At 40.7% G+C, this 224,370-nt stretch overlaps 2 protein-coding genes and 1 non-coding gene across 7 annotated transcripts; 1 reads left to right on the top strand and 2 right to left on the bottom strand.

Moving 5' to 3' along the window:
• Positions 1 to 37,927: 37,927 nt before the first annotated feature.
• On the bottom strand, positions 37,928 to 135,161 carry FZD3 (frizzled class receptor 3). The gene is made up of 7 exons (XM_070480636.1): positions 135,023 to 135,161; positions 126,062 to 126,586; positions 102,219 to 102,415; positions 87,054 to 88,071; positions 58,239 to 58,387; positions 54,326 to 54,559; positions 37,928 to 48,249 (listed from the first exon to the last, which is right to left on the bottom strand). Exons 2-7 carry the CDS (start codon positions 126,248 to 126,250, stop codon positions 48,036 to 48,038), a joined length of 2,001 nt encoding a protein of 666 aa, XP_070336737.1. The 5' UTR covers positions 126,251 to 126,586; positions 135,023 to 135,161; the 3' UTR covers positions 37,928 to 48,035.
• On the top strand, positions 134,918 to 189,702 carry FBXO16 (F-box protein 16). Of its 5 annotated transcripts, none has more exons than XM_070480646.1 (9): positions 134,918 to 135,089; positions 136,614 to 136,684; positions 145,951 to 146,086; positions 153,139 to 153,174; positions 164,223 to 164,429; positions 168,990 to 169,154; positions 173,031 to 173,263; positions 174,975 to 175,077; positions 187,664 to 189,702. In XM_070480646.1, exons 3-9 carry the CDS (start codon positions 145,988 to 145,990, stop codon positions 187,850 to 187,852), a joined length of 1,032 nt encoding a protein of 343 aa, XP_070336747.1. In that variant the 5' UTR covers positions 134,918 to 135,089; positions 136,614 to 136,684; positions 145,951 to 145,987; the 3' UTR covers positions 187,853 to 189,702. The 5 variants fall into 5 exon arrangements, with proteins under 5 accessions (XP_070336747.1, XP_070336750.1, XP_070336748.1 ...); XM_070480648.1 differs by lacking the exons at positions 134,918 to 135,089; positions 136,614 to 136,684 and adding exons at positions 138,856 to 139,196; positions 186,939 to 186,964 and having other exon boundaries at positions 187,664 to 187,756; XM_070480647.1 differs by lacking the exons at positions 134,918 to 135,089; positions 136,614 to 136,684 and adding an exon at positions 138,854 to 139,196 and having other exon boundaries at positions 145,957 to 146,086.
• Positions 181,487 to 181,593, bottom strand: LOC139039558 (U6 spliceosomal RNA). The gene has a single exon (XR_011492899.1). It is a non-coding gene; the product is annotated as a U6 spliceosomal RNA (small nuclear RNA).
• Positions 189,703 to 224,370: the final 34,668 nt, after the last annotated feature.

The raw sequence follows: 224,370 nt of genomic DNA, 5'->3' as shown, positions 1-224,370 counted from the left end.
AGGTTCGATCCTGGGTTGGGAAGATCCCTTGGAGGAGGGCATGTCAATCCACTCCAGTGTTCTTGCCTGGAGAATCCCATGGACAGAGGAGCCTGGTGGGCTTTATAGTCCATAGGGTTGCAAGGAGTCAGACACTACTGAAGTGACTTGGCACACAACAGGCACATGAAAAGATGCTCAGCATCACTAACAAAGAAATGAGAATCAGAACTACAGTGAGGTACTACCTCACACTGGTCAGAACGGCCGTCATTAAAAAGCCGACAAATAACAAATGCAGGAGTGAGTATGGAGAAAGGACACTGCTGGTGAGAATATAAGTTGGTGCAATCACTATGGAAAACAGGATGGAGCTTCCTCAGAAAACTAAAAATATAACCACCATATGGATCCAGCAACCCCACTCCTGGGCATACATGCAGATAAAATTATAATTCAAAAAGATACATGTACCCCAGTGTTCATAGCAGCACTATTCACAATAGCCAAGACATGAAAACAACATAAATGTCTATCAATAGATGAATGGATAAAGAAAATGTGGTACACAGGTACAGTGGAATACCACTCAGCCATAAAAAAGAAAAAAATAATGCCATTTGCAACAACACAGATGGACCTAGAGATTATCATACGAAGTGAAGTAAGTCAGAAAGAAAAAGATAAATACCATATGACACCACTTATATGTGGAATCTAAAATATGGCACAAACAAACCTAGCTACAAAGCAGAAATAGACTCACATACATAGGGAACAGGTTTGTGGTTGCCAAGGGTCAGGGGAGGGAGGAGGAGGAACTAGGAGTTTGGGGTTAGTAGATGCAAACGACTACATTTAGAATGGATAGACAAAAAGCTCCTACTATATAGCACAGGGAACTATATCTAATCTCCTGGGGTAAACCATAATGGAAAAGAGTATTAAAAAAGAATGTATATGTGTGTGCAACTGGGCTTCCCTGGCAGGGCAGATGGTGAAGAATCTGCCTGACCTGCCAATGCCAGGAGACCTGGGCTCGATCCTTGGGTCAGGAAGATCCCCTGGAGAAGGAAATGGCAACCCACTCCAGAGTCTTGCCTGGAGAATTCTAAGGACAGAGGAGCCTGGTGGGCTACAGTCCATGGTGTCACAAAGAGCTGGACATGACTGAGTGTGTAACTGAGTCACCTTGCTATATAGCAGAAATTAGCACAACATTGTAAACCAGCAATACACAGGCAATGCCCACACTTGGCCTACACCAGGGGCGAGGCCCATGAGCTGGACTCACCGCTTCTGCATCTGCAGCCCCTGGACACACCTCAGGAGACTCATCTAGGGCTGAGCGGCCTCTTCATTGGAATCGCAACTCTCCTAGGCATCTGGCACCTCCCAGTTCACCTCAAATCACCTCCCTCCAGCTCTCCTTGTTCCTCTATTGACCTTTCCAGGAATCAATGCAGGTTTATGTAACTTAGGACTTTATGTCCAGGGGAAACTGGCAGAGCACCAAGAACAGAGCTGGCAGATGCTGATTGCTAGACAGAAACATGGGAAACTGCAGAGGGATTCTGACACAACGAAGGCCCCCAAATATTCAACATCGAATGAACGAATCAACCGACAAACTCTCATTTATCACCGCCTCCCCCCCTTGATACCTAGACAAAGCCAGCAAGCAAACCCCAAGTTCTAAGCACCCAGATTTCCTCAAGGATTGGAGTCCTACGAATTTGCTGCAGTAAGTGTGATAACAATGCAAAACTTGATTTCTCTTTCTGCTTAAAAAGAAAGCCAGATCACACCTCTGCCTGCCCAAAGAGCTTCCTTATAATGACCAGGCATGACTGTTTGGCAGAGGCCATGTTTTTGCTTTGTTCCGTGACTCTGGGCAAGTCACTTGCTCAGTGAGACTTTTTAATTTTTTTGCAAAATACACGTACAATTGACCATTGCATCGTTCTTTAAATGGACGGTTCAGAGTCATTAAGTACAGTCACATTGCCGTGCAACCATCACCACCATCCATCGCCAGAACTGTTTACATCTTCCCAAACTGAAACTCTCTACCCATTAAATAGCAACTTCCCATCCCCACTCCGCCTGTCCTGGCAACCACCATTCCACTGTCTGTCTCTATGAGCCTGACTGTCTAAGTAGCATCACACGGTATTCTCTCTTTTGTGATTGGCCTAATGCACTGAACATGATGTCCTCAAAGTTAATCCATGTTGTAGCCTGTGTCAGAATTTCCTTCCTTGTAAGACTGAATAATGCTTCACTGTAGGTACAGACCACATTTTGTTTACCCATTCTTCTATCAATGGACACCTGAGTCGTTCCCACCTTTTGACTATTGTGAACAACGCTGCTGTGAACACAAGTGTACAAGTATCCAAGTCCCTGCATTCACTTCTTTTGGGTGAATGCCCAGAAGTGGAATTGCTGGATCACATGGTAATTCTACACTTATTGTTTTGAGGAACCACCACACTGTTTTGTTCAACGGGACTTTTAAATGCAGAGACGGAAACACTTAAGGAGCTGGGCACAGCAGTCCTTTCCCCAAGCTGATTCCTGAGAGATGCTGCCCGGGTGCAGATCTGCCCAGAAGGTTGTCTTGCCTCATTTTCTAGAGGAGAAGGACCCACCTGTTGCTTGGAATAAGTCCTGCTTTCTACCCTGGACCTGGGTCTGAGCCTGACCCTGCCTCAGTATCTGCTTCTGTAAAGTGGGTCAATAATACTTAATTTACAGGTTTTTTATAAGGGTCAGGGATGAGGCACAAAACAGTGAGGTAAGAATTTAGAAAATGAAGATGTAGGCACTTCCCTGGTGGTTTCAGTGGCTAAGACTCTGTGCTCGAAATGCAGAGGGCCTGGGTTCAATCCCTGGTCCGGGAACTAGATCCCACATGCCTCAACTAAGAATTCGCAAGCTGTAACTAAGAATTCGCATGGCCAAATAAATGTTTTTAAAAATAAAAAGAAAGAAAAGAAAATGAAGATGTGAATCTCACCCTACTGACTGCAAAGGGTGGTTGTGAAAACCAAAGTAACAGATGACAGAGCTGGAAAGGGTCATGCATTCTACAGATGCTAAGCTCTCCTCATTTCTTTCTTTTGCTCCAGCTTCCTGCCCCCTGGCCTCTTGAGTCCCTCCTCCACTACAGATTCAGAGTGAACTCTCTACAGCATACAGGTTCCTGCCCCTCCCACTTAGGTTTTTACCCTTTACCTTTGCCAGGCCTTTCTTTCTTTAGTCTATTTCTCAGATCTTGCCACTTTACCCCTAATTTATTTGGCTGGACCAGGTCTTAGTTGCGGCATCTAAGTATTTTCAGTTGGCACATGCAAACTCTTAGTTGTGGCATGTGGGATCTAGTTCCCTAACCAGGGATCAAACCCTAGTCCCCTGCATTGGGAGCACCAAGTCTTAGCTGCTGGAATACCAGGGAAGTCCCAGCCCCATGGTCTTCTTAATGCTTGTCCCTCCACCTACAGCACCCTTCCTCCAATCCTAGCTAAAGCCAGTCATCCTTTAATTACTAATTTTCTGACATTTCCAGAACTTTTCTGGCTCTACCAGACTAGATTCGGGGCCCACGGAACCAGGAACAGAGATCTATCACCATGCCAAGCACACGCTTCACTATAACCGTCAGTGGGTTGATTTCCCCAACTAGATCAGCTCCTCAAAGTCAGGGGTTTAGGTGACTCATCTCTGCATTTCCAGTCTTAGCACAGTGCCAGGCTGTTTACTGAACAAATAGATGGCTATAAAAACAGGGTGGCATTTTTATTGTAAGAAAGTTGAAATAGTTCACATATGATTAACTCGAGTTAATCAGAATAACTGTTTCTGTAGTTTCATACTACATGACTATTATAATTAATATTACTATGAAATGGGGCATTTTTTAAAAATTGGCACCATGAAGGATGGAAAGCAAAGGGTACTTTCAAGGTACTTTTGAATTCCTCGAGTCTGCACAGTTCTGAGAGATGCTTTCCTTTTCCCAGCATCTGAGAAATATTCTGATCTCTACATTCATAGTCATGATGACACGACCCCTGATAAGAAGTCATCCCAAAGCTATTTCTCATCAGTGTGTGAAAACAGTAAGAACACCCTGGCATTTAGCTCAGTTTAGTTGCTCAGTCATGTCCGACTCTTTGCAGCCCCATGAACTGCAGCACACCAGGCCTCCCTCTCCATCACCAACTCCCTAAGTCCACCCAAACCCATGTCCATTGAGTTGGTGATGCCATCCAACCATCTCATCCTCTGTCATCCCCTTCTCCTCCTGCCCTCAATCTTTCCCAGCATCAGGGTCTTTTCAAATGACTCAACTCTTTGCATCAGGTAGCCAAAGTATAGGAGTTTCAGCTTCAACATCAGTCCTTCCAATGAATATTCATGACTGATCTCCTTTAGGATGGACTGGTTGGTTGGATCTCCTTGCAGTCCAAGGGACTCTCAAGAGTCTTCTCCAACACCACAGTTCAAAAGCATCAATTCTTTGGTGCTCAGCGTTCTTTATGGTCCAACTCTCACATCCAGACAAGGCTACTGGAAAAACCATAGCCTTGACTAGATGGACCTTTGCTGGCAAAGTAATGTCTCTGCATTTTAATATTCTGTCTAATATTCTTGGTCATAACTTTCCTTCCAAGGAGTGTCTTTTAATTTCATGGCTGCAGACACCATCTGCAGTGATTTTGGAGCCCCAAAAAAGTCTCCCACTGTTTCCCCATATATTTGCCATGATCTTAATTTTCTGCATGTTGAGCTTTAAGCCAACTTTTTCACTCTCCTCTTTCACTTTCATCAAGAGGCTCTTTAGTTCTTCTTCACTTTCTGCCATAAGAGTGGTGTCATCTGCTTATCTGAGGTTATTGACTCTGCAACCCCATGGACTATAGCCCTCCAGGCTCCTTCTGTCTATCAGATTTCCCAGGCAAGAATACTGGAGTGGGTTGCCATTTCCTTCTCCAGGGGATCTTTCCAACCCAGGAATCGAACCTGTCTCTCCTGCACTGTAGGGGGATGCTTTACCATCTGAGCCACCGTTAATCAGCTCCTTTTAAGCTTCAAATGGTGCACGTTAGTTCTTACAGGTGTTGGCAATTATTAATCATTAATGACTTTTGATTTTATTGTTGAATTGTAAACATTTATTTATTTGGCTGCATCGAGTGAGTTCAGTAGCTGTGATGCTCAGGTTTAGTCGCTCCAGGGCATGTAGGATCGTAGCTCCCCCAAGGATCAAATTTGCCTCCCCTAGATTGCAAGGTAGATTCTTAAGCACTGGACCACAAGGGAAGTTTCCTCAGGTTTTTATTTTTATCTCTAGGGTTTATTGCCACTAACTGAGGAACTCAGGTGAGAATCACTAACGTAGACTAGCTAAGACCATTTTTTTTCTTGCTTTTAACCTTTTAAAGATTTGCATCATTTTACTCACAAATACACAATGGTTTTAAGTAAATGCTAATGCTAGATATGGAAAACATTTTCCAAATAGAAAATATGATACATAATGATAAATTCATAATTTTATATTTGATGGAGAACTGACACTTCTGGAAGAACGTACCCACACATGGTGTTAAGGATCATTAAGAATTTCTACTTAAAGATTTAGAATCCTAACAACTCCTAGACTTACCTTCTTTCCTTTGGTGGACACAGGTGAGGTGCTAGCAGTTTGAAAGAGCTTTCTTATTTTTTATTATCTCAAAATAAAAGGTCTGTCTAGTTTAAAAAAAGGGGCGGGGGGGAATCTGTGTTCCTTCTACTTTTAGAAGGAAAGTTTATCCTTCCAAACTTCTCAGAGGAAGAAATGTTTTAGACCCAAGCTTACTTGATTTCCCATCTGCCTTTTATTATCAGCTACTTGGTTAATTACAGTCATCTGAAGAATATATCAGATGGTTTTCCTAGTTACGATCTTTATTACTAACCAATAAATGAAACTGCTTGGATTTCACAAGTAAAATCAACCAGTTGATATTTACTGGGTGAGGGTTTTAAAGAAAAACAGACCTTTAAAACTATGATTTATTTTGCACTGAAGTTAGGGATCAGGGCACTAAAGTGCTTTTCCAAGCCTTTAGAAGTGGGGAAAGGAGGAGTCACTTTAGACTTGCAGGTTTCACATTGGAATTACTTCAGATCGGCATTTTAACCAAGGGGAGCACTGGGGTAAGAGAAAGTAGACCGAATGGGTTGAGCCATGCAGTATGACCAAGAAACAGGTGCAGGACGACAGACCTCCAACAAGCTTAAGCTGTCCCAGGTGCCCGCATATTCCAGCGCTTTCTATCTGCCAAACTTTACTTTTTTGAAAAGCTGGGATCTCCAAACGAGGGTCAGCTGTACTGAGGAGCTCCGGGGAGCGGCGGCACGGACCGTTAGGAAGCAGTGTCCTGGGGAATAGAATCTGAGGGCACCCACTGGCTTAGATCCCAGGATTACTACCTCCTGGTGGCTACAAGGTGGCGGAGGCGGGCACGAGACGGACGCCTCTAACTCCCTGAAACAGCGAGGACTCGGGATCCCTACTCACACCACGTACATCTAATTTTTCAGGAGTTTTTACATAGGCACACATCTTAAGAAACCAGCCTACACCCATAAAAGTTCTCACGCATTCTAACCCCGCCCGCTAGTTAGCATCCCTTCATAAGGCAGGAGAGATGAACCTAGAGCTTGAAATTACCCTGGCACGGGCACCCCAAATCAGGCCTCCCAAAGCCCAGCGGAGACTGGAGGGCACCGAGAGAATGGGACAGAAACAAGAGTTTTAAATAAATTCTTCGGAGCCAAACTGGTTGCTCCATCCCTAAATTTTAGCAACGTTACGGCTTCTCCGGTTGGCAACAGCTAAGATTTCACAGCCCACCCCACAACCAGGAAAAAATAGGATGGCCCGGAAGAGCCCCCCATTACCTTGTTACAGCGCCAGCTGGACAGGTCTCCGAGGCCGGGAACACGCGACCGGAGCCCGGACGCTGCCCGCGGGAGAGGCGCAGCGGCGGGCGACCGAGGCCAGAGCTGTGGCTCTGGCCCCGCCCCTATAGCGCCCCGCCCCCTGGACGCCCCGCCCCTCGGCCGCCCGCAAACCCTAGGGGCTCGGCCGCCGCCGCCGCAGCTCGGTCACCTCTGGACCACCTCCCGGTGCATTGTGGGAAGCCGGAGCCCGCCGCCGAGCCTGCGCTGACCCCTGGCGGGCGCGTCCGAAAACTACCCCAGGGCTGGCGGGGCCAGTGTGCGGGAACCGGCCGAGAGAGGCGAGGCGCCGGGCGCTCAGGGGGACCACAGGCGGCTAGTACTGGTTGCCTATTGCTGCACATCCCAAAGAGGAAAATAAAGGATGCTTTCCAAGTGCCTAGGGCCCCCTCCCGGCTAGTGATACAAGTGAAAAACTAAGCAACGGTCAGTCTCGGAAAAGCTTTTTAAGTTAGGAAAAGTCATTTTAAAATCATAAAACTAAAAATAAATAAATAAAATCATAAAACTAAATGCCATGAAGATTATGGAAAAACCTGCACAGTTAGTTTTTAGTTCTGGTGAAAGCACAGGTCAGCTCAATCTGTCTAGAGAATAACAGTAATAAGGAGCATAGACTATAAAAGTGTATAATCCAGGACTTTTTCTTCTTGGTATACACCTCAAAGAAACAGTTCAAGTGGGGTAAAAATAAATTATACAAAAATATTCACAGTGACAAATTAGAAAGCAACAAACAGCTAAAAATATGTGAAAGGCATAAAAATAATACATGTGTGTGTTACTTGCTCGGTTATTTAATAAAACAACTTCGGCCCAGGGATCGAACACAGGTCTCCTGCATTGCAGGCAGATTCTTTGCCATCTGAGCTAATACCATCTTTTTAAAAGTTAATATGTAGCTACTTAAATAAAAATATGAATATCATCACTAACTAGAAATATTTCTATCAAATGTTAAAAACACAGAGCCCAAGAAAGCACATGGCCTGTGATTCTATGTAAAAATATATGTTAACAAGTGTGAAAATAACCATGGGAACAATGTATGTCTTAATATGTCTTAAGGCTTCCCTGGTGCCTCAGTGGTAAAGAAACTGCCTGCCAGTGCCGGAGATGCAGGTTCGATCCCTGGGTGGGGAAGATCCCTTGGAGGAGGAGATGGCAACCCACTCTAGTATTCTTGCCTGAAAAATCCCATAGACAGGGGAGCCTGGCAGGCTATACAGTCCATAGGGTCCCAACAAATTGAAAGACTAAGCATGCATGCAATGTTGTTTATCTTTGCTAAATAACTTTTTAAACATTCCTAACTTGTGGGGGACTAGTTCTAATTTTGGATGGAACTGCAGTATTTTAGTTTCCCTTCACTTTACGTGATAAAGAAAAAATTCTGAGGTTTTAGTGAACCAAGACAGTTTTGCTTATCTGCAAACCCTGCTGTGGCACAAAACGAAAGTAAGTGTATTAGGGAGTGTATTCGTTTACTGGAGCTAAAACTACCACTGACTGTATACTGTCTCACAGTTCTCAAGGCTCAAAGTCTGAGATCAAGGTATTGGCAGCATTGATTCCTTCTGGGAGGGGTGAGGGGTTTGTCGTTCAGTCACCAAGTCATGTCCAACCCTTTGCGACCCCATGGATGGCAACACACCAGGCTTCCCTATCTATCTCCTGGAGTCTGCTCAAACTCATGTCTATTGAGTTGGTGATGCTATCTAACCATCTCATTCTCTGCCACCCTCTTCTCCTTTTGCCTTCAATCTTTCCCAGCATCAGGGTCTTTTCCAATGAATTGGCTCTTCGCATAAGGTGGCCAAAGTATTGGACCTTCAGCATCAGTCCTTCCAATGAATATTCAGGGTTGATGTCCTTTAGGATTGACCAGTTTGATCTCCTTGCTGTCCAAGGGATTCTCAAGAACTTCTCAGCACCACAATTCAAAAGCATCAATTCTTCTGCACTCAGTCTTTTTTATTTAGTAATCCTGTATAAAGTCTCAAACATATCAAAACCCTGTCAACTTGAACACAGTAAAACCAAACTGATTACAGCATTCTTCTTTCTGTCCTCTAACACCTTTCAGGCTTTCCCAGTGGAACCAGAGATATTAATGGAAGAAGACAGCCTTTAGCTTCACAGATAGTAGATCAGATGTGTCTGACCTCCTGCAGGAAGGGCTTGGAGAAGGTGTGTCCATGTGCCCAGGGAGGAAGGCGCCATCTCTTGCATTTGTGCCTCAAGAACAAGGTCAGAGAGGCTGTGGGTGGAGAACTGTAAGCAGGATCTCATCACTGGAAAACACACACAAACACTCTCCTGTGAGGAACTCAACTTTCGTTCAGGAGGCTGATAAGAGCCTCAGCTTGGGGATGTCAACTAAAAAAGATGCACAGCTTGAGAGCTGTTAAGTTTTATTGGGGGCAAAATGAGGACTGTAGCCCAAGAGGCAGCATCTCAGATAGCTCTGAGAGATGGCTCCAAAGAAGCAGTGGGGGGAGGTCCATATATAAGGTTTTGGTGAAGGGGGAGTTCAATACCATTAAGTACTCTTTTTACAAAAGGTTTTGTGCCAGTCGTGAGGATCTGATGTCACCATGAAGGGATTTAGTGCTTCTCTAGATGTCAGGAGATGCAAGGATTGAGATCATAAAATCTGCTCCTAAAATCATCCATCACTTAATGACAAATAGGTGGGGAAAGAATGGAAACAGTAACAAGCTTTATGTTCCTGGGCTTCAAAATCACTGCAGATGGTGAGTATAGCCATGAAATTAAAAGACACTTGCTCCTTGGAAGAAAAGCTATGACCAACCTAGACAGACTATTAAAAAGCAGAGACATTACTTTGCCAAAGCTATGTTAGTCAAAGCTATGGTTTTTTTCAGTAGTCATGTATAGATTTGAGAGTTGTACCATAAAGAAAGCTTGAGTGCCAAAGAATTGATGCTTTTGAACTGTGGTGTTGGAGGAGACTCTTGGAGAGTCCCTTGGACTTCACGGAGATCAAATCAATCTGTCCTAAAGGAAATCAGTCCTGAATATTCATTGGAAGGACTGATCCAGTCTTCCTGAGCTGAGCCAGCCTCTCCCAATTCATCTCACTACAAGGTTTCGACAAGAAGCTTAAAATCATTACTGAGTCCTGCCTTCTGCTTTTGGAGATGATGGGCACCCAGTAGATCTCTGAGAGAACAAAGCCCTAATGCCTCCAGTTCCATCTATTTGTCAATTCTTCTAAAGGAACCAGAAGCCCAATTAAAGGTATACTGATAAAAACAACTGACTCTCCAGAAAAAAAAAAAAGTTCTAATTCATGGTGTTTGCAGATTTCTGTGGTGTAAATAAAACTGAGCAGAATCCTGTGTGGCTCCTAGAAACCTTTCTGTGTATTCCTTTCTGGTTTGTAGGAAGTAGGCTTCAGCCTCCATGAGAGTGAAAGTGAAAGTCACTCAGTCCTGTCTGACTCTTTGTGATCCCATGGACTATGCAGTCCATGGAATTCTCCAGGCCAGAATGCTGGAGTGGGTAGCCTTTCCCTTCTCAGGGATTGAACCCAGGTCTCCCACAATGCAGGCAGATTCTTTACCGGCTGAGCCACAAGGGAAGCCCAAGAATACTGGGGTGGGTAGCCTATCCCTTCTCCAGCAGATCTTCCCGATCCAGGAATCAAACCTGGGTCTCCTGCATTCCAGGCGGACTCTTTACCAACTGAGCTATCAGGGAAGCCCTAGCCTCCATAACCTTGCCTGAATCCCAAAGGGCAGGTTCAAATAGCTGCTAATCGGGGTGGGGAGAGGCTGCAGAGACAAGGGAGGAGAAGCCAAGAAACAATAGTGCAGCCTTGGTATGGAATCCCAGTTCCACCCCAAGGGTACACTTAGCAATATCTTTGAGCTCTTCTGCAGAACTAGAGCCCCGAACAAACAGGAGATGTTAACTACTTGAAGCATTCTCCAAGCCAGAGAGAAGGTCACAGTTTCATAACCTCGGGAATCAAAAAGCTCATCAGGGGATCCGCTGAGGCCGGATCAAAGGAACTTGGACCCTGCACAAACCCGGATCCTTCTCAACAACCCCGCCCTTGTACCATTGCTATAAAACTCCTCACCAAAGCCTCCTGGGCAGGGACATACAAATTTTCAGGTCATGAGCCTGCTGTGTCCCCCTTTGCCAGGTGAAGCAATAAAACTATAATTTTCTACTTCACTTAAAACTCCGTCTCTGAGATTCTATTCGGCACCAGTGCAGAGTGGCTGAGTTTAGCATCATAAATACTTCTACATGGCTGATTTCAAGCTACCAACAGGAGGTCACTGAATGCAGAGTCGGAGCACCAGCATGCCCAGCACCAAGCCCAGGTAATTGTTTTCAGGGTCTCAAAGCCGGAGCTGCCAGGGAGCCGTTCCTGGGAGCAGACAGAAGGGCAGCCCTTGCGGGTTTAGAGCAGAGCCTCTAACGGGGCAGCAATGCTAGCGGGGAGCAGTGGGGCAGCCCCATGAGAATCCGGGCCCCCACAGAGCCTCCAGGGCAGTGGGGGGTGGGGAATGGGCAAGGAGACCAAACCCAGCATGGGAAAGGGCATTCTTTCCGAGCTGAGACAGGCTCACTCAATCTGGGTAAGAGAAATGGGACAGGCACAAGTGAAGCAATCAGAATGTTCTCAGGTTGAAGGAAAACACCCCTCTTTCATTTCCCTTCTTAGGGTGTTCGCCCTGAGATGACCTTGGCAGGAAGAGGGACATTTAGGTGAGAGTCTCCAGGGCTCACCCAGCTGTCATGTCACTGGACTTACCTTCCACAAGGTCGTTCTCCCACTGGAGGGCTTGGTATGAGGCTGAGCCCAGCGCACGACACACGTGGGCTCCCGTTATAACCGATAAAGCTTGTGTGAAGGCGGGCAGAGCATATCATGAGAAACTCTGGGTTGGATGAAGCACAAGCTGGAATCAAGATTGCTGGGAGAAACATCAATAACTTCAGATATGTAGATGACACCACCCTTATGGCAGAAAGTGAAGAAGAACAAAAGAGCCTCTTGATGAAAGTGAAAGAGGAGAGTGAAAAAGTTAGGTTAAAGCTCAACATTCAGAAAACTAAGATCATGGTATCTGGTCCCATCACTTCATGGGAAATAGATGGGGAAACAGTGGAAACAGTGTCAGACTTTATTTTTGGGGCTCTAAAATCACTGTGGATGGTGACTGAAGCCATGAAATTAAAAGACGCTTACTCCTTGGAAGGAAAGTTATGACCAAGAATATTAGAATATTAAAATGCAGAGACATTACTTTGCCAACAAAGGTCTGTCTAGTCAAAGCTATGGTTTTTCCAGTGGTCATGTATGGATGTGAGAATTGGACTATAAAGAAAGCTGAGCACCGAAGAATTGATGCTTTTGAACTGTGGTGTTGGAGAAGACTCTTGAGAGTCCTTTGGACTGCAAGGAGATCCAACCAACCAGTCCATCCTAAAGGAGATCAGTCCTGGTGTTCATTGGAAGGACTGATGCTGAAGCTGAAACTCTAATACTTTGGCCACCTCATGCGAAGAGCTGACTCATTTGAAAAGACCCTGATGCTGGGAAAGATTGAAGGGGACGACAGAGGATGAGATGGTTGGATGGCATCACCGACTCAGTGGACACTGGTTTGGGTGGACTCCAGGAGTTGGCGATGGACAGGGAGGCCTGGAGTGTTGCGGTTCATGGGGTCGCAAAGAGTCGGACACGACTGAGCGGAACTGAAGGTGGGTAAGGCAACCAGGAGACACTGCTGGCTCTCCTGTCACTCCATGGTTCTCAGGGGCTCTGTACCTGTTTCCAGTGCAGACTAGGAGGGCACCTGCCCCACAGCCTGGCCCAGAAGTTGGCTCTGCTCTCAGTGCTGTCCTTCTGTTAGTTCAGTCCCCCGTCCGGCCGCGTCGGGGCTCCATGGCGGCACGCGGGCTCTTCACTGCATCACGCAGGGTCTTGTGTTGGGGCACACAGACTCCCCGATCATGTCACGCAGGGTCCAGAGCACTTGGGCCTCAGTAGCTGCAGCGCACAGGCTCAGCCGCTTTTCAGCAGGTGGGATCTTAGTTCCCCGACCAGGGGTCGCACCCGTGCCTCCTGCATTGCAGGCGGATTCTTAGCCACTGGGCCACCAGCGAAGTCCCCTCAGTGGTGTTCTTGTGCAGTAATCCTCCACCCCTGCTGGGGTGATTTTTCCCACGAGCAAAGCTGATGCATGTATGTTCCTTTCTGCTTAAAAACCCTTCCCTGGGTCGGGTTGACTCTCTTTTGCACAAGACACAGGCTTTTCCTGATCTGGCATCTACTCATCAGCTGTACCTGCCGCCCCACTCCTGGTAACTTCACTTTATCTAAGTTGCCTTTCCCAAAGAAGCCATGTTTGCTTGATTTTAGGTCTTAATAGTTGTTTTTCCTGAGTTTTTACTCTTTTCCTAGCTCTATGGGTGTCTTCCCATGCCAGGAATCTTGAGTCACAGTGATAGGTTTATTATTAAGCCCCCAGGTTTGGGGTTTGTTCTTTTTACTATCTTTTATTGCGGCAAAATACATGTAATATAAAATGTGCCATTTGAACCATTTTTAAGTGTAGAATTTGGTGGCATTAGTGACAGTTACAAATTATACAACTATCACCACTACTTCCATAATTTTTCATCACCCTAAACAGAAACTCTGAGCCTATTAAGCAATAACTCCCCACTCTCTACTTCACCCAATCTCCACTAACATCTAATGTCTTACTCTGTCTCCAGGAGTTTGCCTATTTTAGGTATTTTTTATAAATGCAATTATACAATAATTGTCCTTTTGTATCTGGCATCTTCCACTTAGCTTATTTTCCAGGTTCATCCATGTTGTGGCATGTGTCAGAATTCTATTCCTTTTTGTGGCTGAATAATATTCCACTGTATGAATATACCACATTTTGTTTACCCATTCATATGTTAATACACATCTGGGTTGTTTCCACCTTTGCGTTATTGTGAATAATTCTGCTCTGAACGTTGGTTAACACATCACATGTTTTTGCCTCCATAGAGTCAGATCTTATTACTAAGGTAGAACTGGCTAAGTGCCATTTGTCTTACAGAATCATCTACAAGCGGAAAATGATGGAACAGGAGTTCAAGCTCAAACCTCTGGCCCGTGTCCAGGGATGCTCCCACTGTGCCCACTGGATTGCAGACTTTCTCAGATGGACTATCCCGTGGAAGGGGGAGGACTGAAGGTGGCAGAGCCTGAAGAGGTTACTTAGGAGGCTCCAGTGACCCCGCAGTTAGAGGTAGGGCTCTGCCCAAGGGAGAAAAAATGGGTCCACATTTGATGCCCATAAATGTCCACACGCAGTCATTCTCAGAAAGTAAAATGGTGTGGAGACCGTTGTGGGTGTGTGGATATTAACTGATTGAGAGAAGAAAGGAAAAGAGTGGAAGATAAGATAAAAAAAGAAAAGCTTTTTTAAGGGACTTCCCTGACAATCCAGTAATTAAGAGTCTGTGCCAATGCAGCAGGCACGAGTTCAATCCCTGGTGGGGGAACTAAGATTCTGCATGCCACTTCGTACAGTCAAAAGGTAAAAAATAAATAAATAAATAAAAACTATGAATGGGATATAAATGGAAAGAAGGGAGATTAGAGTAAGTGGTCATTTGAATACTCAGCAGAGCTTTAGTTCAAGCTACCAAATCATTGCCATATAATAAATTTGGTCCAATAAAGACAGAGTGGAATAGACGCCAACATGCAATCTTATTTCACATGCTTTTACATGACCTGGATACAAACAAGGATATACAATGGGTCATGTGTTGAACGCCATGATCTAGCCTAAGTTTGGTCAAACCCAGCCCATTGCTATTAACCTGCTTCCTAAGAAATAATCACTGAGAGCCTCTTTGATTTTCTCCCCCTGACCCAAAGCCTTGAGGCCTCATACTGAATTTTGTCAGCATTTATGAGAAGTTGCAAGGCAATGGCACCCCACTCCAGTGCTCTTGCCTGGAAGATCCCACGGATGGAGGAGCCTGGGAGGCTGCAGTCCATGGGGTTGTGGAGAGTCGGACACAACTGAGTGACTTCACTTTCGCTTTTCACTTTCAGGCATTGGAGAAGGACATGGCAACCCACTCCACTTCTTGCCTGGAGAATCCCAGGGACGGCAGAGCCTGGTGGGCTCTGCTTAGCAGCAGCAGCAAGACACTCCAATTTGTACACTCAGAAATCCCTTTATGACCCTAATCCTGGGCCATTGCCAGGAAAAATTAGGAAGTAAACAGCCAGGTGTCTTTCCCTTCCAGGCACCAGGTGCTAACAACAGATATGAATCATCAAGGACAGGATTTTAGGCATGAGTCGGGAAGAAATGTCTTGAATGTGGGAACCCTGTGGGCGTTCCTCAAATCACACCCTCAAGACACACCACATACTCAGCTTGGCTGAAGGGCTAGTCCTGCCTGGACAAATCCTCTCAAGACTGAGACACTCTGACAGGAAGTGGGCTTTGAAAGAACATCCCACCTCCTTCAGTTGAGCATAACTGGGAACACTAGGCTACCTTGATGCAGTCCAAGTAAAAAGGGTTTGAGATGATGTGGCTTAAGGAAGGAAGCAGAAAAGGAACCTTTGGGAATAAGCCTATAAGTTAATTTTGTTTTCCCTTCAATTTCATACACCTAGAGAGCAAAACCACAGCAAGTTCTAAGGCAGACTGTATGGAGCCACTAGGTGGTCACTAGGTTGCTCCTGGGAGCCCTCATGTGTTCCTAGCTCCTGCTCCATATCGAGGTCCACACTCAGTACCCATCAGTACACAGCTACTGATGAATTCACCTAGACAGGGAAGCTCCTACACATTCACACCCTATCAGCCTTAAGCAAAAGTCTTAAGGAGCACAAGATGTGCCTTTTACATCTGACCACCCCTCCTCTCTCTCTGCAGGGCTTCTATCTCCCTTTCTCAGCTACTGACTCATCAGCTCTTACCGCTTCTCCATTTCCTTCCACATAAAGTTGTCCTTATCTGTTTACTGAAAGGAGCTTATGCACTGATTTATACTAAAGTGTGAATGACTGAAAATGGCTTACTATCCTGCTTTTTGCAAGAGTGGTTACATTCTTCAAAGTAATAGTTTCACTAGTGATAGACTTGATACAATAGTTTTTTAAATTCAAGAAATGGAGAAAGATACACCACATTAATACTAATCAAGAGAAAACTATACATTCTTTTTTAGATTTTTTTTCCATTATATGTTATTACAAGACATTGAGTATAATTCCCCATACTATACAGTAGATCCTTGTTACTTATTTTAAATACAGTAGTTAATGTTAATCTCAAACTCCTAAGTTATCCCTCCCCCCTTTCCCCTTTGGTACCATAAATTTGTTTTCTAAGTCCATGAGTTTATTTCTGTTTTGTTCTCTTGTATCATTTTTTTTTAGATTCCACATATAAGCAGTATCATACAATATTTGTCTTTGTCTGACTTACTTCACTTAGTATGATAATCTTTTGCTGCAAATGGCATTATTTCATTATTTTTATGACTGAGTAGTATTCCATTATGTATATGTACCACATCTTCTTTACCCATTCATCTGTTGATGGACACAGGTTGCTTCCTTGTCATGCCTTAACAAATTTAAAAAAAGAGAGAGAAACCAAAGTATGCTCTCAAACCACAGTGGAAATAAACTAGAAATCAATAACAAAAAGATTGTTGAAAAATTCTAAAATATTTAGAGACTAAACAATATACTTTTAAATACCACATGGGTCAAAGAAGTCTCAAGAGAAGATTTTAAAAATTTAAACTAATTGAAAACACAACTTATCAAAATCTATCATATACAGAGAAAGCAGTGCATAAAGGGAAATTTATAGCATTTAATACGTTTACTACAAAAGAAGAAAGATCTAAAGCCAGTAGTCTAAGCTTATACCGTGCATGGCTGTGTGCTCCGTAACCTCAGTCGTGTCCAACTCTTTACGGCCCCAGGGACTGTGGCCCACCAGGCTTCTCTGTCCATGGGATTCTCCAGGCAAGAATACTGGAGTGGGTTGCCATGCCCTCCTCCAGGGGATCTTCACAACCCAGGGATCAAACCCATATCTCTTAAGTTTCCTGAATTGACACGCAGATTGCAGTTAGAATAGAAATAAATGAAATTGAAAGCAGGATAGCAACAGAGAAAATCAACAAACCCAAAAGCCGATTCTTTGAAAAGACTGATAAAATGGATACACCCCTGGCCAAGCTAATGAACAGAAAAAGAGAGAAATTACCAATATCAGAAATTAAAGCGGGGCTATCACAACACCTCCCATGGATGTTGTGAGTAATAAAGGAATATAATGAACAAACCTATACCTACAAATTTGATAACTTAGATGAAATGGGTCAATTCCTTGAAGATACAAGTCTTTTTTCTCCAAAACTCTTTTTCTACCGAGACTCACATAGAGAATATATAATCTGTACAGGCTTTTCTCTATTAAAGAAAGTAAGTGGATCAATAATTAATAACCTTCTAAAACTGAAAGCATTAGGCCCAGATGGTTTCACTGATGACTTTTAACAAACATTTGAGGGAGAAATTGTATCGATTCCCTTAGCATCTTTCCCAGAAAAGAGAGGCACAGGAACACTTCCTAACTCATTCCATGAGGACAGCACTATCTCAATACCAAAACCAAAGACTTCACAAGAAAAGAAAACAAAACTAGTATCTCCCATGAACCCAGAAGCAAAAACCTTTAAAGAATTATTAGTAAGTTGAAACCAACACCATATGAAAAGAATTTTATACCATTCTTTTATAATGGTATAAATAATACCACGTGGAATTTATCCTGGGTATACAAGGCTAGTTCAAAACTCTAGCCTTGCATACCCTCCAAAATCAATGAATGGAAGGAACCCAGCATATCAATCTAGAGAAGAAAAATCATATGAACATACTAAGATACAGCAAAGGTACTTTACAAAATCCAACCCCCATTCATGGTATATTTTATACAAAATTAATAATAACAATTCTTCATGAATAGATAATTGTCAAGAACACTAAGAAGATTCCCCTTGCTAAAGTTTTAAAACATATTATAAGTGGACAATCACCCAAAAGGATGAGATTAAAACACCATGAGAATTTCTGCAGTGAAGATAGGTTTTGACCAAAACATCATGCTGCCAGGCGGGCGCTGCCGTTCCTTTCAACCATCAGAATGCCCTTGAGGATCCAGACAGGCAAACATCAATTAGGAAAGAACCCTTTGCCCTTTGCTATTGGCAAAGGAGGTGGTGACCGCAGAATGCCAAGCCTCTGCTCTCACCAGGATGACGGGGTTTGGGGTGACAGTCAGGCTACTGCCGCTCAAAGTGAACAGAATCAATTCCGTATTTAACCCCGTGTCTCCTTTGACATTTCTCTGGCAAAATTGGTCTTCAAAGCACAAGGATTTAGAAAATGAGAAGCATTTTCCAAAGACAAAGAAAGAGAAGAAGAAACCAAGAGCTACAAACAAGGGGAACAAAGAAGCTATGTCAGTATCCTTTCTGTGTCCAAGTGGCCTTTCACTCCTGGGTGTCAGGGTAACAAATCCACTCCACAAGCAAGGTCAATTATCCCCTCTTGCAGTGAAAGGGTGAAAGTCACACTCTGGCTAAATCATGTCATTCACAGTAAGATTCAAAATTCTTGCTTAGAAAAGTGGAAAGTTAAATATTCAAATGCATTTACAATCCAGAATATCAGAGTTAGATGAACCCATAAAAATAAAAAATGTCATGTTCCATTTAACAAATGAAGACACTCTGGGCCAGAGAAGTTAAAAATCTGGCCCTTGGGTACATGACAAGGTGGACAATACAGGACAATAGCTTCCAATAGATCAGGGCTCGATTCCCACACACCAAGAAGTCATTGCAGCCGTCTGAGCCCTTGTTTCTTCACCTGTAAAACAGGCATGATAGGAATCACTTCACAGGGTTGCTGTTAAAATTAAGGCTGAAACCTGAGGAGCACTGGCACAGTTTTGCCACATAAGAATCCTCAATAAGCATTTTCCTTCTTTCTTTTGGATCTCAGGGTCAGAGCTAGAGCTCGGTGCTGGGCTCTGGAGTCGCAGTTCATTCCTGTTTCCTCTGGTCCCAGTGACAGCAAGAGGCAGAGTATTTGCAGGTATCAGGTTCAGGCTGGGGATGAAGGGACCCCTAGATGTGTTAGCACGTCTCTGCAGCTCTGCTCTCCAGCAAATGAGATACAGAATGGGGCTTAGTTTCTGCCTCTACCCTGGTAAGCTGTACATGAAAACCTGGATCCACCGGCAGCTCAGTTTTTCCATCAGAGAAACAGGGTGTGGGTCTATGAGTTGCTCAGTCATGTCTGACTCTTTGTGACCTCATGGACTGTAGCCCATCAGGCTTCTCTATCCATGCAGTTTTTCAGGCAAGAATACTAGAGTGAGTTGCCACTCCCTTTTCCAGGGGATCTTCCCTACCCAGGGGTCGAACCTGGGTCTCCCACCTTGCAGGCAGATTCTTTACCTTCTGAGCCACCAGTAAAGGTCATTAAAAATTGATATTATCTTTTGATATTGATATTTTGGAAGCCTCCCCAACTGCTCCATTCAATGAGCTTTCCTTAACCTGTATTTACATATATATGCTGTAAGATCCAGAAGAGAGAGAGAGTGTGTCTGTGTGTGTGTGTATAACTTGGGATAGTGGAGGGTGATGGGAATAGATGGGAACATGGTCCTAGTCCCATATTTCCAACATGGAAAAATGATCAGGGTCAATAAGGACTTTGGTCAGCCTAGGTCGTCATACATACAAAGAAAAAGAGCCAGCAGATCAAGAAAAGAAGGCTGCACGGTCTTAGGAGAAGAGAATGTGGGCAGAGGAAGACAAAAAGGAAGGAAAGAATTAGTTCTCAATCGTATCCAGCTCTTTGCGACTCTATGGACTGTAGCCTGCCAGGCTCCTCTGTCCATGGAATATACAGGTAAGAATACTGGAGTGGGTGGCCATTTCCTCCTGCAGGGAATCTTCCAGACCCAGGGACTGAACGCAGGTCTCCTGCCTTGCAGGCAGTTTCTTTACCGTCTGAATCACCACGGAAGCAGAGTAAGACAAACACAATAGCAATTTAAAAAACAGCACAGGGGATTCTCCCCACAGCCCACTGGCTCCCCAAACTGGTACTTTCAGCCCTGACCTCTGCCCAGAACTCTAGATGAAGACTTGAATGGTTTCACAGGCGTCTCAAATGAACTTGTCCAGAAGAGAGCTCTTGACTCTACCTTCCCACATCCAGACTGCCTCCTCCTTCAAGCACCCTGTCTCAGAAAAGGGCAACACAATCCACTTGGTTACTTAAGCCAAAAATCTAGGGATGTTCCTGGGTCTCTTTCTTTCATCTTCCTCAGGGCCTTCGATGCTGCATTTACAACGCACCCTAATCCATTCTCTTCTCCACATCTCTACTACAACTCCACCACCAAGTCTGGGCCACCATGAGTTTCTGTTTTACCATTGTGGTGTCCACCCTGATCCCAGACTTGTTCCCGCTTCACAAACCCACCAGTGACCTTTTAAAAATATGTGTGTGCATGTGTTAGTCACTCAGTTGTGTCCAACTCTTTCACAACCCTATGGACTGTAGCCCGTCAGGCTCTGTCCATGGGATTTCCCAGGCAAGAATTCTGGAGCGGGTTGCATGCCCTCCTCCAGGGGATCGTCCCAACCCAGGGGTCGAATTTGCATTGCAGGCAAAATCTTTACCCTCTGAGCCAATATAGACCAGATCAAATTATCCCTAAGCTTAAAGCTTTCTGATGATTTCCCACTGCACTTGGAAAAAAATTCCAAATTCCTTCTTTTGAGTCAGAAAAGCCTCAATGATCCCCCCTACCCTCCACTGTCTTTCCAACTCATCCCACACCTCTCTGTTCATTCACTGGGCTCAGGACAAGTTAGCCTTGTCTCTGTTCCTCAAATGTTCCAGCGTTAGTCCTGGGCTGTGGCCTTTGCACCAGCTGTGCCTCTGCCTGCAATGTGTCCCCTCATATCTTGGCAGGATGGGGGCCTCTGGTACTCCGAGTGATGTCACCAGTTCAGACGACCCATGCCAGAAGCCCACCCATTCACTCGATATTACGGTGACTTATTGTAATTCTCTGTGTAGCTCATGTTACTTGTTGATATATTTCTTGTTTATTTCTTTGGTCCTGTCCTGCTCTGTGAGAAGAGAATCTCTGTGAGACAGCAGGGATCTTTCAATCCACCCTGTTTCCTGTTCTGGCATGTGGAAGTCATGCAACAAATACTTGTTGTTTGAATCGAAAAAGGAATGAACTCCAGACCACCAAAAGTGAACTAAAGAGCCTTATCTTGGAGCAGCATTTATTTCAACTGAATCCCAAGACTGTTCCCACAAAAATCTGCTGATGTTCAGAAGCGCAACAACCAGGTCAAAGGGAATGAGGAGACACTGGGCAAGCCCAGCACAAAACCGTGAATCCTTTTCTAAAGGATCCCAATTGTCTGGACCTCCAAAGGCCTCAAGATCCCCTGGAGAAGGAAATGGCAACCCACTCCAGTATACTTGCCTAAAGAATCCCATGAAGAGAGGAGCCTGGTGGGCTACAGTCCAAGGGGTCTCAAAGAGTCAGACACGACTGAGCGACTAAATAGCAGCAATGACTCATGAATCACCACAAATTCCAGAGCAGAAAACAAGGCGTGCTCTCCTCTCCCCCACGTTCTACTTTAGCTGCGTCTTCTTGGGCTCGTGCCAGGATGGCAGACGACGGGTGCTGTTAGCATATGATATGGGGAGACGTGCAAAGCAAGCAGACAGCCTGGCAGATGGAAGCACACTCACCTTGCAAGGGGAACAGATTTGGACCTTCCTGCTGCAGTTTCCTCTGCTGTGGGTATAGAAGATGAGCACATGCTCTGAGGAAGACGGTGGAGTTAGCAGTTTCTCTAGGACTCTTTTCCTGGATTTCCCCCTCACCTTCCACCTCATAGGCAAGGAAAACTTAAGGTGCTAACACCCAGGCTTTAATTTCTACCAACTTAAGTCATTCTGGGCACGTGATACAGGAACCATTATGCCTCTTTTGTTTCCCTTTTCTTTTCATCACTTTTTCATCCTCTTTTCCTCAGGTCAAACTGTGCCCTCCTCCCACTATATCTTCCTTATCTTCCTATTTCTTTTTCTACCCCATCCCTCTGTCTTCCCAATCTTCCCACTTATGTCTCTCCTCTTATCATGTGGGGAAAAAGATCCAACTATTTTCTACAATGTTCTGGATTATTTCGTTTTTAAAAACGAAAAAGGCTAGATTGGAAAAAGGCTAGATTTTGTTTTATGAAACACCTTTCCCATTTAGACACACATTTACGTGATCACCCGGAAATTGGCTTTTTAACTAGCTGTCACTCTAAAAGTTAAAAAGCAAGGCCTGTTGTAATTCCAGTATGGTGGGCTTGCTATTTTCCCCCTGGTAAAACAATTCCAGCAACGTTGTTACTAAGGACTGAAAAGATTTACCCAAAGTGAAAGTCACATAAAATTGCCAGATGACCTCCATGGATAGACACAACAATGTGCCTAGTGGTGGAAAAGCAGTTACAGGAGGTCTCCCTTCATTGCTACCTTATGAGCCTCAGAGAGAAGAGCGGGAGCGGGTGAGCGTGGAGGGAGGAGGGCGAGGAGAAAGGAAAAGACTGGAGAAATGAAAGAGATGCGGGTGGAGACCAGGCTGGGGCCAGGGCAGCGCGCGGCGTGTGGACGGGGCGGGGGTGTGGGGAGGAGCGGAGGGCGCCCTCTGGTGGCGGCCGCTCCGCCTTTCCTGCGCGGTCCCAAACTGTCTCTCTAACCTTGCATACCACATCAGCAAACCAGAGTGATGAGTTAATCACTGCCTTCTCCACATTCCAGAAGGACGGCCAGGAGCCAGGGGTTACAGCTCCACTTCACCCCCAGAAGCCCCTCGACTACTTCTTACAGCTTTTTACTCTATTCTCCCCAAGAGAAAGTGCTGAGCGGGGGCAGGGTGGGGGGAGCGGAATTAACGTTCTCCACGTTACTACATTCCAGCAAGACTGGAGAGTGATGTCTGGGCAACTACAGCTGACCCCACCTTTGATTCAGGTTTGCAGGGAGTTACTGTGGGATACCGCAGGAAATTCATCATAGGTACATGAAAAAATCATGCCGTTTACCCTGATTCTCAGTTCTCGATTCTTGAAAACTAGGGCTAATACTACCTACGACCCAGAGCTGTTTTGAAGGTTAAATGAGAGGCAGCGAGTGGCATACAGTAGGTGCTCAGTAATTGTTGTTTCCCACTCCCATCTCACATCACCTTATCCCATGTCCCTTAAAAAAGATGAGATGGTAAGTTCATTTCTTCCCACTGCTTGGCCTGCAATCAATATAAACTGCCCGTACATGGTTCCCTCCCGGTGCCTCGGTAGCTGCGTGTTTTACCAGGTTTCTGAGAGTTCGGTGCAGCTGCTTTGACGTAGGAGCGTTTTGACAACAGCCTCTAACACCATGGTTGTTTCTCACCTTCAGAACCATATCCTCCCTTGGTCCCTGAGGCTCCCATGGATGCTGTCCTTCTCCCATCCCGGGATGGATGTCAGTTTTGCACATTACATAGGAATAAGATGAATGCCTGGGAAACAACAACAATTTTACATTTGGACACTGTAGAATTCTGAGGAGGGAGGAACCTCCCTTTGCACTTCTGTGTAGAGTGGTCTCATGGTTAGAGAAGTGGATATCTGTGTTGGAACCTTCCACCTGAAGTGTCTAATGCTGACCTTTGCCCCGGGCTTCTTCCCTTTCCTTGGGGTGTCATCTGGGGCTGGTCCAAGGATGGTACTTTAAAATTAAGCTCCACAAATTCCACTTTATCTTCCAACTTAATTTTTAACTCCAAAACAGATAAGCATGGCTCTTGGGTTTTTATTCTAGAGCTCTACCAAGAGATAAAGAGTTCCAAGAAAAAGGTACTTTAGGGGGTTTGAAGCAGGGATAGTCTTTAAGTCGTATGCGACTCTTTGCCACCCCATGGACTGTAGCCCGCCAGGCTTCTCTGTCCATGGGGTTTCCCAGGCAAGAATACTAGAGGGGGGTGCCATTTCCTTCTCCTGGGGTAATATGAGAAATGAAGTTTCTAAAGTCTGAAAATGAAGACTCGTTCTTGCAAGAGATTTTCTATCAGCTGATTTTCTTTCTCTTCTTGAATGTTATACAGGCATAAAAGAACACTTTCCAGATGAGTAAGCTTTACCATTTGAAAATTAATGCAGTGCCTAATTCTCTAAGTGTATCTCAAGATGTGTTTCAGATTTTTTAAATTACCATGATGGTAGCATTATGCCAGCAAAATGCTGGAATATTAATATATCAAAACATCAAAACACTAGAAGGTGGGGTTGCAGTCTGTACTCTTTAAGGACAAAGATCCACTCTATCTAATGGTTGAGGAGTCTTGTATTGCTCTGATGACAAAGAATCAGACCCTTCCCTGTTCCCTCTGCCTCTTTCTCTCTGAAGCCCCCTGTTCGGATAGACCAGCAAGCTGCTGAAAGCAATCCTGTTCATGGCTTCAAATTCTGTTAAATAATTAGATTTCTTGCCTTTGTAGGTACCTTCCTCATCTAACGCAACATGCGATCTAAAACTCTGACACGAGGGGGCGTGATTGCCCTCGCGATGTCTGATTAAAAGCGGGCAGGAAGCTATGCTCTCATTCACAGCTGAGGGCTCACAGTGGGTAAAATGAACCGTCACAGAGGAGTTTAAAAAAAGGAGCCAACAATTACCCCTCGTGACTTTTTCTTTCGAGAAAAATGTCCAGTTCAGTAGCTTTTAAAATTAAGAACATAACTAGGGAAATTAAATCTTCATTTAAAACTGAGCATTGTTCAGTATGTGACAATTATTAGTATTCACTTTTGTATTATACCCTATTTTCAGAAAAAAAAAGATGACATGGGGCAATAAGCCAAAGACAGAAGGAGAAAGAAGGTAGGAGAGAAGAAGGGCTTTCCAGATGGCGCTAGTGGTAAAGAACCTGCCTGCCACAGCAGGGGAATAAGAGACAGGGATTTGACCCCTGGGTCAGGAACATCCCCTGCAGGAGGGCATGGCAACCCACTCCAGTGTTCTTGCCTGGAGAATCCCATGGACAGAGGAGCCTGGCGGGCTACAGTCTGTGGGGCCACAAAGAGTCGGACACGACCGAGCACATGAGCACATGAGTGCATGAGAGAAGAAACGGGAGAGACATGGATGGGGGGGGGGGGGGCGGTGAGTCGTAACAGTACAAGAGGCAGAATCCTAAGGGGCAGCGAGAGTGTCAGAGAAAGGAAAGTGGGGAGAAGTTTAGGATGATTGTTCTTTCTCTCAGTCCACTTTGACAATGTGAAAATAGACAAATTCTTGTATATTCAAGGGATCCATGAACCATCGGTTCAGAACTCCTGTTTTAATGGAGTTCCCTGGGGCCTAGTGGTTAGGATTCTGGGTTTTCACGGCTATATCCCGGGTTCAGTCCCTGCTTAGGGAATTAAGGTCCCACAAGCTGAATGGTGCAGCCCAAAAAAAGAGCTCCTGGTTTAAACAAGACTGTTGTTGCTTAGTCACTCAGTTGTGTCCGACTCTTTTGTGACCCCATGCACTGTAGCCCACCAGGTTTCTCTATCCACAGGATTTTCCAGGCAAAAATACAGGTGTGAGTTGCCATTTCCTTCTGGGGATCTTCCCAACCCAGGGATCAAACCCGAGTCTCCTGCTTGGCAGGTGGATTCTTTAACACTGAGCCACCAGGGCAGCCTTAAACAGAGCTACAGAGGAGCAAAAGCAAAGAGAAAGACGCCACGAGGCAGAAACATGGAGAAATGGGCAAAAAGAGCCGCAAGGAAAGAAAGGAAGATGGGCATTCCTCTCGCCACCCCACGTTCTCTCATCTAAACTTACGCCCCACGTTCAAAGGGAGCACCGTGGTCTTCAAACTTGATGATAGGAGCCATTCTAGAATGAATCAGATGGGAGCCACCCCCCTGAGCAGTGTTATCTTAGCAAATCATTCGCCTCTCAGGACCTAGTGAAGACCCACAGATGAAAACGGACATTTTTGAATCGCTACAAGGTTAGCCCAGAAGCTGTCCAGGGGCCAGCAGGAGTCCCGGGTGCCATGGATGGAGAACGGGAGCCAAGGCTGCAGGAAGAGGAGCTAAGGCTTCTCTCCTTTCCCGTCCCTGTGGGCTACAGAACCAGGGGCCAGGGTGATACGAACCTTCCTCTTCCAGGGAGGGAGGAACCTCCCCTTACGCCTCTGTATAGAGCCGTCTCATGATTAAAGAAGGTTGTTTATGTTGAAACCATCAACCAGAAGTGTTGGCTCTGGCTGGTCCAGGAAGGCACTTTGGAGTTAAGCTCCACAAATTCCACCCTGTTTTCCAACTTAATTTTTAACTCCAAATGTTTGGCTCTAGGGGCTTTATTTGAGAGTTCTACCAAGAGACAAAGAAAAAGGTACTGTCGGATTTTGAAACAAGGACCATATGAGAAATGAAGTTTCTGGATTAGGCCAGCCCTTTTACAGGAATAGGGATACTGACACGATATTCTTGAACCTCATGTTGTTTTCTTAGGGGTTATGTTTCTGAAGCATCTGGGGGCTGGAGTGGGGGTGGGCAGGAATTGCTCAAAAGAACAGAGGCTTTGTTTTGGATGACTTGGAGCAGACAATGTCCCTATTCAAGGGATCAAGGTGGGCTGGGCAGGGGGTAATGGATGGAGGAAGAAAGGAATAGATCAAGTGTGAAAATTCTCTGCCAAACAGCCTCATAAGCTTCCTTCCAGCTAATCTAACTCTTTTCAATGAGAAGGGTGAACTAAAGCGTTGCTTTGATGATCTTTCCACTTTTTTTCCCACAGAGGTGAACATGGTGGAAGCCGCGGGGCCTCTGCTCCTTTGCAATCAAGAGAGAAGGCCCTGGGCCAAACATGAATAATGAGCTCCTCCCCTCCAGTCAGTCAACAAGTGATGCTCATTAGGAAAGGTGACTCAGAACTGCCCTGTCCCTCCCTGGAGCTGCGCTGCACCCCCCAGGGTGGCTGGCAGGTGTCCACACTTCCCACGTGCCCACCCCACAGCACAGGCAAGCTGCTGCAGACCCGAGGATTCGGGGACAAAGGGGAAAGGAAAAAAGAATCTCAAGAAGTATTCAAAACAACTCATCATCACCCGCTTATTTGTCCTTCTGTGATCCAAGGATGTGCTTGCTGCCCAATGGGTTCGAGAATCTATAATGTGTAGCAGTGTTTTTCTAAGTGTGGTCCTTAGGCCACAGGCATCAGAGCCATGTGCGCTTCCAGATTCAGATTCTTGGGTCCCACCTCAGACCTACTGAGTCTACATCTCTGAGGGGCTGCAAAATCGATGCTTTTAATTTGTGGTGCCGGAGCAGACTCTTGAGAGTCCGTCCCTTGGGCTGCAAGGAGATCAAAGCAGTCAATCCTAAAGGAAATCAACCCTGAATTTTCACTGGAAGGACTGATGCTGAAGCTGAAGCTCCAGTACTTTGGCCACCTGATTCAAAGAACTGACTCATGATAAAAGACCCTGATGCTGGGAAAGACTGAAGACGGGAGGAGAAGGGGCAGCCGAGGACGAGATGGTTGGATGGCATCACTGACTCAGTGGACATGAGTTTGAGCAAGCTCCGGGAGATAGTGAAGGACAGGGCAGCCTGGTGTGCTGTGTCCATGAGGTTGTAAAGAGTCAGACACAACTTGGTGACTAAACAACAACAGCAAAGCTGCTGGGGTGGGGTGAGGGGTCTTGGTGAGAAAACGGTGGCCTCCAGGACGGCTCACACCAGTGAGTACTCCGCACAACTGCTGCCAGTGGCCTTTTCCCCCTAGTGAGCCACAGGCCCCGCCCCACCGCCTCAGAGGAGACCCTCCAATACTAGCAGATCCCGCCATCACCAGCCGAACTTTCTGGGCCTTTAAGAGCTTGTCCCGGTGCCCCAGCTGGGTCTGCAGCAGCATCTTCCCCAAGGTACGTTCATAAGGATGGAGCCATGCCTCAAGCCACTTCAGCACCCCTCACAAGAGGATCAATTAGCATCTTTCCACAGAGAAAATCATAGGACGCAGGGGTGAGGCTGAAGCACCCATCTGGACCGCAGAGACTGAGGACCACATTCGAAGGTAGAAGGAGCAATTACAGTCTGACCACGTCGTTCCTCCCCGAGGCTGGTGTAGCACTGCCTGAAGAGCCCACCATCCCACCCCCCACCTAGTTTCTCTGGCAGGCAAAAGGAGAACCCCAAATGGACACCCAGCTTTCCCAGCATTGTGGAGCGTGCTCCCAGGGAGGCCTGTTTGGGTCTTGCCTCAAAGAAATTACTCAGGGGAGTGGCAGGGCTCCACCATCAGGGATCAAATAGACACAGAGGGCCGGGCTTGCAGGGCCCTGCTTGCGGCCCTCTGTGAACCAGGTACCCACTTGCCATGTGAGGGAGCAGACATCCCAGCCAGTGGCTTTGCTGGGGGGCCCGTCTGGCCAGGGAATACGGTTGTTTCGCAGTTCCGCCGGACCTGAGTCTCCAGTCAAGGGGCCCCACCAGCTCATTCTTCCGCCTCATTTCAGCAGGAAAGCAAATAGCTCGGCCTCAGTTCCTGCCCATCCGGGGAATCTGACTGGAGAACGCTGGGCAGTGACAGAGGGCATCCTGTGGTGCTGGGTGGTCTGGGACCCGAACTGACATATTTGCAAAGAAGATATTCAGATGGCCAGTAGGTGCCTGAACAGAGGCTCAACATCACTAATTGTCAGGAAAGTGCACGTCAAGGGTCCCCTTCCATTATCTGCTGTCACTGTCTTCAGACGGAGCCTCCAGATTACTGGTTTAGTGTAAAACGAGGTACCGCAGGAGGAGCCAGATGGGTGAGATGCCCAGAGTGAGGTGTGGGGAGACAGCACGGAGCTTCCGCACCCCTCCACGCATGCCACTCTGAGGTAGTGGGCCCAGGCTGAGAGCTGGAGTCTGTCCTCCTGCGGACAGATACCCTAAGATAGAGGTAATAGCAGGAGTGAGAAGGAGCTTAGCCTGCCCAGATAAGAGGTAAAGAAACCACATAGTTCTCATTCTGGAAGTCAAGGCAACCTTCCCAACTGCACATGTACAGAAAGGCTCCTCCAGGGTCAAAAAGTGAGAGGGCGCCACCCCTTAGTAGGTGATGTTAACCTACTCAGAAGACTCTTTGCTAGAATCCATCTTGATCTCCTTGCAGTCCAAGGGACTCGCAAGAGTCTTCTCCAACACTGCAGTTGGAGAAGTATCAATTCTTGGGTGCTCAGCTTTCTTTATAGTCCAACTCTCACATCCATACATGACTGGAAAAACCATAGCTTTGACTAGATGGAACTTTGTTGGCAAAGTAATGTCTCTGCTTTTTAATATGCTGTCTAGGTTTATCATAGCTTTTCTTCCAAGCAGCAAGCATCTTTTAATTTCATGGCTGCAGTCACCACTTGCAGTGATTTTGGAGCCCAAGAAAATAAAGTCTGTCACTGTTTCCATTGTTTTCCCATCTATTTGCCAAGAAGTGATGGGATGAGTTGTCATGATCTTAGTTTTTTGAATGCTGAGTTTCAAGCCAGCTTTTTCACTCCCCTTTCACTTTCATCAAGAGGTTCTTTAGTTCCTCTTCACTTTTGCCCTAAGGGTGGAATCATCTGCATATCTGAGGTTATTGATATTTCTCCCTGCAATGTTGATTTCAGCTGTGTTTCATCCAGCCCCGCATTTCATAAGATGTACTCTACATATAAGTTAAATAAGCAGGGTGACAATATACAGCCTTGACGTACTCCTTTCCCAATTTGGAACCAGTCTGTTGTTCCATGTCCAGTTTAATTGTTGCTTCTTGACCTGCACACAGGTTTCTCAGAAGGCAGGTAAGGAGCTCTGGTATTCCCATCTCTTTAAGAATTTTCCACACTTTGTTGTGATTCACACAGTCAAAGGCTATAGTGTAGTCAATGAAGCAGAAGTATATGTTTTTATGGAATTCTCTTGCTTTTTCTATGATCCAACAGAGGTTCGCAATTTGATCTCTGGTTCCCCTGCCTTTTCTAAATCTAGCTTGAACATCTAGAAGTTCTCAGTTCATGTATCGTTAAAGCCTAGCTAGAAGAATTTTGACCATTACTTTGCTAGTATGTGAAATAAGTACAATTGTGCAGTATACCATTTGAGCATTCTTTGGCATTGTCTTTCTTTGGGATTGGAAGGAAAACTGACCTTTTCCAGTCCTATGGCCACTGCTGAGTTTTCCAAATTTGCTGGCATATCAATAGATGTTCTGTGTTCATTTCCAAGGCAAACCATTCAATATCACAGTAATCCAAGTCTAAGTCCCAACCACTAATGCCAAAGAAGCTGAACGGTTCTGTGAAGACCTACAAGACCTTCTAGAATTAACACCAAAAAAAGATGTCTTTTTCATCATAACTGACTGACATGCAAAAGTAAGAAGTCAAGAGATACCTGGAATAACAGGCAAGTTTGGTCTTGGAGTACAGAATGAAGCAGGGCAAAGGCTAATAGAGTTTTGCCAAGAGAACACACTGGTCATAGCAAACACCCTCTTCCAACAACACAAGAAATGACTCTATAAGTGGACATCACCAGATGGTTAATACCAAAATCAGACTGATACTATTCTTTGCAACCAATGATGGGGAAGCTGTATAGTCAGCAGAAACAAGACCAGGAGCTGTGGCTCAGATCATGAACTCCTTATTGCAAAATTCAGACTTAAATTGAAGAAAGTGGGGAAAACCACTAGGCCATTCAGGTATGACCTAAATTAAATCCCTTACAACTATACAGTGGAAGTGACAAATAGATTCAAGGGATTAGATCTGATAGAGTGCCTGAAGAACCATGGACAGAGGTTCATAACATTATATAGGCAGTGATCAAGACCATCCCCAAGGGAAAAAAAAATGCAAAAAGGCAAAACAGTTGTCTGACACAGCCTTACAAATAGCTAAGAAAAGAAGAGAAGCTAAAGGGAAAGGAGAAAAGGAAAGATATACCCATCTGAATGCAGAGTTCCAAAGAATAGCAGGGAGAGATAAGAAAGCCTTTATAAGTGAACAATGCAAAGAAATAGAGGAAAACAATAGAATGGGAAAGACTAGAGATCTCTTCAAGAAAATCAGAGATACCAAGGGAACATTTCATGCAAAGATGGACAAATGAAGGACAGAAATGGCATGGACCTAACAGAAGCAGAAGGTATTAAGGTGGCAAGAATACACAGAAGAACTATGCAAAAAAGATCTTAATGACCCAGATAACCATGATGGTATGATCACTCTCCTAGAGTCAGACATCCTGGAATGCGAAGTCAAGTGGGCCTTAGGAAGCATCACTATGAACAAAGCTAGTGGAGGTGATGGAATTCCATCTGAGCTATTTCAAATCCTGAAAGATGATATTGTGAAAGTGCTGCACTCAATATGCCAGCAACTTTGGAAAACAGCATAGGCCACCAGACTGGAAAAGGTCAGTTTTCCTTCCAAACACAAAGAAAGGCAATGTTCGAGGAATGCTCAAACTACAGTTGTCTTGCAGTCAGTAAATCAAGATATATTCCTGGCTCCTGACTTCCATTATTGCTATAGAGAAATCAGCTTTCACAGTAATCGCCATCCCTTTGAGACTGAGCTTTCTCCTCTCTGGCTGTGTTGTTAAAGAATCTTTTCCCTGTCTGGTATTCATCAGTTTTCCTATAAGTCTAAGTGCTATTAAAAAAAAAAAGTATTCATCTTAGGATTCACTGGGCTCCATGGACCTAATGATTATTGTCTTTCAACAATTCTAGAGATTTCCTAGCAATTAATGCTTCAAATATTTCTTTGTTCCCATCACTCTGTCTGGAATGTTGATTAATCTCATTTCATGTTTTCTATCGCTTTCTCTCCCTGTGCTGCCTTTAGGGTAATTTCTTCAAATTAATCTCGTATTACTTATTTATTGGTGTATAATAAATTACCCACAAACCTAGCTGCTGAAAGCAACAAACATGTATTACTTCACACTGTTTCTGGGGGACAGGAATCCAGGAATGACTTAGTTGGGTGGTTTTGGCTCAGCGTCTTTCACAAGGTGAAGGTCAAGCGACCCTGGGGCTGTCATCAAGGGAGGGTGGGACCAGGGCTGGAGATAGAGCTGCTTCCAGATTGGTTCACTTCCATTCCTCCCCACAAGGGCCTCTCCCAGGGCTGCCTGAGTAGTCTCTGGACAGACCAGCTGGCTTCCCCAAGCTGAGGTATGACAGGGAAAGCAGCAGCAGGAAGCCACAGCATCCTCTATGACCCAGTCCCCGAATCACACACCTTCAGTTCCACTTTATTCAGTTGGTTAGAAGCAAATCAAGAAGGCTAATCTATGCTTAAAGGAAGGAGAATGAAGCTCCACCTCCTGAAGAGGAGAATATCAAAGAATTCTAAACACTTGAAGATCACCACACAGGGCTTCCCTGGCAGTCCAGTGGTGAAGAATCCACACTTACATTGCAGGAAGCAGAGGTTCCACTCTTGGTTGGGGAACTAAGATCCCACATACTGTACAGCATAGCCAAAAAATAAACTTTTAAAAATCACCACATAAATTTCTCCACAGACGGAGGAGCCTGGCGGCTACTGTCCATAGGGTTGCAAAGAGTCGGACTTGACTGAACGACTGAGCATGCATATTTCAGTTCAGTAGTCTCTCATCGGTTGTGTTTAATCTATTGTTTCTGATTTCAGTTACTAAAATATTCATATCTAGACATTCAGCTAGGCCTTTTTTTTTCAAACCTGCCTAGTCATTTTTCACAGTATTGTGTTATACATCTAATACCGTCTTCGATTTCTTTAAACATGTTAAATTGTTATTTTATATTGTGTGCTAACTCTAAAAATCTTCAGTCTTTGGAGAATAGATTCTCACTCCTGATGTCTTGTTCTTTAGTGTGTGTGTTGCTAGCTTTGACTATGAACTGCTCCTTTTCCTTGGAAATTTCTCCGTGGAAATTCCTTGGCAGCTATATTAACGTTGTCGTTGTTGTTGCTCAGTCACTAAGTCATGTCTGACTCTTTGCAACCCCACAGACTGCAGCACGCCAGTCTTCCCTGTCCTTCACTATCTCTCGGAATTTGCTCAAGTTCATGTCCATCAAGTCAGTGATGCCCTCCAACCATCTCATCCTCTATCGCTCCCTTCTCCTCCTGCCCCCAGTCTTTCCCAACATTAGACTGCTTTCCTCCAAAGATGTGCATTTTCTTCTGACAACTGCCTGGAGTAACAAGCAAACCAGGACACTTTGAGTTATATTCTTGGCTTAAGGTTCAAGCCACGTGCAGTATATATTTGGACCAAATAATGTATTGTGAGGGCCACTACACGTTCTCGGGGAAATTCCACCATACTCCTGCCAAACAGTGCTAAACTCAGGTTCAGATTTCTTTGATGTCTCGTTCTGTGTGACTTTCTTTTCTTCCATCTCCTTTACATTGAAGGTATAACCCATTGAAGTCCCAGCTCTCTGCAGAGATTTATCACAGCCTCCAATTGATATTGTGACTTTAAGCTTGCCCCCCAGATATGGTAGTGTCTCTAGGGTTCAGCAGAAAACTCGAGTTTTTGGTGTTGGTGCTACCTTATCACCAGTGTTTCTTGCTTTCACTTTGTTTTTGACCTTTGTTAAGATCATGCCAGTTTAGCAACACAATCACAAAGATGATTTTTAACTGTTTACATTGGGATGGTCATTGAAAGTATCGAATCTTCCAACTGCTAAAAATGCAAGTTCCCAATTCACTCTCCAGGCCACTCCAGGCTGCCTCCCTTCCCACTCCATTTGTTGTTGTTGTTGGTGGTGGTTTTTTGCTTTTGCCACACCACGCTAGTCCCTTGACCAGGAATTGAAACTGGGCCCCTGGCAGTGAAAACATGGAGTCCCAACCACTGGATGGCCCGGGAATTCCCCTTAAGTTGTTCTTTTCAGTATCCTCCGTGCTGTCCAATCAAATGGTCTTCCTTAGTCATCATCTTATTTGACCTTTAAGCATCATTTGACTGGTTTAAGGACTCCTTCCTTTATACAGTATTTCTTTCCTGGCTTCTTCAACACATTCCCTGGATATTCCTGGGACACTCCTTCTGAGTGTCCTTTCCTGATCTTTTGTCTTCTACACAACTTCTCTCTCTCTCCAGTCTTCCCAAGGTCATCTCCTATAAGCTGGTGGCTTTATAACCTACCTACATCTCGATGATTCTCACATTTTGGTCTCAGGCCAAAATCTTGAACTGAGCTCTAGACTTACATCCATCTGCTTACTTGGCATCTTCACTTGGGTAATGGTCACTTTAAACCCGTCCAAAACAGAACTTTTGGTTTTCCCCTCCAGCATCTATTCTTCCTCCAGTTTTCTCCACCATAGTAAGTTGCCCTGACTCCACCTTACAGCTCTAACCAAAGAACTAGGACTCATCTTTCATTCACCCCCTTCCTGTCACTATCACATCCAGTATGTCAGTCTTACTGATTCTATTTTTATCTTGAAGTATTTATTTATAAAATTTTAAACACCAAAAGCATTTTTTATTGGGATATAGACAATTAACAATGTTGTGATAGCTTAAAGTGAACATTGAAGGGACTCAGTCATACATATACATGTATCCATTCTCCCCCAAACCCCCTCCTATCCAGGCCAGTATGTAACATTGAGCAGAGTTCCATGCTTCATACAGTAGGTCCTTGTTGTTTATCCATTTTAAATATAGCAGTGTGTGCATGACATTCCCAAAGTCCTTAACCATCCCTTCCCTCTGGCAATCATAAGTTCATTTTCTAAGTGTGTGGTACTGACTCTACTTTTAAGACATCCTGAATTTTCCCTTTCCCGTCCATCTCTACAACTGCCACCTGAGTCCTCGTCATTATTATCTCTAACCTGTACTAATGCAACTGCTTTTTTTTTTAATTGGTTTCCCTGTGTGCACTCTTGATTTTCATAATCCATTTTCATAGAGCCAGCAGAATAATTTTTTAAAAAGGAAAATTAGTCATGTTAATCCCTTAATTAAAATGCTTCAATGGCACACCTTTGCACTTTGAATAAAATCCATATTGTTTAACCAAGACCCTTAAGTTGTATCTCATAACACTTATTACTATCTGAAACTAATCTGTTAATGTCTTTACTTATTGTCTGCTTCCTCTCTTTAGGCTCAAACTTTCCATTATAGACCTACAACAGGACAACTGTCTATTTATTCCCTACCATAACCTCAGCAATTGTTAGGTGATTAATAAATTCCTATCGATTGGATCTGTCATCTTCTAATAGTTCTCTGAACACCCAGTCTTCATGGCAGAAGTAACTACTTCCACATTTGTGCTCAAATAACACTTTGAACACACCACCATTATAGTACTCAGGTGTTTACAAGCTTATCCCCTTACTAGAATGTGAACTTTGAAGGAGTATAAATCATGACATTTTCTTGTTCGAATTTCTAGGGTCTTATTCACTACCTGATAAGGAGTAGGTAAACAAATGCATGTTTACTGAATAAATGAATGAATGCTAATTAACAGTCACAGAGACTTGAAAAATCATTTTCTAAAATTACTTTCATCAACAGACATGAAAAACAACATGAACATAACCTTTGGTTCTGGAAAAGCAACTAAAACTGTGACAGCAAACCAAGCCTCTAATGAAATAAGTCATGCTTCTGCAAGAACCCTAACGTTGACTGGGACAGAAGAGGAAGCAAAGGCCGTTCGGTAAATGCCTCCGCTCTCCCCCGCGTCTGCTCATCGGTTTTAGTGCTGCGGCAACAGCTCTAGAAACAAGCCAACTTCTGACAGCTAATGTGGCCCACGTAATGTCTGGAATTTTCAGAAATGCTTATCTTCACACTGGAAATGAAGGAGACTTCTCTCCTTGTCTTTGTGCTAAGGGTTCATTTGGAATTTATTAAATTGATGACTGAGGTAATATCTGTGCCCTTGGGATTATTACCAATAGTGCTTTTAAACTGGCTCCACCAGAGCCCAATCTGTCGCCAGAGAACAATGTCCCTTCTGCCCTTGTAGCCAGCAGGACACGTGGGAAATCAGAAGCCTGTACATAGATGTTAGTGCATGGATCTTAGTCATCATACTCAGCAAACACTTTCCTAAAAAATCTGGTGCCAAACAATTCTTAAAATAAAAATGCACATGCTTCACTGATTCACTTAAGTGTTTAGATGCTTCTATTGTATTTACTGTTGTTCAATAGCTCATCTAATGTTACTTGAAGTTGATGAAAATCTTCCCTTAGCTCCTTAAGGTGGCCTTAATTTTGAGCTAAGAGAAAGTGAAAAGGGCTTAACATAATTTTTCAGCAGCAAGATAGAAGACAGTCACTAATCAGTACCTTAGCAAAAACCTTTAATTATCTTCAAAATACTTTTGAGTGCCTGCTTAGTTTTTATTTTTTTTTCTAATAAATGGATTTGGAAATAACCCTCATTGGTGAATTTGTGTGCTGCACTGGAGTACTCAGAGACCAGGTGGTAAAGCTACATTCCTTACCTTTTTAATTCTTGGCACGCTGGAAAATCTCAACCTTCTCTCATGGCTCCTCCCATATTCTGCTCCTTATCTCCTGCCAACAAATTGGGTGGGTATGCTAGTGGGAGTGTGAGGTTGGTAAAAACATACACTTGATTAGCAGCAAAATAAAGAGCATTGTTTAAAAAAGGAGGAAAGTACAATGGAGGAGAAGATAAAGGAGAAGTGGGAATAAACAGAAAACTGGACAATAACGGTGAAAAAAACTGAAGGATAATATTGGAAGAAGGGCACCAGAGACTGATGGCTCTTATTAATCTCAGTACCTCCAACTTCTCCAAGCAAACTCAACAGTATGTTTCATGGCAACAGGCCAGTTCTAAGCAATGGAACTTTAATGGATTCCTTGGGCCATTTTCCATTCCTTGCTTGTTCATTGCCCATGCTTTGCAGATGTGCAAGTGTGAGGCTGAATATTTTAGTTCTCTACTGCTGCTCTAATAAATTACCCTAAATTTATGGGCTTAAGCAACACTTAAGCAACTTATCACCTTCGGTAAATTAGAAGTCTGACATTGGTCTCAAGGGGCTGAAATGAAGATGCCAGCAGCTCCTTTATGAAGACTTCAGGGGAGTGTTAATTTCCTTGCTCACTTTGCTCATTTTGGTTGTCGGCTAACTTCAAAATGGAATGGAGGGCCTTACAGTAGTAAGCTTCCTGTTACTGAAATAATTCAAGCAGAGGCTTATAAAAGATGGTTTTGGAGGATGTTGGTACTGGGTTGGAAGTTGAACCTTATGATTTCTAAGGTCGCTTCCAACTAAAGAATGCACGATCTAGGCAAAAAACACTCTAGTACCGGTTTAAGTCTTAATCGGCTGTCCTGTGTATGGAAAAAAAAACAACTGATTTGCTTACATGGGTAGGACTTCCTATTGGGGAAATTGATTTAGGTACTTGAATGCATTCATCTTTTTCTCCTGTTATGTACACCTGGTAGTGGTGTGCATGGGGATATAATAATGAATAGAGACGGGATAGCATTCAGAACGATGTATCTGTATTCCAGGGATATGATACAGAATGATATATCTATATTCCAGATTACTGTGGAGTCTATGGTATTGTGAATGAAAAAATTAGTAATTAGAAAAACATAAAATATGAAATCTAATTTAAAAATAGCAGTGTAGATGATGTAGAAAATTACACTCAATCAGGTACTGATGACAAAATAGAGAACAAATCATTTCATTTTTATTACAAATTTCCAATTTATAACCAAAATATACAACCACTACATTTAAAATCAGTTTGTACACTCACAGTTAAAGTGCTAAGTAAAAACATTTACAAAAACTTGACATCAGTCTACTGTAAACAAAATAAATCTACAAGAGCAGAGTGCAAAGCACATCAGCTAATGTGAAAGTACAGTTCATGCTCTAATCAAGCACACTTGCCCTCTATATAGCTCAACAACGGTAAATTCTCCACTCGTTTGGAAATTAATGATCAATTTTAAATACATAAAAAAGAAACATGAAGAACTAATGCCACAAAATACAAATCTTCATCAGCACAGTTTCCAACCAGATGCTTATATGATAAAACAAGATTAAAACTTTAGATCAATTTTAGGATCACCTCCATCAACTTAATTCAGATTAGGGTCTAAAAACTAAACTGCTAAATGTCAGCAGTTCAAAAACAATAGCTTTTAAAAATAATGGAAAAGGAATATCTCTTCTACCTTTATATTTCTTGAGAAAAGGAGAAAGTGGTGGTCATTTCTCATAACAGTAAAATGAGTAAAGACTTAAAAAAAAAAAACCAAGAATGGAGAATGCCCACCTGTGAATTCAGTATGAGGGAGCAGAGCTGGAAGACAGGCTCAGCTGAAGGGAGGGTAGACTGAGCCTGAAGTACAGACAGCCTTTGAACAATGTGGGTGAAGGATATCTAAGATGTTCTGAACACAGCTTCTGAACTGAAAGGCATGAGACCAGCAAGGTCCCTACTTCTTACGACTCTTAAGAAGAAATGACTGGCTTTCTTCCTCAAGGTCACCAAAACCACACAGCACTTTCAGTCATCACATGGGCTCTTCGAAAGAGAAGCAGATTCCCAACTTAAGTCACCTAAATGAAATCTCTTGTCTCAAAACAGTTTCACCAACACTGATTGAACTATTTCCACTTCTGTTTTAAAGCTAAATATTTATTCTACTAATTGATAGTCATCTGTGCTAACAACAATGTATTTGTTTCTTTAAAACAGGTGAAAAGGCTATAGTTGAGAACACTTTATTGCAAACCGATACCCCTAGGTTAATTTTGGAGAGCATTAGGTCAGCTCTTGTTGGCTATATACTACCCTTATTATTCATAATTTAACATATATGAGAAGATGTAGTCTGACTTTGGAACAACCCAATCCGCAACCTTTCAAAACACAGTTCTATTTAAAATTGGGGATCTCCTAGGTAGGAGCTTCTCATTTTTATATCCTTTTTTATACTCATAACTTATACTCATTCTTATAACTTGAAACACAGGTAGAAAGAAAATCTTTAAAACGGCATGTTTAGGCAAATCTGTTGGCTACATAACATAATATTATTATTTTAGAATGCATACTAAGAAGACAAAATTCTATAGCTAAGAAGACAAAATTCTATAGCTGGCAAAATTGAGTCCATATTAGATACTGGCAGGGGGTAGTTATTTTGCCTTCAAGTGATATTTACAGGCTAATCCTTTGATATATGACAATATCTCAGTGAATGAAAGCTGAAAAACTATACACAGATTTAATGAAAAACTGATATAACTTAAACATTCCCAAAAGATATTTGCTTCAATTACTGAAGTCATTTTGATTAAGTACCTTTGAAAACTGGGCAATTTAACAGCAAAACAAAGCAGAATTTTCTTGATAGGCCTCTGGTTATCTGTAGTTTGAATCTTTATAAAGCCTCTGGTAGGTTGTTTAAAAGAGTTGAACTGGGAAGTTGAAATATCTCTTCTAAAAGATCTTTTGTTTGGTTGTTTCTTGAATATGTATTATGAAACTGCTAACATTTGATCAATAAAACCAGCAACTTCACATAGCTCAGAATAGTATTACCCAGCTATGGCCATGTAATATGAATTTCCTTGGGCTGATTCTCAAAAACAAAAAACCATCTACTTAACAGCTTTCTACTGAGATGACCATGTTAACCTAACATATACAAAAATGTACAACACTAAGAAAAAAAAAGACAAAACAAAAAAGGGGGCTCAAAAAAAAAAAACCCACTCACATTAAATAAATGTGAGCTTCAGGTATCATATATTACAGAAAGTGAAATAACTATTAACTATGATAAACTGTAGACATATATATTTATATAAACAATCCCAATCAGATTAAAATACAGCACTATCAGATTAAAATACAGCAAAGTTGGCATTTTCTTAAACAGTTTAAATGAGAAGAAACAGCTTCCATAGGTCTTTCAAATAAAAATAAGACAATTTAACAGCTTTGAAGTGTCAAACTTTTCTTTCTGGTAATGGGAGAAAGCGATTATGGATGGTGTAGCTCTCTTTATCATGCCAAAGTAAGTGTTCAAACTGTAGTCACTCCTTCACATATGTAATATGTTTAAACTTCAATGAAAAAATAAAACTTAAAAATAGAGTCCGGCATTTGAAAATAAAAGCAGAAAAGTTGTTTGAAGTTGGTATTAAAGATTTGTGGAAAAAAAAAAAGATTTGTGAAATGGGCTCATTTTAAAGGGATTAACTTTTTTAAAAAGATGAATGATAAAGAATTCAGATTTATTATGATAGTTCACAGCTACGGTAGAAATAGCACCTGATGACAAGAGAACTTCCAAACTAATGTTTTCAAATCAGAGAGTCCTTTTCATGATTAAAAAAAAAGAATTTTAAGTTCACACATAAAGAAACTGCAACATTTTCAAGTACATGGTTACCTCAGCACAATGTAAAGAATTATGTGTTGATCTTGTCTCAGAAACACAGAATTATTTCATATTAAACCTTTCTGCCAACAAGAGTAGTTCAAAAAAAAATTATCTGAGGCAGGGCTAAGGGAAAAACAGAAGATATTTATAAACTTAATTTTCAAAACTGAGGAGGGGTCAGTTAGAAAAAGAAAAATGATGGATGGATAAATATAAATTAAACCACCCTAGGATTATCTGTTTTACCTTATAGAATATTCCATTATCAACCCAGAAAATACTCAATGAAATGTTTAGACCTCAGACTTAAGATTTAACAAATATAATAGCAAAACACAGAGAGTCAGAGAACTGAAAAGAAGGTTGTGGTGGTAGTTCTTAACAGGTGGTTAATATAACACTGTAATATAGCAATGTGTGAATGAGAGACGCTGGGCATCTAACTGAACTTTTGGAAGTCAGGAGAGCTGCCTGATCCAGTGAACTGACCAAAGACAAGGAATCGAGTACAGCCAAACAAATTACATCAGAAACCAGTGTACCTTCCTGTATCAATTTCCATTATTCTTCTCTACCCACCAGACACCAAACCCAGTACCTAGATTGTAAATCTACAGACCAAGGGTTCAAGAGATTGACAGGAGTTAATGAAGACAATTAGAACAAAGACAATGATCTTGAAGCGTAACAGGAATCTCTATGGCCTGGTTCTCAGAGAATGTAATTATCAATAAATCTACAAGAGAACTTTGTCGAGAGATGGAAGTAATACAATCTCTACATTTTACTACAGAAGGAGGCTTTACAGAAACATCTTCTGCAGAGCTGAAAAAATAAAGAAACCACATGTATCTCTAAGGATATATTAAAGCAGGACATTCACTTGCTCGTGGCAATCTGGCAACTGTAGTTATGCAAAGAATCTAAGAATTCAGCTTACAGGTAATTACTTAACAGACAAATTTAAATCCAGTCCTCAATTCTTTTTGTATTTTATAATTATTTTAATGTCAGCAAAATCTAATAGCTTTTTAATTAGTTATATGGGCCATATAACTGTTATATGCTTTGTTTACTAATTTTACCTTAATACATTTTGATTAAAAGTTTAGCCTAAGTAGCTATGCTCATATTTAAGAGAACAAAGACCACACAATTTTAGATGTTATTTTTTTCTGTACATCAGTTTTATATTGGTTCCTTAGGAGATTTTTCCCTTAGGAGGAAAAAAGGTCATGTCGATTATTTGTAACCTTTTTTTTACTTTTACAATCTATAATTTTCCTCCTTTAAAATTACCTAAAATCAAGAATGAAAAACAAAATCAGCAACAGAGCTGAATCCTATCAATTTAAGTGCAACTTGCATTAACATTGCAGACTGATCTAGTATATAGAGTTCATGGGGGGAATAACAAGAATAAGATAATGATTATAAAATAGTCAAGGGATAACCAAGCCAGAGACAGGTGGAATCTGAGACACGACCTGGTCTAACCCCCTTTTTCTTTCATTTACAGATGGTTAAACTGAGGTCCCAAGAGATAAAATCGCAAGGTTCCACAGCTCATTGAAAACAGAGGCAATACTACAAATCAGCCCTCAGACACAAAGTTCTGTCAGATTTAAAAATTAACATAATGCATTTTTACTAAGCATTCAAAAAATCTGCCAATTTAGAAAAAAGAAACTATTAAGCTCCAAAGTTCTTTCTTTCATGTCAATAGCATGTCAACACAATTAAAGTAATACTTGCAAGTTAGCAATACAAACAAGCTGACTTATATAACAAAAATCCCAGGGCTATAATAAAAATATAGCTCATCCTACTGCAGGAAATATGATAAAAAGCTTGAAAAATATCACTGTCTTATAAAAATTAATGTTATTAATGAACAGTAATTATAAAAATAACGAAACACTGAATTTTCAAAATCTGAATTACTCTAAGGTAAATACTTGCTTTTCTTGATCAGGGAAAACTGCTGACAGTGACCAATGAAATGATTAAAAAAAAAAATAAAAACAATGCTATCACACCGGTGAAAATGTCCAAGAAAGGACATAAGAGATTTCCTGAGAAAAGTGATTATTAAAAAAAAAAAATTCTGAAGGAAACCATTCTTCAATACATTTAAGTAGATTGAATTACTCTCTTTTATAGGAGATAATGTTGTACTGGCATGGGATTTGACTAAAATGTAAGTGAAAATTTACTTTCTTTTATCTTTATGCAACAAAAATGTTATTTTCTAATTAGTGATCACAGAATAAGAAATATGCTTATTAACTTACTGTACTAAATCTTTATAAATCAACCAAATAGAAATGTCTACAAAGATGGCTGGTTCTGGATAAACCTTAATATTATCTTTCCCAGAAGACTTCAGATTTTGAGAGAAATTATTATAATCCTATCAATTTGGCTATTCCAGGAGAGTAATTACAATAAGATGGCAGGTAAAGGTTGCTTAGTTTTCCCATTCCTTTCTCAAAAATCATATAATTGGAGCAAAACAGAATTGAAGTGAATTAAAATATGAAGAGATGTCAACATAATTTTTTCATAAAAAACATAAAAATGACACAAGAATAATGTATAGAATCATACAGTTACTAAGAAACATAGCTGAATTAAACATAAACACTTTTCCTTACTCAGTTGTAAAAAGGCATAAAAGAAGTTTAAAAGAATCATGAGTTCCTTTGTACATCTAGGTTCTATAAAAATGCCCTTTTGTGTTTATGTAATCTGTGTGTAAAAGAATGGAGAAATCCTTACTTTATGCAGGTTAAAAAATTACATATACAAATATAATAGTATCACTAATTTCAAGTTTTGCCGTGATGAAAACCAGTAAGTTACAGTAGTCACTAATAAAAAAGAACTGTTCTTAATTGGAAGTAATTAGGCATATGAAAGACCTCAAAGGAAAAAAAGTAACAGGGCCTACACTTTTCTTTATATTTTTCTTGCCAAACTAATGTAGTTATATCATTCCATATCAAAGGAGACATATAATGGATATCCCCAAATTTCTGTTGAAAGTGACCTATAAAATTCAACCATATAAATTTTCAGAGCATATTCTGGTATAACATATAATAAAGGGCCAATACAATCTAAGGGCACAGTCATTCTCGAAAAAGAATCTCATTTTTAAAGGGTCAATTGGATTGCTGATTTAAAGACTGTGTCAAATGAATACTGGCCTAATCGCTTAAATTCTGTTTTTACTACTCAATACCACTATGCTTGCTTTCTGTAACCCCCAGATTCTAACAAAAACAAATACTATCAGTGTTTTTTTAAAGAGCACTATAATTCTTGTTAGCTCATTTGATCCTCACAATGTCCTGTACAGCAGGTCTCAGAGCCCCAAATTACCTTATCCTCATTTTACATCAAAGAAATTGAGACAAAGAGAAATTAAATGACCTGTTCAGTTTACATCATTATTATGGGTCTTTTGAATTCCAAGCCCAGGGCAATTTTCATTACACTAGACTATGTTAGTCATCCAAGTATGATAATATATAAATATACCTTTGGCATGTCAAAGGCAATATAAATATCATCATAGTGAAAATTTGGTATGTTAACATTTTCTAAGCTCCAGCCAATGATCCACTATTTTATGAAAAAATTTTAAGTAGTTCCTTTTATTTCATGAAGATATAGTCTACACCAATAAAGTTACAACTTCAGTTATTTCCAGCTATTATCACAAAGAAACTAATGAGGTAGGTTAAAATGTAGTTAATTTCCCTCATTTGAAGAGATTCTTAGAATTTTCTTAAATCTGCTCCAAGAAACAGTTTTAGAAAAAGAAAATCATCATTAATAAAGGTTTACTTGAATATTCATTCACCCAACTAGTATACAAAGATCTAATTTCACATAAAACCAAGAAGAACCTACTTACTTCTAAAAACTGCTGTTCACCTTTTAAAATTAATATAAAGTATTAGTATAAGTTTGTATATATATTTAATTAAAATAGTAATATGTACTGTTACTCTAGGAGAAATAAACTTTATTTGGTGCAATTCATCGATTATTACTTGCCACATATTATTCCGGTCAAGCAGAGACTCATTTTACTTAGCTTAAATTTAGATTCTTCAAATTTCTTTAAACTGAGACTATCACGACTAAAGTGAGTTGCATAACATTCATTTATTTTAATATTTTAATTGAAAACCTACCATGCCCTCTTCTAGTTGCTGAGTTATTAACTGTTCTTTGAAACTAATTATTGTTTCGAGCTTAACACTGTTTTGAATTGTTTGCTTTAATCACTGAAAAAATCCAATACAATATTGCTGAAATCAGAGTACTTTTCGAAAACTTTTTGGTTATTTGTTAACATTTTAGAGAGAACTATTATTTTCTCAGTTGTCAACTGAACAAATAAAATACTAAACATTATCATCTGCCAATCACAACACTAATTAAACATATGGTAAGAAAGCTGTCTAGACTTGTTCAAGTTGGTTTAAGCTAGTTGAGACTTGAAATTGTTGTTCTGCTGTAGTTCTTCAACTGTCTCTTTAAAGAAAAAAGCCCTAATTCGGAGCACTAGTTGGATAAATAACACAACCCAAACTAAATCTGTTATTTAAAACGACGGATTAACAATATTAAGTAAATTCTGTGAAGCAAAACTAAGATAGTGAAAGTAACTGAAATGCCAATAAAGCATTTACAAATATATCAACAGTTTAATAGAGAAGATACAAATGAATATTTAAAAATCAGGAAGCACAGGGTTAAGATTTTCACATTGATGTTCACTTAACTGTCTATACTTGGCCCACAAAGAAACCAATTAACATTCTGGCAATGGATGATATAATGCAGATGGCAATGAATGACAGCATCTTTGAGCTCAAACTGGTACCTTCTCTGCTAACTTATTTTTGTGTCTGAATGTTTGTTTTTGTCTTTCATGCTGTTCTCAGGAGAAATCCTCAGACAAAAGCCTCATGAATTAGATTTATTTATAAATGAGTTGTTACCAATTTGATCTTCAGAGTAAAGGTCGACTGTCACATGTGAGGGAATTCAGACTCTACTTGTCTTGAGTATTAACTCCAGTTTCAAGGAGAAAGACAATGAGGATGGAGGAAAAAGTAAAGCATTTGAGCCAAATGTTCAAATATCTTATGAAGAATTAATAATAAATATTAAGAAATATGTACTGTGAAAGAAAAAAAATGACAGGCAAACAAATTATTATTATCAGAAAACTGACTTCTGTGCCTGATGAAAGCTTTTCCAACACCAAATTTCTTGGTACATTTTGTTTTAAAGAAGGAGAGGAAAAAGTCCACATGAATTCAAACACATGTCAAAGATTGTACTATGGTAGCCCTCAAACAAATATCTTAAGTCCTCAATAATCTTAATCCGTTCTAGTTCATAACACTAAAGTTTTCAAAGAGCTTTCAGCTTTCATATGACTTTTTGTCTGATACTTATTGACAATTTTGTGAGGTAGGTATTTATTTTCTATCTTCATTCAAAAACAAGGGAACTGAGGCTCAGAGAAATTAACTTGTAAAAGGTCAAAAACTAGCACATGGCAAAGCCAGACCTCTCTGGAGTCTAGAATATTTTTTAAAGTTTGATTCTTGGATATCTGCATAAGAATCACCTATGATATTAATATTTTTATGATGACAGATTTTTAAAGTCCTACCATCATCTTTGACTTACTGAGCACAGATTTTTAGGAGTGGGGTCCAAAATTCCAGTTGTAGATCAATCAGGTAAAGGATATAAAAGCCTAACACTGAGTCCAGCTAGGTTTTCACATGATATAACATGATGCCATCACATTGTCAGCAGGGGCAAGTTACTTTCAAACAGCCTGCAGTCAGGCCTGCAGCAGATTAGAATCACTGGGGAAGCTTTTTATAAAACTACCAGTCCTCATCTCAGTGAGAGGAAGGAGTCAGGCATTGCCCGAATGATTCTTATCTGTAGTCAGGGTTGAGGATGGCTTGTTTAAATATGCTTGTCTACATAATACATCCAGCATTTTCCAGAATTTTTCTTTCCCTTACGATCATTATCATGCCTAATAAAGTTTACAATTTTTATTAGAAGTTATTTAAATATTACAAGACAAAATGTCAAAGATTTTTGAATTGATATTTTTAAAGTTAAAAGATACTTCACAGCAGGACTAATTCATGCTACAATGAATTTCAAATATCCCAAATTAATCACCACTGTGGACTCGGGTTATATACATATTTCAGCTGTAAACAAGAACGACCCAGAATCTGAAGACAGGGGTGTGGGGCAAAAGCTGTAGCTTATCGGCTACTGGGCAATGCCAGTGCGAACAGTAAGTCCACTGATAGGAGGGGTCTGGATACCAACATCTGGCGGCTTTGGCAAGATTACATCTCACTGCAAAAAACACAGTAACAGATACAGAGGAAACACTTTGCTGTTTTTTAACTATGGTTACTACAAAAAGACTTACAGTGTGTGATGCTTATCTTATTACATGCTTCCATAGAACATATCTGAACATGAAGTTCTCTACAAATCAATACTACTACATGGGAAAAAATGGCTAAAAGTAAAAATTTTCTGTCATGCATATGGATAAGTTATCAATATAAAAACACAGCCAGTAAAAGTAATATTTACAAAAGTAATAAAAACAGCACAATTACTGAGAAAAAAATGCCCATCTCTGCTTTTACTCTGTTGCTAATCCTACTCCTGTATTTCTCTGGATAAAGACTATTTTGACAGAATTTCAAAAGAGTCTTCAGTAGACTAATCAGATTCTTCAGTTGTTTTTATATTCTATTAGCTAAAATACCCTTGCTGATTTATCAAATTCTCCTACAGTTTAAAAACACAGTTCTTTTTCACTTAGTGGAAAGAAAACTACAAAGTCCTACTATTCATCTGAGAAATAAACCTTGCATAGAAAATTTCTTTAATTCTGAAATTTTGTTTTATTAACAGAACTACCAGAATGTTACCTCACAACTAGTTGATATTATATGAAAGTTCACTATAAAGCAGTCACCATACATTTAGGATTTTTCCAAATATAAAACAAGTGGGTTTATAAAAATGCTTACCAGACAAATAATTATTTCTTCATAACCTAGAAATAAGAATTATTTATGTGATGATATCATTCTTAGCATTTTGGATGCCTTGAGGTTCCAAGTTTGATGCAATATAAAAAGCAAAAATTTACTTTTCAATGGACACAATCTGCACCTGACTGAAAGCATCTTAACAGTGAGTTATAGCAATCAGTCATGCAAAGGCAAAGAATAAAATCTGCTTCTTAAACAGCACAAATTTTCCACCTTAGACAGGACAATTTAAGCACTGGTTCCATCTTCTTCAATAACCCGATTCATGCTGGTACCATGTGTGATGTGAGTCATAGGATTATTACTGAGATCTCTGATGCTGCTATGTCGTGACTGTTCATTGAGCCGATGGGAACTACTGTGCCTGGAGTGATCTGTAAGTCGTGACATGCTGCCATGAGGTAGTCTCTCCTCCATTCCTCTGTAACTGCAGGGAGTGTACCTAATGTGGGAGGTAACAGAACACACTAGAAAATAACACTAAAATTTTTCATGAAAATAAAACTGATTTACAAAATAATTTCATGATTTACATTGTTGAATTATTCAAATGGCCAAACAAAAGGGAGAAAAAAATCTCCTAATTAGGCTCAGAATTAAGAGCTGCCTTGCAAAGAGACAGAAGCTGAAGTTAAGCAGAGCCCACTGATCTAGAACTATGCTAAGTAAGGATACTTCTCTCATTCAAATAAGTTTTGGATTGTGAGGTGGGTCTCGGGAGAGGAAGAATAAGAACAGAAGAAATATGGCATCATCCCAGGCAATCTAGAAGAATGGTGACAGTCATGGTACAGCAAACTCCAATTTCACTACAACCCTGGGAGTGGAAAAGGGAGCGTATGAAATTAGAGGAGAAATTAGCAGAACCTTAAAAAAGTGAGGGAGCTGGCAAGCAACGATGATGCTTAAAGTGTGGACAGCTTCCTTCCAGACAGCCCAGTTAATAGCTCAGTTAACTACCTGTAAATGGTCTTACTTTTCATTAGGGCTTGCGGCGGTCAGGATGCTAGTTCATAAAGGCTACTTAATATAGTACCAACTTAAATACACAACTAACAACCTCCCAATGCTTTGTAACCCATGAAGCAAATTCTCTCCTTATCCCTTCCCCAGGATGCAGCTTCGGAGTGCGTCAACTGGGCTCCATTGCTCATCACAGGCCATCCTCTCCATCATTCTATTTATCTTGAAAGGCAGCAGTGGGACCTGTTAAAATTTTTTGTTGCGATTCTGATTCACTGAGTCCCCATTAGAGCTAAGAAAACTCACTGTCATATATACTATATGTGCGTGCATGCTAAGTCACTCAGTCGTGTCCAGCTCTTTGTGTGACCCTATGGACCATAGCCTTCAGGCTGCTCTGTCCATGGGACTCTCTAAGCAAGAGTACTGGAGTGTGCTGTCATGCCCTCCTCCAGTGGATCTTCTTGACCCAGGGACTGAACCTGTATTTCCTGTGGCTCCTGCATTGCAGGTGGATTATTAACCACTGAGCCACCGGGAAAGCCCCCAAATAACTATACACAGTTTTGTAAAAAGTATTTAATTTAGAATAACAATGATCAAAGAAAACAACCAAATATAATTAATACATTAAACTTTTAGTAGTATTTCTAAAAGTAAAAAGGAGTTAGCAGGTTTTTCCTTTTTTAAAGTCATCAAAAGAACTAGTCATGAACAGCTGAAGACCTACTGGCTATCAGAAAATATCAATTTATCATTTCTCTCAATTAATTATTATAACAAACTTCATGACTCATTATGAATCATTTGTAAAATTTAAAGATTCTAAAGACTGATTCATATACTACTGAGGTGATCTAGTCTTATATAGCAGTGCTTATCAAACAATGTTTTCATTAGATCATAAAGTTTAAAAATTAAGTCCTTTTAAAATGATAAAAGAAAGCATGTCTTCTCCCATTTGAGTAAAGCAAAAAAGAAAATTTAAGAATGAAAAACTACCTTTAGAATATTTTTAAATTTCTCAAGTTAATGGGTAAAAGAGCATTTAATTTTTATTTATTAAAAGACTTCACATTCAGAACATAAAGGTTTTAAATTTGATTTGTAAGTTTTGATGAAATAATTACAATGTTGCAAATTAAAATAATGAAAATAAAATAAGCATGTTATTCTAGTTAATAATTATTTTACATAATTATTGCCCTAAACTGAAAATTTTTCTAACTATGACTTGCTAGCTAATTTGGAGAACTTTCACCTCTTGATGACTTCATAAATATCTAATTCAAGTAAATATGACAAATGAAAAAAGCAAAATATGATGATATCAAAGTAATTAAAAATATGAATTACATTTTCTAAAACTGAAACCTAAATCTTTGAATTTAGTGAATAAGACTCAAAGAATAGCTTTTTCACAGAAAAAACTGAGCTATGTCTATTTAAGTGAAATATATGGTTATTCACAAAATTCTAGTATATGAACCACCTGCCCATGGATAATTAGGACTCAACTACACAGTAAAATGTCACCCACTTACCAAACTAACCACTCATTCTCAAATTCCATCCAGCTACTCATCCATTTCCTTTTCTATATCCTCTCATCTAACTACCAATTACTTATTCTTTGAAGTCGATATATATGTGTAGGTATATTTACCTAAGTCTATTTTATTTTACATAGCACTGAGATCAGTAATTATCCATCAAGGAATCTGGACTAGAGTGAGTACTGAGAAGCAGATATATGTGCATATGCGTAATCTCACAGCCAAGATAACATGAGATGATAAGAAAACCATGGCCAAAATATAGTGCTAACATGTAAACTTAAAAACTGACTGATGCAGAAAGAAATATCCATGAGATGGCATGCCCAAATTATCTCTAAAGTTATCTGACAGATTTATTTGTTTCCTCCCTCATGGCTCAGTGATAAAAAATCTGCCTGCCAATGCAGGAGACATGGGTTCGACCCCTGGGTTGGGAAGATCCCCTGGAGAAGGAAATGGCAACCCACTCCAGTATTCTTGCCTGGGAAATCCCACAGAGGAGCTTGGCAGGCTACAGTCCATGGGGTCGCAAAGAGTCGGACATGACTTAGCAACTGAAAAACAACACAGGGCTAGATACTGTCAAGGGATATACAGACACCTGTCAGCAAGTTCACATTCTCCAGAAACTGCAAACTTAGCTGAGGGAAAAAAACTGTACTGAAAATAGGTCACACTCAAAAAATGTTTAAAAAGCAATTAATTAGCTGCCATGGTATGGGGATTAAGCAGAACTTAAAGGATGAGTGTGATTTTAATTAACCAGAGAGATAAGAAAGGCCATCACAGGAGGTCATACGCTATCCCCTAGTTTCCACGACACTAAACTTTCATAGAGACCTTCATGTGTTTATAAGCATTTTCTCTGAATCAAATGCTAGGCTATTCTTATTGTATTGTTTTCATTACCGTATCATGTTCTTCTCCTAGAAGGGGACAACAGAGGATGAGATGGTTAGATGGCATCACCGACTCGATGGACATGAGTTTGAGTAAGCTCTGGGAGTTGGTGATGGACAGGGAAGCCTGGCATGCTGCAGTCTGTGGGGTCGCAAAGAGTCGGACTCGACTGAGTGACTGAACTGATGATGACTGATGATCTTGTTCTTGGTATGTCCTTTTTTATTAAGCTTCAAGGAATTCCATCTCACAGCTTTTTAATTACCACTACCTTATATTAAAGATTATAAGCTTTCTTACCTAAAAAGTTTAATTTCATTTAGATTACAGAAGCTAAAATTTTCCTATATTTAACTCCCTTCAGAAATTCTCTGCTCAATATGAACTCATTACTTGTATTACCATTTGCTCACCCTATTTATCTCCTCTGAGATATTTTCAGAGAGGCCAATCTGATCATTTGAAGTTCTGTAACACTGATCATCTCTAACACTCACTGTTTTAATTATATGCCAGCTTGAACTATTTTTAATTGGTTATTATGTATGTGTCATACCTTTCCTGTAAGGTTCTATTCTCCTGGAAAGCAGAAATCATACTTTAGCTTTCTTCTATATCTCTCTTAATACACAGAAGCCACATGCATAAGAGCTATAGTGTAACTGTTCACTCCTTATGGAAAAGGATGAGGCTAATAATGTCAACTATCAAACACTGCTGAAAGTCAGTTCATGGAGCCATGCTATGCTATCACGTCAGTCATGTCCAATTCTTTGTGCCCCTATGGCAGGCTCCTCTGTCCATGGGATTCTCCAGGCAAGAATGGGTTGCCATTTCCTCCTCCAGACAATCTTCTCAACCCAGGGATAAAATTCATGCCTCTTATGTCTCCTGCATTGGCAGGTGGGTTCTTTACCACTAGCGCCAACTGGAGCTAGCAGGTCATGGAGGCAGGTATTCTGAAAGATTCACTGGTTTCCTCTCTTTCTATGAGTGTCTTAAGTTAAGAGCTCTAATTTTACTCTAGAAACTTCCCAACTGGGCTTACTTACAACCTCCTCTCCTATGCTGTTGTCAAAGTCATCTTCCTAAAACACAAATCTGATTTTATCACCCCAATGCTCAAAGTCTTTTAATAGTTTCTCATTGCTCTAGGGGCAAAACCCCCGAACTCCTCAGTATCTCTTACAATGGCCCTGATACCTAATTGCCTTTTCATCCTCCTTGCCTCTGCATATGCTGTTTCATTGTCTGAGATTTCCAACTGCCTCCTCTGTACCCTAGTCAAATTAAAGTACTACCTGGTTTGTGAACAAGACTTTCCACAGTGACTTAAAAGGCTTTCTCCTCTGGAATCCCAAAGCACATTGTGTATTTTATCATACCTACTACTCTTTTGTCTTCCATCTCTGTGTTCCTAGCACCTAGAAGAATGCTTTTCACTTAGGAGTGCTGAATGAAAGGAAATGGCAGGAAAGAGAAAGGATCTTAGATGGTGGTTTAAAAACAGGTCATTGGTTATGTTAGAAGTTGGGCAAGAAGGTGAAAAAGACCAGAAATACAAGGAATGAAGGATGGAATTGGTAGAAAGGAAATATTCAAAATATTTCAAAAATCTGGCAAGGAAAATAAAAAGAAATGGATATAAGATAGAAAACATCAAAGATAAAGAAAGGCTGCTCCTTTTCAAAACCTAAGTAGCTGCGCAAGTTAGACTGCAAAAGAAAGCAAATTGAGAGGACAAACAGGAAGATCTAAAAAGAGAGTATGTCTAGGAATCATATCCTACATGATAAGGACAGGGAAGACTGAAAGAAAGGCTGAAAGGAGACTGGAAGGATACAGGACAGCCACGGAGACACAGAACAGAGAATTTCAGGCATCATAATTTTCATTCTTTCAGTTTCCCAAGCTTAGAAATCTTAAAAAAAAAATTTCTTTTGGCACATTCCTTCTCTCCAACTGCTTTTAATCCATCACCAACTCTGATCATTTCATTTCTTCTTGTTAACTATCTTTCAGATCAGTTCTTACTGTCTTGGCACATCACTGTTCTTTCATAAACCTCCATCATCTCTTAACTGAATTACTGCAGAGCTCCTACGAGGTTTCTAATTGTAGTGTCTCTATCATCAAATATAACAAGAAAGCACATCCTGCTCACTCTCAGACATTTCTCTGTGAAGCCTTCTCCCACCTCCTCCCCACCAGATTTAATCACCCCCTTGTTCATGCTACCAAACAGAGGCTGGCCAACTGTGGCCTGCTGGTCAAATCGGGCCGCTTTCTATTTCTGTGAACAGTTTTACTGGAACACAGCCACTCCTATTTTCACTGCGTACTGTCTGTGGCTGCTTTCATGGTGTTAACAGCAGAAATGAACGGTGCCAACAAAGCATGTAACCCACAAAGCCTAAAGTTATTTATTATGTTATTTCATTTATTATACAATATTAGTTATTTTTCTCTTCATAGAAAAATTTGACAACCTCTGGACTATACCATTATATTTGCATTTTACTTTAATTATTACTTTATCATATTGATAATAAAAGGGATAACAGGCACGTACTGAGACAGGCACTGTTCTGAGCAATTAGGTATATTATGTCATTTATTTTTTACAACATTGCTAAAGGGACAGATATTATTACTATTTCCATTTTACAGATGAGGAAACTGAGGCTTATTATTCTAGATCCCAGCTTTCAACTACAACACAAATGACTACTCCAATTTTCTTGAGCTTATTAAGAAAAAAGATCATGCCTAAATCAGTTTTGCATTCCCGGAGACTCACACAATGTCTGACATAGTAGGTACTCCATAATTGTTTGCTAAGTTAATTTCACTAAAATAACCACTTTTACTCTGCCTTCTCCCTGATGTGCAACGACTCCACATTGCTCACTGCATCGCGTCTAAACTCCTCTGACTGGCATTAAGTCTGACCATAATCTGGGACAACTGAACCTAGCAAAGTTCAGAAAGGTTAACAATGACCAACTTCTATTTCAGAATTAGCTGCTCTTCCTTCGGACGCCGTGTGACTCTAACTCAGCACGTGAAATAAACTAAGCTGCCGATAAAACTCACCTGCCATCACGGGACCTGTGGAGGCTGCCGTGGTAGCTGCTCACTTTGCTGTGGACACTTCCTGCTTTGCTCCTCTGGTCATCCACCATGGCCAGCTGCGTTGAAGAAGCGTGTGTGGATGTCCCTTGAGTGGAAGTTCCTCTTGATTTCCTTATGATAGGAGTATTTGGATCCCTCAGGAGGGACTGAGCAAAATCAGGTTCCTGGAGTACCTGTCGGCTCTCATTCACTATCCTAGATGACAAAATACTAAGTGTAAGATAACAACCTACAGACCAAAAACAATACTGACAGACTGATGTTATTCTTCAAAAAAAAAGCTCTCCAACCAATGTCTTTAGGAGAGATGTAAGGTAACACTGTTGACAGAAGAGAGACTAAAACAAAAATCTGTGTCAATCTGTCCCCTAAACTGGTATGATGGAAAGAGGTTCATATTAAAATAAGGAAATCAGGATTTTAGTTCTAACTCTATCAATAAATATGTGATCTTAGGCAAGTCACTATCCCCTTTTCTTAATTTTCTTCATCTATAAAATGAAGGCATACAATTTCATCATTTTTTAAAAGTCCCTTTCGGCTAAAGAAATTTATCATTCTCGAGGACACTGAAATATTGCAAAGGTACTACTATAAAGTAAAAATATTATTTTCTTGCATGGTTTATAGAAGTAGTGGAGGCCTCATCATGGCATAGACTCATTTTTTTAATTTGTAAGAGCAGTTGTTTTTAGGTTACAAGTTGATTTTATGACAGAAGCTGTTGTCTAGTGCTTAAACATGAATGACCGTAACTAGAACAAAATGTATGAAAAATTAATTTAACCAAACATACAATGAAGTCCCAGACATAATAAAGACTTAGGAAAAAAAGAATTAAGGGGATGAATTATGTCCAGAGCTAAAGTTTTCAACTGCTATGAAAAGGCTAAAAGCAGATAGGTGTTTATGTTGATGAGCAAAATGGTAATTAAAGAGCCAATTAAATAGGTGCAAAGGCCGGTGTATCAGTTTGGGTAAATAAGCGACTATAAGAATCATAAAGCTAAAATTAAAAAAAAAGAATCATAAAGTTAAAATTAGACAATATTACTAAAAAAAATATTCTGATGTGAAGATTAGATCATAAATTGACAAAGTGCACATATTCTAAGTTTTCAAATTAGAAAAGAACCACTGCTGTTATTGCTATTGTTATTTTTAGTGCTGGGGTAGAAGGACTCAAAGAAGACTAGTATTTCTTGAGTACCTGCATAGTGACAGGTGTTTTACATATATTCTCTACTAATCTTTCTTAATAATGTTCTTATTATGGAGATTAACTTCTAAACAGACACTTCTATGGGGTAGATGTCCATCAAGAGTAAATATTGTGGTTCCCAATTTATAGATGAAGAAACTGAGGTCACAGGGATTAAAGAACTTTTTAAAAGTCATACAGCAAAACAACAGTTGGGGATCAAACTTAAGTTTAAATGTTTCAAAGTGAATCATAAAGTAATGATAAAACACAATGTTTACATATATCCTGAAAGTATCAAAAACTAGATAGAAGAAGGAACAACTCAAACATAGTTATTACAACATTTATTCTTCTGTCATCAATGGCCCTGTGCACATGTACATACATCCAAATTTGCTCTGGATTGTTAAATTTATTTTCTAAACTTATTTTTAAAAATTGGTTCAAACTGACTTCTGGTCATTCCAAAACTTCAACCTAACTTCAAATGCTGAAGGTCTGTCTCCTCATTTTACAAATAAGAAAACAGGGGTTCAGAAAAATGAAGTGATGTGACCGAGGTAACTCCAAAACAAGATTTCTAAAAATATTTCAACCAGTGTCAGAATTATTAGCAAAAGCAATCTTAAATGTGGCTTCCCTGAGAGAAAGAACACTAATTTGATTGGCATAATTTTAGAAGCCAGTCTTTCGACAACACGGCGTAACAGAGGGGTGAACAGCAGAGACTGGAGGCTAGAATCAGACTGCTCGGGTTTGAATCTCAGTTCTGCCACTCACCAGCTATTGAACCATGGTTCTGTGTTCTGATCTGTAAAATGACAATCTTCCTTACAAGGTTGTCTAGAGAACTAAATGATTTAATGCTTAGAACAGTGCTTGGAGTATTAAGTGGGCTCAGTTGATTGGAAACCATTATTATGGTTACTCTCTAGTCACATCTCACAGGCTCAGCCAGACAAATGCTAGAAATGACTGCAGGCTGCTCACACTCTGGAGGAGCGAAGACTCCAGCCCAGAGCACAGCCCCAGCTGGAGGGTCACAATGACTCTGCTGAGGCAGGGAAGTAGGTGGTAGGTCCATGGTTCCAGAAAACCGAATGGAAGGGTTTGGGGAGGTCTAACCAGTTTCAAAAGGATTCTGGCCCAGCCAGGATCCCCCAAATAACTGGAATGAGTCCCCAAAAGGGCAGCATTGGTTCAGTTTAGCCCCATCTGGAGTTTCTAACACAACAGAATTGCTGTGTGACAGAATGGCCTGTGTGTGACCCAGAGGTGACCAGGAATGCTAATTCAAACCTTCTCCTTAGAATTATGTTTTACTGTGATTAAAATACATTTAAAAATTTCAAAGAATACACAGATAAATCTCCCAAGTAAGACTGTTGCACAGAAATCAAGGACTTGGTCTGTTTTGTTTGCTATTAAACCTGTGGCATCACCGAATAGTTAATGGCACATAGTAACCACTCATTAATGTCTTTCTCAAAGGATGAATTTCCACAAAATACATTTTTGTCATTGTTGAATTAACCTTTCCCTTCTTTCCTTCTCTGCCCAATGAAATTGCATTTAAAGGAGAAATGCATTGTCTGATATCACTAGCAGTAGTCTCAGATATGGTAATAAGGAATGTATATTTTAAAATTGTGATTTTATAGATTTCAATCTAATCTGTGTAACAGAAGCTGCTAATTACTGATAATTGAGAAAACACAAGATTCTGATAATGTGGTAACTTAAGATGTATTTTAAAAGTACATTAACCCATACAAAACACAATAACATTTTACATATAATCTTAAGACTTTAATAGAAATTAATTTTCACAAAATTTATTTTCCATGTAACTTAAATAAAATCATAAGAATATGGATTCCACTAACTTAGAATTTGTGACAATTCAAACACAGTATAAATATTAGCTTTACACTTAGTAAAAAGTTTGGTCATATCTGTTCCTTTGGGAATACTGCAGGGTCTTATTTTGTTCTATTAATTAAGGGGTCAAAAAGTGAGATTCCTCAAATATGCCCAAATCTTATATTATCATGACTCTCTAATATGCAATTTGGTCAACTATAAATTAAAATAACATCTTTAACAATATTTCATTTTATCTGTTAATATCATTTTACTATTTTGGCTTTAATGTGTATGACTTAGAATAAAATAACATGCTATCCCTTTAAATAACTTATGGTGTAACTTGGAAGAACAATGGACAACTGGAAATGGAAGTCTAATACTGTGTAACTTTAGCCAAGGCACTGAACCTCTCTGTGCATCAGTTTTCACATCTTTAACACAGAGATGATAATACTAGTCATCACAGAAATGTCAAAAAGATCAAATAAGAATATACATATATAAGCATTCATTTGTTTTTAAGAAGATTATAATTTGGAGTTTTTTTAAAAAAGATTGGCTTTCCCTCAAATATTCTGAATTAGTACGGAACAGGCCTTAAGCCTGGTTCTACTTGGCTATCTTTTCTGAGTTAAGTTTTTAGGTTTAAGATTTAATCATACCTGGTGGCAACTGAGGTTATAATCTTGTTGGAATATTTCCTCCAAATCCAAATTGTTTCAACACAGGAAACACACACACACACACAAAATTATGTAAATGTGAAGCCTGTGAACACCATGATAATTTACTTCAACTTACTCTTTTTTCCTACGACCGTGGAAAAAACTGGCCCATTCAAAGCAAGTCTTTTTGCTTCCAACCCAAAAAATGGAAGGAATACCAACTATGAGAGCCATCAAGTATTTCATCAGAAAGAGAATCAGATCTGGACGACTCATCTGAGTAACCTACAAGAAGGGAAAGAAGAGTATCTTAAATATATAAATAGAAATTTCTATTAAAGACCACTGTAAAATCTTTTTAAATAAATAGTAAAATAATTATACAAGTCTGATGTTTGCACTTACACAGTCCTATGATTTTCTCATTATATGGAAAAGATATACTGCTGAAAATTTGACAATGACTATATATACTATAGCCTGAGTTCTAAAATTTTCTTACTAGCCCATATTAGATATTGTCTAAAGGAAAAGATTACTAATATAGAAAATAAACCATGAATAGGAACAGAGGCTCAAATAATACCTATATTCTTCTTGGCCAATTCTGCTCATCCTATCATTGGTTATCACAATATACAATTAGGAAAGTGTTAATCATTTCCACCATTTTATTAGCTTCTGTTCTTTTATTTAATATGCGCCTCCTTTCATGTCTGCTTTGCTGGCTGTTTTCAAGCTTCCTCTTTAACCTATGAGTTATTTATAATACATTTTTTAGTTTCTATTCAGGTGAACTTTTTTAAAGATTTTTTTTTTTAATTATTGATTACAAGTTAAATTTTTATAGTCACAGAATGTAGTCTACTTGATTCTGGTTACCTTATATTTTGGAAACTTCTTTTGTGATTTAGGACATAGTCCATTTTTTAAAAGTACTTGTGTGCTCAGAAATAAAGTACTTGTGTGCTCAGAAATAATGTACCTATTTGTTAGGTACAAAATTTTCTATATGTATTAGACCAACTTTATTAGTTGTGTTGTTCAAATCTTCTATATAGGCATTCTCAAAGATACTGTAAGTCTGGTTCCATACCACCACAATAAACAAATACCATAATAATGGGAGTCATGGGGATTATTTTGTTTCCCAGTACATATAAAACTTATGTTTATATTATAATGTAGAATGTAGTATCTACTCATAAGAGTCTAAAAAACAATGCTCATGTCTAAATTAAAAAATGTTTTATTGCTAAAAAATGTTAACCAACACTTGAGTCTTCAAGTGAGTCATACTCTTTTTGTTGTGGAGGGTCTTGCCTCGACGTTGAAGGCTGCTGACTGATCAGGGTGGTTTCTGTAGGATAGGATGACTGTGGCACTTTCTTAAAACAAGATAATAATGAAGTATGCTGCATCCATTGACTCTTCCTTTCATGAGAAATTTCTCTGTAGCATGAATTACTGTTTGGTAACATTTTACCCAAAGTAGAATGTCTTTCAAAACTGAAGTCAATCCTCTCAAACCCTGCTTCTGTTTTATCAACTAAGTTTATGTAATATTCTAAATTCTCTGTTGTCATCTCATCAATCCTCACAGCATCTTCACCAGGAGTATATTCCATTAAGAATCTAAGATAAAAGAAAATTAAATCATTTTCTTAATGCTCACCCATGACAAGCAACTCCTCATCCATTAAAGTTTTATCATGGGATTGAAGCAATTTAGTCACATCTACAGGTTCCACTTCTGATTCTAGTTCTCTTGCTACTTTTCTACCACATTGGGTGTTATTTCCTCCACCAAAGTCTTAAAGCCCTGCAAGGCACCATGAGGGTTGGAATCAACTTCTTTCAAACTCCTGCTAATATTTATATTTTGACCTCTTCCCTTGAATCATGAATATTCTCAATGGCATCTAGAATGGTCTATCCTTTCCAGGTTTTCACTTAACTACCCAAATCCATCAGAGGAATCACTATGGTAGTTATAGCCTAAAAATGTATTTCTTATGGGACTTCTCTGGCAGTCCAGTGGATAGAATTTGGCACTTTCACTGAGGTGACCAGGTTCAATCCCTGGTCAGGAAATTAAGATCCTGCAAGCTGAGAGATGTACCATTCCCAAAATATATATTTTTTTTCCCCCAAATATATTTCTTAAATAATAAAGCCTTGAAAGTTGAAATTACTCCTTGATCTATGGGCTGAAGAATGGATGTTGAGAAGGTAGGTATTAAATAACATTAATCTTGTACATCTCCATCAGAGTGCTTGGGTGACCAAACGCACTGTCAATAAGCAATAATATTTTCAAAGGAATCTCTTTTTTCTGAGCAGTAGATCTCAATAGTGGGCTTCCAATATTTAGTAAACCATGTTGTAACCAGATGTGCTGTCACTCATGCTTTGTTGTTCCATTTACAGAGCACAGGAAGAGAAGATTTAGCATAATTCAGAATGGCAAATGAGCATTTTGTTGTTGTTCAGCTGCCAAGTCATATCCTACTCGTTTGAAACCCCATGGACTATAGCCCACCAGGCTCGTCTGTCCATGGAATTTCCCAGGCAAGAATACTGGAGTGGGTTGCCATTTCCTTCTCCAGGGGATTTTTCCAACTCAGGGATCAAACCCACGTCTCCTGCATTGGCAGGTAAATTCTTTACCACTGAGCCACCAGACCAGCTACATTAGCCCCTAACAAGAGAGTCATGCTGCCCTGTGAAGCTCTCAAGGCAGGCACTGACCTCTCCTCTCTAGCTATGAAAGTCCTGGTGGCTTCTTCTTCCCATAGAAGCCTGTTCTGTCTACACTGAAAACCTGTTGTTTAGAACAGCCACCTTCATGAACAATCTTCTGGATAAACTGCTACAGCTTCTACATCAGCACTTGCTGCTCTGCCATGAACTCTGATGCTACAGAGATGACTTCTTCCCTTAAACTTCACGAAATCCACCCCTGCTAGCTTCAAACCTTTCTTCTGTGGCTTCCTCATCTCTCTCAGCCCTCACAGAATTATAGTTAGGGCTTTGTCTTAGATTAGGCTTGGCCTTAAGGGAACACCATGGCTGCCTGATCTATGCAGATCCCAAAACCTTCTCCATATCAGCAATAAGGCTGTTTTGTTTTCTTATCATTCATGAATTCACTGGAGTATCATTTTCAATTTACTTTAAAAACCTTCCCTTTGGATTCACAACTTGGCTGTTGGGCTCAAAAGGCCTAACTTTTGGCCCGTTTCAACTTTCAACATGCCTTTCTCACTAAGCTTAATCATTTCTAGCTTTTGATTTAAAGTGAGAGGAATGCAACTCCTTTCACTTGAACCCTTAGCAGCCACTGTAAGTTTATCTGATTTTAATATCAAGGTCACTGGTTTCAATATCATTGTGCCTAAGTGAATAGGGAGGCCCATGGAGAGCCTTTTATATGTAAACCCACCCCCCAAAACTGTGTGACCTGCTTTATTGTGATATTTGCTTTACTGCAGTGGTCTGGAACCAAGCCTGCGATATCTCAGAGAGATGCCTCTTATGCAAGTGTTACCAAAATGTGACACAGGGATATGAAGTAAGCAAATGCTGTTGGAAAAAAAGGCACCAACAGATTTGCTCAACACAGGGTTGCCATGAACCTTCAATTTGTAAAAACTGTGCTGTCTGCAAAATAAGAGTCCGAAATGCAGTACCTGGATGCAATCTCAAAAATGACAGAATGATCTATTTGTTACCAAGGCAAACCATTCAATATCACAGTAATTCAAGTCTATGCCCTGACCAGTAATGCTGAAGAACCTGAAGTTGAACGGTTCTAGGAAAAACTACAAGACCTTCTAGAACTAACACCCAAAAAAGATATCCTTTTTATTATAGGGGACTGGAATGCAAAAGTAGGAAGTCAAGAAACACCTGGAGTAACAGGCAAATTTGGCCTTGGAGTGCAGAATGAAGCAGGGCAAAGGCTAACAGAGTTTTGCAAGATAATGCACTGGTCAAAGCAAACACCCTCGTCCAACTATACAAGAGAAGACTCTACACATGGACATCACCAGATGATTAATACTGAAATCAGATTGATTATATTCTTTGTAACCAAAGATGGAGAAGCTCTATACAGTCAGCAAAAACAAGATCGGGAGCTGACTGTGGCTCACATCACGAACTCCTTATTGCAAAATTCAGACTTAAATTGAAGAAAGAAGGGAAAACCACTAGACCATTCAGGTATGACCTAAATCAAGTCCCTTACAATTATACAATGGAAGTGACAAATAGATTCAAGGGATTATATCTGACAGACAGAGTGCCTGATGAACTATGGATGGAGGTTCGTGACACTGTACAGGAGACAGGGATTGAGACCACCCCCAAGAAAAAGAAATGAAAAAAGCAAAATGGTTGTCTGAAGAGGTCTTACAAATAGCTGTGAAAAGAAGAGAAGTGAAAAGCAAAGGAGAAAAGCAAAGATATACCCATTGGAATGTAGAGTTCCAAAGAATAACAAGGAGAGATAAGAAAGCCTTCCTCAGTGATCACTGCAAAGAAATAGAGGAAAACAACAGAATAGAAAACACTAGAGATCTCTTCAAGAAAATTAGAGATAATAAGGGAACACTTCATGAAAAGATGAGGTCAATAAAGGACAGAAATGGTATGGACCTAACAGAAGCAGAAGATATTAAGAAGAGGTGGCAAGAATACACAGAAGAACTATACAAAAAAGATCTTCACAACCCAGATAATCACAATGGTATGATCACTTACCTAGAGCCAGACATCCTGAAATGTGCATCCTGAAATGCGTAGTGATGCTTAGGAAGCATCACTACGAACAAAGCTAGTGGAGGTGATGGAATTCCAGTTGAGCTCTTTCAAATCCTAAAAGATGATGCTGTGAAAGTGCTGCACTCAATATGCCAGCAAATTTGGAAAACTCAGCAGTGGCCATAGGGCTGGAAAAGGTCAGTTTTCATTCCAATCCCAAAGAAAGGCAATGCCAAAGAATGCTCAAACTACCGCACAATTGCACCGTCTCCCACGCTAGTAAAGTAATGCTCAAAATTCTCCAAGCCAGGCTTCAACAATAGTTGAACTGAGAACTCCCAGATCCTCAAGCTGGATTTAGAAAAGGTAGAGGAGCCAGAGGTCAAATTGCCAACATCCGTTGGATCATCAAAAAAGCAAGAGAGTTCCAGAAAAACATCCATTTCTGCTTTATTGACTATGCCAAAGCCTTTGTGTGGATCATAACAAACTCTGGAAAATTCTTAAAGAGATGGGAATACCAGACCACCTGACCTGCCTCTTGAGAAATCTGTATGCAGGTCAAGAAGCAACAGTTAGAACTGGACATGGAACAACAGACTGGTTCCAAATAGGAAAAGGAGTACGTCAAGGCTGTATATTGTCACCCTGCTTATTTAACTTATATGCAGAGTACATCATGAGAAACGCTGGACTGGATGAAGCACAAGCTGGAATCAAGTTTGCCAGGAGAAATATCAGCCACCTCAGATATGCAGATGACACCAACTTTATGGCAGAAAGCAAAGAACCAAAGAGCCTCTTGATGAAAGCAAAACAGGAGAGTGAAAAAGTTGGTTCAAAACTCAACATTCAGAAAATTATGATCACGGCATCTGGTCCTATCACTTCATTACAAATAGATGGGGAAACAGTGGAAACAGTGACAGACTTTAGTTTGGGGGGCTCCAAAATCACTGCAGATGGTGACTGCGGCCATGAAATTAAAAACACTTACTCCTTGGAAGAAAAGTTATGACCAACTTAGCATATTAAAAAGCAGAGACGTTACTTTGCCAACAAAGGTCCGTCTAGTCAAAGCTATGGTTTTTCCAGTAGTCATGCATGGATGTGAGAGTTGGACTATAAGAAAGCTAAGCGTTGAAGAATTGATGCTTTTGAGCTGTGGTGTTGGAGAAGACTCTGAGAGTCCCTTGGACAACAAGGAGATCCAACCAATTCACGCTAAAGGAAATCAGTCCTGAATATTCATTGGAAGGATTGATGCCGAAGCTGAAACTCCAGTACTTCGGCTACCTGATGCAAAGAACTGATTCATTGGAAAAGACCCTGATGCTGGGAGGGATTGGGGGCAGGAGGAGATGGGGACAACAGAGGATGAGATGGTTGGATGGCATCACCAACTCAATGGACATGAGTTTGAGTAAACTCTGGGAGTTGGTGATAGACAGGAAGGCCTGGCATGCTGCAGTCCATGGGGTCGCAGAGTCGGACACAACTGAGTGGCTGAACTGTAGTGTCTGCAGAGCACAATAAAGGGAAGTGCAATAAAACAAGGTATATGTGTTTTCGTGACCAATTTTGTTTACCTATTTTTTAAGGATATGCATTTATTTGGCTACATCGAGTCTTAGCTGTGGTGTGTGGGCTTGGTTGCCCTGTGGCACGTGGAATCTTAGTTCCCTGACCAAGGATCAAACCCATGTCCCTTGCACTGCAAGGCGATTCCTAACCACTGGACTGCCAGGTAAGTCCCTACCTATCTGTTTTAATAGAGATATGCTAAACTATGAACTCAGTTTTTCTTCTAATCCTGTCATTTGTCACTTTTAAGTCTATGTTAGGTGTTATATAAATGCTCTGGCTGCCCAATATACTTTAGTGTTCACTTTAAACAATATTTTATCTGACTTTAATATTGCTACACCAGTTTTTTCCTTCATCATACCATCTCATTTTTCAAGTGAATCTTTTCCTATTTACCAGTGTGTTTCTTTCAAGCCTGTTTGTGTTATACTACTGTTTTTAAACAATATATAGTTTCTTCCTACTGAAGTATAAACTCAATGAGGAGTGTTTCCCCTCAGTGGTCTTATTCCCAGAGCCTAGATCAGTGTCTGGCACAGAGCAGGTGCTCAATAAATATATACATACATTTACAGTATATACTTATACTTGGCTTTATGAGAAAAAGTTATAGTTAAAAGTATTCAGCACTTTCATCTTCTTGAACAAGACTATGTTCCTAGCACACTTTAGCTACCTAATACTCCTTGTTATTATTTTCAAGAGTCTCAGAATAACCTTTACAAAAATAATTGATCTTGTTATTATCATTGTTAAGTGACTTTGCCAAAAAGTACACCCTCATCCTATCTTGGGGTTCTCTTTTCTTTCTGCTAATGGATGCTCTTTAGAAATTCTTATAGATAGGATATGCTAGAGATAAATTATTTTAGTCTTTGTCCCAAAATGTCTTTCTCTTGTCCTCAGTCTTTAGTGGTGCTTTAGATGGATAAAGTTATCATCACTCAGCATTTTAAAGATATTAGTTCATTATCTTCTAGCTGTTATCGTTGCTGTTGAGAAGCCTGCACAGTTGATAATCTTTTGGAGATTTCTTATCTCTGGTAGCTTTTAAATGTCTCTATCCTTCTGTCTTATAGTTGCAAAGAATGTTTCTCACTGTGATTGGTTTTTACTTGTCCTGCTTGGTATGCAGAGTGTACTTTTAATGTGAGGTTTCAAGTTTTCAGTTCTGAAAAATTCAGGATGTAGTTCTTTAGTTATCACTTTTTAGTCATTCTTATAGCCCCTTGTTCTAGAACTCCCATCAGATGTATACTGAAGTTTCTCAACCTATTTTTAATATCTCTTAATGGCATAATTAGATAATTTTGAATATTTTATGTCTCTATTATGCATTCTGGGTGATCTAACGAGTTAGAACAATTTTCCACTTCACTAGTTCTCTCTTTAATCATGTCTACTTTAGAATTCATTCCATCTATTGACTTAATTCCTAAACCTACATTTCTAGGCAAATTGGCTTTTATGTTTGTCTATTCTTATTTCCGGAGAAGGCAATGGCACCCCACTCCAGTATTCTTGCCTGGAAAATCCCATGGACAGAGGAGCCTGGTAGGTTGTAGTCCATGGGGTCGCTAAGAGTTGGGCCTGACTGAGCGACTTCACTTTCACTTTTCACTTTCATGCAGTGGAGAAGGAAATGGCAACCCACTCCAGTATTCTTGCCTGGAGAATCCCAGGGACGGGGGAGCCTAGAGGGCTGCCGTCTATGGGGTCGCACAGAGTTGGACACGACTGAAGCGACATAGCGGCGGCAGCAGCATTCTTATTTCATGTCTGCTAATTTATTATAAGTTCTTATTCTTTTAAAGTGCTTTTTGTTATTTATCTATTGAAGAATCCTAAGCATACATATTTTTAAAATAAGTCTTTAGAAAATTATTACTTTCTATTTATTACATTTGGGAGTGAATCCATCTCCTGATTGTTGATTTTACTGAATGTCTTTTTAGGTTTAGCTTTTTTCTTTAATTATGCTTTGGAATTTCTGTTTACAGATCTTGAGTAAGAGAGTTTTCTCTCTCTCTTGTTCTCTCTTCCTCACTCCCCCTACTTACCTACCATGTTTCATTCATTTTTGTCTTTACCAGTACCCATGGGGCCCTGGACTTCCCTGGGGGCTCAGACGGTGAAGTGTCTGCCTACAATGTGGGAGACCCGGCTTTGATCCCTGGGTCAGGAAGATCCTCTGGAGAAGGAAATGGCTATCCACTCCAGTACTCTTGCCTGGAAAATGCCATGGATGGAGGATCCTGGTGGGCTACAGTCCATGGGGTCACAGAGTCGGACAAGACTGAGTGACTTCACTTTACTTTACTTTATGGGGCCCTAGCTAAAAACTAGGTCTACTATTATGACTGCACACTCCAGACATTATCAGCTACCATAGACTCAGCTACTGAGTCATTACAGTTTGGCCCTCTCACATCTCTAGATAAATATTTTAAGTATTTTTAATGCTAAATGAAGCTTCAGGAAAGAGTTGGTTGCACCTTTTATATAAACTTTCTTTTAGGAGCAGGAGAGTCCCATTTCCAATTCCCACTTTTAACTGGTAAGCCTAGTTCTAGTCCTCTGACTCCCAAGTAACACTTTTACTTCTGTATACCCACAGAAAGTGAAAGCCCTAGCCACCCCAGCCACTTCACACCTGGATTCTAGTAGCCCATGTTTTTATCTCCAGTCATTATTTTGCATTTCTATTCTACAAATTAGCTATTTTGTCTTTTAGGCTGACTCTGTTTAAAAATTCCCTTATTACACTTTAGCTCTAACTGGCACATGATTATCGCTAGACTAGTCCATACGGTCAAAGATATGGTCTTTCTAGTACTCATGTACAGCTGTGAGAGCTGGACCATACAGAAGTCTGAGTGCTGAAGAACTGATGCTTTAGTTCATCGTGGTGTTGAAGAAGACTCTTGAGAGTCCCCTGGACTGCAAGGACATCAAACCAGTCAATCCTAAAGGAAATCAATCCTGAGTATTCATTGGAATGAATGATGCTGAAGCTGAAGCTCCAATACTTTGGACACTTGATGTGAAGAACCGACTCACTGGAAAAGACCCTGGTGCTGAGAAAGACTGAAGAGAAAAGGAGAAGCGGGTGGCAGAGGATGAGATGGTTAGATAGCATCACTGACTTAATGGACATGAAGTTCAGCAAACTCTATGAGATAGTGGAGGACAGGGAGCCTGGTGCGCTGCAGTCCATGGGGCTGCAAAGAGTCAGACATGACTTAGCCAATGAACAACAACTACTCACAGATGACAATACCATTTACTGAATGGAAAGAATTGGGGATGGAAAATAAGAACAGGGTTTAAGAAGAAAAATTAAGAATTGTATTTTAGACATGTTAAGTTGGAAATATCATATAAACAGATACAAGTCTGGAGTTCAGAAGAAAAGTTGACCTATATAATCCAAAATATAGGACTGAATAAGTTTACCCAGAAAAGGAGAAGAGGAGGAAAAGGGAACCTGGGAGAGAAACCGCATCTGATGACTCCTACAGTACTTTTAAACCACATTGTATTATCTTTCATAAATTAGCAATACTGTCCATATAGCACAAGTGCTTGAATTAAAGGAGTACTAAAAACAAAGTCAGTAATAACAGCAACAACCAAAATCTTCAATTATGCAAGACAGTAAAGAGGAGAATTGGAGGACAGAGGGTTGTAACATGGGACATTTTGTATTATAAGATTCTGGTTAAAGACAAATCCCCAGGGAAGATAAGTCAGTACCTGCCATGATAACGATACAGTGAGAAAGCAACTCAAGCTAAACAGAAACAGACTCGTAGCCTTTGAAAACACAGTTACAAAAGGGGAAAGGTGGAAAGGAGGGATAAATTGGATTTGGGATTAACATATACACATTACTATATATAAAACAGATAATCAACAAGGACCTACTGTACAGGGAACTGTACCCAATACTCTGTAAAAACCTATATGGGAAAAGAATACAAAAAAAAAAGAAAAGGATATATGTATACGCATAACTGAATAGCCTTGTTGTACACCTGAAACTAACACAATATTATAAATCAACATTAGTCCAAGATAAAATAAAGTTAAATTAAAAAACCACCACCTTAACAGTTGAAAAGTCTCATCTGATATATTTCTTTGGTCTCTTTACTGGGAACTGAAGGAGAATCCTCAGCAGAAAAGGCAGACAATCAGCCTCCACTGCTATCCCTGTATCTTGGTCATTGTCCTTTCTCTACAACTGCCTGCCTTGCTGTGAATAGCCTACTTTTACTATCTTTTCAACAACCAATCTCCACTAACACCACTCTAATTTCAATCAACAGAATTTTGCAATGTGACTTTATTTGATCAAAATATGGAAAATATTTTCCCAATTTAGATCCATCATCTAACAAAGATCCTGGGGCTTAACTTCTTTTTAATTAAATAGAAAAAATCATTCATGCTAAAGGGGGAAAAAAGCCTCACAGAAGAAAAAAAACATCAAGGACATATGTATGGTTACTGTGGTGGCCTAAATTCAATTATTGTTTCTGAGACTTTGGCTTTGAATCAGGTAGGCAGAGTCTTTGGCTTCTTTCCCAATCAACTGGAATCTATTCTTTACTAATGAGACCTATGTTGTATTAGATTTGCTTTCATTAAAAAAAATTCATTACAAAATGTTGGTTTATGGTCATCAGAAGCCCACATAAAAATAAACTTCTGATCAGGCTCATCCATGTTAATAAGTGACTACAATTCTGGAATGTGAGTCTTCTGATTTCAAACTTTGTGCCCTACTACACTGCATAGCTTTATCTGCCTTTACTTTTATTCTGCCTTGAAAACTCACTTACTCACCCTATCAGATATAACGACCTATCAGAATTATGACAATGGCAGAAGATCAAGACAAGGATAGAAAATGGACCACAGAATAGAATAACAAAATAAGTTTCACAAGTGAAAAGCAGATACCATATGACAGAGGTAGCATCACAAATCAGTGGAGAAAGGATGGACTAGTCATAAATGGTGCTAGCTAGTATGTAGTTTTAAAATGATATCACCTCCTCATTCCAGATCTAAAAATAAACTCTACAGATAAAAAAATCCAAATCTGAGAAGCAAAACTTTAAAACTGTCTGAAGAAAACAAAGGAGAATATTATTTGCAATCCTTGAGTAGAGATTTCTTAAACAATTTAAAAAAAAACAAAGAAAAAGAATAACATATTAAAATTTTAAACTTCTGCTCGTCAAAGGACACCATTAAAACAATGAAAAACCAAAGTTAGACTTTAGCTGTAATGCATAAAACTGATTAAGAAATTATACCAGAATATATTTACCAGAATATACTGTGTATATACACAAGCAATTCACAGAAGAGGAAATCTAAATAATAAGTTATTTAGCTATTTTAAGTTATATATATAAGAAAAAGGAAGTTCAATTTCACTAATAATCAGGGAAATAGAAATTAAAAAGCAATGAGGATTGTCAATAAGATTGGAAAAATTTTAAATATGTTGGTGAGCGTGTAGAACAATGAGAACTCTGCACTTTCATATGAGGTTCTAAATTGCACAGCAACTTTGGAAAACAATTTGGCAACTTCTGGTAATGCTGAAGATTCACAAGATCTAACAGTTCCATTTTTAGTTATATATTCTAGAGAAGTTCACATAGATGCAAAATATTCATAGCAGCATTATTTATAATAGAGTAAAAACAATGTGTAACCTAAATATCCATTAACAGTAAAACACACAAACAAATTTGATATGTTCATACAACAGAATGTTGAACAGCAAAGACAGCAAATAAACACACACTGTACATATTACCATAAATAAATCTCACAAAAATAATGAATGACAAAAGCAAGCTGCAAAAATACATGCAGATTTGACACTGCAAAGATTTAAAATATTTCAACTAATACAATATATTGTTTAGGTAAATATATATAAGTATAAATACACAATAACACCAAGTTCTGGATAATGATAGTTTACAAAGGAAATTCAATAAGGGAGGGGGATCTGGTGTTTTGTGTTTCATTTATTAAATGAGTGATAAATCTATTGTTGATCAATGTATTATTCTTTATAATGTACATGTATATGTATATGACATATTGGGTTGGCCAAAAATTCATTCAGATTTTTCAGTTCAGTTCAGTCGCTCAATCGGGTCTGACTCTGCCACCCCATGGACTGCAGCATGCCAGGCCTCCCTGTCCATCGCCAACTCCCAGAGTTTACTCAAACTCATATCCATTGAGTTGGTGATGGCATCCAACCATCTCATCCTCTGTCAACCCCCCTTCTCCTCCTGCCTTCAATCTTACCCAGCATCAGGGTCTTTTCCAATGAGTCAGTTCTTCGCATCATTGGAGCTTCAGTTTCAGCATCAGTCCTTCCAATGAATATTCAGGACTGATTTCCTTTAGGATGGACTGGTTTGATCTCCTTACTGTCCAAGGGACTCTCAAGTGTCTCCTCCAACACCACAGTTCAAAAGCATCAATTCTTCAATGCTTAGCATTCTTTATAGTCCAACTCTCACATCCATACATGACTACTTGAAAAACTATAGCTTTGACTAGATGGACCTTTGTTGGCAAAGTAATGTCTGCTTTTTAATACGACATCTAGGATGGTCATAATTTTTCTTCCAAGGAGCAAGCGTCTTAGTTTCATAGTTGCAGTCACCATCTGCAGTGATTCTGGAGCCCCCCCAAAATAGAGTCTCCCACTGTTTTCATTGTTTCTCCATCTATTTGTCATGAAGTGATGGGACCAGATGCCATAATCTTAGTTTTCTGAATGCTGAGCCTCAATACAACTTTTTCACTCTCTTGTTTCACTTTGAAGAGGCTCTTCAGTTCTTCGCTTTCTGCCATAAGGATGGTATCATCTGTATATCTATCTGAGGTTATTGATATTTCTCCTGGCAAACTTGATTCCAGCTTGTGCTTCATCCAGCCCAGCCTTTCTCATGATGTACTCTGCATATAAGTTAAATAAGCATGGTGACAATATACAGGCTTGACGTACTCCTTTCCTGATTTGGAACCAATCTGTTGTTCCATGTCCAGTTCTAACTGTTGCTTCTTGACCTGCAAACAGATTTCTCAAGAGGCAGGTAAGGTGGTATCCCCTTCTCTTTAAGAATTTTCCAGAGTTTGTTGTGATCTACACAGTCAAAGGCTTTGGCATAGTCAATAAAGCAGAAATGGATGTTTTTCTGGAACACTCGCTTTTTCAATGATCCAGCGGATATTGGCAATTTGATTTCTGGTTCCTCTACATTTTCTAAATCCAGCGTGAATATCTTGAAGTTCATGGTTCATATACTGTTGAAGCCTGGCTTGGAGAATTTTGAGCATTACTTTACCAGCATATGAGATGAGTGCAGTTGTACGGTAGTTTGAGCATTCTTTGGCATTGCCTTTCTTTGGGATTGGAATGAAAACTGATATTTTCCAGTCCTGGGGCCACTGCTGAGTTTTCCAAATTTGTTGGCATATTGAGTGCAGCACCTTCACAGTATCACCTTTTAGGATTTGAAATAGCTCAACTGGAATTCCATCACCTCCACTATATACACGCTTATATATGTGTATATGTGTGTGTGTGTATAAATACCTGTATGTCAGAAACAGTTATAATAATAAAAAAAAAGGACAAAAGGGTGGTCAAGGCTCCTATAATTTCAATATATCTTGCTACTTTCAGAGAGGCAGTAGTTTTGAAATTAAACAGCACTAGGTAGGGTAAATAGAGAACTAATTAGTAATTCACTTCTTTAACCAGTCTGTATCTAACAGTCTATCTTCCTTTTACTTCTAAGGTTACCTTCTCCCATTATTGGACCACCAATTTATTTGTAACCCAGTGAAAAATAGGTATAGTAAGCTGGGATTTCAATTTCCAAGCTTTCCTTCAATCAATAGAGGAAATGACAAAATATAAACTCCACACTTCAGATATTTTGCAAATAATCTCATTTTCTTTTCCAAGCACTAAGACTACCTTAAAAGAATGTTGTCTTCTAAATTCAAGAGTGGCTAATGGCAATGAGGAAAGTTAATTTAGATCCTAATTGACTTTACCAGTGACTACTGCAAACTGTGGATGAGGTCAACTTTTAGATAAATAAAAGATAAAATTTAATGATTAAAGAATAAATTTTTATTCCCATTATCTAAGGAATAGACAACTTTCCAAGTGAAAGACTAGCCAGGGAAAAAGATGAGAAAATGGTTTCAGTAAGCCTAGAGGAAATAAAGGACAGCATGACTGATTAGGAAGGAACTGACTGGTACAGAGCATACATTCTTAGAGTCACCATAGAATATTAACATCACAAAGATTTATTATGACATCTGGATATACTGTGCCTATTATTTAATGAACCTCATGGAAAACTCGCAAATTAGGTAAGAAAAGGCTTAAAGCCAAAGTTCACTCAAGAAGTTAAAATGAACACAAAAATAATAATTACCTCAATTCTATTCCTTTGCTTTGATGACATTATGAAACAGAAAATATTACTTCTTCAGAAGTTATATTTGATTAAGCAAAGGACAACATCTTGAACTTTCATCTAATTATAGTGAGGGGAAAATGATCATCATTCTTATGTCACTTTAATCTTATGAACTAGAAATAGTTAGAAAATACAACAGTATTCTGTATATACATACTTTACAATAATGGATGCAATAACTGGGAAACAAATAATTAAAAACTGCAGAATTTACACTTAATCTTGATGTACATAAAGAACTAGTAATTGGAATTCACAGTATATGCTCATTCATCACGTGAAAAGCATAACCTTTCTTTTTTTTGGATTAAAGTAATAAACAGCTATTTTCTCAAAACAAATCAAACTGAAGGTAAATAATTTTGAAAATTTCCATTCTTCTAAATATGAACTGAAAATTAACCAGGAAAAAAATTTAGCTTGTTATTAAGTATAGAATAATGAAACAGAAAACATAGCTTAGACTTTCCTAAACATTACAATAATAGATCATCTTCCTCAGCCCTGAAGAAACTACAGAAAGACTATGTATGTTAGAGGGAAGACTATGTTCAGAAATGAGTTCTTTGAAACTTCACAAAACTGTCCTATAATGTCATGATTTACAACAAGAAAATAAGGCATTAGTAGAAAAAAACTGAAGACAAATAAATGGAAAGATATTCCATTCTTAAAGACTGGAAAAATCAATATTGTTAAAATACCTGTACTATCCAAAGCAATCTATAGATTCTTTGCACTGCTATCAAAATTCCAACAGCATTTTTCACAGAAATAGGACAAATCATAAAATTTATATGGAACAACAAAAGATCCAAACAGACAAAGCAATTTTGAGAAAAAAGAACAAAGCTGGAGGTATCATTCATGCTCCCTAATTTCAAACTATATTACAAAGCTATAGTAATCAAACAACATGAGAGTCCAAAAATAAACCCATGCATATATACTCAATTAATTTCTGATAAAAGAGCCAAGAATACACAATAGGGAAAGAACAGTCTTTTCAATAAATGATGTTGGAAAAATTGGACACCATATGTCAAAGAATGAAACTGGACCACCATACACAAAAATTAATTCAAAATGGATTAAAGACTTGAACACCCAGAAGAAAACCAATAGCAAGCTCCTTGACATCAATCTTAGTAATGATTTTTAAAAATTTTTTTGGATACAAAAAGTAAAGGTAACAAAAGTAAAAATAAACAAGTGGGACTACATCAAACTAAAAAGCTTCTGCACAGCAAAGAAAATCATCAACCCAATGAAAAGGCAACTAGCTGACCAGGAGAAATATTTGCGAATCATATATATGTTAAGGAGTTATTTTCAAAAGATATAAAGAACTCATACAATTTCAATTAAAAAAACCCCAAACAATCCAATTAAAAAATGGGCAAAAGTTCCGAATAGACATTTTTCCAAAGAAGACACACAGATGGTCAACACATACATGAAAAGGTGCTCAGTATCTCTAATCTTCAGGGGAACACAAATCAAAACCACAAGATCACCTCACAACTGACAGAATAGCCACTACCAAAAAGATAAGCAATAACAAGCATTGATGAGGAGGTGGAAAAAAGTGGACCACTGTGCACTGCTGGTGGGAGTGAAGAGTGGTGTAGCCACTATGGAAGAGTATGGCAAGTCCTCAAACAATAAAAAACAGAACCACCATGTGACCCAACAATTCCACTTTGGGGTATTCAAGAAAACAAAAACACAAACTTGAAAAGATACTTGCACCTCATGTTCACTGCAGCGTTAGTCACGACAGCCAAGACATGGAAACAACCTGTGTCCACTGACGGCTGAACAGATAAAGAAAACGTGGTATACATACACAATGGAATACTATTCAGCTGTAAAAGATGTCATTTTGCCATTTTGTGACAATATGGATTGACCCTGAAGGTTTGTGCTAAGGGAAATTAAGTCACAGAAAAGCAAATACCTTATGATCTCATTTATATATAGAATCTTGAAAAAAAAAACAAACCCTCACCCACCTCAAAAAACCCACCGAACTGATGAAGAGAACTGATGAAGATTGGTGGTTGCCAGAGGCAAAGGGTGGGCAATGGATGAAATGGGTGAAGGTGGTCATAAGGTACATATTTCAAGTCATAAGAGAAATAAGGCATAGGAATGTAATGTACAGCTTGGTGTCTATAGTTAATAATGCTGTACTACAGTTTTGAAAGTAGCTAAGAGTACATTTTAAAAGTTCTCATCACAAGAAAAAAAACTTTTAAACTATGTATGGTGATAGATGTTAGAGTTAATTACAGTGATCACCTGCAATATATACAAATATCAAATCATTATGCTGCATACCTGAAACTAGTAATATGTAAATTACACCTCAATCAAAAAAACAAAACTAATCTCCAGAGAGTGGGGCATAGTTCTTGGGGGATTAGCCTATTGTGTTCCCTCTTTGCCTGGCAAAGTAATAAAGCCACTCTTTTCTTCTCCTCCATAAAAAGAAAAAATCTAATCTCACATTTTATGATACTTGAAATAATAAAACAACTTGCATCTTGGAAAAAACAGGCACAACTAAACTTTCTAGTTTTATGATATCATATTCTGAAACACCAGAATCACTTTCCAGAAAACAAGCAAGGTTCTATTAATCATATTCACATCTTTAAAAAAATACCTTGCCTTTTCAATTAGTTCTAGGCCAAGGCTAGGAAAGCTCCATGAACTTTTTATTAAGAATATGACATGCATGATACATGGTTTTATGGTTCCAATTTATGTTTATAGATATAAAGCAAAAAATGTGATATTCAGTAGCAAAATTACGGAAAATTATTCTTTCTGGGTCTTAAGGTCCTAAGAAGGTTATGGAGAGAAGGGAACTAAATTTAGTGACCTCTTAAGTGTGTGACAGGCTCTTATAATTATGACTTACTTTTCAAAACAACCATGTGGAAAAAGAAATTCTGGAAATACATACAAGAAATTATTGATATATATGGTGGTTACTGGTAGAGATGGAGAGGGGGCAAAAAGTGAGAACATGAGAAACAAGAGTAGGAATAATGCTTCTCAATATATATGTTTACTATTTTTAATGTTATAAACATTACAAATCATCTATCCAAAAAATTAAAAAAACCATCAAAAAATTTTAAAACCCTTAAGAATAAGAGGCCTATGAGAAGAGCAAAAAATAAAGAGGGTAGGGGGCAAGCATTTGTTAGGGGTCCTAGATCATCAATACAGCTGATTACAGTATTAACCCAATTCTGGTCTATACGTATATTTTTTTTTGGTGTATTTTTTTCTCTATAGGGCTTTAGATGTTTTTTTAAACTCCCAAAGTACACACTGTTGTTGGTATTTTATAGAAACATTTATTTAGCTTTACATATGTGTTTACAACTTTACTTCATCATTTCTTCTTGCATCTCCTACTATCTATGAGATTATTTTCATTCTTCTTGAAATATAACCTTTAGAAGTTCGTACAAATCTTTTGGTGGTAAACTCACAGTTTTTGTTTATATGTAAATAGCTCTATTTCATCTCTATTCTTGAGAACAAATCGGCGTTTTCCAGAACATGCAGAGATGAAGACTGGGATGTGAGATATTTATTCAGGAACAGTATCTACAATTGGACAGAAGAAAGTGACCTGCCATGCATTCTCAGAAAAGCCTCAGCCAAACTGGTAGGGAGTTCCAGAGCAAATAAGGACCATCAGAGGGTCCTATGCTGGGCCAACGGTCAAGCCTTCTTAGACCACCTAAGAATCGCTGGTTGCAGGCCCACCTCAGATAAGGCAGCTTTCCACCTGAAGGATGTCTACTGACCCCACTCCCTGCAGCTTAGAGGCTCATCCTTCTGTGAAGGCGATCTGGTCATGCATCCTCACAAAAGTTTTACACAGTACAAAATTCTGGTTGAAAAGTTTTTTTTCTCTCAACATTTAAAATATATCGTTTTCTGGCTTTCGTTATTGTTAAGGACTCTGCTGTCATTCTAATTGTTGGTCTTTTTTTAGAAGATCTGTCCCCTTTTCTGAGACTGTTTTTATGACTCCTGTCTTTGGAGTTCTGCAGTTTCATTGAAGTGAAGATTTCTTTTTACTTATCCTGCTAGTGGTATATTTCCTCCTTGGTCTGTGAATTCACATGTTTCACAGTTGTGGAAAATGTGTAGTGATTATCTCTTTAAATATTGTCTCTCCTAGATTCTCTCAATTCCTTCCTTCCTGGGAATCTAATTATTGCATTGACCAAAAAGTTCATTCAGATATAGAAAGCCCATACCATCTTTTGGCCAACCCAATATACTCCTATTCGACCTTCTCATTCTGCCTTCCATTTCTCTTAACATCACTTTCACATTTTCCTTGTCTCTCTTATGGCATTCTGGATAGTTTTATTTTCATCTACTACCAGTTCATTAAATTTCTCTTCAAACAGCAGCCTAAATATTAAATATTTCAGGAATTCTAACAAATGAGCTTACATTTCAAAAGTTATGTTTCTGGATTTTTTTAAAATCTATTATTTCAAGTAATTTCTTGTAGATTGGTAACCTGTGACTACATTTCCTATTTCTATAAACATTATATACTTACCTATTCTATCATTCAGTATTTGACAATTTTAGTATCTACAGTTCTAAGTTTGATGCTGTGACTCATCGTCCCAGTAGCTTGTTTTCTCATGTGTTTGGTGGCTTTATATTTTGAGCTATTTGGTGAATCAATCAGTGGGAATCCTGGAGAAAGTATTGCTCTAGCTGATTGATAGGAGGCACAACTAACCTGCAGCCTATGGCCCTGGTGATTTAGGCTAGCAAGGGAGTTCTTGGCTCCCTTTCTCAACTTACCAACTGGCCCAAGGCTCATCTTTCACCAATAAATAGCAACCACACTTGTGTGACCTTTCCCATCCCATCCACCTACTGGCCCTTGCTTGACGAGCCAGCCCTATAGCTCCTTATTGGGCTGGTCTCAATTCATAATAATTTTTGAAGTGGGGGATTCTTTGGAGATCTCCCCTCAGTCATGCAAGATCTATGATATCTCACGTAGTGAGTTCTTTCCAGATTTAACTGGTTCAGACTTTGCTGATGTTCCTACTGAGACATATTGTCAGAAGTCATACTGTCTGAGGAAACCTGAGTATATTTAATTATTTTCCTAATGCTCTACTTTAACACAAACTTAGCTCTTTAACAAACTTAACAATATTAACGAACTTAACCAGTTACAGTGTGCAGAGTCATGTCAAACTCTTTGCCACCCCATGGACTGTAGCTTGTTAGGCTCCTCTGTCCATGGAATTTTTCAGGAAAGAATATTGGAGTGAGTTGCCATTTCCTCCTCCAGGGAATCTTCCCAACCCAGGGATTAAACCCACATCTCTTGCGTCTCCTGCTGCAGGTGGAGCACTAGTGCCATCTGGGAAGCCAAATTACCTTAACACATTTTATAAAATCATTGATAAAATATATGTGATTCACTAGAGGGGTTTCCCCGGTGGCTCAGCAGTAAAGAATCTGCCTGCAACGCAGAAGATGCAGGAGACCCAGGTTCAACCCTTGGTTTGGGAAGATCCCCAACCCACTTCAGCATTCTTGCCTGAAGACTCCTGTGGACAGAGGAGCCTGGTGGGCTGCAGTCCATGGGGTTGCAAAGAGTCAGACATAACTGAAGCAACTGAGCAAGCAGGCAGGCAGAGGAAATAAAATGGAAGACTTCATATTTGACATCATCAGGTAGGTGGTTAGTAGTCTTTGGAATCAGAAATACAGTTCACACCTTAGCTTTATCACTTACTGTAAGAATCTAGATAAGTTGTATTTAATTATAAGACTCAGTTCCTCATTTGTAAAGTAGAATACACTCTTATTGTACTATTGTGAGAATTAAAGGAGATAATGTGTATAAATTTACTGAGTACAGAACCTGATGCACAGTACATACTTAGTAACTAGAAGCTTCTATGACTATTTCATTATGCTGTTTTTATTTTACTATTCCCATAAACTACTCAAATTTTTCCTTGACTCAAATTTTTCTGGCGTGGTATGACTTCCAAGACAACTAGAAATAAGATTTACTGGCATATCTTTATTATAGTGATGTACTAGAATTTATTTTATTGAGTATTTTTAATACCATTATGTGACAGAGTAAAATGATTATCCTCAAAAGCAGTAATGAGAATGAAACAGTGACAATTTCCATGGGACAGAAAATTGCCATAGGTCACGAACCACTGTAATGAAAGAATTATTAAAAGTGATAGAGAATAATGCTCATTGTAGTTCAGAAGCTGGCAAACTACAACCTACAGAGCAAATCTGCCCCAATTATGTCACTGCAAACAAAGTCTTACTGAAACACTTCCAGTTGTTTATGTATTGTCTATGGGTGCCTCTCTGTGATTGTGGTTTCCATTATGTCCAGCCTCTGACAGATAAGGATAACAGGCTTATAGAAGCTTCCTGATGGGAAAGACTGACTGTGGGGTAAATGGGTCTTGTTCCGATGGGTGGGGCCATACTCAGTAAATCTTTAATCCAATTTTCTGTTGATGGGTGGGACTGTGTTCCCTCCTTGTTGTTTCAGTTCAGTTCAGTTCGGTCACTCAGTCATGTCCGACTCCTTGCAACCCCATGAACCACAGCACGCCAGGCCTCCCTGTACATCACCAACTCCCGGAGTACACCCAAACCCATGTCCATTGAGTCGATGATGCCATCCAACCATCTCACCCTCTGCTGTCCCCCTCTCCTCCTGCTCTCAATCTTTCCCAGCATCAAGGTCTTTTCCAATGAGTCAGCTCTTCACATCAGGCGCCCAAAGTATTGGAGTTTCAGCTTCAACATCACTCCTTCCAATGAACACCCAGGACTGATCTCCTTTAGGGTGGACTGGGTGGATCTCCTTGCAGTCCAAGGGACTCTCAAAGAGTCTTCTCCAAAACCACAGTTCAAAAGCATCAATTCTTCAGTGCTCAGCTCTCTTTATAGTCCAACTCTCACACCCACACATGACCACTGGAAAAACTATAGCCTTGACTAGACGGACCTTTGTTGGCAAAGTAATGGCTCTGCTTTTTAATATGCTGTCTAGGTTGGTCAAAACTCCTTCCAAGGAGTAAGCATCTTCTAATTTCATGGCTGCAATCACCATCTGCAGTGATTTTGGAGCCCAGAAAAATAAAGTCAGCCACTGTTTCCCCATCTATTTGCCATGAAGTGATGGGACCGGATGCCATGATCTTAATTTTCTGAATGTTGAGCTTTAAAGCCAACTTTTTCACTCTCCTCTTTCACTTTCATTAAGAGGCTCTTTAGTTCCTCTTCGCTAAGGGTGGTGTCATCTGCATATCTGAGGTTACTGATATTTCTCCAGGCAATCTTGATTCCAGCTTGTGCTTCATCCAGCCCAGCGTTTCTCATGATGTACTCTGCATATAAGTTAAATAAGGAGGATGACAATATACAGCCTTGACATACTCCTTTTCCTATTTGGAACTAGTCTGTTGTTCCATGTCCAGTTCTAACTGTTGCTTCCTGACCTGCATACAGGTTTCTCAAGAGGCAGGTCAGGTGGTCTGGTGTGCCATTGTTGTTTCATCTGAAACCAAACCATGGTGGAGGTAATGAAGATAATGGCAACCTCCTTCAAAAGGTCTCATACATGCACTGGCGCACTCAGTGCCCCGCATCCTGTAGCAGGCCACTACCGACCCACACCTCCGCCAGAGACTCCTGGACACTCACAGGCAAGTCTGGGTCAACTCTCTTCTGGGGTCACTGCTCAAAGCTATGGTTTTTTCCTGTAGTCATGTATGGGTGTGCAAGCTGGACTATAAAGAAAGCTGAGCACCGAAGAATTAATGCTTTTGAACTCTGGTGCTGGAAAAGACTCTTCAGGGTCCCTTGGACTGCAAGGAGATCAAACCAGTCAATCCTAAAGGAAATCAGTCCTGAATATTCATTGGAAGGACTGATGTTGAAGCTGAAGCTCCAATACTTCGGCTACCTTATACAAAGAACTGATTCATTGGAAAAGACTGTGAGGCTGGGAAAGATTGAAGGTGGGAGGAGAAGGGGACGACAGAGGATGAGATGGCTGGATGGCATCACTAACATGATGGACATGAGTTTGAGCAAGCTCTGGGAGTTGGTGATGGACAGGGAAGTCTGGCATGCTGCAGTCCATGGGGTTGCAAAGAGTCGGACCTGACTGAGCGACTGAACTGACTGATAGCTGCTTTTGCACTACACCAGCAAAGCTGAGTTGTTGCAACAAAACCACATGGTGGGCAAAGCCTAAAATATCCACTATATGACCTTACAGAGAAAGTTTGCTCTGACCTGCTGTAGACTGTGGCAAGAACACTGAATTTTTTCCTAAATATGTATAAACTATTTGTAGACCAGATAGTATATATCAGAGATAGTGAAGGACAGGGAAGCCTGGCGTGCTGCAGTTTATGGGGTCACAGAGAGTCGGACACGACTTAATGAATGAACACCACCACCACCATCAGATATATCTGCAGTTAAGACTAAAATGGAACTCATGGCTTAGGCTATCTAGTCTGTTTAGCAGAGGCCAAAATAACTTGTATATTCTAAAGTATTTATCCAAAAGTGCCCCTTGATAGCATTTTACAGCCTGTACATAATAGTACGAATACTTTAAAAATAAGTTTAATATTCTATGCTTTTAAAATATAATATTTCAAAATATTTTTCTATAAGAGACTTAGAATATTTTTTCAGTAACTCTGCCTCTTTTCCTCTATTACAGGCACTGAACAATTTTGAGGAAAAATCAGTTTGGTGCTAGGAAGTCACAGGCAGGATACTTATCACTTTAAAGATTAGTAGTAGGAAAAAAAAAATTAGTAGTACATACTATATATTTATTGAGAATTATTTGCTGTCACTAATGTTGGAAGGGCAAAATATACCCACTTCCTTATGGTCCTTTCATAAACAATGTTGATTCCTTTTGGTATTGTCTGGTAAAGGGGAAACACTCTTATCAGAAAATGAAGCTAAAATCATAAGTTAGATATGATGTTATTCTTCTATTTTTGTATGTTTCTGAATCAAGATTAGATAAACAACAGATGGGCTGCCTTCTGTGGCTGAAAATAGAAATAATGGGTTTTTTGTTTGTTTTCTACATGAATAATTTTTTAAAAATTCTACAAATGGCTCTAATGTGAACTTGACAGTCTTAGCTAAGCTGTTTCTATTACAGTGTAACACATTTCTATTACTGAAACACAGGTTCTAGTATCAAAATTCCTTGGGACATACATCATTGGATTAGATGGATGAAAGAGAAAAAAATGAAGGGGGAAACTTTAGGAAAGGAAACATGTTCTTTTGAAAATCAATGTTTAAAAGACAAAATGATGATTCTAATACAGAATATAAGAACAATTCTTTTTTAAAGAATTATGTACTTGCAACAATAGAATAATGAAATTTTTCTTTGTGCAAGGCACTCTAGTATAGAGGCTTAACTTTATTTTCTCATTTAATCTTCACAGCCACCTATGAAGTAGATATTACTATATTTAACATATTATTCCCTATATTTTACATGAGGAAACTGAGACTCAAAGTGTTACAGACAGGACTTTAAACCCCATGTTTTTAATAAATATGTTATATGTGAATGGCTTTCTAGAAATATCAACAAACTTTGAAATATGTAACTCTTTCATAAAATGCTTTGAGCCTCTTAGAAGCCCCTAAATAAATAGAAGGAAATACTTAAAAAAAAAAACTAAGTACCTGGAAAATTACTGTGCTATTTAAATAATACATAAGACGAAACATATTCTAGGAATAAACTTTACTGATTTTAAACTGTAAAATATACATTATTCTGAAAACTCAAGCTATATTTCATGACCAACTCTTTTCAGGCATTAAATATTACTTTCTCAAGAATTATTTAATACACATTTTAAAAAAGTGTTCTTGAAAAAAACAGTTGGTATAAAGTATTTTAAAATCCAAGCAGTGAATTCCTGTTTTCAGCAAGGACATTCATTTCAAATATTTTAAAATACTTTACACAAACCCACTTTTCTTCAAATCATGGACTTAAACACATGCAATTTACTTTAAACCCAACTGGGTATTTTGAAACAATGTGATCAACTACCTCACATTCTGATTTTTCAAATGTTTGAAAGTTTCATTAATTTGAGAAATGACTACAAAGCAACTGCACCGATATTCATGTGAACATATATTCAAATATTACGTTCTCCAAGACACCTGTGGAGGCTACCTCAAGGATAACATCATTGCTTAATACATTTTACAAATCTCTTGTTAGGCATTATCATCAAAACTTGACATGTGTTCTTTTAGGCATGCTCAGTAATAGTAAATCTTATTCAATTATGTATGGATATTACTTCAAATAGGAATTCAATAGCTCCAGTGCTCAATTTACAAGTCTTTATAAAATTCCTCTGAAGTAAAATCCTGAATGAAAACTAATATTAAAATTCTAGTGTTTGAGTTTCATTAATACGGGGTACCCAGAGTAGTCAAATTCATAGAGAATAAAGTAGAACAATGGTTGCCAAAGGCCAGGAGAGAGGGAGGAATGGGGACTTGCAGAATTTCAGTTCGGAAAGATGAAATTTCTCTCTCTTTACTTCAAAGATACCAATGACAAAGGATTTTTACAGGATGATATACCAACTCTTTCAAAGAGCAGACAGTCCCAATTCATTGTAAAAACAGTTTCAAAGAAGAGGAGGAAAAGACCTCACTTTATGAAGCTATTACATCCTTGACACCAAAAAGGAAAAATACACGGCAAGAAAAGAAAAACTATTAATATCACAGTCTATATCTCTCATGAGTATAGACACAAAAATCTTAAATAAAACATAAGAACTGGAATGTGAGATATGAACTTGGCCTTACTTGCGCAACAGGATTTCTACAAAGAATACATAAAAGAATCTACACACAATTAGAACTAACAGAAGAGTTCAGCAGGGATGCTCAATATAAGGTCAATATATAAAAATCAGTGGCATCCTTGTAGACCAGGATTAACCAATTGAAAAATATAACAGAGAAAAGATCTCATTCACAACTGAAACAAAAACTATAAGGTACCTAGGAACAAATTAATGAATACATACATAAAGAAACAAAAAGATACTAAAACTCAGTATCACAAAGAGAGCAATTTTCCCTGGATTCATTTAAAACCTAAAACAATTTCAACAAAATACAAACTGTTTCTCATGAAGAAATTATTCTAAAATTCAAACAGAAAGAGTGTCAGGAACAGTTAAAATAATTCTGAAGAAGCATAAAGTAGAGGAAATGTGGGATTGAAACAAGGTTATTCAAACAGAGCAGTAAATAAGAGAGCTTAAAAATGGAACTTGCCTATTACAGCAAAGCACCACTATTCAGACTGGCTATTTGATAAATGGTGCAAAAAGCACCACTCATATGAAAAACTAAAGTCGTTACTCATAACATAGATAAAAATGAATTTCAAGACATTAGAGTTGTGAATTAAAAAATCAAATTTAAAAAACCGCTGGGAAAAAACAGCAGACCATTTTTATGATTTTTAGAGGTAGGGAGGGATTTCCTAAAACACAAGAGGCAAAGAAAACACAAAGTGAAAAGACAAGCTACAGAGCAGGATAAGATATATGCAAATGCAAGTAACTGACAAAGAATTAGAACAAGACAACAACAAAAGACAACCTGACAGAGCAGTGGACAAAGGCAACAAATAGGCAAATCACAGAAGAGAAACCCCAAACAGCCAATAAACATATGAAAACACTGAGGCATAAGGGAAATAAAAATACCAATCAAGACAGGCTTGAGATATTGTTTCAAAGGCTGACAAAAACCTAAAAGCCTGAGAACACCAAGATGGGGCAAAATGGGGAATTCCAACTCTATACTGCGAGTGTAAATTAAAATAACCACTTGAGTTGAAGATGCCTGTATGTTAAAATGCCACGACTACACTTTTTGGTACACACCCCATGAACATTCTTGGTCAGGTACAAGGAAGATAGGTATTACAGTAGTAAAACATTTGGAAACTCTATGTCCATCAGCAAAATAATCAGTAAATGAATTAAAGTACATTTATACATTAAATCTCTCTACTGCAGTTTAAATGAACAAGTTAGTGGTACACATACTGTCATGTATATTCTCAATAACTTAAACATGGCATTTGCTAAAGTGTTGTACTGAATGGTTTAAAAAAAAAAGTTTATGTATGTGTGTGTGTGTAAGTAACAGTAACAGCAGCAACAACAAATGAAAAGATGAGTAACAGAATATTTGAGCGCTTATTATACAGAAGGCACACTTCTAACTGCAAGTAGGTGCCTAAAGACAGTCCTAGGGGACAGATTCTACTACTATTTCTATCTAACACGATTACTCTTTTATTACTATGAGATTCCATTACTACAGATGACGAATTGAAGTGGAGAGAGGTGAAGCTGATCTAAAGCTATAAAACTAGTAAATAATAAGAGTTAGATATGAAGCCAGGATTCCTGACCCATACTTTACAGCTTAATAACTATGTTAGTTATTACACCATTTTCTATTCATTTTAGGATGTCGGAAATCCAACATTATTTCTGTAAGTTGGAAACAAAAAACACTTATAGAACCTATGACTATAAAGAAATGAATACACACACATTTTTGTATAGCTCAAACTGGTTCTAAAGATGCTAAAAGATTCTTAGAAATGTCTTGAAAATACTGGCATCCCAACTACTCTAATTCACTAATTTACATGTTTGAGGTCTGGTATTTTTCAGATCATTATTTCAGAGACAAAGATTATTTCTTTTATAATCCTAAGATAATATATATTTGGAATCCTAGAAACCTTACATGGAGAAGCATATGATGTAATTCAATCATCTCTTTCTCTCTCATTAGAGGCAAAATTTGATTACTTAGCTTCAGGCCTGAAAACTCATATTAAGAGTTTTTAATAAGCAATTCTATCAAGAAATGCAATAAAATTTCAATTATTCATTTTTTCTGGCCTCTCAATTATAGGTTGGTTTTTAAAAAGCCAGTAGCTAATATTTATACAGTAAAAATGTAATTTTGTGTAGAATTATTTATACCACAAAATAAAAAAGGAAATGGCATTTTCAGTCATCAAGTATTTACGAGAATTGACTATGTGCTAATCACACACTCCTTGTTTCCAGTAAAACTGGAACATTTCTTAAAAATGTCTTTTCTTCTCAATTTACACATTCCCATTCTCAATGCCATCATCTACTAACGTATAGAACATGATTTGAAAAAATATGAAAAAGATGTTCTTACATTTAAAGAGTTCACTGACTATTAGGGGAAAGAGACAAGTAAATGGAAGTTATCTATAATGCCTAAGTACTTTAATAAAGTGAGCAAGTCACTTAACATTTCTAAGCCTCAAATGAGACAGATGTTTAAGAACTCTAAATTATAGAGAGAACCTGAATAAGTCATCTCTAAGGTCCTCTCTAGATCTAAAATTCTATGATTATCCAATCTCTTTAAATTAAAAGGTAAATCACAAAATATTCAGTATGCAAAAAAGAAAAAATACCAACTAAAAGATGAACTGTTTGTACAAATGCATTCTAATTTTTCAAAGCTATTAAAACTCCCATTCTAAGTATCAGTAAAATTTCCACAGACACTGTCTTTTAATCAACATCTTCCCCTCAAACCTGCAGACTTCTAAATAATCAACAAGCAACTATTTTGTGATAACAGAAGTAAAGTGCTTAAAAGCCCATGGCCTGGACTCATGAAAGTGGTCTTTTAAAAGGAAGATGCTAACAGAAACATGTGTATGACATTCTTACTACAAAAAATTTGTTCATTAACTTCACTTCAAAATTTTAATGTTCAGATTTCTCATGAAGAGTTTAAAAAACAAAACAGCTAAGATTAGCTCTCTTCACTGTTAAATATTTTGAAATTTAGAACAAGGTTTCCCTTACCTGATATGGACATGGAATGTGATATTCTCTGCAGCGTTCTTGTATCCACGTTGTTTCCCAGATGCCGCGGTAAGCTTGCTCATAAAAGTAGCATCCAATTACAACCAAGAGTGGTACGAGATACAGAATGCTGAAAACACCAATCCGGATCATAAACTTCACCAGTTTATCTTGGTTCTCCTTTTCTAATGGAATCTCAATTCGCACTCTGTTTAGGGATATAATGCCGGCTAAAAGGAGTGAAACCCCAACTACCACATACAGGCAGAGGGGTGCAAGAACAAAATACCTCAAGGCATCAACATCGTAGAGGCCAACAAAACACACGCCACTGATATTGTCACCTTCAATTTTATTCATCGCTAAAAGGATGATGGTCAGAGTTCCAGGAATGCCCCACGCACTGGCGTGAAACAGCAAGGCTTTCTTCTCAATAGCTTCACTACCCCACTTTGGCACAGCTGCCAAGAACCACGTGATGGTAAGAATCACCCACCAAACGCTGCCAGCCATAGTAAAAAAATAGAGTACCATAAAAAGCATGGTACAGGCTTTGTTATGAGATCCTTGGGTCACTGTGGAAGCCTTATACTGTGCAGGGCTGGATGCATTGCAGGCGACTCGGTCCTCAAGCAAAAACCCAATAAAGAAAATTAATGACACCATCATGTAGCAGACGGCATAAAATATAATGGGTCTTTCAGGATAACGGAATCTTGTCACATCAATCAAAAAAGTTAAAAAAGTAAACAATGTGGCAGAGAGGCAAATGATTGAAATCAATCCTATGAAATACCGAGCAAATGAAAGCTCTTCTCTCCTAAAGTACATATTTGGACAAGGAGGTGAACAATCACGCACGTGCAAAAAGGAATAGCCAAGATCAGGATCAATTTTCAACTCTCGGGGACACCAAAAGCCATAGTCCCTCTGCACTGCCACTGAGGCTCCTTCAGTAGGATCGCCAGCTAAATTCAGGTCCACCAGCCGAGGATACGGCTCATCACAATCTGGGAATCTAAAAACACAAGACAAGAATCATTTACTTATTGGGAACCTAATGATTTGGATTTTCATATTTAGCAGTTGTGGTTTATTTATGCTTATGTCCTTGGAGAACATTACGATGTGTCAAAGAAGTAATGCAAATATCTTGCTTGTGGGTCATATTATAAGATATTTCACAGCTGGCAAAAAAACAAAATATGTATACTTAAATTTTGTTTTGGCTTCAAAAATATTACTCTTTATTAAAACAGGCAAAGCCAATAATAAATAGTGTAATTAATACTAGTTATTTAGGACACACAGTTTACAGTAAGATTTCAAACTATAAATAAGTATATATATAAAATAAACATACATAAATATAAAGCTCCAGTAGAATAGTAGCTAAAAGTTTTTTTTAATGTTTAATTACCAGATAGTTCTCATTTACCCTAGACTCAAATAGAACTTTCTTAAAAATAAGAGGTAAAAATCTTCCCTAGGAGAACAAGATGGCGGAGGAGTTGGTGGACGTGGAGTACATCTGTCTCCAAGGTACATCAGGAACACACCTTCAGACACAGAAGTGCATGCAGAACACCAGCTAACGGTGGACAGGAGGACCTGACCAATGGAAAATAATATATAGGACCACATAAAACTCAGTAGGACGAAGGAACTACAGGGAAAAACAGGAGTGTTGGTAGGACTGGACCTGCCCCCGCTTGAGGGGGGAACTGAAGCAGGGGTCCAACCCCCACATCGGGGCAATTGTCTGAATCAGAGGAGAAACATTTAAGGCTGAGAGTGAAACAGCTGATCTATGGCAGCCTAAATGGAATGAGAATCCTTGCCGCAGCCATACATACCCCGGACAGGGACACTGGTAGCCTGGAAGGCGCAGCAGCTGGGAGCTGGAGTTTAGGGACTGTGGAGCAACCCCAGGATGAAGGCTGCTGTTGACGGCGGAGAGATGGACTGAGGGGATGTGAGGGAGGAGATCGTGGTGGGAAATGCCTGTGGAGTAAAGCCAGGCAGCCATGGAAGCAAGGCAATAATGCTGAGTCATGGGTAGGGGATGGAGCCATCACTATAGCCTCTCTCTCCACACACGCCAGCATCGGCAGCTGAACAATAGAGAGGCTGGCCCATCAAACGCCTGACACAGAGCTACAGAGCAGGACCCCACCCAGGTGCCACTGTAAGTGCCAGAGGCGCCAACCTACAGACTAGGATCCCAGCCAGGGGGCCGCCTCTACGTGCCTGACACACCAAACAACAGAGAAGGACCCCAGGCAAGGGAGCCCGCTAAGTGCCTGACCAGGCGGAGCTACAGAGATAGGATGGCCAAAGAGGCCTTTCGATCGTCAGTTACAAGAGGCTGGAAAAAAGACTGATGGGGCCATAACTCCTGCAGCAGAGGCAGTCCGTGTCCTTGCACACTTGGCGCTGCCACGATCCCTGCAAGCCAAGCAGCTGCGCCACCTTCCTGCTCAACTCTCACTGGGGCAGAGCTGCCACAGGCAAAGAAAGTCTTGTGTCTATGCCCACACGGTCGCTTCAGTAGTGTCCAACTCTTTGCTGCCCTGTAGACTGTGACCTGCCAGGCTTCTCTGTCAGGGAGGGGGGCTCCCCAGGCAAGAATACTGGAGTGTATTGGCCAATACTGGTCGCCATACCCTTCCAGAGCACTGTATTTCCTGCTGCCCGAGCCACCAACTCCCCTGAGTACTGGTGCTGGCCAGAGCCCCTCTGACCCAAGCAGCTAAACCACCTCCACACCTGGCCCTCACGGGGGCAAATCCAAACCCTCCAGGGCAGCCTCAGGAGCAAACCCCAGTGGAGGACCCACATGTATAGGTGGAAATAAAACCACAATTGAAACCCAGGGGTAGTGTGGCTAAGGAAGAAGACCTAAAACTTACCAACAGCTGTACAAGCTACAGATTAAATCCACATGATCAATGAGGCAGACTCTGTGTCTATGGTATATATAAAAGGTCATTGAGAATTCCCACAAAAGAAAACTCACTAGTTCTGACAGCTGTGGACACTCGAGGCAAAAACACACAGGAGTAAGACTAGATCAGAATCTGAGCTGCCCCCACAGCAGGTCCAGAGATCAGCACAGTGTTGGAGGGCAGCCTAGGGAGGCTAAGTGGACTCTGACTCCCAGCGAGGGGAAGGACTGACAGCAGTGACTCAAGAAAAATTTATTATCCCTATTTTTTGACTTGTTCTGTAGATTCTTTTGGATTTTTTTTTCTTTTTTCCCCTCTGCTGTAGCTGTCGATTTTACTGGCACCATGAAATCCAATTAAACTTTTGAGCTTTATTTTTTCCTTAGTCACATTTTCTATTGTTGTTATAAACTTCTGCCTCTATGTTGGACTTTTGCAGTTATGTGGAGTTTTCTTCTTTTTCTTTTTCTAATTTTAAATTTTATTTTTTTAAACCTATTTTTATTTTTTCTACATTTATTTCCTTTTGTGCCTTCCTATTGTTCTTTTCCCCTTGCAGTTAATCTTTAACATATATATATCTTCTTTATCTACCTCTAACTTTGCGTATCTATTCTTTCTTTTGTTTCTTTTTCTCCTTGCCTCTCAACCTATTTGTTAGTTTTATTTTCAATACTTTATTCCCCAGTTGGCACCTTGCTTTAGTTTTGTTTTCCAGTTTGTGCTTTGGCTAGTTTTGTTCTGGTAGATATAATTTTTGGTTTCTTTTGTTCACTGGGTCAATCTATTGTACTTTATTTTTGTTGGACTTTTTTGATTTTGCCGATAGGTGTACACGTACATGTGTATATTCAGTCACACTTTTTAATGTTGTTATACACCTCTGCTTCTACATTGGGCTTCTGCAGTTCTGTGGAGTTTTCCTTTTTTCTTTCTTCTTCCGTTTTTTTTTCTTTTCTCCTTTTTATAATTTTAATTTTTTTAAACTTATTGTATTTTTTGTACACTTATCCATTTCTTTGCCTTTTCTACTGTTTTTTCCCCTTGCAATTAATCTTTAATGTATATAAATCTTCATCTATCTCTATTTAAATTTGCATATCCATTCTTTCTTTTCTTTCCATCCTTTCCTCTCAACATATGTGTTAGTTTTGTTTTCATTGCTTTATTCTCCACTTGGCACCTTGCTTTAGTTTCATTTTCCAGTTTGTGCTTTAGTTAGTTTTGTTCTTAACTGGTAAATATAATTTTTGATTTCCTTTGTTTGCCAGATCAATCTACTGTATTTTATTTTTGTTGGACTGTTTTGACTTTGCTCATGGGTATATATGTATATGTGCATATTCCATTATTTTAATTATTATTTGCCTGATTTTGCAACTGCCATTTATCTGGGGTTCATCTTTGGTTTCTCATTTTTGGATATTTGTTTTAATCTCACTTAATGCCCTAACAAACCACTTGTGGAATGTTCGTTCCTGACCAGAGATCAAGCCCTGAGCCTGTGGAGTGGGAGCACTGACTCCAAGACCCTGGACACCAGAGAACTAACCACAGGGAGCATCAAACAGTGAGGACTCACACAGAGGAAACCACTTGAACACAAGACCCGGCATCACCCACCCACCAGTAGCACCCTGTGCAGGATGTCTCATCTAAACAACAAACAAAACAAAAATAACAAACTCAATCATCAGCAGACAGGATTACGACCTCACTCAGCCTTGCACGTCAGAGGAGAAACAAACAAACAAACAAAAACTCAGCACAAATCTCACTCTACAAGAAGCTTACACAAACCACTGGACCAGCCTTAGGAGGGCAGAAACCAAAAGAAAGAATTCAACCTTCTTCAAGGAAAGAATTCCAACTTTGCTTGAAGCCTGGGAAAAGGAGACTTCAAATACAAGTTAAAAAAAATTATGAAAAGGCAGAGAAATACTACACAAATGAAGAAGCAAACTAGAAACACAGAATTCCAAATAAATGAAGAGGAAATAGACAAACTACCTGAAAAACAATTCAGAATAATGATAGTAAAGATGATCAAAAACCCTGAAAACAAAATGGAGAAAATGCAAGAATCAATTAACAGAGACCTAGAAGAATTTAAAAAAAGAGTGAAAAGAACTGAGTAGTCTCAGAGACCTCTGGGACAATAGCAAATGCACCAAAATTCAAATTAAAGGGGTCCCAGAAGAATAAGAGAAAAAGAAAGGGTATGAGAAAATTTTTGAAGAGACTATAGTTGAAAACTTCCCCAAAGTGGAAAAGGAAATAGTCAATCAAGTCCAAGAGGCTCAAAGAGTCCCATACAGGATAAATCCAATGAGAAACACACCAAGACACACACTAACCAAAGTAACAAAGACTAAACACAAAGAAAGAATATTAAAAGCAGCAAGGGAGAAGCAACAAATAACATACAAGGGGAAACCCCATACACTTAACAGCTGATCTTTCAGCAGAAACTCTGCAGGCCAGAAGGGAATGGCAGGATATATTTAAAGTACTGAAAGGGAAAAATCTACAACCAAGATTACTGTACCTGGCAAGGATCTCATTCAAAATTGATGGAGAAATAAAAAGCTTTTCAGACAAGCAAAAGTTAAGAGAATTCAGTACCACCAAACCAGCTTCACAACAAATGTTAAAGGGACTTACACAGTCAAGAAATACAACAGAAGAAAAACGATCTAAAAAATCAACCCCAAACAATTAAGAAAATGGCAATAGGAACATATATATCAATAATTACTTTAAATGTAAATGGATTAAATGTTTCAACCAAAAGACACAGACTGGCTGAATGGATACAAAAGCAAGACCCATATATATGCTTGTCTACAAGAAACCCACTTCAGACCTAAAGACACATATAGACTGAAAGTGAGAGGATGGAAAAATATATTGCATGCAAATGGGAAGTAAAAGAAAGCTGGAGTAGCAATCCTCATACCAGACAAAGTAGACCTTAAAATAAAGAAGATTACAAGAGATAAGGGAGGACACTACATAAGATCAAGGAATCAGTTCAAGAGGAAGACATAACAATTTAAATATCTATGCACCCAACATAGGAGCACCTCAATACATAAGACAAACACTAACAGACATAAATGGAGAAATTGGCAGTAACACAATAATAGTAGGAGACTTTAACACCCCACTCACACCAATGGACAGATCATCAAAACAGAAAATTAATAAGGAAACACAGTCTTAAATGACACATTAGATGAGATGGATCTCACTGATATCTTCAGGACATTCCATCCAAATGCAGAAGACTGTACCTTCTTCTCAAGAGCACATGGAACATTCTCCAGGCTAGACCACATCTTAGGTCACAAATCAAACCTCAGTAAATTTAAGAAAATTGAAATCATATCAAGCATCTTCTCCAACCACAACACTATGAGACTAGATATCAATTACAAGAAAAAACTGTAAGAAACACAAACACATGGAGATTAAACAACATGTTTCTAAATAACCAACAGGTTACTGAAGAAGTTAAAAAGGAAATTAAAAAATTCCTAGAGACAAATGACAATGAAAACAAAACTCAAAACCTATGGGATGCAGCAAAAGCAGCTCTAAGAGGGAAGTTTATGACAATACAATCCTACCTCAAGAAACAAGAAAAACATCAAATAGACAACCTAACTTTACACCTAAAACAACTGAAGAAAAAGCCCCAAAATTAGTAGAAGGAAGGAAATCATAAGGATCTGAGTAGAAATAAATGAAAAAGAAATGAAAGAAACAATAGTAAAGATTAATAAAACTAAAAGTTGGTTCTTTGAGAAGATAAACAAAATTGACAAACCTTTAGCCAGATTCATCAAGAAAGAGAGAAGAATCAAATCAACAAAATTAGAAATGAAAAGGAGAGGTTACAACAGACAACACAAAGGACTATGAGACTATTAGGAACAACTATATGGTAATAAAATAGATAACCTGGAAGAAACTGACAGATTCTTAGAAAAGTTCGATCTTCCAGATTGAACCAGGAAGAAACAGAAATTATGAACAACCCAACTGCAAGCACTGAAATTCAAGTTGTGATAAAAAATCTCCCAAAAAACAAAAGCCCAGGACCAGATGGCTTCAAAGGAGAATTCTATCAAACATTTAGAGAACATCTAATGCCTATCCTTCTAAAACTTTTTTAAAAAATTGCAAGGGAAGGAACACTTCCAAACTCATTCTACAAGGCCACCAACAACCTGATACCAAAATCAGACAAAGACAACACAAAAAAAGAAAATTACAAGCCAATATCACTGATGAACATAGATGCCAAAATCCTCAACAAAATTTTAGCTAACAGAATTCAGCAACATATCAAAAAGCTCATACACCATGATCAAGTTGGGTTTATACCAGGAATGCAAGGATTCTTCAATATATGCAAATAAATCAATGTGATACACCATATTAACAAATTGAAAAAAAGATCATATCATCTCAATGGAAGCAGAAAAAGCCTTTGACAAAATTTAGCACCCATTTATGATTAAAACTCTTCAAAAAATGGGCAGAGAAGAAATCTTCCTCAACATAGTAAAGGGCATATATGATAAGTCTACAGCAAACTTTATTTTCAATGGTGAAAAACTGAAAGCATTCCCCCTAAGATCAGGAACAAGATAAGGGTGTCCACTTTCACCACTATTATTCAACAGTCTGGAAGTCCTAGCTAGAGCAATCAGAGAAGAAAAAAAAATAAAAGGAATTCAGATCAGAAAAGAAGTAAAGCTCTGTTTGCAGATGACATGATTCTGTACATAGAAAACCCTAAAGACAGTATCAGAAAATGACTAGAGCTAACCAGTGAATTTAGCAAAGTTGCAGGATACAAAATCAATACACAGAAATCATTTGCATTTCTATATACTAACAATGAAAAATCATAAAGAGAAAATTAAGGAATCAATCCCATTCACCATTGCAACAAAAAGAATTAAATATCTAGGAATAAACTCACATAAGGAGACAAAAGAACTGTACACAGAAAATTATAAGACACTGATGAAAGAAATCAAAGATGACATAAACAGATGGAGAGATATTCCATGTTCTTGGTTAGGAAGAATCAATATTGTGAAAATGACTATACTACCAAACACAATCTACAGATTCAACGTGATCCCTATCAAATTACCAATGGCATTTTTCACAGAACTAGAACAAAAAAATTTCACAATTCATATGGAAACACTAAAGATCCCAAATAGCTGAAGCAGTCTTGAGACAGAATGGAGTTGGAGGAATCAACCTTCCTGACTTCAGAATATACTACAAAGCTACAGTCATCAAGATAGTATGGTACTGGCACTGATGGAACAAGATAGAAAGCCCAGAAATAAACCCATGCGCCTAAGGGTACCTTATTTTTGACAAAGGAGGCAAGAATTTACCATGGGGCAAAGACAGGTTCTTCAATAAATGGTGCTGGGAAAACTGGACAGCTACATGTGAAAGAATGAAATTAGAACACTTTCTAACACCTACACAAAGATAAAACTCAAAATGGATTAAAGACCTAAATGTAAGACCAGAAACTATAAAACTATTAGAGGAAAACATAGGCAGAACACTCGATGACATAAATCAAAACAAGATCCTCTATGACCCACCTCCTAGAGTAATAGAAATAAAAACAAAAGTAAACAAGTGGGACCTGATTAAACGTGAAAGCTTTTGCACAGCAAAGGAAACGATTAAGCAAGGTGAAAAGATAGCCCTCAGAATGGGAGAAAATAATAGCAAATGAAACAACTGACAAAGGATTAATTTCCAAAATATACAAGCAGTTCATACAACTCAACACCAGAAAAACAAAGAACCCAACCAAAAAGTGGGAAAAAGACCTAAACAGACATTTCTCCAAAAAAGACATACAGACGGCTAACAAACACATGGAAAGATGCTCAACATCGCTTATTACTAGAGAAATGTCGATCAAAACTACAATGAGATATCACCTCACACCTCAGAATGGCCATCATCAAAAAATCTATGAACAATAAATGCTGGAGAGGGTGTGGAGGAAAGGGAATGTTCTTGCATTGTTGGTAGGAATGTAAATTGATACAGCCACTATGGAAGACAGTATGGAGATTCCTTAAAAAACTAGGAATAAAACCACCATATGACCCAGCAATCCCACTCCCAGGCACATACCCTGAGGAAACCAAAGTTGAAAAAGACCCATGTATCCCACTGCTCATTGCAGCACTATTTACAATAGCTAGAATATGGAAGCAACCTAGATGTCCATTGACAGATGAAAGCATAAAGAAGTTGTGGTACATATACACAATGAAATATTATTCAGCCATCAAAAGGAAGGCATCTGAGTCAGTTTTGATGAGGTGGATGAACTTAGAACCTATTATACAGTGAAGTGAGTCAGAAAGAGAATGATAAATATTGTATTCTAATGCATATATATGAAATCTAGAAAAATAGTACTGAAGAATTTATTTATAGGGTAGCAATGGAGAAACAGACATAAACTTATGGACATGGGGAGAGGGTAGGAGAGGATGAGACATTCTTCACCACCTCAAATTCTATTTTATTATGCCTGTGTTAGGGCCCAAGAAATCTGCATTTTGACAATTTTCCAGACTTAAGAAAGCATCACAGGCACAGTACAGAAAAAACAGGGATGTGCTGCAGACATGATCGGAAGTACTGTTCTCATCAACTTCCTGCATTTTCAGTTTTCTTGGCAGCATCAGTTTCTAAGCCTTCAGACTCCCATCAACTAGATATTCAGTAGTTACATGGATCAAATAGTTTCCAAGAAACTGTCACTGATATTACGTTTGACAAATACCTGTATAAGCTTATACTGAAGATGATTAATCTCAATAAACTATCACTGATATTAAGTTTGCCAAATACATGTATAACCTTATACTGAAGCTGATTAATACAAACCATTTTCTTCACAAGGCTTGGATTATAAAGCCAAATGACAGAAACTTATTGCACAGAAGCATTTATTAGAGCTCTGCAGTAAGCCAGGGCTTTAAGAAAAAAACACCTAAAAAACACTCTATCCTTGAGTACAAAAAAAGGCACAAAATTGTAAGCACAATACAAGATACAGCAGCATGATGTATGAAGCAATCAAAATCATGAAAGACTTCATGTCAGTCCCTCAAACACAGGATTTTTGAATCAGTATTTGCCAGTACTGGCAGCATGGCAATCAGTATTCTAACAAAAAATGTGAGCAAAGACACAGAGGTTCGAACAGGGTGTGTTTAGTATTGCTGGGGCATGAAGAGTGCATGAACTGTAAGCACAAGAGGTAAGCACTTTCAGAAATATGTATGTGCATGTGTGTGTATAAACACTGATATAAACATATCAATGGATATATCTGTACATCCAATTCACCATATACACACTCCTTACTTTTTAATCCTTCAAAAACCAAACTCTTGATTTCTACTCCTTAGTTTCTCCATTTTCACAAATGGTAATCCCATTCTTCTAGCTGCTCAGGCTGAAACCCTTGGGGTCCTCCTTGAAACTGCTTCTGTCATAGCCACCTTACAACCTATCAGCACCTCCTGTCATTCGACTTCACAACGTATCTAGAATCTGACCACTTTTCACATCCTCCACAGCATCCACCCAGTTTGAGCTATTAGTACCTCATCCTTGGATTTCTGGAGTGGCTTCCAGTTCATCTCCTTTTGTACATAAGAACCAGAGTGATCCTTTAAAGACAAGCCACCCCTGTGCTCATGATCATGTCTCTTCTGCTCAAAATCTTCTCACTCGGAATCAAATCCAAATTCCATAAAGGAGCTCTAAAGACACCCCCCAACCCCAGTGCTTTCTGATCACATTTCCTTCCCTTCTTCCTTACTCACATGGCTCTAGCCTCTGTGGTGTTCTTGATGTTCTGTGAATATAACCAGCACGCTTCCACTTCAGAGCCTCTGCACTTGTTGCTCTGCTTCTTCTGCTGGGCTGATCTTCCCTAGATATCTGTATCATTTGTTCTCTCATTTCACTCACATCCCTGTTCCACTGTCTCCCTATTAAAAAGGACTTCTCTAATGTCCCCATACTGTATCACTATCACCTAGCTCTATTCTTTCTTATTGGCATTCACTGCTATCTGACATTATCTATTTATTTATATCCTACCATTACAACCATCACTAGAACTGTAGATCCATAAGAAGAGACCACGTTTTGTTCACTACTCATCTTTACTATCTGGAATAGTGTCTAGCACATGGAAGACATCCAATTAATATCTGCTGAATGGATGACTGTTGACTAAATATTTGCTTAATTGATAACTGTTGACTAAATAAATTCATATAGCCCTTACCCAAGTTAACAGCTTCCCTGGTGGCTCAACTGGTTAAGAACCTGCCTGCTAATGAAGGAGACACAAGAGATGTGGGTTCAATCCCGGGGTCGGAAAGATCCCCTGGAGAAGGAAGTGGCAACCCACTCCAATATTCTTCCCTGGAAAATTCCATGGACAGAGGAGCCTGGTGGGCTATATATATAGTTCATGGGGTCTCAAAGAGTTGTACATGACTAAGCGCTCACCACACATACTAGTTAATTAGAAAGATGACTAGAAGGAGTATGGAAGACATTTGAGCTGTACAAAATTGAGAGCAAAGATATCTGATGAGCCATAACGAAAACCAGATAAGGCAGTGAGAATGAACAGCTATGAAATTAGTGAAATAATGGCAACAGAATCTACAACTGACTGGATGTGGGAGCTTAGGTCAATGAAGGAGGAATATATCTTCCAGCAATTAAAAAAAAAAAAAAAATGAGCAAGAAGTAAAATCAATTTTAGACATGTTGAAGTTGAGGTACTTGAGACAAATTCAGGTTAGGATATCCAATAGCTGCTTGTTACACAGAATTGGAACTTACCAGAAAGATGCCAAGGCTATAGATGTGGATTTAGGAGTCATCAGCATGTGAGTAACAGTTAAAATCAGTGAGATGAAATTATCCAGGGGAAGCAAGTAGAATCAAAAAGAACAGAAACAGATGGCTAAGAAGCACTAGGAAGAAGATGAAAGAAAGGAAACTGATAAGGACTGGTCTGAGATGTAGCAGACCACAACAGTTTGCACAAAATGCCAAAGTGATTTTCAGGAAAGGAGGACAGACTGAGGTTGAGGGGAGTAAGGGTCAAATATGGAATAAAGGTGAAATGAAATATAGGTTTGAGGTGAGTGACACAGATTTGGCATAATTGCTGAGGAGAATGAACAGAAACTTTCCCGTTAACCACACTGGAAACTGACTTAAGACAAAGAGCAAATAGAGTGGCTATGGTCTAAAATGTCTATCAATAGGAGAATGGATAAGCAAAATACAGTAATCTATACAACAGAAGACAAGAAAAAGGAAAGAACTATTAATGAACACAAAAACATTAATGAATCTTGAAAACAGAGCAAGAAAGAGCAATCTTAACTCAAGCAAAATAAGAGTTATACAACGTATGACTTTATTTGTATGAAGTTCTAGAATATACAAAGTAATTATCTAGGAAGGATGCTTAACAGTAGTTGCTTCCAGAGGATGGTATAGACATGGACTGACTAGCAAGGAGCATGAGAGCATGAGGTAATGGTAATGATCCTGTTCTATACCCTTCTAAGGATTTGGCTTTCTAAGCTGCAGGTTTTTGTTAAAACTCAGGTGCTATCTTTAGATTTGTACATTTCCTTGTAAAGTTTTAAATAGAAAAAAAAAAAAAACTATAGACAAATGTTTGGTAAAGGACCTGATAAAATATTTGTGAGGACAATAACTGCGGTCTCTAATTTATTTTGAAATACACTCAAAGAATAATGTAGATTAGTGGATCAGTAGAGGGATGGACAGATGTGATAAAGCAAAGATAATAAAACAATGACAGACTCTGGAATGTAGTGAAAAAAAAAAAGGAGTTGCTATGGTTTAAGTAATTAAATATGCAGCATAATTAATTTGTAAGAAATTAGTTGAATTGGTCCCCTAGAGATCTGAACAAGTACAGTAGAAGGAATAAGTTGAAATTGTTAGCAAAAGTACTATTTTATGTAATGGACAACAAAGCTTAACCTAAGCAAGAAAACAAATGAGATCAGGAAGGGACCTATTAGGAAAAGTGGGGGAAAACCCCAAAACTTTGGGGTATCCATGAAACTGAAGAACAGGTACAGTATGAACAAGGATATGAGAAATGTGGAAGAATGAAAGGTTATTATGAAAGATCAGTTTGTCAGAATTTAAGTAAGAATTCAGAGTTAGGCAATTCCAGGCAAAACAGTGAGGACACAAAATAGATTTAATACTATCAAAACAGAGATCACAATGACATTTCTATAGCTGTACATAATCTATTAAAATAAAAAGACCCCCCAAAAAATAAAAATAAAATAAAATAAAAAGACCAGTAAATAATAGGAGCTAGACACAAAACATAAAATAGGATTCCTGCTGAGGTAATTCATAACTGTTGTTATAAATACCAAGAAATTTAGATTTCTAAAAGAGAAACTATAAATATTATAAGGTTTTGGGGAGACAGTGGAAGAATGGTTTGATGGGGCTAGATAAGAGAGTATGCCAAATAGGTGGAAAACAGAGTAGACAAATAAGAGAAAGCAAATTGTCAGTGAACTGACTACAAGTAACTAATACATGTTTTAAGTTTTTCCATCTTTCAAATGACAGTAACAACATGGGCTTTTTACCTACCTCCAAGGGCTATTGATAGATGATAAATAAAAGTAATTTTAAACATGAAGGAGAAAAAAAGTGTTCTGTGCAGCACTACCCATAATAGCAAACCCTTGGAAATAACTTAAATGATCATCAGTAGGAGATGGCTAAATAACTATATATAATATTAATGCAATTGGCCATTACACAGCAATTAAGAGGAATGAACCAGACTAACAAATATAAACACAGATACAAACACAGATACATAAACATTATATATTTTTATATTTATATATATATATATATAAAATGTAAAAAAGTATATAATGTTGCTTATGGATATGTACATAATGTATAGTCAGAGTATAAAAACAAACATAAGAAAGATTAACAACAAAGTCAACATAATGATTATCTCATCTCTGGGGAGAAAAGAAGGAAATGAAATAAAGATGGATACTAAAGAAGGAATTTTCCACTCTACCTGTACTGTTTTATTTCTTTAATAAAGAAACCTGGGGCAACAGCGGTTAGAACTCGGTATTCTCACTGTCAGGGCCCCGGGTTCCATCCTTAGTTGGGGGAACCAAGATCCTGCAAGCCATGTGGGATCTTGGGTGTGGCTGAGAAAAAAAAAACCTGAAGCAAACACTGCAAAATAGTATTGGGCAAAGCTAGATAGTAAGAGTTTTACAGGTATTCATCTATGCTTTATCCCTGAAACATGTAAGAATACAAACAGGTACATTACAGTATAAAAAATGCGGTATTACTACCATGCACGTTATTACTAACAATTACATTCTCTTATACAAATCATAAGACTGTCAGGTAAATATCCTCAAACCTTTAAGAAATGCCAACAATCTATATATTGGAAGCGATTTTTCTGGGTCTGAGTATGTTAATACATGGCAGTAAAAGAGAACCGAGGGACTTTCCTGGCAGTCCAGTGGTTAAGAGGCCATGGGTTCTATCTCTGATCAGGGAACTAAGATCCCACATGTTGCATGGTCAAAAAAACAAAATTGAAAAAAAAAAGAAAGAAAAACAGAAATGACAAAACTACTATAGTCATTAACACTGAAATTATAAAGATATTCAAGTCCCATTAAATCATCCTTAAAGATATTTAATAATGAGGCAACAAATGGTTATGTTCTCTATATGTGCTAATCTTTTAGAAATGGCATCACTTTTATAACCAGAAAAAAAAACTGTAAGGGAAAGATATCAAAAATCAATATCCTGATTATGTTTTTCTTAATTATTTTAAAAATTTCTTCATAGAAATGTTTTTCTTTTTCATTTCATTCCAAATTCCTAAGGAAATGAACAACTGAGGCATGAAACTTCTGTTCAAAATTATAAGTAATATATACACTTCGAAAAGTTCTTAAAAACTGATGAACTAGAAGACAAATAATTTTAAATATGCTGCAAAAGAAGCAACGGTCCATGAAAAATCTGATTTTCGCACCTACTGCATTCCATATCTTCAGGCCAAGGAACACCAAACATCTCCATGAGCTTCGAACACTCACTGTAAGCCCGCTGACAGAGTCTACGGCAGGGAAGTGTGACACGTCCGTATTCCATACAAATAGGAGCATAGAGCGCACAGAGAAATGGCCGGAAATCCCGAGAGCAATCCAAATTCACCATAGGGTGGAATGGCTAGGGAAAAGTTCAAATCAAATCATTAGATGAAGAGCTCTATACAAGTTAAAGTTTTCTTCACATAAAATATGGCAATATTCTTGTTTTTTCTGTTTTAGAAGATTTCTGAAGGCAATTAAAATTTTCTGAAAGGAAGTTTTTGGTTTTTTCAACAAAACCCTCTTCATCTAGAATCACCTAGAGATTCTGATTTGGTTAAGTATGAGGTATATTGCAGAATTTATACAGATATTTTAATTATTACAGGTGATATTAATGAAAAGGCCTGGCTGAGAACACCAAATAACAATACAGTCCATTTTAAAAAGAAAAATCCACAAAAGATATGTGTCAAACACTCAGAAACCTAATTACTGCTTGGTAATGGGATTACAAGAGATTTCAATTTTCTTTTTCTTATGTACTTCAATTTCTGTATTTTTGTCAACTAACGTATATCAATAGGAGAGGAGGACCAAAAAATGAAAGGAAAGGGTAGGAGAGGAAGTTCAGCTTAGTTCAGTTCAGTCGTGTCCGACTCTTGGAGACCGCATGAACTGCAGCACGCCAGGGCTCCCTGTCCATCCCACCTCCTGGAGTTTACCCAAACTCATGTCCATTGGGTCAGTGATGCCATCTAACCATCTGTCCCCCTTCTCCCCTTGCCTTCAATCTTTCCCAACAGGAGAGGAAGAGTAGTCGTTATTATACACAGTAGTACATATTCTGAAGTGGGAGGTAAGGCAAGAGATATCACTTTGGTCTCATATTTTCCTGTTCCTTTAACATTAAAATAAAATTTTAAAAACATACACTAGAGTTCTTTGAACTCTGAAATCACATGATGTAAACAGAGCTAACACTGTAAGCTGATATTAAGGAAACAAAAAGAAAAATAGTGGCCCCAAACATAAAACCATACTAAAATTATCATCATAACCACAGGAATATATCAATTATCCCAAGAAATGTACATCTGGGCTTTTGATTACCAAATATTTTTTTCACATGTTTATATAACCAGTTTCAGAGTCACTGCTGATCTTTAACTAATAACATATTCTCACCACAAGGCCTTTCCACTAAGACTCAACCAATTTATTTCTACATTGATATAAAATATTTTCCAGAAGCCTTTTATACACAACACAGTCACAAAACCAAGAGTCACTTAGAGAAACTGGTGTTAAAAGAAGTTAAATGTATAAGAGGTGTGATAACTGATACATAACTATATGTGATGATCACTTTACCACTTATTATCACTATCACTATATATAATATATATAAATATATAAATATAACACTATATATATTATATATACACTATATATAATAAATATAACATATTTATATATAATAACATATAATAAACTACACGCAATCAGCACTTCCAAGCATGAAGAAATAATTTTAAATTAATAACTTTAAATTAAATCAATGTTTCCATCAAGAACAACTTCAAAATATAGGAAAAGTTTTAAAGTATCTATTGAAGGCTACTAGAGAACTATTGAAGGAAAAGAACTAGACAGACCAGGAATCAGAGAGCAGGGAAGCATGCAGAGGTGGCCTGGTAAGTGTAGCCACTTCTCCAAGGAGGTGTCTGTTGAACCTGGCTGCAAGGCAAGAGACTGAGAAGCAAGCTTTGCCCAGGCTGATGCGAGAGAACCAGGAAACCAGCAGGGCTCTGGCAGTCGTGCAGGATCATAGACAGTGCATGTATATATACAACCAAATCACCTTGCTGTACCCCCTACAACTAATACAACATGTTAATTGATGATGCTCTAATATAAAACAAAACTAGAAGAAAAAAAAGACTACAGACAAAATTCAAAGCAAAAGTGACAGATGGGTGAACAGGGAAGTACCTAGGTTTGGGTCTGACACAGAGCTTCAAGATATTTGAAAATTCTGGAGATGCACAGGGCAGGAGGTTAAAAAGCTAAGCACAAAGCGTCTGAAAAGCAGAGTGGAGATCTGGCAGCGTTGTCAGTATGAGGAAAGATAAAGCGGAGGCCCAAGCCCAGCCCAAGGAGACGAGCGTGGCTCACTGCAGCTGGAGGCCTCCCTGAGTGGCCACCCTTCAGCGGTGGGGCGAGCGACGGGGGCAGAGACCGGTCAGAACTGAGACCCAGGCTCAACGCGGCTCAGCCCTGAGACTGCACATGGGAAACTTGTCTGAGAAAACAAAAGATGAAGGGTTCCAGAAAGTTGGAATCTTTCATAAAGAGGGACCAAATGGAAATTCTCTAAGGGAAATACATAAACGATTAAATGAAGGGCTCATTAGATATATCAGAAGAAAGAACTGGCAAAATGGAAAACAAGGCAATGGAAAATATCCAAACCAGGAGCGCACAGACCAAAACCACTGAAAAATACAGAAAAAAGCATAACAGATGTGTAAAATACATGAAAATGTTTAGGATATACATAACTGGACCCTCAAAAGAGGGAAGAAAGAATGAACAGAGGCAATATATGACAAGATGAGGGTCAAGAATTTGTCAAAACTGCTAAAGACAAGCATTAGATTAAAAAAGTTATACAACACTGCAATGTTGTGAAGTAATTAGCTTCCAACTAATAAAAATAAATGAAAAAAAAAGTTATGCAAATCCCCAGAAGAATACATACAAAAAATACACCTAACCATATCGCATTTAAACTGTGGAAAACCAAAGGAAAATATTGTAAAAGCAACCAATAGGGGAGAAAAAGACATCTTACCTTCAATAGAACAACTACTGCTGGACTTTGGAATACTGGAAAACAACAAAATGACTTAAAAGAGCTAAGAGAAAAACAACTGCTCACCATAATACTATGGTCAGCAGAAATACCCTTTAATAAGTGAAGGCAAAGTAAAGACATTTTCAGATAGACAAAAACAGAAAAATTACTGGCCCAAACCTACACTAAAAGATAAAAGTAATCTAAGATGAAAATTCAAAAGGAATTAAAAGCCACAAAAGAGGTGAATATGTGGGAAAACAGAAATGAATATTCTATGCGAAAGCAAAAAATGCCTTAAAAGATATACAAAATACAAAATAATTATGTGTAAAAATAAAATGATAAATACAGGGGTCAGAGGAACACTAACGGCAGAGTAATCAAAGTTATTATTTTTATTAGAATACTGTAAGTCAAGAGTACATATCATAATTTCTGGGGTAAGTAATATAAGAATGCACAACTAACTACGTAATAGAGAGAGAAATAGAATAATACAAAAGAAGTCAATATAGGAGAGAGAAAAAGGGAAACAGGAAAACCTGAAATCAAATAATAAGATGGTAGATATTAACCCAAGTACATCACCAATTGCATTATATATAAATGAACTACCAACTACGTAAGAGAGTAAGATTGCTGGACTAGGTACAAAAAAAATTTGCTGATAAGAATGTAAAATGAGGCAACCATGATGGAAAAAGTTTGGCGACTACTCAAGCAGTTAAACACAAAACTGCCACATGATCTAGCAATTCCACTCCTAGGAATATACCCCAAATAATTTAAAATCATGTTTAAGCAAAAATAATCCTGCTTATTTAACTTATATACAGAGTACATCACGCGAAATGCCAGGCTGGACAAAGCACAAGCCAGAATCAAGATTGCCGGGAGAAATATCAATAACCCCAGATACACAGATGACACGACCCTTACGGCAGAAAGCAAAGACGAACTAAAGAGCCTCTTGATGAAAGTGAAAGAGAAGAGTGAAAAAGTTAGCTTAAAGCTCAACATTCAGAAAATTAAGATCATAGCATCCAGTCCCATCACTTCATGACAAATAGATGGGGAAACAATGGAAACAGTGACAGACTATTTTGGGGGGCTCCAAAATCACTGCAAATGGTGACTGCGGCCATGAAATTAAAAGACGTTTGCTCCTTGGAAGAAAAGTTATGACTCATCCTAGATGGTATATTAAAAAGCAGAGACAATACTTTGCCAAAAATTTCCGTCTAGTCAAAGGTATGGTTTTTCCACATGTATGGATGTGAGAGTTGGACTTTAAACAAAGCTGAGCGCTGAAGAATTGATGCTTCTGAACTGTGATGTTGGAGAAGACTCTTGAGAGTCCCTTGCACAACAAGGATATCAAACCACTCTATCATAAAGGAAATCAGTCCTCAATATTCATTGGAAGGACTGATGCTGAAGCTGAAACTCCAACACTTTTGCCAACTGATGGGAAGAACTGACTCACTGGGAAAGACCCTGACACTGGGAAAGTTTGAAGGCGGGAGGAGAAAGGGACAACAGAGGATAAGATGGTTGGATGGCATCACTGACTAAATGGACAGGAATTTGAGCAAGCTCCAGGAGTTGGTGATGGATAGGGAGGCCAGACATGCTGCAGTCCGTGGGGTTGCAAAGAGTTGGACATGACTGAGCGACTGAACTGAACTGAAGCAAAAATGTGCATATGAATGTTCATAACAGAGTAGTGTTAGTCATAATAACCAAAAAGAGCAAAATAAAGCAAAAGCATGCAAAGGAAAGGAAACAGTAAAGAAGAGAAGTCAATGACACTGAAATCAGAAAAACCATATTAAAAAAAAAAAAATCACTCAACCCAAGAAGGTTCTTCAAAACTTCAGTAAAATTGATAGGCTTCTAGGAAGAATGATTTAAAAAGACAGAGAGAAACACAGCTTAACCAATATCAAGAATGAAAAAGAGGGTATCACTAAAGACTTTACTGACATTAAAAATATAATAAGGAAGGACTTCCCTACTGGCCCAGTGGTTAAGAATCTGCCTGCCAATGCAGGAGACACAGGTTCAATCCCTGGTCCAGGAAGATTCCTCACGCTTCAGAGTGACATGCCTGTGTGCTACAACTACTAAAGCCCACACACTCTAAAGCCCATGCTCTGCAACAAGAGAAGCCACCACAATGAAAAGCCTAAAACAAAGAGTAGCCCCCACACTCTGCAACTAGGGAAAGACTGCATGCAGCAACAAAAACCCAGCACAGCCAAAACTAACTTTCACTTTCTAATAAAAATGCTAAAAATATTTAAGTAATATTACAAACAACTCTATGCATATAAACCAGACAATTTAGATGAAATAGCCAATGAAACAGACTACCAAAGATGAAACTGACAATTTGAACAATCCTATAACTATTCAAAAAATTGAATATGTAGTTTAAAATCTCCTGAAAAAAGATATTCAGGCCTGATGCTTTCATTGGTAAAATCTAACAATTTTAAAAGAATACCAATTCTACACAATCTCTTTCAGAAAACAGCAGAGAACTAATCCAAACAAATTCTATAAAGTCCGGATTACTTAACATTCAGTTGATTAGTTGTACCCAACTCTTTGAGACCCCGTGGACTGCAGCATGCCAGGCCTCCCTGTCCATCACCAACTCCTGGAACTCACTCAAACTCATGTCCATTAAATTAGTGATGCCATCCAACCATCTCATCCTCTGTCATCCCCTTCTCCTGCCTTCAATCTTTCCCAGCATCAGGGTCTTTTCCAATGAGTCAGTTCTTCGCATCAGCTGGCCAAAGTATTAGAGTTTCAGCTTCAACATCAGTCCTTCCAATGAATATTCAGGACTGATTTCCTTTAGGATGGACAGGTTGGATCTCCTTGCTGTCCAAGGGATTCTCAAGAGTCTTTTCCAACATCACAGTTCAAAAGCATCAATTCTTCAGTGCTCAGCTTTCTTTACAGTCAATCTCTCATATCCATACATGACTACTGGAAAAACCATAGCTTTGACTAGATGGACCTTTGTCGGCAGAGTAATGTCTCTGCTTTTTAATATGCTGTCTAGGTTGGTCATAACTTTCCTTCCAAGGAGTTAAGCGTCTTTTAATTTCATGGCCGCAGTCACCATCTGCAGTGATTTTGGAGCCCCCCAAAATAAAGTCTGTCACTGTTTCCACTGTTTCTCCATCTATTTGCCATGAAGTGGTGGGACCAGATGCCATGATTTTATGATGCCATGATCATTTTCTGAATGTTGAGCCTCAAGCCAACTGTTTCACTCTCCTGTTTCACTTTCATCAAGAAGCTCTTTAGTTCTTTGCTTTCTGCCATAAGGATTGTATCATCTGCATATCTGAGGTTATTACTATTTCTCCCGGCGATCTTGATTCCAGCTTGTGGTTCATCCAGCCCAGTGTTTCTCATGATGTACTCTGCATATAAGTTAAATAAGCAGGGTGACAATATACAGCCTTGATGTACTCCTTTCCCAATTTGGAACCATTCTGTTGTTCCATGTCCAGTTCTAACTGCTGCTTCCTGACCTGCAAACAGATTTCTCAAGAGGCAGGTCAAGTGATCTGGTATGCCCATTTTTTTCAAAATTTTCCAGTTTGTTGTGATCCACACAGTCAAAGGCTTTGGCATAGTCAATAAAGCAGAAATAGATGGTTTTCTGGAACTCTCTTGCTTTTTCAATGATCTCAATGGATGTTGGCAATTTGATCTCCGGTTCTTCTGCCTTTTCTAAAACCATCTTGAACATCTGGAAGTTCATGGTTCACATACTGTTGAAGCCTGGCTTGGAGAATTTTGAGCATTACTTTACTAGCGTGTGAAATGAGCGCAATTGTGCAGTAGTTTGAGCATTCTTTGGCATTGCCTTTCTTTGGGATTGGGATGAAAACTGACCTTTTCCAGCCCTATGGCCACTGCTGAGTTTTCCAAAGTTGCTGGCATATTGAGTGCAGCACTTTCACAGCATCATCTTTTAGGATCTGAAATAGCTCAACTGGAATTCCATCACCTCCACTAGTTTTGTTCGTAGTGATGCTTCCTAAGGCCCACTTGACTTTGCATTTCAGGATGTCTGGCTCTATGTGAGTGATCATACGATAGTGATTATCTGGGTTGTGAAGATCTTTTTCTATAGTTCTTCTGTGTATTCTTGCCACCTCTTTTTAATATCTTCTGCTTCTGTTAGGTCCATACAATTTCTGTCCTTTATGGAGCCAAACAATCTTGCTATTCCAAAGAATAGCAAGGAGAGATAAGAAAGCCTTCCTCAGTGATCAGTGCAAAGAAATAGAGGAAAACAATAGAATGGGAAAGACTAGAGATCTCTTCAAGAAAATTTAGAGATACCAAGGGAACATTTCATGCAAAGATGGGCTCAATAAAGGACAGAAATAGTATGGACCTAACAGAAGCAGAAGATATTAAGAAGAGGTGGTAAGAATACACAGAAGAACTTAATATTAAAGCAAAACAAAAGTGTGTTAGTCGCTCAGTCATATCTGATTCTTTGCGATCTTGTGGACTGAAGCCTGACAGTCTGCTCTGGCCATGGAAAGCTCCAGGCAAGAATACTTGAGTGGGGTGCCATTCCCTTCTCCAGGGGATCTTCCTGACCCAGGGGTTGAACCTGTGTCTCCTGCATTGCAGGCAGATTCTCTACTGTCTGAGTCACCAAGGAAGCCCAACAAAGATAACAGAAAAGGTGAAAACTAGACTAATTCCACCCCCTTAAAAAAATGCAAAAATCCTTCAGAAAATAGTAGGAAATCAAGTCTAAAAATATATTAAAAGTATTACACAACCACAACTTAAGTGGAATTTGTTCCAGAAATCTAAAGCTGGTTCAATATTCCAACATCAATGTAATCCACCAAATCAACAGGCTAACATAACAAAGAAAAAAATCACACAATCAAAGCAAATTATGCAGAAAAAGCATTCATGACTTTAAAAGTCTTCAGCAAACTAGATATAGAAAGTAACTTCCTCGACTTGGTAAAGTATATATACAAAAACCCTATAGTAAACATCATACTTTGTGGTGAAACACTGGATTTCTATCTTTAATGTTGGAAACAAGGGAAGAATGCCTAGTCCCACCACTCATATTCAGCAGAGTACTAGAAGTCCCATCAGTACAAAACAAGAAAAGGAAATAAAAAGTGTAGAGGCTGGAAAAAGAAAATTGTCCCTATTTGCATGTGACATTACTGTCTACATAGATCATCCCAAGGAATCTCAAAAAAATATTTTTAAATTAGTAACAACAAAAAACTAATAAAATTTATTAGCCCTAGAATGAGTAAGTTCAACAAGGTTGCAGAATACAAGAAAAACATACCTAAAAATTGAATTTCTGTATACAATCGTGTTTTTATATATAATGAACATGCAGAAACAAAATTAAAACAATACATTTATAATCACATTTATTTTTTAAAAAAGAAACACCTGGTTATATACTTAACAAAACATATATGGCTTGTGTGCTGAAAACTATAAAATGCTGATGTAACCAAGGAAGATATAAATAAATGAACAGATATATGATTTATTAGCTTGCTAGGGCTGTTGTAACAAAGTCCCTCAAACTGAGTGGCTTAAACAACAGAACTGACTGTCACATTTCTGGGAGCTAAAAGTCCGAGACAAGGTGCCAGCAGAGCCATGCCCCCCTAAAGGTGACAGGGAAAGATGCGCTCCAGGGGCCCTCCTTAGATCCCTGGAGGGAGCTAAGGAAGCGAGCCTCCTTGGCTTCCAGTAGCTCCTTGGCTTGTGGCAGCACCAATCTAACCTTCACGTAGCATTCTCTCCGTGCTTCTACACCTATCTTCCCTTTATGTGTACCTGTGTCCAAAATTTCCTTTTATAAGGACACCTGTCATATTGGAACAGGAGTCCCTCACTACTTCAGTATAAATCTGTCTTAACTAATAACACCTGGACTGACCCTATTTTCAAACGAGGTCACATTCTGAGGTACTGGAGGTCAGGGCTTATTAGGGGGACGCAAGGGACTCCCCTGATGGCTCAGACAGCAAAGAATCTGCCTGCAATGTGGGAGACCCAGGTGCAATCCCTGGATCGGGAAAACCCCTGGACAAGGGAATGGTTACCCACTCCAGTATTCTTCCCTGGAGAGAATTCCATGGACAGAGGAGCCTGATGGGCTACAGTCCATGGGGTCACAGAGAGTCAGGCATGATTGAGCGGCTAACACTTTCACTTTTCAGGGGGACTCAAGTCAATCCATAACAATGCTGTTTATGGACTGGAGACTAGATTTAATAACATTTCTGTCAAAATCCAGTAACACTTTCAGTAGTTAAAAACAAACTTATTCTAGATTTTATATGAAAAAAAAAGTAGAAGGAAACAATTTTGAAAAAAAAAGTGGGAAAAATCATACTATCCAATTTTAAGATTTACTGTATAGCTAACAAACATCAAAACACTGTAGTATTGGTAGTGAAATACACACAAAGATCAACAGGACAGAATAGAGAACCCAAATATAAATCTATACAAGGACAGATAACTGATTTTTTAGGAAGAAACAAAAGCAGTTCAATGGTGGAAGGATAGATAGCCCTTTCAACAAATAGTGCTGAAGCTAGTGGACATTCACAGGCAAAAAAATGAAACTTGCTTTATACAAATTAACTCAAAATTGATCATAGATTTAAATGTGAGACATAAAGCTATAAAACCTCAAAGAATTTGCAAACCCAGTGAAGAGTTATAAACGACACCAAAAACACAGTCCCTAAAAGGAAAAAAACGTGGTAAACTGGACTTTGTTAAAATTTAAGACTTCTCCTAGACTTTGTTAAAAGGATGAAAAAGCAAGCTATAGACTAGAATAAACTATTTACAAACTACATTTCCAACAAAGGATTTGTATCTAAAATATATAAAGAACTCTCAAAGCTCAAAAGTAAAACACAATTCAATTGAAAATGAACAGTAGACATGAACAGACATTTTATCAAAGAAGATACATGAATGGCACATGAAAAGATGTTCAGTGTGATTAGCCATAAGGGAAATGTAAATTAAAATCATGTAAGATATCACATCATATGAGAAAAGCTGAATAAAAAATAGTGAAAATACCAAATAGTGGTAAGAATGCTGAGAACATACATCTCTCATACACTGCTGGTAGAACGTAAAATGGTAGAACTTCTATGGAAAACAGTTGAGTAGTTTCTTAAAAATTCAAATACATGCTTATCATATAACCCAGCAATCACACTCCTGGGCATTTACTCCCCCAAAAGGAATTTGTGTCTGCACAAAAACCTGTATATGAATGTTCAAAGTAGCTTTATTTGTAATAGCAAAAAGCTGGAAACAACTCAGTATCCTTCAGTGGATGATTAAACAAATTACAGAACATCTCTATAACGGAATACTACTCAGCAATTATAAACAGTCACTACTGGTACATGCAGCAACTTGGATGGATCTCAAGGGTATTATGCTAAATGAAAAAAGTCAAACTCAAAAGATTACATACTGTATGATTCTATTTATACAACATTCTTGAAATGACAAAATTATAGGGACAGAGAACAAATTAGTGATTGCCTGGAAATAGGAAAGGGTGGTAGGGAGAAAGGAAGCACAAGGAAGATGTGGTGATAAAAACAGGTCTGTATCGTTTTGGTGTTTTGTTTTGTTTTTTGGCCATGCTGTGGGTCTTGTGGGATCTCAGTTCCCCAACCAGGTATCTGAATTCATGCCCCCTGCAGTGGAGGCACAGAATCTTAACTACTGGACTGTCAGGGAATTTCCACAGTATCTTAACCAAAGTGATGGCTACATGAACTTATACATGTGATAAAAATGCAAAGACAATAAACATACATGTACATGTGCATATACAGACACAAAAGTGAGTACATGTAAAAAATACGATACATGGTGAAATACGATAAAGGGTTATAGATTATACCAAGGATAACTTTCCTTTTTTTTTTTATATCACCTGTGATTTTAAAAAAATTTTATTTATTTATTTGGCTGTGCTCGGTTTTCATTGCTGAGTGCCGGCTTTCTCTAGCTCCAGTGAGTGGGGGCTACTCTCTAGTTGCGGTGTGCAGGCTTCTCACTGCAGTGGCTTCTCTTGTTGCAGAACACAGGCTCTAGGGCATAGAGGCTTCAGTAGTTGTGGTACATGGGCTTAGCTGTCCCGAGGCATGTGGGATCTTCCTGGATCAGGGATCAAACTGGTGTCCCCTGCACTGGCAGGAGGATTCTTAAGCACTTGACCACTAGGGAAGTCCAAGGTCCCAGTTTTGATACTAGTAGCTACATAAGACAGCAAGACCCCCAGTAAAACTAGCTACAGCATATAGAATCTCTACACTACTTTAACTTCCTGTGAGTCTATAATTACTTTAAAGTTTAGGGCTTCCCTGGTGGTCCAGTGGTTAAGAATCCACCTTGCAATGCAAGGGATACCAGCTCAATCCCTGGTCTGGGAAGATCCCACATGCCACAGGGCAACTGAGCCGGTGGGCCACGACTAATGAGCCCGGTCTCTGGAGCCTGCTAGTTCCAACTATTAAGCCCACGTTCCACGACTACTGAAGCCCACGCACTTTAGAGCCTGTGCCCTGAAACAAGAGAAGCTCCTAAACCGTAACTAGAGAAAGCCTGTGCTCAGCAACAAAGACCCAGTGCAACGAAAAAAAAAAAAAAAAATTCATGGCTTAAAAATGCATTATATTCACATGCTGATGTATGTATAGACATCATACATACAAGCATATGTATGCCTTAAGTAAGTCTCAAACTTGCTTAGTCCTCAACTATACAATACCAACTAATCTGATATTGATATGTTACCATGTTAGTAAAACCTCCATTTGTGAGCCCCATCATGAATTATAAAATTGACTTGAACCACTATTTTGTGCTGCTTGCACTGAGTATAAAGCTTTAAGTTTATGCTTCTGTCCCTTACTAGCTGTAAGTATCTTGTGCTGTATCTCAGCTAGCATTTATGGACACTGACTACAGGCTGGGCAGTGTTAAGTGCTTCACACATCTAACTTAATCTTCTCAAAAATCCGATAAAGTAGGTACTATAATTAGTCATACCATTTTATAATAAATGTGAAGAAAATAAGACAGAGAAAGTTAAGTAGCTCGCTGAAGATGACATAGCTACAAAGCCAGTTCCAAGAGTTAAACCTTGGCATCCTTACTTATCCAGAGCTCTTGAGCTTATTAACCATTTTGTTCTCTGTAACCTCTCTAAATCTCAGTTTTTCCTCTATAAAATGGTGTTAATACATATAGATGTATTAAGGAGGTCAAACCAGCCCAGTCAATCCTAAAGGGAATCAACCCTGAATATTCACTGCAAGGACTGATGCTGAAGCTCCAATACTTTGGCCACCTGAAGTGAAGAGCCGACTCACTGGAAAAGACCCTGATGCTGGGAAAGACTGAGGGTAGGAGGAGAAGGAGGTGACAGAGGATGAGATGGTTGGATGGCATCACAGACTCAATGGAGATGAATTTGAACAAATTCTGGGAGATGGTGAAGGACAGGGAAGCCTGGCGGGCTGCACTCTATGGGGTTGCAAAGAGTCAGACACAACTTAGCAACAGAACTACAACAATGTATACAAATAAGAATATATAAAATGGGATACAGTACCTAGTAAATGACAGCTTAAAAAGAGATTAGGAAAGAGTTAGAAATTAATAAAGCCGCAGAAGGCCTATTTGATGGGCACAAGGAACCCTGCTCAATTCCCTGTGCTCAACTGCCAAGTAAAAAAGTTAATTGTCAACTGGAATGGTGTTTTTAAAAAGCAAAATAAAACATGCATTAATCTTTAAATCATGATTCTGGGTGAAAGAAAACAGACATAAAAAAGTAGATACTATATGATTACAATCATATAAAACTCTAGGAAATGAACACTAATCCACAGTGAGAGAGAGCAGATCAGTGGTTGCGTAGAGCAGGGAGTCAGCTCAGAGGGGTGGGCTACAAAGGGCACAGGAAGCTTTTGTAGTGTAGCAGCGTTAGTCACTCAGTTGTGTCTTTGACTCTTTGTAACACCACAGACTGTGGTCCGCCAGGCTCCTCTGTCCACGGGATTCTCCAGGCAAGAATGCTGGAGTGGATTGCCATTCCCTTCTCCAGAGGATCTTCCTGATCCAGTGATCGAACCTGGGTCTCCTGCATGGCAGGCAGAATCTTTACTGTCTGAGCCACAGGGAAGATCCCTAGGAAGCTTTTGAGGTGATGGAAATGTATGACATCTTGATAGTGATGATGGTTTCACAGATACATACTTCTGTCAAAACTCAAGCTGAACACTGTTAAATGGGTACAGTTAACTGTATACAAATTATACCTCAACAATTATGTAAAAACAAAAAAAAATTAATATTTTTCAAATAAGCAAACTGCCCTGATTATAACTCTAACAATTTTTAACTTCAGCAAAGTAAAAATTAAATGAGTTAGCCAGCATACTGCCAAATTGAGAATATATATAAGGAACACAGACTATCAAAGCTCTATAAAAGAGGAAAAAAAGAATCTTCAGTTGTTTAAATTTTTAAAAGATTCTTACTGAGTACTTCCCTAAGCAGTAGTACTTTTATTCACTAAATTAAGACCAGGGTATATGAAGTTTACAAACTGAAAAATAACTTTCTAAAATTAAATTTCTGGTTTCTTCAACAAAGATGCAAGACAGGGAACCTTCTATTCTTTGTTCAAATTCAAATCAACCAAGCCTTTGTGCTCCTATTCTCTTTCTTCTTTGAAATTTCCATTCCTGTTACCATAGGAACCTCCTAGCTGACAAGCCTTCAAGCATAGCAACAGCCCCAGCTTAGCAAGGACTGTGAAAGCGGAACAGAGTCAAAGGCCAAAATTTGACTCATGAGAATCAGAATTCCAATCTTTGTCACTCTACAAAGGGTCTGATAACCATAGAAACTATCCTACTGGGTTTGGGAATATTATGACTAAATTCACAAAATGTGAAACCAAATGTGGAATGGCCCTGAAGATTCAAAAATGGTATTCATTCTATTTTAGATCCAAATTAGAGTAAGAAATTATTTTTAAAAAATTTTTAGAATAATTTTAACTGATGTAAAATAAGACCTTTAAAAACTTTTTCGTAAAATTCTAAAGAGAAAAGGTCTCAAACTTTAAGAATTACTTTATATATATATTTAAAAAAATTCTAGGTTTGTAGAATACCTTTAGTCCCATAGATTTGCTTTTCTTTTACATATTTATTTTGTTAATGTCTTATGACAGCATATTAAATACTTTCCAATATTAGTTCAGTGAGCTAGTTTGCAGAAATATGACTTTATCACAGGAATATATTTATCTTAAGTCAAAGGGGAGCTCCTGGAGCAGCCCATAAAATCTGACTTTTCTTCAGGAAGTAAACTTTTAACATTTCAAGTATCATGAATGGTTGGGAATTATAGTCTATCTCAAAAGATAAAACTTTACAAACCAAATTCATCACATTTAATACTTTAAAGTAAGTATTTCAAGGCATTCTTTTAAAGTGACCTATCATGCAAGAAAATCAATTAAAATTTTAAAAGCTTATTTTTTCCTAAAGTCAGAAATAACTAAATGCAGTTAATTCTCCACTACTTGTGTATTTTTCACATTTTTCAATTTAGAAGTTTCCTAATTCCTGGCTGGTTTCCCTACACATAATAGGCTCTTCAATCCACTTCACCAGGCTGTTGTTTGCTTAGGGAAAACCACCTTATTAATAATAACCTAAATAGAAGATAGTAAGTCAGTCTGCTGGATAATACATACATCCTAAAAACAGAAGCCATGAATTTAAAGAATAAATACAATTAAAGAAATTTCGTTTCCTCAAATGCCTATCCACAAAATGTTAATCACTGGTACAAAGGGGTATTAAATTATAGTATCCTCTTAAAAAAACAAAACAAAACCCTGCCTTTCAAGGTCAATGCAGTCATCTGCAACTGATCCTCTCCACACCCATCCTTTTCTCTTCGGAATCTTCTCAGCACTATAGGCCTACTTACGGCATTTACCAAGTTCTTCCTTAAGTTTCAGTCATTCCGATAAAAACAGATTTAATAAATACTAAGTCTTAGACACTGCAACTGGGAGCTAGACAAAAAAGGATAGCTGGGACTTTTAAAAATAAAGTTTCTGTACTAATTTTACTATTTTAAAAACACAATGTGTTTCTTACAGAAAAATCAGAAAACACAAACATTAAATGAAAAACATAGAAAACACAAATAAATTGTGCTAATTCAAGAACAATCACTATTGGTTTTGACAAAAATCTTTCCAGATCACTTACTCTACATGAACATGAATACACTTCTTCTCTTCAACAAAAACAGGATGATACCACATATATTATTTTATTATCTATTTCTACTTTTTTCCTATTAATTAATGTATCAAATTTGGCTTCCCTTGTGGCTCAGTAGTAAAGAATCCACCTGCCAAGCAGGAGATGCTGATTCAATCCTTGGGTTGGGGAGATTCCCTGGAGGAGGAAATGGCAAACCCACTCCAGTATTCTTGCCTGGGAAATCCCATGGACAGAGAAGCCTGGAGGGATACATCAAGTACAACCATTAGAATCTGAAAGGCAAAGATGGAGATAAGATTATTTAGGCAGAAAGAGAATGAGAGGTCTAGAGATAAGAAAGCTGGTTTGTTTTATTCCTTTATTATACCACTTACAAGTGCAAACACATAATGTTGAAAGTTTCAAGTCACTTTGACCTTTCCCCTCTCCCAAGAAAAAGGGCAAAGTAAAACACTGGTGTTCACAGGAAAGTGGTATCTTTGGTACTCCTGTCAGGACTACCATTACTAATCCCAACAAACCCACAACTATTTACAATTCCAGGAGATCATGTGCTTAGGTACAGCTCTATAACCACAACCACAACTACTACTACCTCTTCCAGAATTCACAGTTTATAAAGTTCATTAACTCACTCAAACATTTATTTAGCAGTTATTATGTGTTAGGTACTACGTTAGCTGCCGGCCCTACAAAGATGAATAAGGACCTCAATAGCAAGTTCTGTTTTCAAAAGCAAATGTCCTTCAGTAGGACCTGAACTAAAAATGAGGACAAGTTCGTACCCATTACAATGGCTATTATTCCAAAACAAAAACGCAGAAAATAACTAGTGTTGGTGAGGATATAGAGATACTGGAACCCTTGTGCACCGCTAGCAGAAATATAAAATGAAGCAGCTGCTATACAAAACAGTTCGGCAGTTCCTCAAAAAATTAAACATAGAATTATCATGCTATCCTAAAATTTTACTTCTGGGAATACCCCCAAAAATTTAAAGCAAAAACTGGAACAAATATTTATACATCTGTATTCATAGCAGCTATATTCATAATAGCCAAAAAGTGGAAGGAACTCAACTGTCTGATGAATGAATGATTAAACTAAACGTTGGGCATATATACAGTGAAATATTATTCAGTCTTAAAAAGGAAAGAAATTCTGACACTTGTTACAACATGGATGAATCTTGAAGACATTGTGCTAAGTGAAATAAGCCAATCAAAAAAGGACAAATATTTTATGATTTCACTTAAATGAGGTACTGGAGTAGTCAAATTCAGAGAAAGAAAAAAAGTAGAATGGTGGCTTGCCAGGAATTGAGGGGAGGGGAGAACAGGGAATTATTGTTTAATATGTATAGTATTTCAGTTTCAGAAGCTGAAAAAGTGCTGAAGAAGGATAGTGGTAATGACATACCAAAGTGACTGTACTTAATGCCACTGAACTGTACACTTAAAAATGATTGGAATGGGATAATTCCTTGGTGGTCTTGTGGTTAGGACTCCGAACTTTCACTGCCGGGACTGGGTTCAATCCCTGGTTGAGGAATTAAGATCCCATAGGCTGCATGGTACGCCAAAAAACAAACAAGAAAAGGTTCAAATGGTAAATTTTATGTTATATATATTTTGCATACATGCATGCTAAGTCACTTCAGTCATGTTCAATTTGTTGCAACACTATGGATTGTAGCCTGTCACAGTCCTCTGCCCATTGGATTCTCCAGGCAAGAATACTGGATTGGGAAGCCATGCCCTCCTCCAGGGGATCTCCCTGACCCTAGGATCAAACCCACATCTCCTGCATTGGCAGGTGGTTTCTTTACCACTAGTGCAACATGTATATTTTGCCACAATTAAAAAAAAAATTCTGAGGAATATTATCTATAAGTGCTACTATGAAATAGCCAGGATATATTAAGTAAAAAAACAAGGTAGAGAAAACAAACAGTATGACACTACATCAAAAGAACGTGAAAGAATATATAGCTATAAACAGATATTATATAAACATTTTCTATAATTACTATAATTTTTAACAGAAGGAAAAACAAAAAGCTTTAAAAAAACAACTACCCCCAAGGGAAGGAAAGAATAAGGTTAGGATTCAGCCAGTAAAGAATCCACCTGCAGACTCTGTTTTGATTCCTGGGTTGGGAAGATCCCCTGGAGAAGGGATAGTCTATCCACTCCAGTATTCATGGGCTTCCCTGGTGGCTCAGATGGTAAATAATTTGCCTGAAATTCGGGAGACCTGAGTCCGATCCCTGAGTTGGGAAGATCCCCTGAAGGAGAGCATGACTACCCACTCCAATACTCTTGCTTGAAGAATCCCCATGGACAGAGGAGCCTAACAGGCTACAGGTCATTGGGTCTCAAAGAGTCAGACATGAATGAGTGACTAAGCACAAACACAGTCCAGAAACTAGACTCTTCTGAATGTACCTTGTCGTATACATCGAGTTTTTAAACACGATTATAAAATAAATTTAAACAAAAAAAATTTTAAGTCGTTCCTCAAAATCAAAGAAAAACAAACCTAAACTGTGTATTGAGTTAAACCAAACAGAAGAGTACTTAACTCTAAAACATAATAATCTGACTGCACATCCTTGGTGAAATACATCCTAAGGACACAAGAAATACAAAGAAATCTTACAGTGCTTTCAGTAATGGTACTGCTAGTAGTAATACTGATATTATTCTGAAATTATGTAATGTCTGTATATCATAAGGTTTCAGTATGAGAAGAAACAAAACTTCTAAAATATTAAATAAAAACTCTCCAATATTATTTAATTACAAGTTATCAGTATAAACTCATGCTGAAGTTTCTTTTTCAAAAAAAGTATTTCCTAGCTCCATCTCTGAAGAGACCTATAAATTACTAACCTAGTATCAATAAGCATAGCACCCAGATAGCAGTCTGTGAAAATGTGTGAAAATTCTTTCCAACTAAAAGGAAACAGCACTCCCTAAAGAAAGTGATAATTCAAGTTCTGAGGCAGAATTTTATGAAATTAGGTTGGATCATACCAGAAAGCAAGGAAGCTATCAGAAACCACTAGGGTAGTATCAAAAACACTTAGGAGCTATCTTGAAGAGGTGCTCACTACCGAAGAAGGGACCGACTGAGCCACAACAAAATAGTAACTGCAATGGACTGAAACACATGAAATATGGTAAAAATCCACGAGTTCATAATGATACTTGAAAGGAGAAGAGTGATATCTGAAAGGAGAGAGATCTCATTAGTCACTTTTGAAAGATTCTTGTGAATCAATTTATTATCCTAAAAACTAACAAAGGAGAACAGTTGTGTATTTACTGTCTTTTTTATATAAACTGAACATAAAAGTAACTCAACAGTCCAGTAATCAAAATGAGGAAGTTTCTGTTTATAAAGTATTCTAGCTGAGAAATGAAGAATAACAGAATATCACCATTTTCAGTTCAGTTCAGTCGCTCAGTCATGTCCGACTGTTTGCGACCCCATGAATTGCAGCACACCAGGCCTCCCTGACCATCACCAACTCCAGGAATCTACTCAAACTCATGTCCATTGAGTCAGTGATGCCATCCAACCATCTCGTCCTCTGTTGTACCCTTCTCCTCCTGCCCCCAATCCCTCCCAGCATCAGGGTCTTTTCCAACGAGTCAACTCTTCGCATCAGGTGGCCAAAGTATTGGAGTTTCAGCTTCAACATCACTCCTTCCAATGAACACCCAGGACTGATCTCCTTTAGGGTGGACTGGTTGGATCTCCTTGCAGTCCAAGGGACTCTCAAGAGTCTTCTCCAGCACCACAGTTCAAAAGCATCAATTTTTCGGCACTCAGCTTTCTTCACCATCCAACTCTCACTCACATCCATACATGACCCCTGGAAAAACCATAGCTGTGACTAGACAGACCTCTGCTGGCAAAGTAATGTCTCTGCTTTTTAATATGCCATCTAAGTTGGTCATAGTTTTCCTTCCAAGGAGTAAGCAGTCTTTTAATTTCACGGCTGCAATCACCATTTTACAAACCCCTAATAAAATTCTTGACCTAGGGAATGACCAATGGCTGCTAAAATTATACAGAGTAACGGACAGACATTATAGTGCCTTGGAAGTATTCTTTCAAAACAGAAACAGAGGAACATGGTCAATAACACCACAGGGATGCAAACAGCAAAACAGAGTCTGAGAAAATCTGTAAGGCAAGTGTATTACAAGAAAAAAGGAAGAGGGGAAATGGAAGAAGAAATTAAAAGAGACATATCAATTGAATGTAATGCATGAACCCTGATTTGAAAAGCCAACTATTAAAAAACTGTGAAATTATAAGCGTAATTTGGGCTTCCCTGATGGCTCAGATGTTAAACAATCTCACTCCAATTCGGGAGACCTGGGTTTGATCCCTGGGTTGGGAAGATCCCCTGGAGGATGGCATAGCAATCTACTCCAGTGTTCCTGCCTGGAGAATCCCATGGATAGAAGAGCCTGGTGGGCTACAGTCCCTGGGGTTGCAAAGAGTCGGACACGACGGAGAGACTAAGCACAGCACAAGGGTGATTTGAAGATTTATTTGAACATATATTTGAAAATACTGAGGAAGTGATATGTTTACATATTTTGAGAGAGTCCTTACTCTATAGAGATATATATGGAAATATTTATGGATGAAATTATGGTGTGTGGCACTTGCTTCAATGTAACCCAGCTGGGTATGCAGTCATAAATGAAACAAGACTAGTATCAGTTGATAATTTTTGCAGCTGGATGATGGGTATATGGTGTTCCATATATGTCCACATAACTGAACTCTTCCTTAATAAAAAGCTGCGGGGAGAAAAGGCTAAAATTTGAGTTTGGATAATTGGGAAACTATTCCAAACATGCTTTGTTCTTTATGAGCCATAAAGGATACCAAGAATGTTCAGGCTTTGAGGATCTCTGTTTCCACTAGGATCTATGCACCTGCCAGTTTCTCATGCTATAAGAAAATCTTTAAGGAGAATTACAAAAGAAAACAGGAAATGGAAGCAAGTAGGAACCATCCCGGGAGTTTTTCCCTTTGATTATCCTATACAGGTTTAGTTTGAAGAAAAAAAAAGCAATCAACCTTCCAAAGAAATTAAAGACTGCTTACTTCACAATCTAACTAGAAGTAAACAGACTGACAAGCAGCAAAGAATGATGCTCTGCATTTGAAGAGCATTTTAACTTTTTAAAGTTCTTTAAAATACATGTAAATTGTACCATTTGATCTTAATAAAAACTTTGGAAAAGGGACAGGGAAAATACTTCCTAGAAGAAATCGACGCAAGGGAGTCACAAGATTAGGTAGTGGCAGAATACAAGCCTTCTATTCCTATTTTAGTGCTTCTTCCAGTAAACTGTACCCATCCTACTCAACTGGGCTTAATTATTCAATATAGGAAAAAAAAATGCTCAGATCTCTTTCATTACCAATAAAAGTCATAAATATCTGATAACATGTAGGTTCATAAAAATAGTTACTGAAAAGTTGTTGTTCATGTTGGACAGCTCCTAAAAATTTACTTGGCAATTTAGACAGTTCAAAATGGTGTGGGAAACTCAGGAATGAGCAATCTTTTTTCTATCAAAAGCCACAATACTCGGGGAAAAGAGAGACATCAAGTGAAGAACTTAAGAAAAATTTAATGTGTGTGTTCGTGTATAAACGCACGTTTTGTAAAATAAGAGAAATAAACATATTAACAAGGATCTTTTTTCCAATTTAATAAATGGACATTCACCCCATTTATTTGAACATGTTCCAACTTCAATGCCAGTATTGAGGAAGAATTCTCTATACACAATGAAAGAACACCCAACTTGTTGATTGTGAACAATAATAAGCAAATTTGAAATAACCCAAATTCTGCAATTTCTCTCCTGGCATCCTTAGCTCAACACCATATATTATTTCAGTCGAAGCACTCATTTTGACTCACCAAACATCAGGACAGGAATGAACCCAGGGCAGGCTTGAAGCCAGGGTCTGCTGAAAGATGCTATACCTAGGAAACGTCTTTCAACTCATCCAGTCCCACAAAGAACACTCAAGAATGTGCTGGGGTTACCTGTTCCAATTATTTGCTTCCGCTAAAAGCTGGCAAGCTGATCCAAAGTTCCTGGATCAGAGACAGGAGGGTGTCATCAGCAGACAAGTCCTTGTAAGGATCTAAGAATCCTTACTTCTATTTGCAAGTGTGCTGTGTTGATTGCTGACGTTCCATATCCTTTGCTATTATAGAAACTTTACACTCTCAGACTGTCAGGAGACTCTGTCAGTGGCATCACTGTCCTGATATGACAACCAAGTCAACTATTCCTGACATCACTTCATATCACCAGAGTTTTGTCTTACTCATCTAGGTGCTCTCCCTAGAATGAGTGAAATTCAAAAAGATGCAGTCTCACTGACAACAAAACACCTAGCCTATATGGGTATGTTTGAAGAGAGGACAGAGAGAGCTCACCATACCACCATTATGAAAGCCCCAGGGGCCCACAATGAGAGATGCAAGTTCATGTGAAACAAATACATTGTCTTTCTAGTACTTTCTCTCTAGGGTCACTTAGAAATGAAATTTGGAATAGAATTAACATTTGTGGATCATCTATTCTGCATCAAGCATTGTGCTAGCTACTTAAATCTCTCATTTAATCCTAATAGCCATTCAAGGTGCTTTTGTTATTGGTGCCTTTTCATACATGATTTTCACAAAGATGCTGAAGTGAAGTGAAGTCGCTCAGTCGTGTCCGACTCTTTGTGATCCCATGGACTGTAGCCATCCGTGGGATTTTCCAGGCAAGAGTACTGGAATGGGCTGCCATTTCCTTCTCCAGATCACAGAGATGTCAGGTGACTTAATTTTAAAGTCTGAAAGCTACTACTTGAAAGAGGCAAAAATTAAACCCAAATCAGTACGTAAATCTTTACGACTTATTTCTTACAACTCTATTTGCTTTCCAAAGGAGTTATACTGACTTAAAATGATACCAGAACCAAAGATATTCCTACTTCATTTTTTTGGTGAGAGAACTGGGTAGTTTTAATACCAAACAGGGGCTACCATACCTGGAACCAAATTCCTGTATTAAACCAATACCCATTTTCATATACCCAACCTAACAGTCTATACCAAATCTCTCCTTACCAGTTAGACTTTGTGTAGTCAGTGGAAGAGCAGAAATATTTTATTCAACCTCTACAATACGTTCAAGTATTTGGACTATACAAGTTGCCCTCTACATTTCAAAATCTATGAATAATAATCTGTCTACAAAATTTCCCAGACAGATTTATATTAGTTTACTTGGAAGTACTAAACCTTTGAATTTTACTATAAAATGAAGATTCCAAAACACGTAGTATTCAATTTGCTGAAAGCACTGTAACAAAGGATTAAAGACAAAAATTAAAAAAAAACAAAACACTGTAAAGTCTATGTACTATGTAGCTACATTAATATTAGAATACGGGAAAATGGTAAAAGCTATCACTTTAAGAGAACTGACTCCAAAAGTACTGTGCCAAGTACTTTATAAATGCTTCATTTTGTACCTTCCAAAATGTTAACTCTATTTTACAAGCAAAGTGACAATGGTAGGAAAGTTCAAATAACTTGCCCAAAGTAATACAGCTAGAAAGTGGTAGCTGCTGCTGCAGTTTGTACAACTCCAAAGATTTTACCTCTTATTGTCACAGTTTACTGCCTCCTAATTCCTATCTGGTAAACATATCTTTATCTACAATTCTAAAACCATTATTGAAACACATACAAAATTAATTTTTAAAAGAATTATTTAAACCTATTATTAACTATATCCATTAATTTGTCATAGCTTCTAAAGTAAAACAATTTAAAAGTGCCTAAAGAATTATCATTAGAAAAATTCAAGTAAGGCAACAGATTTTCATGAAGTCCTGAGAGGTCAAGAACAGATAATTCACACAACAAAACCGTTATCACCGCTTGGGAGTTACTGTTCTTAAATTGATGTGAAGATAGTAAGACCAGGATACCATCTTAAGTATTTAAAACAATGTAAATACTGTAAACCCACCAGCCTAAAGGCTGAACCAAAGAACCCATTTTCAAAATCATGTTACCTTCAATATTTACTAAGTGAATTATGAATCTTATTATCATAGTCTGCTCTTTAAAGTCTTATTATCAAATAACAGAAAAGATGTAACCATAACTTGGACAATTTAAACTTCTGAAAGGCTATTACTTCCCCAGTTCCAATGTTTCAAATTTCTTCATAAAAGAATAATATCTGAAAACGAAGATGAGTCACATTCCCGAAACATGAAATCTTCAATCTATCAGAGTCTGAAACTAAATACATAACTTTTTAATGTACAAGATGCAGTTAAAAATAACATATTAGTTTTTCCTGTTGTTTATCAGACACATTCATTAGACTGATTAAAAGGGCAATACAAGAAAAATTTTCTATGACATGCCAAATAATAGATGAAGTCTTACCTCCATTGCTAAAGCGGCCGTCTGTTGGTCATAATGATTCAGAAGATTGGGCATGAAGGTAGTATTATAAGGCAAATCTTGGCACATCCTCAAGGTAATAGGCTCACAAGAAAACAAACTGTGCCCACCTATATGGCCCACAAACATAGTCAAGGGCCACAGATAGAAGACAATCCAACTCATAGCCATGCTTCCTTGATTGAATGAGATTCAGATGATCAGGCCTACTCAATATGTATTTTAGATCTTTGTACACCTGCAGGTCTCAGCTTGAAAGTACTTCTATCTTACTGTTAAGTTCTTCAAACAGAAATACTCTTTGCACCGTCAGAGGTTTGTTAGCTTGGTCTCACAAAAGGCATTTGTTTTGGTTTCACAATATGGGAAAATGACATCATCTTGCCTCTTCTTTTCATTTTATTACATCAGGCACCATTTGGCCAACGTGTCAAGTTGATCAACCACATTCCCAAACAACAGATTCCATCTTAGGAGAAGAGCTGTTTCTTCCTTTGATTGAAATATCTGAAAAATAATTTTTTAAAAAATGAGATAAATTAGCAATTTCCTCTTAAAATATTATAGGCTTGATATAAAAACTTTGATTAGCTCAGTAAAGCTGCAGGATACAAAATCAGTATACAAAAATCAGTTGTGTTTCTACACACTAACAATCAGCTACTAGGAAGAGAAATTTTAAAATACTGCCTTTGGGACTTTCTGGTGGTCCAGTGATTAAAACTGCATACATCCAGCGCTGGGGAACCGGTGCACTCCCTGGTGGAGAACTAAAATTCCAAATGCCGGGCGTGTGGCTAACAACAACAACCACAAACTTTGATGACAGATATAATACTGCCTTACAGGAACATACATGGGTATTTCATAAAAAAATACTATAGTTTTTCTACTTATCATTCTTGCTATAGATATACCAGAGAATCCATAAATTGCATTTAAAGGCACTATTTCCTCCCTCAGTTATTTATATAACATACAGTTTAATTTCCCACCTATAATGGTAGTTTTTCATTTGTCACAAGACATAATTGATCCATTTGGAAAAACTTGCATGCTGTTGTCCTAAATTTTATTTAAATATCTGCCACACTTAATAACAAGTTATTTAAATTTTATTGTATATGTTTTAATCATTAAATGATTCGGCAGATGGTATCTGAGAAAGGTGTAAAATATAAAAAAATCAAAAGATACGGATTCAAGCCTCTTCCCAACTATGTGAATCACTTAACTTCTCTGAGCTCAGAATTTTCCTTTCTAAAAATTGCACCTCCCTATCAAAGATAGCATGAGTGAATTATAAAATAATGTACTCTATAAAAGGTAAAGCAACATCAAAATTTAGGTAGTTTTATTGCTGAATTACAGCGGATATAAAGATTTACTTCTATTAACCAATACTGAACTGGCAAACAGAAGATTCTAAAAGTAGTATCAGGACATTTTCTCAACAATGCTTCATCCTTTTAAATAGTACAAAAATTTAATACATAGATAGAGAAGATAGATAGATAGATAGATAGATAGATAGATAGATGCACAGAGAAAACGTTTGACCAACAAATGCTTCATTACATACAATCAGGCTGCAGAGAAGAGTCAACCCTAGAAAGTTACAGTGTGGGATATGAAAGATTTCCAGAGTTTCTATCAAGTTTCAGAGTCTGACTTGACACTGCCTTTCCTACAGGCTTCCCTGGTGGCTGAGACGGTAAAGAATCTGCCTGCAATGCTGGAGACATGGGTTCGATCCTTGGGTTGGGAAGATTCCCTGGAGGAGGAAATGGCAATCCACTCCCCATTCTTGCCTGGAGAATTCCACAGACAGAGGAGCCTGGCAGGCTACAGTCCATGGGGTCCCAGAGAGTTGGATGCAACTTTCACTTTCACTTTTTTTCTAGGGACAAAAATATGCATCTCTTTGGGGGCTGGAAGGGTAGGTAGAGTGGAAGGCAGGAGTGGTAGGAAAAAAGCATATTCTAAAACTATCATACTTCCATTTGGTTTTGTCATGGTGTTAAGTCTGCTTTTACTTTATTTTCGTTTCATAGATGTCAAATATTTCTGTTTGAACTACACAAATTTGGTTGGGAAAACATGAGAAAGTCAGGTTCAGAAATTCTCAGAGACCCAGGTTAACAAGACACCTCAAATAGATGTTAGGGCCCATGACAGCTTAGACCTTGGGAACTTGAACTGGCTTGGCTAAAGCAGAAGAAACTGTCCTTTGTGCACTACCAATGACAGGGACCCCTGCATCCCAAGTTTTAATTACTGGGCAGAAAAAACTATTTGGAGAAAGTAAAGCCATGGCTGAACTTCCCAATTTCTCCCCCAAGCATATGGTCTTGAGTAGAAGAAGGCAAAAGGAAAGTCTACAACCTTAGGAATAACCAAAGTTACGAGCAACCTCTGCCCTAAACGTCTAATCTCTCTAATACTGAAATCTCTAAATCAGAAATATTTGTTAAAGCTTCTTGGCCTGCCATATTTTTTTCCTCCTTCAAGCTGGGCCCAGAAATGTGATGTCTGGCTATGGAAAAGTGATATTAAACACAGTCATGTATATTTAAGCTTAATTACCATGCAGCACGGTAACAATTATGCATATCATTAAATGTGTCAAATAAGCCCTGAAAGCTTTATTTGGCTACAGTATCAAAACATCCATATAAGTTCCATTTTTGTAGTTTGCTGCTATGCAGCATGTTCATCTGCTTGCAACTTAAAAAAAAAATTAAAGGGAACATTGCTCCCTACTGAATATGTATATAACAATGAGAATTTCAACAATTTCATTTAGGCTATTTTTCAAGCAGTATGGGTTCCAAGTTTATGGTTCAAAGACTACCATACAAAACTTGAGGAAGAAACAAAGTAATATTGAGTTTTTTAAACTAGATGAGAAACCCCCTTATACTTCTGTCTACTCTATTTTACTTGTTTTTCTCTCAGTTATTCCTTTTGCCTCATTTACAAACAATGCTTCTCACAGACTTACAAAAGTGCTTTCCTTTATGTACTTTGACATTCAAATTTCCATATATCAAAACATTTTTGTAAAATTATTATGTTAAGTTGGGGTAGAATAAAACCTTAATACATTAAGACTGTAGTTTATCAAGATAAATAAAAAACAGTAGAATGCAATGAGACAAGAAGAAAAACAGGAATAGTAAAAATATTAAGGAACTTATATTTCTTTCAAATCAGAGGTTTCCTAATGTTAATGTGCAGCAGATTCATAGAAACCCCATAAGTCTAAGAAATCCAAACCTCTGGAAAATGAATGATATACATGCATTCTAACAATTATCTCGGTACTGTTACAAGTGATCTATAAGTCATATTTTGAGAAATGCTATCCTAAAATAGAATAGTTTAAAACAGTATAGGATATTTGCACATAATTATGTGCTTAGCAAAAGTAATATATAAAATGAATTTTTTAAAAAGCAGATAAAGAGTACTACTCTAATAGAAAAATGGAAAAAGGACATAAATTTACAAAAGAAACACAAATGGCCAACAAACATATGAAAAGATATTCAACTTTACTAATAAAAACATACAAACATGATATATAACATTTTGCCAATCAGATGAGCAAAGTAAGAATAACAGAACACAGTATAGGAGAGGGTGCAGAAAAAAGAATATATTCAACATTCCAACACTTGGAAATACTTTTCTTTTTCTTTTGCTGTCCCACACGGCTTGCAGAATCTTAGTTCCCCGAACAGGGACTGAACCCGGGCCAGGGCAGTGAAGTGTCTAACCACTAGACCACCAGGAAACTCTCCATTTTCAAATACTACTGGAGGAAAAGCAAACTAACTGGTATTTTAAAAAAAAGCTATGGACATCAAAAGCCCTTAAAATGTATATAATTTGATTCAGCAAACCTGTCTTACAATTTGTTCTAAGAAAGTAAGCACGAGCACACATGCTGTGTGCCTGAAACGTTGGTACAACACCGTTTATGAAATAAAAACTCAGAGACAGCCTGAGAGTCTACCAATAGGAATTGGTTAAACTAGGGCACAAACAACACATAACACACTCAGTGAAAATGACGAGCAGGATCTGCATATACTGACTTGAGAAGACAGTAACAATAAAATAAGTGAAAAATAAAATTTTAAATGGTATACAAAACAGCAACACTTTTGTCAAAAATATACATACATGGAATAGAATAAAACTATATGAATTGTTTAAAAATACAATATAATAGGGGCTTCCCTGGCAACCCAGTGATTAGGACTCCACACTTCTACCTCAGGGAGCTCGAGTTTGATCCCTGGTCAGGGAATTAAGGTCCCACAAGCTGCACAGCGTAGTCAAAAAATAAAACAAAACAAAAAAATAGTAAGGTATTATAAATGCTGAAATGTTACTTTAAAATCTGTCATATGTTATTTGTGTATGGGAAAATTAAGTCTGCTAAATCTATAAATGTGTGCTGACAATAATACTAGTTGAATCAATGATTTACTGACTTGTTTAAGTAACAAGCCAAGGGACACAAAAATGCCCTACTACAGGTAGCAAGAGAAGTAAAAAAATGGTGATAAACTTAGAATGGGTCAAAAATTGATTTTCAATACTGAAAAAAAATCAGATCACCTCTCAGGTGAGTCAAATATTACGCAGTTAAAAAAAATACACTTTTGATATATATTCTAAATTGCTTTTCAATAACATAATGAAATAAATGCTTCTAATCAGGATCACGTGAGTATAGATAGAAAGCCATTTTTCCTAAGAGAACCATCCTGGAAGAAGCTGTAAGTTTCAGACAGCAGGACACAGAAAAGGTTGAGGAAACCAAGAAATACTGACAAAATACAGCAACTGATTACACAAAGGTTAAAAGTTTTTTTTGCATTTTTTTTTATATTATATCTTTTACTATAGGAATCTGCAGAATCTCAGCTGAATAAAGGGAATTGCTGGATTAACTGGAGGGAACAGTCTCAGGCACCAAGGACCAGTAAAAAATGAGGGGTCTGGCAAACAGCTTTTCATGCCCTAACCCTGAGAAAAGAGACATTCACTTCTTTACAGAACAATATAAGATATGTGGAAAACTAATTTCAGATTAAGTGACCTGATGGTTATTTCCTCAGAAAACAAAAAGACTAGATACATTTAACCCTACACTTTAATTTTTATCAATGTGTGACATCAGGAATCTGATATTCCCCAATTTACCAGTTCTCTTTTGATGATAAAAAGTAACAGGCCCTAAAGTAAGTTGAGTATTTGTCCTGAAGAACAGCAATAAAGGGGATGCAATCTTGGAAGACTGTCTTCAGAGGCTGGCTACAGACCCAAAGAACTCAGGTGGGAAAAGCAGGAGATGGCAACTGTGAAGAGGAAAGAAAGCAGGCAGAATCCCAGAAGAGACAATGACAAAAGTGGGCCCTGGGGGCTTGTCAGCAGGGCCCTGCAACAAAAGATGTTAGCAATTCTATTCCAACTCACACTTTCTGTACAGAAAGTGATTCCTTTCATCTTTCTCAGCTTAGATTTACTTATCTTGACACACTATAAATGTACATACCATTTTGCGTTTCCAATTCAGAAACTGAAGGTTGCCTGAAACGCACTGGCTACAATGGGAACTGGAGGATATTCTTTTGTCTTCTTTCAGAGTTTTCCAAGACTGCGTTATAAAGATTAGCAATCACTACCTCTGAAGCTTCTTCTCTCAAGGCAATTATCGTCTTGTTAGAGAGCAAAGTACACACTGAGAGCATATTACTGCTCAAAGTGCTAGATTCCTCTTCTGAAACTCACGTGGGTTTTGGCCTTTTGCTTTCCATATCTTATTTAAAAAATAAATTCATTCTCGGGATACTGTTTTCTGGTTGCGAAAGTTTATATAGCTCCATATTTAATTCATAGGGCCTAGATTCTTACTAATCTCAAGTTATCACTTTGCTACTTTATCTAATTTTTAAAGTCTGTCTAGTCATCTACTGATTACAAAAGATAATCTAATCTTCCAGTGTCCTGAGTGATGGGGCTTAAAAAAATACAGGAAAAACAAAGTTTAAAATTAAAATGAATAGTAGGCATCAAAATCCAGTCCATCTTACAAATTATACATTACTTTTAAGACTAGAGAAAGCAGAAGATTTTTTAAAAGTAAAAACAAAACTGAAAAGTTAAAAGATTGCCAGAGTCTGGACTTAAAAAAAGAAAGTCAGGTTGAAATTCTAGCCTGGTTTCCCTTTTCCATTAAAATGTGTTCAGAAAATACTCTAATATCAAGCTCCTGATTTTTTTTCCCCTTTAGCATGGTTGCATGTTTTGACTATAAAATTGGTTTAATGAGATAAACTTTGGGGACCAGGATTTTTTTTTAGGCCTACTAGCCTAGTTGTTTTTTCTTAAACTTCATTCACAGTGCATTCCTTGGATCCACCAAAACTATTGCTAGTTCTCAGCATAACAAATTGTAACTCAAAGATAGATTCATCATTTAACAGTCAGTTAACACTGTTTTCTAGTCAAAGAGGAGTTGTAACTCTTCAAACATTCATTCCTAACCTTCTGGAAATGCTACTATTAAAAACCTTCACTTCTTTCCTCAAGATGCTGTGACCCTTCTTCTCCCAAATCTATACTGAACAATTCCTCATACATATTTCAAAGTCTTGATTTTCATTTGCACTACTGCTCTTTTTGCAGGCAGCTGCAGCTTTAAACGTCTCTAATTCTACAGATTTAGGGGTTAAAAGACACTTGAGGCCAACACTGCTCTTCCCTGTGAAAGAAGGTAAAGATGCAGTAAGAACTGTTTCCTACCACATGCCTCCTGAAGAAAAGAAAGTCAACAGCAGTCTAACATCAACAAACTAACATGCTCAGAATAAGTTTTCAGTATGAAATCTCATAGTTTTACTAACACATACGAAATTTAAGTTGAGGAAAGATTTTTTTTTCCTGTCAAGTGGGCAACAGAGGACTTACCATGACTTTAAAACCCCCTCTTTTTGCCCAATGATGACGCTCTCACAACATTGTGCTATACAAAGATAGAAGGTGCACTTTACTATTATCTTCACCTCAAGCCTCCCTACTTCAAATATCTCAATCATGGCTGAGGATCTCTCTAGAAAAAATCCACCTAAATGTTCAAAGCACAAAATAAAGCTCAGAGGAACACAGTACCTAAGATGAAAAAAGGAATGAAAGAACGTGTAGTCCTTTCTTCTTCTATTAATAGGGCACTGGTAGATTTAGGAGAGATGTAGAGGCAAGGAATATTAGTGGATGAGAAAAAAAAAAAACCGGAGGAGGAGGAAAGAGAAGGTAGGACGGTAGGCTTTACTAATTACCTTATTTTCCTGACAGTTTCAAAGCACTTGGGGGGAGGGGGATAGAGGAGGAACCTGTTATTTCACTAAATAAAAGGCAACACTGTAAGAAGAATCGCATCTCAATTATCTTTTATTTTCAGCTCTATCCTTGCAAGCCTGCCCACTTAAGCTTTTACATCACTTTCCTATCTTATTACCTCTATGCTGTAGTTTGGTACTTCAAGCAAACACTTTTTTTTTTTCTTCTTCTTCTGGAGGAAAAAGATGGTATTGATTTGCTTAAAAGTACGGATGAGGGGGAAAAAAAAAAGTACCGATGGAAAGCATTATCTTGAGGAGAAAATGGTTCTTAATAACCGAACTACGGATTTATCTATTCCTTTGACTGTCAACACATCACTAAAGGCTAAAAGAAGTCTCAAGAGGAAGGTAACATCCCCCAGGGTCAAGTCTTTGTCTCCTGGCTCCTGCGGTATTGGCTTTGCCAAGTAACCCAATTCCCGTAAATAAACATTACAGGTCTCTCCAAACTACTTCTATAAAATAAGATCTTGTTTGACCAACCTTATAGAGCAGTCATTTATTTCTATAGCTGCTGGTCTGCTCTGCTGCTCTGTCTACATTCAGAAGGGAACCAAAATCCAAAATTTCATTTATTCTGGGCCAAAAACCAGACCTTTTTTCCTCCTTCCCAGATATTTTGCAACTTCAAGTCGACTCCTCTGCCTGTATTAGTGGCACATGGTTTTGTTCTTTTAAAAAAGAAAGAAAGAAGGGAAAAACACCCTTTTTTCTCTTATTGAGGAAGGCACCTAACTCTGAAAAAGGCCTCTAGGAAGATGCGAAAATGTCTTGAAATGTTTAACAGCACCTTATTTCAGAGGCTATGGATGAACCTCCCCGCGGTACGCCAGTGCAAACACACGGAGCGTCCAAGGGGGCAGAGGGGGAAGCCTCGAGGAGGAATATGCAGACTTTGCAAAACTGATGGGAGGGAGGAGAGGGGACAACTTTTAGGACTAGAAACAGGAGGCAGTCCAGATGCTGCGACGCCGCCCGAGCCCGGGAAGCCCCGACGCGGGTCCCGGCGGGCCCCCGCGCCCCCGCACCCAGCCCTGTCCGTATTGTCCTCCCAGCCAGCGGCCGCGTCCTCCACCCACAGCCCCCAGCGGCCCGGGAGCGCCACACGCCCCCGCGGCGCCGACCGAGCCCCAGGGCTGGGCCGGGGGCGGCGCGGAGGGAGCGCGGGCCACACTCGAACAGGTTGCTCGGCGCGGGCTCGGGACCGAGAGGGTTAATCCAGTCGGCGGGCATCGGTCTGCCTCACCCCCAGCCCCAAACTCGGGCTCCCCCGCGCCCCGCCGGCCCGCCGGCCACCCCGAGAAAGCCCCGAGACACCCCTCCACAGCGCGGCGCCCAAGGCTTTTGTTTTGGCGGCGACGAGAATAACGATCCCTGAGGAGGAGGTGCCGCGGCTGCTGGTGGCTCTTCAGCACAGGGTTAGACCGAGGAGCGGGCAACCGCGGCGGCACCTCCTCAGTCCCCACTCCCGAGTCCTTTTCCCGCTGAGCCGGACGGGAGGGGGCCTGCACGACCCGGGGCTCACCTCACACCTCGCAGCCGGGCTCCCGGGGGGCTGCGGCGCCGGCCGGAGGCGGCCGTGGGTCCCTCAGGTAAACGGAGCCAGCGATGATCGCAGGCGCGCGCCTCGGAGCGACCGCGAGCTTTCGCGATCGCCCGGGCGCGCGGCCCGGCGGGGGGTTGGGGGGGGGGGGGCATGCGCGCGCACGTACGGCGCAGGCGCGCTGCGCTCGCGCCGCCGAGCACTCCCATCGTGAGCCCAGCTTTTGGATACCCGTCCGCAGGTTTCGTTGTTCTTTACCTCTAGCCGAGGCTGATGCCTGGCCCTGGCCCTCTCCTGCCCTCGCGGAGTCGTTCCAAGCTCTGGAAGCTTTTCTTAAACGCCCTCAGTCCCCTTTGCAAAGCTCTCCCTCCCTTCTCTGCTGAGACAGTGCTGCGACTCATCATTCAAGCCTGGAACGCTATTATTGCAAGACTACCAAAACCTGTTTCGAGAACCAGCGTGCCCCCTGGGGACCCGGGGATTGGAGTTGGTTAAGAGGCGGGTGCTGAGGGTGGTACTGGGTGCAGATGGAGGTAGTCAACTTTAATATTGCAGAGCTCCAAGCTGAAGCAGCAGAGCAGATACCCTCTTTACCAACACCCACTTTAGTGAGCAGGTGGGGCTTGAGGTTATTGGTGGCATTCCCCATCTTCTGTTCTTTGGGAAATGTTTCTTCTCTCTTTTTCTTCATAAGTCATTTTATTTTTTTCTACATAAGCAATTTCAGAACTTAAAGATTCCTTAGAAATCATCTAAACCTAACCTCTCATTATTCAGACAGCGGAAAAGAACGGCCCAGAAAGGTTAAAAAGACTTACCCAAAGCCAGGCAGCATTTTAAGGGCTGAGTCTGGATTCATTCATTCCAAGCCAAAGCTGATACTTCTGCCTCCATCATTTTACCTACCTTTCTTTCTCTTCCTTTTCCTCCCCTTTCAACCTAAATTTCACAGGCATCATTTTGTTCTCTGGTAGCACAAAGGACTTAAATACTTTGAACTTGTAGCATAGTATGACTGTATTTGACGTTATTCAACTGTACACTTGGTTAAGATCGTGTATTTGAATATAATCTTCTGTCTGAATCTTTGCCACCCCATGTTAGGAGACTGACCAAAAACAGCTATATAATCTGTGGTTTGTCCAAATCCTTAGGACACATCTCTGTGGCATCTTTAATTATAGGCAACTATTTTATACAAAGAAAACTGGACGTGTTAGTCCCTCAGTCCTGTCCGACTCTTTGCGATGCAATAGACTGTAGCCCACCAGGCTTCTCTGTTCATGGACTTCTCCAGGCAAGAATACTGGAGTGGGTTGCCATTCCTTCTCCAGAGGACCTTCCCGACCCAGGGATGGAACCTAGGTCTCCTGCATCGCAGGCAGATTCTTTACTGTTTGAGCCACCAGCGAAACAATCTTTTTTAAAGGTGCAAATACTGAGCTTAGACACTCATAAATATAGTTTAACATCAGAAGATGAGCTATGGGAAATGCATCATAAAAGAGATCTGAAATGACATTTTCAATTTCATTAATAAATACTAATGCAGTAATACTTTTTTTTTTTTTAGTAACATTGATCCTTAGACTGATTCTTATCAAGTCGTTGTGTCCCGTGGAGCCAACATTGCCTCTACTGAGGGTGAGTGAAACAGCTAAGAGCATTTATGAAAATCAGTGTGGACCTGCTTCAGGTACTTCTAGATCCCTTGTACCTTCAGATCCTCTAGAGATGTGCTGCTCCACATTTTTATGCAATTTACACATGGTCTTGTGAAAACTGTCAGGCATAGAACATATCTTGGCTCCTAGTGGGAGGTGGGAATGATGTAGAAATTATCATTGAATGTATCAACATGATCACATCTCAGAAATAGACCACTGAGTGAAAGAAGCGAACCACAAAGTATGTAAATCATGATAGCTGTTTAAAACAGTCACACTGTTTATGGGGCCAAACATGTATATATAATAAGCATAAAAAGTGGACAAGTGGGCAGCACACTAATTTCATGACAGTGGATGCCTCTAGGCAGGCAGGGTGGAAAATGAGATCTGGGCAGCGTGTAAAAGGGGCTTCAACTGTTAATCACACACACGAAGCAAAATGTTAACATTTTAAAAAATCTCTGCAGGGAGAAAAGCGTGTTTCTTAGGCAAGTCTGTAAACTTTTCTTTATGATTGACATGTTTCCTTTAAAAATAATGTCGAGGGACTTCCCTGGTGGTCCAGTAACTAAGATTCCACCCTCCCAAAGCAGAGGACCTAGGTTTAATCCCTGGTCTGGGAACTAGTGAAAGACAGGAAGTCTGGCGTGCTGTAGTTCATGGGGTTGCAGAGTCAAACACGACTTAGTGACTGATGAACAGCTGGGAACTAGATCCCATATACTGCAACTAAAGATCAAAGAAAGATCCTGTGTGCTGCAACTAAGATCCAGTGCAGCCAAATAAGTAAATATTTTTTAAAGGAATTTTTAAAAAATTTTAAATAAGAGCAATGTTAAATTTTCAAGTACACTGAGCCATTGTGCTCACTGTGAACACAATGTGAATGGTGTTGTTCAGACTTGGGGGATCGGCAGTCAGACTGATCAAGGGCTGAACAAGGGGAGGTCCAGAGGATGCTAGTTGAGAGGATCAATGAAAGGGACCTTATTTTCAGGGATAAAAATATTCAGCTCTAACAGGGATAAAGTGTCAGGCTTTAATCCCATCTTTCTTTCATTCAATGTTATAACCACCAATAGAAAGTCTTTAATGAGCAGGAACTTCACGGAGATCCAACACTCCCCCAGCGAGTTGTTAAAACTGGTCTCTTTCTGGATGAACCCGTTTTGAAACCATCAATGTTAACTGGTAATACATGATAATTTAGTATTGCATCTACTTACCTCCCCCAGGCCTCCACCCCTGCAAAAGTCTTTGTTTATTCATTTTACATACAGCCTGATCATAAAACATACAACCATACATAAAACCACTAGGCTGGAATTCATACAACATAAGTTCTAATTGAAATTTGGCCACTTATTGATCCTTTGTCAACTCTAAAGAAAGCAGCAACCTCCATGAGCTATACTTTTCATTTTCTTTTTAAATAGGAGATAGAGGAATGCTGCCTATTTCAAAACAATGAAACAATATAAACATAGGGTTTACATTTATTTACCTTGTAAGAGTACATTTTTATTTATTTTAGGAAACATGAGATAATGAGAAGAGTCTTCGTTTTTTTAATTTGGTTAGCTGCTGCCCATAAGGACTGCTTTACGCTTCCCAGATGTCCCTTCTGAAATGTTGTTTTTCTCCAGCATTAGTTTATAGTTCTATCACAGTAGTTATTTCTACATTGCATTTTCAAATCCTCCTCATTAGATTTCTTTTTTTATCTTGCATTCTCACTCTGCCTCTCATTACATGGTAGATGCTCCATAAATTTAATTAATTAAATTAGACCAGATCGTAAACTTTCCCAAATTTGGAGTTATCCTTATTCAGGCATGCCATCTGCTGGTTCCCTGGTGTATCTGTTAGTTGGCCTTAATTCCTTAATCCAATAAATTAAAATTCATGTTGAAGCGCTGCTGAGTTTGTGTGTTGGGCAATTTTCCCACGTCCTTCCACTTCCTGTGTGCAGGTGCTATTCTTTCATTGAACCTCTCCAGAATTGTTTTTCCTGCAACCTTCTTTTACCTGTTGGCCACTCTAAAAACCCGGAGAAACGGAGTTTCCGTTTCAGAACCCTGGAGTGACCAGAACGATGTAACTGGGCATGCTCAGTAGGTTGGCCTGATTTGGAACATACTTCTGGCTTGAATGGGGGCATTTAATGCTGTTTGTTTCAGGATTGGCTGCATCTTCGTCCTAGCATTATATTGAGAGATGGCAGCCTTTCCCACCCTCTGGGCGCTCACACTTTTCCATTTTGTCCGTGTGCCCAATTTTGGAGCCAGCCCTCTAGGATCTCCCGGCCAATCAAGAGACCACACATTGTTGCCTAAGAGACCCCGGATGCCAGCGAAAAGATTTATAGGTAGTGATTGGCCTACTGGAAGGGGGTGCTAGACGGTGTCACAGAAACAGGAGCTATGGCAACGCCAGCGCTAGAGGCTTGAGGAGAAAGACCTGGAGAGAAAGAAAGACTTAAAGAGGTGAGACCAGTGATCACTGCATGAAAAAGATGGAGACTCTTTTGAGAGCTCTTCTCTCAGGTCCTCCTGGGCTCCTCACAAGCCTTGGCAGTGACCCCGGGAGTTACATTTTGCTCTGTGTTAGCAGTTAAATTACCAGATGCATCATATATATGAAATTAACAACCAACAAATAATTATTTCTGTGCCTTTCAAAGCACTAGCTCTTTGCGTTGTCTTATAGTTTCTCTTTGTTTCCACCTAGTTGAATATAAGATGAATTCATATTTAAATCTAACCGTACCCTATTTCCCGATCATTTCCTTGTAAGCTCTTATTTCCTTCTCTGATGATACTGTAGTGTGCATTGGGTGAGCTGTGTGTTAGTGGAGAAGCTCAACCCTGTTCTGCTATGTAAATGCCAAATAAAAAACCGATTATCCTGAGTCTAACCCCAATGCTCAGTTCCTAATGTTGAGTTTTACCTTCTTTGCCACTAGCTTTAATCCTTAAACCACCTCACCTCCACTATTGTGTTCATTCATTCAGCTGATTTAAACAAGTATTTATTGAGCTCCTACTGTGTACTACTGAGATTAGGATTCAGGTGAGCACATTAAGAAAACCACAGTAGCAAAGAAGCACCAGTTTTGTACCACATTCTCTGATCTGAAGTTCAGTCTGTCTGTACAGATAGTGCATGAAGGGAGAGAAAGGAGGAAGAACTGAAAAGGTAAATTCATGGTGTACCTAGATTAGCATGCTAAGGATTCTGTAGCCATTATCGAGTCTCTGAAGGTTTTCAAGCTGAAAAATGACTAACAGACCTTTTAAAAAACACTTCCCCGAGTAGAGTAGTGGTTAGCCAAAGCTGGGGAGTAGGGAAATGTGGAGATATTGATCAGAGGGTACAAATGTTCAGTTGTAAAATGAATAAGTTCTAGAGGCATTATGTACTGCATAGTGACTTTGTGGTGATGGTGGTAGTAGTTTAGTTGCTAAGTTGTGTCCCATTCTTGCAACCCCATGGACTGTAGCCCACCAGGTTCCTCTGTGGGTTGCTATTTCCTTCTTCAGAGGATCTTCCTGTCCAGGGATCATGGTGACTATAGTTAATAATAATGTATACTTGAAATTTTCTAGAAGAGTAGATCTCAAGGGTAATCACACACAGATGTGCACACATACACACACACACAGTAACTATGGGAGGTGATGGATATGTTACATAGTTTGATTGTGGTAAGCATTCCACAATGTGTACATGTATTAAAACATCACCTTAAATATATACATTTTTATTTGTTAAAAAAAAAACCCTCTTGCAGTAGACTGTAATGTACATTATAGTCAAGACTTGTCTTTATACCTCTAATACAGACCTAATAAGTCTTTAGTGAAGTTGTGTAGTGGTGAGAGTGTGAAGAATGGCTTTGAAGATGGGATTGGAGGTATGTAACCACTGGAACTTTACCAGAGGACCTATCCTTGCCTTTAAACATGACACTAGAAGCACACACTGGGGGTAAAGGCAATAAGCCCTTTTTCTTCCCCTTTATCCAAAGAAAAGTTAAAGGTGAACATGCAAGGACAGCCATTAACGGGGAAAGAGGTCATGAAAAAACAACAGCAAGCTTTGTATGTAGAAAGAGGGAAGGCAACTTGCTTTGTCTTGTTATTTTTTTGTATGTTATATGAAAGTGGTCTGTACTGTGAACCAGTGTGGGCATGCAGATATGCACACTGCCCGTCTTCTAGAATGGACGGAGGAAAAAAACTGTAAAAGGATAATGACAAAAACCAGGGCAGGATACCTCCATTTGCCTGCTTCAGTAAGACTATTACCAAGAGGGCTCTTTTTTCTCAGACAGGCCCATCTCCTGAAAACCAAACTTTATTCAAGTTGATTTGAAAAACACCTATTTCAAGTAATTTCTAGCTCTGAAGAACCAGGAAGAAAAAAAAAAAAACAATGCAAAACCTTGGGGAGGCCCTGGAAAAGCTACTTTGTCCTAATCAGAAATCGTGCTTAGAGTCAGTCAGATTGTTTTCTACTCAAACTGGGAAAAGAGAGTTTCTCAGCTTACAACAGAAGTTTTTAACCTGGTATAAGCAAAATGTAATGTTAATATGCATTTTTATAGGGAAAAGATTAATAGTTTTCATCATATCCTCAAAGAGTTTTATGGCCCTGAAGAAAAATAAAGATTAAAAACAATTGGTTTAAGAAATTCCCTGGCAGTCCAGTGGCTAGGACTCTGTACTTTCATTGCCGAGGACCAGGGTCAATCCCTGGTTGGGGGCTAATTTCTGCAAGCCGAGTGACTCGGCCTAAACAGATAAATAAAATTAAAAAAAAAAACCACACACACACACAAAACTTCAATCAGTTTAAATAGAATAAAGATCAAACATGAATAAATAGCAATAAAAAAGGAAATATGTGATTTTTAACTGAAGAGATATAGACTCAGTGACCGTGCTTTGTATATTTGCCTGCTCATGTGTATTTTTATAGCAGCCAATTAATAATACTGGGATGAAATCATTTCTTACATCTTTGCAACTTAGCTGTTAGGAGCTAAGAATGTGAAGGCTCATCTGAACCTCCTTAATTCGCCCTTATTCCAGTGGAGTGGTATCAGCAGGCAACTGCAGGAAGATATTATCTATGGTTTAAAACCCTGAGGTTAAAAAAAAATAAAAATAAAAAAAATAAAACCCTGAGGTTTTAAAATATTCACTTTATCTTCAGTTGATTTAAACCCGAGAGGGAATATTACATGTCAAGTGAGAGTCACAAAATTTCAGATCTAGCATTTGGGGGAATCCTCTGTAAGTCAAAAACTAATGGTTTTTTAATTTAAAAAATATTTACTCTTATTTATTTATTTGGCTGTGCCAGGTCTTAGTTGTGTCGTGTGGGATCAAAAGATTGTCCAAGTGAATTCTCTGGTGGTCCTGGGGATCTGGGTTCTATCCCTGGTCAGGGAATTAGATCCCACATGCCCTAACCTGGCTCAGCCAGATAAATAAAAATAAATATGTTTTAAAAGTTGTCCTATATTGGCTGCCATAAATTTTGGAGCCCTGGGTCAGGCAGGGAAATCCTGTAAGTCCCCAGTTCAGCACCACTGCCTTAGATATGAAACATACCTTCAGAGAGGAAGAAGGCACAAACAGAAACACTGAGGATATATACTGAAAATGCCATCAATCTGCTTTAAATATTTTTTACCTTAAAATATTCTGTTGTGCCCCCTTCAAGGACAGGCTTTGAAGAACTCTGTAAATAACAGGAAGTTCTAAGAAAGTGATGATGATGCTGCTATTTATTTTTTTAAACTTTTTATTTTGTATTGAAGTATAACCAATTAACAGTGTTGTGGTAGTTTCACATGAACAATGAAGGGTCTCACCCATATATATATACATGTATCCATTCTCCCCCAGACTCCCCTCCCAGCCAGGCTGCCATTGAGCACAGTTCCCTGTGCTGAATCGTGGGTCCTTGTTGGTTATCCATTTTAAATATAGCAGTGTGTACCTGTCTAAGTCCATCCTAAAGGAGATCAGTCCTGAATATTCATCGGAAGGACTGATGCTGAAGCTGAAGCTCCAAAACTTTAGCCACTTGATGTGAAGAGCCGACACATTAGAAAAGACTCTGATGCTGGGAAAGACTGAAGGCAGGAGGAGAAAGGTATGGCAGAGGATGAGATGGTTGGATGGCATCACTGACTCAATGGACATGAGTTTGAGTAAGCTCCGGGAGTTGGTGATGGACAGGGAGGCCTGGCGTGCTGCAGTCCATGGGGCTGCAGAGTCGGGCACGACTGAGCGACTACCTGCAAAAAGGTACAAAGCTAGTAAGTTTTAGAGCCAGGATCCACACTGTGTGATATAAAAAGTTTTGGTTGCAAACAATAGAAAAATAGATTCTAGCTAATGTGTGCATGCTCTGTGCTTAGTCGCTCAGTTGTGTCAGACTCTTTGTAGCCCACCAGGCTTCTCTGTCCATGGGGATTCTCCAGGCAAGAATACTGGAGTGGGTTTCCATGCCCTCCTCCAGGGAATCTTCCCAACCCGGGGATTGAATCCAGATCTCCTGCATTGCAGGCAGATTCCTTACCATCTGAACCACCAGGGAAGCCCCTACAAGAAGAGTCTTCTAGCTAATGTAGGTGAAATTTATTGCAGGGCCATCAGGTGGCTCACAAAATGGATAAGAAAGGACATGTGTGCATGCTAAGTTGCTTTAGTTGTGTCTGATTCTTTGTGACCCTGTGGACTATAGCCCACCAGGGTCCTCTGTCCAAGGGATTCTCCAGGCAAGAATACTGGAGTGGGCTGCCATGGCCTCCTCCAGGGGAACTTCCTGACCCAGGGATCAAACCTGCATCTGTTATGTCTCCAGCATTGGCAGGCGGGTTCTTTACCACTAGTGCCACCTAGGAAGCCCCTACAAGAACAGCTTAAGAGTCTACTCAGAGCATCTGTGGTACTTTGAATGATCACCTTGGCTGTTAAGCAAGGATAAGCCAGCATCAGTTACCTGGCCTAGCTTAGTCTCATAACTGGGCAAGGGGAGGCCACTTTGATTAACCAACCCAGCAGACCCTAAACCCTGAGGGAAAAGTAATCCCTCATGGAAATTGGAGTGCTTTAATCCAATGAAGGCAGACATAGGGACTTCCCTGGCTGTCCAGTGGTTAGAATTGGATCATAAAGAAGGTTGAGCACTGAATTGTGGTACTGGAGAAGACCTTTGAGACTCCCTTGGACAGCAAGGAGATCAAATGAGTCCATCCTAAAGGAAATCAACCCTGAATATTCATTGGAAGGACTGATGCTACAGATGAAACCCCAATACTTTGGCCACCTGATGTGAAGAGCTGACTCCTTGGAAAAGACCCTGATGCTGGGAAAGACTGAGGGCAAGAGAAGGGAGGCAACAGAGGATGAGATGGTTGGACGGCATCACCAACTCAATGAACATGAGTTTGAGCAAACTCTGGGAGATAGTGAAGGACAGGGAAGCCTGGTGTTCTTCAGTCCATGGAGTTGCAAAGAGTTGGACACAACTTAGTGACTGAACAACAACAGTCAAGACTCAACGTTTCAAGAACTAAACAGACATTTCTCCAAGGAAGACATACAGATGGCAAAAAAACACATGAAAAGATGCTCAACATCACTCATTATCAGAGAAATGCAAATCAAAACCACAATGAGGTACCATTATACACCAGTCAGGATGGCTGCTATCCAAAAGTCTACAAGCAATAAATGCTGGAGAGGGTGTGGAGAAAAGGGAACCCTCTTACACTGTTGGTGGGAATGCAAATTAGTACAGCCACTATGGAAAACAGTGTGGAGATTTCTTAAAAAGCTGGAAATAGAACTGCCATATGACCCAGCAATCCCACTTCCTGGCATACACACCAAGGAAACCAGATCTGAAAGAGACACGTGCACCCCAATGTTCATCGCAGCACTGTTTATAATAGCCAGGACATGGAAGCAACCTAGATGCCCATCAGCCGACGAATGGATGAGGAAGCTATGGTACATATACACCATGGAATATTACTCAGCCATTAAAAAGAATTCATTTGAATCAGTTCTAATGAGATGGATGAAACTGGAGCCCATTATACAGAGCAAAGTAAGCCAGAAAGATAAAGACCATTACAGTATACTAACACATATATATGGAATTTAGAAAGATGGTAACGATAACCCTATATGCAAAACAGAAAAAGAGACTCAGATGTATAGAACAGACTTGTGGACTCTGGGAGAAGGCGAGGGTGGGATGTTTCAAGAGAACAGCATCGAAACATGTATATTATCTAGGGTGAAACAGATCACCAGCCCAGGTTGGATGCATGAGACAAGTGCTCGGGCCTGGTGCACTGGGAAGACCCAGAGGGATCGGGTGGAGAGGGAGGTGGGAGGGGGGACCGGGATGGGGAATACATGTAAATCCATGGCTAATTCATTTCAATGTATGACAAAAACCACTGCAATGACGTAAAGTAATGAGCCTCCAACTAATAAAAATAAATGGAAAAAAAAAAAGACTCAACGTTTCCAATACAAGGGATGTGAGTTCCATCTCTGGTTGGGGAACTAAGATCCCACATGCCGTGAGGCCACAAAAATGAGGGCAGACATATACAGTCCTGGGCATCTAAAACCAGTGTATTTTCCCCAATAAACCCAAATCTGTCCATATGTAAATCCTTGGCCTTGTCCATTGTACCATTCTACTTCTTAAATATGGTAGCAAGCTAGAGCCATTGTTAACTAGATGTCAGAAAGTTAAGAGAGGAAGAAGGAGGTCACAAGGGACAAAGATGGAGTAGTTCAGATTGCAGTGTGATTTTATAAATATTTCTTTCTGACCAATATGGTATATTCTTAGCTAAGAGTGATTCTGCTTTTTCTCCCTTGGTCCAGTGAAAATCAAACAGAGTTAAACAGACCTGTGTCTGATTCCCTGTTTCACCACCTACTGTCTGTATAACTCTGGGCAAAGCATGTAACTTTAGTGAGCCTCATTTTCTTCATCTGTAAAATAAGCTAAAACCCACCACCTTACCATATTGTTATGGGTTTTAATTGAGAAAACCTGTTAAGTGCCTGACATATAAAATGCTCCCAGTAAATGTTGCTCTCCCCCTAGTCCCTGTCCCAGTGTACTAAAAAAGATTATATGGTATTAGTATTTTTAGTATTCTGAAGATTGTGTGATTGATTTCTTCTGCAGGTGTAGTTTTTCTTACAGAAGAATATCCACTTATTTCATGATGGCATTTGCACCCCCAAAAAACACAGATGGTCCCAAAATGCAGACAAAGATGAGTACCTGGACACCCCTAAACCATCAGCTTTTGAATGACCGGGTGAGTAATAAGAACTATTTTATTAGTTGAAATCATGCTTTAAAGGAACAAAAAAGCATTAAAATTTTGGTAATCAAAACATGAAGAGGAATTGCTTAGGATTGTGTAGTGAATTAAAAAAAAAATGAAGGATTTCTTCAAAAATGTTAATTGAAATAAATTTAGAACAAAAAGAAAGAAAACTTTAGTTGAGCCCCAGTTACATGGCCAGAGTTGGCAAGAGATACAGCGTTCCTGCTTAGAAAGAAAGATCTTAGGGACTTCCCTGGTGATCCAGTGGCTAAGACTCTCTGCTCCCAGGGCTGGAGCCCAGGTTCAATCACTGGCCAGGGAATTCAGTCCCACATACTGTAACTAAAGACCTTGTGTGCTGCACCTGAGACCCAGGGCAGCCAAATAAATATTTTTTAAAAGATTTAGGAGATGAGAAGGCCAGGAGGAGTGTCTACCAGCTCCCCTTCACCTCCGTATCCAACTGGTGTTCAGGTTCTGAGTCTTCCTCCTAGGTCTCTTCATCCAGACCCCTCTTCTCCTTTGACTGTGCACATCCAGCTCCACGTTCTCAGTTCACACACTCACCCCCCTTCGCCTGGCACATTGCAGTAACCCCTCAGCTGGTTTCACTGTCTCTAATCCATCCTCTATTCTGGTCCCAGAATGATCTTTCTAAAATACCAAACTAATCCTATGAAGCACAACCGATAACAGACTGCTCCAAAGAATAAATTCCACCCTACCTGCCATGCATAGCACTGAGGACCCTTCATGTGTGTTAGTCACTGAGTCATGTCCAACTCTTGAAGATCCCATGGACTATAGCCGGCCAGGCTCCTCTGTCCATGGGATTCTCCAGGCAAGAATACTGGAGTAGGTTGCATGACCTCCTCTAAGGGATCTTTATGACCCACAGATCGAACCCAGTGTCCTTTATATAACCTGCATTAGCAGGTGAGTTTTCTTTTTTAATTTATTTGGCTGCAATTTTTGTTGAAGCATGTGAACTCTTAGTTGCAGCATGTGGGATCTAGTTCCCAGACCAGAAATCAAACCCAGGGCCCCCTGCGTTGGAAGCATGGAGTCTTAGCCCCTGGACCACCAGGAAGTCCCAGTAGGTGAGTTCTTTAACACTGGCGCCACCTGGGAAACCTGAATAGCTTTTGTCAAATTTTATGAGAATTTCTAGGGAATTCCCTGGTGGTCCAGTGGTTCAGAGTCTGTGCTCCCAATAGAGGGGGCCTGGGTTCCATCTGTGTTCAGGAAACTAGATCCCACATGCTGCAGGAGTTTGCATGCTGCAACTAAAGAACCCACATGGCACAACTAAGATCCAGTGCAGTCAAATAAATAAAAATGTTTAAAAATTTCATATGAGCAATGGTAAGAGAAATAACAATTTCTATTAGAAATGATATTTATTTTGTTGTTCAGAACTCGCATTTTATTCCCTCCCTCATTTTTATTTTGGCTTAGTTAGGTTCTAGTTTGGAGTAAAAGTATTTTCAAAAATCTTATCCTACCATATGTAAAATAGATAGCCAATGGGAATTTGCTGTGTGGCTCAGGAAACTCAAACAGGGGCTCTGTGTCAACCTAGAGGGGTGGGATGGGGAGGGAGATGGGAGGAAGGTTCAAATGGGAGGTAACATATATATACCTATGGCTGATTCATGTTGAGATTTGACAGAAAACAACAAAATTCTGTAAAGCAAAATCCTTCAATAAAAAAAATTCAAATTTAAAAAACTATCAGATCACTATGTTGTAACTTGGAACTAAAACTATATGTCAATTATAATTCATTAAAAATTAAATACAATACAAAAAAAATCTTGGCCCGTGTATATACCTGTATGTATGTGAATGAATGTATCAATACTTAGACATACACGTGGAATTTGCATATGTATACAGCAAACTGTTAGTAGTGTGTGCACATGTGCTCAGTCTTGTCTGACTGTTTGCAACTCCATAGACTGTAGCCCTCCAGGCTCCTCTGTCCATGGAATTTTCCAGGCAAGAAGATTAGAGTGGGTTGCCATGCCCTCCTCCAGGGAATCTTCCCATCCCAGGGATTAAACCCATGTCTCTTGTGTCTCCTGCATTGGCAGGTAGGTTCTTTACTGGTTGAGCCACCAGAAAAGCCCAACTATCAGAGTGGTTTCCCCTAAAATGTTGGACAACGTGGAAGAGTGGGAGGGAAGTCTGTTAGAAGAGAAGGTTTTTGTTTTTTACCGTATACAGTGCAATGATATTTAACAATTTAAAAAACAGATAGAAGTAAAAGCAAGCAAAGAACAGTAATGCTGAGAATTGAAAAACACAGGTTCCAGATCAGCTGTACTAAATAATCTGCTTGACTTCAGCAAGTCTCTTATGCCTCTGATCTTTACTGCCTGCCTTTGGAAATTGAGTGGCTTGAATCAGATGACCTCAAAGGTCCCTTCCAGGTCTAACATTCTGACTGTATGAAAGGGTTTAAAAATAGATACCCAAGTTTACGGCTGGGCAGACCATGTCCATACAATAACTTCAAAGGCTTTTCTACACTTCTACAACAGGGCATTTGCCAATGATCAGCGTAATTTTGAGGTCCTCTTTTTTTTTATTTTGGCCACACTGCACAGCATATGGGACTTTAGTTTGCTGGCCAGGGGTAGAATCTTAAACACGGAGTCTTAAACACTGTACCACTAGGGAAGGCCCTGCTTTTTGTTTTAATTTTGACTTTTTTCTGTTCTGTAGTAAAATGAGACATACGAAACTGCTTCAGTCTAAAATAAAACTCATAGGAGTTTAACTTCACGAGAGGCTTTAAGCAGAGAGATTGAATTCAAATGTAGATGCCAAAATTATAGCATCATCAGATTACAAGATAATTCAGGCCTTGTGAAAACTTTCAGAGGAGGAATGTTTTATACGTATGTATTTCTTTGCTGTCTAGTGTAGGTTTTTTTTTTCCATCTAGTAGTTTAATTGAAAGTGATCAACATTTCTCTTTTTGAATATGGTTCGCACAAGTAGTACAGTACACGTGTAGTTAAAAGGGTGTTCTGAGAAAAAGCACCTAGCCAGCATCCATCAGTCATAATTTAGGAGCCCCACAATGTCTTACTCCTCCATGGTGATGATGTCACATGGTGAAATATGCAACCACAGTGTCAACAGACTGAAATAACAACCTTGGGATTTTGACTTAACAGCAGGCTCTGAGTAAACTGTGATGTAAACAAACCAGCAATCTGCAAGGAAAGATGATTCTCTCTAATGTTTTCCACTTGAAGTGATACTGTTTCCGGGCTCTTTTTTTATTTTAATTGAAGTATGGCTGATTTACAGTGTTGTGTTAGTCAAGTGTACAGCAAAGTGATTCAGTTATACATATATATCTTTTCTTTTTCAGATTCTTTCCCTTATGGGTGATTACACAATATTGAGTAGTGTATGTACTATAAGTAGGTCCTTGTTGGTTATTTATTTTATATACAACAGTTTGTGTATGTTAATCCAAAACTCCCAATTTATCCCTCCAACCCTCTTCCAGCTTTTTAAGATCAAAAGTCTGATTGCAAATCCTTGGAATGAAGACTTGATCCCAACCAGAGACTATAAGATTCTGAGTCTGCCTGAGGACTTGACAGTTAAATAATTTGTTCCAAATTATACTTCTTGTCAAGGGTAGAGTCAGAACCAGATCTGAGTTTGTCTACTGTTTCTCTTCTTGCCCCTCACACCTGTCAGTTCCTACCTGACTCTAATCGCCTTTTGGTGAAGAACTGGATTGCTTGGACTCTGTTTAGACTTGGTCATTGGCCTCCTAAAGACCCTGCCTCCCACCCTCTTTATTTTATTATCGGTGACTGACTTTATTATTTATTTATTAAAATATTTATTTTATTTATTTGACTGCACTAGGTCTTTATTACAGCATGCAGGATCTCTAGATGCGGCGTGTGGAATCTTTTTAGTCACAGCATGTGGAATCTAGTTGCCTGACCAGAGATGGAACTCTGGCCCCCTACATAGGGAGTTTGGCGTCTCAGCCACTAGACCACCGGGGAAGTCCCCCTGCCACATTCTTGCTGACTCTCCCCACCCGTTCAAGCCAGTGCCCCTTTCTTTCTGATGCCTTCTGTTGTCATTGGACACCACGATGGTCCTCCCAATCTCCTTTTGAAAGGATCTTGTCATCCTGAGACCTAATTGTTTTTTTTCCCCCGACTGTCAGGTCAAACCATGGGCAGCAATTCATTGAGAATGTAGGGCTTGAGGTCAGAATAGGGAAAATCAAGTTTGAAGGTCAGAATAGAAAGACCATGGTTCTAGCAGGGTTTCCCAGGTGTTAGTGATAAAGAATCTGCCTGTCAGTGCAGGAGATGCAAGAGACATGAGTATGATCCCTGGGTCAGGAAGATTCCCCTAGAGTAGCAAATGGCAACCCACTCCAGTATTCTTGCCTGGGAAATCCCATGACAGAGGAGCCTGGCGGGCTACAGTCCATGGGGTCTCCAAGAATCGGACATCACTAAGCACGCTTGCACCGCATGGCTTTCTAGTGAGGAACCAAGTATATTATTCAACTGAACATACAGTCTGGAACCAATGATTTCTTTTTTAAAACTATAAAGGTAACCCTTTGGGCCTCTGCTTATCTTCTCTAAAACAGAAAAGTTGAACAAAAAGATCTTGAGATTCCTTTTAGCCCTAAAATTCTATGACATCTGAATCTCTTATTGTTGTTCAGTCAGCAAGTGTTTTGTTGACAGCCTCCCCTGGAACCTGTGGATCGTATAAGGGAAAGTAGCTGTAATCTACCTGGAAAGTGAAAATGAACAGAATCACCTGGCGGCCAATAGCAAATCCTAGAAAGGCCAGGTGGAGCATGGGCTGCAAGTGGAGGAGGAGTTGGAAAGAGTCAGAATGCTGGTGCCTGAGACTTAGGAGGGGAATTAGATGCTTGATAGGATTTTGCTAGACACAAGAGAAGGGTTCAGGAAATGTGTGAATCCTGATTTTTCTCTTTTTTTGTTATTCTTTATTTTTTCTTGGCTGCACTGAGTCTTCGTTGCTGCGCGAGGGCTTTCTCTGGTTGCAGCGAGTGGGGGCTTCTCTCTAGTTGCAGTACGTGGACCCTAGGACGTGCGCGATCAATAGTCGTGGATCACTGGCGTAGTTGCCCCAAGGCATGTGCAATCTTCCCCGACCAAGAATGGAACCTGTATGTCCTGCATTGGCAGGCAGATTTTTAACCCTGGACCACCATGAAAGCCCTGAATCCTGATTTTTCAGTCTTCTGAAGACTTCTATAGGTTTTTTTTTTAATTTTATAGGTTCTCTTCTATTTTCTTTTTCTTTGCACTCCATTGGTCTGTGGGACCTTAATTGCCCAACCAGGGATCGAACCCTCGCTTTTTGCAGCAAAAACACAGAGTCTTAAACCACTGGACCCCCAGGGAAATCCCCTCTTCTATTTTAATCTAGAAATTCTGAGATTGTCTGTCACTGTTATTTGAGGGTCCTAGTAGCCCATGGGCCAGTTAATTAGGAGGGAGGAGAAAATGGTATTCTTTTTCTTCTTCTCTAAAGTATAAAAAGTGTCTACCTGTGATATATGATATTCCCTGGTTAGTAGCAAAGATGACATTTTATAGGCCTTGAGGTTGTTGTTGAATCAATTATTTCAGTCTCCATTTTGCCTGCCCTTTGAAAGCAGAATTTGAGTCTAAAAAAAGGAAGGAAAACAGATCTGTTGGAAGCATGAAACCAGCCTCTCATCCTCCTCCACAAAAGAGAAGAAATAGGCCTGAGCTGGTTTCTAAATAGGAATGTTCTGACAGTGCGAGAGAATTTAGCAAGTGCCAAGAGGAAGGGAAAAACATGGAGCCCAATTTTGAAAGCCAACAGAGAGTGCAGTGTGGGTGTGAGAGAGACATTCACACCTGTTTCCTGCTGTATCTTGCTTCCTGGCTCCAGATCGCCCTCCTCTGCCAAACCTTCTCACTCTAATTGTCCCTTCCTCACCCATTCAGATAGATACACAAATGACTGAAGCTCAGGGAAACACCTCTCCACTAATATGTAAATACACTCACATGGTAGCGATACATCCAAAGGATATTCATTTGTCACAAGCATATTCATTCCTTCCAGCAAGCTTGAGTACCTGTAATATGCCGTGTACAGCACTCTGCAGTGGAGAAGTCAAGGTGAATAAGACATAATTTCTGCCCTAAGTGGTATATAACAACAAACCTATATAGATAAACGCTGAGCTGTAAACCCAGAGGTGCACATAGGCAAACATATAAGTAATGTACACCCACTGATATGTAAACTCATGAAATAAAAAAACAGAACTGCTCACTCATAAATTTCACAAGTTCTAATGCTAGTAATGCTGAAATATTTGGAGGGAGGTTCTCCGTTTTCCTATTTTGCCTTTGTCAGTTTTGTCATCACCTTTCAAATTCCAAAAATGATTTCACTTTATAGTTCCATTCTTTTCTTATTTCTTGCTTTTAAAGAATTATTCTTTAAGATGAATTGTTTCACATGGAGAAACTAAGAAAAAAGAAAGTTTGCCCAAGTTATAAATAAAGTTACCCTTTCAGGTACAAAATCTGTCTCTTTATACTCAGTTGATAAAATGGAAAAGACTGTCAGTATTTAGTGATTGATCCTTTAATGATGTCTTTTTAAAAATTTATTTATTTTATTTTTGACTGTGCTGGGTTTTCATTGCTGTGCACGGGCTCTCTTTAGTTTTGGCAAGCAGGGGCCACTCTGGCTGCGGTGAGCAGGCTTCTCATTATGGTGGCTTCTGCTGGGGGGAAGGGGCTCTAGGGCGTGCAGGCTTCAGTACTTGTAGCACATGTGCTTAGTTGCACCGAGGCATGTGGAATCTTTTGGAACCAGGGATTGAACCCATGTCCCCTGCATTGGCAGGCAGTTCTTAACCACTGGACCACCAGGGAAGTCCTAATGATGTCTTTTTAATGGGTATTTTGAACCATGAAATATGAAATCATTCCATCTTTTTTTTTTTTCAATTGTAGGTATTTGAAGAAAGAAGAGCTCTGCTTGGAAAATGGGTAACTATTTAAAGTATACTTGATTCTAAGTCAGAAAGAGAAAGACAAACACCATATGAATATTACTTATGTGTGGAATCTGAACTGTGGCACCAATGAACCTACCCTCAAAACAGAAACAGACTCACAGACGTAGAGATCAGACTTGTGGTTGCCAAGCAGGTGGAGAGGAGGGAGCAGGCTGGACCGGGAGTTTGGGGTTGGTGAATGCGAACTATTACATCTAGAATGGCTAAACAACAGGGTCCTACCGTATAGCACAGGGAACTATATCTCGTATCCTGGAATAAGCCATAATGAAAAAGAATATTAACAAAGGAATCTATATAAATCTATGTATCTATATATCCAAATCTAAGTTATACTTTCACACTTCCTCAAAGGAAACACAGTCTCAATGACCACTATCCACGATCAAAGTATAGTAAGTCTATTGTGTATGAATGAGTTCTGTTCCAAAAGTGAATTCATAGGTCCAGTTTGATCATAAATCCAACAAAGTTAGCCTTGGTACCCAACTAACACAATTGGCTGCGTCCCACTGTTTGTAAGCTTGCTTCCAGACATCCTGGGCTTGCAATTAAAAAACTGTTCTACTGTAGTCTACACAGTACTGTAAGGTACACAAAACCCCAGCCACTTGTGGAGGATGGACACGCAGGACCGTGCACGCCAGACACATGAACTAATGTGATTGGACATGCAAACACACATTCGCATCTTTGAAAGTTCGAAACTCAAATGTTTGTATGAGGGGACTTACTCTATCCATCTCTAGCCAATGTGCATTACGCATCAGATTTCTCTACAGTCTCATTGAGAGTCTCTTGCACCCAAGAGAACTGGAAACATGGTTATACAAAAACGTGTACACTAATATTCATAGTGGCATTATTCATAATTATCAAAAATGTAAACACCCAGATGTCCATTTGGTGAGAAATGGATAAACAGAATGGGATCTAGCCAAACAATGGAATAGTATTCAGCCTTAAAATGAAAACAATGGAATAGTATTTAGCCTTAAAATGAAAGGCAGCTCTGTTTCAAGCTATTCACATGAATGAACTTTGAAGACATTGTGCTATGTGAAATAAACCAGACACAAAAGGACCAATATTGTATGATTCTACTTTTATGAAGTTCTTAGAACAGGCAAATTCACAGAGAAAGAAAGTAAAATAGAGGTTATGAAGAAATCGGGACGTTATTTAACAGGTACAGAGTTTCAGCTTGAGTTTTAAAAACAGTTCTGCAGACGGATGGTGAGGATGTTGTACAACAGTGTGAGTGTGCTTCATGTCACTGAACTGTACACTTAAAAATGGTTAAAATGATAAATTTTTTAATATATAAATTTTGCCATAAATTTTAAAAAGCAAGGACAAGAAAAAAAGAGTGAAGTACTGATATATGGTACAACATAGATAAACTTTGAACATAGTATGCTGAGTGAAAGAAACCAGACACCGAAGCCACCTAGTGTATGATTCCATTTATGTGAGATATTCAAAATAGACAAATCCATACAGACAGAAAATAGATGAGTGGTTTCTAGGGGCCAGGGAGCAGGGTGGAGTGACTGACTATAATGAGTATGGAATTTATTTGGGGGGTAATGAAAACATTCTGAAATTAGTAGTGATGGCTTTACAGCCTTGTGAATACACTAAAATGCTGGGTGGTGTGGCATATGAATTGTACGTTAATTTAAAAAAGAAATCAGGATCCCTTTTAAAAAATTATACTTGGATTTCTTTAACTCTAGGTGTATATAATGAACTTGAAATAGTCCATCTTTAAAGCATACAGTCAAAGCCTTCTTTCCTTTTAAGGGAGCATCTTTGCCCCAGAATATAGCAGTAGACAGAATATCCTACCCTGTGAGATACTGGGATTCATTTTCCCATATGTCTTAGTCCATTCCAGGTGCTATAACAAAACACTGGTGGGGGCGGGGGCTTATAAACAACAGAAAATTTATTTCTCATAGTTCTAGAGGCTGGAAAGTCCAAGATCAAGGTGCTAGCAGACTCAGTGTCTGGTGGGAACCTGCTTTCTGACTCATAGACTCCCCATGTGTCTTCACATGACAAAAGGGATAACAGATCACTCTGTAGTCTCTTTAATAAAGGACACTAAACCATTCATGAGGGCTTCCCTGGTGGCTGAGTGGTAAAGAATCCACCTGCCAATCAGGAAACTCTGGTTCGCTCTCTGGATCAGGAAGATCCCCTGGAGGAGGAAGTGGCAACCCACTCCAGTATTCTTGTCTGGGAAATCCCATCAACAGAGGAGCCTGGTGGGCTACAGTCCATGGGGTCACAAAGAGCCGGACACAACTGAGCGACTGAGCATGCAGGCTCGCAATCCCATATGTGAGTGTTCTCCCTCATGGCCTAAGCCTTTCAAAGGCCCCACCCACCTCCCTGTGTCATCACCATAGGGTTAGGGTTTCAACTCAGGAATTAGGGGTGACATAAACATTCAGTCCATCCCCACTAAGACTAAGATGAAGCGCTGTATCTTACTGTTCTTGTCTGATTTAGTCACCTCTTCTTTTCTGTGCTGGTCTACAAGCTCCAGTCTAAAGGTAATTACTAACCTAAAGAAGAAAAATGAAGTCATGTCCAGTGTTTCTGGAAGACTTTACAGATACCCTGGAGAAGGAAATGGCAACCCATTCCATATTCTTGCCTGGAAAACCCCATGGACAGAGGAGCCTGGCAGGCTACAGTCCGTGGGGTCGCAAAGAGTTGGACACGACTGAGCGACCTCACTTCACTTTTACTTTTACAAGAAAAGTGGCAACATTGGTTTCCTTCAGACAGGAAAACTGTCTAACAGGTGGAAGAGACTCTTACCTGGAGAACCTTTTGTGTCTTTTGAATTTTTAATCATGTGAATGTTTTTAATCATGTGAAGGTAGTACCTGTTCAAAATAATAATAAAATTGTATAAAATAAAGTCACTAAAAAATGGCAAAATGAAAAATGCCCCAAATTTAAAATCTAGCTAAGTTTTTCTCATATTGTATTTGTGTTTTTAAACTAGCTTTGTTACCAACAACTTAAAAAAGAGACTTATAAAAAAAGCAAATAGATAAAATAAAAAGAAACATATTTAAAATGACTATATTTGCATTTTCATTCTACTTACTATGAGTGGAAATCCCTAAATTAATATAATCAGGGCTAATGTTTAGGCAGAATTCATTGGTATGGCTGTCCAGCCTCTGTCTATTTTGATTGGTTAGTAGCATTGCCAGTTGTTAAACATTTTTAATATCACCCTGGATAAAATTCAAGGTCTTCAAACTTTTAAAAAGATCTTGTTAATTCTTTTCTTTTCCGACAACTTATAGAAGCATATATTTGCAAAAGTCACTGATATTTGCAAAGATCACTAATTATCTCTCTGTTCCAATCAGCCAAACTACAGGGTCAGGCATGGTTTTACCATGCTCCTTGTTGTACATTGTTGATGCTATCAGGCATTTAATAAATATTTTCTAAATGAATAAATGATGGTTTTTCTCTTTTGCCCAACAACAAACCTATTCCATAAATTCAGCACTCAGAAAACTAAGATCATGGCATCCAGTCCCATCACTTCATGGGAAATAGATGGGGAAACAGTGGAAACAGTGGCTGACTTTATTTTTCTGGGCTCCAAAATCACTGCAGATGGTGACTGCAGCCATGAAATTAAAAAACACTTACTCCTTGGAAGGAAAGTTATGACCAACCTGCTGCTGCTAAGTTACTTCAGTCGTATCCAACCTAGACAGCATATTAAAAAGCAGAGACATTACTTTGTCAACAAAGGTCTGTCTAGTCAAGGCTATGGTTTTTCCAGTAATCATGTATGGATGTGAGAGTTGGACTGTGAGGAAAGCTAAGTGCAGAAGAATTGATGCTTTTGAACTGTGGTGTTGGAGAAGACTCTTTTTTTTAGTTCTACCACTTTATTGCTACCAACCCATCTCCCTCACCCTCGTGCACACATGCTCAGTCGTGTAATCCCATGGACTTCAGCCCACCAGTTTCCTCTGTCCATGGACTTTTCCAGGCAAGAATACTGGAGTGGGTTGCCATTTCCTTCTCCATGGAGAAGACTCTTGAGAGTCCCTCGGACTGCAAGGAGATCCAATCAGTCCATCCTAAAGGAGATCCGTCCTGGGTGTTCATTGGTAAGACTGATCTTGAAGCTGAAACTCCAATACTTTGGCCACCTGATGCGAAGAGCTGACTCATTTGAAAAGACCCTGATGCTGGGAAAGATTGGGGGCAGGAGGAGAAGGGGACGACAGAGGATGAGATGGTTAGATGGCATCACCGACTCGATGGACATCGGTTTGGGTGGACTCCGGGAGCTGGTGATGGACAGGGAGGCCTGGCATGCTTCGGTTCATGCAAAGAGTTGGACACAACTGAGCAACTGAACTGAACTGAACTAGATCATATGGTAATCTTTATACCTCCATGAAAGCCACATGAATTAAGTTTGAAGGGGATATTTCCAGTTTATTTTTATTTAGTTTTCTCTCTCCATTTTAGGTTTTAGGCTTTTTTTGTCTATGTGTTTTATGAACAACCTAACATTGATAGCATAAGGAATGCATTTTCAATAAGAAAGAAGAGAAGTAAGGATACAGGTTTTTAAAGATTTTCCTTTATTTGTGGCTATGCTGGGTCTTCCTCTCTGCACAGGCTTTTCTCTAGTTGTGGTGTGCAAGCTTCTCATTGCCATGGCGTCTCTTGTTGTAGAGCGTGGGCTCTAGAGCCTTCTCATTTAAGTTGTGGCGTGTGGGATCAACACAGGCTCAGTAGCTGTGGCATACGGGCTTAATTGCTCCGCTGCATGTAGGATCTTCCTGGATCAGGGATCAAACCCATGTCACCTGCATTGGTCAGTAGATTCTTTACCATTGAGCCACCAGGGAAGCCCAAGGATACTGATTTTTAAATTCAGCATTACTTGGGATTTTCATTGTAGGAGTCAAGTATTGGCTTTAAAGCTCAATCTCATATTAGAAGTAAAGTCACTTTTAAAAATAATCTGGATAGTAAGGGGCAAGGTGTAATGTGAAACCTATTCAATGATAGACAATCCAAAAAGTATTTTATATTTAGCCATCTGTGCGTGCTCAGTCTTGTCTCTTTAGCGACCCCATGAACTGTGGCCCGCCAGGTTCCTCTGTCCATGGGATTTTCCAAGCAAGAATATTGGAGTGGGTTGCCATTTCCTTCCCCAGGGGATCTTCCCAACCCAGGGATCAAACCCAGGTCTCCCGCATTGCAGACAGATTGTTTACCAGCTGAGCCACCAGGGAAACCCAAGACAATGTAACCAATAAGCAAAAGGTAACAAGCCTCTTCCTTTGTCTTGATCTCACTGCCTGAGAACTTGCCTTTCCTTGCCATTTGGTGTGAGATGAGTGGCACTGATGCCCTGGCAGTTGTCCTCACATCTTGAAAGTACAGCAAGAATCCTTGTAACAACTACTCTGAATATGGGATTTTCACAATCTTATTGTCAAGAAAGCCCTATACAAAGGCATTAAAAGTAACTATAAAATATAATTAGGATACGATATAAGATCGTATTGTTGCTGCTTAGTCACTCAGTCGTGTCTGAATCTTTTGCGACCCCGTGGACTGTAGCCCACCAGGCTCCTCTGTCCATGTGATTTCCCAGGCAAGAATACTGGAGCCAGTTGCCATTTCCTTCTTCAAGGGATCTTCCTCAACCAGGGATTGATCCCCTGTCTTCTGCTTGGCAGGTGTATTCTTTTCCACTGAGTCACCAGTGATGGCCATATAAGATAGTATAGCATAAAATAATATAGCACAATGCTATATATTAATTATATACGATATTAATATTAAAAAGGAACTAACTGTAAAATGAGGTATCATAAATGGTACCAGGATAAGAAAATGGTCCTAGCTGCTCCCCTGTCTCACACATTAGATCCCTGGCTATGATATTATGGCTCTTTTTTCTTGAAGAGCTGAAGCAAGAGATATGGGACAGATACATATTTTACTATATATAAAATAGATTAAAAAAAAACAGGAACCTACTGTATAGCACAAGGAACTATATTCAATATCTTATAATATCCTACAGTGGAGAAGAATCTAAAACAGAATATGTGTGTGTGTGTGTGTGTGTATACGTATCTATATATCTGAATCACTACGGTATATACCTGAAACATTGTAAAATAACAATGCTTCAATTTAGAAATTTTTTTTAAAAAGAGAAAGATACTGGGTGATTACCAAATTCATGTACAGTTAATTCTTCCATGGATTATCTACTTTTTGGATTATTCCCAGCACCTTTTAAATTCCAAGAGGATTTTCCCCAGCTGTTACACATTCTTCTCAGTCATCTACCCACCTTCAACTGGTAGAAGTTCAAGGAATGCAAATTCATTTTCTATTAGCCTAAATAAACACAATTAGAAAGGAGAAACCCCCGAGGCAAAGAACACCTATCAAAGCCAAATATAAATTATCTTTGACTGTTATAATCAGGGAAATAAATGAGAAACCAATGTAATTATCTTTTTAATCTCTAGGGGGAAAGGTTTGAATGTGTTCTTTTATAGATTTCTTCAGCACTTTATAATCCTAATGTTCTTTTATATTCATTCTAAATCACTGTTCTTCAATCTGAGCCTGTTCTCGTCTTGTGGGCGTCCATGAAAATAATTGAGCTGACCTCAATCCTTCCAAGTGTGCTTCCTGTCCTTGTTAATGTACAAACATGGTAACTTTATGCTTTGCAATTTAATTATTTGCATATCTAATGATTTACCCATCATGCTTATTATTTTTAACATCACTATGATATTTTATAACAGGGGTCCCCAACCTCGGGGCCACAGACCCGTTGGTACCTCCCATCAGATCAGCAGTGGCATTACATTAGAAATAAAGTGCACAATAAATGTAATGCTATGGTTTTTCCAGTTGTCATGTATGGATGTGAGAGTTGAACCATAAAAAAGGCTGAGCGATGAAGAATTGATGCTTTTGAACTGTGGTGTTGGAGAAGACTCTTGAGAGTCCCTTGGACTGCAAGGAGATCCAACCAGTCTATCCTGAAGGAAATCAGTCCTGAATATTCATTGGAAGGACTGATGCTGAATCTGAAACTCCATACTTTGGCCACCCGATGTGAAGAGCCAATTCATTAGAAAAGACTCTGATGCTGGGAAAGATTGAAGGCAGGAGCAGAAGGGGACAACAGAAGACCAGATGGTAGGAAAACATCACTGACTCAATGGACATGAGTTTGAGCCAGCTCCAGGAGATGGCAAAGGACAGGGAAGTCTGGCATGCTGCAGCCCGTGGAGTTGCAAAGAGTCAGACATGACTGAGCGACTGAAATACAACAAAATGTAATGTGCTTGAATTACCCCGAAGCCATCCCCTCCCTGCCTGTTCCCCCAGTCCGTGGAAAAATTCTCTTCTATGAAACTGGTCCCTGGTGCCAAAAAGGTTGGGACCACTGTTTATAATATTAGCTACCATGACTACAATGAGTCATGCACTCTATTAGGAATTTTATACATATTTTCATTTATTTAATCTCCCCAGTAACTCTAAATTTAGATATAATTATTCTCAATGTATAAATGAAGAAATTAAGAGGTTCTGAATGACCTCATTCCCAAAGCCCCCATGCATCCTTAATGCTGTATTTTCTCTTATCATGTTGCTGAGCTTATTCACTATTGTGAGGCATTTGGGGTTATTTCTGATTTACTGTAGTGCTAATTATATCCCATAAAAATTTTTTCGTAACCCTAATCATCCTGGGTCCCCATGTAGCTCAGTTTCTACAGAGTAGCATGTAGCACTGCCCAAAGTAATTTTAAAGATGAATACCAATTTTCATGTTGTCTCTCAAGCAAAAATCACAGGGGATCCAATTCAGAACTCATAACGCTACTTACCAGATCCCCTTTCTTCATTCCCCAGTTCTCTCACACTGTGTAACTGCAGGAAAGGCAGTTCCAGTCTGAACGGCCACAAGCTCCCTGCAAGCCAAAACCCTGCAGCTCTCCTGTCTCCATATGCCCCCCACTGGCTCTTTGTTTTATAGATCACCACCGCATGGTGGGCTGGTCCTTCCCCTGGCCCTCGCCACTCTGATCTGGCTTCTCTATTCATTCTAATAATCCATCCCCGAAAGAAAGAAGTCTCATTTTATGATAGTTGGAAATATGGACTGTGCAGAAACAGACCAAGAAGAAATCTGAGAACATTCATACATGAATACATTTTATTCATTTTTTTGTAAGTTAAGGTTTCTGATGTGTTTTTGTTTTTTTTTTTTTCATTTTAGAGTCCCCCCTCCCCCTTGAATGATAGCTTCCAAAGTGAGATTCATGAGCACTGAATAGATCCGGTAACAGTGAATAGTTTTTGTTTTATTTAATATTCTTTGTTTTGGCTGCACTGTGTCTTTGTTGCAGCACACAGTCTTTCTTTAGTTGTGGCACGTGGGATCTTAGTTCCCTGAGCAGGTATCAAATCCTAGTCCCTTGCATTGGAAGGCAGATTCTTTTTATTTATTTGTTTATGGCTGAGCTGGGTTGTGGGCCGAGTCTTTGTTGCTGTGTGGGGATTTGTCTAGTTGTCGTGAGCATGGGACCACCCCTCTCTACTTGCAGTCTTCCTACTGCAGTGGCCTGCTGCAGGGTGCTTGGGCTTCAGTCGCCGTGGCGTGTGGGCTCAGCAGCTGTGGCTCTCAGGCTTACTCGCCCTGCAGCATGTGGAATCATCCCAGACCAGGGATGGAACCCATGTCCCCTGCACTGGCGGATTCTTAACCACTGGACTTCCAAGGAAGGCCCACAGTGAATGGTTTTAATCAAGAAGTACTCTAACTAATTAAAAAAAATAGATCCTATGATTATAAAGAAGTTGACTTGTCATAAGCCTTGTCAAAAATACATTTTTACTTTATATGCCTTTTTAGGTGGTCAGTGTGTTTTATGATTACAACTGAACTATTATAAAATTCTGATTACTTTATAATAAGTAGCAAATATCTATCAGTGAAATGCAATAGCATATAAAATACAAGTAGCCCCAAACTTCCCTGTTTTCTCTTCTCTGATGGACTAAAGAAGAAAAACAGGTTTAGACTCTGATAACAGCTCCTTCAGCTGGTAGCTGTTCCCATAAGAACCTTTCTTTTGATTTTGGCCAGCTCTCACGTTCTCATCTTTGGTCAGTCACTAATCTTGGGACTGGTTTGGGGTCGTCACTGGGGAAAATTGTGAAGTAACCCAAGCATTTGTTTGGCATGCCCCAGATTGCTTTGGCATGTACTTTCTGTTTCTGGCACACTTTTTTTTTTTCCAGGTCCTCCTATCAACTTTTCCTTTCCAATCATATCAATCATTTACATATTAGTAGTACTCTAACTGGAGCCTCCCAGGTGGTGCTAGTGGTAAGGAATCCACCTGCCAATGCGGGAGACCCAAAAGACACAGGTTCAATCCCTGGGTCAGGAAGATCCCTTGGAATAGGAAATGGCACCCCATCCCAGTATTCTTGCCTGGAATATTCCATGGACAGAGGAGCCTAGCGGGCTCAGCAAAGAGTCAGACAAGAGTGAGTGGCTGAGAACACACACACACACACACACACACACACACAGAACTTTAACCCTATATACTCCCCCTTCTCAGAGATATTTGCTTGTATTGCCTTATCTGTAATTGTGAACGCAAAGGTTTGTTTCTGGTCCTGGAGTTTTAATCACTAATGAGCTGATATAGAAACTTGGGGGGGAGACTGGCTGCCCAGGTGTCTTCCCTTCAGGTTGTACGGACAGTCCCTGGCTTAAGATGCTTTGGCTTAGCAACTTTTTGGCTTTACAGTGATGCAAAAGTGATAGACGTTCAGTGGAAACCATACTTAAAACTTTGTATTTGGGGTTTTTTGGAGGGGTGGCTAGCCATGTGCAGTAGGATACTTCTTTTACGGTGCTGGGCAGCCAGTGAGCCACAGCTCTAGTCAGCCACTCGGTCACAAGAGCACAGGCCAAATACACTTAAAACCATCAGTACCCAGACAGCCATTCTGGTTTTCACGTTCAGTGTGCTTGTGTACATGCTAGGCTGCATTGTCGCGTCCGACTCTGTGCAACCCCATGGACTGCAGCCCCCCAGGCTCCTCTGTCCGTGGAAATCTCCAGGCAAGATACTGGAGTGGGTTGCCATTCCCTTCTCTAGGTCAATAAATTACATGAACTAGTCAACACTTTGTTATAAAATAGCCTTTCTGGTAGATGTTTTTGCTCAACTGTAGGTTCATGTGAGGGCTTCCCTGGTGGCTCAGTGATAAAGAATGCCCCTGTCAATGCAGGAGACTCGGGTTTGTTCCATGGGATCTTCCTGACCCAGCAGGGCATGGCAACCCACTCCAGGATTCTTGCCTGGAGACTCCCATGGACAGAGGAGCCTGGTGGGCAACAGTTCATTGGGTCACAAAACAGCTGGACATGACTGAGCGACTAAACAGCAACAGGCATCAAGGTTCATGTACGTGTTCTGAGCACATTAAGGTAGACTGGGCTAAGCTAGGATGTCTGGTAGGTTAAGTGTATTAGATGCATTTTTAATTTATGATATTTTCAACTTATGATAGATTAATTGAGATATAGCCCCATCAGAAGTTAAAGAAAATCTGTATTTTGCAAGTCTATATATATTCTCAGTTTATGAATATGACCAGCTCCCCAATTTTTCTGTAACTCCAAGTTTTGAGGTCAAGTGCACGTCTATGTCCACACCAGCCTTGCTTGGGCTCACGCTCACAAATGTGAGAAAGAATAGGTAGGTGGCAAAACGTGGGGTGTACTCACTACAGAAAGAAATGCATGCAATTCGTTAGGAATAAGTTACTAAACTCACTTTCTGTGCAGTTCTTTATCTCTTTCATAATGCGTCTCTGGTGTCAGACTAAACCTGGAGCTTTTTTTTTTTTTTTTGCTTTGCTTTTTTTTTCCCCCAGTTTGACAAATGGACGGATACTCAGAGGAGAAGAATCCTGACAGGCTTGTTAGAACGCTGCTCCCTGTCACAGCAAAAGTTCTGCTGTCGAAAGCTTCAGGAGAAAATTCCAGCAGAAGCTCTGGATTTTACTACCAAACTCCCAAGGGTGTTATCTTTATATATCTTTTCCTTCCTGGATCCCCGAAGCCTTTGTCGTTGTGCACAGGTACAGACAAAGAAGCAGTGTTCGGTGTTTTGTAAAGACAGCCTAGAAAATACTGAAACTTGAGGAAAAAAAAGAACGCACGTATACAAAACCAAGAATTGACAAGATGTTCAATATGTTTAGTTTGTACAATTTGAATTAGCCCCCATCTCTTTTGTGTCTGGTTGTGCATTTAGTGCTCAAAGGGGAGAAAAAGTAAGCCATCACTAAGTGTCCATAAAATAGTATTAGCCAGTTGGGGAAATATATACACGTGTATATAATGGATTCATCAGCAGAGGACCTAGTAAAACCTTAAAGTGTAGAGTGCAGGCCATTCATAAATAGAAAAGCGCAAAATAAGGTGCTAATGTGATAAATACAAAAGCATGTGAGACTGAAGAAGTTCAGACTGGACAAATGTGCTCACAGGTTGGAAAAGCATCTGACCATTATTTTATTACAAGTAATTCCATGGTGTATTCAAATATTTTTTTAAGATATAAAATTGATAGTAATTTTGTTGATTTCTTTTCATAGTCTAGAAAGACCAGAAATTACCTGTCACTGTGCATTCACATGGTAACTTTAGTTTTTAAAATTAAGAAAATGAAAAAAAATTAAGAAAATGAATGCAGTAAGATAGATGACTTATTTAATAATTGGTGTTGGGACAATGAGGCAGTATCTGGAAAAAAAATTCTAGAAGGATAAAAGATTGATATGAAATTATAGAAAACCATTTCCTACTCAAAGGAGGGAATTCCTTGGTGGTCCAGTGGTTAAGTCTCTGCTCTTTCACTGCTGAGGGCAGAAGTTCAATCCCTATTTGGGGAACTAAGATCCTGTAAGCCACCAGGCATGACTAAAGGGGAAAAAAAAATGTAGTTAAAGGAAATCTAGGGAAGGAAGACTTTGTGAGTAATTTATAATATTCAGAGCCTCAAAAGAAAATGTATAACTTAAAATCTTGCTTTATTTATTTTATATATATTGTATTTATATTATATATGCTTTATAAATAAAGAAAGCAAGATTTTAAGTTGTGATTATAAAAATTAAAGTTTTCTCCATAGAGAAGAAAACTGTAAATAAATACAAACAGTAAACAGGAGGGAATTCCCTGGTATAGTGGTTAGGATTCAGTGCTTTTACTGATGAGGGCTCAGATTCCACCCCTGGTTGGGAGGCTAAGAACCTACAAGCTGCTGCAGCGTTGCCAAAAAAAAATTAAAATGAACGGGAAAAAACATTGCCAGCAAAGGAGTAATTTTTTTATTTTTTAAAGAACGACTATAAATCTACATTAAGAAGAAAAAAAAACCATAGCCTAGCAGAAAAATGAGCAAAGGAAGTGAACAAATAGTTCACAGAAAGAAAAGCAGATGTTTCTAAAATAGATAAAATGCTTAGCCTCATTTTCATGTCATCGTTTGTGACTCAGATGGATTGAGTTTCTTTTTTTCTTTTTTTAGTTTCTTTTTTAATGATAATATTTTATATTGTTGGGGTGTGGGGACACAGGCACCTTCATATGTTGTTGGTAGATAAAGTGATGCAAACACCAAGAAGAGCAATTTAGTAGTATTCAATTTTTAAATGGAGATTCCTGGACGTTCCCTGGCGATCCAGTGGTTAGGACTCTGTGCTTTCACTAACAAGGGTGTGAGTTTGACTCCTGGTCAGGGAACTGAGATCCTGCATGCCATGAGACATGGCTAAAAACTTAAAAAAATTTTTTTAATTAAAAAAAAAATAAGATTACCTTTGGCCAGTAGTTCCACTTCTTGGAATTTGTCAGATGGGTATACTTCAACACAGGCAAAATTTATGTCTATAAAAGAATATTGCATCATTGTTTGTAGTAGCAAAAGGTTGGAAATAATGGAAATGTCTGCTAATAGCAGACTGGTTGCAACTATCTCCGCAATATATCATCAAGAAAAAAAGGTGTAAAATTATCCTACCATTTTGGAAAGAATAAAAGAATGTATCCATATTTGTTAACCTTCTGGAATGGCATACAAGAAGCCAGTAACAATGGTTACATTCAGGGAGGGAAATGAGTGGCTAGATGACAAGGATGAGAGAGACTCTTTTTTTTTACTTTTTTTACAGTGCGCCCCTTGGTATCTTTGAATTTAGTGTTGATGTACACATGTTACTTATTCTAAAAATGAAACAATTTGTTTTTTAAAAAAGCACAGTGTTTTAAATGCCCAGTAATAGAGTATCATTCAGGCATATAATGAATTATTAGGCAGTCATTAGAAAACATGTTTTGGAAGAACAGAGATGCTTATTATATGTAAAATGAAAAAAGCATGATTTTAAATTGCAATGCAGTTTCCCAATTTTGCTTTCATATATACCTGAAAAACAGAAAGGAAAATAACTCTACCAGCTTGTTGATAATGTTTGGTCATCTCAGATTGACAGGGTTCTGGGTATGTTTTTCTTGAAGTTTCTCAGAATTTTCCATGTTTTTCACAGGGAGAATGTTATCATCCCAGGGATATGTGATACGAAACAGCCAGTCTTACCATCTCTGTGTACCGTATGTCAGTCTTGGTAGATTTCAGCATCGTATTTCACTCCCAGAACTGACTGTGAGGCAGTTGTTCTTTAGCTAGATTTAAAGTAAACAGTAAAGTCATGGCACCAAGATGAGCTGTGAGCTGTTTGAAAATGTGGTGGGGCTTGTCTTACAGTTTTGAAAGCTCTTACCTACCCTCAGCTTTCCTCATTCCTATGTAGTTTTAAACAAAAAGCAGCAAAAATAAAAAACAAAGTGAAATTTTATCTATCCCCAGTGTGGGGTGGTGGGGGGGAACCCCAGCTTAACTACCCAGGTCTGAACCAGATCTAAGTAAAAAGAGGAAGAGGGTGAGAATTGAGAAGAACTTTCTCCCCATCCCCTCCCTCCCAAACTCCACATCTTGATTGAATTAACTAACCATGTGAGGATTGAGGGCAGTGTCGTTTCATTTTGGGTGGCACAAAGTGGTTATCATCTCTATTTCTGCCTGCAGTGTTGTATTAGATCCTCTAAGCCTTTTCCTCCATGAGATCCTGAACCTACTGTTTCTCCAAATTATGCCCCCTTCTGCTTCCCTCTCCCATACATGTCTTATCTTCAGCCCATAAAATAATCCTGGACGTAATAGGAACTCCATACACAATGGATGGAAAGAGAGAGGAAGAGAGACAGATCAATAAACAAATGGATAGGTAGCAAGTTCCATTACAGAGTGTTCTGCTCCTTTTGGGGGCACTCAAACATTATTTATTATTGAGTTACCCTTGAAAAAGAGGCCAATTTTCCAAGGATGAAATGAATGTGAAGATTAGCTGTCATCTCTGCAATTCTTGAAAAGAGACATGGAATGCCTAGTCTCAACTTTATATATGGACTTGACTCTAGTTTCTACTAAGACTTATTTAAAACCTGGAGTAAATTATTTTAAACACTACTACACATAATAGGGTCACCGCCACCATTTGCTAGATGTGTAGGATTGACCATAATGCTATGAAAATGGAATGTACAGAATACTTTATTTTTTTAAATTTATTTATTTGGCTGCACCAGGTGTTAGTTGCAGCACGTGGGATCCAGTTCCCTAACCAGGGATCAAACCCTGGCCCCCTGCACTGAAAGCATAGAATCTTAGCCACCAGACCACCAGGGAAGTCCCCAGGATAAATACTTAATGCTCTATTGAATCCAAAAGGCTATTTAGGACATACCAATATAGTATTCGTCATTGTGTTCCCTTTATAAAGTTTATATTTAACTAAATCATAAGAATGGAGAGAAAACAGAAGCATATCATGAAAAAAATAAGCAATGTGCCAACTGGAGTTTCTGTAGCCTTCATATAACTTTCATATGCAGACTTCCAGAGATCTTTAAGAAGTTCCAAAGTCTTATCTGAAACTTAGTTTCCACATTTGCAAGGGGAGAATATTAATTATACTGCCCTTCAGGTTGTGATGAGGATGTTTAATAGCTTGATAAATATTAGTTGACTTGGATTCTGTCTGAATTAACATTTTTTTTTTAAAGAAAAAGGGGTACCCAAAGCCAGTGCTCTGTGTGAACCTGGAGGGATATTCAGGTTGGAGGGGACACGTGTATACCTATGGCTAGTGTATGGCAAAACCATCATGATGTTGTAAAGTAATTATCCTCCAATTAAAATAAATAAATAAAATTAAAAAAAAAATCCTCCTGCCTGGTTAGGAAGCACTTCAGGTAGGAGGTAACTTAGCTGTGATTTGGAGGAAAAGGAACAAAAAGAAACTAGTTGTGAATTCCAGGCCTGGTTTATCTAGTTAAAATTATGTTTACTCTGATTCATTCATGGGCTTCCCCAGTGGCTCAGCGGTAAAGAATTCACCTGCAATGCAGGAAACACAGAGAAGTGGGTTCGATCCCCGGGTCAGGAAGATCCCCTGGAGGAGGGCATGGCAACCCACTCCAGAAAAAAATAAAGTTCTCTAAGTACCAAGGTGATAACTCAAAACCTAGAGAAAGTGGACATGTAAACTGAATAGTTTTTAACTTTGTTTTTCCAGGTGAGCTGGCATTGGAAGAACTTAACTGAACTGGATCAGCTCTGGATGCTAAAATGTTTACGGTTTAACTGGTACATCAATTTCTCCCCAACTCCCTATGAGCAGGGTGTGTGGAAGAAGCATTATATTCAAATGGTGAAAGAACTCCATGTTACCAAGCCCAAGGTAAAATTTGGGAAAAGAAGCAACAGAATTACTAATATCAGCTACTTAGGAATTCTAGAACTAAGTTGTGGAAGGCCATTGGTTCAAAAGAAATATAACATGACTACAAAATTCCCTTGTTCTAAGAACTTAACAGCTCTTTTCAAGATACCCATGTTAGTTGAAAGTCATCTGATACTCACAAACCACAGTTCCACCCAGGATTCCTGGATTTCTGTGTCTCTTAATGCCTACAGAACCCAATTCTGACACTGGGATTCTGTGGGTAATGTGCAGTATTTATTACCTATGGGTCATCAAATTTTACTTAACTAATTCAAATTTTCTGTGATTCTTCCAGGCAAACTGAAGTTTATGTTTCTATCATTTATAAAGAAAAGTTTTGCAATAAATTAGTAACTAGGAAAGGGCATAATAGGCATATTAAAATTCTTTTTACTTTAGAAACTAGCAATGTAAAGTCCCTACATAGAATTGTAAACAGTAAATAATATGAGCATAAATTTTTCTAGTGGTTTTCTATGCATTATAACCAATGTTTATGTTCATTCTTATAGTCACAGTTAATTAGATAACTTATGGGAAATTTTTATGAGCTTTTTCTTTATGGCATGACCTATATACATGCAGAGTTGTGCATCATTTTGTATAATAGAAGAGTTCCTGAAAATTATGTGTAAATTAAAATTTTTAAATTATTTTTAAAACCACAGGGATTTTTTAATATAGAAAAGCTGCAGTGAGTCCTTTTTGAATTGAAGAATTCTTTTGAAATATGAATAGTTGGTTCTTAACATGCTCATTTACGTTTCATTTTATTGTGTTTACTTGAAGTAGAAACCCTCTACATTTAATATAGTAATAAACTGCATAATTAATACTGTTATGATTAAAATAATAAAAGCAGCCTTTCTGATTTCAATGATAGCTGTTCTTCATGAGAATTTCTTTTAAAAAGAAAAATTTTAAATGCAGTGGTAGAAGAGTTATTTTTAAAATTACAATAACTATGACTCCTTTTATCACACAGCTTTCCTTAAGTCTCATTCGAAGTCACTCATAGGCAGGGAAAGGCTTCAATAGCTGAAGCTTGGGTTATTCTGGGGCAGGGGAGTGAAAAGTGATTAACCAGGTTGTAAAATGAAAAAAGGTTTTGAGTATTGTATGTAATACTGATTTAAATACTTGGTCTTCAACAATAACTTTTTTTCCAGAAACTATTTATGCACTTCCCTGGTGGCTCAGATGGTAAAGAATCCACTTGCAATGCAGCAGATGCAGGTTTGTGCCCTGGGTCAGGAAGATCCCCTGGAGAAGAGAATGGCAACCCACTGTAGTATTCTTGCCTGGAGAATCTCCATGGCCGGAGGAGCCTGGTGGGCTATGGTCCATAGGATCATAGAGTTGGACATGACTAAGCAACTAACACACATATATTTTAAAATAATGAATAGTTCTGATACAAGAAAATTGACACATTGTTGCTTAGTATTCAATTTCCTTAGGGAGTACTTTGTTATAGTAAATTTCAGTTTTTCTACTAAAGAAAAAACTGGCAAATTAAACCCAGTAATAGATAAAAGAAGAATAATACATGATGACCAAGTGGGATATATCCAAGGAGAGTAAGGTTGGCATAATATTAAAAAGTCAGTCCATGTAATTCACAGGATAAAAGAGAAAAGATATATGGTCAATATATGCAAACAAAAGCATTTAAAATTTTTTCAACATTTGCGATTTTTAAAAGTCTCAAAAGACTTTGAGTAAAAGGAACAAATTTTTAAGTCATCAGTTTTCATTATTATCTATTTTGTTAAGGGGTCAATATTTTGTACTTTTCAAAATTAATGATATTTATTTATATATATAGTTACTAGCATTCATGCCTAAATTTTCTCCCCTGAAACTGCTTTTTTATTATCTTGTATTCTTTATTACCAGTGGTGTTAAACGAGACCTCTTTCAGCAAAAATAGATTTCATTCAATATGAACTCAGAAAAATGAAGCGAATGTCCATCTTATTTTATTTATTTTGTTTTTTGGCCACCACATGTGACTTGGGATCTTAGTTCCCTGACCAGGGATTGAACTCCTGCTCTCGGTAGTGAAAGCGTAGAGTCCTAGGGATTGAACTCCTGCTCTCGGTAGTGAAAGCGTAGAGTCCTAACCACTGGACCGCCAGGGAATTCCTTGAATGTCCATTTTAAGTGAGATCCGCACTGTGCTGTGCTCAGTCATATCCAACTCTTTTCAACCCCATGGACTGTAGCCCACCAGGCTCCTCTGTCCATGGGGGTTCTCCAGGCAAGAGTGGGTTGCCATGCCCTCCTCCAGGATTCGCACAAAACATCAAATACTAATCTAGTAATGAACCATCAATTATATAAAAGTAAAATGTCTTCTTACTCTGCTACTTACAATCACTCACTAAATAAGTAAATATTTATTAAATACTGTTATGTGCCAGGCGCTAAGAGTACAATGGTCTTAACCCCAATTTCTGGGAGCCTAGTCTATGGCCCAGGACACAGACAAACAGTTACCACATTGAATATGAAGTACTATCTATCCTGTAATAGAAATATGTACAAAGAACAGCTGAAACAAGGATAAGAAACTAACTGATTCTGCTTGGAGGAACTTGGGGAATTTTTAAATTTTCACAAACAATTTAAGCAAACCAATTTACTGAGCAAAGCTTCCCTAATCTCTTAAAGAACAAAAATTAAGCCTTTAATGGCTTCTCAACATAGCAGTACCTCTTCCCTTAGGCTACAACCGCATAAAAACCCTTACGAATTTTATACACACAAAAAAACAGACTTTCATTTTGGGCAATTAAAAAATAGACTTTCAAAAAAAATAGACTTTCATTTCCCAATTCTTTGGAAATGGCTGAAGTTTTGATAATTGATAAAATCTATAGTTTACCCATACATAATGGAAATTGTCTCTGTGTTTTAGATAGGTATGACAGGGTACTGTTTTTAAGAGTGTATATTTTTATGAACAAATAAACTGCAATTGTGGAATAACTGTATAATGATACGGTAGGTGAGGTGGCAATATAGGATAGAGAAGTTCATTGTGTGGGCTTGAAGCTGGACAATCCTGGATTCAAATTCTGACCCTGTGTCTTATTACTTGTGTCTTAATAGTAGTAGTGGAGAAATTAATCAGTTTATCCTACCTTCAGTTTTCTCTTCTGTAAAATGGAAGTAGTTACGATTACCTTTTAAAGTTATCATGAAGGTTAAATAAAGTAATGTAGGAACGGGACTTTCCTGGTGGTCCAATGGTTAAGACTCCATGCTTTCAATGTAAAGGGTGCAGGTTTGATCCCTGGTAGGGAGAATTAAGATCCCGCATGCCTCACTGTATAACCCCCCTCAAAAAATAATAATAATGCAGGAATACTTCCTGAGACAGTGCCTGACACATACAAGCACCTCTGGGTTGGTGGCTGCTGTGATCATTGCCACCATTATCGCTGCCATCATGGTGATGATGATAATGATGATTTTTTTTTTTTAAGAATTCATTTACTTATTCATTTTTGGTTGCAAAGGGTCTTCGTTACTGCCCTTGGGCATTCTCTAGTTGCAGTGAGCAGGGGCTATTCTCTACCTTCCATGCTCAGGGCTCTTATTGCGATGGCGTCCCTTTTTGCAGAGCACAGACTCTAGAGCGCTGGCTCAGTGCTTGTGGCACCACCGGCATGTGGAATCTTCCTGGACCAGGGAGTGAACCAGTGTCCCCTGCGTTGGCAGGCAGGTTCTTAATCACTAGACCACCAGGGAAATCCATGTTCTTTGTTTTACTTTTGTTATTATTATAGTGTTTTGAGAACAGAAATAATTTTCTCCTTCTAGACACCTCCAAAAGATGGGTTTGTGGTCGCGGATGTTCAACCCATTAGAAGCAGTTCTCCAGGGGGAAAGCTGTCTCCTTCATCCGCTTTCCGATCCTCTTCCTCTTTGAGAAAGAAGAACCACCCAGGGGAGAAAGAACTCCCACCCTGGAGGTCTTCTGACAAGCATCCAACTGATATCATTCGCTTCAATTACCTGGACAACTGTGACCCCATTGAACACAGCTGGCAAGGGTAAGAACTGTGCCCTTCTCCACTTCTTTCCTTTTGGAAACAATTTACCACCACTTTGGTCTATGAAAAGATGAAAACAGAAGCTACTGTGAAATATAAATGCTTTTCACTGGTGGTGGAGGTTTAGTCACTGAGTCATGTCAGACTCTGTGGAAACCCATGGACTGTAGCCCACCAGGCTCCTCTGTCCATGGGGATTCTCCAGGCAAGCATACTGGAGTGGGTAGCCATTCTCTTCTCCAGCGGATCTTCTCAACCCAGGGATCAAAACTGCATCTCCTGCATTGCAGGTGGATTCTTTACTGCTGAGCCACCAGCGATGCCCCAAGAAGCAAAAAGTGATTGAAAGTAAATGAACCTTTGTTGATAAATTTGACCTTTTCTTTAGGATTTGTTTGCATTTTGTAGCTATAATGTTTTCTTACAGCTTCTTTTAATATTTTTTTTAAATATTTTAATACCTCAGATTCCAATCTAGCACCATAGGGTTCATATAGTCTTTTCTGTCTTTGCGCCTCCTTTCTGTGACATTGAGATATATACATATATTTGATTATATATATACATACATAATTTTGTATGGGCTTTCCTGGTGGCTCAGAACCCACCTGCAATGTAGGAGACCTGGGTTCCATCCCTGGGTTGAGAAGATCCCCTGGAGGAGGGCATGGTAACCCACTCCAGCATTCTTGCCTGCAGAATCCCCATGGACAGAGGAGTCTGGCAGGCTACAAAAAGAGTTGGACACAACTGAGTGACTAAGCACAGTACAGCATAATTTTGTATAAAAAATATATGAAGTATACACACAGAGAATATATTTACTTAACAAATTCTGGAAGTAATTTCTGAATTGCTAACTCATATCATTATCAAAACAAATTTGCTAACTAGAATTCAATGTTCATTTCTGGTTCATTTTGCCTTTAGCCTGAGGGTATATACTCATAATAATAATAATGTGGATCCATACTTTATCCTATTATATGCAAGCATTTTAAAAAACAAATATTAATGTTAATACAAACAAGATTATTGAAAACAGCTTAAGATGTCTTTGCCTGTGTTTTTGTCCTTAGGATATGTTCTACTAAGGCTATTCAGACAATTGACTGTGTTAAAGTCCCATGAAGTTATTCCTTTGTGTGGGGTAACACCACCAGCTGTTTTTAGATTTTTGGAATTTCTTTTATTTCTTGGTTCCAAAGTCAAATATACAAAACAAAGTGTATTTGGAGAAGTCTCCAGTACTGTTCCATGTTCCTAATTGGATCACAGGGGAATCCTACGGATAGGTAACTATTTTTTAAAAAGTCCTTACATTTAAAAAATCATAAAGGAGAGGAAGTGAGGCAGATAAAAAAGCATAAACACATACATCCACCCCTTTCTGAAAGAAATGGTGTCACACAGTACATACCACTTTATCCCTCTTTCTTTCTTTCTGTAACAATATATCCTGGAGCTCACTCCACAGGTATATAAAGAAATACCCTGGCCTCCTTTTTACAGCCCACACTCCTCCATTGTGTGGATGTGTCAGAGTTTATTCAACCCCTTCTCTATTGATAGACACTTGACTTGTTTCCAGCTGAGTGAAGATAATCTTTTAAACCGCAGGAACAACAAAATCAAATAGACAAACAGCTATGCCAACCACCAAAGCTTTAAAATGATATTTATAATTTCCCCAATGCTCTCCAATTAACAGAAGAAGGAAAAGACATGAAATGACTCCAGCTTTCAACCGACAGTCACGTGATAAGAAAAATAAATCACAGGACAGATCTAAACTAAGAAAAGCACAATCACTGGTAAGTATTGCTTACAAAACATTTCTCCCCATAATGTTAATGAAAAATGCTGGATCTCTATAATCCTCTTCTTGAGATTGATTTTTCTAGGGGGAACCATCAAGTAACGGTTTAAATTCTGGTCTCTGATACTGACTGGCTAGCTGTGTGACCTTGAAGATACCCTTTATTTAATCTCTCTGAGCCTCAGTCTTTTTAAAAGCTTGGATGGATTAATGTGTGTGAATCTGCTTTGAAAACTACACAATATAAAGGAAGTATTATTATCATTGTTTCTTTCTTCTTCTGTGAGTCCTTTGGGGTCAGAGAGGGGAACCTATAGAAATTTCTCTGTAGAAATTACTTATCTGTAGAATATAAGATCCACTGACCTAAGAAAAAGGTATTGTGCTGTGCTGAATTGGTCAGTTGTGTCCAACTTTCTGCAGTCCCGGGGACTGTAGTCCACCAGGTTACTCTGTCCACAGAATTTTCCAGGCAAGAATACTGGAATGGATTGCCTTTTTCTATTCCCCGGGATCTTCCTTACCCAGGGATCGAGCCCACCTTCTCTTGCATTTCCTGCATTGGCAGGAGAATTCTTTACCACTGACATCACCTGGGAAGCCCAAGAAAAAGATATTGAGTTGGCCAAAAACTTCATTCTGGTTTTTCCTTAACATCTTATGGAAAAACCCAAAGTTTTTGGCCAGCCCAATATGCATTCCATAGCTGTTCTGTCACCAGTGGAACATGATGATAAAAGTGCATTCTAAATAACTTCAGAAAAAAAATGAATTAAGAACTTTTCTTTCCCTAATTAAAAAATAGCTAATTGACAACCTAATAAAAGTCAGTGGTTGTGACTAGGGAGCATTATTATTTCAGAGCAGAATTTCCCAAATTGTGGTTCTGTACCCCCAATGGATCCCTTTCAGCACATATGAGAGTCTTTGGAGCCAAGTAGAAGGGAATAAGGGTGGAATTAAAAGTTTCCATTAGTAGTAAAGATTTAGAAAAAGGCTGCAGATACACACTAAAGGAAAATTAATATAAAATGGATGTCAGTTGGGAGAAGGATAAGTGTGTACTCATGAATAAATCACTTTTATAGCTCTCCTTTAAAGCTTAATTACTTTCTGTTTCAATGCATTTTCAAGTGTTATGTTCCAAAAAGAGAGAGAGAGAGAGATGAGCTTTTTGAAATAGGTTAGTCTATATTCTGAAGAGACAATCTGGTTGGACGGGATGAGACTTATCACAGACATATGTATGGAGGCCCAAGGGAATGAGGAAGCTTAAAATAGAGCAGTAAAATTGTCAGTGAAAACCATTAATTGGGAAAAATAACTATGAGGTTTATCACCCGAGACATTCAGGCATGTGGCTGCCTAGTTGCTGGCCCCTCCTCAGCCAGAAGTAGAAGAGAAATCTGGGGGAGAACAGGGAATTTGCAGGAAGATAAAAGTTGGTGACTCCTGCTTACAAACTATGAGCACAATCAGACATTTCTCTGGCTTAAAAAACAAAAATCAAAGGCTAAACAGAAACCCTCCCTCTGGGTTTTTGACATTCACCATCTGTCACCCTCTAGCAGGGCTTGCTTAAGTTAAAATAGTCATAAATTAAAGACTTCAAAAGTTGTGCTCATTCAAGCTGAAAGGGAAACCAGGGCAAAGTAAACAAGGATGGAACACCGTTAAGCTATGAGTAGGTGAAGCGGGCGATTATGTGGATCTACTTGTGTGTGTTATTTGATCAGTCATGTCTGACTCTTTGTGACCCTGTGGACTGTAGCCCGCCAGGCTTCTCTGTCCATGGAATTCTCCAGGCAAGAATATTGGAGTGGGTTGCCATTTCCTCCTCCAGGGGATCTTCCCGACCCAAGGATTGAACCTGGGTCTCCTGCATTGCAGGTGGGTTCTTTACCATCTGAGCCACGAGGGAAGCATACTTGTGTGGTTTCTGTAAATATGCTAATTAGAATCACTGTTTCTGCTTAATTATGATAAGGAGCGCTGAGGCATAATTAAACCTTCCAAAAGTGAGCTGCGATGTTTGACTCCACATTGGTGTCTGTGATGTGTGTGCATGTTCAGTCTTGTCTGACTCTTTGTGACCACATGGACTGTAGCCTCCCAGGCTCCTCCTTTCCAGGGGATTTCCCAGACAAGAATACTGGGGTGGGTTGCCATTTCCTACTCCAGGAGGTCTTTCAGGCCCAGGGATTGAACCTGAGTCTACTGCGTCTCCTGCATGGGCAGGCAGAGTCTTTACCACTGTGCCAATGGGGAAGCCTTGCGGCTATTCAGGCCACAGGCTGCAGGTGGCTAAGGCCCTCCCTGCACATGCCAGTTGCCCCAGCATCCACCACATCCCTCCCTTGCAGGAAAGGAGCAGCCTCCTCCATGAGGCAAGGTGATTGTGAAAATGAAATACTAGCTATGGGGCCTGAGAGGAGAGGAACTGGGTCTTGAGGAAATTCATTTAGGGGACATAAAGAAAGTAAGGAGTAAATAAAATCTGACAATAGAGTGGATAATGAAGGACCTACTGTATAGCACAGGGAACTCTGCTTAATGTTGTGTGGCAGCCTGGATGGGAGAGGGGTTTGGGGGAGAATGGATACATGTATACGTATGTCTGAGTCCGTCTGCTGTCCACCTCAGGCCATCACAACATTGTTAATCTGCTATATTCCAGTGTCAAATAAAAAGCTGAAAACGAAACAGAAACAACCGGTGCAGCTGTGGAGAGAGTGTGGTAGACACAGCCCAGGTGTGATTAAAGTGGAGAAAATCACATATTCATTAGATAGAAAGTTCTTGCGTCATTTAGACGGGTTTATCTAGGAAGATTCAGGAGGAACTAGAGAAACAGGTGAGCAGGAAAAACTTAGGGGAACAGCTTACAAAGCCAGGATGAGAAGGATAGATCACCAACGCCCAGGGAGGACCTAAGGCCTGAACAGTGGTGGGCTCCCTGTCCTCAAAGTGGGAAAGGGGCGTGTGATACTAGGAGAAGCTAAAGCTTTGTGAAATGGAGGGGTTAGGAGAAAAACAGCACAGTGTGAACTACAAAGAATATTCCTTTGAATATCCCCAAACTTTTTGGCACCAGGGACCAGTTTCATGGGAGAATTTTTCCATGAACCGGGTTGGGGTGGGAGATAGTTTCAGAATGATTCGAGTGCATTACATTTATTGTGCACTTTATTTCTATTATCATTACATCAGCTCCACCTCAGATCATCAGATATTAGATCCCGGAGGTTAGGGACCCCTCTCTCGGCTATCTCTCGAGGGCATGGCTATCAGGTCACTGAGGCATCTTCACTGTTTGCCTGTCATTACTGAGAGCCTTCAAATATTAGAGTTCTCCCCCTAAACAGAAACATTCTCAAGGAAACAGTTTCAAATCTGTGTATATTGCTGTGAGTTGGTGATGTTTTCTACTATTATTAGGTTTGAGTTTCAAGGGTACCTGATTCCCCTTTTAATTCTAGCACTGCCTCATCATAGCTGCTTCATTGAACCACCTTTTGGTGTGAATCAGTGATAGAAGCTAGGCTTCCCATGTGGCTCAGTGGTAAAGAATCCACCTGCCAATACTGGAGATATAGGTTTGATCCCTGGGTTGGGAAGATTCCCCTGCGAGAAGAAATGACAACCCACTCCAATATTCTTGCCTGGGAAAATCCTATGGACAGAGGAGCCTGGCAGGCTACAGTCTGTGGGGTCCCAAAGAGTTGAATAACGACTGAGCAAATCTCTTATCTATTTGATCACCAATGCTTTATCATTTTGAAGGTGATTTATTAAAATTATATAAACATCAAGGTATGTTTATTACCATTAGTTTTTTGTTGTGGTGGTTATTTGTTTTGCTTTTTGGCCACACCACGTGGCATGTGGGATCTTAATTCCCTGACCAGGGATTGAACCTGTGACCCCTTGCATTGGACGCTCAGAATCTTAACCACTGGACCATTAAGGAAGTCCCATCATTAGTTATTATAATAAAGTTCCAGACAGAACAAAGTCATGAAAAAATACAAGCACCACAAGACAGCCAGGTGGCATCTTAAACCTCAGAGATTTTCCCATCTTGAGTAAAGACTTGAAAAAAATAATTTTTAAAAATCTTAACAGCTGGCCCCACGATTCCTTTTTGGGAAGAGGAAGGAGGGAGCTGTCTCCTTGGGGGAAATCCACAGAGGAGCAAATGCTACAGGCACCTGGACGCCAGGGGAGGGAAAACCTGCCAGGCTGGAGATGAGAGGAAAAGTTTCTTGTTTCTGCTCCTGCAAGGTGAGGGAAAAGGAAAGGAAAGGAAATAAGGGCGGAAAGGAAAGAAATAAGACCAGGAAAGAAAAGTCAGCCAGACAGAGAGAAGCTGAGCCTGGGCAGGGGATAATGACACATCAGTGTTAGATGGCAACCCAGCCATTGCCAATCAAATTTGTTCCCTATTACTGGGATGTAAAGCCTGCCTTCCATCTCTTTAGGAAATCCTACTCAATTTATACATGGAAGCAAGATCTCAGTAGTCTAGAAACCAAGAAAGCCCTTCAGGACTATGTACAAAAACCAAGGTGGGGAGGGCGGGACTTCCCTGGCAGTCCAGTGGTTAAGACTTCACGCTTCCAGAGGGGAAAGGTTTGATCCTTGGTAAGGGAACTAAGATCACACACACTGAGCTTGGCCAAGGAGGGAAAAAAAAAATGCTATCCTTAAACATAAAACCAAGAGGGGTGGGCTTTGGGCTTCCCAGGACTGGAATTGGGGCCCAGCTGAGCTGACATCTTGTTTTTTGTCTGTTTTTTGTTTTTCCTTTTTCCTACCAAATTAAGTATAAAAACAAATACCTTTTTGTCTCATGCTTAACTTTTTTCCTTGAAGGTTAGAAGTCCTCACTTTCCAGGTTTTTGATTTAGCCAAGGATTCAAAAAGCTTTCTGTTTGCAGTGTTCAGCTAAATACAAGTAACAAAAGCTGCTAATTGCCTGCTTACTCTAATTGCTTTAGATAAGACCTTATCTTGCCTGGTGCTCCTCCCCTTAACTCCAGCCTCTGCGGTTACCGTCTTGACCTCCTTCCAGGATAACTTGATTCTTAAAGTCCTGATTGTTTTGTAATAGTCTTTAAGCTTTCTCACTTTTTTCCCCCTATCTGGATTACAAGAGGAGGAGAAAGGAGTGTTCTCTAAAGTGATTCATGGTTCATGTCTAAGAAAAAACAATGGTTTAAGAATTGGGAAACCCCTAGTTCTGGCCTTAGCTCTACTGTTGACTAGCAGACACTCCAGCTATTTCTAAAATAAGTTAGAATTGCATCTTTTCTTTTCTTAATAATTGAGGTTTCTTTTAAATATTTATCTTATTTATTAAGTATTTATTTCACTGTACCGGGTCTTAGTTGCAGCACATAGGATCTTCAGTCTTCCTTGTGGCATGTGGGATCTAGTTCCCTGACCAGGATGGAACCCACACCCACTGCACTGGGAGCACCGAGCCTTAGCCACTGGCCCTTAGCCACTGGCCCACCAGGGAAGTCCCCGAAATACCTCTTTAAGGTCTCTTCCAGGCTAACGTCTGAATCTCTGGACCCTCAATTTCCCACCACATTTACTCTCTGCTCTCCCCTAATGCCAAAAAAAAATCCAGTGTATTCATGAATCCTAATTCTAAATCATTAAAAACTGGTTTCTGTCTCCTTTTTTTTTCTTTGAACTTTAGGAAACCTAATTAATTAAAACAGAAGAATTTATAAAACATAGTTTATACAGTGGTTTTCTTGCAAGGCGTCTTTAATAGACTTCTTTCAAATTCTGACAAATACACTAGGTGTTTGGTTTGAATGTGCAGAACTAAAAATATCTACAGGAGAGATTTTTAATTACTTAGTTCAATCAGTGAAATTCCTGAGAGTTCCATTTGGAAGAAAGAATAAGAAAGAATATGGGGGACTTATCTGGTGGTCCAGTGGCTAAGACACTGTACTCCCAATGCAGGGGGCCTGAGTTTGATCCCTGGTCAGGGAACTAGATTCCACATGCCACAGTGTAGACCTGAAGCATCCAAATAAATAAATAAATTTTAGCAAAACAACAATATATTTTTTTTTTAAAAAAGGAATATGGGCTTTGCAGTCTGAGAGACCTGGCCTTTTTTTTTTTTTTTTTTTCCATGGTAGCGAGCAAACAGGATTTATTTCAGAGAGAAAGCACGAAACTCTCAGCATAGACACTGAGAGGAGGTAAAGTGCCCCAGAGTGGGGCTTTTTTACTAAGCAGTGCAACTTTAGATAAGTTACTTAACCTCTCTGAACCTCAATTAAAAAAATTTTTTTCCCTTTTTTATTCATACTTTTTTAACTTTATATTTTAATTGGAGGAAAATCGCTTTACAATGTTGTGATGGTTTCTTCCATAAAAATATGAAATGCTTCACCAATTTGCATGTCATCCTTGAGCAGGGGCCATGCTAATCTTCTTTGTACCATTCCAATTTAAGTATATGTGCTGCCAAAGTGAGCACTGAACCTCAATTTCTTCATCTATAAAATGGGAATAATGATACCTCCCTTGCAGGACTGTTGTGAGGATTACATGCCAGGTATATACATAAAGTAGTCAATACATGTTCATGTTCTCCTCCACTAAACACCATCTTGTTTTTCGCTTTGTTGACCAAGAGCACATGTTTGGGCCTGAAACAACCTAGGTTCAATGCCTGATCCCACAATTTTAGCAACTCAGTGATTTGCGACAAGTTAACAATCTTGGAAGCACTGTTTTCTCATCTGGAAAAAGGAGTTAGCAACAACAGTGCCCAGCTCTAGGAAGCGTTCATGAACTAGTCACATCCATCAGAATCACATCAGATCACCATGGGGACAGCAGGGATGCTAAGAGACTGCTGATGCTGAGTGGCTGCTGAGTTGCTGACGAGGGGTCAGCCAGGAGGAGGCTCCAACCTTCTCTTTCTTGATTTTACCTTTACATTCCCCACTTTCCTTTTTTTTTTTATTATTTTTAATTGATTATTTTTGACTGTGGTGGGTCTTAATTGCAGCATGTGGGATCTTTCACTGTGGGGCGTGGGCTTCTCTCTAGACATGGCTCGCGGGCTCAGTAGTTGTGACTTGCAAACTTAATTGCCCTGTGGCTTGTGGGATCTTAGTTCCCCCACCAGGGATCAAACCATCGTCCCCTGCATTGGAAGGCAGATTCTTAACCACTGGACTACCAGGGAAAGCCCCTCCCCACTTTTCTTTGTCTTTCTCCATTGTCTTCTGTCTCGCAGTTTCTGCTGTGTGAAAAATGGTTGCATCCAGAGCGGTATGAGATGGAACCCATGTATTTTCTTTCCCTGCACGGCCTCCATAAATCTTGTGTCTGTGCATGACTCCTCAGTGCTGGGTTTTTGATTCCACGCCCCCAGGTAGAATACTGTGTGTTGAACTCAGTGCTATGGATTTGGTGCTGTGCGCCCTCCTCTGCCTCTGATACCTCCAAGATGAAAAGACCTAATTGCTAAGAATCCTGGGGGCAAAATTAATTCTCAGGAAGGACCACAACTTAGCATCTTTGCATTTCTCCTTTGCCTCTGAAAAAGCATAGTCTGCTTGCTCTGTCTTGTGGCCTCTTGTTTGATCATGCTATGCATAATAAATTAACTTGGCATTTCCAACAGGAGTAATTCTACTTGCTTCTCTTTCCCTGAACATTTAGACTGGGGCCAAATGGCTTCTTGTTTTTACTTAAGAGTTAGACAAAAGAGACTTCCCTGGTGGTGTTGTGGTTAAGACTATGCCTTCTAATGCAGGGGCTGCAGGTTCAATCCCTGATGAGGGGACCAAGATCCCACATGCCTCACTGCTCAAAAACCAAAACAAGAAACAGAAGCAATATTGTAACAAATTCAATAAACAACTTTAAAAATGGTCCACATCAAAAAAAATCTTTAAAAAATATATATGTGTGCATATGTAATCTATATGTATGTACTCGTGTATAACCCTTTGTGTTAAATAGTTTGGCTTTTTACAGCAAACTACATTAGAAGTCAATTTTCTCAGACATGGATGCTTTGAAATGTAAATTCATAGTCCCTACTAACAAACAACCATAGGAATTCTATGTCCTCTGCACATTTGGTGGCACATCCCGATTTTATGTCACCTACTTGGGAGGCTGAATGGTGCCATCACATAATCTTGGGCTTAAATTTCAAAACCCTGGCTAGAATTTTCTGCTTAGCCTTTCCCCCACAACTGACAGTTTTACCCCAGAGCTAAAGACAAATGAAGAACAAAAACAGGCCTGTTGCAGTGTTGATTATTTCTTGCTCACCTCTATTTCTCTACTTTAAAAAAAGTTTAAGGTATATGTTTTTTAATGTGGACCACGTTTTTTTAATGGCCACATCATACAGCATGTAGGATCTTTAGTTGGGGTGTGCAAACTCTTAGTTGTGGCATGCTGGATTTAGTTCCCTGACCAGGAATGGAACCCCAGCCCAGGAATGGAACCCCAGCCCCTTTGCATTGGGAGCTCGGAGTCTTAGCCACTGGACCACCAGGGGAGTCCTAGACCCATTGTTTCTTGACTGCTTTCCCTTCGTTCCTGCAGTCCTTTCTTCCCTTAAGATCATTAATTACTGAGAACTGTTTAAGGGCAAGCATTGTGGCCAGGCTTAGATCACAAAATGTCTTGGACCAAAATGGGTTCTCTTATGTCAAAGATGTCATGCCTGACTCTCTTTCTCCAGGGAACCCCTTCCCTATCTGCTTACAACACCCAATGTTGACATAAAAGAAATTTCCAGTTATTTCAACCAGATCATCAGATGCTCTGGATCAAACTCAAGACTGTCAGATTTGTACCCTTTGTATATATCCTCAGGATTCCCAGGTGGCTCAAGTGGTAAAGAATCCACCTACCAATACAGGAGATGCAGGCAGGAGATACAGGTTTGATCCCTGGATCAGGAAGCTCCCCTGGAGGAGGAAATGACAACCCACTCCAGTATTCTTGCCTGGAAAGTTCCATGGACAGAGGAGCCTGGCAGGCCACAATCCACAGGGTTGCAAAGAATCGGACACAACTTAGCTACTGGACACACACACACGCATATAATTCCCCATATTTTGTCTTTCCTCTTGTCATGATGGGCATTAAAGTCTTAAAATGAAGAGGGTCTACAAACTTGTTTTCAGGGACAACCAGGAAGGTTGGTGGCTGACCAGCCCACTCAAGATGGCTGTTCTCTTGCTCTCTGTCCGTCCCCTGCCCGACCAGGGCCTTCTTCACTTACACTGACTCTGGCCTTCCTACATACTTGCCTTGGGCCCCAGCTAGTGATTGTCCTTATCAAAGGGGCGGTGAGGGGCGTGCCCTTCTCTTGGTTTCCCTGGTAATCGATGAGCCCATCTGACATCAACTCCCCTGTGACTGGCAATCTCCCCTTCCACCAGGAACAAAGACTGCTGCCGTGTCCTGAAGGTGTCTGCTGCCCAAGGTGGGGGTGTTGCTCTAGGACTTTGCTTCAGACACATAAGCTCCCCATCTGTCAAACCATTGATGTCTCTGTTGCTTGATGCACGTGTACGTGCTAAGTCACTTCAGTCATGTCTGACTCTTTGCAACCTTATGGGCTGTAGCCCAGCAGGCTCCTCTGTTCATGGGATTCTCCGGTCAAGAATACTGGAGTGGGTTGCCATTCCCTCCTCCAGGGGATCTTTCTGGCCTAAGGATCGAACCCTCATCTGCTGTGTCTCCTGCATTGCTAGTGGATTCTTCACCGCTGAGCCACCGGGGAAGCCCCTCTGTTGCCCACTCCGGGCTTTCCTCAGTCTTGAAGCTGGGCAGATGCAGGCTTTGTAGGGCTTTGAGGTGCAGTCCAACAGGTGGGCATAAAGAGACCAGCTTCCAGAGCCCCTCAGGAAGGGATTGAGAAACTTGACAATTTGGGTAGGTGGTGACAATTACCAAGAGGAGAGGTGGTGGGGCAGGGGAGTCCCTGGGACCTGTCAGGGTGGAAAAGGAGAGCTTGAGAGGAGCCTGCCTGGGCCTGTGGATGTCCCCCTGGGGGGACTTAGGAGAAAGGGTTCCTCAAGTACAGTGATAAATATACTTTGCACTGTAATAGGATTCCATTTGAAACTGTTACAGCCGAGGTGTTACGAGCCTATTCTTGTATCACAGAAAGCTAGGCTTTTCCTCCATTTGGCAGGTATTATTTGATTTTCCTTGTTCCTAAAATAGCACAAAGGAAGGCTTCTGTTTGTTCTCTTACCTTGTGCTAATCTTGGAACAACATGAAAATGCTGACTGTACGCGGATCTTGAAACAACCCCGAAAACTTCCAACACGGGAAGACAATTAATTCCCACTCATTCCCCCTTTACTCTTGGATTCCATCGACTGGCTGTGTTTAACCCCAGTTTTGCCTACTCTTTCCCAGAAAAGTCACAGCTAACATGCATGGATCTACTAAAGGCAGGAGCATAGATTCTGTAGGGTGTGGGATTCCAGCTTGATTCTCCGGGGGCTGACGTCTCATCAGAGAACTAACACTGAAGAGCATATGTTCAGTGCTAAGTTTGGGGATCTGGATGATAATGGCTTCAGGAATGCAGCTGAGACAAAAATCCCTGAGGGCTGAAACACTCAAGCTTCTTGGAGAAGGTGGGCCTCCAAGGATAGACGTAGAGAAGGAGTAAAGAGAGCAGGTGAGTAAGTCAGAAAGAGAAAAACAAATATTGTATATTAATGCATGTATGATATGCATATGGCAGGCTACAGTCCATGGGTCTGTATGACTTAAAGTCACAACCAAAGTGACTTAGCATTCACACACCACACATATATACAGAATCTAGGAAAGCAGTACTGATGAACTTATTTACAGAGAAGAAATGGAGATGCAGATGTAGGGAATGGACTTGTGGACCCGGCAGCGGGAGGAGAGGCTAGGAAAAATTGAGAAAGTAGGATTGATGTACCTACACTCACTCACTCTCAAAGTCACTCAGGTGTGTCTGACTCTTTGAGACCCCATGAACTGCAGCCCGCCAGGCTCCTATGTCTATGGGATTTCCCAGGCAAAAGTACTGGAGTGGGTTGCCATTCCCTTCTCCAGGAGATCTTCCCAACCTAGGGATCAAACCTGAGTCTCCTGCATTGCAGGCAGATTCTTTACCATTTGAACCACCAAGGAAGCCCCATGTAAGCTCATAACCTGTGGGAGGCTGCTATATAGCACAGGTAGCCCAACTTGGAGCTCTGTGATGACCTAGAGGGAGGGGATGTGGGGGGAGGGAGGCTCAAGAGGGTAGGGATATATATACACACATACACACACATATATATATCATTATGGCTGATTAACACTGATGTATGGCAGAGACCACCACAACATTGTAAGGCAATTATCCTCCAATTTAAAAAATAGAGAGAGACAGGCAGGTGGAGGGTACAGGCGAGACCAGCCTGTGTGGAGCATCTCTGCGGAGGAAGAGGGACCCACTGGAGACAGCAGTCATGGCTGAAGCAATGTCTGAGTCAGTGAGAGCCTAAAGTAGGATTTTCCCCAGATTAATGGAAACCCTGCGTGTTGCAAATATATCCATCAGAGCATTAGAGGGAGGTAACGGATGATCTGACTCCTGGGACCTGCCAGCTGAGTATGGAGTTGTGGGGGGGGACAGCGTTTGGAGGGGCTCAGCCTCTGTCCATCTGCTTGCTCTCCTGCGTTGCTCTGCTCAGTCGGGGCCGAGATAAGGGTGCGTGTACCTCCTTCTGCTCCCTGTAAACTCAGCTCGTATTCTGTCTTTCTCTCGCTCTCTCCCTTCCTCTGCCCTTTCTGCTCACGGCCAGATGTTGAGGAGAAGTCCTTCCTCGCTGTGAGTTTTGGATGGAATGTCCACCTGTGACATCAGTCTTGTGTGTGCATGCCCAGATTAGCAGGGACGGTAAACGATGGGGACTCTGTCAATACCAGGATCACGAGTCTCCAGACCCAGCTCTAACACTTTCTAGCTCCTTGAACGCTGGCATTTCCACTACCTGCTCTTCAGTTACATTTATTTGAAAAATGGAGACGTTAATACCTCCCTGTCTACCTCACACAATTTCCTTGAGGCTCAAATGAAACACGGTTGTGAAAGTGCTTTGGAGACAAAGAAATGTATTTATTAGGAGTAACTCAATACTTGAGGGGTTGCATGAGGGGGAAGATGGTGAAACTGGGACGTCTCAATAAATCCCATCCAGTCCTACGATTTTATAAAATGGTTTTATACTACTTTGTTGTTGTTTAGTAGCTAGGTTGTGTCTGACTCTTTAGCAACCCTGAGGACTGTAGCCCACCAGGCTCCTCTGTCCATGGAATTCTCCTGGCAAGAATACTGGAGTGGGTTGCCATTCCTTTCTCCCGGGGATCTTCCCGACCCAGGAATTAAACCCACATCTCCTGCGTGGCAGGTGGATGCTTTACCACTGAGCCACTAGGGAAATCTTTTGTATTCCTTAAATAAGTTGAATTAGATAGCTTTTTCTGCTATTCTAACACTCACTCTAGCGGTATCTTTTTTCCTCCCTAGAGCTCCTTAAATGCAGAACCCAGGGCCTCCCTACATGTTCCAGCTCACCTTGCTTGGCTTCCTCACCAGCCACTGGGCCTCCCAGCCACTGAGGCAGCAACAAAAACTCTCACACAGCATCTGCAGAGGCTCTCTGGACTTCAGTCATCGCCCCAGGCCTTCCAGCAGCAGCTGATGCAAAAAATATGAAAAGATTTTTCCAAAAGCGACAAGATGCTCTACACAGAGACGTGGATGTCACTTGGATCCTCGCTTAGAAACGGCTTAGGAACCTTATTGTGAAAGCAAGTCCTGCAGTATTTCAGGAACAGGTATTCACCGCACAAACGTTGACATATTTATAAACTTAGGAATGTGATGATAGATACCATGGAGTGGATAAAGAGACATATGATAGTGTCCCTGGTGAGGTTGGCTGTGTGAGGCCAGGTCTGAGAAGGATATGACCAGCACATCCCCAAGGCTCCATAAGCAGTTTAGGATTGGGACAATTGACTGTGGTGTCATAGTTTGCTGGGTCTTGCTGTAACAAAGTCTTAGTCCGTTTAGACTGCTGTAACAAAAGTACCATTGATAAGTGGGCTTCCCTGGTGTCTTAGAGGTAAAGAAACAGCATGCAATGCAGGAGACTTGGGTTTGATCCCTAGGTTGGGAAGATCTGGAGAAGGAAATAGCAACCCACTCCAGTATCCTTGCCTGAAAAATCCCATGGACAGAGAACCCTGGTGGGCTACAGCTCACGGGGTAACAAAAAGTTGGACATGACTGAGTGACTAAACCACCACCACCATTGATGAGTAGCTTAAAAACAACAGACATTTATTTTCTGGAGGCTTGGGAGTCCAAGATTAAGATGTGGGCAGGGTTGGTTTCTTCTGAGGCCTCTCTCCTTGGCTTGCAGACGACTGCCTTCACCCTGTGTCCCCACAGACTGTCTTCCTTCTCTGCACGTCGATGTCCTAATCTTCTCTTACTGTGTATATGCTAAGTTGCTCAGTCATGTCCGACTCTGCCACCCCATGAACTGTAGCCCGCCAGGCTCCTCTGTCCATGGGATTCTCCAGGCAAGAATACTGGAGTGGGTTACCATGCCCTCCTCCAAGGTGATCTTCCAGACCCAGGAATCCAACCCACATCTCTTAGGTCTCCTGCCTTGGCAGGCGGGTTCTTTACCACTAGTACCACCTGGGCCTCTTATTATATGGACACAAGTCAGATTGGATTAGGGTCCACCTATATGACTCTGTTTAACTTTGATTACCTTTTTGAAGACACTCGCCTAAGACAGTCACATTCTGAGGTCTTGGGGGTTAGAACTTCAACATAGGAATGGGGGGCAGGGGTTACAACTCAATCCTTAACTCACACTGTGGGCAAGGTAAAGAGAAGATGAGATGGAGAAGCCCCTGGGAACCATTAACAGCAGAAGCCTCTGTCATCCTTGGGCCTGGAGAAACAAAAGAGACAGGGTGTGTTATTCCTAGAACCCCTCCAGAGCTGTGGTCATAGGAGAGGGGCCGCCCAGCGTGGGTGCTGTATGACAGAGGAGGGCACCCACGGTGGAGACCAGGGTCTGGCAGAGAGGGAGGGAGAAGACCCAGCCCTCTCTCTCCCTGCCCTTCACACTCCTTCCTTCACACTCGGATAGTGCTCCTCTTCGGTCAAGAGCCGAGAAAGAGGAGCTGAGAACAGCGAGGCCTGGGGGCTGCAGCTTGTAGATGGCAGGCTTTGAGGCAGGCAACGGGCTGACAGGTGTGGCCAGGGGTGGGAGGGGAGTGGTAGGATTTGAATGGGACGGTGAAGAATCACCAGCTCAGTGGAGAAAACAAAGACATTTCCAGAGGAGGAATTAATTCTGCATACTCAGGTAACTTAAATGGGCTTTAAAGTGTCATCAGAAAACAGAAAATGCTACTTAGCTGCAAAAAATATTAGTCATACATTTGAAACTGAACCAGTATTCATGTAACCATTTCCAGTCCCAGAAGTTACTATTCTAAGATACTTGCTTGCAGAAGTAAAGCAGAATGATAGAAAGATACGTTTGTCAGTCTTGTCATGTTGAACACTTACGTTCTTAAAATGGGGTGGGAAGTATTACTGGAACTGTTTTGGAATAGAAGGCAGCTCTCTGCCTCGGGAGGGTGCCTGTGTGACCGCGCCCATCAGTGGTCACAGCATGGTTATATGAACTGGGTACGTCTCCTGTGTTGTCGGGCCAGAGCTGCCATAACAAAACACCATAGGCCGGTGGCTTCGACAACAGAAATTTGTTTTCTCACCACTCTGGAAGCTGGAAGCCTGAGACCCAGGTGGTGACAGGGCGGGTGTCTGCTGAGGGCTCCCTTTGGGTTGCCTTTTCAGGGTGTGCTCACGTGGTCTTTCCTGGGTGACTTTGCAGGGGGGAAAAAGCGAGGGGGATGGAGGGAGGGGGAAAGAGAGAGAGAGCGATCTCTTGGTGTCTCTTCTTCTCTTTTTTCCCTAAATTCAAATCATCCTGATTTTATGATCATAGAAATACTACAAGTATCCACAGTTGGTGAACACATTATACAAATACAGATAGAAGGATGGATAGAGAGCTACATAGATAGAGTGACTGTAACAAGAATAGACTCAATCTGCACATGCTGTTTTTAAAGTACAGTGTTGAATTTAGTGTTACTTGAATTTAAAAAAAATGTATTTGACCACACCAGGGCTTCGTTGCGGCATGTGGGATCTTTAGTTTCAGCATGTAGGATCTAGTTTGCTGACCACGGATCAAACCCAGGCCCCCTGCATTGGGATGTAGGCTTGATCCCTGGGTCAGGAAGACCCCCTGAAAGAAGAAATGGCAACCCACTTCATTATTCTTGCCTGGAAAAATGCCATGGACAGAGGAGCCTAGCAGGCTACAGTCCATGGGGTCACAGAGAGTTGGAGATGACTGAGCCTCTTAGCACACACTCCTGCATTTCCTTAAAGGCCCCACCTCCAAATACAGCCCCCTGGGGGTTAAGACTTCAACATATGAGTCTTGGAGGGGACCCAAACATTCAGTCCATAACATCCCACATAGTGATATGAAATAGATGACACTTGATACATTGATACTGATAGTCATTAAATCAAGAAAACTTCATTGCACACCTACTGTGCGCCAGAATCTCTGCTAGGCTCTGAGATTATAGGTAGAAGGGGAAAAAACTGCCTCAGTCTTTAATGAGTTTATAACTTGAAGAGAGACAGAGCAGCTGTTAGAACACAGTGGTCACTGCCAGGAGAGCTTGAGCATTTGTGCTAAGTCACTTGGTCATGTTCGGCTCTGTGAGACCCCATAAACTGTAGCCCGCCAGGCTCCTCTGTCCATGGGATTCTCCAGGCAAGAATACTGGAGTGGGTTGCCATTTCCTTTTCCAGACCCAGGGATCGAACCCACGTCTCTTGGGTCTTCTGAATTGGCAGCAGGTTCTTTACCGCTAGCACCCCTGGTGGCTCAGATGGTAAAATTTCACCTGCAACGGGGGAGACCTGGGTTCTATCCCCAGGTCAGGAAGATCTCCTGGAGGAGCTCATGGGTACCCACTCCAGTATTCTTGCCTGGGAATTCCATGGACAGAGGAGCCTGGCGGGGTACAGTCCATGGGGTCGAAAAAGAGTCAGGACACGGCTGAGCGACTAACACTTTCACTTTCTGTTCAGTGCCTCCTGGGAAGCCCCAGAGCGCCTAGATACGCCGAATAAACCACTCCCTGGGGGCTGCAGTAGTGATGTGCAAGCAGAAACGGAGGGTGAGGAGTTGGATAGTAAACATGGGGTGGGACAGACAAGGGGGAGCATTCAGGATTGAGGAAGATGGTACACAGAACTAGGGTGACCAGGATCCTGGTGTGCCCGGGGCTGTCCTGGTTTTAGCACTAAGAATCCCACATCCGGGAAAGCTCGGGGTCGCTGAGCCTTATATGTGGAGGTGTAAACGGTGCAGTAGAGCTGGTGCAGGGAGGAGGAGGGTTGCAGCAGGGTTGATGGAAAAAAGCTGGGAAAGTAGGCGGGAGCCCAAACAGGAGCTGAGCCACGCTCGGGAGGTAAGGCTTCCTCCTGGAGCTAGTTGTACTCAGAGCTGCTGTGCTGTCTTCCTCGGCCAGTCGTGTCTGACTCTTTGGACCCCGTGGACTACACAGTCCATGGAGATTCTCCAGGCAAGAACACTGGAGTGGGTTGCCATGCCCTCCTCCAGGGATCTTCCCCACCCAGGGACTGAACCCAGGTCTCCCGCATCCCTGGCAGATTCTTTACCAGCTGAGCCACCAGGGAAGCCCAAGAACACTGGAGTGGGCAGCTCATCCCTTCTGCAGGGGATCTTCCCCACCCAGGAATCGAACCAGGGTCTCCTGCATCGCAGGCAGGCGGATTCATTACCAACTGAGCTGCCAGGGAAGCTAGTGATCAGTAAGTAGGGGAGCAACTTGCTGACACCAGATTTTTTTTTTCTACAGCACATTATTATAATATGTATTTAGTTATTTTCTGTAATCTGCAATGTGACTTTATTTTTAAATTTTTGTCAGAGTATAGCTGCTTTACAATGTTGTGCTAGTTTCTGCTATACACTCTGCCGTACATATCATTGTTCAGTCGTGTCTGACTCTTTGCGACCCTATGGACTGAAGCATGCCAAGCTTCCTAGTCCGTCATCATCTCCTGGAGTTTGCTCAAACTCATGTCCATTGAGCCGGTGATGCCATCCAACCATCTCATCCTGCCTCCTGCCTTCAATCTTTCCCGGCGTCAGAGTCTTTTCCAGTAAGTTTGGCTTTTCAGGTAGCCAAAGTATTGGAACTTCAGCATCAGTCCTTCCAATGAATATTCAGGGTTGATGTCCTTTAGGATTAACTGGTTTGGATCTCCTTGCTGTCTTTTTTTTGGGTGCCCTTCCCATCTAGGTCACCACAGGGCGCTGAGTAGAGTTCCCTCTGCTCTATAGCAGATTCTCATTAGTTATGTATTTTATATATAGTATCAATAGTGTGGGGCTTCCCAGGTGGTGCTGGTGGTACAGAACCCGCCTGCCAATGCAGGAGATAAGAGACACAGGTTCAATCCCTGGTTCAGGAAGAGCCCCTGAAGGGAGGGCATGATAGTCCACTCTAGTATTCTTGCCTGGAGAATCCCATGGACAGACGAGCCTGGTGGGCTACAGTTCATGGGGTCGCAAAGAGTCGGACATGACCGAAGGAGCTTAGCAGGCATGCATGCATGTCAGTAATGTATATGTGTCAGTCCCAACCTCCCAACTTCTCCCATCATCCCCAGAGAGTTGCATTTAGACAGAGCTGTATCTGCTGGGTAATGAGAAAGAGGGACGATATTGAGGGCCATGCAGGAAGCCACAGTGGTTTTCCAGGGAACAATGATGGAGAGTGAAAGAAAAACGATGGGGGGAGACGGAGAGACCCAGAGGGTTCGGAATGTCTTAAGGAGGAGTAACAGGCCTTAGAAATACACGTATGGGACGTGAGAGAGAAGGAGCAGTCAAGGATGACTCCCAGGTTGCTGGCTTGGGCAACTGGAAAAAGTCTTGGGAATTAATTAAGAAGGTTTGGAAATACCTTCCCCACTGCACCCTGCGTGAGAATACAAAACAAAGCAGCCTTTCTTCTGCTTCCCAGACAGCTCTTGGTGACCTGAAATCTCAGTTATTGTGCAACTGCCCCAGAGGTCTCGGGCCCATGCAGCCAGGAGACTTATGGCGTGCTCAGGTTGGGAAGGAGGTTTGGGGTGAGGGGGGAAGCAGAGGGGCATTTATGGTGCTAGCTACTTCCTCAAGGTCTGTGTACTCTGTCTTGTTTAAACTTCACAAGAATCTTAGCAGAGAGGGAGGTGGGGACTGTTATTCCCATCTCAGAGCTGCTGAATGGGGATAAAGCAACATGCCCTGGGGGCCATGGACACAGAGCAGCAGAGCTGAGCTTTAAACCCAGCTTCGAGGACTTCCCTGGTGGTTCAGTGGTTAAGAGTCCGCCTGCCAGTGCAGGGGACGTGTGTTCGATCCTTGGTTGGGGAAGATTCCACAAGCCACAGAACACAACTACTGAAGCCCGTGCACCCTAGAGCCTGTGCTTCGCAACAGGAAAACCCTCCATAGTAAGAAGCATTTGCGCCACAACTAGCAAGTAGCCCCCACTCACCACAACTAGAGAAAAGCCTACGCAGCAATGAAAACCCAGTGCAGCCAAAGTAAATAAATAATTTTTTCAAAAAGACTCCACCTCCCAATGCAGGAGGTGTGGGCTCGATCCCTGGTCAGAAAACTAAGATCCCACATGCTACAGGGTGTGGCCCAAAATTATTAAATAAGTAAAATTTTTTTAAAGATATATTAAAAAAAATTTAAGAACCCACCTATGTCTGACTCTAAAGAACGGCTTTTTCCACCAGTGAGCTCCCTAGTTTCTACCCAATTGGATATGTGGTCGGTGTACTGCCATGCCTTGATTCTGTCTTTATTCAGCAGTCCAGCAGGATGCAGACAAGGTAAGGACTGTCTCCTTCAGGGCCCTGAGAGGCCAGTTGAAGGCTGCTTGCCTGATGGAGCAAGGATTGCAAGAAAGCATCTTCATCCTCTGTAACTGGTCCCCACGCTGATGAAACCTGCAGAACTCTGAAAGCCATACTTTCCGTATAATTATCTTTGTGAGCATCAAGGCTATGGAGACAGTGTGCCCATCAACAGCCTGTTTAGGGAGGTGGGGAGGTGTGTGTTAGTCGCTAAGTCGTGTCTGACTCTTTGCGAGCCCACCAGACTCCTCTGTCCATGGAATTCTCCAGGCAAGAATACTGGAGCAGGTTGCCATTTCCTTCTCCAGAGGATCTTCCCCACCCAGGGATCAAACCTGGGTCTCCTGCATTGCAGGCAGATTCTTTACCATCTGAGCCACCAGGGAAGCCCAGAGGGTTGGGGGAAGGAGGTGAAACTCAAGAGACAGGTAGCCATGAGCAGGATACTACATGGAAGAAAGGAACACAGGGGGAGTCTCCAGGGCCTCCCTCCCAAAGATGGGCGTGTACAGACAGCGTGTCTAAATCTCCGAAGCGATTCTGGAAAACTGACAGCTGTGAAAGTGGTGCAGACAGGGAGGCTGCCCTCCTAGGTCAGGGACCTTCCAGAACTGGAGCCTTAAAAGAAACCCGAGGGCCAACCCGAGCTCCTTTGTAACCAGCCACGCTTATATTTTGATGTGAATCTTGACCCAATTCCTGCAGAGTCTTCATAGATAATCCATCCATTTTGCACATGTCTTCTATTGTTATTTCTGCATGTATTTTGCTTCTCTACCCCTTCTAGATTGGGATTTCTTTAAAAGACCCCAGTTTCACTCTGTCCATGTTTTCACAGGTTCTTTTACCCAGTAGACACGTGACTGGCGTTGGTTGTCCTTGAAGGGAAACAGTCGTTTCCAACTACCTTCTTTATTCACGGACACTGGCAGAGAAAGAACACAAGAGGGCACTCCTTCCCCACTTATATGAGTTCAGGTCTTGAAACCTGAGACAGGACAGGCATTGATAGAAACATGTTTTTAAACTAATTTGGGGGAGTTTTGAATATTTACACCGCCACACTTAGGGAAATCTTTTTTCAGCTCAAGTCTTCGATTCCATTTGAATCAAACTGATATTCACATAATTTTTGAAGAATTTCTAATCTAAGAAAGATCTATTTAAAAAACCAGCCAACCACTTTATATCCATTAATATGGTTCTTATTGAAAATGCAAAATATCAAGTGTTGGCAAGGATGTGGAGAAATTGGAAACTTTCTTTGTTGCTGGGGGGAAGATAAAAGGACAACTACTATGGAAAATAGTATGGTGGTTCCTCAAAAAAATCAAACATAGAATTACCATAAGATCCAAGCAATTTCACTTCTGGGTATATTCCCAAAAGAATTGAAAGTGGCAACTCAAAGAGCTGTTTGTACACCCGTGTTCATAAAGTATTATTTGCAATAACCAAAAGGTGGAAGCAACCCAAGTATCCACTGCCAGATGAATGGATAAACAAAATGCAGTGCAACATATGCACAGTCATGTCCAACTCTGCTATCCCATGGACTGTAGCCTGCCAGGCTCTTCTGTCCATGGGACTCTCCAGGCACGAATATTGGAGTGGATTGCCATTTCCTTCCCCAGGGGATCTTCCCAACCCAGCAATTGAACCTGAGTCTCTTGCATGGGCAAGCAGATTCTTTTCCACTGAGCCACCAGGGAAGCCCATAACATATAAGAGCATAGTATCAAGCCTTAAAAAGGAAAGCATTTCTGACACATGCTGGAATGTGGATCGCAAAGGACAGAGTGTGGTTCCACTTACTGGAGATCCCTAGAGTAGCCAGATTCATAGAGACAGAAAGTAGAAAGGGGGTTACCAGGGGTACCAAGCATTTATTTTTAAAACCAAGACTGTATCTTAATTATTTGTTTATTTGGCTGTGTCGGGTCTTAGTTGCGACACGTGCGATCTGCATGTTGCCACGCGGGATCTTTCGATTTGGTGCCCAGACTCTAGTTGCGATGCATGGGCTTAGTTGCTCTGCAGCATGTGGGACCTTAGTTCCCCAACCAGGGATTGAACCTGCATCCCTTGCATTGCAAGGAAGATTCCTTATGGCTGGGCCACCAGGGAAGTCCCACCAAGCACTTAATAGATACAGAATTTCGCATTGGGAAGATGAAAAAGTTCTGGAGATGGATAATGTTGGAGGTTGCACAACAACATGAATCTACTTAATTCTACTAAAACATACATTTAAAAACGGAAAAATTAAAAAAAAAGTGGGGGGGAGACAGAGAAATATGTGTCTTTAAGCCCAGTTTCACATACAGCCTTGTCTCTTGCCAAGGTGCCTTGGAGTAGTGAAGACCCTCATGATCGTGCATCGTGCATGTTGGTGAGGGAGAGCGCCAAAGTTTCTGAACATGGCCCCTGCTACGACCAGTGTCCCACCCATCTGGGCTCCTGGTTCCATCCACTTTGGTGCTGGGACCACACTGTCTCAGTTTAGCGTCTTTCAGGCACCTTACATGCTTCATGCCGCACGTAACCACTCATCTTTACACCATTATCGTTGGACTCAGCCCTATTCCTCTCCTTCATTTCACGAAACACTTTCCTGCAAGTTCCATGTGAGTCTCTCTTTTGTTCTTTAATATCTCCCTCCTCTCCTTAAACCAGGAAACCCGGTCTCAGCCCTCACCTCATGGCAATTTTACTCTCATGGTGTCTCAGTCCAGTCTGGGCTGCCAAAGCAAAATTCTGTGGATCAAGGGGCTTAAGAACCACAGACATTTATTCCTCACAGTTCTGGTGGCTGGAGTTCAAGATCAAGGCCTGATCAGGCCCCATGCCTCCTTCCTGTATCCTCACCTCTGGGGGCTCCTTTATAACGGTGCTGATTCCACTCATGGGGCTTCCCAGCTGGCTCAGTATTAAAGTATTCGCCTGTCAATGCAGGAGAAGCAGGAGGCTCGGGTTTGATCCCTGGGTTGGGAAGATCCCTTGTAGGAGGGCATGGCAACCCACTCCAGTACTCTTGCCTGGAGAAGCCCATGGACAGAGGAGCCCGGCGGGCTGCAGTCCCTGGGGTCACAGCGAGTCGGACACGGCTGACTGAACGCACATGCGCACCCATCTGGTGACTGCTGCGGAAGCCTGTTCTCGCCCCTAGCTGCTGTCTCCTTTGCCTTCTCTGCACCGCCGGGTTCTCCTCCCGGCCTTACTCGTGTTCTGTTCCTTGAATCTGCAGCGACCTTCTGTTTATTCTGTGGGCATTCTTGCGGTCTTGCCTGAGAGGCGCTCAGCTCTGTCAGCTTCACCCGATTATGATGACGACTCCCAAATCTCTATCCTCGAGGCCAACCACCCTCCCTCACGTAATCCTCTTTCCCCCGATTTATAGGGTGTTTGTGCTTTGGGTGTTCTGCCAGCACCTCACACTCAGCCGCTGAGGCTGTCTCATCTGTTTCCTAAACCTGAGATGGGGCGGGAGGGGTCTTAGGCTCTTCTGACAGGGTTGCTCCACTCGGCTTCTTGGTTGTGGGTGGGTGGGGGGATCATTTAATTTCTCAGTTTCCTTACAGAGGAAGAGATTTACTTCCCCAAAAATCCTACCTGTGAGGAATAAGAAAAAAATAATCTGGGGACTGCCCTGGGAGTCCATGGTTAAGACTCTGCACTTCTGATGAAGGGGACATGGGTTCACTGATCAGGGAACTAAGATCCTGAGTGCTGTAACTGAGACCCAGTGCAGTCAAATAAATGAATAAATAAAATCCCACATGCTGAGCTGTATGGCCAAAAAAAAAAAAAAATTATGTGTGTGTGTACTATAAGGAAAAATACACAGGTGCCAATGAGTGGCAGAAGATGGGAATGAGAGGCTTTGCCTTCTCCTGAGTGCACCATCGCACACAAGTGGAAGCTCAGGTGGTCTGGAAATACTTATGCAAGAGGGGGTGAGCTGTCGGGGTGGTCTGCCCTGCCTGCTGGCATGGAGACACAGGTTAACTCCTAGACCTGGCATATTCTACCCCACTTTGTCTAGCAGACTCCCTTACTCATCAGTTGTCAAAGAATTAAGAAGTTATGTCCTCTCAGAAAGGCACAATTCTAACCCAGTAGGACTGAAATAAACTTATCTTAACAAACACCACCAACACCTTCAATTCCTATTATGATAGTTCTCAACCCCAATATACTCAAGGGATATGACGCTCCTATGGTTCTGTGCTGATGATTCTGGGAGAGTGCATAAAAATCGGGGTGCATAACATGACCTAGAATTTGGGCGGGCATGCACCCCGAGTTGAGAATGATGGCTCTATTACAAGATTGTCTTGTGGAAAAACCTAACTTTATTTATTTATTTATTTGCTCCCTTGCTAAATCATTGAAACACTAATAACTGAGTTTTTCATGAGCCCCCATCCACTTGTCATCAGTATATTTAACAAAGATACCATCCTTTTGTACTTAAAAAAGTTGTTTGTTTTTGAGACTCCATAAAGGATTTTAAAGGCAAACAGGATCCTTGCAATTAAGGAAACTATAATGTAACAGGAAGGTTTCTTATAGACAGGAAACAATTGGAGGGACTTCCCTGGTGGTCCAGTGGCTAAGACTCTCTGCTCCCAATGCAGGGGGCCCGAGTTAGATCCCTGGTCAGGGAAGTAGATCCCATGCCACAACTAAAGATCCCTTTATGGGGCTCCCTTTTGAAGATGCTGCATCTTAAAAAAAAAAAAAAAAAAAAAAACCCACACGTAGCACCTAAGACCCAGTGTAGCCAAATAGATAATTTTAATTAAAAATAAATAAATACAAATTAAAAAGATTCCCGGATATTTCTTATGTTCTTTTGTGTTTGAAGAACACTGTTGTATACCATTCTGTTTTTTTTTTTTCCCATGCACTTTTCATAGCAACATACAATTGTGAGTTAGAACAAGAGATTGTTATGATTTTAGAGGTTTTCACCAAGTAGAGAGTTGATTTGTTCCTTTAAAAGGCTGGATGGGATTTGTATGCAAGGCGTGGGCCAGGACAGAGTTCCAGGGAGATAAAATTGTTTATGCAAAGGGGGAAAGAAAAAGCAAATGTGAACAGAGATTAGAAAACTTTTTCTGAAGTCAAGGATTCATGAAGGGGAGTAGTAGTGATAAGGTTGAATAAACTCTGAAGAAGAGGCCAAAGTATTTACTTGGGAGGGCAGTGTTTTCTCTAATGTGCCATGATGAAATTTTGATATATTTCATTCCGTCATCCCAAAGAGAAACAATTTTTAAGAAAGAAAAAGAACATATCTTTAACATTGTAATGGTCGCAACTACCAGCCCGAGTGCCTGGGAGAAAACCAAGCTGTTAAAATAAATACCACCTGCAATTGCCAAATCTTTTATTATTTACTTGCTGCTTGTTCGTCCAGTTCATCATCAGTTAATGCAAGCAAATGGGCTTCCTTGGTAGCTCAGACAGTAAAGAATCCACCTGCCAATGCAGGAGACACCGGTTCGATCCCTGGGTCTTCTTCAGGGGGAAGACCCCCGCCCACACACACCCCCACCCCCCCACCCCGGCCCTGGAGAAGGGAATGGCTGTCCACTCCAGTACTCTTGCCTGGAGGATTGCAGAGGAGTCTGGCAGGCTACAGTCCATGGGGCCATAAAGAGGCACCATACGACTCTGACTGAGTGACTAACACTTCAATGCTAGCAGATAAAAGTTTGCATCCTTACTGTAGAAAAACAAATGGGGCGGGGTGGGGGGGGGGGACTTACAAGTTGAGGAAATTCTACCCATTAAATGTTCTTTTCTCTATGAAATGGGGAAGGGTCAAAAGGGCAGACCACCTTGGTTCAGCTCATGGAACATCAGACTTCCCAGAGAAAATGGATTAAGTCCCACTGTCAACTGTGGGAAGTAAGGCCTGGAAAGGATAAAGGTGTGCTTTTAGGCAGATTACTTTGGTAACTGTATACACACTGGGTTGTTGAAGGGAGCAACCAAAGAAAAGAAGACCAGTTAGGAGATTAGAGCAGTAAACAGCAGTAATCCAGACTGGAGATGGAGTCATAGGACCTTCTATCTAATCTACCCTGCTTTACGTGATACACATTTTTTTCACAGGCACTCCCTAAAACAATTATGTGAGGAAAGAAATGTCATTTAGACAAACAAACCAACAAAAAAGGTGGAAGTTTAATTTAAAACATGGCTATGTGAGCAATATTTTTTTGTTTTCATTTTTTTTATTTGACTGCACCAAATCATAGTTGCGGCACTCAGCATTTTCAGTCTTTTAGTTGCTGCAAATGGGTTTGTTTGTTTTTTTTTTTTAAGTTGTGTCATGGGAACTCTTAGTTGCAACATGCGGGATCTAGTTCCCTGACCAAGGATGGAACCCTGGCACCATATATTGGGAACACAGAGTCTTAGCCACTGGACCACCAGGGAAGTCCTTGTGAGCAATATATATATATATATTTTTAATTGACAGCATTTAGTGAGTGGTCGGTTGGTGGGGTAAAGAGCAGCAGAAGGGAGGAATCCACAGTGATCTCAAAGTTTTTGAACTTGGGCACTTGGGAGACAGTTGCTGCTATTAACAGATCCCTTGTAGCTCAGTCGGCAAAGGATCTGCCTGCAGTGCAGGAGACCTGGGTTCGATCCCTGGGTTGGGAAGATCTCCTGGAGAAGGAAATGGCAACCCTCTCCGGTATCCTTGCCTGGAAAATCTCATGGACAGAGGAGCCTGGTGGACTGCAGTCCATGGGGTCGCAAAGAGTCAGACACCACTGAGCGACTAACACACACACAGGAGAAGCTAGTTTGGAGGGGGGTGTGTAATGGCAAGTTTTCTGTTTCTTTTGCAATAATTTCAAAGTTAGAGAAAAGTTATACCAAAAGAGGGACTTCCCTGCTGGCCCAGTGGCTGAGAATCTACCTTCCAATGCATGGGTTCAATCCTGACCCCTGGTCTAGGAACTAAGATCCCATGTCCTGCCAAGTGACAAAGCCCATGCACTGCAACTAGAGAAGCCAAAGCATAGCAATGAAGATCGAATGCAGCACCTCCCCCCCCCCCCCCCCGCCCGACACACACGAAAAAAAAATTTATGTGAAAAGAATAATACAAGATATTTGAGATAAGACTTTCACCCTTGTCTCAATAATGCCCTTCTTAAGAAAAGGACACAACACAGGGCCATGCAGTGCACTCAGTTGTTACATCTCTCAATACTCCTTCCATCTGGAAAGGCCCTGTTATTTTTCTTTACTTTCACGGCTGTGACATTTTTTAATATTACAGGCCATTCTGTAGGCTTGTCCCCGGTTTGGGTTTGTGCATGCTTTCCTCCGTATTAGACCCTGGCATCCTCCGTATTAGACTCTGGCAATGAGTCTCTGATTGGACTATCACAGAAGTGACTGTTCTCACTGCATCAACAAGGTGATTTATCTCATACTTGTCATTTTAACTTTATGGTTTGATCTTAATCTGTATCTGCCAGTTTCCTCCTTGGTAAAGTGACTCCTCCCTCCCTAGCCTAATGACTAAAATACAAATTGTGAAGAGATTCTTTGAGAGGGTGCTGGTTTTGTGACAGTACCACCTGTGTAGTTGTATCGGGCCCTGCACTTAGAAGGGTCCCAGGTTTGGTTTATTTTTGCTCATTTCTTACAAAGAAAGAAAGAGGGAGAGAAAGAAGGGGCAAAGAGGAATACATTCAACTTTAAAATTTTTTTAATTATTATTTTTAAAAATATTTATTTATTTGGCTGCACTGGGTCTTAATTGAGATATGTATGATCTTCAACCTTTAGTTGCAGCACTAGAACTCTTAGCTGTGGCATGTGGGATCTAGTTCCCTGACCAGGGGACCCAGGACCCCTGCATGGGGAGCATGGTGTCTTAGCTACTGGACCACCAGGGAAGTCCCTTCCAATTTTTTATTATTTATTTATTGGCCCTGCTGCACTGTTTGGGGATTTTATTTCCCCAACCAGAAATTGACCCCACTGCCCTTGGCAGTGAGCGCTCAGAGTCCTAACCACCGGATGTGGGCATGCATGCATGCTAAGTCCCTTCAGTCGTGTCCAGCTCTTTTTGAGCCTATGGACTGAGCCTGCCAGGTTCCTCTGTCCATGAAATTCTCTAGGCAAGAATACTGAAGTGGGTTGCCATGCCCTTCTCCAGGGAATCTTCCTGGCCCAGGGATTGAACCCGAGGCTCTTAGGTCTCCTATATTGGCAGGCAGGTTCTTTACCACTAGCAGCACCTGGGAAACCCTCTAACCACCTGACAGATAGGGAATTCCCAACATTCAAGTTTTGACTTGTGACATTTGAGTTGCCAGGATACCTAAGAGTTAGAAGAGCACAACTAGGGCTTGGGAGGGAAATCTGGGCCGGAGAGGTACGTGCACAAAGGTGATGATGATTGAAATGGTAAGCTCTCCAAGGGAATTAGAAAACAGGAACTGGGAACTAACCTTTAGGAACATGCACAGATGCAGTATAGAAGGAGAAGGGGAGCCTACAAAGCACCTAAAGGAATGCATTAGAGAGGGAGGGAAACACAACAGTGCGGCATCACAGAAACCAAAGGAAAGGGGGTTTTATAAGGAAAAGAGACATCAGCCACGTGAGTACTGCAAAGAAGTTAAAGGAGACGGCTAGTTCTGATAACTAGCCACAGTGAAGACATTCTCTGTTCTTTCTTGTATGCACTGGACAAACATGGCGGGGAGGGGTAGTTAGGATCGTGAGGATGGGGGCGGAGAGTGGTTAGGGCATAGGGCATAGGCTTGAGGATGGAAAGGGTACTGCCAAGGCCAGTGTCCTGGGTGTATAAACTGTGTGGGTGTGTGCATGCTCTGTCATGTCCGACTGTTTGTGACCCCATGGACAGACGGGGTCCTCTCTCCATGGGATTTTCCAGGCAAGAATACTGGAGTGGGGTGCCATTTCCTACTCCAGGGGATCTTCCCGACCCAAGGATCAAACACACATTTTCTGCATCTCCTGAATTAACAGGCAGATTCTTTACCACTGAGCCACCCCGGAAGCCCTCTAGAAGAGTCAAAGGCTTGGTTTAATGCTGCTGAATTTTTTTTAAATTTATTTTTAATTGAAGGATAATTGCTTTACTGTATTGGTTTGGTTTCTGCCAAATCTGGAGGAGGGAATGGCAACCCACTCCAGTATTCTTGCCTGGGAAATCCAATGGACAGAGGAGCCTGGCGGCTACAGTTCATGGGGTTGCAAGGAGTTGGACACGCCTGAGCAACTAAGGCTGCCAAACATCAACATGAATCAGCCATAGGTGTACCTATGTCTTCTCCCTCTTGAACTTCCCTCCCATCTGAAATTCTTTCTAAGCATGAGGTCCCTCATGGGACCCCGCAAATTTATGTAGCTGCCTGTGAGTGACCCCCAAGTGTAAACTATTCTTTCCTTTGGGAATATTTGTAAGTGGCAGGCATAGAGCAGTACCTTGTCCCAGGGGGAAAGCACCGGTGAGATTTCACTTAGCCTTGGACACGTGTGTTGGCAGAGGGTAGTGTATGGTGGAAGGAGATTACCGCAGCTGGGGAGGGTGGATGGATTTACAGACAGGGCCAAAGTGAATTCAAGGCCGTTGGGGAGGTGGAATTAGCCTTGGACAGCGGAACAGGAAAGAAGTCGATGAAAAGACAGCTAAGGCCACGAAGGTGAGGGGACTGGCTGAGGACAAGCCAAGTGCCCACTGAAATTCTTGTCTGGAGTCTAGGATTTAGCGGACCTTAACGATCGATCTGGTTGGTAGAGAGTCCGCAAGACCAGACACGAGGGCGTACGCTGGGAGAGGCCTGCCACCCGGGCGCAGAAGCGCACCCACGGCCCCGAGACGCGAGTCCCATCCGCCCGCCGAGCACAACTCGGGAACAAAGAGGCCTCGCAGGCCGCGGGGAAGGCAGAGCGTCCGGGCTGCGGGGCTGCCGGGCCTCGCGTTCCCTCCCCGCGTCCCCTCCGCTCTCCCCGCCCGCGGGCCGCGCGCCTGGGGCGGCGCAGGGAGGCCTCCGTGGGGCCGGGCACGTCCGCGCCGCCGCCCTCGCCGCCCCGCGCGCCTGGAGGCTGAGCTGGCGGGGAGGGGCCTCGCGCTGCCTCTGGGCCCAGGCGCTTCCGCCGGCCGTGGCCCGGGCTTGGGCGCCGGGCCTGGGGCGAGGCGGAGCGGGGCCGTCGGGCCTCCCAGGGCCTCGGCAGCTGTGGCCCCGCGCGGTCTGCAGGAGTCCTGGGTGCAAACGAGTCGGGACGCGCCGGGCTGGACCGCCGGGCGGCGCTGGCGGCGGGGCAAGGAGCGCGCGGAAGCCCGCCCTCCTCGCTGCGCCTCAGCCTTTCGAATCTCCAACCTCCCTGAGCTCGTCTGAAGGGCCCTGCGGAGGCTTCAACACTTTTAAAAGGGGTAAATTAACCAGGAGGAAATTAACCTAATTCAAAGCATTGGGAAGGAACCCAGGGAGATTTGAGGTCGGCTTCAACCTCCGCCTGCCCCCACATAATCAAAGTAAAATGTACTTACTGGATAAACAGTGCCCAGTACAGAAGTGTAACTCATCAGACCAAAAAGAAAGGGAAAAAGAAAAAGTACCCATCATTCCACTAACCACAAGCAAACAGCTGACATTTGGGGATATTTCTTCATATGAGGTTATGTATTTTTTTCTTTTTACATAATTGATAATTCTGTGTAAATTATTTGGGGTATCTTGATTTTTGTGCTTAATAGCTTGAAAATATTTCCCATATCCATGAACACGTCGTTTGTATGGTTCTGTGCTAACACTGTCCAGTTGTAGCAAAATCGAACCGTATTTTTTAAAGATTCAAAGGATAAAAATACTTTTGAAGTTCCTGATTCTTAATATTAAATTGTTCTCTACAAAGACTGTACTAATTTATATTTCCAGTCGCACTGAATGAATGGCCAGACTTAGTACACCCATGCATACTGATCAGAGATAGACTCCGAGGCCTTGAATAGGTAACCCGGTCTCTCCTAGGCACCAATCCTCTGCTCCGCGTGCCTCCTTTCATTGAAAACGTGGAGAAAATTTCAGAGCCTTTTGGACTCAGACATTCAGACTATTTGGGGACTTTGGCCAGTTCTTGTTTCTCAGTTTCCCCACCATTTTCTGTTCCCCTGAAGTTTTGAAAGGATACCACCCAATGGGTATCTTAAAGATGAAAGAGGAATCAGCCGGAATTCTCTCTTTCAGCCCGCTGCCCTCCTCCCTCCAGGTAAGCTTCCTTCACAGTATTTCGAAATACTCAGGATGCAACCTGCTAATAGATGCAGAGGCTCCCCTGGGATCAGGCCAAGAAGCCCTCAAAGTGCAGGTGTTAAGTAATTATTCCTATTAAGAATTCGGGGGGGGGGGGCGGGCAGGGGAGGGCAGGAGGGGGGAATTCCCTGGCCATGCAGTGGTTAGGACTTGGAACTTTCACTTCCAAGGTCCTGGGCTCCAACCAGACTATTGGGGGGACTTTGTTCATTTCCTGGTGGGGGAACTAAGATCTCACAAGCCATGTGGCAAGGGCAGGGGATGGGGGGAAGAAAAGAAATCTCTGCTTCCTAAGAACGGGTAAAGAGATGAATGGCTAAAGAAGATACCAGATATACATAATTCAGTCTTTAGGGCATTATGCTAGGTGGGATAAATCAGACAGAGAAAGACAAATTACTGTATAATATCACTTTTATGTGGAATCTTAAAAAAAAAAAACTGGTAAAAACAGAATGGAGTGATGGTTACCAGGGTCTGGGGGGTGGCAGACTAAGGGAAGTATTGTTTAAGGGTGTGTGTATGTGTGTGTGTGTGCATTCAGTCACTCAGTCATGTCTTGATTCTTTGGAACCTCACAGACTGTAGCCCACCAGGCTCCTCTGTCCATGGGATTTCCCAGGTGATAGTACTGGTGCGTGGTGCCATTTTCTACTCCAGGGGATCTTCCCCACCCAGGGATTGAACCCACATCTCTTGAGTCTCTTGCATCTCCTGCATTGTGAGGCGGATTCTTTACCATTGGGCCACTGTAATGATACATACATGCTTGCAGCTATATATGAATAAGTCCTGGAGATCTAGTGCCCAGTACAGGGATTATGAACAACCATATTGCTTTATAAACAAACTTGTCAAGAGACTAGATCTTAATTCTTCCCACCACAAAAATACAATAGTTTTATGATGTGATCAAAGTGCTAGCTAATGCTCCAATGGTAATCACATTGTAAACGTATCAGTTCAACATGTTGTACAATTTAAACTTACACAATGTTGAATGTCAAATACATTTCAATTTTTTTAAAAGTCCCATATAGGGACTTCCTTGGTGGTTGAGTGGTTAAGAGTCTGCCTTCCAATGTGGGAGATGTAAGTTCAATCCCTGGTCTGGGAACTTAGATCCCACATGCCCTGGGGTGACTAAGCCTGTGCACAATGACTGAGCTCCAGGGCCCCAAGGAAGAGACTGCATTGTGCCACAAGTAAAGATCCCGCATGCCACAACTAGGACCGGACATAGCCTAAAATAAATACAGAAATAATTTTTTAGTAAGTCCCATATTGCTGGGACCTTAGAGAATAAAATAGAAAACAACACTGTGCATACAAGTGACTTCACTCTCACCTCATCCCACAAAATATTAACATTTAAATGGACAAGAGCTATAATAAAGGTGAATTCAAAATGCCAAGAGGAGGGAAAAAAAATCTCTTCTTCTCCAAAACTGGAGTGCCTCTCCACGCAGTGCTTGCTTGGCAAGTCACAGTACTAGATTCCCCAAATCTGAATGGCTGAAGGGACTCAGTGACTTTCTGGAGCTTCGTCATAGTGTAGTAAGTAATATGGCTCAGTGGTAAAGAATCTGCCTGCCAATGCAAGAGACGAGGGTTTGATCCCTGGGTTGGGAAGATCCCCTGGAGAAGGGCATGGCAACCCACTCCAGTATTCTTGGCTGGGAAATCCCACGGACAGAGGAGCCTGGTGGGCTGCAGTCCATAGGGTCGCAAAGAGTCAACAGGACTTAGGGACTTAGCAACGACGAATAATGGAATAAATAATAATAGCCACTCTATTGAGCAGGAGCTTATATGCTCTGAGGGTTAGATCATAATCACCCTTTGAGGAAGTTTTATTACGCATGGCCCTCATTTTACAGTTGAGGACACTAAAGTCAGAGTGGTTTGTCTGATTCCTTGATACTCTGTAACAGATAGAATCTGTTGCTCTCTCCTTTACCCCTTTGCACCAGCAGAGGAAGAGTGTGAATATGAACAAGATCTGCACTTTCCCTTAAATTCTAAACCCTTGTGTAAGCAGTCTTCCCAATTATAGCACAGTATTGATGGAATCAAAAAGCAGCAGCAACCCACTTTTCATGTTTACTTCTATCGGGGTGCACATGTGTCATCACATGGTTTTCCCATATCCTGTTCATTAAGCTAGCCTGCATTTCCAGCCCCATAATTTCAGTTCACTCCTGCTGCTGCCGTTGGAGCCTCCTGTTCTGGCCTTATCTTTGATGTTCACTTCAGTTCAGTTCAGTCGCTCAGTTGTGTCTGACTCATTGCAACCCCATGGACTGCCGCATGCCAGGCTTCCTTGTCCATCACCAACTCCCAGAGCCTGCTCAAACTCATCTTTGATGTTAGTTATATACATACATTTGCCTGGCATCGCCCATCTGGGCCCCTGGCCTTGTGATGTTTTTAAAAACTGCTTTCACTCTTCTTTCTGGAGTGGATGTGTTGTTTCCTTCTTTGAGTTTCCTTAAGACAACGAACCCTTCTCTTAGCATCACTAAATCACAAAAGGACTGAATTATCAAGCCAAAAGAGACCTTTGCCGGTGTCTAATCATCGTTTTTAAAAAATAGTTTTATTAATTTTTTTCATGGTTGTGCTGGCTGTTCGATGCTTCTCAAGCTTTTCTCTAGTTGTAAGGCATAGGCAGTGGCTCCTCTTGTTGCAGATCATGGGCTCTGCTCCCCCGTGGGTGGGCCCCCAGGCTCTAGAGCGCAGGCTCAACAGTTATGGCTCCCTGGTTTAGTTGCGGTGCGACACATGTGGGTTCTCCCCTGATCAGGAATTGAACCCGTGTCTCCTGCATTGGCAGGCAGGTTCTTCACCACTGAGCCACCAGGGAAGCCCTCTACTCGTCATTTTAAGGAAGAGGTGTTCTGGTCACTCAGCTGGTTGAGTCACTGAGGCTAGGCAAAGCCTAGGACACGGGCGTCCAGTGCTGTTTCCTGCAGCCTCTGGTGACTGGTTGCTTCCTCGGCTCCAAGCTCCAGAGATGAGCACGGGTAACCCCCCAGTGCCCTGAGATGAGCAGAAGCTTCTGTCTCTTGGCTCTTCAGGATGATTGCTTAGCTAATCCTGAATTCTTGAGCAACGTGGATTTTGCTTGTACTAATTCTGCAGAATATCCTAATAAACTGTCTCTCTCTCTCTCTTTTTATTTTTTTCGGCCAGGCTGCCCAGCTTATAGGATCTTAGTTCCTCGGCCAGGAATTGAAACCTGGGCCCTCAGCAGTGAAAGCAGAGTCCTAACCACTGGACTGCCAGGGAGTTCCCACAATGGGCCTGCACTGGCTCAGCATCTGACCTCAGTGGTATGACAGGGAGAAGAGCAGGGACAAAGGGGGACCTTTCAAAATTCCTACTATTTCACGCAGAAGGAACAGAGCCTCCCTCTTCCTGGCCCAAGCCTTAAAGCTTCCTGGGAGCTGGCAAGAGGTTTATTTTATTTCTTCTTTCTTTCTTTCTTTTTTTTTATTTCTTCTTTCAAATGATTTAAAATTTATTTTAAAACTTTATCACAGGACTTCCCTAGTGATCCAGTGGTAAAGAATCTGCCTGCCAATGCAGGGGACATGGATTTGATCCCTGGTCCAGGAAGATTCCACATGCTGCCGAGCAACTAAGCCTGGGCGTCATAACTGCTGAGTCCGTGCACAAGTGCTGAAGCCTGTGCTCCTAGAGCCCATGCTGTGCAACAGGAGGGTCACCCCTGCTCACCGCGACTAGAGAAAGACTGCTCAAAGCAGTGAAGACCCAGTGTAGCCCCCCAAATTAAATACAACCAGACAGAACAAAACAAAAACTCTCCTGCATTTGTACTATGGAATACTATGTACCATTAAAAAACAAACAAACAAGCCTTACCACAAACAACACAGGAACATCTTTACAGTTTATTGTCAGGATTTTTTGGTTTTTATTCTTAATTTTAAAAACATGGTGTTATATTTTTATGTAACATATATTGCTTCAGTTCTGCAATTTGCTTTCCTCCCTCTTTGTAAAGTGTTATACACACACGCGCGCACACACACATAGACATAGAGATGCAAATATCAGAAGTGTACAGTGTGATGAATTTTCCTGAACTGAACACACCCAGTTACTTGTTTTCAGATCAAGAAACAACATTGCCATCACCCCAAAAGCACCCCTGCGTAGACTTTTTATTATTTTTTTCTTCCCTCTTTTCATAAATTTGCCTGATGTGAAATGGGATTTTTAAAAAATTGCTTATTTTTAATTGGAGGATAATTGCTTTACAATATTGTGTTGGTTTCTGCCAAACATCAACATGAATCAGCCACAGGTATATATATATGTCCCCCCCTTCTTGAACCCCCCCCCCCACCTCCACCCCTCTTGGCTGTCACAGAGCAGTGGGTTTGAGCTCCTTGCATCCCACTGGATTCCCACTGGGATCCCACTGGATTCCACAAGATTCCCACTGGCTATCTCTTTTACACATGGAAATGCATAGGTTTCAGTGCTACTGTCTCAATTTGTCTCACCCTCTCCTTCCCTCAAAATGGGATTTTTATTTGACTTGAAGATGGTACACTTTGCAGCTTCCTAGCTTCCAACATATGTACAATAGAAGAAATATTTCCCTTTTCATTGGAAAAAACCCTGATGCTGGGAAAGATTGAGGGCAGGAGGAGAAGGGGACGACTCAGGACGAGATGGTTGGATGGCATCAATGACTCAGCAGACATGAGTTTGAGCGAGCTCCGGGAGATGGTGAAGGACAGGTGAGCCTGGTGTGCTGCAGTCCATGGGGTCACAAAGAATTGGACACAACTGAGCAACTGAACAACATCAGTCTTCTAAGGCCAACTTAAAGTCAAGTTCATGAAAAAACTCTGGTTGCTCAGGAGAAAGATTGAGTGTAGATCCATACATATTTAAAGCTGGAAGGAATTTTGGAAAGAGAAACTTGTGGTCAAGGCATTGGACCTCTCAAGTGACAGATCTAGAACTGGAGCCCAGGCCTTCAAACAAACCACCATTATTCCTTGTATTGTTAATGTCATGTAAATAGCCATGACCCAGATTGGAGAGACAGCAGGAAGGGCAACTTCAGGAAGATTTCCGGTAGATGGTTGAGTGATAAGGGCTTCCCAGATGGCACAGTGGTAAAGAATCTGCATGCCAATGCAGGAGATGCAAGAGATGTTGGTTCAGTCCTTGGGTTGGGAAGATCCCCTGGAGAAGGAAATGGCAACCCACCCTAGTATTCTTGCCTGGAACATCCCGTGGATGGAGGAGCCTGGCGAGCTACAGTCCATGGGGTTGCAAAGAGCTGGACACAACTGAGGACGGAGCACAGGAACATAGCTGAATAATAACACTGTGGCAGACCTTGAACAAGGATGTAGGTGGGGACTTCTCTGGCGGTCCGGTGGTAGAGAATCCACTTGCGAGTGCAGGGAACACAGGTTCAGTCCCTGGTCGGGGAGGATCCCACATGCCATGGAGCAACTGAGCTGGTGTGCCACAACTGCTGAGCCTGCGTGCCCTGGAGTCTGTGCTCCAAAACCAGAGAAGCCACCACAGTGAGAAGCCCGGCACCCCAAGCAGAGGGTAGCCCACCCTAGAGAAAGCCACCCCCTGCAACCCCACAGCAACAAAGACCCAGTACAGCTAAAATTTAAAAAAAAAATTGTTTGGACCTAACTGCTTGATAAATAGATCCATTCGGTTTGTTTTTTTTTTAGTGTATTTTTATAATTGCTTTACATAATTTTGTTGTTTTCTGTCAAACCTCAACATGAATCAGCCATAGGTATACATATTTCCCCTCCCTTTTGAACTTCCCTCCCGTCTCCTTCCCCATCCCACCCCTCTAGGTTGATAAGGAGCCCCTGTTTGAATTTCCCAAGCCATACAGCAAATTCCCGTTGGCTATCTATGTTACATATGTTAATGTAAGTTTCCATGTTACTCTTTCCATACATCTCACCCTCTCCTCCCCTCTCCACATGTCTATTAGTCTACCCTTTATTTCTGTTTCTCCGTTGCTGCCCTGTAAATAAATTCTTCATAATTCCATATATGTGCATTAGAATACAATATTTATCTTTTCTGACTCACTTCAGTCTGTATAATATGTTCTGGGTTCATCCACCTCATCAGAACTAATGCAAATGCATTCCTTTTTATGGCTGAGTAATATTCCAGTGTGTATATGTACCACAACTTCTTTATCCATTCATCTGTCGATGGGTATCTAGGTTGCTTCCATGTTCTAGCTATTGTAAATAGTGCTGCAATGGACAATGGGATACATGTGTCTTTTTGGATCCACTCGGTATTTTTTTTACGCCTAAGGTGAGGAAAGATCAAGTTCTATAAGTTACTTCAGTATCTTTAGTCCTATGTGTCAACAGATGTTCAGCTGGTAGACCAGAGTCTAGGATGTTTTTTACACAGACAAGGAAATTAAGTCTCAGAGAGTAACTTGAGTTACTTTAAATAACCGAGTTAAGTCATCCAGATGAGGCCAACCCAGGTTTTATCTGGCCTGAAGCTTATACAACTGTTGGAGCCCTCTGTATGTAATGCACAATTAGGTCAAGGGCTAACTGAGGTCAAGGGCTAACTGAGGTCAAGGGCTAACTTGGGTCGAGTGCTTGCCGAAGCCTATTCAAGGAGGAGTTCTGATCTTAAAAATAAGACTAGAAAAGGTAAGAATAGATAAACATTTCATTTTTGCTCAGCCGCTCAGTCATGTCTGACTCTTTCGCAACCCCATGGACTGTAGCCTGCCAGGCTCCTCTGTCCATGGGATTCTCCAGGCAAGAATACTGGAGTGGGAGCAAGCCATTCCTTGCTCCAGGGGATCTTCCCGAACCAGGGATCGAATCCAAGTCTCCTGCACTGTAGGCTGATTCTTTACCTCTGAACTACTGGAGAAGCCTGGAATGATAAAAATAGAAAATCAGGGATGAGAAAGCACTCCTAGAAATGAGTCTAGCTGGGTCATCTGCACACTTGACCTCTTTAAGCAGGAAACTGAGAGTGTGAACACAACTCCTGTACCTTCTCAGGGGACTGGAAAGGGCTTTGGCATCAAAGCTGAGTTTTAAATTCTGGCTCCACCACTTCCTAGCTCTGTGATCTGGGTAAGTCACTTACCACTTACCATCTCTGGTGTTACGGCAGCAGTAAAACTCACACCCCACAAGACTGTGAGGGTTACACTCAGGCATGTCTGAGATATCAACAGATGTAAGTGTCTGCTCGACAGCAGGCATGCACACTCTCTGAGTCTCCCTCTCTTTCCTCTGTTCCCACACAGATTATCATGTACATTTGGAGACGAAACAAATATAGACGAACTGGTGAGTGGAGTTTCCTTCTTGTGTGGGTATAAATAAATGCACATATACGGCAAGCGACTGTCTACGAAAGATGCAAATCAGACCAAGTTGGCAGATATCTGGTTGTGTCTTGTCTTGGTGCAGCACCTAGCTCGGTGTCTATTTTCAGGGGTTCCCAGTTATCCACAGACCAAGGTCGAAACTTCTTACCCTGGTATTTGAAATTTCCTGAAATCTCAATTTATCCTTCTGGGACTTCCTGGAGGTCCAGTGGTTAGAACTCTGCTTTCACTGCTGAGGGCCCGGGTTCAGTGCCTGGTTGGGAAACTAAGATCCTGCAAGCAGTGTGTCCAAAAGGAAAAAAAAAAAAGGATTCAACTTAACCTTCTTACACCCCCCTCCCTCCCCGGGACCCAACCCAAACCAGTCTTCTAACCAGACTGGTTTCTTCACTGATCTTTAAATACCACCAGGGCCTCAGGGAAAGCCAGGAATTGTCTTTTCTCGGCACAGTCCTGGATCCTACCCATCTTTTAAGACCGTGCTCTCTCCTGCAGGGAGTATTTTCCAATTGATCCCAGGTCCTGGGGATTCCAGTCCTCCCATTTGAACCATGCAGTCGGGAATTAACCACGCACTGCCTTATTTTGTTTTATAGCTTTTAGGGAGTTTGTTTTTCCTTACAATTGCGCTGTAAGTTCAGTGCAATGTCATGGAAATAACGTCAGACCGAAAGCAGAGACTTGGCTTCTGTTTCTAACTCTCTGTGTAACCCCAGGGCAAATTAACTCAGAAGTCAGGGTACTGGATAGGGAAACTCTTAACTCCTTTTCTTAAAAATTAGGACCCTCTCCTCAAGACCCCAACTCAGTGAAACGCAAGTTATAATTTCATTTTAAAAAAAATTCAAGCATTTGTTGATGACTTATGTCCACAGTACTGAGCTAGGATGAGAAAAAGAGACCTAACACAGAGCTTGCTCTCAAGAAATTTGCAAGGGAGGATTAGATGCACATACTCACTGGTGGAATTTACTGAATGAAGGGTCTGGAGCTAAAAGGTCAGGAAGTAGTGAAGTGTTTGACATTCTCTCTAGTAGTGGCCTCTGTCTCCCCACTGCACTGAATCCCAGCTTTCCCCCTACTCAAGCACCCTCCCCCCCCCCAACACACACACACACACACACACACACACACACACACACACACACTAAAAGGGCAAGAGCTCGGAGGCTCCCTGCCTGGCTCTCCCTCTGGCACACAGACTTTTCCCCTTGGCTTAGAACCCAGCTGTGGGGCTCTCAGCCTGGGGAGGTCCCAGCCAACATGGTCCCCCAGCCTCTGCCCTTCCAGCCACTATCTGCGTGGAGCCTGAAGTCTGCTCATCCAAAGCTGAGCCTGGCCCAAAAGGTTCATCTGGCTGCAATACCCGGAGGGAAGCACCAGGAGACCATAGGGCATTAAGAAACCCAGCATGAAGACTAGCCCAGAGTAATTTCTTTGATGGCTTTATTATATGCAAAGCGCCAGTTCCACCTCTTCCTATATTAACTTGGTTCATCCTCACATTATCTTCCATTTACAGATGAGGGGCTAGAGGCAGAAAGAAGTCACATGGCTTGCCCAAGACTAGGAGTAGGAGGAAGGTATCTGTTTGGAATTGAGGCCGTCTGCCTCCAAGTCTTCTCTTCCAACCTCTGGCTCAAACTGTCTCTCAATAAAGGTTTTCTATTATGACAGCTCTGATCTATTTCCTCAGCTACCTTGAGACAGACAGGAGGTAGAGGACAGATACACTTTCCCCCGGGGAGGGGAAGATCTAGAGGGTATTAACTGATAACCGGGACTGGAACTACCGGTTCAGGGTAGTCAGTCTGACCCTGAATAGCAGGCAAGGATCAGGGCAGACAGAAAGGCCCTGGCCACCGGAGGTCTGGTCTTGGCTCCGGCTCTAGGAAATCTTTTCACCTTTTGAACCTCAGGTTTCCCCCCACCTTCAGAGTAAGTGAAAGGGAAGGGAGGTGGGCTGGGTGAGCTAGCAAGCGGATCCCTCTCATGTTCGGATTATGGAATGGTGATGAATGGAGAAGTGTGCGAAGACTGTACAATCAGGTCTGTGTGTGCAGGAGGGCGTCTCCGCTAGTGGAGGCAGGAAGGCGGTGTGTCCGTGCAGGCCTGTGACTACGCAGGGCTGCAGACGGGGCAGGAAACTTGAGAGGCTCTGCTGAGTGGGGACTTGGGGGCGAGGAGTCGGGGGCGAGCCCAGCGGCCGGGCTGCGCCGGGAGGCTGCGCGAGCAGGAGCAGCCACAGTGGCAAAGTCACTGGGAGGCCTAGCGCAGCGATCTCCGGGCTCGGGGCCAGAGCGGGGCCCCAGCCGGGCCCGAGGAGGGGCGGGCGCGGGCCGCGGCCCAGGCGGGCTGGAGGGAGTGAGGGAGGCGAGGCCGGGCCCGCCCTCCCCGCCGCCCCGGCCCTAGCCGCCCAGGCCCGTGCAGGCTCCGCCCACAACACGAGTCACGTGTGCGCCACGCACCCTCCCTCTGCGCGGGCTGGGGGCGCGCGGGCGGGCTGGCAGGCCGCGGGGTCCCCAGGGAGGAGGCTCCGGGGGCGGACTGGGGACTGGGCCCGCTGCCCAGACCCGGCTAGGGCCGGCGGACGCCGCTAGGGGAAGGGCCGATGGCCTGGGGCGGGGCCTGTCGCTAAGGGCGGGGCCTGTTGCTGCGGCTGGCGCAGGAAACGGGGCGAGGGGGCCGGTCCTACCGGCTGCCAGTCGGAGACTTGTTTACTCCTGGCGGGGGAGCTTTAACCCGAAGGGCGGGAGGGCGGCCGGGAAAACGCGGAGCTGGATCTGCGAGCCGCCGGAGCGGGAGTGGGACGGAGGAGGGGCGGACGGCGGGAGTGACTGCGGCGGAGGTGCCAAGGCTGCAAGCGTTCCTGGAAGGGTCTAGCTAAAGACGCCCAGCACAGCTTTGGTTTTGTTGTTGTTTGTGGGGGGGGGGTGTTTTTCTAATTTGCTAACCTGTACAGTTCTCCTCCCCCCACCGCCTGCCCCCCCCCCCCCCCCCCCCCCATACACACACACTCGCCCGCAGTCCTTTCGGCCCTGAAATTCCTTAAACCTAGACTGGGCTCCCCTCCCCGCGGAGAGGCTGTGCGGACGTGCTCGCAGGGATCGCTGCCTTAAGAGGTGGATGCCTGCGTGCGTTTTGTCCCGGAGCGGGTCTCTGCCACTTTTCAGTCCAGGAAATGATTCAGTTGCAGGATCGTCATGTATTTTGTGTGTCTGCGTGGGGCCGCACTTACATAAATAAGTTAATTTCGGCTTATAGTCTAGGCATTGCAGCCTCTTGAACTTCATTTTGCAGTTTGTACGGTAGATGAAAAGCCTGCGGTAAAATATAAAGTGCTCTATAAATGTATCCGTATAAAATTAAGAGGACGGAGTGCACTGTTACATGCCTTCCTCAAATTAGTCAGTTTTCCATTATCTGAAAAATCACCTGGTACCATACAGAGACACTGTAACATATCATTTAATATTGTAACTAGTAACTACCATGTAACCAATTTATACCTGAGGAACTGAGGCTCAGAAAGAAGTGGCAAGTCAAAAATCACCCAACTGATAAACGAGCAGAGGAACATGAGTCCTTTGACAACTAAATACTATCTTCCCCTCCCTCGCGCCCGTTTCTGTAGTGGACACATGTAATGTCTCGTCTCGCCAGCATTTATTCCTCTGGGGACAGTCAGTCCTCTGTTGCCTGTGGTTTGATTTAGCTTCGAAATCCCAGTAACCCATCCCTCTGGCAGCAGTAGTCCAAAGTGGGGCATTTTAACTAAGCAGAATCAATTAGAGGCTCTCCCTGGAACGAATATGTGAATACCGAGAGAGTTAGTTTTGTTTTCTGTTGGTGTTGCTAAATGGGGATGTCATAGTTGGTGGTTGCCAGCAACAGGATTCCAAAGTGTACGAAGGAAGCTGTTTTTATGGGGGGGGGGGGGGGCGGCACTATTTTGAGATAGGAAAGAAGGGGACTCCTAAGAAGGGGCAAGCAGAAAGGAGAGATTTAGAGTACACACCCTGAAAATTTTGTTTAAACCTGAGGTCTGGCTGTGCCTGTGGCCAGTCCAAACTCCTGGATTTCCCAGTTCAGTGAGCCAACAAATTCTCTCTCTCTCCCTCTCTCTCTCTCTCTTTTTTTTTTTTGCTTAAGTTAGCATGAATTGAGTTCCTGTCACTTGCCTCCAAAGAGAGGCTTGACTAATAAGTTTGGCACAATATTATTTCTTTATCCTTCAGAAAATAATGGAAGTTGGGTGCTGGCCACAACTATCACTTCTTCAGCATTCTAGTTCCCATGAGTCATACCAAATGTGAGTCCCATGGATATGGGTAAACAGAAGAAAATAGAATTCTTCCTCAATATTATTGTATGGTGAACAGGACACCAGCCAACAAACCTGAATTCAGAATTGGGTAGATAACATTTAACCCTGGACTATTGTGACAGTCTGAATCATGGAGAGGATAAGATTGAGGGGTTTTGGTTTTTTTAAAAAAATTTATATATTTATTTGGTTGCACCAGGTCTTAGCTGTGACACTTGGGATCATCAGTCTTCCTTGCAGCATGCCGTTCTTTTTTCAGTCGTGGATTCCACGTGGGGTATCTTTTAGTTGTGGCATTCGACCTCTTAGCTGCGACATGTGGGATCTAGTTCCCTGATCAGGTATTGAACCTGGGCTCCCCGCTTTGGGAGCACGGACTCTTAGCCTCTGGACCACCAGGGAAGTCCCAAGATTGAGATTTTTGAGATGAGATTATTAGAAGGTTTTTAGTGAAATGGTAAAGAAAGTGAGTGGGTCCAATAACAACTACTCTATTAGTGGGTTCAAGCTAAAGTGTTGGAAGGGTAGTGGTCAGTTTTTGAGGAGCAGCATAAAAGCTGGTCAGTGGTCCAAAGAGAGTAGGGAAGAATCCTCCTTCCCATCCTTTGTCAGCTGCTCTAAGGGTCTGGGGATAAAACTGTGGAGGCCCCAGAGAGACTGGAACTGATCTGATACTAATACTGATGTCATGAGATGAAGAAAAGAGAAACATTAAAATTTCGATGTATACAGTACCAATCCCTTGCCACTCCCTAATTTCAAGGGAGAGGATTCTTGGCTGGCTCAGTCAGCTGCCAGATCTCTGACAAAGTGAAGAGATTGAAGTCAGGAGCAGCCTCTTTCTTCACTTGAGGAAGGAGAAGAAAGAGGAGAAGGGGTAATAAGAAGACAAGAGAACAAGGTGAGGACAGTGGAAGACAAAAGGAGGAATTGGGGGATGGAAGCTTGAAAAGAGGATTTTTGGAAGTTTCATTGTGTATGGTGAGATGAAATTCCTTCTTGGCTTCCTCCTGAAGAAAATGTCAACAACGACTTGCATTATCTTTAAGGCTTTTTTGAACTGAATTGGTGTTTCTCCTGGCTGTGTCGCCCAGGTTTCACAAGACTGTCCTCTGCATTTCATCACCTCTCTGGCTCGCTGAGAGTGATATCACGTCTCACCTCCTGCACCTTTCCCTATAGGAGATCAGAGGGACAATAACTATCAATTATCAAGTGGTAGGTTAGCATGTTGGCCATGGGGCCAACGGATGCTAAAGTACATGATAGTAATGATTTCCCAGTCATTTTTGGCTCTTAGTACTCATGTCAAAGAAGCTTGGCAGATTATCAGCTAGTGAATTTCCAAACTTTTCTTTGGGTGATTAGTTTGGATCAGGAGATCAGCCATGAAGATGAGAAATATCAGAGGGATGGGACTAGCTGGTTCAGAATCCAGTGGTTCAGAATCCGGGGGACATAGTTGTCGATCCCTGGTCTGGAAAGGTTCCACATGCAGTGAAGCAGCTAAACTCGAGCATCACAACAGTTGAGCCTGTGCTCTAGAGCCCTTGCTCCGCAACCGCTGAGACCACGTGCCGCAGCGACTAAAACCTACGCATCCTGGAGTCCATGCTGCACAAGAGAGACTACTGCAGTGAGACGTCCGCGCAGCACAGCTAGAGAGTAGCCCCAGTTCGCCGCAGCTACAGAAAAGTCCACACACAGCAACAAAGACCCAGGGCAGTCAAAAATTTAATTAATTAGTTAAAAAAACAAAACAAAAAACCTAGGATGGTCTGGGAGTGGATAGAAGTCTGGATCCTATATATGGCAGATCTTCACTCTCGCGTTTGGCTGCTAAATGGCTGAAAACCTAGGCGCTAGCCATTTCTCTTGCCTTTGGGAATCATTTCAGGCTTGTCAGGGGTGATCTGAGAGGCAATCAATTACACTGTCAGATGGAGAAGGTGGAGATTTGGTGGTTCAACAATTTACAGATGAGAAGATTGTGAATTGCCATGTTGAAAACAAGTACTGGCAAACTGGAGTGCTCCCAGGTGGATAATGCAAAAGGGTAATTGAACAGGATTTTGTTAATTCACAGGCTTTCTACTCTAATATATTGGGATTATTAAAGCAGGATGTGGCCTAAAGCTAGATGAATTGTAGGTTAAAAGAATCACTATGGTGATTATATGCATATATTATCAAGGTAAGATTATGGGTTTCACAGGCAAGTATTGGCTTGACTTTCTTGAGAAAATGAAAGACCAGGAAAGTTCACTCCTTTCATCTAAATTAGTTTAGGCAGGTCTACGGAAAGAGGTCTATGATGAGAATTGGACCATAAAGAAGGCTGATGCTTTCAATTTATGGTGTTGGAGAAGACTCTTGAGAGCCCTTGGACAGCAAGGAGATCAAACCAGTCAATCCTAAAGGAAATCAATCCTAAAAGGACTGATGCTGAAGCTGAAGCTCCAATACTTCAGCCACCTGATGCGAAGAACTGACTCATTGGAAGAGCCCTTGATGCTGGGAAAAATTGATGGCAGGAGGAGAAAGGGACCTCAGAGGATGAGATGGTTGGATGGCATCACCAACTCAATAGACATGAATTTGAGCAAACTCCTGGGGAGCCTGGCGTGCTGCAGTCCATGGGGTTGGAAAGAGTCAGACACAACTGAGTGACAAAAACAACAACATGGAAAGCATAGAAACTTCCTGTCCATAAATGATTTCAACTTGAAAACATTAAATTTGGAAGAGAATCTAAGTTTCAGATCTTGCAATCTATGCTGAAAACAACAGGGAATTCAACAGTGCCTATCAATGTCCTTTAGCCTCTAAAGATTTAGAAACTGGTCTTATGAAGTTGAACATCCCACCAGCTCGTGATAGAGGCCAACCTCTATGGATGTACAAAACCGAGCTGACTGCAAATACAGTAAGATGTCTGGTACAAATAGGGAACAGTTTAATTCAGAAGAGCCAGAAATTGTCATCCAATGACTGGCAGCCTTTAAATTGCTTTTTAAAACTGGCTTTTATAGTTGGGGTTTTGTCTAATTGCTCTGTGGATTTATGGACTGAAACAAAGAAAAATTTTCTTTTTTTTCGTTTTTGTTTGTTAAGTCATTCAGTTCATCACCCCCAGTCCTGGGCAGTGGTTAGTTAGCACATCACTGGTGTGACCTTGTGGAGGTTGTTAGCCTGACCCAGTGCTCTGGGGTACTATCATCGCTTGGCATGTATGCTGGGTTCAGATCTTCCTGAGCCCTTTGCCTGTCACTTGTTGAAAACTGTGGTGTTCCTAGATGATCATTCCGCCTTGGAGGAGGTAGCCAGGCTCTGAGTCATTCTCTGTCTCTCATTTTTTTAATATTTATTTTAATTAATTTATTTATCTGAGCCCGGCCTTAGTGGCAGCATTCGAACTCTTAGTCTCGGCATGTGGGATCTAGGTCCCTGACTGGGGATCAAACCTGGATTCATTGGGAGTTCAGAGTCTTAGCCACTGAACCACCAGGGAAATCCCTGAGCCATTCTTGGCCATCTGGGTAGTCTGGGTTGTGGCAGACACGAGTTTGGTCTCACAGAAGAATAAGGAAGAGGGGCAGAATGCTTATGTGGGGCTAGTGAACAGAATGGTTGGTATTTGAGGAGATGAAGGTTAACAGCTTAACAAATTGAAACTCTGGTGAACTCTCCATAGGAAAGGCCACTAACCCCTTCTCTGGGAGGCTGGGGAGGGGATGGAGTACTACTGCCATGGGAAGGAAAATAAGAATAGAAGGCTTGGGACTTCCCTGGTGGTCCAGTGGTTAAGACTTCACGCATCCATTGCAGGGGACACAGGTTGGGTCCCTGGTCAGGGACTGAAGATCTCACTTGCTGCCTGGCACAGGAAAAACTAACAAACAAAAGACTTCAGAGCAACATGGGGCAAAAAAGTAACAACAGTTTTTTTTTTTTTTTAATTTTAACCTTATCTGGCAGCTTGTGGGATCTTAGTTCTGCAACCAGGGATTGAACCCATACCCCCCGCTGTGGAAGCTCAGACACCTAACCCCTGGACCAGGGAATTTCCGAAAAGTAATTATCATTGATTGGAACCTGAGAAACTAAAATAAGGAGTGGCCTGGGTGTGCATTCACAGTACACAATTTTCTGGCACTTCTTGGCTTCTTGCTGCTTATTGGGCCTTTGCTTGATCTCTCTTTTCTCCCAATCTGTTTTTCTAGTCATGTTTATTATCAAGGGCGTGAGATAACTTCACCACTAACCCCCACTGGGGTGGGAACCAGTCCTCTTTCTCCCTTTCCGAGTCTAAGTTTTCCTGTCCTTTCCCACCGATTTAATGTTGCTCCTCTCTTAAAACAGCTCTGTGTTGTCTCATGGAGTGAGAAAGCTGGCTGCTTCGGCCCACTTTAAGGACTTTTTTTATGAGAAGACTCTCTTTTTTTTTTTTACAAAGGTTACACTGTGAAAGCCAAATGGAGAAGGGCTCCCAGCGAGACAGAGTGGTTCCAATAGTATTCATGTTGGTTGAGTTGACTGAACTGCTTTTTTCACCACGTGGTATTTTCCTGTACTTGGTCTGCTTCAGGGTGAGAGCCATGCCTAGATAATCTTAAGCCTGTGCAGAATTTTTTTGCTTGGCCTCTCATTCCTCTGGTCTCAGTTACTTAGCATCTCCCCTGGGGCACAGTGGAGAATGAAGCCGAAGTTGGTCCACCCCCAAATCGGTACTGTTCTGGATTTTATCTTCCTGCCCTCAACAGTGAGATAAACAGACTTTTAATCCTCATTTTTTATGTACTCACTAGAAAGCAGACAGGGTTGTTCCAGAGTGGATTTCCTGTGTCATAGAAATCACAGAAGCATAAAAGGGAAAACCAGATGTGCACAGAGAGCCTGCCTGGGCTTACACATTCTTTCATACCCAGAGTCACAGGGCTTTCTGGTCTGTGTTCCCAAAGCCAGCTCATTTCTTCCCGGCTTTGAATATGTACTCCTGCTCATATTCCTAGTTTCAGAGCTGGGAAGAGATAAGCAGGGATCTGGGTGTTTATGGACTGGGGTGTGTCCATGGGTAGCTTCACACACGTGGGGGCTTGTTTGCTCAAAAATATAGCTGTGCGGGGGTTTCCCAGGTGGCTCAGTGGTACATCTTTCAATGTAGGAGACGCAAGAGACATGAATTGATCCCTGGGTGGGGAAGATCCCCTGGAGAAGGAAATGGCAACCCACTCCAGTATTCTGGCCTGGAGAATCCCATGGACGGAGGCGCCTGGTGGGCTACAGACCATGGGGTCACAAAGAGCTGGACATGCTCAGCCACTAAACAACAACGTGGCTGTGTAGATCTAAGCAAGGATACACTGCTCCAGATGTATCCTTAAACTTTGAACAGCCTACTTGCAACCTATCAATCCTTTCTGTTCAGTGAAATACAAAGCCCAGTTTCTCCAGGAAAGCCTTACAAATTGGGTAGATTAGAGAGAAGATGCCAATTGCCACAGGCCTACCTGCAAATGACTTTCTCTTTAGAGTTCCTAAGTCTTATACATTTTAGCCTGAAAAGCTTAACATAGGAGTTTTTGTCACTAGGAAACATTGTGACATTTTCTCAATCAAAAGAAAACCATCAAGTCTGCTAGTTGTTGCAAACTTGGCAGTATTATCCTTTTCATTTGAAACTCATAGCTAGTTTGAGGTTGAGGTATGGAAGGTGAGTTTCAAACTGTGTAGCATAGAGGTAACAGAAGTCCCTGGTCCACGTGGGTGAGAAGCAGGGTGGCAGGGCAGTTGAGCAGCTGGTATCCTGATGGTATACAGCTAGTATTCCCAAGAGACTCCGGTCAGTTCAGTTGCTTATTTGGGTCCGACTCTGCGACCCCATGGACTGCAGCACGCCAGTACCCCTTGTCCATCACCAACTCCTGGAGTTGACTCAAACTCAAGTCCATTGAGTCGGTGATGCCATCCAACTATCTCATCCTCTGTCATCCCCTTCTCCTCCTGCGTTCAATCTTTCCCAGCATCAGGGGCTTTTCAAATGAGTCGGATTAAAGTAGTGGATACCTGTCCTTGATTCATGATTCTTTCTTTTTTTAAGCAAATCATTTATTTATTTATCTTGTTTTTGGTTGTGCTGGGTCTTCGTTGCTGCGCTTGGAGTTTCTCTAGTTGAGGTGAGCGGGGGCTACTCTCTAGTTGCTGAGCATGGGCTTCTCATTGTGGTGGCTGCTCTTGTTGCAAAGCACAGGCTCTCGGGTGCACAGCTTCAGTAGTTTTGGCACAGAGTCTCATTAGCTGTGGCTCGCAGGCCCTGGAGCACGTAGACTTCAGTGATTGCAGCATGCAGGCTCGGCAGTTGCAGCTTGAGAGCTTTCAAGCACAGGCTCAGTAGTTGTGACTCATGGGCTTAGCTGCTCCTCAGTATGTGGACTCTTCTCGGATCTGGGATCAAACCCATGTCCCCTGCACTGGCAGACAGATTCTTTACCACCGTGCCACCAGGGAAGTCCCGTGATTATTTCCTGAATGCCTACAATATGATAGACACTATTCTAGAAACTGGGGACACATAAACAAAACAACAGTCTCTCCTATCCTTGAACTTACAGTCAATGAATGGAGACAGCCTGTCAGGTGGTGATAAGTGCTAAGGAGGAAAATAAAGCTAGGCCAAGGGATGGTTGGGTGGTGCTCCTTTAGATAGGTGAGGGAGGGAATGTCTTTCCCATTAGAGTGCTTTTGAGTAGGAACCCGAGTCAAGTAATAGAGCTCCCTGTGGGGATACCTGGAGGAAGATCTGTCCAGCCCAAAGGAATAGCTTTGAAAACGCTGAGTTGACAATGGGTCTAATAAAGGGCAAGGGGGCTAGTGTGGCTGGCATTGGGAGAGCCAGGGAAGAGAGGTAGGTTTGGGGGCCAGAGAGTTGACTGGAGACCTTGTAGTGAGGGAAGAGGGAAGCAGTTGAAGGTTCTGAGCAGAATAGTAATATGACCTGACTTAGGTTTTAAAAGGATCACCTCTGGCTGCTGTGGTGGTGAGTAGAGTGTGGAGAGGCAACCAAAAAAAGCAAGGAGATGACTTCTCTGGGGGTCCCGTGGTTGGGAAC

The sequence above is a fragment of the Odocoileus virginianus genome, chromosome 18, assembly GCF_023699985.2.
Source record: "Odocoileus virginianus isolate 20LAN1187 ecotype Illinois chromosome 18, Ovbor_1.2, whole genome shotgun sequence".
NCBI classification, from domain to species: Eukaryota; Metazoa; Chordata; class Mammalia; order Artiodactyla; family Cervidae; genus Odocoileus; species Odocoileus virginianus.
This window is presented reverse-complemented; position numbering and strand designations above follow the sequence as displayed.

Bases quoted from the DNA above. Each gene is read 5' to 3' on its own strand.
- FZD3 (XM_070480636.1), bottom strand. From the start codon at position 126,250: ATGGCTATGAGTTGGATTGTCTTCTATCTGTGGCCCTTGACTATGTTT. The intron at 102,416-126,061 runs GTAAGACTTCAT...ACTTTTCCCTAG, and splicing joins CGGCCGCTTTAGCAATGGAG to CCATTCCACCCTATGGTGAA. The intron at 58,388-87,053 runs GTAAGGGAAACC...CCCTTCTTGTAG, and splicing joins ACATTCCATGTCCATATCAG to GTTACTCAGATGAGTCGTCC.
- FBXO16 (XM_070480646.1), top strand. From the start codon at position 145,988: ATGATGGCATTTGCACCCCCAAAAAACACAGATGGTCCCAAAATGCAG. The intron at 164,430-168,989 runs GTACAGACAAAG...TTGTTTTTCCAG, and splicing joins GCCTTTGTCGTTGTGCACAG to GTGAGCTGGCATTGGAAGAA. The intron at 173,264-174,974 runs GTAAGAACTGTG...TCCAATTAACAG, and splicing joins ATTGAACACAGCTGGCAAGG to AAGAAGGAAAAGACATGAAA.